At 40.7% G+C, this 216,191-nt stretch overlaps 4 protein-coding genes across 4 annotated transcripts; all 4 read right to left on the bottom strand.

Annotated features, from left to right (window-relative positions):
• Nucleotides 1-3,680: 3,680 nt before the first annotated feature.
• Nucleotides 3,681-33,321, bottom strand: skib (SKI proto-oncogene b). Its single transcript, XM_006783204.3, has 7 exons — nt 32,071-33,321; nt 6,336-6,443; nt 6,033-6,133; nt 5,667-5,896; nt 4,953-5,227; nt 4,628-4,858; nt 3,681-4,501 (listed from the first exon to the last, which is right to left on the bottom strand). The coding sequence occupies exons 1-7, from the start codon at nt 32,962-32,964 to the stop codon at nt 4,280-4,282; spliced, it is 2,061 nt and encodes a 686-aa protein (XP_006783267.2). The 5' UTR covers nt 32,965-33,321; the 3' UTR covers nt 3,681-4,279.
• Nucleotides 33,322-38,549: 5,228 nt separating this feature from the next.
• Nucleotides 38,550-49,779, bottom strand: tmem51b (transmembrane protein 51b). Its single transcript, XM_035904593.2, has 3 exons — nt 49,532-49,779; nt 43,733-44,147; nt 38,550-41,019 (listed from the first exon to the last, which is right to left on the bottom strand). Exons 2-3 carry the CDS (start codon nt 44,131-44,133, stop codon nt 40,587-40,589), a joined length of 834 nt encoding a protein of 277 aa, XP_035760486.2. The 5' UTR covers nt 44,134-44,147; nt 49,532-49,779; the 3' UTR covers nt 38,550-40,586.
• Nucleotides 49,780-51,341: 1,562 nt separating this feature from the next.
• kaznb (kazrin, periplakin interacting protein b) lies at nt 51,342-190,406 on the bottom strand. The gene is made up of 17 exons (XM_006783205.2): nt 190,315-190,406; nt 158,896-159,053; nt 127,313-127,520; nt 86,817-86,924; nt 68,123-68,314; nt 65,911-66,047; nt 64,315-64,485; nt 62,945-63,125; nt 62,665-62,798; nt 60,872-60,995; nt 58,204-58,394; nt 57,960-58,078; nt 55,995-56,226; nt 55,687-55,788; nt 55,051-55,217; nt 54,837-54,933; nt 51,342-54,545 (listed from the first exon to the last, which is right to left on the bottom strand). Exons 1-17 carry the CDS (start codon nt 190,388-190,390, stop codon nt 54,384-54,386), a joined length of 2,559 nt encoding a protein of 852 aa, XP_006783268.1. The 5' UTR covers nt 190,391-190,406; the 3' UTR covers nt 51,342-54,383.
• A 5,027-nt stretch (nt 190,407-195,433) lies between these two features.
• Nucleotides 195,434-208,840, bottom strand: prdm2b (PR domain containing 2, with ZNF domain b). Its single transcript, XM_006783207.3, has 8 exons — nt 208,792-208,840; nt 207,010-207,127; nt 206,124-206,227; nt 205,690-205,842; nt 204,023-204,149; nt 201,893-201,997; nt 197,233-201,773; nt 195,434-197,096 (listed from the first exon to the last, which is right to left on the bottom strand). Exons 2-8 carry the CDS (start codon nt 207,122-207,124, stop codon nt 197,079-197,081), a joined length of 5,163 nt encoding a protein of 1,720 aa, XP_006783270.2. The 5' UTR covers nt 207,125-207,127; nt 208,792-208,840; the 3' UTR covers nt 195,434-197,078.
• Between the last annotated feature and the right edge of the window lie 7,351 nt (nt 208,841-216,191).

Raw genomic sequence — 216,191 nt, 5'->3', positions numbered from 1 at the left:
CTACAATTGGTTTACAGTTATTGGTTGTGTCTTTGAGCTTCTTTTAAAAAAAAAAAAAACTCAAAGTACAAATAAACATGTAGGAGCCTCCTTAGATAAACATTCCTGGAGGCAACAATTCTGCCTTGGAAGAAGAAGAGATGTAAGGATGTGTGTAGGTGTAGAATGCAGAGGGTGGATGTGGTGCACATTGTGGTTCTGGCTTTGCTGCATTGCAAGGGAGAGAATCAGGCATCCTTTTGGACACCAGTAAGAACTGGTGTCCAAAGGGACAGAAGCAACAGGCTGTTCAGTGTTGCAGCACTGCACTGTTTTCTTGCCACAGTTCATATTCTTGGTATTGATGATCTCCATGGTAATGTTCTGTGCAGTGTAAAAGTTTTGTGAGATCATTGCAGGACAAATAAAATAGTTTATTTGCACTTGTCATAAAATGTTAATAGAATAATTGAACGTGAAACCACACAATAGCAGTTAGTCAGCCACAGAAAGACAGTCTGGAACAGCAGGCTTTCATTCTGAGAAAATGGCTAAATATTTTGACCACTCGTGCTTACACAATGTCAAAGTAACCTGGCAATAACTCATTCAGTGACATTAGAAAAAGCTCATGCATCCAGCAGAACTGTGGTGTTTTGCTAAACGCATGAGCTGCTTTGGGAAATGCATCAACACTTCGGGGAACATCGAAACTGTGTTGAGAAATATTCTAAAGCAACTGAGAAAAGCTGTGAAAGGAAACGTGGACATTTTCACGTTTTCTCAATTGCTTCTGAGTATTTTTGAAACTTTTTTTAAGGTTGCACTATGGAAGATACATTTCCCAAAACGCACGTGCAGGGAAACACATTTGAGTCAAAATAAAAGCTTTGTGTCAATGAATGGCTTCTGTACTGCTGTGGTGTATCAGGGTGGATACTCTTCAGGTGTTTATTTTACTGGGTTTTACATTCTACTTTGTATGGCAAAAGAACTCCTTTCATTTGCATGTTACGTGAGCGGGACAAAAAGCACGCCAATGGGGGAAGAACTACAGCGTATGCTTTTGCCATCCTCCTTTATTCTGTTGTCTCCCCCTTGATTCACGACCACGCATTCTCTTCTTCACCCATGGACTCTTGAAAGATGTTGTCTTCTCATGCGCCTCCATATTTACAAAGTGTTGTAACTCTCAGGCTCTATGATTATGTTGTACATCTGTGGACTAAAGGGAGTTTTATGCATTTATGATTTTTCTACGTTCAGTGGGCACTTTGGTAGGTACACCTCACTAGTTCCAAGCTGGACCACCTTTTTCCTTGAGAAACTGCCTTCATTGCACAGATTTAACAAGGTGCTGGAAACATTCATCATATGAATCTCCCCTTCTACCACATCCCAAAGGGGCTCTATTAGATTAGGTTCTGGTGATTGTGGAGGACATTTGAGTACGGTGAACTCACTGTTATGATCAAGAAATCAGTTAAACAAGAAATCAGGAGTCGTCAGACCAGGCGACATTTTTCCACTCTGAGGATGTTTAAGTTATAGCCTCAGTATCCCATTTTTAGCTGACAGGAGTAGCAACCAGTGCGGCCTTCTGCTGATGTAGCACATCTGCTTCACGTTTCAACGTGCTGTGCATTCAGAGATGCTCTCTTTCATACCTTGCTTGTAACAAGAGCACTTAGAAACAGTCGGCCATTCCCCTCTAACCTCAGGCATCAACAAAGCGTTTTCTCCCAGAGAACTGCTGCTCCCTGGATATTGTTTCTTTTTCCATTCTCTGTAAACCCTAGAGATGGCTAAGGATGGAAAATCCCAGTAGTTCGTCAGCTTCTGAAATACTTAGACCAGCATGTCTGGCCATGTTTGAAATCAGTTAAATCGCCTTTCTTCCCCATCCCGATGCTTCATTTTAACATCAGCAGGTCAAATTGACCACATCTACATGCTGAAATGCATTAGGTTGAGTAGCTGATTAGATAGTGGTATAAATGAAGAGCTGAACAGGTGTACTGAATGTACAGTGACAGCGTGCACTTTACTTTAATTTTTTAAATGTTAGATTTTTACCATAAAACTCTTACATGCACGTAACTTTTATGTGTGAGGCTGATGGGAATTACTTCAGTTTTGCTGCTATTTGCTGGAAAAAAAAAACCTTCCACAGAGCAGAGCAAGGCTAATGGCTTCTAGTCATTATCTTCATCCTCTGGGAAACACAATAATCTCTGTAAATTTATTTTCAGTCTGGAACAAATATGTGGACGCTGCAGACGGACGGACAAAGGTTCCCAAAGTGGCTAAAAGTAAAACCACACACAACAACACACAAATCTTTAACGGTGAGAAAAAACAAAGTTCTCAGAAGAAGGATTGATTTAGATTTTAATGGGTATTATACAAGTCATCCGAAGGAAAAAGGAAAGATTGAAACAAGAGGCGAAGGAAACCCCAGTTCCAAACCAAAACTACAACATTATCAGCTAACAAAATGGAGAGTGCTATTACACTGTACCCAACAAATACTGAGCGAGGGTATCATTATAATAAGACATAAAAGTGTTTTCTTCTCTAAAACATATGAGACCACCTAAAGTTTAAACCAGGAGAAGGTGTCATTTCTACTCTACCTGATGACGGAGCTGGAGGTGCAAAGAATTAAAATCCATTTTTCAGTTTTTTGGTCTGTAATGTAATATTATATATATATATATATATATATATATGTATATAATCGAATAGCAAAGCGCTTTTTAGAAAAAAGATCAACAATCAACAGAGAAATGGTAATATTCTGTCCATGGGTCAAACCCACAAAACTACAGAAATTCACAAAACAAAAAGAGTGGTTTAAAATAAAAAGAGTCCGTCTGTTCTGGTGAATGCCCCGTGATTGCAATGATGCTCAGGGATCAGCAACAAAGAAACTGCAGTTTACAAATCCAAATATAGTCTATTTTTGGTTTCAAGTAAGAGCAAAAAATAATATTCATAATCAATCAATTTAAGTCTGGAGCAAGCAAACATACCATACCATACCATACCGATATCTTATTTACATTATAATTGTATTTACATCAGGGGATACTGAGGGAAAGTATTTAAATTTAAAGTCCATGTTTAACTTGTTATTTGAAAAATGTAACAGGGAATACGATGCACAATGCAAGGTTCTTTCTTTAAAAAGTGCAATTCCTTTTTCTTAAAGTAAAAAAATATATCTCCATACTTCTGTATATATGTAGAAATGTTGTTCATATAAACAGCAACTGTTGATTTTAGAGCCCTAAAGCCAGTGACGAAAAATGAATGTGTGTTATCGATAGGCAGCAAATTATCGCTAAAATATAAATTATTTTATAATACTCCATAGAAAATCAGAAGTACCGCATTTTAGCATAAACAGAAACTACTGAGAGTATTTTTTTTCTTCCTCTCTTTTAGGAGTGTTTATAGATTTAACTAGACTAATCTGGGCAAGTTTCATCTAACTTATTGTTTATTTAGCCAAAAACATTACTGGATAACAGCAACAACAAAAAAACAAAACAAAAAACGTAATACTTCCATAAAATATCTAAGAATAAAACAGTGGTGGACCTGAAGGCAGCCCACAGAACCTCCAATACTTCAGGCTTATAAAATACAAAAGGTAGATAAGCTGGTTTACATGCGTACATGTTTATATATGAATGTTTTTCTTTTTTTTCCTTTTTTTTTGTTGCTTGTGGAATAACAGTGCTGCGTAAGCAGGAATTTCTTAAAAAGGACATCCTCTACACAGTTATAAAAAGCAAGCGGATATTAAAAGTAAATAGTGGTAAACTCGTGTCTCTTGTTTCCAGTGGTCTGCAATGACACCTTTGTGTGTACCAGTATATTGTGGCAACAAGAGTTTCATCAACTGCTCACCAGGCGCAACGTGTTTCTTCCCTTCATATTCAAGTAGTGTTATGTAGCTATATTTGCACATCTTAGAATAGCTTATACTGAAATGAAATCCTTGCACGGCGTCGGGTGTCTGACCGCAGCCTCTGACGTCACCGGAAAGATGTGGTTTTCCATCGCTGAAGAAAGTCTCTCGCAGTTTCACGCTCTATTACATGCTCGGACATCGTGCTGCTTTCCAGTTCGTTTGATAAAATTCATAATGTCATAATAATAATGACGTATACTGTCTCATAATGTATATGACTAATTTTTTCCCCCCTACCAAAAACACTCTTCGTTTTTTTCTCCCCCTTAAACATGCTCCTTTTACTGAATCTTTCTGTCTCGTTTTAAATGTGCAACTTTAGGATCCGTTGGTGGGTTGTGCGGTCTGTCTGTGCGCCTCTGTGCTCGTGTCCTTGCATTCTCCAGGAAGGATGCCGCCGGCCTGCAGGGCCAGCTGGGTTTGCAGGTCTTTGACGACGCTTTCCAGGCTCTGTCGAGCTTCTCTCTCCTGCTGCAGCTCCCGTCTCAGCTGCTCACGATCGGCTTCTGCCTGTTGCAGCTGCACATGAAGCTCTTCAATCTGTGCAACACAGGAAGCAGCAAGATTAAATGAACGGCAGCCAAGGAATGGGATCAATAACCACAACCGAGTGCACAATATTTTCTAGTGCTCTCGCTGGTTATGGTCGTCTTGGGGGCATCTCACCTGAGTAGAGTATTTGACCCGGAGGCGTTCGGCTTCGCAGCCTTTATCGCAAACTCGCTGCTGTCTCTCTCTCTCCAGCTCTCTCTTCAGCCGCCCACAAGACTCCTCCGCATCCCTCATCTTCCTCTCCCAGTCCACGCGAAGGCGTTCGATCTCCTTTCGCAGGTTGCGCTTGGCCTCGATGGCCTCGCGAAGACGCCCCTTCTTAGCCACTCTCACAAACTCCAGCTCCTGCAAAAACATTCGAGTCATCAGAGTTGTAAAAATGAAATCCAGTGAAGCTTTAATGTCATTTAGTTTTGGTGAGATTGGTCTCATGGGTTACCTGCTGAAGGCTGCGTTTAGCTTGAAGAGCAGCTGCCAGCTTCTCCTCCTGCTTCACTCTCATCCTGACAATCTCCTGCAGGAGTTTTTCCCGCGCCTCCTTGGTGTCAAGACCAGCATACAGCATCTGTCTCATGGTGTCCATCTCTGGGCAAACAGTCCCTGGCAGCCAGGAAGGCCTCTCCTGAGCCCGAGCCATGCTCTGAGGAGTCAGAGTCTGAGACACACTGGTGCAGGCAGACGGAGGTGAAGCCAGGGAGGAAGACTGCACTGGACCTGAGGACAGAGAGAGGTTTTCTATTATTAAGATCGTGATTAAACCCCAACAATATTAGTGTTGTAATTCTCAAAGACTCAATATAAAATTGAGATGCTGCAAATATACACTAACAGAGAAGACAAGCGTTACAAAAAGCAGAAGATCATTGATGTTCACTTGTTCTTTTTGCTTTGCATCTTTAATTATTTGCTATAAATATATGCAATGTTTGCTACATGAATAGAAAGCTATTATTCCTCTTGTACTTTCCCCCCTTGACACCAGGTGGCGCAGCTGCACAGGAATCACCGTAAACAAGCCTGCTCCTTTACTGTGCAATAAAAGTTGGAATCGAAGAGTCTGTGCCCTATATACGTTTTTTCTAAACCTCAACTACAGTTTATTTTTGTGATTACACTTCAAAAAAAAACAGAAAAGATGGTGGGTGGTACTCACCATCATCACAGTCATCCACATCAATCTCTCCATCTGTGTCCATGTCTTCGGCTCGGTTGGTGTTGCTGGAGTGGGCCGGCTTTGTTGTAGGCTGTGCGTCACCATTATGCAGCTCCTGCACGGAAATGGCAGCTGTCCCCCTGTCAGGAGTGTTGCTGTCCTTGGGATGGACCGCAGGGGCCAGGTGGGCAAATGCCAAATTGTGTGTCTCCTGATTCCTCGAGCACGACCTGTGAGGATAATAAACACAGCTAGACTTAAAGCATTTAAATGCTAAAAAAAAGGGCTTGATTAAAGAGGAACTGTAAACAGTTTTAAGCTGTACTTAAAACCAAAACTGTGACATCTTTTGTTTGGAAGGCTCACCTCTCCACCTCATTCTTGGCCGGTTTCTCTTTTTCTGCTGGCTTAGGAGACCAGGGGCGGAAAGCAGAGGGCCTCTGTTTTAGTTGGACCTGTTTCAGATCCTGAAGCAACACAACAACACAACAAGCTTGGATAAACTCAGAAAACTGCTGCTAGAACATTGAATCAGCCATGATGAGTTCATTCAAAGGCCCCTCTTTATTCAAAGAATCCAGATGAAGAGAGGCCATGCTTTAAAGTCACTCCTTAGATCTTTAATCTTTTAAATTACACATAAGTTACGCAGACATATAGTGTACAAACCTTGTGTGCAGACTTTGACAGTGACTGGAGCCAATCGGGTTTCCTGTCTTTGTCAGCTGACTGCAATTTGTCGAATTTGGACCTCTTGGCTCGGATGGGGCTGGGAGACTGACAAGGGAGAAAAGGGGAGTAAACGATTAATCATCACGATCCAGGCGGAGATACGGCACATCATAGACAGCTGAGAAAAACCACACAATTTCTAAAAATGCTACAGTATGACTGTAAATGGCATTATTCATGAGCAACTCGTCAATTTGTCAGCACATGTAGAGATGTTTTACAGTAAAAGAGCAGAAGGTCACAGAATGAGAAAATATTGCAGAGAAGTCTCAGAGAGGCGAGGAGGATAGACGATGCATCTGTGCAAGCGTTCAGCAACAGAGCCTGGCATGTCTGCATGTTTGTGTGTGTGCGTGTGTGTGTGAGAGCAGGGCTTTGAGCTTAGCAGACACTCAAGCTGGTCTGGCTGGCAGCCAGTAAGGCTACATTGCTCCCTGCCAGGCAGGAGAGGCGCCGTCAGGTGGAGAAGATCGACTCCTCGAACCACAGAAATATTGCAATCCAGAGACAGAGGCAGACAGAGAGGAAGACAAATTAAAGTAATTGCACTCAGATCTGACAGGCGATCGAGTAGAAGTGTTCTAAAACGGCTGCACTTTAACACAGAGCTGCCGAGTCATGTGCTGTTTGAGGGCGAGCTGAAAACCTGAGGAGGGAAGAAGCATCTGCCTTGTTAAGTGCCACAAAACACTGAATCTCACAAGCTTTTCCCCCCCTTTATCTATGTCGTATGCGTGTGTGTGTGGCAAGTTGCAGATCCATGTGCTGTGATAGCGAACATCCTCAACCAGGTCTGCACTTGTCAGACAGAGGATATGTTTACCTAGGCAGGCACAGAGGCCAGCACAGACCTGCCGGGTCGTTCTCTTACTCACTACTATGACATCCTGCCTCCAGGAATGGCAAACACTCCCATCTCCTTGTCTGCGCGTGCGATTCGAGACAAACGATTACTCTGTTTACCTTCAAAATCCTCAATGAGAAAATACTCCCTTTGGTGTAGTTGTGCAACCTTTAATCACCAATTGCTGTGATCACCTGGAGACGGATATTAACAATAAACTTCATTTAGTAGGAAGCCCAGCCGGTAATGAATCACGTCTCACAGATTTGCAGCACGAAGCCAGACTCTGCGTGAGCGAGCGTGTGTGCGCTCACACTGCTATGAGTGGGTGTTGGGACATGTGGGGAAGTGGGTGGCTGCGGGTGTAGACACGCATATGTGCATGTGGGAGGGTATGGAGTGAGTGTGTGTGATAAAGTGCGGTTAGGGGTGGAGGTGTTAAGTCAGGTCTGGCACTGCATACCTGAACTATAGATACCACGTTTGAATTGGGTTAATTTACAGTTTCACCTATTAGGAAACTGCTTACCGTCACAAGTGAGTAGTTCTCAATTGTTCTAGTGAATCATTTAGGTTGTTTAAGCCTTTGATCTCCACTTCTGTCCCTTTATATGGCTGTACATTGGTGGAACTTTGACCTTTTGAGACTAAATTTGCAATGTAAAAATAATGAAATGAGGACGTGAGGAAATTATGGCTGGAATCTGTGACTCTTTGACATTTTCTAGACCTTCCCGGTTTGATTTGAGCCTACATTTGTAAGCTTTATGAGGTGTACATGACATGTTTGTCTGGACACTCCCCTCCAGTCTGCTTGCCTTACAAATGTCTCTACCCGTCTAACCAGTCACCACGGTACATACACACACACCCATTTACAAGCCCGCTGGTTGGATTTGCTACTGTAAGGTAGTTCTTTTAACCTAGACTAACCTCCTGTCTGTGTTTAGCAGTGGTGACTCGACCCCTCACCTGCCTGACTCAAGGCTGGTGGTGTTCTAAGAACTGCTGCCCTGGTGTAATAAGACTCTGTAATTACTGCCGTGACTGTTGTTTTCCTGACAAAGGATGTCTGCCTGTCTGGTACTATTTCTACCCTGAGGTTTGCAGCTCCAGGAAGGCTACGAGCACTAGACATAATAGAGCCAGAAAACAGACACTCCCAGACACCACAAGGGACCTACTGGCTAAATATGACACTGACCTCACAGGAGAGCAGCCACACGGGCTTTACTCATCGCCACATCATAGACATAGCATGGTCATGGAGTCAAAACACCCCCCCCTTATACATCCTATTGCCTCGCAGGCCCAGATAGGACATCCATCCCCATTTCTCTCACACTGGAAGGAGAGGGAGACTTCCTCTGAGGAGTTTGCTTTGGCTGCGTCCCCTGTGGGAACTGAGAATTGAGTGGGAGGGGGGAGGTGGGCCAGAAGAGGGGGGACCACAGAGGAAGCACTGAGCTGAAGGAATGTATACTTGAAGGCCAAGTACAGCCTCCCCTTTCAGACTCCATTCAAGCATTGCCCTTTTCAACTCACTATTGTATGATATTTCTTTGAGGCGCTGTAATGAGGGAGCGGTTCAAAGCAAACCTGTAGGCTAAACAGGGTCTAATAGCAGAAGGGCAAGAGCAGGCATGTTTTATTTTTTAATTAGTGCTACATAATGGCGTGGCAATACAAGGATAAACTCCAGGTTTTTTTCCACCCCACAATCTTATCCCGGCGTGGCAAACACACACAACACAAGCATATCGATATCTGTTCAAAGAGCGCAGCGCTCGACCTGCGTGAATCATGATTTCTCGTCATCACGCCAACTGGAGCGTGATTTTGACTGAGCTGGTTTTTTTTTTTCACTTGAACATGGATGTAATCAACAATATTTGTTCAGTGACTGGTGATATGGGACCGCCGTTCAGCACGAGGGGGAAAAGCTTAATCTTAACATGGTTAACTTGGTCAGTCGACGTCAGCAAGCATCATACTGCAGATGATGGAGATTAAAGTTTAATCCCTTAGTTTCTCCATAGCAGTATACCAGCACTGGAAAAGGACTGCGTCCACAGAGCCCCTGTGAAGGGCTATTTTCTCAACGCACGCTTCATCTGCCATTAGTGAGAGACGCCAGAGGAGGAAGTGAGAATGGAGGGGGATGTGAGAGGATCAATGAAAGCATGAATGGATGTGTAGCAGGCAGGAAAGTGGGTGGATGAAGAGGGAAGAGGTAGCTGATTGGAGTGTGTGTAAAAATGTATGACCCTAACTCTTGAAGTTTGAAACTATTTCTGGTTGTTGCCATTATTCTGTCCATCCATCCATTCGCTTCCGCTTACCCTTTTCAGGGTCGCAGGGGGTGCTGGAGCCTATCCCAGCTGTATAGGGCGAGAGGCGGGGTACACCCTGGACAGGTCGCCAGTCTGTCGCAGGGCTAACACACAGAGACAGACAACCATTCGCTCTCACATTCACTCCCGCATTCACACCTATGGGCAATTTGGATTAATCAATTAACCTATCCCCATTATTCTAACTTTGTCATTTCTAACATTAGCAAAAACGCACACACGACCAATCAGGCAGGTTGAACAGACACAGGGTTTTAGCGAGATCATCGAAACCGGAGATGTGGAGGTTAAACCAAAATTATAATATGAAAGTGGCAAGGGTCCAAGTGCAAGTGCTCATGCCATTTTTAAAACCTGTTTCTTTGCATGTTTCTCTGTCTATAAAAAAAGATTAGGTGAGAACAGAGTTATTATTGTTATCTATAGCTTTAGGAATGATGCACGACGAGAAGATTATCATCTCTTTCTCTTATTTATCTGTCAGTGAAATATGTTAGCGTTAGAGCCAGTTTCTAGGTAGCTTAGCTTAGCTTAGCATAAAGACTGGGAAGAATATAAAACTGCTAGCCTGGCTCTATACAACAAAATTACGATAAACAATTTATATATGTTGAGTGAGTGTTTGGGTGCTGGTAAGCAGAGTGGCTAGATAAAAAAAAAGAATAAAAATGGCATGAATAATCTAATCTCTGAGCAACAAAACAAAACGCTAAGAGCTAATAAGCCTGTTGGATCTGCTGAAAGGGTAAAACCGAAACCCTTAGCATCTGTTGTGCTACTAAAAAAACACTGCAATGAAATTATCAAGAAACAAAACATGAGGCAATACTCATATGGTAAGACCAAAATAGCTGAACTTCCTGCAGGGCCCCAGTCATACAACACCAACGTATGCTGCATGATAGCATGGCATTAAGAAAAGTGCACAGCAACAAGACACAACAGTTTCAGATTACGGCCTCCTTTCCCCTCCTAAACCCCTGAATGTAATCCCCAGATCGACATGTGCTTACTGGGGCGCTGTCTCACTCAAGGGCACACCAACTGGCATGGCTCACATGGGTAATAGCCTTAGTTGGAAGTGAAGGAATACTAGTTTTGGTAATCTGATCCCTATGGTTTGGTGTGGACGGTCACAGGGATGCCTTGAGCGCTCTATTCGGCTCTCGCTGCATAAATTGTACGACAGTCCCTTGATTTATATAAAGCCCTGTGGTCACTGTAACAGCTGGGGAAGTATTATTGGTGTCTGCCCAGAATATCCCTGAAACTTCATCCCATATTCCACACAGATACTGGGGTAGCTCTCATTTCCCCTCTCTAAAGCTTAGCTTAATTTATCAATTTACTGTGTCTCTGCTTGAGAATATTTTGTTTACGTGGCTGAACTGAGCCATGGCAGCGTAGCCACACAGAGACAGCCGCAGGGCCAGGCATAAGGACGGCATTACAGCGGAGCTTATTGGATTGTCCTAATTGTCTTTGGGATTGAGACTTGATGAGGTCTGAGGAAGATGCAGGACAAGCTGGTGTTCCTAAAGGTGGAAAATCTCATCAGATGCACACAGCCTGACACATATAGCTTAATGGCAGAGGAGCAAAACAGTGCAATAATATCATTCACGTACTAATCCTGACAACGTAACAATATTTTACGATTGGGGTGGCTGTAGCTCAGGAGGTAGAGCAGGTCACCTACTGATCGGAAGGTTGGTGGTTCGATCCTTGGCTCCTCCAGTCTGCATGTCAAGTATCCTTGGGCAAGATACTAACCCCAAGTTGCTCTCCGATGCGTCCGTCGGAGTATGAATGTGTGTGAATGTAGTTAGATAGCACTAAAGTATAGATAAAGTGCTTGTGAGAATGGGTGTGATTGGGTGAATGTGGCATGTTGTATAGAGCGCTTTGAGTACTCCGAGAGAGTAGAAAAGCGCTATATAAGAATCAGTCCATTTACCATATTTTAAGACCCAGTCTTTAAGTTTTACTTTGCTGAAAATAGAACAGGATGTTGTACTGATTACAGTTCGGTGGCAAAATGCTTGACTTTGAAGTTGCAATAAGTGCAAATTTGATTTTATGTGCCCACAAGAGAAAAAAAAAATGTGAAATTTTTTTTGCATATAAGCAATGCTACAACGGGCAAATCCAGACCTGCTGTTTAATGACAATGTTGCTTGTATCCTTACATGCAAATGTCATCTTTTCTTGTTTTGACAGTGCAAATACACGTCTATTGCTTTGACATTTCTGCACGTACTTCACAATGCCATGGCTGTAGAATAATAACATTTTAATAATATTTTCAGCATTTCGTGGTTCCCTATGGGGTCATTTGAAGCAGTTAGGGTCCCTGTCATTATCTTTCTAGTCTTTTGCAGTCACTGTCCACTGCTGTCAAATAAAGGGTTAAAATGCAGAAAAGAACTGGTTACTGCAGTTCTGTCAGGAGGTGGTTCTGTCAACCACAGGGTGGAAAATCTCTCAGAAAATTCAAGCCTCAATTGCACAACCAAAAGCAGTAAAAGGATGTCGCTTTTGCTTCCTTTGATAGGTATCGTGTCCTACTCATGGTTGATAGAAAAAGTCCTACATCACTTTTAAGAGTTTTAAGAGTCTGGCATGGACAGAGATTTTTATAGTAAAGATTGCAGTTGTATTCTGTTGGGTTTAATTCGCCTCTTTCAATGCCATCATACATCACATGCAAATGCAGATGAAAAAATATTAGCGCACAATAAACTCTCTAATCTTTTGATGACAAGTTTCATTTTTACGGTCCTCATCGTGAAAAAACCTGTTCCTGAATAAAGCGAACTGCTTGTGTGCGCATGAAAAGATCATCTCGGCGGTGAGAGCAAACACAAAGAAAGATTACTGTACTACTGAATGCGAATTCCTAGTCAGGTCCAAACATGGCAACCATAACAACGGGGACATGCCCGCCGGACTTTCTTACAGCGGTGTTGACAGCGGTGCCCAAATCACTCTCTCCCTCAGAGGATGACCTCACACTAGGAAGCACTCATAAGTTATTTCAACAGATATGGAAACCCGAGACTAAAAAACGTGAAGCAGATAGCGCTGCAGATTATATTTTATTAGGGTGAGCATGTTCGGTATGGTTGTGAGTCAAAGTTATCTTAGGAAATGAAACGTGCTCTGTGACTGGTGTATTTCTAGACACACATAGTGCCAAATTCAGCAGATAGTTGTCTGAGCCCCCCTGCTGTACTCTTGGAAAAAGAGAGTTAGAAATCAGACCAGATCTGAAGCAAGACGCGAGGCAGTATCTACAAACCGGCGCGGGCAAAGAAACACTCGCTCTGTGCCACGATCTCACTGGGACATACCACACGTATGCACAGACACAAAGCCTTTATGCTTCTATAACATTTAGCACACTTATAATAATGTAAGAGCAGGCCGGACCAGAAGGCCTGAGGGGATGAAGGTTAACGAGAAAGACAGAGGGAGGGAGAAGGAGCTATGACTCACTCTATGTAAACGGAAAATAATTTGATAACCAGAATGCGTCAAATCAACATCAAATATATTCACACAACTTTTGAGAGCATCACACATAGAAATAAAAAGGGGTCTATGGGCAATACTCACTACATATGGGTGGACTTGAATGGTACTTAAAGCAAATACTTTGTCATTTTAAAAAAAGAAAGAGCTGCAACCAGGCAGTTTTATAAGCATCACCCCAGATTTCGATTGTCTAAGTGCTCTGGAATTGAAGGGAAAGCTGTGAGAAAGCTTTTGTCCGGCCAACCAAAATGGTTACCAGACAGCCATGTGCTCCAAAGTACTTCCAACACCTAAAAGGAGAAATTCTAGCCCTTTCACTGTTATTCTAACGCCACAAACGGATCAATATATTTCCTAATTACTTCATTTAATGCACCAGTGTTGCAGAGAAAATCACTGCGTTAGCGTGGCCGTATCCCGAGTTTCAGACGTGTGTGCGTGCCTTCACAGAACTTGATCTCTGTTGTACGGCAGTGCCAGCACCGGCATTGCAATGCAAGCTTAATCCCTTGGCATTACACTGACCCTCATCTGATTCTCCGGCGGTGGTGCACTTGTGTGTTTTTAAGTGATCTATAACCTCGATTGTACGTCACAGTTTGAAGCACGAATACGATTCATTTAAGATGATTAGTGATATTCTTAAAGTTAAAAGACCTGCAAATATCACCCACATTTACACCTCTTACTTACCGACAACACGTTCAATCTGCCGTTGGCTGAGCAGCCCTGATGTTGAACATCAGCGACAGCAGATTTATTGTCTTAAAAGAACAAGGAGTTGATTTCTAAACACAAAAGCTGGAATTGTTGAAAATAATTTGAAATATCTAATAAAAAAAAACTGCAATAATTTCCATTCTATAAATGTAAAAAAAATAAATAAATAAATCTAGAATTAAAAAACATGGTGCTCAAGACAATGGTGCTGACATTAATTTTGTGATAGAGCAACTAAAAAAAAAAATCTGTAGGTGTATCAGTAGGCTTCGTTTATGGGGGCTTTCCAGCAATTTCGGCGCAGCAGAGGTCAAAATACCATATCTTTTACTCCATAAAAGAAGTACATCGCATGCAGTTCAGCTGTATATTATGGACTCTGTGTTAGGCCGTGAGCATCTTTCAGTCATCAGGGTCTCAATGTGCTCATTTTCTTGTCAAAAACAAGAAAGGCAAAATGGTTTATGCTGGCTGGAAAGTACCTACCATGCTGGATAAACTGACCCTTATATGCTTACAGTTGTTAAATTATGTCTTTATGAAAATACTTTCAGACTGAATGAAGAAAATAGTTATTTACACTATGTGGGGGGGAAAAAAAGGGGGGGGGGGGTAGGAGTCAGTGGAAAATCTGTTGATTTGTGACTGTTGAGCGATGAAAGACACGGGTGAAAATCTCTGATAAAAACGGACTCTGTTACTTCCAAAACACTCCGATGTGTTAACAAACATCATCTAATCAGAGGACTGATGTCGTCCAACTGTAAATGCCGATAAGCACATCCCAGCCTGTACCCAGGGATGTGTGCACAGCTCTCTCAATGTTAGCGAAGCTCTAGAGTAAAGACTGTGAGTCCAGTGTCTGACTGGCTGAGTTTTAATCCTGCAGATTAATACTAATGCCACAGCAAAGAAGGCAGATTGACGATTAACATGTCACCGGATAACTTCTCCGTAACCCAAACACAAACAGCTCCAAATACACAGACCATTATATCACTCCCAGTACCTGGTACTAGAAGACTCCACTGCACCTCCCTCACAGGGCAGAGACTGTGAGGTTTGCACAGGAGGCGGCCTGGGAGCCCGGCATCGTTGAGGAAGAGCCAGGCCTCCAAATTGAAGGACCGCTGCTTACATATGGATGTAAATTTTAAAAAAATGAAAATTACGTCCGAATTTTACATACACATTGTCAAATGGGATTTATAGTCACCATTTCTACATTTTATTAAACTACAGGGCTGTAAATATCAATTATGAAAAAAAAAACATACATAGTAAATCTTGAAGTCCTCATACAGGTATTAAATGGGTTGCCAGGTTTGCAGCGGTTCATTCTTGTCAGTATATTTTATTCTCTTCCAGTCCGATTTTGAAAGGAGATAACATCTGTAAAGATCTGAGTTGGTGCCATGTGCTTGTACTTTCATCCAGATTAGTCTCATGTTTTGCAACATCCAATTTCAAATCCAAGCACGTGGTTTCCATACCGATTCAGGCTGCTTCGCCTCACTTGCTATTTATTATGCGAGATATTTCAATTATTTATTCTTCGGTTTATTCTGTTTCAGCATCCAGCGAGCATCCTCTCCTCTGCTATTCTGGCCTAAAGGCACACATCGTTTCTCTTACTACCATCAGTACCCTTTCCAACTACAGCCATACCCGTTAATCAATCGGCTATTCTCATTAAACTTTGGTATCTTCCCACTGTTTTCATTACTGACTTGGGTTGCCAGTTATTTATTTCACAAAATAATATCACAACTTCGTTGGATGTTCTCTTGCAGTTCTTCATAAACCAACATTGGATTGCCATCCTTACATTCTATAATGCAATTTTTAGCCAGAATTGTACATTTCCATTGTTCCCAGCAGTCTCGATATCATTAATATACTTAATGAAATCCATTCAATTGTATTGCACTTTGTTCCTATTGACCGTCTTACCTGGTCAACAAAACATAACACCTTTCCTCACGGAAATGCCCAACTGCTCAGGAAACTTACCTTAGCTTAAGAATATATTTAATTAATTATTAAGAGTTCAATTTAATCTTTAAGAAGACTTTTGAGGGTCTCCCGAGTTTGGTGGCTATCACAGATCTGACTCAAAGCCTGGGTTATAATTGCAGCGGTCATACATTCATCTTCATTCAGACCGTTCACCAGGCTCTTCGCTGTGGAAATCACCGAATATCTGAGAAAGACTTACGGCACAGTTACCCGCAGCCAATTTAAAGTACAAGCTGATCATAAAAACCCAGTGTAACCAATGAGGGGATGGTCATTTTTCAAAATTTTAAAGCAGCTCACTGACCAGCTGAGGAGCGGCTTGCGGTGCCATGCCTTCACGGTAATACGAGCCACATGACCACATGCCCCCCTGATCAGGCAGCGGAGAGGAGGGCAGGTGGCAGGTTTATTTGGAAAGATGAAAATGGGATGAATACCAGAGGTTAAGAGGTGTGAGGGGACGGAAGGGGGGTGGGGGTGGGGGGGCAGAAGGGGATTTGGGGGAGGAGGCCATAAAAGTTGTGAGAGGGCGAGGTGAAGTTAGGGTCACTGCTCACCCAGGGTCCCATGAGATGTAATTTCACCAACACAGTATACATCCTGAGAAAATGCTCAGGAGCTAATTGGTTGAAGCAAAGTAATAAATCCTGCTGAAATTTATAGATACCATTCTAGGTCATTTAGCTGAAACGCAGCCTTCCTGGTCACCAGCTTAGAGGAGCTAATCTTTGTTCCACCAATGGCGTTTCTATTTAAACAGTGAAACACTATTAAAAAGACACCTGATGGGAATTTTAAAAGGCATTCTTTTTAATTATCTTTGAACTTGAAATTTAGCCTCCAAGCCTGTAACGTTGTATCATTTGTGACTGCAGCGCTGCATAGTAGGCATTTTCCCAGATGCAAAAGAAACGCGACCAGAAAGCTGCACGGTTTGAAATGTGCTAATGGGCCCATTTAAATAGACGGGAAATGGGGAGGCAAAAAAAATAATAATAAAAGAACTCACATTAACGAGCAATAAGGAGCACTGACGTAACTGAAGAGAACGACTCCAGATGGGGGGGAAAAAAAAAACGCCCAAAACAAGAAAACCACTAAGTTTTCTACTTGTTCAACTAATTAACTGTCAACCTATATTCAAAACAATATTACGAGTTACGGCGTCTGAAAATGTTCTCCTCTCGCTGGCAGACTAACAATCTGGCTCAAATGTACGACGACCTCACAGTGAGTGTGTGTATACAGTAATATTTGACAGAGATCAAATAGCATTTCACTTGTTTCCACTTGTTAGAGGAATTGTCTGTAAGGGAAATAGGGGATAAAACACCCACAACATCCGTTCCTAAGATCACACATTCCATCCTTAAACACTGGTTTTGTGTCCCTCCTCCATTCATAGGAAAACATATCTGCTTACAGAAATAATTAGGTGAGAGGGCTCAAGCCGAGCCGCTTCCATAAAATGAATATGAGCGCTCTAAAATGGAGGACTGAAGGGGCTGGGTGGTGGACCGCAGCACCTCATGAATTCTGCGATTTGCCGTCTGTTTCTTCACTCTAAAAAATTCTTGGAAATGTCTTTTCCTGGATGATTTTATTGCACAAGAGCCTGTGTTTTTCTCCATGGCAACCACATAACAGTAGAGCCCATAAGCTCTGACTCAACAAACAGAACTCCACAAAATACCCATTTCAGCGCCAGGGTTTTCCCCCCTCGCCCAGCTTTCCTGCAAAACCCTGCCTGGGACAGCTTTAAAGCAGAGGCCAAATGATCGCACTGACCATGAATGAAGGCACATGCTGGGATTAATCAGGGCGAACATGTGACATAAGCTGCAGAAGATATGTGCGGGGAAGTAGTCTCGCGGGCTCTCGACGAGCCTCAGGTGCTGCACGGGTTCAGCTTTTTGTGGACTGGAGCCATGGCAAGTGGGAAAGGCAGCAGCTGGGTTAACCTGCAGGAGCTCTGCTTTAAAGCAGCAGCAGGTTCGGAACAAATGCACCAAACAGAGCATTATGTAAAAGTCTGTCTCTCTCTCTCGCTTGGTGGGCTGAGTTGGAAGGACGCAGGCGCTCTGTGGCCCTAATGTAGCTGCTAAAGGGAAGGCAAGCTAGGGATTAGTGTTGCAGGCAGGCACAGGCCTCAGCGGAGGGCATGATGTATGTAAGTATGTAATCTGCATGGCCTTTCCTCAAACAGAAAATCTCTGAGTCGCGACATACTGCAGAACTGACAACAGTCCTGCGAAAACGGCGCTGTGAAAGCAGTCGGTCCTGTTCTCAAGCTTTATGCAACCACATCGTTTTCCAGCAAATTATGCCTCGTCTACTCTAAAGACAAAGTTACTCGAAGGAGACGCTGTCCTCCCACCATCTGTCCTTGAATCATACTCATCATTTAGCACGCCAGACGAGGATTTAGTCCCCCCGCTTTCTTATTGGTGAGCCGTCAACCTTCATGTCTTGACTGGTTAAGGCCATTCCTAAGAAAACAGGACATGTCTGCTAAACTGTAACTCAAGACAACCGTGAGCTAGGCCACAGTTTCAGCTGCTCTCAGGCAGCTGCGAGGCTACGCGCATGTGTGGTTTCTCTCAAGTCTTGCGAGTCTTTCAGAGGTTTCACCCTTGCAAAAACTCCAAATCAAACAAAATTATCCTTTATTTGTTGCATATAAGGTCATTGCAAAGGGGCATGGGAGGCTGCCAACTTTTCTGTTTGGTTCTCCCATACTCGCCGTTTACCTTGTAGTGAACACAGAGGAGTATGCCACAGGGAGGGGAGGCCCTACACAGGAACTCAATAATAACTTTCAGCAGTCTAGCCAGGAGGCTGGAAGCCCAGACTGCGGCTGTTCCCTCCTGTCCTCATACCTCCCTCCACATAGCCCCACGCTCCTCCCTTTACCCCCCTCCTCCTGCTGGCCTGTGTCTGCTCCACAGGACTGATGCATTCTGCAGACAGGCCAGCGCTCTTAAAGAGACACAGGCCACATTTTTATCCCCTGAATCACTGCAGTGGACGGAACCACTAAAGAAAGAGCAGAGTCCCTCATTTCCAGCCTCTCAATCAAGAGCCTGTGCTTTATTTCACTCCTTTTCCTAATGCTCGAGACGCTCGCGTGATGCAAAATGTGAGCTGATAAATAGGCCAAAGTATGCTGAGAGGCTCTCCGTGAATCTGTGGCTGGATTCTTTGACTGCGCCTGCCTTTGAAGGTGCCTTTGATGCTTTCTTTAAAGTTTGGCAAGTGCAATCAACGATGTTGGCATCGAGAATATTTAAGATCATTGTCATGATAATTCTTGGAGACACTTCAATAAATCATATTGAGGACTTTGGAATGACAGTAACACCACCGAGGGTGGAGCTTTATAAATTGCAGCTATTATTATTATTATTATTATCATGATGATTACTACTGTGGTGTCTGCCTCAAAGGGCACAGAGGCGACTCCAACAAGCCACGGATTCATCAGCAGTTTGACTTTTTGTCTGGATAACTGAATAATTAAATTGACGTTATTAAGTGTCCATGTGTGCTTGAAAAAAATAACCTGAATTTATATGTGGATTAATAGTTGGCAACGCATCTTCTATCGACCCGCTAATTGATTAATCTCATTGTGAGTGCAGCCCTTAAAAGCAGCTTTAGTTCAGCGTCTACTTCAGCGTTTTGTCGGGAATAAGTGAGAAAACAATATTTTAACTTAACAGGTTTTTTTTCAAAATCTTAATAAAATAAAAATCCCACTTTTTACTTTCTTTTCCCCCTATTTTATGAATTGAACAGAGCATAAACACTGTGTGAGCAGAGCCTTGTTGAGCGTTATACCACGGCAAGGAAACGATTAAAAATTTAATAGCGCTGAGTGACACAGAAACCTACAAGGGCGTGCCTGCCAAACACGCTCTCATTCTTTCGCCGTCAGCACTTTTCTTGTCTTCGTATACAGACTGCATGAAGCAGCAGAGGGTCTAAAACCCCAGTGGCAGACTGGTGAGAGAAAGAGGTCAGTATAAATAATTTAGATTATAAGCAAATTGACTTTTACTCCGTCTTTTAATTAGAGCGTTCGTATTACGCAAACGTATGTGCACGTTGTGACATGGAAGTGTTGCACAAGGTTAGCGTAAGTAATAATAGTGGCATATCCCTCCATTAGCTAAATATCCTAAAAGGGGCTAAAGGGTTAACACATCTCAGCTGCAGCATAACAACAAATGAAGTCTCTATGGGAGGTATCAGTGCCAGAGTCAGCAAAGCTGCACAGTCCTCTGCAATGATAACCCCGTTCTGGAAAACCTATAAGGCTGGGAATCCAGCTTCAGATGGACCAGACAGCTCCAGCTCAGGCTCTTAAAAACTGGGAAAGAAATCACAACTGAGAGTCTCTGGAGTGTCTTCATCCCTGAAGTCTCCATGAGCATCCTGCTCTCCTTGAGCTCGACCATTTTCAAGGCTTAACAATGTTGTAATTGCCACTTAAGGTAAAATGAAGCCACCACCTGACTGTGAAGCCGTTTCTGGACAAAAGGAGAGAGAGAGAGAGAGACCCTGGATCTGCAGTTGTCCAAAACAACTTACTGTTCGTTACTCTGTGGCGAGCAGGGTGCTTTGAGAGGGTGACGCATACCCAAACAACACCATGTCATTGAATCACCCGTGTTTACGCAGCCACATAATCCTGCACCATCTGTAGGACTTCAGTCTCGTCCTCTGTGTAGCATAACAAGCTAACAGACCAGCTGACTATAGTCTCCTGAAACACTTTTAAAAATACAGCGGGCTCATAAAACAAAACGCAGATGTCTCGCCCAGAATACATCTCTATTCACAGCAGCAATAGCAACTTCACGGTGACGTCCTCTCCTTTGCCCTCGAACTCCTCACCTCCTCCACCTTACCAGGCAGATGCGAGATGAGAAAGAGGCAATGAACTTCTGACCTGTCATTCAGACTGCAGGGGAAGCTTTGCAGCTCGAGGGCAACCAGAGTCCACCATCCACTCATGTCTCTCCTCCCCTCAATGTCTCAACCCACCATCCCATAAAGCCCCACTAAAAACCTTCTGCTCCCCTCTTTTATGGCTGCCAGATGGTAGGGAGGCCTCCTTGCCTCTGGACTTGCCTCTCTAGTCTAGTAAAACCAGTTGACCTCGGTAACATAACAACTGCTATTTATGAAAAGGCTTGGAAGACAACACACAAACATCCTGCCACCGACGCAATCCAATGCCATCTCATCTCCCAAAGAGCCCTTTTACAAGATGAGATATGTATGGAACTGTACCCTTCCACCAGGGGAGGTGGTGAAGTCCAGATGGAGAGACTACACCCAGGTACTTTTTTTTTCTTTTTCCCCCTGTGAAGGACTTTTATTTGCGTGTCTTGGGTGTGAGCGCAGGACTTTGGCAGCGTCTAAAATTCTCCCTGAGAAACGGGGAAGCAAAACAAACAGAGCCGTCTGCATTCAGGTCGGAGCTGAACCGCAGAACCACAGTCTGGCCTGCGGTTCACAACATTCTGTTCCAGCACTGACTTCACCTAAAACAAACACTCTCAACACCCGTCCACCTCTGCCAGAGGCAGAGAGGAATCTGAGGAAAAGTTTAGATTCGAACTCCATTAACAAATGTTCCCCCCCACCACCACCCTCTCTCTCGCACAGCTACTTCTCAGACCGATGTTTTCACCGAGCGCTGGGCAAACGCAGATCTTTTCACGCACTTCTCACTCGTGTAGGACTTGTGTCCTTTGAGCCCTCAGAGTGAATCCAGTGCTTGAAAGGTAACCGAGTGGGGTGGGAAAGAGGGTTAAAAGGCCACCGATCACGTTACTATAAAAGAACAGTCAAATTAAAAGTGTCCTATTACTGCAAATAATTTAAGGTGATTATCTGCCCTTCCAATAACGGCTTTCTAACCCCTTTGCAAGGCTTGGATGCCCGCCCGCCCTCTTTTATTAATTCTTCTTCCTTTATTTGTTCTACCAGTTGGAACCTACCATTTATGTCCTGCAATTCAACCTGACCTGCAGGCAACCCCTGCCATGGCTGGCAAAGCCATTAGGCTAGCTGTGTCTGTGGGTTATTAGTGTGATAAAAGTTTACTGTTGCTCCAGCCACTCTGCATGGCTGCCATTTAATGCCTCTGAGCAGCAGGTCTATGGGACCTTTCACACAGCAGAATGGGCCTGGGGGCATTTGTTCAGTGGGCCAACTCACGAAACACACCTAAGAGTGAACTATTTTAATCGAACAAGACACAGACGGGCAACGAGGGCAAAGAAACGAGCCTCTTATCCAACCAGCCTACATCCAAGTCGGGGTGATAAATCAAACTAGAGCATCCCTTGTGCGATGGCTTTGTGAAAATATGTAGACGAGAGGGCTTAGGGGGGTGGTGGTTGTTTTCTCCTGTGCGGCAGAAGTTGTGGGCAGCCCAGCTAACTGCAGCCTCAGCACTTCTCTCCATATTCTCCAGTTTCAGGCCAAGAGAGAGAACAAAGGCAAAGAGCTAAGCTGCTGCAGAGGTAATGAGGACAGAGGCATGCAGCACAGGAGTGTGTGCCCTCAATAATGAGTGCTGCTGCAGTCTGTGATGGAGTCCTGTTGGACAGCAGAAATAAAAATCCATGCAGCTGCTCTGAGCAGCCGCTCTGCCTGCCCGTAGTCTGCTCACAGACAGCAGTAACTGACTGACTGTAGCCCACCCCTTTTTACACTGCAGCTCTGTCTACCACAAAATGGAAACCACAGTGTGACTGGAATTTGCTTGGAGGCACATTGAGATCCATGTAGCGAGGCAGTAAAACTACATTAAAACTGTTAATTCCACTGAGATTCCTTAGCGGCACATTATCTGGGCATATTACTGTACAATGTTTTTAACAGTTAAAATCAGCAGGTAAAATTTTTTTAAAAAAGACTGGTCAATGGTTTGAAAAAAAAATTTCTGCCTGACTTAAAAACAAATCTGTGGCGAGATGAATCCGCTGCTAATGATGCACTGTGGAGAAATCAAGCAAAACGTGTCAGAAGGCAGAGCTGAGTTTTCACAAATGACACAAGCTCATCTCGAAGAATAACAAACACCGCGGGCTGTGCTGTGAAAAATGTTATAAGAAGAATGGAGCCGCAACAGCCTAAAGGGAATCCACATTAGTGCTAGAGGAGAATCCCAATTAAACTCGAGGATGCACCCTTTATCCGGAGCATGTGCCAAAGTCTGTACCCGGCTCACCAGTTGGATTCAATAATGCGGTTAAAAAAAAAAAAAAAAAAAAAAGCCTATACGAAGAGAAAAATTTCACAGCAAAAATAAAACTCTGAACAGAGGAAGAGAAACTCCAAAAAGAGTCTTCCGGAGTTGGTACTCATTATACACTTATCATTGTGTAGGTCTAAACAATGCTTGCTAAGTTTTTTTTATTGCACTTTCAAAGCGTCATGAGTTACTTCAGCTTTGTTCTTGCAGACGAAGCTCCACCTCACTGCAGCATTTCTGGAAAACATGTGCACATCCTATGTGTGTGTGTGTGTTTTTAAAGTGACTAATTATAGCAGTTATTTGCGTTTATTGATGATTTTAACAGGTTTGTGCATTCTAATATTATTTACCCCCAAATGGTTTTAATTTTAAAGTAGGAGGCATTTCACAGAGAGGCCGTTTTTGGCAGTTCTTGGCTGTAAAGCTGTGTCAGTGCTGGTCCATGCCAGCCCCACCCCATTAAGGCCGAATCCTGCACATCATGTGTTTCCACTTTACTGATAGGGTGGAAATGACCTCAACGCAGTAAAAGATGACAGGGGTGCTAGCGCTGTTCACCAGATGTGAGCAAAAAAAGAGAGAGAAAAAAGAGGGGGAGGAGGACGAGGACGACGAAGGGGAGAGAAAACCATTCGCCTGAAGAATTTACTGCAAACCCCTGAAGAGCCCTGTGATTGAGGGTTCAAGTCAAGCTCCAGAGGTTCCTGGTGTATCTCAGAGGCACTCAGGGAGCACATACCCTCCAAGCTTAGCCAGATACAGAACTGCACGCACATACACACAGAGAAACATACACGTGCGTATCCAAAAAACCAAACTGTCATTCCACTGCACCTGCTTGCAACACAAAAGCCACTTCCTCCCACTGTGTCCGGCCAAGGCCCTTTATCCCATTTAGAGCAGCCTGCACCACAACACAGGCAGAGAAATTAGGGAGTTGCATTGATGACAGGGCGGCTAATCTCTTTGGAGGGACTCATTATATCGGCAGCCTGTACAGTTCAGCAGCTGAAAGGAGTGAATTAAATATGGACATTCAGAGATGGGCGTCTTTGTGAAGATGAGTGCTCCAACAATGCCCTGCTACCCCTGGAATAATTCATACATTCCATATGGGACAGATGCCTCGACCAGACTGTCATCTCTGCTTTCAGCCGACTGGTACAGGGTCACAAGTGAACCGATTTTCTTCCAAATAGATTTGTTTTAATGTCGTATTTTTAGTTCAAAACTGTCTTCCTATGGTTTTTTCTCACTCTTGTCTCAAGCAAAGAGCCTCATCAGATCACGAGAGGTGGCATGACCTTGCACTTAAACACATACTCCTGTGCTGCAGATTAAGACTGTTGACGGCAAAAGGAGAGGTGATTAGTTTTGATGGTAATCTTTAAAGCAGCTTGATGTTTTTTAACATGATGTATGCACTAGCGCTTCCCTTGACATTGGCTATACACAGCTTAAGACACTGGGCTTATAATAGTCCCCTCATTATAGGATAAAGGGTGGGCCTGCTCTATTTCAGTCCATGGCTGCCTGTGTCTGAGCTCGTCGACTTGCTGGAAATAAAGCCAGACGCTTGTCAATGCTACGAGCACAAGGGAGGCAGTCTGCCCTGCCTAGACAGCCGGCACAGCAAGTGCAGCGCAGGGACAATCTTGAAACTATTAGACACCTGCAAAAAGGTGGGGGGTGTGGGGAGGTAACCTCAGCGTGTGAGCAACCGTGGCCTATCTTTACGCCTGTCTTTTTAAATATAGCCACTGGTGTGCTGAAAATAAAGAAAGAACAGACAGCGAGAACCTAGTGGGGCAGGTGGCCAGCTCTTGAGATGGATGCATTTGCAAAGTTACAGTACATTCTGCTTTTGAATGAGGTAATAAACAAGACTGGCAAGGTCAAAGAGGGAAAAGGTCCACCTGACCAAATGATACTGTGGCAAAGAGTGGCCATGACGGGTCCTGGGGTGAGTTTAATACTGAATAAATAACGTTTCTCTACCCCCCCATCACTGCAATAGAGTCTGCTAGGACAGCTGTGCTGAATTCATTTGATACGGGTGCCTGCTGACAATGCTGCATTGCTTCGTCTCTGCAAGACAACATGTTGAGCTGGCCTGAAGAACTTACGGGGACTTACACAAAATGATTGAGCTTCTACGACTCAAAAGCTGTAACCAACTAAGAAAGTAAAAGTAAGCGAAATAAAACTCCTAAGAGCCGCATGGTACATGCATCTACTCAGGAAGAAGACACAGGGCTCTTTTACCAGCAGATACACAACATGATAGAGATCTTTCATAGCACACAGCCCATCAGGAGAGAGACAAAAATGTAGAGCCCACTCATTTGTTCATTTAGCAGGCTCTTGAAAGCCTAGAGGATGGTTATGAGGTCATCCTGACAAAGTAGCACTCACTCCCTATCTATCTATCTATCCATCCATCCATCCATCCATCCATCCGAGTGAGACCAGCAGCTTTTGTACCAAAGGAACAGCACAGTGATACATGTGTGGCATACTGTATGTAGGCCAGTCTGAATACAGACCGATACAGCATGTGCTCACTACAGTGGAGGTGGAGATCTAAGTATAATGCAGTGTGAGGGGGAGTGCAGTAGGAGAACTCAGTGTAGGAGAGCCTGTGTCTGTGTCTTTGTGAGTACGTGCATGTGAATGCATGTGTGTGTGTGTCCTACAGGGTTGAGGAGGTGTCAAACTGAGGAGGTGAGTGATGGTGGTGAGGCAGAGGAGAGAGAAAGAGGTGGTGTCAGTCGAGGAGGTCTCAGTGATGGAGGGGGGGAGGTTTACTCCGTGCTGACCTGTGGGAGAAGTGCATGTGATGCGAAGTGGAGGAGGAGGAGATGGAGGAAGGAAAGCATGAGGGCAGCAGGAGGAGGAGGAGGAGAGAGTTGTCGAGTCACAGTGTGGAGGTCACAATGAAAGAGGATGGGCAGTGAATGGAGACGCGTTAGGTCTCTGTACTGTAAGAGGTGTGTGTGTGTGTGTGCGCGTGCGTTTGCGTGAGTGTGCGTTTTGGCGTGCTACTTTTGAGCCCACCAGCCAGAGAGCATGAAGTTCTTATTTAGCACAGGAAGAGCAGCTCTGCTTAGCAACCACAGGCGCCCTCCAATCACAAGCATACGGCGCAGACTCTGACTGAGGACGAGTCCTTCCTGGCAGTGTGTGGAGTCTGACAGAGGACTCTAAATGTTGTTCTCCACACCTGCCCACATGCAGAAACATATACAAAACAGATCCAGAGCCTTTTTTCCCCTCCCGCCAGAACTGAACATGAAGCTTTTATGTCACAAAAAAAGACAAAAGTGCATTCGCGGCCGTCTGAGTCGCCTCGGCTACACCGTCTTCTGAACTTTGCAGAGAACTCAAAGTTAATCTAAACCATCCTAATCCAAAAATAAATTATGCATATCCCAAAGAGCAAGGTAGTCGTCCAAATCCCTAAAACATTTATTCTTCTTTTTGCCGCAGCCACGGCACTGTGCATCACCTCAGCACTGCCCCAGTTACGACTGAACCGACAGCAGCCCCCCGATTGTGATCTGCTAGCCACCAAAACAGGAGGCACAAACAAGATTTGGACCAAATGCTGTCTGAACACTGAGCAGTCTGTTTGGTTTAGCTGCGTGAGCTAATCCTCCTGATAGCTTTGAAGGTGTTTGGTGGGCGGATTGTAGGCGAGAGCAGCATGCCGATTTGTCATATGGCACCAGCAGGGCCTACTTCTGCTCTGGCTGGAGCTCCATTAGCACATCTCCAATGTGGTCTAACAGTTCTGTAGCTTAGATCTGCAAGTCATTATAGAGAGACGAGAAAGAATTTAAAGGGATAAATATTTTCATGCCTTTTTTTGTCTTTTGCCCTCTAATGTCTCACCCGGCGAGCACTTAATTTTATATGTGCAGTTACGCTGTTGGTTGCTCTATGTAATGTGCTCTCTGCAGTATATCTAATTCATGCTCTAATTACGAAATTCCACTGGGACAGGCTATAAATTGAGAGGATACTTTGAGTGGGGAGAAGAAGAAGAAGAAGAAGAAGAAGAAGAAGAAGAAAGTCCACAGCGGAGCCTTTGCACGTTCTGCAAATGCCATCCAGAGAAAACGATGGTTTTGATGTGCACTATGGTCTCGGCATTCCAGTAGTTATGTAGGATTATAAGAGCCTAAACCCCCTTGACTGCAGCAGCTTACTAGCTCAGCCAGCAGCAGATGCAGACTCCAGGATTTCCTGTCTCTGCACCAGATGGGCCTGACTCTTAATCACAGGGCTGGAAATCAGGAGGTGATCGAGGAGGAATTGATGATGATTGTGGAATAACACTAACTCAATACAGGCATCTGTTCTGCCACTAACGGACCAACTGACTGACTGACTGGCTTGTTGACTGCAGTCACAGCCAGTGCTCATCTCCTCCCTCATCTCATCATCACTGATCAACACTAATCATCTTCCTCCCTCACTCCATGAGTTATACAAGAAGTCTTTCACACATTAGCACTGTGCTGTGTCATCGAGGTTCAGAGCAGAAACGAGCTAAACCCCGTCCACACGAAATGATCAGAAAAAGAAACGGGCACTCTTATATGTCTGAAATCCCCGAAATTATTTCTTGTTTAGTTTTAGGGTTTTTGAATAATTGAATTACCTCGATAAGTTGCATGAATGCATTTTATTTATCCATTTTCTACTCCAATTCTTGCGATTTCACTTTGTAAGTAGCCATTATGCGCCTAAACACAGCAGTGAATACAAGAAACAAAACACATAAAGAACCGCATTTAAAGTAGGTATTTACAGTATACCACAATACACTTCCAAGGAAATACTGCTGGTTGTTTTGTTTTTTGTTTTTTTTATTAACCCACCGGATTTTCTTGACCTCATTCAAATAACTTTTGCATACTAAAAAAAACAGCTGAGAAAAAAAAATTACCACATGATGCATAGTAATATAATATGGACTGAGGTTAATACTATATTATACCTTTAACCAAGGCGCTGGCTTTGTGCGTGTCCCACAGCTCCTAATACTTTAATTTAAATGCAGAGAATGAATTTGCTTTTACTTGCAGACACTTGAAGTAGTTTGAACACAATGATGTTAAAACCACTGCTGGCATTAATAACTTAGATTAAAGGCATTTGACTTCTGACATATTTATTTATTTATTGCTTCTTTTTTTGTTTGTTTGTTTGTGGTTATTTTCACAGGAGAAATCAGTCAAAAGTGTTGTGTTATGTGTTTTTTTTTAAGCTTTTCAACACATGAACTGTTGAAAATACAAAAAAATAACCTTTTTTACCTTTAATAATCATTTTAATTGTTGTATATATTTGTATAGACAGAGAAAATTATGTCATATTTGTAGTCATAAAATAATCTATTAATTGCTTCCAATTTAATTTTCTTAAAATAACCCATAAGGCCAAATTCAAAAGACCATAAAATCATTACATGATAATATCAAAAAAGCAATATGATTCTACTGAAAGTCTATTAATGATAACACTGAGTTATTGCCCAGTCCTATCTCTATCAGACATGCAGACACCACCAAAGGCTCCACTCTGTCTTTGAGCACATAACTAGGAAACCAGTGACACAGCAAACTCACAAGCGTGGATTTCCCACCCTCGGAAAGGCTGGAGGTTACGGACCTATCCACACAGCGGCTAAAGAAACAGCACGGTAACAAAGAGAAACTGCTGCACTTCACAGCCTCTGAAAGCCTGGCTCGCAAACAAAGGAGGCGGCAGGTCTTTAGCGCACATTACCCATGACAGAACCCCAGCTGACACTCTTTAAACATGGGGTCATCCCCGCTAGAATGGAGGCCACAACCCCTGGGAGCGCCTGACACCCCTTTTGCCTTGACACACCGTCCCCGCTTTGGCCAAAACACTCTGGCCAGCACAGGAGTGTTGTCTACTGCAGAGGGAGGAGGGGGGGGTGGAGCGAGTTTACGTGGGTGTCAGGACTCAGGCGACTGCACTCAAAAGAATGATGTGTCCAACTGAAACTGCAGTTTTTGATGCGCCGGGAGATTGAGAAACATGCTACCAAACCTGAATTAAATGCGATTTGCTCAGTGTTTACAGCACGACGGTGATACGGGTGGGTTGGGTCTTTAATGAGTGGGTCAGACAGGCCCACCAAGGACCAAAGAGCTATACCACGTCAGGATCCAGGGCTTTACAGAGGTCAGCAGACAGATGGGAATGGAAATGAGCTGGCCACAAGCTCATTTTAATCTGGTTCGCACAGCTGATCCAGTCATTACACTCGCCTGTTTACATGCAAACACACTTTTATACCCACTTTACATAAAGACACCTACACACAAGTGCAGATAAAGGCATGGTTACCGGGTGATAAAAGCAGTCGAGAGATATTTTTTTTCATTTATTCATTCACTTATAAAAACAGCTCATGATCAAAACATGCAACCCTTCAGCCTTGGGCACACACTCTGGTTTACTCCAGGTTTGAGACTAATTGCATTGAGCCAGGAGAACAATGGGTTGAGAAATGGAATAAATTGGCCTCACTTGGGTGGTTTTAATATCCATTCCATTAAGGAGGGTCGACACAGTTCTCCAGAGTCTACTTTTACTCTCCACTCATTCAAATGATTGATTGCATTGGGCGTACTGCTTAGAGCTTTTTTTTTTTTTTTTCTTTTTAAATATATACAATATTCAAAAAGTTTTTCCCCCTCCAGTTGAAATCCTCTTTCTTGAAGATTTCCATGCTAATCAAAAAAGTTCATATTTAAATTATTACATGCAAAGTTCAGAGCAATGAAGAAAGCAATTTGTGTCTGTTCCCATACAATTTACAGAGTAATAAATATTATTATTCGTCTTAAAATTGACCTAATGGCTCCAATACGGTGACGTTTCATTGGAAATTGAGCCGCGGCTGAGAAAAAAATGTTTTTGTCTGCCAGGTGAATATCCCTCCGTCTTTTATCAGAAAGCCATCTGGCCAGTGAACTGGACACAAGGGCATGAGATTGGATGGTGTAAAAAGAATGGGGGTAGGCTGGGTCAGTGTCTTTGGAGCGAGGTCACAGGTCAAGGCCCTTTGACAACACATATCAAGGCCGGGCTCACACACCCTGCATCTTCTGAATGAGAGAGTCTGCGGCGTGCTCTCTCCAATCTGCCCTCATCTGCACATTATAGGGCTAAATGACCAAATGCTGCATTTGATGCAAAACAGACACAATGACTGGCCTGGCCAATCCGGCTTCTGCTTTTTTGTGGGCAGAATACTTTTTTTTTTCCTTCCCCCATTTAGAATATGACTGGGAATACTTGCATGTACACGCACATGTTATCAATAAAAACTAGAATTTTAAATAAATAAATACATTTTAGTCGGTCCAGTAAACTGAGTACCTTCCCCTGGCGGTGTCTGCAACAACCACCATGTTCAGTGCATGAGGTGGGAGTCTAGACAGATGTTACAGGCAGAGGAGCTAACCTTCGGGGCTGCCTCTTATTAATAAAACACCCTGACATCAGAGGGAGGCTGAGACAGACCGATAACATTGTGTTTTTATTTTATGGGTAAGCTGAGCCAAACACAGTCTGTGAGCCTCAGTCCAGCCTTTCAGCAGCTTGGCCTGTCAGGCTGATGTATAGGAGAGCGCTGGTGTGCAGCTCCCTGAGGACGGGGCCTGTCTGCTAACTGGGACACAACTGACAGTGAACCACAGCAAACAAACAAACACTGCCCCCTTCGTCCCTTTCAATCCATGATGAGCAGGCCCTCTGTATCTCTCGCACACTCTCTGAAAGACTGACAGTGCAGGAATCACCATTTTGTGGAAATATATAATTCACAGGTCACGAGTCAAGACCTGCTGAAACATCACAGGTGCAAGACTTAAATACCACAGACAGATATTTTCTCGACTGCGGAGAGATTTCGTCAAGAGGCCATCCAATTCGTGGAAAGGTGACATAAATCAGCAGCGAAGAGCCTCAACACAACCTCCTCGTTTCATGTTTCTATAAACCAGCGTCTATTCCCATTAAAGCAAGTACTGAGGTTTCCCTGTGAGACATCTCCTGGCTCCTGCTCAGACTGGAGCAGCGCCATGGTGATGCATACAGAGATGTCCACTCATTAGTAGAGTCCCACACAACAGCTGCTCTGTGACGAAGGAACAGCCACCTCGTCTCCTGGCCCTTTGTCCATACTAAACATCTCTGACCCACGCATGGAGCCACAATGGGACGCTCACACATAGACAAACATGCGCACACACTTTTCAGATTTCTTATCCTTGTTCCGATGAGCACAAACCTCTTCTCACTCTTTCACACACACATTTCCATTTTCAAGACCTCCTCAAACTCTTATCCCCCCCCCCCCCCCTTCTCCACCTCATGGCACCATAATGCACTACCTGCCCCCTCTCTTCTCTCTCACACACTAATAAAATATATCAGGGAGACTCAATTTATCATAATGCAGCTGCCCTTGGGTAACCCTGGGGGTTGGGTGAGTGAGTTTTAGGTGATGGGATGTATGCTCGGGAGCATTAAGCTGATTGTTAGTCTCACTTTTTTCCACACACAGAAGTGAGTGAACCTCTAAATGAGATGGAACAGGTACAGAAAGGTGTGATGTGACATTTGATCAGCATTTTTACCCTGTTGGGGCATTTGATAAGGCTGCTAACACTTGTGAAAGATACAATCAATCAGTTAATCAAAGGAAACTTGGCAGGCCTGAGAAGAAGGAAGTCTTTTCAGATTAATGCCAATCAGCGCAGATGATGTAGTTCAGATATCAACAGATACAAACAAACAATTCACTGCAAAATTCCTCAAACAGAAAAAGCCATCGTTGTAAAACCAAAAAAGGGGGAAAACACACAGACTTACTCTGCAAGATTTATTGGACAGTTTTCCCGTCAGATCAAATTTTCCTTTTAACTCTTTGAGCAGCTTCTCCAGGTGACTCTTCTCCTCTTTCCCGGTGTAGTCCGGGTCTAAGAGCACATAAGCCCGCCAGTTGGCCGAATCAAAGCCCCAGTGGACTGTCCGGTTCTCTAGTCTCTTGTGACTGTGGACAACAAACTTGTGAGGTGGGTACATGAGTCTGCAGTCCATGCACTGGATGCAGGCGGCACCCGGAGAGGTGTACAGTTCCGGGACAAACAGGCCTTTACACCGACCAAAACATTCGTGATACACTTTGAAGCTTTTCTCGGTTCGCTCCAACTCCAGAGAGCCCGACTCCTTGTTGCAGTGAGGAGGGTAAGTACCGCCGTAGATGAGCGCGTTGCAAAGCCGTTCAGCATCCGTCTGAGTGATAAGCCCACAGGACGGTGCCGAGAAGGGCAAGATACCCACCACTTTGAGGATCTCTAGCTGGTCCGCCGTGCACCTGGAGCAATAGATGTGGAGATCGTCGCAGACCGAGTTGATCTGCTGGAGGGAGAAATCTCTGAGAACGCTGTTGAGAATCTGCGGTAGGCACAGTCGTTTCTCACCACCGACGACGAAGCAGGAGATAGGTTCCCGCTCCAGCACCGTCTCGCACCTCTCGGTGGAGCGGTCGGACGGGATGAAAAGTGGACCGGACATCACTGGAGGTGTCTGAGCCGGCAGGGTGAGCATCATCTCGACGGATTTGCCATCTTTCCCGAAGAGTGAGTCCTGGTGCCATCGAGCGGAGAACGCCGCCGGTCCACCGAGGGAGCGCCTGGAACTCAGATTAAACTGCTGCAGAGTTTGCTGAAGTCCAGGATGGGGCTGGAAGCTCGTGCCCTCCATGTTGTCGGTTAGAGAAGAGAGTTCAAAACTCAAAATGCGAGCTGAAATTGACTTATCGGGTCGGGCGTCCTCAGCATCCGGCTACACGCTCAATAACGCGCACTTCCATGTCACCGGAGAAGCTTCCCAGCGCGTCCATTCAGAAAACTGAGAGCTGCTAAAATCATAGGGCAGTTCCTGTAAGCACACGCAATTAAAGTCGACAACTAAGCGACTCCGAAGTCGTATTATCCAACATACAATCACCGGGTACTATGTTTCTATGCTCCTGCGGTTTTACGCACTCCTAATGTGCGCCCGAAATATGCCTCGTCTGCTCAGTCTGGCGTACATTCAGTCTGCTGTCTCCCCACTCACTCAATGTGTGAGTCGCTCTCTCTCTCTCTCTCTCTCTCTCCCTCCCTCCTTCTCTCTCTCTCTCTCTCTCGCCCTCTCTGTTTGTTTGTGTCTGGTTCAGTCATTGAATCCCAGCCAGGAATGTGACTGACTCCCCGGGCTGGCTCTTCCCTCAGCCAGCTGTTCCTCCCTCTGCTCCAGGGCAGCTGCACATTTAAAAAAAAAAAAGAAAAAGAAAAAAAGAAGGAAAAAAAATCTTTCTAAACCCAGGCGAGGGTGGAGCTCTGGAAAATGTAGTTGATACTGGGAAAGCAAACACAAACTTTACTTCAAATGCATACGCCTTGTAGGTCAGCCCTGTTTCAGTCGCAGAAAGCGGTCAGCACAGATTTTAACACGATATGGAGGGAAAATTTGTAAGTGAAAACAGTAAAAACATGCAATACTCGAATGCACGCATTAAGTAACTACTGACTTATGTACATGTTTGAAGTTGGCCGTGTTATACTGTGAGTGCTTCTGTTGTGTTTCTTTTTACGATAATTTACATAGAAATATATTAGCCTAAAAAAACTATAGTTTCTAAAATATGCATTTGTATACATTGCTGACCTGTAAATGCAAATGAGGTCTTCAATTAATTAAAATCAGTGCATTTAAGTTTACTTATATTACGTTTTCTCCTGCATACAGGAAAGTATGTTTGCGCACACTTTAATTTCATTATGTGTTTAAAAATGTCTTTCTTACCTGTGCAGGATGCTTCTGTAATTGCAGACTGCAAAGACCCATGAGACTGTTAATATTTAACTTCAAAACCTTAATTTAGTAATGTTGTGATCATTATTTCGGTTATGTTGTGTTTAGACTTTGATACTTGCTGATGTGTAATGCAGTTTCCAGTGTTTGTGCAGCCAAAAATAGTGTTAAAGGTTTAGCTAACAAAAGGCTACCATGATGGAAACTCGTGCACCATGAACCCCGACAGGCGTGAAACGTCGTTGATCAACTCTTAATACAGCTAAACAAAGTAGAAAAGTCATTTTGCACCCTCATTAAAACACGAGGCAACAATTGTAAGTAAAATGCAACTGAAATATTTGAAATCTAAATTTACCATTAAGGAAAACGTGCTTGGTTTAAACCGAATTTATACCAATCAAGCCAATTTCAACTGAGTAGATTCCATTATATTTAACAATTTGCATTGTTCTAATGTAAAAAAAAAAAAAAAAAAATTACACGGAAGATTTACATGTAATTGCACTACTTTACGTCTGTATTTGGGGGTGGGGGTGAGACGCAGAAACGCTACAAAAAGTGAGATCTCACTTTGTAAAATCGTTTTTATTTATAGTGAAATTTCTAAACATGACCATGTATGAAGTGTATTAGCTTAAAATTAGAGGTCTTTTGCTTAAGCCCAGTTACCATAATGCGACTTATCCCTCTTAAGTAAGCCCAACTGAGTGAGTTGAGGTTACTTAATTATTAGTCAACAAGCAAGACAAGCTATTAAGTTTTACAGTTTAATGGTATACTAATTAAATAGACTATAACAGAAATTCTCATAGATAATTTCACAGTGTAGTTTTAGTTATTTTACATCAGCAACAAATCAATTTCCTCTTCCAGTTAAATTCAGAAGTTTTCAGAAAGACTAAATGAAAGACAGATATTAATTATGAATTAAATTTAGGGGTTAAAGTGTGGTTGTTCATGAGTTCGTGAACCCTTTGCAATTTCCAGGATTTCTGAGCTGATGAATCATCAAATAGGATCTGATATTCAAACAAAATCGGACTAAAATGAACATAAAACATGGTACTTTACATTTCTATTAAACACACAGTAATCAGGCATAGTGCAAACTGGAAAAAAATAGTTGAACTGGCAGATTTGCCAAGTCGCAGACGCTCCTTTAGCACCAGCACCCTCCCATCAAATGATTGCTTTTGCTGGTTGTGAGACTTGGTCTGTGATGAAGAGAAATTTTGATCCCTCTAGAGAGGATCAAACTTTGCCTTTATTTATACATTCTGCAGGGAAATCCCTAAACCCACCAGTTCCAGTCTCATCATCTTAACTGGAACATTTGACTCCAAGCTTATGGTGAAGTCATTAGCGCAGAGGATCACTCTTACTTTTGCACTTTTTTTCAGTTTGAAGTCATAATCTCACTTAACAACTGTTTTCTCTGCTCTAAATGACAGATAGAAATGTGTATACTTTCTAAGTTACCAAGCCACCAGGACAAATGGAGAAAATTTAGCACAGTGGCTAACAATATGCTAACAGGTGAAAGAGTAGGGTTATGCTATCAGCTACGGTAGCAAGCAGCCTTAGCCCCAGAACGGTCTCTGTAAAATCATAACAGTCAAAGGTTTAATGTTTGGTTGTTTTCTTTTAGTTGGCAGTAAAATTGCTATAACAGTTTAGCATTAATAAAACAAAGAAAAAGGAAAAAACTCTCATTAAAAACCTAAGATGATCTAGTTGTGTGGGCCAGTTGCCAACAATCATTAGCGCCTCAGATTTATTTGTATTTATTTTATAACCTGACACTGTACCATAATCTTTAAGGTTGCTCAGAAGGTGACCGGATTCTCTAAAAATGGCAGAATATTATCTGCGAAAAGTGACAGCTTATGTTGTGTATTGGTTCCATCTCTAATTCCTTGTATGAGAGGATTGGATCTGATCAGTTCAGCTAACAGTTCAATACTAAGAGCAAATAAGGACGGCGATAACACTTCACCCAAAATTGAAGTTTAATTTTAAATCTGATTTAAAATGTTGCAGCAACATTTGAAATCAGATTTGAGTCTCAATGAAGTATCATAAATCCACAAATAAAAGTGCATGGCCAGTATTTAACCCAGTCAGTTTGAGGGCTCAGTTGACTGTTTACTGATTATATTCTATTTAAAAACAGCAATGAAGAAGTTTGTTTTTCTTTCCTGTTATTACCTAATAGATTATTATTAGTTAAATTGTAGTTTATTTTAGAAATGACCTTAGTGATATCAAGTTCACATTTTATGCCTTTATCAGTCATGAAATCACTTTATTCCTGACAAGTTACTAACCTCTTCTCATGAGTTTAGAATTCAAACGGCAGGTGATTCTGACATGGGTCATTGTGACACATTCATTTAACAGGAAATAATGAATAAGATAGAAATAAAAATCTGTAAAAATATAATGCACATTAGATTTATATTTTGCAAACATATGTTGAACATAGTCTTGAGAACAACTGTATGAGTGTGTGCATGTGTACGATAGTGGTGGGGGAGCTTACTGAAAGTTGAGCAGCCTGGTGGTTTGGCTGAAGAAGCTGCAGAATCCAGTTGTTCTGTTGTGGATCCTGCGAGTCTCTTCCCAGAGGCCAGCAGGAAGTGTATGGTGGGGGTGGGAGTGGTCACGTGTGACTTTGTTTGCTCTGGTCAGGCAGCGCTCTTGCGCAACATCCTGAATGTGGGGAAGTGGAGTCCCAGTGATCTTTTCCAGTGTCCTCACCACTCTCTGCAGGGACTTCCAGTCTAAGGCACTGCAGGCTCCTGACCACACAGACATGCATGCGGTCAGTAAGTTCTCTATAGAGCTTCTATATAAAGTGGTGAGCATGCGAGGGGGGAGGTGAGCTCTCCTCAACCGGTGGGAAAAAGTGCAGGCACTGCTGAGATCTCTTTACAAGAGAGCAGAACAGGGTGTCTGTTATCTGTATCCACAGAAACTTGATGCTGCTCATCATTTCCACTGTGTTGTTGGTGATGAGAAATAGCATGTGACTATACTGGCTCCTCCTAAAGTCAAAGATGGTCCCCTTTTGGCTTTTTTTTGACATTCAGAGCCAAGTAGTGTGTGCTGGTTCAGTTGGTTCATTTCCTCTCTGTAGGCCTGGTTGTTGTCATCTTGAATAAGGCCTGCTACCACTGTGTTGTCAGCATACTTTACAATGTGAATCTGGGACAGCAATCATGGGTTAGCAGGGGGTTCAGAACATGGGCCTGAGGAGAGCTGGTGCTCAAAGAGATGAAGTTACAGTCTGGTCAGGTCTCTTGGTGAGGAAATCTAACACATAAGGGTGCTGAGGCCCATAGGAGCTAGTTTAGCATGTTCATGCTGTTTAATGATGATCTTAAACGATGAAATGAAGTCCACAAACACCATTTGCATGGGTGTCTTCTTGACCTTGGCTGAGATGTAGTACAGAGAAGATGGCGTCTTCTGTAGAGTGATTTGGGTAGCAAGCAAACTGTAATGAAAACAGTGTGGTCCTTTACCAGCTGCCTTTAAGGTGGGTGCTACAGGGCAGAAATCATTTAAACAAGTGATTTTCAGGGTACTGCAATGATGGCAGCAGTCTTGAAACAAGACAGTAGGACATTGTGATCCAGTGACATATTGAAGGTGTGCTGGTTGCTGCATTCCTTGAACATCTAACCAGGTATGTCTTCAGGGCCTGCTGCTTTTCTTATGTTCACTCCTTTCGAGGTCTTCCGGACTTCAGCTATTTCAAGACTGCTCATCAGCAACTGGAACATTTTTCTTTACGGGTGTGTTGCTGAGTGCCTTGAACCTCCCACGATATTTGTTGAGCTCATTTAGAAAGGTTGTATTGTTCTCACAGGGTGGAGGAGCAGCTTTATTGTCTGTGATGTCTTAGTCTGCCACATTTGTCTGGTATTCATAGGGTCATTGAAGAAACCCTGTATTCTCTAGTGATGGTGCTTTGGTACCTTTATGCACCATGTTGCCAGATTTAAAGAGTAATTTTGAACATTGCATCTTTCGTCATCCGTGGTGTCTTGCTGGCCTGTACGGTGATGTTCTTGGTGACAGATACAACTTCCATGCAATTGAATGACTGAATGCACAAAGTCAGCATAACCATTCACATTTGTAATGATTGCCAGTTGCAGCTGCTTTGAACATGACTAATCATGTCATCATCATCACCATGAAAAAAGGTCAATCTCAAAAGCTGATGTGAAGTTCTATTTCAGGGTTAAAGCTTTAAAGTACAGTATGTATATGTCATCTCATACTTCCCCTCTATTTATAGAGGCAAATATTATTATTATGTGTTGACAAGCATGAATACAATAAAACCATAAATAAATAAAAGAAATTAAATGAAAGCACTACAATAATAAAAATTTACATTTTGTGGTTTTTATTGTAGACAAAATGGAACGCACGTGGAGGGAGAAAATATGTATTGGAAACATGGATTCTTTTTAAAAAAGAAAAAAAGGCTGTTTTTATTTTTGACATGAGGCAATCCTTTTTTGTTAGCTACATATAGCAACCAACCTTCTGACCTACATACAACAACAAATAGCAACAGATGTTAGTAAATATGAATGAAAACTTTCATATTTGCGTTCATATATTGTTTCTCACAGAGAGCTGCAGGGGGTGGACAAAGGAGCCATAACAACTCTTGAAATGGCTTAACAGATATAAAACAATCAAATCAGTGATTAGCAGCTAATTTGACAATTACGCCCTTTTTTTTAAGACAAAATGAAAAAAACGAAGAAATGAAATATGTCATTGTTCTGGCTTTTCACATCCTGCAGTTCCTTTCAATAATTTCACTTAGTTTTCTTCTTTATAAATAATTTATTGGTTAAAAAAACATTGATTTGAAGATGTCAGTTTAGGCTCTGGGTACTTGCGTTGGGCATTTAAAAAAAATAAAATAAATAATAATAATAATTTCTAGAATTGTTACAAAACAGCAAAGAAACAAAAACAAAATCAGCCATTTAACTTAATCATCTAGAAAATAGTAAGTCTTAAAGAAATGATCAATAAACAATTAGGGTTCAAATTAATTGAAGGCTAATGCTTACATTTTGGTATGGGTGAAAGTTTAACTTAAATAATGCTATAACACTCACCTACAATAATACCTGCATTTTTCCTGATTTTAGTTGTTTTTACTTAAATAACAACTTTTATTTTTAATGTAATATTTTTTCAATATGATTTTATATTGCCCACCTCAGCTCATATTAGCAAATATTTTAAAAATTTCCACTTATAATTACTTTTAGACTCTTACCTGCTTTCAAAAAAACCCCCCCCAAAAAAACAAAAACAAACTGAGGTGCAAAAAGATGACGAACTGTGAAATGAATAAATGACCAAATTCAAACACTGGAGGGTGCCAAACTTAAGATGCAAAAGCACAAAGTAATATTCAGGGGGATGGTCATGTTGACACATTTTAGAAAAGAGCAGGTCAAAACATTCACCATTCGATTTTATTAATCAAAAGTCGAATTACAGTACGGGCATGTTATTTTTTCCCCCAAAACGTATACCAAGCAAATGTAGGAAAATTAAACTGCATCCTAACATTGGATCGTCATACTTTAAGAAAAGCAACTACATTTACTAAATGTCGACATTACATGTATTAAATACAGGCTGAGCTTGTTTTACGGACATTTTGAAACAAAAATATAAAGTTGAACTTAAACAAAATAGAAAAAAAAAAAATCAATTTATTCTTCACTTTTTACAAATAATACAACATACTTAAAGAGATCTAAACATTTCAACACTTTAAGAGACAATGAATAAAAATGATACATCACCAGAATATCCAAAACCTTTCTTCTGGTTATGTGCCAACATATATATTTTTTTCCTTTCTTAACATTTGTCTTAAAGGATAAAGTTACTTTAAGACTTGGAGTTTAAAAAATACACACACACACACACACACACACACCAATTTAATTTTCTATTCAAATACTAAGTTTAGAATACTTAAACGTAACATGATTTAAAAATAATAATAATTATCGCGTTAAATCGTAGGATGTAGTTTCAACTTCTCCAAACTTCAAAGCAAACCAGAATCAAGACACAGCAATAACATTAAGTCTTGGAAAGGTGAAAAACATGTTACAGCTGGCTAATAAATAAAATTGAAAGACTATCCTCTGTTTGACATAAATGATAACATGATTGTTAGAAACGACAGACTTAAATCTGAAAGCGGATCCTTTCACACATACCTAATAATGAATTAAAATAGCATAAATATGCAAATTCAGAGCTTTTTGGTAAAGAACAAGATTCTAATTTCAGCAGTAGGCGTGTGTGGCCCCTTTGTTCTTACTGCATTTACCTGCTTAACACAAACCTTTCACATCGTTTTCTCCAGAAATGTTACGATAAATCCACTAAATTCATAAGTGTTACATTAATTTTTTCCATTTTTTAGAAACGCACATTAAGATAGATGTAGAACACTTGCCCTACTTCAATTCAGGCATCTTATCTTCATACTGTGGAGGAGGAGTGATGGGTTCAATGGTTACTGGGTTCTGTGTGGGGGTGCGGATTTGAAGGCGGAAGTCCTTCAGGTGTAGTTTGTCAGATTTGATTCTTCTCACTCGGAGGGGCCGGAGCAAGCGGCTGGCCCGACTAGCACTGCGGGTTGGCATACTGGGGTTAGATGTAAGGCCAGCGGGTTCAGATGGAGGCTCAGCGGCTGCGGGTTGATCATTAACAGGGGTTTCGTCAGTCGTGTTGTTAGCGGGCTCTGTTCCCTCGTTTTCCACCGCAGCTATGATGTCCTCGTAGGACGGCAGGTGAGAGGTGCTCTGCCGAAGGTTACTCTGACGCACGGGGTACTCACTGCTGCTGACGACTTCCTCATAGGTTGGCACGTTGTACGTAGTTGGGTCGCTGGAAAGAGACAAAAGTTTTGACCCTCACTGACAAATCATTGTAAATGACACACTTTATAAGCCTTCTTTTGGCAACTTTGGTTTGTCATCGCTGTGTTTTTGGGGCTCCTTTTAACTGTCAAAGCTGTCAACAACCTTTTGCCGATTGACACCTTCAAAAGGCACCATACAGGCATTCATTTGTGTTTGTGTCCATCCTTTTCAGCTTTGTTTTGGTCCCCATAAACTCTTACGTTTATTAGCTTTGTGTTTTATCTGCTTAATATCTTAGTATATTGACTAGGTAAGCGGTGCCCATGTCTACTGTTTAAGCCAAAGTAGATTGTCAATGTTACTTTTTGTCTGAAAGAAGCTTCTTGTTGTGGCTACAAGAAATTTATAGGAAACAGAAGGCCCACAAAACAAACTCAATAGTCTTTAATTAGTTCAACAAAGTAGTAAAAGGGTGTTTTTCTCTGTTTTTCTCAGTTTTTGTTTAAATCACATGAGTTGCCACCTGCTGGCCATTAGAAATAATTCAGGTTTCATTCATTTGTTTCAAAGGAGCCAAACTTTAGAGGGTTTTTTGTGTGTTAAGCTACTTAAATAGTGACCTGTGAATCATTTCAGCGTAAAAAAAGGCAACAAACTCAAAGGATGAACAGATGTTCTGGATACACATAACAGACAACTTTAATTTACAATCTCTCCTATTAACCCTAGAGAACCCATGGGGTCAAATTTGGCCACTGTTAATTGCTGCTGCTCAAAATGTACAAAGAAAAAAAAAAAATTGCAAATTTATCTTCTAAATGCCACTTCTGACCCCTGCATAGAGACATCTAGTGGATGCATATTGAACTGACATGAGCCAGAGTGGTAGTTAGAAGATGGCTGACCACATGCTGTTTTGTTGAGCTGGAAACTTTCCCCCCAAAAATAGTCTTCGTAGCAAAACAAATGTTGGTAAAATTGTGTTTTATTTATTAATCTACTTTGTAATAAGTTGCAGAATGCCTAGAAAAATGTTTTATGTTCTTTTTGTAAAAATTAGCCACTCTGAGCTAGTTAAAAAAACGATGGGTCAAAAATGACCCTCGGGGTGTATGGGTTAAAAATTGTCAGGTCAAAAATGACCCTTTGGTTCTTTGAGTGACATTGTAGATTGAGAATGGTTACAGTCCTGTATTTGACAAAAGCCTCGAAATAAATTAATTTGTATAATACATTTTACTAAGTTACCTAAGTAGTACAGGGTCAGAGACTAATAAAGTAAATATATCTTTTCAGGGAGTATGACTGCTCCCTTTTCAGGGCAGGGAAAGCACCAGAGAAAGTTCACTGCACAACAAGTATTGGATCAACTCGAAGCTGATGATAGTGACTTTGGCCCTGAGCTGGACAGCGACAGCGATTCTGATGAATTGTATCAACCGCATGAAAGTGATGGTGGTGAATCCTCTGCCGAAGACAGTGACTCATCCAATCACTTGTCCAGTGATGAAGATGTGCCATTTGCTGAGACTGCTAGCGTACAGATGGAGCCAAATCGTGCCACAAAAACGTATAAATGGCGAAAGAAAGGCTTTGAGTTGCCTGATGTGAACTTTCTTGGTGAACAAGTTGAGTCGTACCAGGATGGCACAACAGACACGCCACTGGTTTACTTTCGGCGCTTTGTTTCCCTTGATATGTTGGAAAATATTGTTGAGCACACCAATCAATACAGTATTCAAAAGCATGGAAAATGTGTTTACACTTCAGTCAAAGAGATAGAACAAGTTCTTGGACTGTATCTCAGGATGGGATTAGTTCAAATGTCTGGAGTACGTCAGTAGTGGGAAAACGAAGTTCGTTATGGGCCTGTGGCAGACATGAGTCGTAACCGATTCAGCCAGCTACTCTCTGTCATTCACTTTGTAGACAATGAAATGGCCAGTGAAGAAGTAAAAAAGGATCAACTGTGGAAACAGGCCCATTGGCCTGTCAAGAAGGAACATTGCCATCATTGAACTGTGTGCAAGGACCTCAAAACTGATATGCAGTGACTGTGAAAACTGTGCCTCGTGTTCTTTTGTTTCAAACTGAATCCAGTTCTGACATGCAACAAATAAAGAAAAAAAAAAACCTTGTTAAATTTAGCTGTGTGGTTGATTTATTTACCTAACTTTAAAATAGTTTACATTGACAGTGTTTGTTATTGTGATTTTTTAAAATGATATGCCTAAAGCCCAATGGGTCAAATTTGACCCAAATCCTAAATCAGGGAATAAAGGGTTAATGTTGAAAAAGTGGATATTTTGGTGTTCAGTGAACTTATATAAGTCATTTAATGCGTAGTTCATAATTTTCCAAAGAAGACAATGGTTCTTGGGTTCTCCAGGGTTAATAAAAAAGATATATTTTTTCACATTTCTCTTGTTGAATAAAATAAAAATGGATTTTTAATTTTTTATTTTTTTTTAGATGGATTATAGAGGTAAATAAAATGCTAAACGTTTACTTAGTCCCTGACGTTACATAATTTGCAGTTTACTTGCAGTGGATCCTTTCCAAACAGAAAGACAGGGTACACCCTAGGCTATTGCAGAACAAACACATATAGACAGACAACACCGGTACAACACCTTTTCACACCTGATTGCTAACTCAAGGAATTATCAAATCATTTATAAATCCTAACATTTATAAATGATCTAGGAATAAAAATAGAACCAAACGTTATCACTTACGGCTGAGGCTCCTCTGGTATCGGAGTCATAAAGGGGACTCCTGTGGTCACAGGCTCACTCCTATCCCGAGCTCTCTTCTTGCTCTTTAAACCAAGGCCAATGGCCAAGATCAGCATCATTGCCCCAACTCCAACAAGCACCATGGCCACTGTTGGGGTCTTTGTGGCTGAATTATTACCACCACCGTTGTTATTAGGTCCTGTGGAGTTGCCTGATGGTTTTGGAGAGGCACCTGAATCCCCTCCAGGTATCACAGTCCAAACAATCATGACAATGCCAAGGGCAATGACACCCACTCCAAGGGCACACAGAGCATAGTGGGCGCCTGAACCAGAGCTCCTTGAGCTAGGGGATCTGTTGGGACGACCGCTGTCACCGCATATACCCCGACTGGAACACATACCTGCAAAACAACCTGCAAGGGGGGGGGAAAAAAAGGCTTTTCAGTTTACACAAGCAGATGCCATCTACCCCACCACTCCTCCAGAAATTTACCTCCTCTGTAGGAAATGATTTAGATCACAGTATCTGAATTTGTTTTTCAATTTGTGACCAAGTTTCTAATATTATCACATTGTTATTGCCTGCGTCATGGTGCTTCTGTCTGTATTGTCTGTCTATTCTGTTAAGTACATTAAGCTTAATTTCTAGTATGTGTACGAGTGGCCAATAAAGCTGATTTTGATTTTCCAGGGTAAGAACGGGCTCAAGAGTCCATATCTATTAGAGCACCACACGTATCACACGAGATGGGCCATGTCAAGAAAACATAAACCATTACCAGTTCCAGAACAAAAGGTTAAAATGACAGTTTGAGTGTTATCTTGCTGTATCCATGAACCGGTTTCAGACGCTATACTCTTAAAAACAAAAAAAGGCGCTGAGGCCACATTTTGCATGAGTAAGTAGGAGAACAGGTTAAAAGAAAACGTCAGGTGTGGTACAAAACAGGTTACAGGAAAACAAAGAGTTCATTGGTAGTTCCACACATGTCTTAACATGACAAACATTAACCCAAGAGAAGGATGGATGGAGATAAAAAAGTGACACAAAAGATCTTTGTAATGGTCACAGAATAAAGAGCATTTATAAAATTAGAATCAGATAAACATCTCACAATAACACCAGGAACACCTACAGAATAAAATGCATTTTAAATTACTTTCCTGCCAAACAAGCTCTATACCTGTAAGTAGCAATTTTTAGGTTGTACTGGTGTAAATTGGGAAAATGTTCTTTGTAAAGCCACATTCATACAGATGGCTTACAAATTTAAAAGATATGATGCCTTGACACCTGTAGAGAGGGCACTCGGTGGCTCTGTTATGTTTGCTGGAATGGTTAGAATCCAAAGGTCGCAGCAAATCAACACTCTGTTACTCAAAGTGCTCATCTGTATCCTATGATGAAATATTTCTGTCCTTGGAATGGTTGGGAATGATCTCTAACTGGATGACAGTTACCCCGTAGTCTATAGCAGAATACTGCATTGATTGATGAGAATGCAAATTATGTAAATACTGTGATATTCACTGTCCCCAGATCTCAACCCAGTGGGAGATCTGGGGACATCAGTGGGAGGTGTCACTAAGCGATCCCGACCAACATCATCAAAACGGCAGATAGAAGAAAATCTTGGTGTTCCATTAGAAACCATCCCAAAACACAATGAAGCATTTCTCTGAGCATGTGATTGTGTGCTAACACATTTTATGTTAGAGTTTGCTTTAATTTTGTCACCTATCTGTATATTTAAGCACACCAGACAGACATCTCCCTAATTATTAAAGCAACTTTTGAACACTTTCATATACAATCAGGGGAAAAAGTAAGTTCAACTGTAAGCTTTTACGTATCATTTGGTCCTTAATAGGTCCTAAAATGAGATAAATAGAACCTCAGATGACCAAAAATTGCATGACGTATTACACCAAGTCGCTATTTATTTACCAACAAATTGTTCAAAATGCCAAAGCAGCAGCTCACAGCCTAAGTTCACCATAAGTAGCAATAAAGTGCTATGCCATCAGTGTGGGAAGGGTTATAAGGCCATTTCCAAACATTCTTAAGTCCATCAATTTTCAATAACAAGTAGAAAACAATCAAGATAACTGCCAATCTTAAGAGGAGTGCATGTTTCAGCAAATTCATTCCAAACGGGGACTATGCAATGTTTAAAAAAAACCTGCAAAAACCCATGAATTAAACCTCAAACTCCACAGGTCTCCGTTAAAATGTTAAATGGCTTGTTTGAAAGTGCTGCCAGGAGTAAGCCTCTTCTTTAAAAAAAACAAACATAAACAAAACATGGCCGCAAAGCTTAGGTTTGCAAATTTGCATCTGAACAAATCACAAGACTTCTGGAACAACGTCTTTTGGAAAGCAAAACCAAAGTGGACCTGAATGCTTGTTTTTCAGGCGCAGGACCTGGACACTGCAGGTATTGAGTTGACTATCAACTCCTCTGTATAACAAAATATTCTAGAGTCAAATATGAAGCCGACTGTTTGACAGCTAAAGCACGGCTGAAACTGGGTCATGCAACGGGACATGATCCTAAGCACAGTGGCAAATCTTGAACAGAATTGGCTGAAAACGCAAAGAATGAAGGCGCTGCGGTGGCCCAGTCAAAGTCCAGACCTTAGCCTGATTGAAATGTCATGGTGGGATCTTAAGCAAGCATGAACAAATACTCGCAGACTGAAGGATGTGAGAGGTGATCAAGTTGAAGACAATGTGTTTACTTTAAGTTAATGCTGTTAAAGGTGGTTCTAAAATCTGCTGACGCATGTTAGCTTAGTATTTACAAATTAAATATGACAGGGGCATATTACTTTAAAGACAATTAACCTCCTAAGACCCAAACTCTTCCACGGCATGCATTTTTAATTTCTCTTTGATATTTGGGCATATTGGGGCCTGATGAATGTAAAAACAAAGAATTACCAGTTTTGTTTTGTTTACCTTTTTTTGTTTTTAAGAAAAATAAGAGCCACATATGAGGATATTCTTTTAAAACTTTGATAGAACAGTAGCAGTATAATGTCCTCGTAAGTGGATATCAGGCCCTTGTAGAGCAAAATTGAGTATTTTGGACTAAATAACCCAAAATGTGATGTCCACATATGTGGACACCAGGTCCTAGGAGGTTAATTCACTTTTTACAAGGTATTAATAATGAAAACAGTTCTTAATAAATAATATAAAATAAAGCCAAAATCAATAAAACCAAAACAAACAACAGTATTGGGAATTTACTCAGCAATATAACTATTACCACGAAGGCAAAACTTCTTAGAGGAGGTAATTGTATACTTAGTTATTTAAACCAGAAATAAATGACTGAACTCAAATACAAATATTTAAAGATTCAAATGTTTGAAACCTTGGGAAGTCTGCAAAATAACCAGAAAAAGAAAGATGTTTAGACTACAGATTACTGAAATTTACATTTCACGAGTAACTGAAATGTAGAAAGGAAAAAAACAACAACAAAAACCTGCAGTTTTACGTCACACTAATGTACAAAAATCTGTGTTGTTTGTTTGCCCACAAACCTTTATACAATCAAGAGTTGAGCAACCAAAACTGACATACTGGTAGTTATTCAGCCCCTGAAGGCTTTTAGCTGTATCAGATACTATGACCTCATCACGTTGTCTAGCAACCACCTACCAACTGGCTAAAATGAACCATTTGTAGTGTTTATGCACCTACAGCACCTTAGTAAAAGCCATGCATCATTTTAATTAATCATGATAATAACACTGAAATTAAAGTTTCATTATGCTGCAGAGTAACCACCTAACAAAACATAATTTTCCTAACATTTGTTATGTGTAGTCATTTATTTGCCCATTACACTATGAGCTGTATGTTGTTTTGTGGAATTTCAAACCTGTGTTGCTAACCGGGAAGTTGTAGAGTGTCCCCTGATGGACAATATGAAATGTCAACACGTACAACATGGTTGAAGATCATTTTCTTGTCTCTTATTTACTTTTTTTTAGTTTTCACTTATTGGCTGTTATGAATACTGATACCAGGGAATCAGAAAATAGTTGATATCGACCAATGATAGCTACCTACTGATTAACTGGTTTGGTGCCAATTCATTCATCATCTATTAGTCCTTATGTTTTTGGCTATTTGAATATGTTTAAAAAAAAAAACATACATATATAGTAAATAATATTTGTAACTGTTTTTGCATGATTTCATTTTCTGGCCTAGAAGTATGGATTAATTCAAACTCTAATCTATGATTTAATCTTTGATATAATACATCCATTTGATAAAAGGTGGAGAAGCATATGAGTGTACACTTCAGGACACTTTGCTGATGTGATGGGATGAACAGTGACTTAACAAACAGCATTTTTCATTTAAAGCAAACGTGTACTCTTTTTTGTAATAGCAGTGTGACACAAAACCATATCCCTGTCAAAAAGTATTGAGATATATTTTTGCAGGTATGAGACTAAATTTAGCCTTGCTTATTTAGAAATCTATTTAATATCACTTACCTTATTTAATAGGTTTTATAGCTTAAGTAGTAATCATTTTTCATTGTGGCATTTTTTTTAATTACTACAGAAGTGATTACTAATAGTGCAATCAAAAATATCAGTAGCATTTATACCACTTTAATATTGTTTATTATTCACTAGTCTCACTTCAAGTGTTTTTTCCCCCACTTTAGCTGTTATTTATCATGTATAGTTGCCCACAACAGTTAGTGGAGCATGCTAACCAATTAAAAAAATAACAAACAAACAAAGAAAAAAAATAAACTAAACACATCTTTACATAATGCACAACAGCTAAACATTGTTTATTTTACTGGAAAACCAGTTAAAATTGATATACAAGTTATTTTTCATACATTTCTCAGTGTTTTTCTTAAGTATTGTTTCACATTAATGACTTCAGAGACAATTACCCAGCCCTAACGCACATCCTGTTTCACAGCATTACACTCTGAACGGCTTATTCATGCTGTAAGGATCAACTGATACTTATTTAATGGACTCAATATCTATATTAAATATAGTTTCTAGCAGGCACAGTCATTAGATAATGGTGGTGGACTGCCAACTACGTTTTTAGTGCCTAATCAATTAAAAACCATTATTGTGGTGAAAGAAAAAATGTAATTTAATATAGTCTGCCTTAGCAGAGGGCAGGCGACTAAATTTATTATAAGGGGGAATTATTGAATTATTGCATCTCCACTTTGATATTCATGACTTGATTATTAAGAATTACTGAATGGATGCAGTATCTGACCAAGTCCTGGTGTTCCCCTCGTCAGTTATTAAACACACATGATCAAGGACGAAAAGAAGGTGACAGCTGCAAAAGAGGACTACATATAGACCAACGCTGTCATTCATTTTCTCAACATTGCAGGCCTGCTGCATTGCATGGGTGTGTCCCGTTCAACATCAGTAAATTTCCAGCATAAAAACTCGGCTTATCAGGTAATAAACACCGGCCCATGTGGTCTGTTTTGTGGGTAACATTAACAGATCTATCAGTCCGATATTACTACTGTCAAAGTAAATAAAAACGCTGGTAATGCTTTCTGGTGAAGCAGGAAGGGGAGAGGGTGGACCTGTCCACATGAATTACTCTGTGATCTAAACGTGTCCGGACACAGATCAGATTGGATTGAACCCCACGCAATGACACTGAGAAAGATTAACAACTCGCGTGCTGTGTCTATTAGATCGATAACAGCCCTGGTCACAGTATACGCGAGCGTAAATCAGCTTAGCTCTAAAGTGTAGGCCTTACCTTTTCACCGTTCAGTGGCCAAGTACTTCCCTCTTCATCGGTGAGTTACCTGACTCACGCAGGTGTTTTCAGGAAGATCAGAGGGGAAGAGAGGGAGACGACATAGACGCAGCAATTCAGGGCCGGTTCAACTTTTTTTTCCTTTTAAAAAGTTTTTAAATCTTAGACGAATTGATCAACACAATGTTTACCGCTGCAGATAAAAACAGAGTTAACAAGAACTTTGCACAAATTCCAAGCGTAGTGAAACCTCGCCACCCCCTGTTGTCAAGTGCGCCCGTGTCCTCTTGGTCCTAGTGCTGCTCAAGTAAACCTCCACCGGGAACAAATTAGTGGTACAAGGAGACGCCCAGAAACAGCTTAATTGAAATAAAGTAATTGCATTGTACAACACGATTAATGTTGGATGTATTAACTGTATTAATTACAAACACACACAATTAGATATTAGAAAAATAAAACTATTGTCTTACAGGAATAAGACACAGTATTTCAGAGCCCAGAGGAAAATATTTATGTTCTGCAAAAATAAAAATAAGCAAATCTTGGTTATTTAGTTGCTGGTGAATTTATTAAGGGTGTATTTATTGAATGGTTGACTAACTCATAATTTTGCTTATATTTATTGTCTACATTTAATTAAATTGTATTTATATGGCTGCAAATCACAACAACAATTGCCTCAAGGTGCTTTATATTGTAAGATAATACAGTAAGCACCTGGTAACAGTGGGAAGGAAAAGCTCCCTTTTAAGAGGAAGAAACTTTGTCAGAACCAGGCTCAGCGAGGGGCAGCCATCTGCCGAGACTGGTTGTATGTGAGGAGGAACACAAGACAGAAATGAATAATAACTAATGGTTGCAGAGGGGCCTGAAAGCTTAAAATAAGGTAGGGCCTGATTATTCAAGTAAGTATAAGTAACTACATGCTTTGTCAAAGTATCTTTGGTATCTAAAAGAGAAAATGAGCTCCTGTGATAAGATCCTAAGAGAGCATCTTTATAGAAAAAGGACGTTTATCACATGACCTTCAGGGGATTCAATTATTTATTTAAATCCTTATGAAAATCCTAATAATCCTAATGAAAGCTCTAGAAGAGCTGTTGGTGCGGTCGTTTTTGTCAGCTATAGTTTAGAAAGTGTCTTTTTTTCATATCTTGGGTCAGTGATAGAGGAGATCCCTAACACTACCAGTGATTTTAGTTTGAGATAATTACTGGGATTAATGGAAATATTTAAATGTGAAGCCTCATATACTTTTGTAGTGGCAGGTGCCAAGGTGCCTTGTGTGCCAAGGTGCCTTGTGTGCCAAGGTCCTTGGGACCTGCTCTGTTTAGACGCCAAGAGGTCAGAGTGCACTACAGCCTGTAGTATAGCAATGGCTAATGGGCCATAATGCTACCCTTCAAAATTTGTACTAGTCAGCTTTAACCCTTTCCATGCTAGTAGTGTCTATACTTGGGCCATGTTGTGTTTGTTGAATGCAAACTGCTACCATTTCTTGCCAGGTGTGGCACAACCTTCTGGTGCTAAAGTGACACAAATTCATCTTGCTCTCATACGCTGATCTTTGAGCAGAGAATAAGGTCAGTCAGATCACTGCAATTAATAAAAAATAAATGAGAATAATGTCCATATATTTTTTTTATGATGCGAGCTCTTATAATAACCAACTCAACAGGCTAATGTGACCATTCTGAGCTTCTTTTTAAGATAACACAGAAGTGTCGTATGCAAACACAAAGATATATTTTCAAAACCCTTGGAAGAAAAAATAATTTACATCTGGACCAACTTTACATTCTGAGTTTGTTAACACAAATTTAATGCATTTCTCCTCAAAAATAACAATAACAGTCTTACATTTTATGCAACAATTTACAATAAATCCACTTTCATGTTGACGTGTATGAAAAGCTTGTACTGCTTTGCAAAGAGATGTATATGTCATGTGTTAAAAGCAAATACATCGCATGTCCCTGTCTTCTTTTTCTGTACAGGTTTGAACTGGTCTGATCTTCCCGCTTAAACAGTTTCCCTTTGGTGAGTCAAAGAGACGCCCAGATAGAGACGGACAAACCTGTTCTCTGCTATTTGAAGTAACCTCAAGGTTTCAGTCACACTCGGTGTGGCTCTGTGCAAGTCCCAGCGGTGGCATTTAATGAGTGTTCTCATGCTCAGGAACAGCTGTGCATTATAAAACACGACCAAAACTGTACAGAATACACCGTTACATTCTTTCCATTGACTTCATCGTATAATGGCACAAAGTTTTGCCTTCTTCACAGTTCATACAATACACATATGTGGAGTCTTTGTACATTACCACATTCTTAATCCAACATTCCACAGATTTATCTACATATCACACTGCATGACTGCATCATCTTTTACATTAAAACAAACATAATTATGGGTATACCAGCTGTCAGAAGAAGACACACACTTCACATGTCATTGTTTTTAGTAGCATCATCTTACACATTTAGAGCTGATGGCACTTGAGGGCCCTGTTCTGCAATCTGAAGGAATTTAGGCTAAAATACTTTTTTCAGGTTACAAGAAGCTGGTTTAGTCTCGTCAATCTAATCTGATTCTCTCAGCCTCCTTTAGGATTGGTTTGTTAATCCCAAATAAAAGTTCATGGGAAAAGTTATGGAGAGGCATAATACTGGCTGAATGCTGAGCATGTGATTGCACTAACAGAGGGAGAGGAGCTGAGACTATAGGCTTTTAACAAAAACTGGAAACATCCTTGCTTCTGACCTGTCATTTCCCAGTGATCCCAATTAAATACGATGCGTGGCACAGCTTCATTGTCAGTTCATTGTTTTCTTTTTCTTTTTTTACAGCCTGCCACTTTATGTTATGATCTCTGGCAGATGATAGTAACAGTGGTAATGACCAAAGTGGCATTGCATGACAAGTTAAGCATCATGCTTTCTTTTTTTTTTTTTAATATGGCACAAGTATTGTAAAGGCTTCTGCAAAGGACAGGCCTGGGCCTCCTCTCTCCTCCAGATGCATTTAAGGAGGTAAGACTTTGTTGAAATTGGCTTGTGATCAATTTCTGAGTCAATGGCAGGGTGATTCGGGAGAAGGTGACGAGGTAGATCAAAATAGAGAGATGAGAAAAACCTTTGGGTTTTGTATTTTACTGCCATTCTTCAGGAGTTTAACAGTTTCACAGAGACAAAACACAAAATATTAAACATGAATGAGGGGATGGACATGGTCAGCAGCAATACTCAGGAAGGCTGTGGGGTTTAGAAGATGCTCAGCTGGTACTGAGGCTGAAAGTGTGGCAAGAAAATATGCACCTGCACCATTACGCCACCGTCACTGATATTACTGATACAAGGCAGGACAGATCCATGCTTTCATATTATTTATAATAAATTCTGACCCTACCATCTGAATGTCAGAGCAGAATTGAGAATCATCTCATTAGCTTCTTGTCCAAAAACTATTATTATTACACACAATATCAAACAAAATGCTATCTGGGTTCTCACATGAAAATAATCTGTCTCTTCTTCATTTAAGTCCCGTATGGTCTAGCAGTTGTAGGATTTCTGTTTTTTCACAAAGTTGACACAGGTTTAAGTCCCAGTATGGAATCAGTCTTCAGCATGGCTGCTGTCCTGGATGCCTTGGTTGTAAATTGGGTCAAAGCAACTTTTTTGATTCTACTTGGACATGAGCAAGGCTTCTCATCTTAGAAAACTGCCACGAATTGGATATTTTCTCTTTTTTTGGCCCATTTTCTGTAAACTGTGGAGATAGGGATGACTGGGAAAATCCCAGCAGATAAGAAATTTCTGAAATATTTGAACCAGCCCGGCACCAACAATCATGCCACATTCAGAGTCAATGAAATCACCTTTCTTCCCCATTCTGATGCTTTGGCAGGCCCTCTTGACCATGTCTATGGTCTATGTAAATGAACTGAGTCACTGGGATTGTCATTGGCTGATTAAATATTTGTGTTACTAAGCAGCTGAACCTAACAACGTGTACCTAACAAAATAGCTGTCTTCAACCATCTCAAAGCTCTTGTAGTACACCTGTGAATGCCTCTAAAACTGAATACTAATTTGCAGTTCTTTGACTTATGATTGGTAATTTAAATGTACTTTGTAAGTTGCAAAAAAAACCCACATCACCTTAATCGCACTCCAGATGTCTCTGCTCTGTACATTTTTCTGTGATTTTAGAAACATCCAGTCAACAAATCCAGTGTTCATGTGTGGTTAACTGGGTTAGCCATGTATGAAGAACAGGGCCCTCATCTGTTCTGAATAACAGCTGATATGGGCTGTATCTTTACACTGAGAGTAAGTTATAACAACTTTTCTTTTGTCATTAACAGAGTTTTTCACTTGCAGCTTAAAAAAACAAACATGTTAAAAAGTAGCAGTAATAAATAGTAACAGTGCTGTGAAGATCATATGGACCTGTGTAATATAAGGCATTAAAAGAGCAGTAATTTCAATTATATAACTGTGTGAAGCCTGTTTTAAGGCTTCTCATCTATCATACAAATATGATTTTTCCAATAATATATAAAAGTCTTGGAATACGTAGTTTAAAAATAAATTAAAATAAAAAATGAAACTAGCAATTAAATTATCTTCCTCTCAAGTCCATCAGGTCACAATGATAAAGTTTGTTTGTCTTCTCTAAATGCTTCTCTAAAGATGTCAGATTGCTAAATCGAGTGGCATACCCCTTTAAGACACTCTCTTCCTATAATTCTAGTGTGGCTCAGTGTGAGTGTCTCTCAGCTGTAAACAACTGCAACACAACAAAAATGTAAACAATGGTTAAGATCTCGATGGCTGAGGCTGGTTCAGACGTTGGTGATTTCGACACTCTTGTAGGTGTGCATCGGGCTGCCTTTGGCTCGGGGAACCGCCTGAACTCTGGCCTCTCTGGGCAGAGAGCTGCAGCTGCCGTGGAAGCCCAGACTTCGCTCCACAGAGTGGCTGTTTGCTCGTAACCTCAGCGGACTCTGGGAAAAACAAAATCAAAAAGGCTGAAAACAGAATATGGAGTTTCTTTAAAGATGAGACATTTGCCTGTTTATAAAACGTTATCAGCTAAAAAGTAATTAGTGTTTATGATGGTCTTATATCAGAATCCTCAGTTTGAATCTGACCACAAGACTTTAGTAGCCAACTACTGATTCTTCTTTTCTTATTCTAATGTACTCACATACTTAGTATATATCTAAACATGTGAAATATCAAAAAGGTTCTGCACAGCACTGCACATTTCAGTCTTTATAAAGTTTGTCTAATACCTTTCCGGATCTTCTTATAGACATCCTCTCATCAGCAAAACGGTTAACAGCGACAGGAGAGGAACAACCAATCACCTCAGTGTCCTGCTCGGTATTACTGTAAACATAAGGTGTTACAAGACGTTGTTGTTTGTGATTGCATCCAAGAATATATACATACAAATGTATTTACAGGATAGAATATCAAGGTATGCAAGTAGGACTTTTAATCTACCTGAGAGGGACAGCGAGTGACTTCATCTCTTCATACAGGTGCCGATGAAGCATGTGTTTGTTGCTGGGGATGCCCAGGGCTTTGGCCATGGCATCTGTGTCGAAAGACTGATCCAAAGCCATCACTGCACCATGAATCCCTTTACCCTGAAGATTGTCTGCAAACTCCTGAGCAACGCAAGAGAGAAGCGTTGGATTAAGATGATGCAGTTTGCTCAGTGTGCTCATCAGTGAGTGTTAGCTGAAAAATAACTAACCTTGCAGAAATCGCTCCCTGGTCTTAATTTGGTTTAATTTGGTAGCAATTACAAGTACACAACAAAAAAGTTTTTAAAAACAGTTTTGGTTTGTCTTTGTGGGTCATAATAAGTGTTCACCACATGTTGCCCAAAATAAGTATGTCGGTATATTGCAGAACTAAAAAAAAACCCTCACGCTGTGTGGTCTATTCCCCATTACTGAGTGTACACTACTGTTATTCTTCTGTATTCTTTCAGTGGTGTGAGGCTTCAAAGAAACAAAGCTATCATCATTTTTGAGGGATTCTTAAAAACCCATACTTTGTGGTATCTGGTTCCAGTCTGGCAAAGAAATCTCCAGCGCAGACGGGAATGCCATCACTGACCGCCCCACCCACCTTGAGGTCGATGTCTCTGATCCACTTCATCACTCGGTGACATGTCCAAACAATGGGATCCCAGTTTTGGTGCTCGCATTTTGTCCGCCGTGCCTGCAGGGCCTTTAAAAACACCACACAAAGATAGCAGTGCAAGCACTAATGTGGCAGAGGCCAATAAGATAATGGAGCATTACAAGCTACTGTGTGACTCCAGCTACCGCAGATAAGCATGTAGTTTTGTCACTGTAGCTGAGTGAAAGTCAGGCAGTGATCAAAGAAAGATGCTGAATAACTCCAGTCATGAATCTGTTATCATATAGTCTGACCTCTTTATCAAAGCTGAGCATCTGCAGCAGCTGGATTCCCAGAAGTAGACTGGTCTGATGGAACTGGTCACTGATGTTGAGAAATCTCTCCAGGTCTCTGCGGTTCAAAGAGTTAAGCACTCGTCCATCCACCAAGTGAGACTGAAAGGTCTGGGAGTACTGAGTCAGTCCGACATCACTCAGCCATGATGTTGCAACCCAGTGATGGTCCATCTCAGATGCTTTTGATAATCTGTGATCAGCAATATCAAACAATAACATTTTTTTTAAATACATCATATTTCATGCACTCCTTACTATTTACATTGTGGATTCTCATTGAAGGCATAAAAAGTGAGAAATAACTCAAAACATGTTTAACATTTCAGATTCTTCAAACTATCCACCCTTTGCTTTGTTTACTGCTGTGCACATTCTTGGCAATCTTTCAATGAGCTTCATGAGGTTTGTCACCTGAAATGGTTTTACAACAGTCTTGAAGGAGTTCCCAGAGATGTTCAGCACTTTTGCCATCACTCTGCGATCCATCTCCTCCCAAACCACCTCGACTGCGTTTAGGTTTGTGGAGGCCAGGCCATCTGGCGCAGCACTCCATCACTCTCCTTCTTGGTCAAATAACCCTCACACAACCTGGAGGTGTGTTTGGGGTCATTGTCCTGTAATGACTCCATCCCCAGTCCATCATTACTGACCCCAGTAATGATGGACTGTCGTTTCTCTTTACTTAGCTGATTGGTTCTAATAATATGACATAATATGAATTGTAACAGTTGTCGGATAGGGCTGTCATCTGTGCACGAACCTGACTTCTGCACAACATAACTGATGGTCCCAACCCCATTAAGAAGGCAAGAAAGTCCACAAATGAACCCTGACAGGGCACACCTGTGAAGTGAAAACCATTTCAGGTGACTACATCATGGAGCCCATTGAGAGAAGGCCAAGGGTTTGGAGTGCTGTCAGCAAAGCAAAGGATGGCTACTTTGAGGAATCTAAAATATAAAACATATTTATAGTTATTCATTATTTTTTTTTTCTTTGCTACGTAATTCCATTAATCCTGCTTCATATATTTGATGTCTTGAGCATGTATCTACAATGTAGAAAGTAGTAAAAATAAAGAAAAACCATTAAGGTGGAAAATTTGCTACTTATATTCCTTCCTTTATTTGGGAGCATTTATCAGACTAAGCAAGTAAAACAAGTACAAAAAAGTGTCCTAAAATACACATTTAGGTGTTTATTTTACTTCTCTGTGTCTGAAGTGCATATATACATATTACTGAATATCCTTTGATATAATACCCATGCATATTAAACTTAAAATTTCAGGAAACCCATCTAAATAAAAGTGGCTTGGAAAGTTTTGTGTTGATATCCGTTATTTAAAATATATAATATATATATATATATTTTACAATACATAGCTTTAAAGGCTTCTTATCACAAAAGCGTTCTCTTGGCAGACACAGCAAGGAGCTGCTGGGTTCAAAATGAAAGGCCAGCTGAGACCTCTCTTTGTGGAGCTCGCATGATCTCCCTGCACCTGCGTGTGTTAACTCTGTATACTACAGCTTCCTCCCAAAGACATGCATGTTAGATTAATTGGAATTCTAGATTGGCCATAGGTGTGAATGTCTCTCTGTGTTAGCAGTCCACCAGATTAGCAACCTGCTCAGGGTGTACCTCGCCTCATGCTCAGTGACAGCTGGGACATGCCCCAGCCTGAACTGGATAAGTGGTAGAAAATGGATGGAGTCGTCTCTCATACTTTGAGCCAGAAATGTCTGCTTCAGTGGCACATATTTAACTCAAAACGTTCCATTTTTATCCCTGTCTGTATATTTTTAAAGAAAAGTATGCACGGAGAAAATGAAGATTTTGAGGTCATGTGTTTTTTAACCCCCCCCCAAAAAAACCCCCATGACATTAGTTATTCTGCAGTTTTATTTGGCTGTTACTCACCCTTGGTCCCCTTCAGCTCTCCTGTAATCCTCAATAGCCAATCTTATTTTCCTGCGATGAATTGGATTACTGATACCCAGGCCCAGCTCTAAATCATCATCCGTCAGGCCTAGAAGCACCTAAAGAGCAGAAATATAGTTCTCTATCAAACAAACACAACACCTTAACATGTCCATCTGCCAACATCAAACAACATCACACACAGGTAAACAAACAGCAAAAAGCAACATGTACCAAATCATACCTTCCCACTTTTGACGTTTTCGGAGCAGGCTCGGATGTACATGGGCATTCCCATGACAACCTCCAGCCAGGCCTGGACTGCACCTGCCCTCCACAGTGACATGCATGTGTTTCGAGTCAGCTCCGCCTGCTGGAGGCGGTCCAGCTGCTCCTCTCCATCAGACAGGCTTTGCTGTGTGAGGCTATCAGAGTCTGGATTGGTCAGGAGAAGTTACGGTGTGGCATACAGGAGAATTTCAGGGTCAGTTGGATATGAAAATCAAATCAGATTACACATCTGGAGACAATCAGAAGGGAGCAGAACAAAAAGTATTGCGTCTACCTTAAAGTGGAACCATACTGAGCTACATTTGGGATAGTACACTACAGTTTTTTCTGTATATCGAGGAGAAATCTGCACACCAAGATCAATTCATTCAAGTGAGAACAAAAGAAAAATTGTTATATAACCACTAGATGGCGCCAGATTATCTTACTGGAGACGGCCAGTATCTTTGAATGAACTGTGCTTTGTTTTTTTTTTTGTTTTTTTTTAAGTAGATAGGACTGCACATTTAAATGCGTCTAAATAGAAAACAGTAGCTGAATTCAGGAATACAGACGTCTTTTGGTTCTTCTGTGACAGTGTGGTGGTCAGTTCTAAAACTACTGCTTAGTAAAAGACGTTACAACACTAGTAACTGAGGCATATGAGGAGACTTAAGACCATTAGGATCATGTATTAGAGACAAAGGGATTATTCATAAAACATCATGCTTCTGCCCATCAGCCCCTCATCTAAAAAAATATAACAAAACAAAAAAACAGGAAACACTGATTCATACCGAACCAACGAATCCAGGATGAACTGATTCGTCTCGACATGCTGAAAAAAAGGCTGCATGCAAATCCCACCATCTTTCAAAAGAGTTTTCAAAAAACAAACCACACAAACTGGTACTCTTCAATGGACATGATATGTGATATGAATAATCCCCAGAGTGTAAGAAACAGACAGCTGGTAATCACAGATGAGGAGTTACTCACTGGCAGGAGAAAGTTGCCATTAGAAATGGCAGGAGGAGAGGGAGACACACACGTTAGACTTGGACAAAAGAAACAAACAAAAAACCCCAAAAAACCAACCCAACATTACTCACGAAATAGAAAACTGCCACATTGGATTTATTCAGTTAGTGGTTTTATTTTTAAAATAAGATTTCATTTCAATTATAATTCACTTTGAAAATGCTAAAACCTCCTCGACATCTGGCTGCGACAGCTGCAGCAGATAAATATTTGAAGTCACTTCTTGTTTGTCTCATTTCTTTTAAATAAAATAATTCAATAGATTTAATCTTTTATGCAACATTTTCTAAATTACAAACATTTAACAGATTTGTTAGAGCCACATTTGCAAAAAAAAGGAAAGGAAAAAAGGAAAATTATAAAATGAGGAGGGATTCTATACAAATATAAAAAACAAAAAACAGCAAAATAAGGGGAGGATCATGCATTCAAAATGCAAGGAAAAGATAACCTGGTAAAAATGGGTAGGGCTACAAAGGAGCAACACAGGATTGCAGAGATTATTAATTTGGTTGGCAATGAATGGATGTCTAACCAAAGCAACACAGAGGGATCATGCACGTGTTTAATGCACATTCGTTCATCTCGTATAGGCACATGTTAGATAGCTCTCTGTAAAAAATGAGTCAGACATAAACAATGTTACGAGGCTAGTGCTAACAGTGATGGAGTGACTGAGTCTTTAAACTTTGGCACTTGCACATGGTTTTGACAGCAGGTGACAGAGGTGCGTCTGAATACGCCTGCTCACATCTACAATTTCTACAGAAGACTGACTCTAGAAACCCTCAATGGCCAGTACGAGAGCATTATTAAAATGATTACTAGATTACAAAATATCTGCAAAAAAACTTCCCTGGTGCCCACAGTGCTGTAAATAAATCATTGTGAGCCAGCATTTATAGGAACGTGATGACAATCCTGTAACAGAATTACCTCTCAACTAGTGTTTTCAAACCAACAGGAAACCAAAAGTCTAGTAATTTATCATTTCTATCCTTTCATAGTAAGATTTGGGCCTGCAAGACTGTGAATAATATGGAAATAAATGTTGCAAAGTATGAAAAAAGCAACCGTAAAAGTAACAAAAAACAAATAGCATTTACAGTAAAACACTAGTTTCACAATAGCTCCTATTTACATATGAACAGCAGTACTTCAAGTCTCCAGTTATATAAAAAAAAGCATAAAACATTAAGACAGTTATAATAATACAGCATAAATATGTCTACACGAAGGAAAGAGTAACCCATATATATATATATATATATATATATATATATGTGTGTGTGTGTGTGTGTGTGTGTGCGCATGTGTGTAAACATATGTACATATGCATACATGTACAACTATAAATATATATCTAATTTACAAACATACAATTTTAGGGCAATATACTGTACATTTATGGTGATAGCAGTGACTTTAAGGGCTTTTCTTTAAAATTCAAAATCCTTCGCCTCCAGATAAATCCACAGACAGTCTTCACTCACAGTTAAAGCCAAGAGGATATCTACAAAAACTCAACACACACATGCACTCACACACTCAGCATCACCAGTCGGCATCCTCCTCTATGTAATAATCAGGGGTGGCTGTACCATCAAACAAGCCAGGATCCAGTGACTTGCGCTGCTTGCCCCGAGCGAACACCCTTGATAGGGATCCCAGTGTCATCTTTTCCTTCTTCTTCTTCCGCTTCTGGTCCTCAAGGTCCTCCATAGACTGAGCAGAGGAGATAGAAAAGCTGCGTTAATCAGCTGCCTTAAAGCCACACTGTAGTTTAACATTTTTATAAACTTTCATGACGAGTAAGGAGAGAGAGAGATGTAACCAACTGGATCCAGACAAATACCAAAGCTTTTTGTCATTTGTCATTTCAGCCTGAATTTACGTTGCATTTTAAATTTTTATCTTGCATTTGAAGGATCAACTATTTTTTCCAGCATTATGCGTAAAATTAGCCTTATGTCAAAAGTTGTTTATCGTTTACTTCTTTGGATCTGGCTGTAAAAAGTGAGTGAATTCAACCAGAGACTTAACTGCTTCTACAATTAACTTCATGTTAAATACACTATATGAACAAGAGTACCAGGCTGCCTGCATATTACACTTACAGGAGCTGCTCAACCATGAAAACCGTAGCCTCGAAGCTCCCGGTGCACAGTTTTTATGCTCCAGAGGAGGAACGCTGGGGACTTTTATGCACCCATTATTTAAGTTTACATGATCTGTCACTTTGAGGCCAAGTCACCAGTTTGCCATACCAGTCTATAATATTACTTACAGTTGATTGTTATATATCTAGCAGGGAGGACATTTAACCAGTTGACTTGTTACAATGATGTCATGCTTTTATATTAACAAGCCTGAATGGGACTGAAAAGAGAATTCAAAGATAAAGAGGTTCGGCCCAACATTTTCGGTTTTATAGGTTCAGGTTTCTACTCGTCTTAAGAATAAAATTATATTTCATATTGAGATGCATGTAGCTATTTTGATGATGTAATAGCATCATTCTTGTTTTGTCCATTTTGAACAACATTTTCTGTATATACATTTGTGTCACTGGCTACAAAGTTTGTGGTTACACAAATATTCACAACACTTTGTGACACATTGGTGTTTGTTATGTTTATTTGCTAAAATGTTTGACATTGTGTCAAATACAGAGTGAAACGCATTCTCTCTTTTTCACGACTGCGAGCAAATTAGTTGTAAAAATTATTGCATGAACACCAAAATAACTGTAAAGCTATCAGAATGGAGGGATTCATTATTAAAAATGATATTTAAAATATAGTTAATACAGTAGTTAATAACCTTTTTCACCAGATAGAGTAACTTACATTATCAGCTGGATCAACTTACCACTTCACATAGAGCAATTCTAACCACAAGAACATTTTTTTAAATGGGCTCTCTTATTATGCAGTCTATTTGAATAAGGCTAAGATTTTAAGGGTTTTTAAAAAGCCCAAAAAAGAAAACATGCACACTAGCATGTATAAATATTTAAAAAGGAATAAAGTTATAGTTTGCTTGATTAGAAAATTTTTTTTGACCTGGTTTTATGTGCATGTTTGTTTAACAAATAAGGCAATATGTGTTAATTGAAGCTTTCAATGCGCCACTGCTAACCAGTTGCTGACGTTTGCTTCATACTTACTCATATTGAAAGATTAGGCATGAAATACACAGTGCCAAGCTAGTGCAATGCCAAACTGTTGCTTATGAAAAAACAAAAGAACTCCAACACCGGCAATGAGCAGGCAAGCAGAGCCCATGAAGCTGACAGTAGAGGAACAGACAAGAGAAGGCAGAGTGGAGCGAGGCACTAACAGAAGATTGCGGAGGTGTGATTACTTGGTCGAAGGGGCCAGGCAGCTCTTACATTGCAGAGGGAGTGGGTCCGGTGACGAGGTGAGTTGATGTCACTTGGCGTTGACGAGCGGTCTCCATCAGCCGCAGAGGCTTCAGAGATCACAGAAGGCTGACGTGAATGGCAAGGGCTGATCCTGACCACAGCTGAGGCGTCACACAAACACACAAACACACCGATATTGCAGATTCCCACAGTTAGTATGAGAAACCTCCTTGAAAAAACCCTCTGTTAGTAAAAGCAACACCAAGTAGCAAAGAGGCCGCGAGGCAAGGAGGAAAAGAAAACCTACCCTGTCTGTCTGTGGTGTGTCCGTGGTAGAGGGTCTGTTGGCTCTGGCGGATGGCGGCCGTGAGCGGAAGGTCGGCGTGCATCACCCACTCCTGACTGCCGTTCACCACCGGTTCTGTTGGCATAGCCACTGAGTGGCGTTTTGGTACGTCTTTAGTCAGTGTGGCCAGAGACTGCTTTGCCTAAGAATAAAAATAAATAAATAAATAAATAACAGAAAATTAGCATGAGAGTGAACAGAGACAAAGATGTTAACATTACAGGACTAACTACAATTACAAGGATCAGTATACTTTTTTAAGTTGGAAATCATCAGAATTAATCTCACACAACCAACTGAGTACCAGCTGTTTTTTTCTAATTAAACTCTGAAAACATCTGCCTAATATTTTTCCTCTCCGGGAAACAACATGGGACCTCGGTGAGTGGCACAGGATCCTTCAAGTATTGTGGGTTTCAGGGTGGGGCCTCCAATGATCGGGCTTGTTGTGACACATCCTTCTGCATGCTCAATCGGATTGTTATCTGTTAGCTTTCGTTGCTCTTTGTTACATTCCTCTTGCCATTCCTAGTTCTGTCGTTTTATGGGTGTGGCCGGGTGCATAACCCTGCTAGTGGAGGCTGCTGCCATCAGGGAGCACGCATTTATTCTGCAGCACTGTGTAACTGGGTGTTACCTGTCAAAGAAACATCCATGGGAATGGCGGGAGTTGAGGGGTTCCAGCAGAGCGCTGCACTGTGACATGATGATCAGTGCTACGTTGTGACTGATCCTTCAAGTATTGTGGGTTTTAAACATTAGAAAGTGCAACAGGATGGTCTATTCCTGAGATAAGCTGAAGTTAGAATATAGCCAGTGTTATAAACCAAATGTATTCATCACTTTCCATAGGACTTTATTTCTATATTTTTTTACTGAAAGCCTCTGAGACAGGACAGACTGGAGAAAGTTGAGTTTAGCGGCAGAGAAAGCAACAACATTTTAAAGAAAAGAAGGAGACAATGATATTGTGTGGCTGGGCTGTTTGACAGTGATGCAGCTCTGGCACTGAAGTGCCAACAAATGTGATCTGTGATGGAGCGTGATGTGAGGATCTGTGGGTGGCTGTGACTTGCTGAGGGAGGAGAGAGATTAATGACACACAGACTGACAAGTGTACCTATGAGGGACTGACACAGCAGCACATGAATTTCTTTCTCTCAAAGCATTAAGCTTTGCTCCAGACTGAGGAAGTGGCATATTGCATGCGTCTGAACTGATATGAACATGTGACCTGACTTTGCATTTGTGCCACGTTTACCAGCTAAGAGTTGAGGTGACTCCGCTGCGGTTTAATAACTTTAGCAAAGTTGTGACTCTGTCCGACTCACCATTGTGAGCTCGGCCTCCAGTTCTTTAATCCTGTTCTCCTTCATATCCAGCTGAGAACGCAGGACGTTGGCCTGCTCTGTGGATTCTTTGGTCTGCCTCCTCAGGTCCCACTTCTCCCTCTCCAGCACGTCCTTCTCCTTTGCCAGGGCTTTCACTGCATCCTCACTCTCCTGCCGAAATCGCACACATACAGTTATCGTGATTTCACATCAAAGTCACATTGAATGATCCGAAAATTTTTTTTGAGTGAAGCAGCACACATCGTGTGTTGCTGTATGGTTTTGAAAAGGGTGGCTGCATGACGGCGACTGTTTTTTTTTAGTAATTCCAGTTACGGACCGTTGCAACTAAAACAAAGTGATAAGCAAGACAGACCGTTATGTGGTTGTGTGGCTTTATAGACATTTTGAAGGCTTTATTCATGTTTTATGCTAGTGTCTATGTTTTTATGAAGCAGTTATTACTGTTACATCGTAGAGAAACAGTTAAACCTGTCAACAGTGCTAATTAATATCCGAAGGTGTTTCCACACCTGCGATGTTTAGTCTGTTTAAACTGAACTATACTATATGCGCACAAGTCAGTAAGGGTTGGCAAAGAGGCATGAAAAGATTATAAATTCTCCATGCTCTCAAATAGTCCAGAATGCAACACCTTCCTGTATTTACGCTTGCTGCTCATGCCCCAGACACATCTGGTCTATAAGCAGACTGAATGTTCTTACAACACATTGTGGTTCACTTGGATTTTTCTCTGTGTGAAATGAAACCAAACCACAGGGAAAGTTACAAGGTTACAAACCTATCTGCTGATGGGACCACAATAAAATGACTCTAGGTGTGAAAACACTGCTAATTACTAACTATAAACTTCAGCTTTAGAATGGAAAAAAGAAGTCAGAATAAAATATCCAAAAATGCAGTTCTTCATGCCTGAATCTCCATAGACTACATGCCCGACTTCATAACTAAAATAAATATACTTTGTCCACATAACTAATTCTGTCCTTTATGATAACCGTGCAGAGGTCAATTTTTAATGTAACTCATAATCATCAATCAAGCACATGAATGCTGCTAGGATCCAAGTTTACATCCCATTGCACCATTGCTAACAAAGCTAGCTAGCCTTAACTGATAACTTTCCAAAGTGTCACTTCCAGTTCAATAAAAAACAAAAAGACATACCCAAAGTACCAAAATGGCAATACACAAACCATGACGTCACCGTGGCTACATCCATCTTTCATGTACAGTCTATAAATGGGTAGAGCTGTAAAAACACTAACTGTTAAAACGGTTTAAAAATACTAAATACTTAAAATCTCTGTACAGCTGGACAAATGAAAAACCGCCCTTTTCACTAGTTTTAAATATAAAATAGATTTGAAGTGAAGTGCTATCAGACTGGTTAAACTTTTTAGAGTTGAAAAACTTCTCGTTTTTATTTTGGTAGAAAACAAAATGTAAGGTAGCCATAATTCAAAATACCCTCACGTGTGGGTTAATTTATTATTATTATTTTTTAAATATATACTGACAATTGGGATAGGAATGCAGGCACACAGAGACAGAGACAAAACCTGACAGCGTTACCTTTCGATGCTGGTCGTAGTTGCGTATGAACTCTCGCAGCTGCTCCTCTCTGCTCTCCAGTGTTGTGTACAGCTGCTGCATCTGATTCGCCAAGTCTGCTTTCTCCACCTTCAGCCGCTTACGGTCAGCTTTCATAGCTTCAAAACACAAGCAAACACATTGAGACACTGAGCAGCACATATGTGTCCATCAACAACAGAAAACTGGACAGTAGACAAACAGTAGACAAAGACAAAGCTTTGTAATTACACCACAGAGCCACTAGGTGACACTGTGTCTTCTGTTAATGAGTTACTTTTTCCCTTTCTTTCAGAAGACGGGGCCCAGAGAAAATGATGTAATCATCCCTGAGTCATTCGGTTTCAGGTGGCATGTGGAGTCTTTGTGGACTCATCCTGATTGGATCTGATTCCCTTCAACTTCATTCGCTTTCAGCTCAACGGCAGCGATGCAACTGTGGGTCTTTTGTGCAGGTAGAAACAATACTAACGCACTCATGAGAGCCCAGGTTCACCAGGTAGACAAAACTGGAAAAGTGGAACCTGCACTTTCCATAACTGCACATGTCATTCAGGGTGCATTCCTCCTGTCAGCGTTCAGCGTCCTCGCATTTATCATACAGCATCTAAACCTGTTTTGCCACAGTTACATGACGGTTTACAAGCCTGCAGTTTACCACTGTGAGCTGTTGAAAGGACCACGCAAAGGTAGAACACTAAACTAAAAACAACTGCCTGAGTTTCAAGCAGGACTGGCTTTGCTTTTTGTAAAAAGATATAAACATGGTGGTGTTGCATAATAATAAAAACAGAACACCCCTAACACATCAGTGTCAGAGCGAAGCTCTTCGCTCATGATCGATGGACGTTAATTAAAATGAGGTGAACCTGGAGTTGACTTGGCTGCTCATCAGCTCGGGATGACTAATGTTTCAACTTAGCCACATAAAGAGAGAGATTACCTGCTCATTTTAATTTATGCCCCAGAAGAATGACTGGAATTTTACTATTATGGTAATTGGTCTGCTGTTACTTGGGAATGATTTTGATGAATGTGAAAAATGCTGTTGAGTTAATGATTTACACCCACTGCTTTGATCCATGAATCATTCGTATTTGCTTGAAAAAGATGAATCAACATATGTTGCTCTAGAAAAGAGAAGCTAATCCCAAAAAGTAATTTTGATAGTTAATGCACACACACCCACACACACACAACAAGAATCTGAGAGCCAAAATTATAGTAAACAAATGCAAAAATGGAAAACACCCAGCTATTTGGCATGCTTATTCTTAAGAGTCCGTAAAGAACATGATAACTCTTAATGTATAGAGTTGAATATAAAACCACGGACAGTGAGAGATATACTGTCTAGATATAAAACATTTAAGTGAGCCGTTTATTCAAAGAAAACCTGGTAGATGCAGAAGTATAAATGGATAAATAGTTATTTTATAGATTTTCATACAAACTGTGTTTTTTCCTCAAAGCTGTGAAACAGAAAGTAAACACAGTCATTTCTAACGTTTTATGTCTCAGCAAAGATTGATAAAAACATTTCCAAACAACCTCAAGTCCATTATTTCTACAGAGAGAAAGATTATTCACATGTGGAAAACATTCAAGCCAATCTTCCAACAAGTGGACATCCCACACAAATGCCCCCACCCCTCCCCGAAAAAGATTGTGAATTTCAGACTGTGAAACGCTCAGAGAAACTTCAAAAAGGCCAAAAGCTTCATATCAGACTCCCCAGGCCACAGTTAGCAAGTTAAATATTAAAGTTCATGGCACTAAGACACATTAAGACAAACCACAAGACTTCTGGAACAATTTTTTTTGGACAGATGAACCTATTGGACCATGCAAACACCACTGTATATGCTGCCTGGAAACATTTAATTGAACCAATTACTGTGAGAAAGCACAATGTAGAAGACGTTTTTGTACGAATACAAAAAAAATGACTTTGTAGATCATTTTGATGTCCCAAATGTTTGTCATGTAATGGAAAAAAAAAATTTATACTGTCTGCTTTTGTTTGGTAAGACAAAGTGGATTTCATTTAATTACAAGATATTCTGGCTTGACATAACATCCCCATGAAAGCTTGGACAGCTGTATTTGCTGTACATTTGAAGTAGGTAGGTGCTGGAAACACGGGGGTTCTGGTAGATTAGACAAGACGACAAGATGTCTGTTTGCTTCTGACCTTGTAAGGCCTCCTTGGCACGGTCCAGCTCCTGCTCCTTGTCACCCAGCTGCACACGGAGCTCTGTGGCAGAAAGCAGATTGGCAGAGCAGCCGCCCTGGGTCTCCTCCAGGTCTTTAGTCAACATGTCCTTCATTTGCCTCAGCAGGTGGACCTCCTCTTGGAGCTGGACCACCTCTTCACGCAGCAACACTGAAGGAGAGAAAGAGTTTGCAAATTTAGATTATGTGTAGAATAAATATGGAGGGTAAGTGTGCAGAAAAAAAATGAGAAAGGAGGATGGAAATAAAAGAGTAAAATACAGGGATGTCCAAAAGGGGCAAAATATGCAACAGGAAATGGAAAAATATGAATTAATAACAAAAGTGATAAAATTCTTCAATACATCAAACCACAAAAGTTACAGCTTCCATTCAGATGTTGCCAGAGGTGTTGCAGAAATGTAGTTACATGCTGAGTGACAGACTCAGGTCTGGCACTGGTGATGGTAGTACGCAAGAGACAGCAGCCTGATAAGACTTAATAAAATATAAGCGGCACACACTCGGGCTGTGCTCCTCTGTGCCATATTTTCCCTCAGCTGTGCAATGCCTCATAACCCTCAGGGGAAACAGGCAAGCAAACATGAGCAGGGAACTAAGGCGAGGACACAGCAAACTGAAGAGCGAACGCAGTGGCACAAGCTGGTGGACACATTTGTAAAGCCAGAGGACAGAAACAATGAAAAAGTCCATTGAAGGAAACCCGTACTAGCAAAAGTGTCACAATGATTTATACTGCGCACATAAAGGGTAGAAGGTCTGTTCCAGGAGAACGCAAGAACAAAGACAGATGAAATACGCAGTCAGCCAAAACATTTCAGCATAGAATAAAACCTGCAAACGCAATGATAGATTTGTAATTTCCCCCCAAAATAACTCAATACCATAGAGCGCTGCATAAAGAAAAAAAAAGCTATTTGGATCTTATAAGGGATGATGGGTTAATAAATCACGAGTTAAATAAGCAGAAAATTAGTCAAAAAACTGTTTGATTAACAATTTTTCTTGTTAAAAAAAAGTGATTTATCACCTTAGTAGATGTGCTCGAAAGCATAAGAAACTTTTGACATTTTTCAGACAAAACAAGTTTTGAGGTCCAGGAAAATATGTTGGGTGACTTCTGTTGGGAATCCGACAGACAAAAAATTAATTAACAAATCAGTGAGAAATTGTTAGTAGTTCGTTTACTTTCTGTTGCATGAATAAGAATCTGCAATCAAGCTAGCGTCACTCAAGGCTCTGATGTTAACTTCAAAGAAAAGTTAAATGTCTGATAGATGACTGTGTCAAAAGAACAACAGCAAACGCACACATGCACGAAAACATCATGGGCCTTGGGAACAGGAATTCAGAGGTAACCCCGATTTAACCCCATGTTAAACTGAGAGCACATACACTGGAAAAACGGTGATGATCCAGAACGCATGACTGGAAAAAAACAAACAAACCATGGAAACGATCCAGCAGCTATAGAGTTGTTTCAGCCTGGATCGATAAGCTCAACTAACCATCGAGGAATGTCATTCGTACAGCAATATACATCAATATTTAAAGTAAAGAAGTGGAGTGCTCCCTAATTTTTAAGGCAATGCCTTCAAAACTTTGCATAAAACTATAAAGAGAGCCGAAGTCAACGTGAGGAAGCCTGCATCAGAGGAAAAAAGAGAGACGGTCTTAGCAGGCCTGCAGCCAGACGTTGTGGGGCTGCAGCAGCTCCGATAAGAGAGGAAGGGACAGTCCATCGGTCTCTGTCAGCGCGGGACTCTGGAAGCACAGCGGGCAGCTCTGTGCTGCATGTGACAAAAAGAGTTTGTTTCCCAGAGAGAGCAATCTCTCATGGCCTTCTTGCAGCTTAAATCCATTTATTCATCTGTTTACCTGCAGGCTCTCCTATTTTTGTCACGGGAGCCCGGCAGCTGCTTTTGATGACACTGGACAGAATTGGACATTATTTATGAGGACGCTTTATATTTGCTTCGCTGCGATGTGGATGCTGATCGACTCTTGTCATTAGCTGTCAGTTTGGAAATCGCTGCATTGTAGTTGCCAAGTATTAGCATCATTACACGCTTGTGTTATATCCATTAAGCTGTAACTCAATAACAAAGTGTGAGCATTTTGTCCTAAGGGTATCTACGGTGGATTTAGTGAGAAATGTGTTTAACTTACAAAGAATCAATAACACATTTCTCCCAAATCCAATTTAGCATTAATTTTCAGCATCATCCTCTTTTACAATTAAATACACCGACTCACACAGCAGACACGGGCTAAAATACACAGAAATGGACCTGCAGGAGGTTTTTTTTTCTTTTTAACAACTCAAATTGTGGTAAAACTTGAGGAAAAATAAAAGTTAAGACTTCTTCTGCAGATGTATGTGATTGTTTCACATCTCAAAAAGAGTGAAAGGACATAAAGAAAAGGGTGCCGACAGAGGCGAGCCATCCATTGCCTGTACCTACAGATAACTCACCTCCATATACACTGTTTTATGCAATCTAAAAAAGCAATTTAAACTGACAGGAGTCATATAAGCCACACAAAGCAGTATGCGCTCTGAGCTTTGAGTGGTTGTGCAGAGAGCTTGGCAAAGCTATTAGTGTCCTCCCACATAAGAAGAGAACCCACTCTCTTCCTACTCAGCAGCGTCCCATTCAATGAACTTCTCATCCAAGCCTCCCATTAGTTTGTCCATCAAAGCCAGTCAGTAGCAGGTCAATCTCTGTCCCTTTTCCTTGCATAGCAGAGCTATTAAAACCCAGCACGCACACACACACACACACACACACACAGCTGAGGAGAGCACATACAGTAGCTGTAGGCTTATGATGAGGTGTTAGAGAAAGCAGAGGCACCGGGAAGGTTAAGTGGGTGTTGGAAATGTGTTGATTGGTGGTCAAAGACCTGAACTAGTCTCTTGTGAACCATATGCAGGATTAAAGTGGCCTCATTTGTATACATGACTGATCAAAGATGCTTAACGTGCACTACGGTGGAATATTAAACTTGGATGAGAAAGTCCATTTAAAGCTAATGCTCTTGTTGCATTTTAAAAGCAGTTTGCGTCTCACTATGCACGAAAAATGTCCCGGTTAATAGAAGGAGGCCACAAACCGAATAGGAAAAAAAAAGGTAGAAGTAGTTCCAGAGAACTTTAAATGTGAGGCTTGTGTAATAACTAGAAATGGAAAATATTTCTCATGAGACATCTAAACACATTTTCCAGGACACATGGGGATAGATATACTCTATTTTCAATTGGGCTTACGATTTTCTTTTTTGATAAAGCATATAGTTAGGGCTGAATCAGATGACCCTGAATCCTCCTTTAGTTACGCTGCAATAAGCCTGGGCTGCTGGGGGCTTCCCGTGATGCACGAGTGTATGAGTGTTTCTTCTTCACTCACTATGTGTTTATACACCACTCTGCAGTTAAACATTAGTTATCATTAACCTCGGACTCTCTTCCACAGTGTATATTTCATCCTGTCTTCCTCCCATCACACCCGACAGGTCACAGCAGATGACCGGCTTTCCCTGGGCCTGGTTCTGCTGGAGGTTTCTTCCTGTTAGGGGGATTTTTTCCTTCCCACTGTCGCAAAGTTTTTTCCCAGCAGGAATGGATTCATTTTTGGGGGACTTTCTCTATTATTATAGCATAGATGTTACAATGTTACGATATGTTACATGTTACAATACAAATCCCTTTGAGGCAACTGTTGCTGTGGTTTGGTGCTGTATAAATAAAATTGAATTGAACAGATCACATGATAGGGTGGGGCTAGGCTTCACAATGGATTCACAATCAACCTTGGCTGATTGTGACCCACACCTTTTTTCACACAGCGTGGGTGTGATTAGGCAAAGGATCAATAGGGGGTCCATGACCCTCTTGGGGACACTCCCATAGGGCTTAAAATCTGGGACTCTCCACCAGTTGCTCTTAGAACTCAAGAAGCTTCTTGGATGAGAGGTGAAACGTCTTCAGGGACTACAGACACCTTCTTTCCAAGCTCTTTAGGCTACAATGACCTGGATGCCTGAGAACCTTCACAGACGAATTGAACAGATATCTCAAACCTGCAACAGTCCTTGCGGCTAGCTGCTAGCATGGTAACATTTCTGTAATTTGGGTGTAGTTCCACAAGACATCATAAAAGACATCATAAAGAGCAGCCTCTCCAGCAGCATGGCATATTTTTAAGCAAAACCATTAGAATGACATTTGTCAGTCGAGCAGGGCGTCAAAAATCTCTGCAGTGACAGCAGCTAACCATTCTGCCTTGAGGAGCTATGATGTGCATGGTTGTCATTTTTCCGCTTTGGTCTTCCTGCCAATTCAGATTTGTGTAATTTAAAAGTACAGTATACAAGACAAACCCAGAGGCAGTGGTGCTGGCTGTTCTTCTCCTCAAATCTCTCAGGTACAGTGAGTGAAAACAGCTGAGCTGGATAACGAGGGCACACGGAGCTTTCTAAGATCTTTACCACACATGCTGTAGTACCCCACACCTCTCTCTTAAATACCTGCTGAACCTTCATTAAGGAGCGTAGGTGGGTTTTCTGAGATTTTCACTTTAGGCTCTAAGGGATCACCTTGTTTTAAAAAAATGTAACAAACAAATTTATGTGACAGCTTCATGGCAGAAAAATCCAGAGGAGGCCGTTCAGCCTGGTTGAACAGCTTTAGCTTCCATGGAACGAACATGTTGGCAAGACACTTGTTAAAAATATGAAGGAAGTTATTCCTGCAGACAAAGAAGATCCGGCCAAAACTTTCAAATCATTTTCCTGCATGAGCTCTTATTAAGCTACGAGTGCAGCACCACACAAAGTGCAAACCACAGCTTTGGCTTCTTTTAGAAGATTAGTATTGAATTAGAATAGAATAGCTTCTTATTGTCACCGTTACAAGAACAATGAAAGGCAGTTTGGCATTTCTCCATGTGTGTGAAGTACACAATAGCGTAAGTATTTACACAATAACAGACAAATTTACACAAGAAAGATATGTACAAGTTATACATACACCTGCAAACATACACGCACATACATACATATATGAATATATACATATATGCATCCGTACATACATACACATACATATTTTCACATACATGCTTACATCTATATACATACACATACATGCCATCTAACTAGCAGGTGCATTGAGAGGTGCAGTGTGATCAGTGATATTGCACATTAAGGGGGGTGGGGGTTCTGTTGGAACTATACTAAATAAGGTTATAATAAATACAGTTTAAAGAGGTAGGGGTGTTGGTTGCATTGAAGTATAAACAGAAATACGATTTATGCAGTGCAGTTATCCTCCAATCAGGGTGGAGGTAGGGCATGTTTGACAGCCTGTGGGTAAAAACTTCTGTTGTGTCTGTTTGTCTTTGACCTTATGGACCTGTAACGTTTACCAGAGGGAAGAGGGGAAAAAAGTGAGTGTCCAGGGTGCGAGGGGTTTTTGATGATGGTGCTGGCTTTCTGCTGAAGTCTGCCAGTATAGATGTTTCTGAGGGGGGTTAGTGAAGTGCCGATTGCCCACTCTGCTACCCTCACCACCCGCTGCAGTTTCCTCTTGTCCTCCGCGGTGCAGCAGTTGAACCAGAGTGTGCAGCAGTAAGTCAGAAGGCTCTTGAAGGTGGAGCGGTAGACGTTTACTAGCAGTCTTTGGGGTAATTGGGCCTGACGTAGTTTCCTGAGGAAGTACAGCCTTTGTTGTGCTTTCCCTACCTGGTGGGAGATGTTACGGTAAGGTCAGCCAAGATGTGGACTCAGAGAAACTTAAAGCTTTCTACCCTTTCTACCTCCTCCCCATCAATGTAGAGGGTAGAGTGCTCAGATCGCTCTGTTCTTCTGAAGTCGATTACCATCTCCTTGGTCTTGGATGTGTTCAGATGCAGGTTGTTGTCATCAGACCATCGCTTCAGATGCTGAACCTCCTCTCTGTAGGCTGAATTATTGTTGTTGTCAATCAGTCCTATGACGGTGGTGTGGATTGGTGAACAGTCATGGGTGAAATGTGAGTATAAGAGGGGACTGAGGACACACCCCTGTGGGACACCCACATTCAGAATGAGGGTGGAGGAGGTGTGCTCTCCCATTCTGACGTTCTGGGGTCTGTTGCTCAGGAAGTCCAATATCCAGCTGCACAGTGAGCTGCTGAGTCCTAAGTTGCTTAGTTTATTAACCAGTTTGTGGGGTTGAACTGTATTGAAGGCAGAGCTGAAGTCCACAAACAGCATTCTAACATAGGTGTTACGACTGTCCAGGTGTGTGAGGGCTGTGTGAAGAGCTGTTATTATTGCGTCCTCTGTCGATATATCACAGTGTGTCAACATGTTTAAACAGAGCATATTACGGGGAGAAAAACTGCAGCTTTTTTTCAATAATCAGAAAAACTGTAGAGCGTCAAGGCATTTTGTTTATTTCTGAATATCATGCACTGTCTTTTTCCACTCAGTTGAGTCCCTTACTGTTTATGCACAGCTATAATATGATATCTGTAATGCAGGAAATGTGCAGGGAATTGGAGCTGAATGATGAAAACCGTAATGGCTTTCCAGAGAAAGCACTGAGAGATGTTCTGGTGTCACATTGGAGGGGGCCTGGCTAATATATTGGGACATCAAAGCAGCCCCATTCAATGGCACATTTTTCAAAAGAAAAATAAAAAAGAAGAAAAAATTGACCATGCAGCGAATAATAAAGCAAGAAAACATATATCAAAGCTTTCTTTAAACCAAATTTTAAGCAATATGACAAGTGTTTACTGGGGATAAAAACACCTCACTGTAACAAAAAGCTTTGTTGTCAGTGGCTGATATGAGCAGAGCTGTTTTAAACAACCACCAAAGTCTTTAAAACAGTCCATAAAAGCCTCCTAATAAGCTCTTCTTTCCTAAGCTCTGCTTGTTGATAAACGTTACCTAGGATGAACTAATAGAAACATCAAAAACTTGTTTTCAGGACAGCAGTCTGCTCGGAGGCTTTATGCAAAAAGAAAAACATTACATAAGTGTGTAGCTGCATTGCAGGTGATTGTGTTGACTCAAACAGAATCCCTGAAGAAAGTGAGCTAAAATGATGTCTTATGATTATTAATAATATTATTATAAAATGCGATGTAAACAGGAGTAAAAGACAAAAAGGACATAAGCACAAAGCAAAAACTCTGAAGGTAAATTTAAGCAGAAAAGCTCATTATTAGAGCCAAACAAAGCAAAGTAAATGAAAGAAACCACAAATTGTAACCTTTACGTTTAAGCCTCAACTTCAGAAGAGCTAGAAGGGCTTAACCTGTGGATCTAAGCGTCTGACCTGGTTCACGGTGGAACACCTCACATCTAATAAGGTTAATTGGCAGCAGCTCAGTCATAACTGGGTATAAATAGACCATTTGAAACAACCTGGGGTTTGTTCAACACACTCTGAAAGACGGCATGAGCAAGTTTATAGTTTCAGAATAACATTTCTTCATGTAAAGTACACTCCATACACTAAGGGTCCAGCCGGGGTTTGAATCAGGAACCTTCTTCCTTTGTGGTGACAGCACTAACTGCACCAATGTGTAAAATGTTTAAAAGGGAGAAGGCCAAAAGCCTACTTTGAATGTCTGCGATCTTTTGATCCGTTCTAGATTGTTTGACGTCGGTGATGATATGGAGGTGCTGAACGCTATACACATATCTTTATCTATTCACCATTATGCTACCAATCCAGCAATGTTTTTTTTTTTTCTAAAGGAAGGCTTCTACCATGGTCTTGCTGAAATAAGTAAACTATATTCTGCCCATATTACAGCAGCCAGACTCCTTAACAGGAGGGTCTGGGTGCTGAACTGCCCTCGTTGCAGCAGGGAGCTGTAAAATGACAAAAGAGGCCCATGGGGCTGCTGAAATCCCACATCTAGAATGGACAGGACAACACTGCGGTCTTTAAACTATAAAAATCGCTCAGTTCCCCTGAACTATAAATAGCATTGTTAAAGGAAGAATTTATGCAGTAAAGTAGCAATCGTGGTTGTGTCCAAGCTTTTCCTGTAACATGTTATCAGCATCAAATTTAGGGGTGAAAAAGAGCTTTTCAGTTTCAATATTTAGTATTATTTTCAATGAAGGGCTTGAATTATTTGCACAGCAATGCCTCCTGTTTTAATTTATATTTACAGTGTCCTGAGTTTCTGAAAATGGTTGCACTTAGTGTGTGCAATTGAGCTTAAAGGTGGCTATTTCTATAGTAAATTATGAGGACAGGCGCACATGCCTGCTGAGCTCTGGCCTTCACTATTTATGGTATGAAGCTCGGGCAAGACTGACATGAGAGAAGACAACAGTGTGATTCAGCTCATACAAGTAACTCTGTAACCTTTAAAGGGAGGAAAATACACCTTAAAAGAAGTCATGCAAGGCATACAGTCAGTAACAAAACATTCATGAGTGGATAACTTACGTCACATTGCAAATAACTTTAGAGTGCTTCATCAGAGTGGTGATGTGAATGGTACACAAGAGTATCTGAGTGACGTTACTAGTTTTCTTATGGTATCTCTGGCATCTGAAGAACCACTGGATGAAACCTTTACATACTTTTGTTTATGACTAATAATAGGTTGATTCCCATTAGCCTCAGCATATTTGGATAAACATAGGTGTGTTGGCCCCGTCAGTGCAAGTATGTCATCATGCTAGCGACAGATAAAAGGGGCCAAAGTGTGTGGTCTTACAGCTGATTGCATAACTACAGATATATAAAATCAGGAAGTCAAGTTAAAAGAAAAAAAACCTCCAAAACAACACATTCCTTTCAATTCCTTTCTCCCATTCAAATAATTCCATCCATCCATAGGATGAGAGACATGGTACTTCCTGGAGAGGTGGCCATGCTACTGCAGGCCCTACACACAGAAACAGACAATCATTCGAGGCCAACATGCATCTGCATCTTCCTTCTGTGGAAAAAAGCTGGAGTATCTTCAGAGAACCCACACAGATGCAAGGAAAACATGCAAACGCCACAGAGAGAGGCCCCCGGGTGGCCAGTGATTTGAATACAGGACCTTCTTTCTGTGAGACAACAGTGCTATCTACCATCACGCTGCCTCCTCCTTCCAATTCTGCATTGAACAAATGTCTGTTCAGATTAGTTTCTAGAAGTCTTCTGAGCTTTTTACAACTTCAGACAGAAAAACCAAACCATGTGTTTACAGATTTATTAAATAACTGTAACCAATCAGTTCCAAACCCATGCCTGACACAAGAGAGAGAGAAACGACTGAGAGTGAGAAGCTTCATAAGTAAATACATTCATTCTTTCAGGGGCACCCTGCTGAGTCAAATTAAGGGGAGGTTGGGTGGATGGATGGCATAGGTACGCTGCAGCGATTAGTGGCTTTTGTAAAATCATCAGCAAAACTATATTTAGCATCTTTATTGTCAACTTGTACTATGGGCACAGCAGGAACCTGTGTGGTAATAGATTGGAGATTGTATAGAGAGTGTGGACAGCATTAAATCAGATTTGATATGCTTAAGCTACAAATAGCAGTAAAAGCACTGATGAGCTTCAAACCAGGAGATCAAAAAGATGTGAGCAAACACCTTATTTCTAATGCCCTGACACCCGGAGACTCTGAGCACTGTGCTGTTGCATCCTAAAAAGTCCCTGCACGTATGGGTCAGGTCCATTCCCCTGTCAGGCTATTACACCTGGCTTGTCTATAATACATCTGGGCATAAATAATGCATGCTACTGACTCTTTAACCTACCTGACTAAAGTATTTACCATTTAATCGATAATTCAACACGGTTATAGATAACAAATCCAGCTAATACATCAAAAATTCACATATAAACATACAAAATACTTGTAGTTTTCTAAAATTTGCTAACAAATAATAAATGCAAATCATATATGATTCCAAACATTTTTTACAAATAAATAACTGCAAAGTGGGGTGTGCGTAATTATTCAGCCCCCTGAGTCAATACTTTGTAGAACCACCTTTTGCTGCAATTACAGCTGCCAGTCTTTTAGGGTATGTCTCTACCAGCTTTGCACATGTAGAGACTGAAATCCTTGCCCATTCTTCTTTGCAAAACAGCTCCAGCTCAGTCAGATTAGATGGACAGCGTTTGTGAACAGCAGTTTTCAGATCTTGCCACAGATTCTGGATTGGATTTAGATCTGGACTTTGACTGGGCCATTCTAACACATGGATATGTTTTGTTTTAAACTATTCCATTGTTGCTCTGGCTTTATTTTAGGGTCGTTGTCCTGCTGGAAGGTGAACCTCCGTCCCAGTCTCAAGTCTTTTGCAGACTCCAAGAGGTTTTCTTCCAAGACTGCCCTGTATTTGGCTCCATCCATCTTCCCATCAACTCTGACCAGCTTCCCTGTCCCTGCTGAAGAGAAGCCCCCCCAGAGCATGATGCTGCCACCACCATATTTGACAGTGGGGATGGTGTGTTCAGAGTGATGTGTAGTGTTAGTTTTCCTCCACACATAGCGTTTTGCATTTTGGCCAGAAAGTTCCATTTTGGTCTCATCTGACCAGAGCACCTTCTTCCACATGTTTGCTGTGTCCCCCACATGGCTTGTGGCAAACTGCAAACGGGACTTCTTATGGTTTTCTGTTAACAATAGCTTTCTTCTTGCCACTCTTCCATAAAGGCCAATTGGCCAAGGCAAGGCCAATTTTGTGCAGTGCACGACTAATAGTTGTCCTATGGACAGATTCCCCCACCTGAGCTGTAGATCTCTGCAGCTCGTCCAGAGTCACCATGGGCCTCTTGGCTGCATTTCTGATCAGCGCTCTCCTTGTTCGGCCTGTGAGTTTAGGTGGACGGCCTTGTCTTGGTAGGTTTACAGTTGTGCCATACTCCTTCCATTTCTGAATGATCGCTTGAACAGTGCTCCATGGGATGTTCAAGGCTTGGGAAACCTTTTTGTAGCCTAAGCCTGCTTTAAATTTCTCAATAATTTTATCCCTGACCTGTCCGGTGTCTAACTCCAATCGAGTTAACTGAACTGCTGTTCACAAACGCTGTCCATCTAATCTGACTGAGCTGGAGCTGTTTTGCAAAGAAGAATGGGCAAGGATTTCAGTCTCTACATGTGCAAAGCTGGTAGAGACATACCCTAAAAGACTGGCAGCTGTAATTGCAGCAAAAGGTGGTTCTACAAAGTATTGACTCAGGGGGCTGAATAATTACGCACACCCCACTTTGCAGTTATTTATTTGTAAAAAAAAATGTTTGGAATCATGTATGATTTGCATTCCACTTCTCACGTGTACACCACTTTGTATTGGTCTTTCACGTGGAATTCCAATAAAATTGATTCATGTTTGTGGCTGTAATGTGACAAAATCTGGAAAATACTTTTGCAAGCCACTGTATGTGCCCATGCTGGCTGAGCACATAAGAATAAATCCAGCAAACATTTAGCTCTCCACGTGTGTATGTAATGTATTTGGACTAGTGTGTGTTTTCTATTCTTTTTGCTTTTAAGTAACGGATACAACAACCTGTGCCACGTTTTAGGTTCAGTTTTAGTCAAAATCAAAGAGAATCATCATATTCAATATTCAGGATAGGTCAACAGCTGCTGCAGTCCTCATATCAGACATCAGAAGACAATTTCTAGATGCCATGCCGGTCCCCGAGAAGTTCACTGGACCCACCTTTACTTGTTTGTTGTGAAAAGTCCCTGCCTGTAAAGTCTTGTTATTAGCAAGCGGAATGCAGCTCAGGCAGACTGAGTTGATTCAACTCACTCAACCAGTCGAGAATATTCCAGCTGTTCACTTGAAAAGTTCGTTGTTGGGTGATTTATAGCTATGTTTACGATTGCTGAACTGATGAATGGTGAAATTTCACCCAGTGGGTTCATTACATTTAGCCAATTCTGAGCACACACGTCGCTCCTGTACATCTCTGATTTATCCCATTGCTTCTGTCAGTGTTGATTCCAGTGAAGCACAGTGCTTGACAGAAGATGCCTGTTTGTCACCAACATAGAAAGTCTCACGAGTCAGAGATTGATTTCTTTTTATGGGTCTACAGATCTAGTTTCATTTCATGTCTCTTACCCAGGGTTTGCATTTCGTGGCGATTCTTCTAGTTAGGGACACAACGTGTTCCCTTAATCATTGACAAGGACACAAGTCTGCTCTCCTTTCCTAGATAGCACTCCTGACATTTAGTGCAGTCATAAACGGGTGTTTGGCCTTTATATGATTTTTTTTTCTGCAAGCAAACCGCAGTTTCTTTCTCTAGCTGACAGATTTTTTCCTTTTTTTTTTGGTTATTATTTACCTGGATTCTCAAACCTTTACTCCCAGCATTCAGAGACAATTCAACCTCAATTTAATCTCTGACCTGTGCATGATCTAATACTGAAACAATGCACAGCTTCCCAAAATAAAATTTGGATTCTGAACGTGCAACTACTCTTAAACAACTGCAATTTGTGTGCCGTTTACCCTTGTACCACAAAATGCTCAGTACAGCATTAAAAAGGACCATACTAAACCAATCCTACTCAAATTAAATCTTAAACTTGGCACATTACTGTGTTGTAGAACCATTTCAAGCCAAATGTGCAAAAACAAGGTCTGATGAATGAAAACAGTGTAAGTGTTAAGTTGCTTAGACTCTGGAATGTACATCTGTGCAAGTATACAGTATCTATCAGGAACAGTTCCTATTAATTAATTGCCTGGGGGGGGGTTACATTACAACTGAGGTCAGTGCAAGGATGCCAAGTGAAGATAGCTGTAATTGATTCACGTGTTTATAATGTGCAGATTAGGCACTCTGCCAAAGACGCTCCATTTGGAGGCTCCGAGAACTTGAAAGTAATTTAAATATTTTTCATATGGTCAGAGAGATGCATCCGCCCTCGATGTCACTTGGAATTGGCATCCTTCCCTGTGCATTGGTTTTGTTTACATAAAGGGAATCATCCAGTGATTACTTAACCCTGCTGGCATGAAGGAACTGAAAAGGGCACTCCTCCAGTTTATGACAAAGGAATAAAACTGAAGTGACTGTACAGGGAATGTACTATTATCCAGCTTTCAGCTCAATCAATCGAAATGACCTCATCCCTCTAAAGCTACACCATATATAACAATTTCCCCCTGTTCTAATGTGAGACACCGGAGAAGCCAATCAATGTGCTCAAGCTGTTTTCCCTCAGATACATCTGCTTAGATGTCAAGCACGAGCTCCTGTGGTAAAGCCACACAGGATTTAACAGATGCTACATAGTCAGGTTGCTATGATATTTCATACTGCATTTATTTTAAAGGCATAGTTTGACAGTTTGGGAAATACTCCTGTGTCCTTAACAAGAGGATTAGAAGATCGATACCACGCTCATGTCAGTATTATAAATATGCAGCTCTGGAGAAAGGCCACAGGCCTGGAAGGAGAAAAATGGCTTGTCCAAGGAGAAGAAATGCTTTCAACTAGCACCTCTAAAAGGTCACCATTAGACACATCACATCTCTTTCCTTGTTTTTTTAACTGTGGTTTTATAGAAGGATTTTACAGTCAAGAAGCAGTTTGGCAAACTAAAATTGTTTAATGAACTGAGGTGTTTACCATCAAATTGTAAAGCCACCATCATGCCACCATGTTAGTATCTGAAACAAAGCAACCAGAAGCCATCAAATACTTTGTCAACTCACTTAAGCCCCAAACATAAATGGACTTGTGCTTATCAACAAACTATGAATCCTGAAGAAGAAAAGAAAATACTGAAAATGAGTATGAGGTTGGGTTCATGATGCTGAAGAAGAAAATGGCGAACAACCCTCAATTTGAATCTGCAGACAAGCCTTAACATCTGCTAGGAACAACAGGATCTAGTCTGTGCAGAACTGGAAATCCACGTGTTTTGATACACAGTGTCCCTCATGTCCTGGAGCATGCCTGAATAATCTCACAAACTGCAGGTGGCGCCTGCTGGGCTGCAGCTTATGTGTGTAACGTTAAAAGCCTTACTCAAGTTTAGTTTGTAAAACACTGCAATAACTACCCGTTCAGTACTCATTAACCGTTGCACTTGTTGAGATGCTGAAAGCAATAACGGCCTGTGATTAGCTCAGGGTAGTTACAGCTCACAGGGAGATCAAACAGAAACAGGATCGAAGAAATCAGGAAACAAAACAAACAAACTTGACTTTATATGTAAAGATGTGCCACACGCTGTGTGTAACGGCCCCGGTGAATAACTTCACAACAGCGCAGTGAGTGGGACGGCAACAGCAAAAGAACAATCTGTGCGTTGCACTGCAGTCGGTCAAACTCATTGTCTTCCAAATTTCTGAGCGGTGACCTCAGGCTTCAGCAAACATGAGCTCCTGTACAAGTCATGCAACACACTGTGGGATGAAACTCATCTCTATTGATTCATAAACAACCACAACAAGTCCATCTGAATGTGTAGACAGACACACACCCACAGCAGCATCAAAGAAACCTTTTCATGGCATCTAGGAAAAGATTCTCCATAGCAGAAGATCTTCTCATTTTCCATCAAACATAATGCATCTTAATTTGTCAGTTTTCTGGATAATACAGTGCGTCTGCTTCCTAAATGAATCCAAACACAACGGCCAACGTAGCTCTTAGATTATAGGCCAGCTTCATTATGTCTGCTGAGCTACTAAACTCCTTTATACCGAACATGAATTTGATAAAACATCACAGTTTATGCACAATGTAAAAGATTAAAAGATCATCCATATAAACGTGTCATACAGTATGTAGGTCACTTTTACTTAAGTAAAATAAATAATCCTGGGATATGGAATAGATTTAAATTAATCAGCTTTTATAGTGGAGGGAAAAGGCATGTGATTGTGAGTATTAAAAAAATGAACCACAGTCAGATCAAAAAGTAAGACTTATAATAACACCGTATTGGGGAAAACATCAGTTTTATAACAATGTGACTTCAGTAATTCTAACAGCATTTCATGGCATATAATTAATATATCAAAAATATATGTAATATTTTGCCATGAGAACCACTTCAATATCACAGCTGGCAAGAAAAGAAGCTTGGTTGATTACTTAATATTAGAGCAGGTGAAAGCAGTCAATTGATTTATGATCTGATTGTCAAAACCTAACTAAGCTGATTAACTGTTTTCTCTAACTTTTAATTTTAACTACTTAAAAAAAACATATTGTGTCTGCCATTCAAATGTGTATTCTGCTACAGTGAATTCACTAGCTTTCTGTTTGTTCTAGAAAACAATTAGGATTAACCTAGCAAATATTATAATGATGATCATGAATAAAAGCGCCGATTAATCGAGCATTAAAGCATTCCGAGGCGCAGTGGAGATGTCTTCTTTATAAACCAATGATATTGTTTTGAATAAATCTATAGTCTACCTGTCAAATAAATGTACAAAGTCCACGCTTTACATCGGGACAATAAGTAGGCGCCTAAGTTAAATCAGGCATGTACCAAATAAAAACGCCTAAGTCAAATGTAGCGTATCCTACAGCAGCGCTTGTTACACTGCATCACAAATCATTTCAGTCTCAAACGTGAAATTTCAGAAATTAATCAGCTTTGTTGTAACTTTTATATTCCTATTATGTAATCAGTCCACTCACTCACCCTCTCTCTCCCTCTCTCTCTCTCTCTCTCTCTCTCTCACACACACACACACACACACACACACACACACACACACACACACAGTCTTTTTTCACCGTCTATTTTCTATTGATCACTCACCGGCCTTCCCCTCCTCTTTCTCGGACCTCATGTCCTTCTCGGCACAGGCTATGCTCGGCTCCACTGTCAGCCTCGGTGTGAGCTCTCATAGCAGATTAAAAAAAAAATTAAACGCACACCTATGCGTCCCGGCTAGTGCACACACAGACCATTCAAACCTCACATACAAACACACACACGCACACTGCGCTGCCGGTCCGGCCGCTCCCAGCTCTGCTTTCTGTGGCTCCACCCAAACAGGTTACCAGGAACTCATCCCCTGAGAGAAACTCGCTACCTTTCCTGCCCCCTTTCTTACCAAACGAGCCTCTTTCTCTGTGTACCTGCGTAACGAGGTGTCCACGGGCAACTAGGACAACATTCACCCACGCCCACTACCGCTTTTCATTCCCCCCCCCCCTCCCGCCTTTCCCGCCTCTCCCGCCTCCTACACACTTGTGGGAGGGTGGAGGGGGCGGGGAATACAAACTGCACCAAGGCCCTCAGGTAATGAGCCAGGTGAGTCAGTGGCGTTCTCACCCCACCTGATGGCCGAGAACACGGTGAAGCGTGTGCTTTTACACTCCACCAGCTGAACGCAGGAGGATACACCCCTCTGTGAAAGCTATGCACTCTCTGTGGGCCTCTACATGAGTGTACAGTGCTCACTTCCTGGATGCGAATGTGTGTTTTGGCCATAGAAAGGAAAACAAATCCCCCTCCAAACACAGCCAAATAAACTTCAGTATAAAGCGCTTTAAAGAGGAGAAAAAGGACCACAACAGTGGCGAATTACTTCAAACTAAACCGCCTTACCTCTTCACAATGAGATTAGAACATTAGTATGAGCAATGCACCTTATCATTAACCTGCTGGGGATGGGGTTGGTCTTTGCCCAATGCTGAGTAAGGACAGACTGTGCCACGTTAGATAGGAACTGGGATGTGTTTGAACAGATTAATAATAAATAAGGCGAAGGCTGGTCCAGTTTTTTTCTCGAGCCTCTTCAGGCTCGAAACCCAAAGGCAGGTACAGTGAGGTGATTTGAAGAAAAGAGACAGGGCTGTACCTGAATTAATTCAGCCTAAAGGGCCCACTTAGATAGAAACCTTTTTTTTTTTAAGTTTATGAGCACCTGAGCAACATAACTAGCATACTAAAGTGTAAGCATGATATATTTGTGTGTGTAGGAGTGTTTGTATGTCACAGAAACGTCAGTTAAATCTCTTGCATGTAAAGTTGTGACAGCAGTTCAGAGCAGCTGCGCCGTTTGTCCCGGCTGTCAGAGGTTGATGCTTAGCTTTTTAACTCTGTCCAAAGATCAAATGTGGTCAAACCAGATACTTGTCACATGAGGCAATGGATCTGTCAGTCACGCACTGACACCTCAAGGATTACTGCCAGGCTCATTTTCTCTGTCCGATCACAGCTCAGAGTAAAGATTGCAACAGTAACTCTTCATTGGCAGTTATTGTAAGACATCAAAAAGAAGGAGATTTATCTCGTTGTAGAGAAAGGCAGATGCTGCAAATGCTTTGGGTTTAGGGTATGGCCTGTATCATAAATCCTTGATTTAGTTTATTAGAACTTTTGAATGATTCAATCTAATAATAATGTAATTATATTCACTTAGATTAATATTTGAACCTTTCTATATCTGCCTGTTTTCTTTGTCTTTATTTAAATAGATACTTTTTTTTGTCAAATGTAGTACTTCATAAATCTAAAGTCATGGTGCAGCTACACCAAATTTTATTCACATGCAGTATTGCTTTTATTCTGACACCTCTTCAGTCTGAAATTTTCCACTCCTCTGTGCCCTTATTCTTCAGCTCAACTACCTGTATCACTATGTCATTCATTTGCTTTGCTAAAATTAAAGCAAGAAGAAATCCTAAAAGCCTTCTTTTTCTACCCTCCACTCTCCTCTGCTGTATTGCTCTCCCTTCTCTCAGCAGAGAACGGTTGACCTGTCAGTCTGCATTATCAGCACTGGGGAGTGCTGATAGAGAGTTAGGATGAAGTGGGATTAAAATATTAGCTTGCCTACAGAGAGTACAGGCTGTATAAAAAAAAGGAGGAAAGGAAGAAAACTCAAAACAACAATAGGCAGTGGGAGAAGCAGGAGAATGAGTGGCCGAGGTCACTAGAGCCGGTGCTCATTGTCGATGGAAATGACATCAGACTTGTCGAACAGCAACCGAGCATGTTCTTCCAGCTTCGAGGCTTTAGACTTGGAAGAAAAGACCGGAATTACAATTACAGTGCAGACTTTCTGGTTTGAGAACAAGCGCGGACAATAGTAGTCATTAGAATGAGAAACACTAACGGACACAAGCAACAATGGACATACAATCAATTGACCTCATGATCGAAACCTTTTGTGCCACGGATACACACTGGTCACTTTGACTGCTGCACTTCAGAAACTGACAGAGGCTATTATCCTGAGCTGCACACTGACAGCAGTGATTGGAGGAGGTAAGTGGCCACGCAGCCCTGCAATAACTGCATGCTGCATTGTAACTCTAGCGCAATAAACATCAATATAGTTCCATTCAGATTGAAGCGGTTTGCAGAGTGAAATGTTTTTCTCTGAGAATCAATCGAGTCCCCCAATTTGGTGTCAGCACTTCTGTGTCTTGCATTGGGAAACAAAACACGTTATTTAGCTGCGATAAATCAAAGGCTGCGATGGATGGTAAAGCCCTCGTGGTCAGGCACCAAGTGCTGTTATCTGACTGTTCTCACCCCCCTCTAGCCTGTGCAGCCTTTTGCTCAGCTTTAACCCCCCATTGCACCCACAAGTCAAGCTGACAGCTCGGTGTCTGTCTTCACCATTCTCACTTCCTGCTGTCACCAAGGCAACATCTTGTATTTTGGAGCGCCACAGTACCTTTGCCTAGCGAGCAGTCTGGTGTGCCAAAGTCCATCAGGCTGGATATTTCTGTTGGGTAGCACATGTCTGTCACCACTGTCTTCTGCCTGTGACGCATGGATGGATCTGTAGGAGAAAGAGATTAAGTTAGATTTTACTGAAATGGATCAATCAAAAAAAAAAGAAAATAAAGAGCTGTTCTGGAGCGCGCACACACACAGAGCAGAGCAGCCATCAAAGCACAAATGTGAGGAGCTGGGGTCGAGGTGGGTTGCAAAGTGGCTTGCCAAACACATGTAAGTATTTTAAAGAAACTCAAATACCACCTCTTTTATGAAATTTGATATTGGAAAGTTATAGTACTTTACCATGCAGCTGCTGATAATTTGCTGTTATCATCCCAACTGCTGGGATTGTGTTAAGCTCAAATTTTGGACATTTTCATTTTTCACGTGCAAAACTTTATCCTACACAGTTAAGCACATTTACAACAACAGCCAATCTAGAAATAACAATTAACCTAACGTGCATGTCTTTGTTCTGTGGGAGGAAGCCTGCAGCAAACCTACACAGTCAGAGGAGAACAAATTCCATAGAAAAAAGGCCCAGAGATTAGGAAATTTAAACCTTTTCTTGATGTGGGATGTCAAAGCTAAACAACGCACCTCTGTGCCGCCCATGGCGTTTTTAGTCAGCAAAACTCTCTGCTGTGAAATGTTGATGTAACGCTGTGTGACTGCCTGTTAAATCAGGGAATGCAATCTGACGTCTGAATTTTACACATGTAAAAAATATGAGTCTTTCTCTTACAGATCACTGCAGTTGTGATCCACAAAGCAATTACACCACAGAATGAGTATCAGTAATGATGCATGGTTGTTGAATTAATACTAAAATTATACCCCCTGCCTATCTAAGTAAGGCCAGAAGACACTGTGCCTGTGCAATGATCTTTTGTGCTCCATACATTGATAAAAGGTTAATGGAACTGCTCAAGGAGGACCCCTGTGAATTGCAGTGAAAGAGACCCATCTGCTCATCATTCCTCCCCTTTTCAAAGAAAAATGGTTTGAGGGAGCACATGTTTGTTTTTAAGTCATCAAAATTCTCCAGTTCACTGCCTTTCTCCCAGCTTCTTCTTCCTTTTTTTTTCCTGGTCCACCTCTGGTGTCTAAAGCATGAAATGCCATAAAAAAAAATGACAATGATTATGGGAGTCAGCAATATCCTCACTGTACAGTGATTAAGTAGAGTGTGATTTTTTTCTAAAGTGGGCTTATGATCCCACAGTCGGTTTAATATCTTTAAACCTGCTTACCTTATACATTCTATGGGGCTATGAATATAGGTTCTCCTCTCAGATACAGAGACATACAAATGCATTTTCTAAATTTCGACATTTTCCTTCAGTACAGCAATAACTGTCTACCCTCAGGTGCCTTCTACAGTAGAACCACGTGCACATCCACTCTTCTTCAATAATGATCTCACTCTTTCCCTCCTAATCTGCATATTTCGACAGTTTTAATTTCACAGCCCTATAGTATTTATCTGCATTACCGACCTTCCCCTCCCTTCTCCCCCTCCTCCATCCCCCTGACCCGTCAATAACGGTTTAGGTGTTGTTAAGCTGACCTTTTCTTTGATTTTTAATATGGAGATTGGAGAGCAGGCGGGCTCACGCTCGACCACTCTTACCACAAACATTAATGAGAGGGATAGATAGAGGGAAAAGATGAAGCTGCTGGCGATGAGACAAATACATAATCTATTCCCATACTTATTTAAGGGTGTTGGCTCTCTGTACTCTTTAAAAAAAGATGTTAATACCTCTGCTGGAGCCATAGTATCTCCCTATTTTATTATCATTAACTGTTATGCAGTATTTAAATATCTGCCTTCTCCATGTGCATGTTTCATTTTTTGGATATTTGTTTTGGTTCTTTATTATATTTTCTGAGCTTTTTACTGATTTAAGTGGCCACCAATTCCATAGGAGCTTTGGTTAGGTACAGTTCATTGTAATTCAAGGAAACACACCCTGTCATGGCCCAAATGAGCCCCACAGAGAGCGATTATCAAATCACTTCATTTCGGCCTGGCTGGACCTCAGCTGTGAGAGGTTAAAGGCTATGGAAATTAAAGGGTCCAGCTGCGCAGGTCCACCTGTAACCTGGCTGCCCAAGCCGAGGCCACAAGGGACAGTCTGTGCTGCCCTTTGTGATCTCGGCCAATTATGTCTTATAAAGTTAATGTTTTTGTCACTCACATCTTTCAGTTAAATGTGATCTTGTCATTAGGCCCAATGTTACTATTAAAAAGGTAGAGTATTTTAATAACATTTAAACTAAAGAAAAATGTGTTTTTGTTGCTTCAAAACCTGTGAGAAAGTGAGACTGTTTTGTTGTTGTTTGTTATTTTTGGACTGGGAGCTAAGCTTCTCTCTCTGGTCGACTGAATATACTGACATTTTTTACACCGACAAATGGACTGCAAACATCACTGCATATTTAAAATATAGATTCCCTGATTTTAAACACTGCGCATCTGATCTAATCTAACTACGCGTCCACTAGAATTACAGTCAACACTCTACTGAAGTTACACATAGTCTCCAAACTTCACAAATCAACAAGAATATTGGGTTGCTGTCAAAGGAAGAGCACAGGCTGTGCTTATGACGTGCCTTCCAGGACCTTGAAAATGAAGCAGCTAAGTGGAATTTATCCATTCATTCACTACTTATGTAGATCAGGGTTGCAAGGGAAATGGAGCCTGTCCCAGCTGCAAGAGGCAAGGCACTCCCTGGACAGGTCACCAGTCTGTCGCAGGGCTAGCACAGAGAGAGAGCGAGAGAAAGACAACCATTAGCACTCAAATTCACACGTATGGGCTAATTCAGAATCACCAACACCAGCCCACACTCTTTCTTCTACTGTGAGGCAACAGTACTAACCACCATGTTGGCAAAAAGATTCAATATTAATCACTATTTTCTCTTTATTATTGTAGGGCCTTTACCTTACACTATAAATTGCCTTGAGGGGGCTGCTGTCGTGATTTGGTGCTAAATAAATAAAACTGAATTGAATAATTAAATGGATATTTCAGAAATGTGGTCTTTCCTTCCTGTGACAGGACAAACAGATGTCACGCAGCTGTGTAGTGGGCCATAGTAAGACATTAAGAGTATTTTGACTATAGACACTATAACTGTTTTGCTCCCAACTGACAGAGTGAGCCACCACTTTTGACAGAGTGATCTATGTGTTTTTAAAACACTTTCATTCCTGTGGCAGTTTGCTGTTGCAAAAGAGGTTTAAATTGTGAGATTGAGGATCGTCGAGATGCATTTTTAAGAAGCCCAGTTTTTCATAAATGTGTTTTGCCGGTGTTGCAGGCGCGCTGATGAAAGCTGAGTGACAGCACGGCATTACACAAATGTGGTTCAAAAAACATTTTGATTGGTTATATGCAAACAACGTCTCTTTCTACTGAGATGAATTGTTAAGGGCACACCTACAGGTACAGATGCACTATTACAAACTAAAGCCAATATATATATATATATATATGAAATGCAAATTGTTTTCTTTTATGCATTATTTACCTTCTATTAGAAAGCATCCACAAAGCAAACCCATAATACTCCAGCAGAAAATTTGCATTTTTATTTCCTATTAAGCCAAAAGTTATATTGAATTCTTTAAAAATGTAAGAGCCTTTTTTGCAGCGGGGGAAGCACAGCATTACAATGGACTCAGGAACAGCTAATTATTAATGAGAATATGAGGCGGTGAGTTTGAGAGTCAGAGGCGCTATTCAAACATGTGACCCAACTTTCCCTCTTAGTGAACACTCAGCTTTTGGAGCCATAATGGCATTAGCAGTACATGATAGAAAGAGTCGACGCTCAGCAGGAGCCAGCGTAGGTATTGAAGCAGAATGAGAAGACAACTACCATCAGTTTCGAGAGAGCCCACCTTCAGCTAACCTTTAATTATTCTGGCAGTCACTCGATCATGTGGCAGATGCATTTATTCCTGTATCAATCAGTGCACCGGAAAGGAAATAAGAGCTATTAGCATGTAGCTACTGTGGAATACCAACACCCTAAAATACTGTCCTGCTGAGTTCAGACACACAGATCTGTTTTATTATTGCCAGTGACTGACACAAACATGTACGGGCACCACTTGCAGTAATTCATAATGAGCGGAAACACAAGCTGTTGATTGTGTGCAAAGTGGGGCAGAGTTTAAGAGGTGAGTGACTGATCAGTCGCTCATAGAGAACAGAAGCTCATTGTAATGTTTAGTGTTTTCACACATTCTCTCTGAAAGGTTTTATGGTCTTTGTTAAGGCAGATGAGTTGCAATCTTAAACAGAGGTTGTCGTGCAGTTTAAATTACAATAATTCAATGCCTCTTTATACATAGTGAGGGGATTTTTTTTTTGTTTTGAGCTGCTCATTTTTACTCTGCACATGTACTCTACTCTTTATAAAAAGAAAGTATTATGGAAATCCTTTTTATGTTAAGTAACGCTTGAGCAGGACAAAAATATTCAGGAGATATGAGATTGCATGTTTTATGTGCAAAATGAATCGGTAATACAACATACAAGTACTGACATTCAGAGCAAAATTACCAATAGTAATGAACTAGTATCTAGTATTCTTATTTTATCCACACTTGTCACATTTAAAGGGTTTCCAAACCTTCATAACCCTATGTGAAAATGTGAAAATCCTCCCTAAACCTCATAGCATGTTGTGCCGCCCTTGGCACCAAAAATTGTAACGAGTGTTTCTGAGAAATGGCAATGAGTCTTTCTCATAAGAGTGGAGGAATTTTGGCTCCCTCTTCTTTGTAGAAATGTTCTTATTCAGCCACATTAAAGGCTTTTTAAGCATGAACAGCCTGTTTAGGATCACACCAAAGCATCTCAATCTGATTTGAGTCCGGCTTTTGACTTAGACCCACCAAAATCTTAATTTTCTTTTCTTTTTTTAGCCATTCAGTGGTGAACTTGTCATGCTGCATAACCCAAGTGAGTCTGAGCTTTGTAACCCTTTCAAAACTGATAGATAGACTTTATTTCTCTGCTATTTTTGTGTTGTTCTGTTGCTTTTTGGACATTTTAGCCTGCTTCACTTTGTCAGACAGGTTCTGTTTAAGTGATTCAGCAGGACTGACAGTAATCAGGCGTGGGTGTGGCTAGAAAAATTAAACCCAGTTTTCCAAAATAATGTGCTTAATCACATTTAATTCATGATTTCACAAGGGGACAGGTACTTTTTCACATAGGGCCAAGTAGGTTTGGGTAGATTTTTTCCCCAAATTTTGTATGTACTTCGTGATCTGAAATATTTAACTGTGACAAAAATGCTGTTTTCTATAGATGTGGTGACAATATTGTTATCAATAACATATTTTGGCCACAATAATTTAGCAAGAATCTGATATAGAATCTGTAACACAATGTGAAGAACCTCAAGCAGTATTGAAATGAAAATTCACCACCATGCAGACTTTGAATACATTAGCAAAGCTGAATGAAATGAAGCCTTTTGGATTTCTAACCTCTGGCATCGTACCGAGCCAGAAAAACCCCGCCTGGTTACATAAGACAACAGGATTGAAGTCGGTTGAGATATTTAGTGTTTGAATATTTCACAAGGGAGACTGGTCATCCCTCACCTCAGTGCTCACTGGTCCCTACTGGTATCATCAGGCACAGACACACAAAGTGCTTCCAAATCCCTGTGTACAGAACACTGAAGTGACACTCCCACAGCACCGTGCACCTCCACTGTTAGGTATCATTAACAGCCTCTGACACAGATAGCAGTGAGAAATTGAAAATAAATCCCTTTTATGATGGAACCAAATGAAATAAGGAAATGACTGAAAAAAATACTCAAAAAAACAAAACAAGAGAAGAGTGAAGAGTTCATAAACTCAGGCTGTAAACATGTCAAATAGTTATATGACAACACTGAAATTCTTCCAGGAAAAGTTGACTTAGTATTCAACACAGTCGTCGCCTTATAAGAAAAGCAACTGAAAGATTTCTCTGGGGATCAAAACTGAAACTGCATGCTATATACTGAAGGTTGAGCTGTCACATCTCTATTATACAACCCCAACATGTAGCCAAACCACTGAAGCAAAATGCCATTCCTCTAATGTTTTTTTCTTTGCCTGGAGCTGAAAACTTACTGTCTATTAATCTGTGTTTATAATAATCCGTGACACAGTGAATCAATACTCCTGGCACTCAAATAACAGAGGCCTGAAAGGCTGCTCCAAGGCTGCTGTGATCCATAGCCTCTGGATGCTGTCTGTGAGTTGCCATTAAGCCTGCAACAGCAGCCTGCCCTGAGGAAACATGGGCGAAAAAGCCCCTTCAGGGACACATCAATTACATCAATGAGGAGAAATTGCCTGGGGAAGATGAGCGACCAGGGTTACCGGTGTTATGAGCGGTGTTGCTCATCTTAGACGTCTGCAGGTTTGTTGCGTTTTGCTCACTCTAATGATGTCTGTGTGCAAGGACAGAGTCACGAAAGGTGTGCTGTCTCCAAAATTTCAGAAACCCCTTTCACTAACGTTGAACTGGAACTCCTTTTTTCAGCGCAGGGATTGATAGGGAGATTTATTCCACAATATAACACACAAATGTTTCCATACCATTGAGAAATTGTTGCTACCCCTTTAATATCTCAGCACGTAGCAGCCCATTGTGGCTAATGCTGCACATCATTGCAGTTTTATAGTGGCTGTACATTTTTGCATCATTGTGATAAAGTTTAATGATCTGTTGGTTACAGTATTTAAATCACTGTGGCAGATAAAGCATCTGAACATTTCCATCTGCTTATTTTATCTAGTATATGAGACTGTAAAAAAAATACAGCCACTTTTCTCTGAAGTAGTGAACAAATGATTCGTAATCCATATTTGATATTCCTTAAAAAAGGAATCCCTTTTAGGATAAGAAAAAGAGACCTTCACCTATTTTCCAAAAAAGCACCTGCAGCCAGAAAAACCCCACTGAAATAATAAATTCTTTTCTGAGCCTTTTCTCCTCTCCGACTGTATTTTGTAGGGTTGTTTACTCTAATTTCCTGTAGTCCTAACAACTCATTGCCATTAAAATAAGAAATGTGTGCACTCCACAATGAGGGCTTAAGCAGAGTCGACAAAGACATGAATGAGCTTCTTTTGAATTACCAATACAGTACCAAATGCCACACCTGCTCACAACAATATCAGCATCTCAGTGTTCAACCCTGTGATTAAAATGAGCTGTGCTGTTATGTCGAAACCAAAACAGCTAAAGGGCTCAGGAGAACGGAAAGTACCTCAGTTCATTATTCATGACAGTACCATCAGGAAAACAAGGTTATGGGTTGATACCTAACCTTGGAGTCACTATGGGATGATTTACAGTAGTTGTGCATCATTCAGTAGTAACGCTGGCTGATGAATAATCACCGCAGAGCTGACCTGCCAAACTGGAATAGCAGGAGACTAGAGCTTAATGACAAGCAGTGACAAAAAATAAATGAATAAATAAATCCCATCATCCTTCATGATAGCTATAGATGAAGGCATAGGATGGATAGATCAAACATTTGTAATAATACTGCAGTGTTATTGTGGTGCAGCCAGTGAAAAATGAGGAATTCATTATGGTGTAGATAATGAAAGTGATGTGAACCCATAAACACTCAGTAGAATAGTGTTTAATCCATGACAGACTTTCTGAAGAGGAGGATCCAGCGCTTAAGGTTCAGTTGGATTAGTCAGGATCTGACATGGGTCTATCCTCTGTGACCACAAACAAGAACAAACTCTGAATTCCAGGGTTTTCCCCACAGTGCAGCTGAATAAATGAGATGAATTCTCATCTAAATAAAAACATTAATATCCTTTGGACACAACAGACAAATGGAAGAACACAATGACACATGCAAGAGTTTCCTCTCATGCAAACATGCTCAGAATCACATGTGAGCTTGCACACACACACACACACACACACACACACACTGTATGGCTCATCTGACTCTTTGGACCGCAGCTGGCCATTGCAGGACATCATCCGCCCTGCCATAACCCAAAGGCTTTGCCGGACTAGGAAAGCTAGATGAGGACGGATTTAAAGTGAAGATTAAGCAGGAAAATCTGCCTGGAAGAAATCCAACGCTGACACAACTTAAAAAAAAAATTCCTCCTATTCCTTGTGCCAATGCCTTCTGATCGCGGCAGCTGGCCAGGATTGGCTTGGGTACATTTGGAAAATATGAGGCTTCCCTCTCCCCATAAGCTTAAGCTTGAGTAAAAAAAACAAATCTCATATGTAATCTTGCCACACTACCTATCCCAGCTCCTACAGGAATGAGAAAGAAGAAAGGCTACCATCAAAATATTCATTTTTTTTTTTTAAGTAAACAGGTTATTATTCCATACTGGTCAATCCAACCAAAGGCTAAACTATCAAAACCTCTGCTTGTAAGTTATAGATGAGTTTGTGAGAAAAAATGAAAACCAAAATGAACAAATGAATCAAAAAGATGAGAAAAGGTGACAGATTGAAGGGCTTTGCTGCAAGACCAGAGCATCTTCTGCAGAGGAAACCACTGCAGCTCTTCAGTCCATTCAGTCTGAATAATACAACACAGTAGCATAGCACTTGGAGGCTGTGTTTGGTGTGAAACACAGAGAGATTTTGTATTAGAGTTGCTACAGTATAATAGCTCTAGTAGTATGTGATGCATACTGACCAAAAGAAGCACAGGCTAAATTTGTGAATAATACAACTGAGACTGCAATGTTCACTGGGCCCAGACAAGCTGAGTACTGATGCAAGGATGGAGATCACCCACAGTGAAACAGAACACTGTAGCCAACCAGTCAATGAAGAAAGTCCACAAAGAGAATTGAATATATCCTCCAACATACAACAACTCAGCTAACCCCAGTTTAAACCAAGCAGTCGCAGCTATGCTGGGGCAAAAATAAAAGTCATATCTGATGGCAACATGTTTTATTGATTTAAAAAAAAATGTTATTGTGATAATGATATTGCTCTTGTTATAAACAAAGCTTGCCTGCTACAGTTGCCATGCCTGTCTATTATAGTTGCTAATTGCACAAGAAAAGCGGAGAGAAGACAAACCATGCTGTGCTCCTGGCACCAAGCATAATATGAAAAAAGCCCAGCAAGCCACAAGTGTTTTTTTTTTTTTTTGCTATCTTGGAACCAACAACAAAGTCTAGAGCTATTAGTCAAACTGTGCTCTCTTGCTGTAATGACCCTCAAATCGGCAAGCACACAATGATTCTGGGAACCTGACAGATGAGAAAAACAAGCATTTATGACAACGACATTTACCAGCAGGTCTTTTGTCTTTGGGTCTTTTTTGGGGATAGAAGTTATTGTAGATTCTCAAGACTCTTGAGATGAATGTGTGCTATTAAATTGACTTCATTTCACTTTACTTAAAGGAAATTTTACAAATCTGTCTTGCAGTGATACACAGGTGCCCATTTGGAGACCGTAAATGGTATTGTTTGCTGTAATCATTTCTCTTGCTAAATATTAAGATAGCACCCAAAACTTTATCTGAAGCAAACTCAAGGCTGTATCAGTTTTTAAAAACCATGCTGATATCCTCTGAGGTCAAAATGTTTTTGTACAAAATATCCTCTTTGTGCCTTTCTCTATAGTAGCTATAACAAACATGCACTTACAGGTACACCTCGACAGTACTGGGTTGGTCCCCTTTTTACCTTGGCGTAGATTCATAAAGGTGCTCAAAAATATCTCAGAGATTTTGACCCTTATTGACATGATAGCATCACACAAATGCTGCAGTTTTTGATGTGAATCTTTCATTTCACATCCCAAAGGTGCTCTGCTGGATTAAAATTTGGTGGATGTGAAGAAGGGTTTTTTTTTTTTTAAACATGGTGCTTAATTGTGCTGGGAGCAGCAATCAGAAGACGGGTACACTGTTATCATAAAGGGATGGATATGTTCCTGAAAATACTCAGCTAGGCTGTGGTGTTTAAAGGCTGTTCGGTTGATACTGTGTAGCCCAAAGTGTGCCAGAAATAATATAAATTATCCCCCTCAACATTACACCACCACTGCTACCAACAGCCTACAAGGCTAAATCACCTTTCTTCTCCATTCTGATGTTTGGTTTGAGCTTCAGCAGGTCCTCTTGGCCAGGTCTACATGCCTAAATGCAAAGATTTGCTTCCATGTGACTGACTAATCAGACATTTGTATTAATGAGCAGCTGAATGTGAATCCCTGAGAATCGGGCTGATGAGCCTATGGTCTACTTTTTTTAAAAACAGACCCCCAAAAAACTGTAAGTAGTATCTTAAAAGAAACTTAAATGATTAACACAGGAGCCCTTCACATTAATTCATTTGAACCATACTGATATCTAAAAAAGGGACACATGAGTGTGAGAAACAGAAATAGAAAAGTCACTCTATTATTGTTGGTGGATGAAATACTGCATATTATACAGCATTACATCCCTCTGGTGTGGTGATGGATTACACAGTGTACTGGCAAGTTTTACTGTAATGGTGAAACATTCAGCAAATGAAAAATGACCCAGTAAGCTATCCACACCATGACTTCTACTCACAGCTAGTGTTAAAATGGATGCTAAAGTCTTTAAGGTCATTGCCTTCTTCTTGCAGTGCCTTACAGTTCAATAAGAGCCTGAATCAGCTTTTTGCTCAGCAGTATGCAGCGCTCAGAATGAGTAATGTCTCAGCACAGGCGCAATCTAAAGAAGGGAGCTGACCACTTTCTTACGCCCTTTCCTACAACATCAAAGAACAGCAAAGAGTTCCTGTATAGCAAAGTATCCGCACTCTATCCTCTCCTCTCTGTCAGTGCTGCAACCCCCATGAGACTATAATTAGCTGAATGGCAGTAGAAGAGCTAATTAGCATCCCAGCTAAGTTTTACAACTTAACCACAAAGCTTCAAGCACAAGTTACAAACACACACCACAAACCGGGTGTCTCATCCTGGCACAGTGCATGTCTACCAATTACTGAAGATTTCCATACCTGCAGCTACAGTGTAAACACTTGGTAATTAATAAAGGTGACCTCCACAGTCAGGGTTGTAGAGATTTGTTTTTGATTTGTTTTTTTTGATGAAATAATGTTCTCCTTTTCTATGTAAACATATTCTATTTCAGGTAGTTAAATAAGTCAGACATCTTCCTTTTATGAACGTACCTTATATTCAAAAATATTTTGTGGAACACACAAAATGAATATATGCTTGGTTACTCTTACAATTATTTCTGCTAACAGCCAAAGGCTGAATATTAGACATAAATGATCAGTGAGGGAAGAAATTATACTGAAATCTGTTTTGTGTTTTACGTTACTCTATTTACTTAAAAATAACCCATGAGCAGTGAGTTATGTGACATTTAACTGCACTTCAGATTTCTTTTTGTGTCCTTATCTGCGCTTTGGCTAACGAACAACTACATTTTCAAGATATCACAATGATAAATGACACAGGTTGATGACATTCCTCTGATCCCATTTTTTAAAATATCTGTATTGTAGCATCACAAATCACCACAGGTTATTTGCACAAGTTGACATGCCTCATAACACCACGTCAGTCATTGTGACATTCAGTCATGTGGAAAAAGAAAGCTCCCCAGGACTTTATGCAGTCTTGAGAAAAACTAAAAACACTCCATGATTCAGTAGATTGTAAAATCACCTTAAGCAGAAGTAACTTGAAGTAACTGCTTTCTGAATAATTTTATTAGACTATCACATAATTATTTTGGCGGACTCTTCTTTATATTGTTGCTTCAGTTCGTTGCAGCATTATTTATACACAGCCCTCTTAAGGTGCCGCCACATCATTTCAGTCAGGTTAGGGTCTGGACTTTGACTGGACCATTGTGGCTCCTTGATTCTTTTTGTGTTGAGTGATTCTGTTGTAGATTTGTTGCTGTGCTTGGGATCATTGTCCTGTTGCATGACCCAATTTCAGCCCAGCTTTAGCTGCCAAACAGATGGCCCTACATTGATGAGAATACTTTGGTATAAAGAAGAGTTCGTGGTTGACTCAGTGACTGCAAAGTGTCCTGCAGCTCCAAAACGAGCCCAAATCATCACCCCTCCACCGTGCTTCACGGTTGGTATGAGGTGTTTGTGCTGATAAGCTGTGTTTGGTTTTCAACAAACACAGTGCTATGCATCACAGCCAGATCTCTTCACTTTGGTCTCAAAGGACATTGCTCCAAAAGTCTTGTAATTTATTAAGATTCAGATTTGCTGTGCTGTTTTGCTTTTTTCAAATAGAAGAGACTATCTGTTCCTGCGAACACGTCCAATCGAGCTGTACTTGTTCAGTCTTTTTCTAACTGTACTGTCACGAACTTTAACAGCCTGTAGAGTCTGACATGTAGGCTCTTGGGTTTTTGGAGTTTCTCTGATTTATTGCACGCTCTAGCCTTGAGGCAAATTTGCTGGAATGTCCACTCCTGGAAAGATTGACATCTGTCTCAAATGTTTTCCACTAGCGAATAATTTTTCTAAGTGTAGAATAATGAACTTCAGATTGTTTGGAAATGGCCTTATGACCATCCCCAGATTAATTGGCAGCAGCATCCATTTCTCTAAGCGCACTGAGGATGTCTTTCTTACTTGGCATTACGTTAACATACACCTGAATGCTCCAGACCAACAAACTGTCAAAACGTCTACGTTTATAGAACTGCTGACACTTCTAATGCTAATCAAATCAAGAGGATTTGATTAGCAGCATATGGCTGTTATTTGGCCTCTTAATCGCTAAGCAGTTAAGCATGCTCTTGATTGTGAATGCTTTTTCACATGACTGTATAATAAATGTACACATTTACTTCTGCATTGCAGTGTGTTTATTAACAACCACTACAGGGGTAACGTAAGTAGTTATTGAGTATTAATTGCTGCACTATTGCTAAATGTTTACTTTCATTCCAGAAGATGCATGATAAAAGTGTAATATTTACCAGTCTGAATGATATAGTTTGCTGTACTTTAGCTTTAGCACTTGTTAGAGCCATGATTTTCATCCTAATCATTTTAATTTTCTTGTATAACAGCAAGAAAACATGTAACACTTTTATAGACACATCTCTATTTCTATTTCTATTTATTATTTTCTATTTCTATTTCTATCTCTACATCTATCTTCTTTTTAATTAACCAGCTAGAAATGCCTGAGAGTCTACGATCCTACTGTACTAGCAGTATAGTTCTTGAATATCTTATAATCTTTAAAGCCCTCGATTCAGAGTTAATGAAAAAATGCAGACAAAGGCCATCCATTAATGAATGCTGTAGATAGTTCCCCCACATAAACACTTCTGAGTAAATATGAAGGAACTTTGTGTCTGATGGTTTTTGCCAGAACATCAGAATGAAACCCAAGTTTCATGTTAGCCAATATATTTTGCCGACAACAGCGCAGAAACAGAAATCGCATTAAGAAGTGGGTTTCACCTTCAGCAGTGGAATGCAGTGAGTAAAGCATTTTAGAGAGACATTATAAGCCAGTGGTGAAAGATGAACATGTGAAGAAATAATCCAATGTGAAACTTTTATGTCCAATTGAAAGAATACTTTTTTTCTTTCTTTCTTCCTTTTTTTTTTTTTTTTTTTTTTTTTTTTAAATTAAACTATGTCTCAGTGGAGGATGACACAGCCTGGGACAACAGGCTGATGCAAGCTGGTGCTGAAAATTTCATTCTCAAAGTTTAGATAAATCCGTCTTTGGGGGTAAAAATCTGCACCGAATTTCATTGTCTAATGTTTCACTGTGAAACTCAAGCTTAAAGACGGTGCTCTTTTTGTTTGCCTGCACTGCTCCTGCAGACTGTAATGACAATTACTGATAAGACCCAAAGCAAGTAGGCACCTCTATCGCCATCCTGTGAAGGAAGCTGACCTTTGCTGTGATACTGCATTTTGAAAGTGCAGACAATAGTCCACTGGCTTAGAGGTACACTGAGTGATTGATGTCACCTCATTAGCTACAGGAGTTTAAACTGCTGAGAGCAACACTGCCTCTCTTTCTCCTTATGTCCATGCCTCTCCTGCCTTTCATGCTATGTGTCGCCACCAGCTCTGCAATTGTTCAGTCAGTCCAGCAGCCTCCCCGCTCCTTCACTGCCCTCTCTTCTTGCATCCTCCTTCATCAATCAGCCTCTCTTCCAAGTTTTAAAACCCCCAAATCCCTCAACTCATCTACTTCTTTCTCTCCTAGGATTTTTGTCCTCATGATTATTAAGATTCCTTTACTGTCTCTGTATTGTAACTCCTGCAGTGAAAAATTCTCTCGCTCTCTCAGCCTGTCACTTTCCCCCCCTTCGCCTTTAATGCCCCTCCACCCTCTCCTCCCTCTGTTTGGTTCTGCGTCAGTGATCACCATTCGTTCGATCCACTGAGGCTTTCTCCCCAGGAGAGTAACTGCAGTAATAAGAGCAGAGAGGTTCTAAGATGCATATTGCTGGCGCCCTGCAGGGCAGACGGCAAGAGAAGAAGCCATAAAGTGAGGAACATACAAACATAGTCAAGCTGGAAAAGCAAAAAGAGAAGGAACGGACTGAACTTTTAAAAAGAGAGATTATTCATTCATTTGTTTTTCACAAGTCATTATGATGCCTGCAACTGAGATCACTGTAGTGTAACATGATGGTAAAATTGTAATCTGAACTACTGAAACAATAGTTTTATGTTCCTGCATCTCCCCAGGGCACTGCACTCTCAAGGGACTGAGTAAGGTTGACTGGAGATCTTCATTAGTTTCCTCTTCCTCCTAATTAACAGTCAGCTCAGATTCTTACAGCACCATTTTGCTTCCTATTTGCACAGCATTTCTGGAGGCAGGCCCTCAAGATTCTTCTGAGCACCTGGCCAACTTTATGCAATAATCTTCTCTCACTTCAAATAGCCAAAGATAGCTTATATTTCAAAACCTGAGAACAATTTACCATGAAACTGTGCAAAATTTGTCTGAGGGAAAGTACTCTTAGTCATGTGGAGGGGAAGATTAGTTTAGAATTCACAGACAGGAAAATGTGTCTGAAATGCCTAAAGGAAACTGAAAAAAAAAAAATTAAATTAATTTTATGGGCCATTATTTCTGTTGGTTATGAATGCGCTTTATCCACCAACATTATGAGTATTCCCAGATTCAGTTCAGCTCAGTCTTTATGCACACACACACACACACACACACTGTCACCCGGGAGGTTTGGATCAGCATATTTTACTGAAAAGAAACGTTTCCGTTCTATTCTTGGACTTTATTCGAGTTTCTTTGATTGATCCGCCATTCAAATTCATTATGATTTGTCTTGTATCAGCCCTTTGTGCCGTCCCTTAGTTCATCCAGCTCTCCCTTTAAGGCCATCACCCTTTAATTCTGCTTCATTTTGATTGGCCGTCCCTTAAGCTCCTTTTCCATTAGTACCTACTCTGATCGACTCAGCACAGTTTGCCACGGTTTTCTGGGTCTTCCATTAGGTCATAGTACCGGGTACTAGGTACTTTTTTTAGTACCTGCTCACCCGGGGTTCCAAGCAATCTGAGCAGGTACTAAAATGTGATGTCGTCAGACTGCATGCCACCGATTGGCTGTTCAGTAGCATCACTTGATGGGTCATGAAAGCTTGTCGTTCACGATAATTAAAACTGACATTTTTGAAACCCGGCAATGAGAGAAATGGCTACAAAAAACAACGCTTTATTTCCCAAGTTTGACAAAAAGCCACAGACCGAGTAGCAGGTATATTCTTGCTTCGATGTCCACTTTTTTGTAGAGTTTGTGTCACATATTAATGATGTTGTGGGAAGCTCAGACACATTGCTACAACGACAACCACGCCAGTTAGATAGTACTGGGTTGCAATGGAAAATAAGTTGATCCGAGTCGAGTCGTGGCAATCCGTGGTGTCTTGATCTAGTACTAATGGTACTAACGGAGAAGGGGCTTAGACAAAAGCTTGAAACAGCTGGCAATAATGCTGCTGGCTTCACAGCCAGAGCTGCGTGCCTGAGACGGCCATATTAAGGATATTTGTTCTTACTGATATACAAATCCAAGGCTATGACACATTTTTTTAAACCAGGATTTTTTGTTTTTGTTTTTTTAATCCACATGTAAACACACAAGTGGAGTAAAAATCTTCACCCCCGAAGGAATTTTTCAAAAGCTTTTCAGTGACCTAAAATGTTGTTTTTCATGTGGACGAAAGGCCAAAACGGATAGAAAAAATATCCATGCATATGTGGATAGAACCCAATAGTAGGAATAACAAGCCATCTGAAACTGGATCTTAGAAACAGTCTGAAGCCTTAACCTTTGGCTCACACAGAGAATAATACATACACTAACCTGATAGTGTAGTTTGTTAGGAAACAACCAAGATAAGAGAAAGTATAGCTTTTTTAAAACGATGCTGTTCCAAGCTACGTATGATGCTCTTTATGTCAAATACAACTGAATAAACTCCATCAGATATCTGGGTTGTTTGGTAGCATTTGGTGTAAACCATAATCTCTTTAAAGAAAATGTGAATGAATGTCTAAGAAAACAGGGACACTGAATAATAGATGCCGACTGATAAGTAGAGTTTGGAAGGGAAGACACCAAATGATTGAAGTACTCTGAGCGAAAAACATTTTCTATTACTGCTGCATATTGCAGATATCCTCCACTCCACTTATACATTTTCCATTTTCTATAACACTCGTGTCGAGAAATATTTACATATATAGAAACTTTATGAATCACACATGTACAATGTCCAGCAGCAGGGTTTTCTGAAATGTTTTTTAGAGAGCAAAAAAAACTACAATCTACTAAAATTTAATAACAATTTCTATTTAGTCTGAAGCCAAAAACAGTGTCATATTAATTCCAATCCCCACTCACTCCTGTACTAAAAATAACAGCTTTAGAGCCAGAAATAAACACACTTACAGCCTGATACAAATACATATCTGACATATAATGCAGAGTGGACTGCTGTGCTGTGTGTTAATTGAACTAAAAGAAATAGTAGGTACCTGTACCTGTGTTATACACAAAGTCATTTACTGCACATTGCTAACCAAATTGGCTAGCTTCCACTGCTAATGGCTCAATCACCCTAGAGTAAAAATTGGTCTCAAATCTCCTTTTGACTAAGAAAAATCTGTGGTTACCTGGTGAGTGCACTGACCTATTGCAAACACTCAGATTCTGAGTGTGGAACAGCGCTAACCTGACTGCAAGGCAACTGCACAGTCTGCCTGCATAGTCTGGGTAGTGGATAGCAACCGCTGTCCAAACAACTGTGGTCCAGACAGACTGGCAAGGTTTGAAAATAACTGCTATCCAATTTATGCAGTTGTGGTCCAAAGTTTACATAAACGTTCTTTCTTTCTTCTTTCTCAATCAGCACCGTTTAAGCCCATGGTGATGTAAAACTGGATAGTGACGCTGGTGTTCCACCAGTTTGCATGGCAGGCTTGAGCCTCTGTGGTTCCCAGGTTGTTCCTGAACATGTGAACCAGTTTCCTTTCATCTGATGGTGACAGTTTGGGTCTCCTTCCAGACCTTGGCAAAGTGCCGAACCAAATGAATAATTGTACTTATGCACAATTGTTTAAACTGATGACAGAAGAATCTGCAGTTGTTTAAAAATGAAAAATAAATTACCAGGACTTTCATTCCCACAACTTTTGACCACAACTGTAAATGCACACAGATTGCCAACATGCTGCAATTTGTCCTGCAGTTGCTACACCACTATTTATGGAGGAATTTCTGTTTCAGATCTATGTTACTCATTTTGGTCATGCCACTGTTACCCAAGCCACTGTTTTCACAGTATTAGTGAAGCATAACTTGCTGATAACTGACCAAAAATAACTGGCAGTAGCCAAACTCCTGCTTCGTGAGGCAATGGATAATGCTATAATGTAAACATCCATGGGTGAATTGTGATGCTTCTCAAATGCCAAACTACTCCTTAGCAGCATAACTTCTAAAAATTGAGTCTTGGCACAAGCTATTGAAACAAATACGCCATAATGCAGCTGAAGATAAGACTTGAAAGAAATAATACCTTTCAGTGGGTCCGATAAGCCTCTTTTGTCCACCAGCTGCTGCTGTTTTACAGTAGAGTAATAGGACAAAAAGAGATCATAAATATACTGCACCCATCTGTAAACGCATCTAAAACTAAAACAACAACAACAAATAAACAAGCAAACAACAAACAAACAAATAAAACTGAGTCTTTATTAACTTCCTCCAACACCTAAGTGCTCCAAAAATAACAAAGGGTCTGCAGTAACAATAACAGAGGGTCTCAAATTAACCATCTCTCATCTCCAAACCTGCTTCTGTCCTAGAAATGTCAGAGCAGCTGGCTGCTGCTGGATCAGCATGACGTGAGCTCAATAGGCTAATTTAATGCCCAAGAATGTCAGGAAATGGAAAAGCCACAAAACTCAAAACATACAGATCTAGGACAAAGCTGAAGATAACAGGCCAAAAAGCTGGTAAAAATAAAAAATAACTGATAGTGTAAAGTTTAGATGCTTTGTGGATGGAGTTCATCATCATGAAGGAGAGGTCAGACAAAAGATGCACAAAACCATTAACCGAAGCACCAGCCAGCTACTCATTTACAGTGTTCACTGAGCAACACTATTATACACTATATAAACACTATTACAATTCACACTCATCGACTTCCTGTGTCAAGGTGTCCCTTGTGACACAGGCTTAATTCATTTGAAATGTGTTATCCAGTCATGTGCATTCGCCCATGTCCAACAATCACATACACAGGAACTGCCCCTTAGAATAGAAGAGACGCCTTGAGTATCAGATGTCCACACATTGCTGATCACAAGGTTAAATGATAGCATGGTATGTGTATATCCATGCATATCTCGTTACAAGGCTGTAGAAACACCACCTCATGAATCAAAAGTTACTGCACTGCAGCTGCACGACACTCATGGAGGTCAGAGGTGGAACATGTTGAGCATTTCTGACCCTGGTGAGAAATGTGCGGTACCTCCATTTATCCCATCTCCGTGCAATTCCCACGGTATGCAGCTGGGCCGCAGCTTCTCCTCATTCCTCAATACATAGGAAAAATCCATAACTCTCCTTCTTCCTTCACTTTTTATCGTCTGATTTTTGCTGTTCCTGCAGCATCAGTTCACTGCTCTGAACATCATAGAAAAGGGATGGGACAGAGATTACCATAGGGATCAGTCTACGCCCTCCCATCATTTACATCCCCCTTCTACCCTCCCTGTTAACTATTATAAAGTACACCCTGCTCCCCCCTCAGATGGTCTTGCCCACCCCCTGCTGGTCTAACCCCACAGATCCTGCGCCACCAACAATCCCGCAGCGGCAGATGGGACATTCCTCTACAGGCCAAATACATTCATACTTTGCTGGCTTACAGCCTTTCTTAAGCCAGGACCTTCACTCTTCAGCAGTGTAATCAGACAGCTAAAGCAGACTGTATTAAAAAGCTAATACCTATAGTGACACAGGGACATATGCAAGGCACAAGACAGACTTGGTCTAATCCTTTGATTTCGTCAGTATTAAAGCACAGCATTCAATCCACTCGGAACATACTGTACTGCAGCAACAATGTCTCCACTTCCTCTAATACCAAGAACATGTTTGAAAATTAGACTCTTATGGCATAACGGTCATGTTAACAGCCACTTCAGTATCTCATGCCCATGCTGGAGAAATTGAACATTAACAAGCCGTCTCCTCTGAGATAATCTAATGTGTACTGCAGCATGATTGCTCTTGTATTTGTGTTTTATTGCTTTTTTCTTTGCATTTTTTTCCCCTGAACAAACTCCTACTTAGTTATAAATTTTAAAAAATTACAGTTTGAATTCTTCCATTTAGATGTTTACTTGAATTTAAACGCCATTCATCATTTTCAACTCTTCCCAAGGCATACAATTAAAAAAAAAACCCTTCAGCTACAAAGTATTAAAATTTCACCAACAAAGACAAATTGTGGATGACTCAATGCAGAGTTTACCTCAACAGCTTTTAGTATTCCATTCAGTTCAGTTCAAAACTTGTTATCTACACTAGAAATCTGGACTATTTTCTTTTACACCCATCTCATGTAGAACTTCCAACTCACTTTGATAAAATATAGATAAAAAGTGGATAGAGTCCATGCTTTCTCTCGCCTCGCTTGTCAGAGCATGAACAAAAAGCACATTCAGGCAATTTGCTCCCACATCATTACTCAAAGCTTGATATTGGGTGCTGATTAGCTCACTGGGTCGAGTAGGCAACCGATATACCATAATGTCACTGTAGAGGCCTGGGTTACAATCTGCCCTGAAGTTATTTACTGCAAATCTTCCTCTGTCCTAATACAATAAAGGCTAAAAGCCCCCAAAATATACTGTAAAAGTTACAGCCAACACTGGAGATGGCTGTAACTTGAGCCTGACTAATATAGGTTTTTTAAGACTGAAACGATAACAATCATTTGTCTTTAAAAAGTAAAATATTTTATTATACTTGTCAAGATATAGTTTTCTTCCAGTAACACAAACTATATAAACAGATTTCCCAAACATTTGTTACCTGTAGTTATTTATTTAACTCTACTCAGATCAGCTGCTTGTTAGTGTGTTAGTGGTATTGCAGAGCGCCCCCTGCTGGGAGAACTATGCAACATCAACATTCATAACATAATTGAAGGGTGTTTCTCGTGTTCCTCCACTTTACTTTTAACATTTTTAATTATCAGTAATTACAACAGCTGACACCATCGAGAAGCTAATATCACTCCATGGATAAACCGATCAGGCTCCACTGGAAATTAGTCATGCATTTTTAGCTAACGTTGTGTACTGTTGGCACTGTAGGGTAGCATAAACATCCTTTGGATTAAAAAACAAAAAACAGACTGTTACGAGCAACTGAAAAAGTTCGATCATCTCTTGTTTTTTAAAGTTATGTTGCAATACATTCAACATTACTACAGACTGTCATTTGAAACTGCTCCTTAGTGCTTACATCCAATTCAATTAATCTTTATTTATGTAACACCAAATCACAACAGCAGTCACCTCAAGGTGCTTTATATTGTAAAGGTAAAGATCCTATACAATAATACAGAGAAAATCCCAACAACAAGCCACTGGGGGAGGAAGCACAAACTTTTTGAGTATTTCCATTTTAACCATTATTTTAATTTCTCTAAACAATTGCATTACATTTGCTACTTCTTGTCTGTATTATAAATTATGTGTTCGATCATATATGACAAAGAGATATTTAAACCTACATGTAGCTACCCATTGCTGAAACAGATGTGCTTTTCTGTTCCTGATTTATTTGTTTAATATGTAATGCACGCCCTCTTTGCTGTAAATCAAGGATTCATTTTCTTTGAAAATTCATACCGAAGACAGAATTGCACAGTGACAGTGAGGTTGATAAGCAGCTAATCTAAACACTGTTGGTTTGGTTTGTGTGTAATTACTGCTTTATTCAAACAGCCACAGACGTTGCAATGATAATTTAAAAATGGAAAAAATAACAGTTAACTACTGTAATTTGAAGTTTCACTCCAGAATGTGACTACACTTTTAAAGGAATCAAACAGAGATCTATACAACAAGATTTCATGTTCATAAAAACACACTCAGCCAACCTTGCCTCCTAGGGTTTCTGTCAGCTACACGAGGAAAGACAGGAGCGTGTCTGGAGGAAAGTGACAATTAGTTCTCCCTCCACGGCTTGTCACCTGACAGTCTGCTCATTCACAGCCCGGTGGAAGAGCCTCTCCAGCTGCTCATTCAAACCAATTAAGGTCTGGAGGTGTATTACCACACAGTCATTACCTGTCTCTCACAGTGTTCTGCTGCTCTTCAGATTGCAGTTCACTGGTCTGTTGAAAGCCTCAAAGTTTTACCCCTTTATGTCATCTTGTCTGTTTCATAATCTCTGTTTGTCTCCCTCTCTTTCTCTCTCTCACAGCAAGAAAACAGTGACAGCAGCCCAAAATATTCTCCCATCAGCAGACCTATGTAAAATAGCATCTGTGCCTGTAAACAATTATAAATCAGTTTGGACATATGTTACAGCTTAAGCTATAGTCAGCACGTAGACAAGAAGAATTCAAGAGGAATATGCTCGTGAAACTCGTGAGAATTAGAAATTTGGAAATGGACGGCAGTGCCAAAAACAAAACAAAGCAATGCACAGACATCAAAACTTACATGAAATCACAACACTGACAAAATACTTGCTTCTCGACAACTTCCCTCTGTTGCTGGCACTGAACAATGAAACAAAGCACTCAGACATTGCAGTCCAAAGGGCTGAAGTCTTGTCACAGACATTACATGTGTTTATACGGACTTGCTTTTTCTGTCCAAACAGTTTATTCATGTGAGATGGATGACATATTTGGAACAACCCAAATTCCCACATTCCCTCTTGCAAAACATTGCGCAAGCCATCTAACCATAAACCTTTAAGAAGGGAGCGGTAATTTTGAAGTGCATTTTGACTCAGCTCTGGGATGGTTGGAATTCCCCATATGACATTAACGGTGGTGGGAAACAGAAAGAGACTATTTCACCACAACAGCTTCAGGCAGCAGAAACTATTTTCACAAGAACACCTTATGATCATTTCCGTTTAAAAAAAAGAACCATAATCAGCATTACATCCCACTGTAAGTCTATTAAAGTGAAACCGGCCTTAATTATTACAGTACAGGTCTCCCGCTCACAGTTAGCTTTTCATTTATTTATAAAGGCGGCACAGTGTGAATAGAAATCACTTAAATCCCTACTGGGCTTGTGTTAACTTGTTGAAAGGTCAAAATGCGACTAATAGGAAAAAGTTGCATCGATTTAACAGGAATTAACGGTCACTTGAGCTGAATACTGAATATCAGGACCTCTAATTGAGTCCACATGGAGCAGCCAGCAAGCCTCATTGGTCATGTTGTTTGGGGTGTTCAGACATTTTTTTTTCTGTTTATATGCACTATTTATCTCATTTATCTTACTCTACTTGTAACATGAACATGTTACAGATGTTTAAACCCTTTGCTATCCTACAGCTTTTTGAAACTAACAGAGACAGATATCTTGAGTCACCCACCATTTCCTTATATTCTGCTTCCAGACATTGTTTAATTTATTAAAAACTGATCTTGAGTAAAATTTGTCCAAGCTTCTTGGAGATTTTTAAAAGGTTTTTTTTGTTACATTGTAATTACATTTTCACTCGTTTTCAGTCCAGTCCTTGTACCTGACCATTTCTAGAGGATTTTTAAAATGACGTTGTTAAGCCACTTAACACAAAAAAGGATGGATGTGTTGCAGGATGTGTTGTGTCAAATAACAGAAACCTTAGCAAAAAACCAAAGTAGTATTTTTGCATGCACATGGTGACTACCAATGACCTATTAGCCAAAACACTTGTCATATCTCAGCATAGTGTGCAGTATGTCCTTTAAACATTTGTGGAACCTGGACAAGTGGAGGACCAAAGAAGAAGTGGCAAGCCTAAAAGACTACCAGCAAATGAAGAGTATCTGAAAGTCATGTAGTTTATAAATAGGGAAATAAATTCAGCAGCAACCTGAAACAGGACAACAGAAATTAATCTGGCCTTTCAGTGCTATCCATCTACTATTCACCAAAGCCTAATCAGAAATGGCTTCAATTAGGGGTTAAAGTTTTCCAGAAAGATCTCCAATGGAGTTCCAGTACCTTCAGTTAATGAGCAATTAAATCTGATAGGCAGGCTACTATTGGATGATTGAATTTTTCATGTGCTATAACCTGACAGTGCTTCCAGTGACAGCATGGAGATACTTTCTCACTATGAGAATAATAATGACATCCTATGATCTGCTTACACCTTCAACACATTCCCTCTTTACTTCTAGTCTCTGTGATACGTTCATGGTGCACATGTAAATAAAGTCGCAATCACAGTACGTAAGCATCTAGCTAGAGCTACGGAAGAGGAACAAGAATAAAATAACAAAATGTGTCTGATAGCTAATGCAAAGTTGCTGCATTTCCCAATGAAATGTGCAACACTGAAAAATGGAGAAAGATGTAAGAAATGAGACAAGAAAAGGAAGATTAGACTATTTTTAAAGAGGATTGCTCAGCAAGTGACGTTTTATAAACTGGAAACTTCAAAGCTTACATGGAATGTCCTCATTCATTTTATGGATTTTAAATGAATGTTGGATCAATACATGATTTGTTGCTGAATTATGTTTTTGTGAAGTGTCTTGCAAAACTAACAAAAGTACACTTTTTTGTGTTATTTAGATGCTGCATGAAATTGTACTCAGCACTTTCCAGTTTAGTGACGGCTAGTTTGCAGTACTGTGGTGAAGTGTACAGTGATGCAGTGCCTTTCAATGTAAGGTTACAGAGCATACAGGCTGATTAGATTCACTCACTGAATTGTAGCTTTTATACTGTACTAGCTTTATGGTGTCTAGGGGTTGGAAGTCAACCATGCAGCTCATTAAACATCTGCTTACATCTTATTGAATTCAGCTAAATCCTCAAAGCTCAGTAAATGTCGAAGCAGCAGCACAGGTCAGCTGATTACAGCCGTACACACAGAAAAACGATAACGATATGTATTGCGAAATAACTTTTTCTCGATAGAAAAGTTAAACTATTGCGATAGGTCTCATCTCTCTTGTCCTCTTAAAAAAAAAAAGAAGAACAGCCAATCCAAATTAACGAGCCGAACCAATCACAGCCGCAGCGTCACGTCAGGTGACTTGTTACGTACAGCAAGTGCCAAGCCGCACATGTGTATTTCTTTGGGTAAAAATGTTTAATGAATGAGCTGTCACAACTTTCAAGTACAAAGTTGTTATGAAGTCTGTCACATCCCCCCCCTCTTTTTTTTTCTTTTTTTTCTTTCCTTTATTTATTTATCCTTCTTATTCCATTGTACTGTATATTGTTACTCTTATTTGCCTTGTATGTGTACTGTACAAACTGAACTGGAATGACTGACTGTTCGCTTTATAATTTCAATAAAGTTTGAAGAAAAAAAAAAGTATTTGTTTGGGTAATCAAGGAAATGAGTTTGCTGACTAGAGAAAAATCAACCGAGAGCGTGACCGAAGGTTACCGAAGAGAAAACAGATGATGGTTCCAATGCCGGAGAAATTGTCGAACGGAAGAGCCACAGAAGTTCCGTAGTGTGAAGGTATTTCGGCTATTTCAAGTCTGACAAAAAACAGAGTAGCGCGCACTGTAAATTGTGCCGAAAGCAAGTCTGGAAATAATCGCTTTCTGACTGAAAGCGCTAATTCGTCATTCGGCTTTTGTCAGACTAAAGTAACTGTTAAAACTGTTTGAAAAGCTAAGCTATACAACAAGGGGAGATTGAGAATTTCCTTTTAGTTCTCAGTTTATTTGATATTGACAAAAGTTAGTCAATTTTGCCTGTTCTTCTGTAAAACAAACTAAGATTTTTTTTTAGAATTAATATTTTGTTTCTAAGTGGAATTGACAATTTAGTAGTCTGTTTTGTTTGTTCTATTTTGAAACTTAAACGCTTTAGCGGCTGCCTTTTGTGTAGTTTGCAATATTTGCCTTTATTTATCTGAAAAAATGTTCCTTACGTACATCTACCCTGTTGAACTTATTATGGGAAATAAATATTTAAATCAAAACAAGCTGCTGATTATTTCACATTTTACTTGTGAGCAACGGCACATTTAAATCTTACAAATATAGTTATTTGGCTTATATCGTGATATGTTGTTATCGCCTGAAATGAAAAAAAACATATCGTGATATGAAAAAATCTTATATCGCCCAGCTCTAGGCCCTTATATAGAGCTTTCCTGATCTACCTGAGCACTACCTGACTTACTGTAGTCATCAGGTCATTTTAGCAGGATGCGTATAGTTCTCAGGTAGCGGCTCATGTGACATCAAAGCAAGAGTTTCATGCTGAAAATGAAAATGTTGTTCGGGTAACCCCTGAATGTAATTAGCTAACAGCAGTGTGACAGAAATGGTCTGGGCTCTTTTCTCTCTTTCTGGAACAGCAGTCATGTTTAACACACCTGTAAATTACTCCCACAGCCCTGTGAGTCCTCCCGCTCTGCACTAATAACGCCATAATGATGCCACTGTTAGTACAGTGCTGAGGCAGTGTGCTTTATGGACTGACCTCAAAATCAATTCGGCAGCACACAGGATCTAATAATGGAGCTAAGCCTGAAACTACCTTTCCTCTCCTCTCCTCTCCTCTCCTATTTATTGCCTTGTCTCTCCTTATCTCTTGTTTTCTGCCTGTAGTTTCAGGACCTCACAGTGGACAATAAATTATACACATCCCAGCTCCTCTGCTTCAGTCCAGTCTTTTGACAAAGCAGTGGATGTTGTGCAGCCCTGTGGCTCGCATTAACCTCATAAAGCGAAAGTAATAGAACCTGTCTTAGCTGCCACATAATACCCATGAAAAACAAAACAAAAACAACCCCTTCTAGCCCAACGACCTCAACTAGACCCACAGGAAAATGTGACTCATTTAAAACAGTAAAACATACAGGTATGGTAGGTCCCTTCTGACTGACTGTTTAATGCTGTAAAATAAAATGATTGTGTTTTGTTCTCGCTGGATATTAGTTGGAAGTAGGGAGGGCTTGCAGAATGGATGGAACAGTGGCATACTTGGTGGTTTAGGAGCACATTCCCGGACAGAGAGAGTAGCTGAGTCTCTTGCTGTGGTTAATTAGGGGGAGTCTGTGGGAAACCCCTGAATCTGAAACATTCTTCCAAAAAAACCCACTTCACTTCAAGTGATGGTGGCCACGCTGAATAGAACTCGTTGTTTCGTGGCCAGAGCAGAAAACTCCATCACATATGTCCATTTGTCAGCGTTGCCATCCTCAACATGAGAGGACCAGTACCAGAGAGTGGGTGTGGTAATAGCACCAGATGACAGAAGACAGAATAGTTGAAGTCCAACGATGCTTAAAGAAGCAATCTTAAGATTTAGCGTGTCTCCGTGAAATGACTAGTCATAAAGAGTATTACTCAGACTTAAAAAACAGAACTTGGTTAAAGTCAGAGAAAATCTCCTCAATGGGGTTATCTTTGCGTGGGCTTAGAGACTTTTATAAGGAAGGCATTAAAACTGAAAGCTTGAAAGAAACGGTTGCAGGGGTAAACTGGCATGCCTGGGAACGCTGGCAAACGGGGACTTTGGCATGAGTTGTGAGACTCTCTTGATTGGTGCTTATAATACTTTGTTTGGAAGTACAGGATCAGTTGGTTACTATGCTGCCCTTGATTTGCTTTGTGTAAGGGTTTCAGAAAGAGGAGGACCTAAACGTTGGACACAGGAGACAGAGCGGAAATCCAAAATCCATTTCTTTAATCCAGGCAGAGGTCATACACTTGGAGGCAGTAAGCATAAACAAACAATTCCAGCGAGGCGCTGGGATGAGACAAACTGCAAAAATGGTCCAAAAAGTCACACTCAAAGACCTCAATGGGAACATAAGGAAACAAAAAAACAAACAAAAAAGAACAGGCAAAAAATGAGTAGTATTGAAATTGTTGGTAACCTTGACTGTAAAAAAACATAAGAGGATGTAACCAGCGAGAAGTGAGTGGTTCAGCTTGTTAATGCAAAAATCTAATCATCCAATCACTGAACATGCCATGGTTGTGGGTTTTACATGGATTTCTGTAACTGCTGATCTCCTTTAGTTTCCCACACAACCATCTCTAGGGCTCATAGAGACTGATCAGAAAGAAACTATCCAGTGAGCAGGAGTTCTCTTGCTCAAAATATCTTTCTGATGCTAGAGGAGAATGGCCAGACGACAGTGAGAGGGGCAACAGTAATTCATCAATGCAATCAAGGTATGCAGAAGAGCATCTCTGAATGCATAACACAGTGAAAACTTGAAAGCGATGGCCTACAGCAGCACAAGACCACACCATGTGCTGCTCTTGTCGGCTAAAAACAGGACTTGAGGCTACAGTCAGCAAAAACACACCGAAATTGGAAAATAGAAGAATGCTGCCTGGATTAATGAGTCTTGGACTTCGCTGTGACATTTGGATGGTAGTTGACAGAAACATCATGAAAGCATAGAGCCTGTCTTGCATCAACAGCTCAGACTGCTAAAGTCACATCATGGATGTGCAGCTAACAAATCTCGAGCAACTATGTGATGCTATCATGTCGACATAGACCAAAATTAGAAGAAGAATTAAGGCAGTTCTGAAGACAAAGGGGGGTCCAACCTGGTACTAACAAGATGAACCTCTTGAAGTGGCTGGTGAGTGTATACACACTGATTTATTGGCTAATTCAGAACAGATATGCTATGAAGGAGCTATGCTAACTACTGAGCCACCATGAGCGCAACAACCTGAAAAATGAACACAGTAAATATCCACCAGGCACGTATTTAAATAAAAAACAAAACTTTTAAATAAAAACATCAAACTTGAGAATGTCCGATCACAGGAGAAAATTACAAACCGCCAAGTGAGTGGTTTGTAATATGTGAGCGCATGCAGCCTGAAGTCATATAGAAGAAACTGTCCTATTGATATGCATGAAACCTGAAATGATGTCAATACAATGATGAGTCTAAGTCAGCAATATCCTGATTAGAACATTAATGCAGCTTTCTAAATTCTGGTTTACCCTATTAATCTAAATGGAGACTAGATATGGCAAAGCTTGAAAGAAATGCTGAATAGAATAAAAAAAAAACTGCTGATTGTTTAATTTCTATTTTCACTGCAATTTGCATAATTCAGGATCAAACGGCCCACAGCAGTTTCACTGAGTAGCCTTTGTAAAGCTTTGTAGTCAATTGAGAATGATAATTCCATCAGCTGAAAAAGATTAGCAGGCTTAATTTTGGTTTGTTTATATTAAAGATGCAGATGTATCCTAATCTGAAGAGTAAATAATGTAATTCTATGCATACAGGAGATTAGCACGTGGTTATTTCTGATCCCTTTATGTGGAAAATTGAGTTTGCTTTCTCTCTCTATAAAGCATCTATTTTTCAATCTCTTAGACAATTGATCTGCTTGCCAGGTGTGTGTAACTTTTAAAGGTCTTGTGATAAAGATGCCTCTTTGCTTCTTACAATAAGCTGCAAGAGAAGAAGTGCACTGTCTCCTGGAATATTGATGGAGCACATACGATTTGAGGTCAAATTTAGCAAGACACTTATTTCAAACAATAATCAGATTTGCAGGAATGCATATACACACGCCTGGCAACAGAGGCACACTGTTTTGTTTTTCTATGTGCCTGGGAACACGGGCTACGGTAATTGGCAACCTGATAAATATTTGTGTAGGACCTCCTCAGCAGGAGAAAACATAGAGGCATGCTTTCAACACTAATGCCTTCAGGCTGCAAACCAAAAATAATTCAGGGATGGAGCCCACTTATATGCCTGGTATCAACATTTCAGGGGGCCTGGAGATATGATGATGATGGTGATGCATCAACAGAAACATGTAACGTTTGTTGCTTTGTAATAACTCCCTACAGATATATATTTTTTAAACCTTCAAAGAGAATTTGTCCAATTAAACTGCACAACTAAGAAATGTTTCCATCCATCCATTCGCTTATCCTTTTCAGGGTCGCGGGGGGAGCTGGAGCCTATCCCAGCTGTCATAATGCGAGAGGCGGGGTACGCCCTGGACAGGTCGCCAGTCTGTCGCAGGGCCAACACACAGGGACAGACAACCATTCGCACATTCACACCTAGTGACAATTTGGATTATCCAATTAACCTATCCCCACAAGCTGCATGTCTTTGGACGGTGGGAGGAAGCCGGAGTACCCGGAGGGAACCCACGCAAACACAGGGAGAACATGCAAACTCCACACAGAAAGACCCCGGCCTGATGTTGGAATTGAACTCAGGACCTTCTTGCTGTGCGGCAACAGTGCTAACCACCGTGCCACCGTGCTGCCACACTAAACTAGAAATGTTTACTACAAATAAGTGAAAGTAAAGGAATATAAAGTAAAAACAAAGTGTGATTATGAGGACTGGAAGGCAGATTCAAAAAGAGCAGTGTTCCTCCAGAAACAGAAGCAGATAAAGTTTCTTTCAAACTCTAACGCCAGGCTTTGTCAGACATGTGTAATCTCATTTGTGAAATCAGTGTTTTCCCTAATGATACATTCAAAGACAGAACTTATTCATTTTAGAGTAATTGGAAACAACCTGAGCAGCGGCGCTCAGTGGATTCCCCGTAGAAACTAAACAGTGAGGTGTGCTGCAGTGTGAGCCATCTGTTGTAGCCTGGGAGAAAAGGTGTGTAGATGCAACACAGAACGCAAATTACAACTACTACATGCACAAAACTCTGACTAACAACAAGTTTTTGCTTTTATGAGTTTTTTTTGTTACATTCTCAAATATAAAAAAGTACTTTCTGAGAGCAAATAAATTACATCTCAAAAGTGATTGTTTTGCATGACGATGGGGAAGATTGACTAAATTGTGGCAGAATTGCATGTGAAAGAAATCCCAAAAGATGTGGTGAGTTTTATGAGTGATTTACAAAACAAAGACGTGCTTTTTGTTGGCATGAAAAATCTGCACAATTATCAGCGAACTGTGTGTCATTTGTGTGCGGACTTTATGTCCTCATTATAGTTTGCGGCTTGAGAAAGGAAATCCTAGAAATACAAATGCAACAGGATCTGTAATCTCTTACATTCAGTCCTGTCACTGGACTCTTTTTGTATATATTGACAGTTCCTTTTTAGAAATATTATTACTATTACTACACCCAAACCTAATTAGCACTGGCTCTAAAGCGACTGTGTTAGGGTCTTTGGGTACCAGTGATGTAACTGGATGTGAATGCAAGCGTCTGCACTAAATTTACATTACAGTACAACAACTACACATATAAATGGCCTGTATTTGTATAGCGCTTTACTAGTTCCTAAGGAACCCAAAGCGCTTTACACATCCAGTCATCCACACACACATTCACACACTGGTGATGGCAAACTACATTGTAGCCACAGCCACCCTGGGGTGCACTGACAGAGGCAAGGCTGCCAGACACTGGCGCCGGTGGGTGAAGTGTCTTGCCCACGGACACAACGACCGAGACTATCCAAGCCTGGGCTCCAACCGTCAACCTTCCGATTACAAGGCGAACTCCCAACTCTTGAGCCACGATCGCCCCCAGACTTCAAGTGGACGTTTAAAGTCGTTTTTATGCTTGCCGCGTCGCTTGTGTCGCGTGACGATTTTCACATCACATCCTGTGTTGCAAGACACAGTTTTTGTGGCATGTCGACTGGTTGTGCACCTCTTTGGTTTTGTAACTTGCCATTTTGCACTGCCAGTGCTGTTTTTTTGCCACCATTTTATTGATAATCCCACACAGAAGCTCAGAGACAAACTGACACACAGAAGGAGATGTTCTAGCTGTTTGAAAACTTAAGTTTGTGAAACAAAAACTTGACAAAGTCTTGGCTTCCGGTTTTGACTTCTTCTCCTCCTTTTCAGCACGTTTGACGTGATAATGTCTGAGTGGTGACACCTATTATTCAGGAGAATACTGCAGCAGCCTCCTGCGCCTTAACCGTCATTGTAAATACAAGTGACTGTTAGATGAGGTTGTGAGATCCAGTCCAGGGATGCCCCTTTGTTTTCAGTGAGCTTTGTTGCCAGATGGAGGCAGTGTCCAAAGATGTGGTACCACCGGTCTGTGGGCCACTCTAGCTTTTTTTTTTGCTGTTGATGGTTAAATCTGATGGTGAAGTGAGACCAAGTGTTAGAAACTATGAAAAGTGTCCACTACAGCTGCTGTGTCTGCATTTCATGTTTTATTTTTTGATCTTTGAAGTTTGTTTTTTTATCCCATTCCTCTTGAACTCAGCTTGTCCTCTATTCGGGCCAACTGGTCCAACAGTCAACATTCAGCAGACGTTTATGTGATCTGCTTCCAGCAACTACCAGTCGGGACCTCAGAGGACTGCACGGGAGACTTCTCCCGACTCTGTCTGACCAGAATCGTGTACTCTGATGGAAACACATGCTGGACTGTACAACCAGCTTTAAGACAAGGATGCAAAAACAAGAAAGAAATCAGGAAGCTCTCACATGAAGAAGGCTTCAAACTAGCACATACCTAGCTTGGTAAACCGCATACCACAACTGATTTCCCAATGAAATCATTATTAGGATATTATTACTTAAATGTAAGGAAACAACTGGACACAACTGGTCACACTTTTCAGTCCAAGATATTCTATTTAAATGATGGCTTTGTCCATTTTCAGGTAAGCTATCATGCAAGAAAAAGAAAACAGGTAAACATTTATATTCAGAAATGCTACAAAGTAGAAAAAACTAAAGAAAATCAAATTATTTATCATTAATTTTCAGTTGCTGCTCAGTGAACTGCCTAATTATTTGAGCTATAATCCAAACACAGCTTTAGGGAGTACTTTTGCAGCTGACTTGAGAAACTCCTACGTTACAAATTTAGAATAATAAAGGATTCATGTAAAAGTTTGATTTTAAACTCCTCATATAATTTCATGTTTACACAAGAGACGCGATAATGACATGAGTTGAAGACGTACACATCCTTTGCATTGCCATTTATGGATCCTGTGGGTGTTTAACAGCGCTCAGCATTGTCCCGATGTTCAGGATGTCTTCAGCTCATCAATCTTGTCAGAGGCCTGCATGAAGCAGATGATTTGGAGAAGCAGAAAAGTGTTCTGCTTATCCTCTGCTCTGCTGGAACGTCACGCTTTGCATCCTCTGGATATGAGAAGGGAGGGGGTCTGCACTTCCTCACAACTTATTTTCCTCCATGCCAAGTCCATTCTCTTCTGGGAATGGATTTAAACTGCAACCAAGGCAACAATATGTACCAGCAGCAATAAAAAGTCTCCGCTGCTAAAGCAATGAGGCATTTTAATAGGATGAGCTGAGACTGTTGTGGAAGCAACCAGGCTTTACTCGTCTCTTGCTGTCTGCATCTTTCTTTCTTTCTGAGAGTTTCAATTGTTTGAAGTTTGGACTCGCCAGGGATTTGAATGATTTAAGGTGAAAACGAAAGGCTAGATGTGCAGAGTGGAGGCACGGAAGAGGCAGAGGAGCCGGGTTCTTTAAGCCTGATCATTATCTGTGCCTCCTGTTGTGAGGCAGCCACAACAGTTTTGAAACACCGCACTTGGGAGAATCATCAGTCTGTCTGAGCTCTTTTCCTTTTTTTTGTATGAAGTTCAGTGAATCTCTTTCAATCATTGGCCCAGCGTGTCATTAATGGAGACGCACACCCTCACAGTCCCCTATGCCAGGCTTCGGTCAAACACCTGTACCGATTTTCAAGCCTCATCCTTCCTCCAAATACTCTGTCTTCTTCTACCTAGAACAGATTTAAGGAAATCCTCTTAAGAGAACTGCTTGCTGCAGGTTTCCCCATCTCTGATACTCTCCAGATGCACATGGTACAGATGGAGCATCTACAAGGCCCATAAAACACAACCAGGAAGTAATACTTAATTCCCTCCCCTGACATGTGATGGTGATAAACACAAGATAGTCACTGAAGTTATGCAGAGTTCTCATTTTCAGCAGTTTTCTTTCTGGATGAAAACTCTGCAAAGTACTTTTATGATGAGGGGGCCCCATGTGAGGGAAACTGGCAGGAAAGTACCAATGATAAGAGTGAGGAATATCCTCATTAGTCAGTCCCTCTCTCCCGACTCCCCTGCTAATAAAAGCCACATTCACAACGTGCTCCTAACCTGAACCGTGACATAAGACAGGAAATCTATATGAAAATGCCATTTTCCTTAAAAAAAAAAAAATCATCTGGGGAAAAAAGACTGTTTGGAACTTGTGGAAAAGAATCAGTTAAATAAGCACTTTAGCCTTCATGGATATAATTAGCATATGGAGACATATCAGTCTCACTGACAGGAATAATATCTTCTCAGAGGCAGAGTGTCACACCGGAAAGCAATTCAGTGCTTCGTGTCATGGTTAAAGTACTCCTCAGTTCTCCTTGAAATGGCTTTCACTGACTTGCTATGTGAAGTTTCATTCAGATAAAGCTGGCCTGGAAAATTTAAGTGCTGAGGAATGTCTGTTTGAGATGTACCCTCTCTGAGAGTTGGCATTTTTTTTTTTTGCAGTTCCCTTTTCTGGCTCTGCTCCACTGCCTCACTGCCTGTAGACTTCTCTGCCCGCCTTTTTGCAGGCTCATTCGCTTCAAGGTGGCAGTTTACACAACATGGGCCGCACGGTGACAGCGCTGCGGCCATCTGGCGCCCCACAGCGAAGGAACGGCATCACCAGCTGGTGTCCGGGGGCAGCAGTTCTGTCACCTTTGCTAATAGACCCATAAGACATGTTGAGGTCAGCTGTCATCTGCCACCTCTGACCTTTTTACAAACACTGCAATGTGAAATAGGTAATGTTCTCCTGGTGAACCACACACTAAGTAAGATTTCAAAGAAACTGAAACAATCCAAGCCCCTTATGGACATGAAAGTGGATATGTGGCGCCCATCTCTCCTTCCTGCTCTCTGCGTAGCTAAATTCCAAAGTGGAAACTCTTGCACAAGCAAAAGTCCACCAGGCTTCTGTTCCCACTGACAGTCTGCACTGCTCTGTCAGTTCATTACTGGGGCTTGCATTCCATTACAAAGCAAAACAAATAACCACAGAGTCATTATTTATTTAAAGCCATTACCTCCATAGAACAAAGCCCGCCAGTTCCAGTAAGTACTTCTAAGCTCTATTCAGTTGTTAAGCACAGACACTCAAATGTATTTGAAAACAAAATAAACACTGAATGCAAACAGGACCTTAATTATAAAATAACTAAACTGCAAACACTGTAAAGACTTTAAGTTCTGGTTTCACATTTGATTGCCTTTCCATGACCTTGTTCCAGGTCGTTTTGCACACTAACAGGTTTCATTTCTTAGTTTTCCCAGCTATTTATTATGTGTTGAAGTTTTGGATCATGCATGAAAAAAATCTTAATTTGAAGATAATCAGTTTACCAGCATTTAAGAGGTTGATAGTAAGAGGAGCTCTTGCTGCAGTGTTAAAACAGTGCCTCTGTGCCTGACAGCATCACTGTTGTCTGCATCTCTAACTAACAGCAGAACCACCCACTAATGCTGCTGTTTCCACCTGCTGTTGGAGTCCCTTCTATTCCACAATTACTTCTTTTTGTAGGAAGACTTGTGTGGAAGAGTAGGAGAGAGGGAAAATGTTAGGGAAGTGACGAGCTGCTTCTCCGGGGCTATTGTTTGGACACAGTTTCTCTCACACTGCATTGACCACAGGCGGGGTGTGGCTGAGAGAGCGTAGGCAGGGAATAAAGAAAGGGCTGGGGGGTGTTCGGGTGGTGGTAAATACAGGGGGAAGCTTACATTGCATTGCATACTTGCTCTGATGCAGACAGCAAACAGGAAGGCGGGTGGTCCAGAGAGCGTTACAGGGAAATAGCTGGGGTGAATGGGATTTTGCTGCTGTAGTTTGGCACTGTGTTCCCAGCCCCGCTCTTCTGCTGGATGAAGTAATGAGAGACCTAGGCATCTAACAAACTCAGGCCAGATGGGGAGAGGATTCTTTTCTACAATTACTCTGCAGCAGAGAGCATTAGAGCCAGTTCAGCTCCTCCTCTTTGGAGAAAAGATAATCGCGGGGTCTTTTAGTGAATACTTAATCAGCATGCATGCCTTGCAGTACACTGTGTAAAGTTGTACTGCCACTCTCCTCAATCTCAGAATACATTATTTTGGTATGCAGCATGGGAGCTTTATTAGAAATGCTAAGATGGAAGACTATCTGATTCTGAAAGTATTAGTATTTAAAGTTTACTTTTAACTACACTCACTCAGCACTTTATTGGGTACACCTGTTTAGACAAGCTGGTTTCAGAAATTGTTAATCTACTGTATTTTCCCACATGACCATCTCTTAAGATTTTACAGGGAATGGTCTGAAAAGGGAAAATATCTAGTGTGCTGCAGTTCTCTAGGTGAAAATGTCTTGTTGATACCAGTGTATGCAGAGAAACATGTCTAAATCTGCATCACATTCAACCTTGAAACAGCAGCAAAAGACCAAACTGGGTGACACTCCTGCCAGCTAAGAACAAGAACCCGAGGGTACAATTAATTAAGGCCTGACCAGGATTGGACAATAGACGAGTGGAAAAATGTTTCCTGGTCTGTTGAGCCTCATTTCTGCTGCAACATTCAGATTTCAGGGTCAGAATTTGGCGTTGATAGATAGATCATGATAGATGTGCATCCAACAAATCTGCAGAAACTGTGTGATGCTCTGATGCCATCATGGACGAAAATCTTTGAGGAACTTTTCAAGCACCTTGTTGACTTTGTGCCATGAAGAATTAAGGCAGAAGGCAAAAGGAGGTGCACGTAGAAAAAGGAATATGTATTTAGAACTGACGGCCTATTTCAAACAAGAAGGAAGTTGCTTATCACTCTTATTACTACAACAACATTTATCTTCAAGTGTTTAAATCTATTTATAAAAATCAATTTTGCCTTTTGTGTGGTGGGTTGTTTTTATACTATGCCACTGGAGCAGCAAACCTGAACAAAGTGCAAGGACCGGAGCAGTAACAAATTCAGAGCTCCTTAATAGTTACCACATTCACCCCAAATTGATCATAAATTCGAAGGTTAACTTATTTAAACTGCCAAACGGTTCATTAGGTCTCGCTTAGCTTCCACTTGCTGTTGGCAGTAGAATTTTAAGCTTTTCTACAAGCTCTGAATTTTTCTCACTGAAAGGTCAAATTTAACTCCATTTTCGTTGCTGTTGACCTCTTTCCTTGTGTGTTTAATTTTGTGTCAGCGAGTCAGGTCTTTATAAACGCAACATCGTCCTCCCCAAAAACCTTGACATGTTCAAACTGAAAGTCATCAAATGTTCTGTTTCTTCAGTTACTTTCACTTTCATAACCTTCATAATGTTCATCACCTTCATCACCGTGAATGTCTGAAATAACTCACTTTGTAAAAGCATTGTCCTAACTATTCTCTTTCCACAATGACCAACTGTGATACTCAAGGACAAATGACAACTGATAGACAATACCCACATCAGTGCTCTCTCCCTTTGTGTTATTGTCCTCTGCTCGTTAAAGCAGCCAAAGGTCATCCATACTCTCCGAGCTGTATGACACACTAACAGCTGCCTTATGGTTGTGTTTTACAGGCTTATGGATTTCAATTGGCAGATTCTCATGAGTCCACGATGTGCACTTTCTCACCCACTGACAGCAAGGCGCTTATATAAATAATGTAAAACCCCATAAGGGTTACCTAACATTGATTTTAGAGGACAGGATATTTTCATAGCGCTTCTGGTCCCTGAGACAAACTGAGAGGAAGATGAATATGTCTTTTTTCCAAACAGCTCAGTGGAACATAGATACAGCAGCAATGCAGTTGATTGTTTAGGGATGTTAAACAAGGTCTTGACATCAACTGGGTCTATCAAGAGAGAGGCTCAATAGGATTTCATTGTCCTGGCAATGAATACATTAATGTCAGCAGCCTGAACAGAATAATAAAGGTCATGTCTGATAGCCAGTCATAGACCTTTCCGTTGAATGCTTATACTGTACTCTTAAATGCCGGCAAATAAAGAAAATCTTCTAAAGAGGGTAAGTGTAAAAATTATACAAAATGTTTATTAGCAAAAGCAAATAACAAAGTTAATCCTGGATCTCTGTGAACAGACTGAAAGTTTGGGTTCATTTAATGCTTTGCTCCTTGTGGTTAGCTCAGTTAGGACTCCACAATGGACTCCAAGGCCATCAGGAACAGCAGGATGAAGTGCTGTGTTTATGGGCTTATTGGATGTCTGTCAGAGATGCTGCTGTAGCTCCACAGGGAGTTGAAACACAGCAGAAATTCTGACATTTGGCACAGCGTAATATATTTACAGGAAGTCAGTTTATGCATATTAAAAAAAAGCACACACACACAAAAAAACTCTGCTTTGATCCTGCACAGGGCACGGCCAACAAACGGGCAAGCGAACAGCCTGGCCTGGAGAGGGATACACACCTAAAGAACATTTAATCTCACTAAGCCACTGGATGATGGTGCTGGCTCATCACACCCCAAACCGCCTAAACTTAAGAACTTACAAAAACATGTTTAAGCCAAGCGGTTCTCAGTGTGGGTGTGTTTAGTTTAATCAGTCACCTGACTGCGAGCCTGGCCTCTGGGAACAGGAAGTATGACATCACCACCCTGACATTCAGGAATGTGGGAATGTCAGGCTGCCTGTTAACACTGAGAGGGAGTCAGAACAGCAAGCTGGATGAACACAACATGTATAACTCACTGCAGCAGCCACACAGATGAAACACTCAGACTGGGCTTGAACTGACATTTATCGCAAAAAACAAACAAACAAACTATAAATGCAGCATATATAATACTTCAAATTATATAGAAGAATAGATTAAATGACTGCGCCATAGTAATTTTCAGGATTTGTGAAGCCACTCTGCTGCTCGTGGTTTGGCCATCTGATAAGCATTAATCTGTTACTCAGATTAATCTGTTTCGATCTTATATCATTTTCCCATTGGTAGTTGAACCATCACGCTCCAGCATCGGCTGAATTTCGAAGAAAAGAGGAGAATCTGCCATGTAGTCCCTGCACCTGATGCTGTGCTCAACTCATAAGACTTACAGGTCAAGAAAATCTTACCAACTGTAGCTGGCAATGCAAAAAACTCACTTTTAAACATGTTTTCTGAATAATAAAGTGCTTTGTTCATATTTTTTTTCTTTTATACTCTCTGTGTACCGGGTGGATTGAAAAATAGATCTATTAGGCAGCAGCTGAGCGCTAAATCAGCTGGCTGAATAATCTCTGTTATGTTCTCTAATTTGCATATTGTAACTTTTCTTTTAATGAAAATGGGAGTTTTTTGTTATAAATTGTTTGCATTGGAGAAAAAGGAGCAGCAGCAACAACTGCAGCTGTATTTTTCTCTAATAACTGTCAGCTTATTATTACCATTTTCTCAGTGTGTACTTCTTCTTTTACAGCATGCCCACAATGAATGACTACAATGCTTTCGCTTCCATTAAGTTGTGGGATTTGTAACACAAGTATTAGCAAAACCTTTTAGTCCTTTGTAACTTATATCTTGTCTTCATTCATTAGACCTTTTCCTGCTTGGGTAGTCTCTTGTATATCTTTTAAAGTGCATTTAATAGCCACTGTGGCTGGGTATGATAAGATCTCAAAAACATACAGGCTCCCAGATGCATTCAATTCGAATGCAGAACAGAAACACCAAAAGGTGAAAGGCCATTTTTTTCTGTTGCTCTCTTTTTCAGCAAGCCAAATTTTCTGTGCATACAGTGAATGTAAAATATTATTTGTTAAGTTTGGAAACTTTTGAAAGTTTCTCACCAAATTATCTGGATAGCTGACACAAGTATTTGCTGTTCTGTTAATGCATTCAAGGCAACAGGAAAACAAAAATTCCCCTTTTATTCTTGTTCCTGTCAAACTCCATAAAAATGATCATTAATGAATCCAAGATGTCGGCGATATAAAAGTAACTAACTCGAATACGTCGTAACGACGCTTAATTAGACCCAGAACACGGTCTCACACTAGATAAAAATTTCCTGTCAGACATCATTAGTCATGGAATAACTAAATATAAAACAGCGCTTTAGCCAAGTTATTACTTTAAGAAACACGAGAGATATCAATAAGTGTAACAAGAAGCCAAGAGAAACTATTTTAAGAGCAGGAAGAATGAGCAGTCCCATGAAAACTTCTCTTTAACTTCTCGTTCGTCATTCATTACATCTTTTTCCCAGCTAAGTGGCAGTGCCATGGTGTCACCGCCCTCCTTCAGAGATGCTGGCATGCAGTTTCTGGACATGAAGCACAGTTTCTCCTCATAGACTCGGGAAGAGTGCGGAGAAGGAGCCAGAGCTGGAGGGAGTGCAGCCTCAGAGGAGCCCAGCTGCTGCCTGGGAAACCAAACCCTGAGCAACTCTGGCCCACGCTCTCTAACCCCAACCCCTCCCTGCCATTTAATAACAACACTCAGTCATTCTCTCTTTCTCTCTTTTCTTTCAAGCTGCTGACTTTTCTCATGCTGAGTTTGGGGAAAAATAAGTCAATGGAGGAACGGTGGGATGATATTAGTCACTCCGCTGCACATTCTTAGAATACTTCCCACTGCTGATTTCAAAACACTCACACATGTTCCTGTTCTCGCTCTCACACACACACAGAGGCACGAGATTACATGTGAGTGCGCACACATTCAGGCACTCACCCCGGTAGTGAAGGCTGTCATCGTGGTGGTTGTGCTGGTGGTGGTTCTCCAAGCCAGGGGGGCTGCTGGCACCCAGCTCTGCCAGTCTACGGCTGGTGGCAGAGAGCTCGGAGCGCAGGTTGGTCACTTCCTGGCTGGCAGACTGGATGGCCCCATCAATCCTCTGTGCCAGCTGTTTGTTGTCTTCCATCATTTTAAGGATTTTCCCCTGAGGACCAAATCCACACAGAGCAGCATGGTGTAAAGAGAAGCATTACAGGAGGTGAAGTTAAGACTCTTTCCTCCTCCGCCACCTCTTATCACCCTCTTCTTCTTCTTCTCCTACTCCACCTGTGCTTTTTCTCTCACAGTGTACTTCGCACATAAAAAAAAAAGCCGGCAGTACAGGGATGATGTCTACCTGTTACTGCATAAAGAATGTGTCCAAGCACTACAGAGTCAGAGAAAGCATGTGTGTGCGAGAGGAGAGAGTGAGCGCGGGAGAAAGAGGAATAGAGAGAAACCAAAGAGAGCAGGAAGAGAAAGAAAAAAAGGCAGGGGAGAAAAAGATGCAGCCCAGCAGGCGGAGGGGAAAGTGAATGCTCCCGCAGAGGAGAATGTGCTGTGAGCAGCTGCTCTCAGAGAGGACCCTGCACACACTGAGATGACATGCAGCCTTTTAAATGGACTGTACCATGTGCAGGAGGACTAGGGGAGATGGTGGGGGTGCAGTTGGACTGAGCTGCTCTCCAGTAACTCTCTAAACACAGAGCGTGGTGTGTACCCCACACCCTGTGGAGTCTGTAAGGAGTGAGCAATTGGGTTTGTAATAGGGGGGAAAAGTACAGATTGTTTTTCTCTCCTTCTTCCTCTCTCTGTATCCCCACACTCAAAGCTTGCCAGCAGTATTGAGCCCTTTGACAAGCCCTCTATATCTTTTCACTTGGCCTCCTTTGCTCACACACCCGCTGTCTTTTTGTCTCTCCGACCCCCCCTCCATTCCTTTATATATTCTTCTCTTTGTCCTGGGAAAGCTCACCCCCACATCGGTGGAAGAGGAAGGGGGCTGGCACAAGGCACCCAAGGGGAAAACATTTCAACATTCAGAACAAACTTAGTAGAGGACGGAGGAACAGCCCTCTAACGGGCTACACGGTAAGAGAGGAGGCCTGGAGAATTACAATGGAGTTGTGGCGGGAACACAGTAAAGTTTCACGTCTTTGATCAATAGTAGTTTGGAGAATTATATTTCGGCTTATCAGCAAGCACAGGAAATAAACGCGGCGGCATCGTTTCTTATCTGTACAGCTGTAAAACTCCATCACGTATCTAAAAGGTTAGAGATGGGTTAGGCTGTGCATCTTAACTTAAAACAATCTGGGATTTTGCTGAGCCGTCACAACTAAAGATCTGCATTTGACATTTTCATTTACCAAGTAAGAAAACACATCCTGTCTGGCACGAAACAGAGGCTGATGAGCAATACATCACTGAGATGCTGTCATCCGAGGCTCAGGTGATAACGGCTCGCTGTTCATTGGTATTCACGCAACGGCGCAGAGTGACAAACAAAGATGGGACAGCGGGCTCGGGAGATTGACAACCAAATGAGACACACAACTTGTTAGGTGCACCGGTAGTCTGTTCACTGCATACTGTTTTACAATAAAGTCCTCAGAGTGTTGGTGTTGTTTGGGTTATGTGGCCTTGACTCCTCTACTTTCACTCAACTATTTTACTCTGTAAAGCCAGTGTCCGTCCTTTGATGAAATATATTACGCTATACTGCCTGGTTGAAATGAAACAGGATGCTATCTCTTTAAAATCATTAACTATTGAAGATACTGCTGTAGGTTAATTAGGACTAATTTAATTAAGACACAAGTGATTTTGAATAATGTGTCTATACCTGTAAGCAGCTGTGCCTCTAAAATGTTAAGAATATTTTTACTACATGTCATTATCTTTGGCTGGAGCAGGAGAAAAAGCTGATTATGAGCAAATTAATGGCACGCTGCATTTTTAAAGTTCTGAAGCAGTGAACCCAGCTGGGACTCTTTCTTGGTCTTAAGTTGTGCTGACACGATTAGTCAATCAGCTGATAAGGCCATTAACAGAATCTGCACAACAGTTTTGATAACTGATTAAATATTAATGTCATCAAGTGAGAATGCTGCTTTGCTCATTTTTGAGAAAAATTTCCTTTCCAGGGCTTAAAAATTACTGTGCAAAACTCTTGAGCCACAAAATTAATTGTTGCCAATCAGACGCTTTCCAAACTGTGGATCAAAATCTGACAGTACTTTTCTGTGTTCATAATTTCATCAATTTTGACAAGATCAACCCTCAACCTTCTCTCCTTGTTTCCCTTCATTAAGAATGGCTTCTTAATACCACTTCTTAATGCCACCTTTCCATTCAGGCCATTTGTGATCAGGCTTCAACCAAGCATCACTCAGGTTTTTGCTGGATATTTTCTGCCTAACTCTTAAGGACTTTCAGATACTGTTCATCTGTAGATTTTGTATTTTTTTTTTTAGGTCTGCCACTTCTTCTGTCATCCGCATGTCCAGTTTCTGCTAATATTTTTATCGGACTGTGTTAGACGTTCCAAGTTTTTGGCTAAAATGCCTTTTGAAATAAACCTGTTGGTCCATAAACACTATTTTATCCCTATTAAACTGTGTCATCTTTAGTATTTTTCATAGAAGTGGAAACAAATTATGTGTTTTTGTGACAGCTGCAAGTAACAAAGCACCTAATGTCACAATTAAAACTTGGTTCTTGGTAAAAAAAAACAAAACAAAAAAAAAAACAGTCAATGTCCAAACAAAAACTTTACAAGGCCAGCAGAAAGCCTGGTGAGCTACTGCTCAAGACCACTTTTGACAAATTAAAATAAAATGTGGCTCCATGGAAGCAGAATATAAAGAAATGAGGGGTTGCTAGACTTTTGTGAACACTGTATAATTTTAAACTGAACGTCTTTGCATCTTTAATCATGTTTGCAATTATAACACCTAACATTTGTTGATGAATATTGCAACAAATTGGATATTTGGGTGTAAACTAAATACCAAGTACATATAATGTTAACTCTGGGCAACACACACACACACAAAATTTATAGGGAAATGGGTTGTACAGTTTCATTGAAGTTAGTTTGTAAATATGCCAACACTAACATTTGATTCACTTTATGAGGGTTGACTTACCCTTCTTTGTACTGCAGCTTTGTATGGATGGGAAAACAGTGGCCTCTAATCTTTTTTTGCAAGGTCTCCCATAATAGCTACTGTTAAATGCACATCTAGTTATTCCCATAGAGAACAATTATTGCTTACAGTTAGTAGAGAAGATCTACGGCAGCACAGACATGTTAGCAGATCATTATCACTGTCTAGACAGTCACATCGCTGCCCCAGTTGGCACACTGGCCCTGATTTGTAGCTGATTATCAAAGAGAAATGACGGTCTGGAATAAGGATAGGGTTATCAGAGGGCTCTTGATTTACATAGAAGGCTTTCTGTTATTTCAAAATTACTGCTTTTCTAAAAGAATCTCGAAGCTCTTCCCTCATAGTCATAACCACGCTCTGCACTGAGCCATGTAAGGGAGGGCTTTCATAAACCCAGCTGTGGAATGCGAGGAAATTAATGATTTCAGGGTCAAGGGTCACAGGGTGTCCCAGATACACATCAATAACCAGACAAATAGTTTGAGGACACGCAATTGTGCCATGTCCAAAACACACAGCCTCCTCCTCCTCCTTTGTCTCCACAACTGGACTGAGAGCATCTATGATCACAGCCGAGACCTGAGGCCAGTGCAGCAGCTTGGCCGACTGTCTTTGATAACCACTTCTCCGGTCGGTGCTTGTATGGATTTGGATCACTTTTCCAAAATTATGCGAGTGTTTGTGTTGTTAGTTTTCTCACTTGTTTGATGCTATTAATGGGAAGTTTAATTAAGTGTGCTGCGGGTGTGCAGTTAAAAAGAGGTATTGATAAAGAGTCACCATAACTGTCTGCCTGGGTTAATTGAATATCGACTAATCCTCCACACACTGAAATGCTTTCCATTTTTTCCCAATAACAAAGTGATATAATGCTGTGCTCAACTATTAATACACGTCTCATCAGGGGCTTGGGGAAAATATCCACTTGGCTCGACTAAACTTACTAATATTAATCAAATACTGCAAAAAAAAGATAGAAAGTCTATGAGGTATGTGAGCCTTACCTCTGAATAAGAGGAACTTGGAAAGTTGCATAAAAACTAGAAATTTTTTTTCAAAAACAAGATAGTTAAGAAATGCAGTGCATTCAGGCTGATGTAGCCCTACTATTCCCATTGTTGTGGTTCACAGGTAAGAGGACAGCAGAGGAAGGCAAAATCTAAAATTATTACCAGGCATGATTGCATTTAGAGCAAGTCTTTGAGTCCGTGTGAGGCGAATATCAGGCAGAAGGCAAACAAAAAACAGACAAGAGATCATTCAAGGGAAAGACGGGGAATGGCCAACACACTTTCCTGCTGTGAGTGCAGAAACAATCTGCCAGGGAACGAAGTGAAGTATATGTACACAGTGATGACTTATTCTCACAAAGACAGGAAATGAAAAAAAAAAAGGAAAAGTCCAAAAAAATGACCTCCTGCTTTCTTTTTCTTATCACTTTACCTTAACCTTGATGGAAAAGGGCATAAGGATAAGTTAAGGTGTGAGGGAAAATATATATTAGGATTTAGGAAAAGTGAAATAAGATGCTTTAATAATCGGAATGCACTTACACCAGGCTCTTTAATAATGTGATGATGGATTCTGGTGATGTGGGCCATGATGAAACTACTATGTGAACCGGACTGCAGAAAGCTCATCTTGTATGCTTTGCTCAGAGTGCTCCTATCAGCTTATTTAATGAAAGCCATATAGATAGAAGACATATGTTTTTCATGACAGTAGTGTAGTGTGCCACTATGAATTTTGGGATGGCATCTTACTTCCTTTTCTTAAAGGTTGGTCCAGTATCCAGTGTTAAAGGAAGTATTTAAGGAAACACTGAAGCACATTTCCTTTCTAGTTAGGGACTTTCCTAAGAAGATTTGATTACTTGACCATTTGACCGGTAAGTAAGCTCCAAATAAAACAGGACATCAAAGTACACAACTATAAGTCTGCTTATTTGCCTAATTTAAATTTTTAAAACTTATTTGGAAACCTATTCCATGACGTTCCCTACACACTCTTCTTGAGCTAATCTAAAGGCCACATGAAAGCTTGGAGGTTTGTAGCAACTAACTCTGCATAAAGTTGGTGACCTCTGCACACTTTGCACATCTGCTGACCTTGCTCTGTAATTTTATGTGGCCTACCACTTTGTGGCTGAGTTGCTGTCGTTCGCAATCGCTTCCACTTTCTTACAATACCGATAACAGTTGACTGTGGAATATTTAGCGAGGGAAATTTCCTGACTTGTTCCACAGGTGTCATCCTATCACGGTACCATACCAGAATTCACTGAGCGCGATATATTCTTTCACAAATGCTTTTAGAAGCAATCTTATAGCAATATATATACATATATATATATATATATATATATATATATATATATATATATATATATATATATATATATATCCCCATTGAGTTCCTGATGAAGGCTCTTAGGGTCCCATTGATCTTGTACAATTCTAGGCATTCCAGTATCCAGCTGTGGGGCATTGAGTCATAGGCCTTCTTGTAATCAATCCAGGCAGTGCACAGGTTGGTTAGTCTGGTCTTGCAGTCTCGGCTGACTGTTCTGTCTACCAGTAGCTGGTGTTTTGCGCCTCTGGTATTCTTGCCAATTCCTTTCTGTGTCCCGCTCATGTATTGACCCATGTGCCTGTTCATCTTAGCCGATATGATGCCTGACAGGAGCTTCCATGTAGTACTGAGGCAGGTTATTGGTCGGTAGTTGGAGGGGATTGGTCCCTTCTTGGGGTCCTTGGGGATCAGGACCGTCCGACCTTCGGTTAGCTATTCCGGGTGTCCCTCGTTAACTAGCAGCTGGTTCATTTGTGCTGCCAGACGCTCGTGGAGTGCAGTCAGCTTCTTCAGCCAGTAGGCGTGAACCATGTCGGGCCCTGGTGCTGTCCAACTCTTCATACTGGAGACCCTTTCTTGGATATCTGCCACTGTGATGGTTACTGGACCCTGTTCAGGGAGGTCGCTATGGTCTGCCCTCAGATCCACTAGCCACTGAGCATTGCCGTTATGGGTTGCGTCCTTCTCCCATATGCTCTTCCAGTATTGCCTTGGTGGTGCTGTTCTCTTATTATTGTTCCCTTGCCACTGAGAGTACACCTTTGCTGGTTCTGTGGAGAACAGCTGGTTTATTCTCCTGCCTTCTATCTCTCTGGTGTACCTCCTATATATACACACGTATATATATATATATATATATATATATATATATATTAAACCTAACAACACTGGTGTTGTTAGGTTTACAGCAGTGACTACAAAAAGCAAACCTTGAGAAATATTTTCAGTTGCTTGCCAGTCTCATTTTCACATCTCCTTTCTTTTGTCTCCATTAAATCTTGACAGGTATGTCTGGTTCTTTCTCTGGTTACTAAATGTTAAACCATCTTCATCATTTCTGTCTGTCTGCCATGGGTCCTGAACAGATGGAAAACAATGGGTTTTTAGGGCTTGTTTGGATGAAACTGTTCCTGCTGTGCCAGAATGATGATGATAAGAGAAATAAGAGTGGATCACAATAGTAAAGTTGCTGGAGGCTAAAAGCAAAATGTTGTAAAACGAGAAGCTGAAAAGTACAGGAGAACTGAGACAGGCTCCATGTGTAGTGATAACTCTTCATGGGTTTATAACATTACATTGCATTAGGCATTTGATACCATGTTAATAAAGAAAATATTGATCTGTGCTGATAATTAGGTAATTGCAGGAAATGTTGAAGGCCTGTGGGATTGCATTGCATTTTTATGGTATTATTAATCAAATTTAGTTGTAGAATTAGTTTAATTCACAGGATTAGCCAAAAACACACATCCCCATCTGGCTATTGAAATAAATCTATTACAACATAAGATTTTCAATTGTCACGGTCAAGTAATAATAGGCATGTTTTCTTAACCGTCAGAGAGAGAGAAAAAAACATCTTCCCAAGGAGTAAAGCTTGTATATGGCTGAAAGTATATCACAGCCTTCATGTAGCGCTGCACAGAATCTAAGCTGTCACAGACAGCAGGCCTGAATTTGTAAATTGTAATATGTCACAATATTCAGTCTGCTGTGGTCTGTATCAAAACAGCAAGTTCCAGGTTATTTTATTCTGACATTAAAGGCTGTCTGAGCACACAGCACACTGTCTGCCAACATCAAAGAGTAAAGAACTTTTCATTCTTTACTTGTAGGCAGGTTAATTTGCACTGCATTTAGATGTTACCTTTGTCTGTGTGGCATCGGATTAGTGTGTGTGTGTGAGGGTGTGCCTAGTTACAAAGAAAACTAGCATTTTGTGTGCCATTGCCACTTTCTTTCTTTTTGCCAACATTTGCGACAAACAAGATACTTCAGACAAATCTGGCCTTTGGCAGTCAGTTAAAAAACAGCCAGTTTTTCAACAAAAACAAGGCTTCTGCCTTTAAACTATCCTAAGATCATGTGTGCTTGATTCATTGTTGCAGAAATGTGTACTTTGTTACTAAAAAGCACATGCACACTGTTTAAAGTGATGCAATACAAAAACGATTGCATCACATGTGTGACAGGACAGATAAAGCTATAGAAAGCTTGCATGAAGAATGCTGCTTTGAATGCTCCACACACTGCAGAATTACCAAATGGAAATGTCACAGCTGGAGGAAAAAAACAGGGTATTTATGTCTGTGGAAGTGACGAAGAGAGAAAGCCTTTTGCCCCAAGTAGTGACAATCGAGGACAGAGCGGCATTGATGGAATAAACTATGAATGGTGGGGAACGGAAACTCAACTTCTTTCTTTTTGTATTGAGCTTTTTCTCTAAGGCTTCTTTCATGTCACTTTTGGTGTATAACAGCCTTGCTCAAAAAAACTTTATATAAGTTTACTCATTAGTTAGAAGCTTTACTGCTTATGAAAGGAAGTATCATTAATGGATAACATGACGGTGTTCAGTGTAAAAGGGGTCAACTGACCTGTCTTTGTCCAACAACTCCAGATAAATTTGGGAGAATCAGGTCCCTGCGCTGTCTGAAGCTGCTCTTTTTCACATGTAACACACAGATGTGTTTTTGGCTTCTAGAAGTACTTTGTTTGGTGTAGGTGAGGCTGCTGTCTGAGTAGCGTACATGGGAGGCCAGACATACACTCATTGGTCACTTGATTTGTTAAATCTGTTCCTCTGACTATTATATTTAGTCAGCCAGTCACATGGGAGCAATTCAATGCATAATCAAGACAACCTGCTGAAATTCAAATCATCATAAGAATGTGTAAGAAAAATAAGATGAGTGACTTTAACTTATTGTGAGGGTATTGGTATATTCAGTAAACAGCAGGCAAATGCCTTCTTAATACAAGAGGTCAAAGGAGAATTGCAAGAATTCTTTGAGCTTATAGGAAAGCAACAGTAAGGTATATAACAACTCATTATAACCAAGGTAAGGAGAAGAGCATCTGTGAATGCACAACAGATCAAACTTTGAGGCAAATGGGCTGCAACAGTAGAAGACCACACTGGGTGCAGCAAACTGAGGCTACAATTTGCTCATGCACACCAAAATTGGACAATAAAAGACTAAAAAACATGGTCTGGTCTGATTAGTCATCATTTCTGATGGTAGGGTCGGAATTTTGCATAAACAACATGAAAACATGGATCCATCCTGCCATGCACCAGCAGTTCAGGCTGTTGGTGGTGTAATGGTGTGGGGGATATTTTCTTGGCATAGTATGAGCCCTGCCTGAGCACTGATTAAACACCACAGCCTACCTGAGTATTATTATAATCACTATTCGTTTATGACCACAGTGTATCCATCTTCTGATGGCTGCTTCCAGCAGGATAACACACCATGCTACAAAGCTGAAATCATTTCAGACTGTTTTCTTGAACATGACAATGAGTTCACTGCACTTAAATGGCCTCCACAGTGACCATATCTCAATATAGTAGAGTAGCTGTGGGATGTGGTAGAATTGGAGATTTGCATTATGGATATGCACAAAAACCTTCTAAAGATAAAAGATGTCTGACTTGTTGATAGCGAGGTGAACCTTTTCTCTCTCATTATAGCCATCTGATACGTTTTAAACTCATTCGGTGTCAAATGTTTGATGAAACAATAATTTAAGTTATAGCAGAAACTTCCCAGTTTTTCATTTAAAACCAAAGTGTTAGACTTATCTTCAACAGTAACAGAAGTCAGAGGAACTGACTGAATTTATATCTAATGCAACACATGAAATAAAATGCTTGATCAGAAGTAGCACTCGTCAGCTCTGCAACTGTCTGCACATGCAGATAATCACTGAATGAACACTCAGGCAACGGTGGAAAAGCCGCAGCTCCACTCCACCTCTGCAGCCTCAACTTTGGCAGAAGGGTAAACTCTCATCACTGACGCTTTTCTAGGCTGAGATAAATCCTGAAGAGAAACACCTATTATCTGTTGTCAAACTCAACACACTTTCCGCCCAAAGTCGACACCGCTCAAACACCTTGCAGCCATGTCCTTCTCCCATCACTGATAGCGTTGTAATAATTGTTTACCACAGTAAACACAGTTAACAGTTTGACAGCCTCTACACTTGGAGATAACAGTTGACAGGGTTACGGATGAAACACACTGCCAGAGGCCTTGATAAGTATCAAGATAAAGGCTTGTCTACAGGGCTCTGAGGGAATCAAAGGGAGAGAGGAAGCACGGGTGAGAGACGGCGGTTTTGTTATGATGAACCTGCAGGATGGGAAATAAATCTGAGGAAATGTGGGTTTTTTCCCATACTTATTCTCTGCTGAACACCATTTTGATTTTTCTCTCATTTCCCCTCATTCTCACTTCTGCTCCCTGCTGCCTGCTTCCTGCAATTGCTTCTCCTCATTGTGCTCACTGTGGTACTCATAATCAATAGCCCTTTTCTTCCTTAGCTCTACCACATTTGTACTTCTCTCTTCACAATGAAACGTTCAGACATGCAGAGCTGAATATCACAGATATCTCTAATAACATGGATATCATGGTGAGATCACAAACAAAGCCAGTGTTGAAACCGAAGGTGCCTGTTTTTGTGAAAAGCATTACACACTTGGCTACTTTGCTTCTCTCTAAATGAGATCCTCACCCCTGCTGCCACTCTTCTGTGCTCTCTTCTGCAGGAGACACAATTAAAAGGTGATGCTGAGAGAACGAGATGTGCTCCTGTTGCTTTCAGGTGAGAAAATAGTTGAAGGTGGCGTGATTAGCAACATAGTAACAGCAATTTGAGTAAATCCAAATAATATGAGATTATTGGAGGATCAAGTGGTAGCTTAATCACACTGTTAATCAGGCCATAAAAAGCAAAAACAGGTTTCAGCAGAGCAAATTATTTGTCTGTGAGTAATATTACAGGAGGACATCTGTCAATGTAAAACATTTTCTACTACATACAAGGAAAATCTTTCATTGCCAAACTTTTCTCCATCAATCTCTGTTTCCTTCTTCTTTTAGGGCAGTATAGTGATTTTCAGAGAGCAACTACAGGGGTAATCACCCTGACAGAGCTCTCCTGGTTGATTTATGATTTACTTTTAGCTGGTTATAGGCTGCTGAGAGCAGGTTGAAGTGCACTTCGAGAAGGTATCTCGGCAAGACTTGGATAGGGAAATGATTGGCAGGTCAGCTGTGTGTTTTTTTTCTGGTAAAGCACCCATCTTCAATCAGTGAAAGAAAAGAAGACAAGGTGAAAGACTAAAGAGCTTTTCACACAGGAGGTCATTACCAGTAATATGGCGACCAGAGGCCATTGATTGTTGGTGGATTCACACCCAAACTTTTCTCAACTTCATGATCCGATATTGAAGCAACCAATGAAAGCGCATATTTGGCATAAGCTACACAGACAAAGTACTGGGGCACAATTCTAAGTCTTTTTAATTCAGTCTTTTGTTTAAAATCAAGCACCTAGCCATGCAGTCTGATGAACTTTTGATAAAGTATGTGTCTTGGAGCTCACTGAATTTTAGTGTGGTACTATAATAGGACGCCCCCGTTGCAACAAGTCCTTTTATGTAATTTCTTCCCTCCTATGTATTCCACAATCAAGTAGTATTGATGTTTTTTCAAAAGTTGCCCTCCATTTTTGATGTGATACAAGTGGTTGCTAGAGAAATTTGTGGATTCTCTAACTGGTTGGCAGTGGTTCCTGGAGGTTTCTGGCTCCCTATTGAGGTTGCAACAAAACTGCTGCACCAACAACCTACTAGTCAATATTTTGGTTGCCAGCAGATTGCCAGGTTGCCTGTAGTATTTCATGTTTCTCTGCAAATATGTGCTACCTATGAGCCCAGCAGTAGTAAAACTTCAAAAAGTGTGAACTAAACCGGATATGGAGTAGGCAACCATTGAAGCACCTAATTAAAAAACCTAACCTGTGCTGGAACTTCATGTTATGGGTTTCCATGGCCAAGCATCTCCTTTAGGTGGTCTAGTACTTTTGTCCATATAGTGTATGACTGAATGTTATTGTTTCTCTGCTGGTATCTTTGCTTTGTGGATGTCTGCTAAAGTACTTATACATGAGTAAATATGAAGCTACATTCTGTTAGCTTAGCATAGTGCAAAGACTGACAGCAAACCTAAATAGCTAGCATTTAAAGTTAGCATCTCTAAAGCTCTCTAGAAATACATTATTTTCCTTCATAATTGTTAAAAAAAAAAAAAAGGATTTTGCATTCAGATATGTGCCTGCAGTATATTCCAGGAGGTTTGTGGCTTAGTGAGCTAGAGGATAAGCTAAGTTAATATGCTAGTCAATATGCTGCTGAGATTAGCGTCACAGTAAACATGCATACATAAGGGTGGTATTGATTTTCCTACTGAAATGTTATTTGTTCTCTAACCCTGGGTAGTGAACAACATTCAGTAGCAGAGGCTATAGCAGTCTGCAGTAAAAACTCTCAATGTAGCTGAGACCAGACAGGAATTTTCTACACTAAAGACTACCACAGCCAGATTTACCGTAGCACTGCAGGAAAATACCTGACTGACAGGTTCAGGAGGGGGAAAAAAGTGCAGTCCAGAGGACAGATTAATCCATATCTGAGAAAAGTTTTGGTACAGTGCATTGATAAGAAGCTTATCCCTGTTGTTTGTGCAAGTAAAGGCACATCTGCAAAGCGTATTGATTAAGAGACTCATCTCACTCTCATTTGTTCCAACTCTAGTGGACAGTTTCAGTGCACAGCGACACTAGAGACAATGATCACTCCATCACTGCTTTATCGCTGTCACCACACAGCTACTTTGTATGCATGTCAATATTGCAGTTTTTTCCCCCCATTTCTCCATATCTCAGCAGTCCACCTCTTATGCAAATAAATCCATAATGCTAGCAGTAAAACTGTTCCAAACCTGTAATTGTCTCAGTAAGGTCTTGAAGAGGAAATATAATTTTTGCATAATAGAGTCAAATTCCTGTTCTATTGTTATAGTAATAACTCTGTAGTATAAAGAGGATTCAAAATTGTTCCCAGGAAGTAAAAATCCTTCTGTACTTGAAAATACAGTCTTTATTTGCTAAAGCTTATGCTACAAGATAGGAAAGTCATTCAAACATGTTGAAAAATGAGCAACAAGGAAAGCGAAGCGAAAGATAAATAAGGCAGCGAAATGGAAGGGCACAGAGACAGTGTGAGAAGGATGAGGTCGGAGCCACAACATGTGAAGTTGCAAACTCATTTATTATATTTCAACATTTATCTCTGTGAGAGAGAGAGCCGAGTTATCAGAAGGCCTAAATTGAAAGACATTCAAGCGTGCAGTATAGTCAGCAGGAGGAACGCTGATGACCGGACCTGCAAAAGCTCTCACTGTTCCACAGTAGCATGCTGCTCTGCATGGAAAGCTGTCTGCACGCACGCACACACCTGTACTCATACATATGCACCCACAGATAGACTTTCTCAAACATTAAAATGCAAAAGCAATTAAACACAAGCCACAACTGTGCCTAAGAAGTGCCAACCTGACAGCAGGACTTTGATTATTTTAATTAGAGCAATATGGCTGACTCATCCATGAATATAACTAAAGAAAAAGGTGGCTCATTTGCCTGCTTTAACTGCGTTTAAAGAGTGTGACTATGCTTTATGCTTTGGTATGAAAGGACGAAGCACTTATGCAAATGTGTTTAGAGAGACAAACTGTGCTGGTGAGCTACTTTTGTATTATGTCTTTTATTTAATAGCTCTAACTTACTCTAATTGTAAATGTATGTGATTTAAATGTGTTTAATAAGCTGACTCCTGCAGGAGCTGGGAATTGCATTAATCTGCATGCTAAATGAGTTTGTTTGAATCCAAAACTTGTCTGGCTCAGGGAGTTTTGCTCTTGTAAGGGATTAGAACAGGGCATTAATACTAAGATCCATGAAAAGCAAAACAATGTAATATTCCTTTCTGCTTCTAAAAAATGCTGCATGTGGGCAAGATAATTACCATAGTACCATTTTACATGCCTCACAAAATGAATGTACTCCAGAGTATGTACTCAACCAGTTTCCCTGCAGAGCATGTGTTTATTATCCTCAGAGACTAGTATTTGTAGATTGTTTGTGCCTCTAATATGATTTTGTTTGAGCTCTTTGCATGTGAACATGCCAGAGAGAGGAGAAAAATATGGAGACAAACACAGAGTCAAAAGAGCAGAGAGGGACTAAAGCGAGAAGGGGGAGGACAAAGAGTATTTGTTGATCACCATAGCTTAAAGCTACAATCAAAGGCAGTTTGTTTACCGAGGATAACAATCACGTTGGACTGCAATTTTTCTGAGACTTAAAAACCACCTTTCATTATACGAGCCCTTGAAAACTTAATGGCCTTTCTGCTTCTCCCTGAAGAGACGTCCTATGGCTAGACATAAAAGGTATAGAAGCAGAAGAGTACGGTGAAGAGCTCTTGTGGTGAAAATGCACAGCTAAAGATTTGAGACACCCGTTGTCTGCAATTGCATCAGTCTGGATAAATGTACAAAAAGTTTCCTACCACTTGTCCTGCTTGAATGTGTCATTTTTATGTCACATGTATCAAAATCCTTGAGTAGATCAACAATGACCAGACCTAAATCCTGCTAGCTGAAGCCCTTTATTATCCTACAGTTAGCAGTACTATTGTGTGTCGACTAATAGCGCTAGGATTTCAATGTAATATTGAGGTCAGCAGTTTGTAAGGTCGCAAACGTTAGCAGTGTTACGTAATGGAAGTGCGTAGGCAATTTTCCATATGTACATGTGTGATGTAGTAGCAACAGGAGCACCGAGGTGTAGGACATGTCCAATTATCCTAATGAAAATACAGCATATTATAAATATTTATAATGCTGAGCTGCATCCATCAAATCTTCATTAAAAGCATGATTACAATTCTGGACATTCAGGATAAATGTTAATTTGGAACTGAAAAGTTTTAAATTATAGAGGAAATTTTGCAAATTTGGAAGAGAAGATAGTCCTAATATCTATCCTTTAGGAATGCCTACAGTTATTTACCTGAAGCATCAAAGCCCACAGAAATCAGTTAATTTAATAGCATTTTTTGATCAGCCACATCAAAAGCCTTGATTATATCAACAATGAGCAGATCTAAATCCTTATTATCCTACAGTTAGCAGTGCTATTATGTGTTGACTAATGACTCCAGGATAGATTTTCAGGGGTCAATAGTTTGTGAGGTCACAAAAGTCACCAGTATTATGTAAAGGAAGCACATGAGCCATTTTCCATATGCATGATGCAGTAGTAACAGAAGCACTGAGGTGCAGGATGCACGTAATTATCCTGAGCTGTGCAAACTGTATATCCCAGTCTGCGGCAGGTGTGAGTGAAATTTTGCAAACTGCAGGAGAACAATTTTGTGATGCTTGAGTGTTTCCTGTGTGACATTACAGCTAATATGCTAATGTTCAGCATCTTAGTTCAGTGTGTTAGCACACAAGAGTTTGCTGAACACCACTGAGTTTGCTAAAGTTTACAGCAATCCATCAAATAGAATTGAAATTTTTCAGTGTCAAACAAACTGAAGTGGTGGGCTGAGTGACAGATGGATCAACGCTGCCGTCCATAAAAACATAATCCAGGAAGCATGTTTTTCCATTTGAATTTATACAACATTTTCTCAGTTCAAGCTTAAAATATCATTGTAAATACATTACACTGTATGACAAATTGATTGAAACCCCTCTCTTAAGCAAAGCCCAAATCCATCCATTCATCCATTTTCTTTACTGCTTATCCAGCCAGGGTTGTGGAGTAGCTGGAGCCAATCCCAGATAGCACCCTGGACAGACTGCCAGTCCATCTCATGGCTAACAAAGAGACTCTGAGAACCATTCACACTATCAAGTAAAATCACCAATTATCCATGCAGACATAAGTTTGGACAGTAGGATGAACACAGAGCACCTAAAGAAAGCTCAAACATACACATAACATATAAACTATACAAAAAAGCCCACAGGTTCAAAACCAGAAACAGCTTGCTGTGAAGCTACGGTGACAAACACTTGACCACCGTGTCTCCAAAAGCCTTGCATGTTTTACAGGACATTAGGTCTGAAACGCAAATGAAAAAGTGCAAAATTTTAAGCAGAGCTCTTAAATCTTTTTTTTTTTTTCAAACAAAACATCATGCTGTACTATATCTCGGCCTTCTGCCGTCTGCCTTCTGCACCCTGTTAGTAGAAGGTGGTAGTAAATCTGCACAGTACTAAATGAATGAGTTGGTGTTTTTTGCAGGTTTCATGGTGGTGAATTATTTTGTGTGGGCAGGTCACACAAACTCGAACCTTACGGGACACGCCTGGGTGTTTTGTGGAGGTGAAGTGACGGGACTTTACTGCTGCATGTTGTCTGTCACGGACAAGAGGATTACGTTCCTGAAGATATGATGGAGCTCTGGGTGGGATTTTGAAGGGAGGACGGTGTGAGATTGATAGCTGGTGCAGTTCCTTGTGCAAGCAGTTGCTTTGCTTTAGCTTTCAGGAGCAGCTTCTCCTACTGTATATGTAGAGAAATGATCGGCGAACAGTGATACTCAATGAAAACACAAACTGCTCTGTAACTCTACTTTTTGAATATCTGATAACTTCCAGATTAGTTTATATCATGATTTTAAATAATGATGAGAAATCCTGATTTTAACCAGAATATGACACTGAAGCCAATTTCTATGTTTTTTGAGGGGGGTATAAACTCCGCGAGAAAAACATTTTTAATGCCACTAGTACATGTCAATGCTGCAGTAGCATCTGGTCTGTGATTTTCAGAATTAGAATGCCTTTTCTTGTTATTGTATTATAACATGAAGGGAAATTGCGGTGTTGCTTCTGCAGGTAATCATTGAAAAATAAATAACACACAGTATAAAAAAATAAACCATTCACACAATGAAATAACAAAGTAATTTGCAAACCAAGCCCTTTCAGCAGAAGATAATATATAATTATCAAAATAAGGGAGTCAAGAATTAAATAGAAGGTGTCACAGTGCATCATTGTAATCCTGATTGATTTAGGACAGTAATTGCGCTTGAATAAAAACTGCTCTTTAATCTGTTTGCTCTTGTTTGGATGGCCCTGTGGCATCTACCAGAGGGCAACAGGACAAACAGCATATGTACAGGGTGACAACTGTCTCTAGTGATTTTACAGCTTTTGAGCGCTATCTTGCTTTTGCAATCTCTTCCAAAAAGGGAAGAGCACAACCAATGATCTTGTGTACAGTGTTTATTACCCTCTTATCATTTTTATCTGCTGCAGATAAATCAGTACACCAGGATGCTTTCTGGGGTGAATGATAGAAGACCACCAGCAGTTTCTCTTCTGCACAATTCTTCTTCAGCAACCTCAGGAAGTGAGGGCGCTCCGGAGCCTTCTTCACTGCAGCTGTAGTGTTAGCAGACCAGGCAAGGTTGTCAGAAATGAAGGTAATTTAAAATCATAGGACCCTTTCTACAGAGTCTCCACTGATGATCAGCGGCTGAGGGGCTCTGGTCTTCTTTAAGTCTATGATGATTTCTTTTGTCTTCAGACTGTCAGATTGTGTGCCGAGCACCAGATGACCAGTTCTTGTAGGCAGACTCATCTCCCCCTGATATGACTCCCGCCAGTGTGATGTCATTAGCAAACTTAGTAATTGTGTTAGTGGGCTGGGTGGATGTGCAGTCGTACAGTAGCGGCCTAAGCGGACAGCCCTGTGGAGAGCCAGGGTGGAAGAGTTATATGGTTGCTTTGGGGCCCTAAGATATACACGTGTGCCAAGTTTGATTTCTCGGCTCCTGATTGTGTAGGGGGGAGTTTGTGAGCAAACAGAGTTCATGGATCATAAGATTTTAGTCCATTTTCCTGGGAAATCAAGATATTTCTTAATTTTCCTACATGTTTATTCATTGAGATCAGCAGGGAGCAAGTTGGTCTTAAAAAAAAAATTAACTGTTTGGAGAAATGTTAGCCATTTAGAGCAACTGTTCTCAAACTGGTGCTTTTCAAAACAGCTTTACTCCAAATCAATCCTTGATATTTTGCTGGAAACCTGCTGAGCCTCATTTTCTACTGTGTAATGACTTCAAGCATTCAACCACAATATCTCAAAATAAAAGAAATACTGACATAGTTTTTATGACTGTCATTGTTTGATACCATGCCAAGGAGAAGATGTTTCTTTCAGCATTTCTTGGAATGTTTCATTTATCAAAAATCTTCTTCTTCTACTGTTGTACTTCTGCATTGCACAAGAAAAATACTTAGCCACACATTGGCCTCATAGAGCAACATGTGTTGATGTCTCTTAAAAAACCTGCCTGGCATCTTATGTCATGGTTGCAACAGGACAAGCATCGTATTGAAATATCTTCTGTGGAGTTCATTAAAATACCATCTGCTGCTAAAAAACTGCAGATATTCACGATGGAGTGGGATAGTTCTCCAGAGAACTGTAAAACAACTAAAAAAAAAAAAAGGATTCAGTAATCTGGCAACAGCAGTATTAGACAATGTATGATTATGAATGCTGATGGGCTTTTAGTTTAGATCCCTGGAAACATGTTCTAACCAAAACAGTCAAACAATAAGTGGAGCATCCAGGCAGAGCAGAGCAGCCAGCAGCACACACTAACAAATGTATAGATGTGAAACTGTAGCAGAACGTAAGAGGATTCAGAGCAGAAGTTGAGGAGAGCCAATCGTCCTCATGAATACTAACAAGACCGGAATAGAGCAGAATAGCACATTAAGAACATGATTCATTATGTAAACAGCACAATCAAACCAACTGCTTCCATTTTAGTAATAGGCTTATTGGAACATATCGAAATTGGGTTTTCATTATGAGCATTTATGTTTGACATTTCTGATCCTATTTCCTGCTTTTACACTTCACCGTGCTCCCGCAGTTAATCTTTCCATTTAAATGTTTGAGCTTGTTTATGAATCTAACACATCCTCTTTTTCCCAGGAAGCAATGATATGCAGCAGAGAAGTGTTAATATACGAGCAATATGGTAAACTTAGAGTAAATCATGTGGATTAGAGCTAAGTAAAGCATAATATACAGTACCATACGTCCAGGGCAAAAAATAAATTTAAATAAGGCAAATATGAGAGACCCAAGGACAACCTCCACATACTGAATCCTCCAGATCTTCCTTTAAGTTCCACTATAAGGTGGGAGTTATACCATATGTGCAGGCTTTACCTGCTGGCTGTCATGCACTAAATGTACTGGCTAAACATGACGTCTCTTTTGCGCTCATCTTTACTTGATGAAACGGAGTAATAGCAATACCTACAAAGAGAAAATACAGGAGCTGGAAATAGAAGCTGGTTTATTTTGCATTACTGGAAAGAAGAACATTAAAAAAAACTTTCCTCAACCAACACGAAAATGCTCTTAAGAAACCTCCAAAAGTTGATTCTGTTCATCTGGACGTAGCGTTTTCTGGGAGAAACGTTTCGTCATTCATCCAAGTGACTTCAGAAGAAGAATCTCAGGTGGTTCCTGTAGTCCGCCATCTTACGTGCTGTCTGCTCATACTGACGTACAAACTTTAGGCAGTCCTTGCCAAAGTGGGTTAAAACGTCTTGATGCATTCTCAATTATTCAGGAAAATAAATCTCCAAAAGTTGATTCTGTTCATCTGGACGTAGAATTTTCTTGGAGAAACGTTTCGTCACTCATCCAAGTGACTTCTTCAGGTCCATCATCTGTGACGAAACGTTTCTCCCAGAAAACGCTACGTCCAGATGAACAGAATCAACTTTTGGAGATTTATTTTCCTGGATGATTGAGCATGCATCAAGCTCTTAAGAAACCATTTAGTCTAATAGTCCAAATGCTTTTCCTGTTGCTCATTAACATTCTATTTCCAGAATAAGTGACTCACCAATATGATTTTTTGCTTTTTGTTTGTTCTGCAATAAAATTTCGCAAACAAAATGCAGACTGACCAAAAAAAATCTCAGGCTGAACATTTACCAACTGAAAATGTTGGGACACTGTGCAAAATGTAAATTAAAAACAGAATGCAAGAAACCTGTATTTCATTCAAAACATAGAAAACATATATATATATATATATATATATATATATATATATATATATATATATATATATATATATATATATAATATTTAAAATGTGACATTTTACTGTCTCAGAAAAGTTGGGACAGGAAAAATGAAAGGCTGGAAACAGTTTCAGAAAATCCAGAGGAATCTCTGTGTGCAAGGGACAAAGCTGAAAATGAATATTGGATGCTTGTGATCTTCAGGCCCTCAGGTGGCACAGCATTAAAAACAGTCAGGATTCTGTCATTCCAGAAATGCACAAATACAGCTTAAATGTCTAACATCTAAAGAAGACACCGGCTCATCTAAAAAGTACTGAGGCAAATTTGAAAACTGTTCTGTGGTTAGACAGATCAAATCTCAAATTCATTTTGGAAACGTCATTTCTGAGGACTGGTACCATTCAGCTTGTTATCAGCACTCTGTTAAAAAGCCTGGAAAGCCTTGCATATTAAATTAAGCTTGTACTTTTTTCAAATTGACATTTTACACAGAGTCCCAACTTTTCTTGAATTGGATTTGTACATTTTGCACGTCGATAATTTGAAAACACATTAACAAGTCAGGATCATTACTTGTAGAAGCAGCTGTTAAATAGTAAGCTTACCATCCTTAAAATTTGGTGCACATGTAGTATACGTTTAAAATAATAGAAACAAAAAGGCATAAGTTACACTTGCTCAAGTCTATATAAATATAAAAAATAACTTTTCACCAATTTTCTAGGTAATAAAACTAGAAATATTCTTATATTTTTATTTTTATTTACTGATTTCCACTTAGTTGAAAGGTCTGGCCTTGAGTTATGCACCACTTGAGCATCTTAAATAAATTTTGCCTTCATAGAATAACTAGAGTTAGCGCTCCAAGGCAGTAAGCTGAGGTCAGTAGCATTTATGAGACCATTACAGAAAACCCAGTATCGTCTTACAGTAGCTATGATTTAATGTGGGACTTTTGATGTGGTGCAGGGTGCCAGGCAGGGAAAAGCTGGGTCACTCTGTGTGGATGAATGAGGCACTTGTAATACTGGGTAACTGAATCCTGACTACCAGTGCTGAGGTCTGGTCATCCATGACGCCCAGCCTCTCCTGAGCCTGGTTTGCATTGTAGGATTACAGCCAAAGAGCCTCTCAGTTTAATTGCATTACTCCAGATTACATGACCAGATTACATGATTGTAGGCAGCAAACGCTGAGCGCTGCATGGTTTACACGATTATCATCAGACGGAGGACGGTTTGTTATTTAAATGATGTAATCTCATGTATTATTTTTGGGGTCTGTGGATCAATTGTATTATTTCTTTTTTTGACAACTCCTAAAATCAAAGAAAATAATTAAGGAAAAAAAATGTCTCATTTAATCTTATATACAGGAAGATGCTGTGTAATTTTATTTTAAATGAAGAGCTGGTGCTCCGGATAAACATATAATAAAATCAATAACAATTAAAAATAAATAAAAAGATTAACAGTTATCTTCTAGCCAATAATCATGCACATACAACAGATACAAACAACAGTGTCCGCTTTCAAGATGTGTTCTGTGCTCTGGTAGTGTTTGGCCTGTTTGTCCTGTTGGCCTTAAAAAAACAATGACATGGGTCATTTTAGCCCTTTGCTCATTTTTAGCAACATGATTACATTACAATATACCGAGTATAATTCATCTTTTGGGGATATAATGGAAATTTGATGGATATAAATGAGATTAAACTGTTTTTATAAATTGGTGTTTGTGCATGAATGCTAAAACCGGTCATTTTAGCCAGTTGCTTGGTGGTTACTAGGCAACCTGGTGACATTATAATATCTGATATAGATTTTAAAAAAAACATCTATATCAGGATGTACCTATGTGCCCAGTTTGGTTGCTCAACTAATGATTGTGTAGAAGGAGATGGCAGACAAAGAAACTTTATGAGATTTCATGTATTATAGTAACATATCTTTAATTTCTACAGCATTTGTTCACTAAATGCCTCATTCCAATCCATTTCTTTCTAGGCTTTTTCATAGTTTAAAACACCAGCTAAAGTTGCATTAGTAAAAACAAAGAAACAAAAAGGGGTTTTGGTGTACTGTTTTTTTTAAGGTGTCTGAAGCAGCTCTGGGCTAGATGCCCACTTGGCCTGAGTCCTCAGAGCAATTGCTTCTGGCAGGGAATCAGATAGAAAGGAGAGTCATTTATATTTCTTGCATCACCTCACAAGCTGTGGAGGCAGGGAGCATTTAAATCTTGACTAAGGTCAACAGGGAACTCACTGGCTTTGATAACAAGTATCCGATCTTTGATTCCACACACTTGTCACCGCTACAGAAATTCTGCCTCTGATGAAGGGTTTTTAAGAAGGTTAAAGTAAACATGACAACGGGGACGACAGTGAATAAGTGTGTTTAAGAGGCTGTGTTGACATGTTGGAAAGGTTGAGAAAAATAAAACAATAGGCGTACCAATGCCGCCACACGTCACATTAATGTCACCCCTCGTGCCTGCTTCTGCTGTTTTCCAATGAATTATTCATGTTTTGGTTCTGTGAAGGCTACTCCGGCACTACAAGGAAACTCACCTAAGGATGAATATGAGATAATAGACTAATGGATCAGCTTTGTTTTCTGTGAAAGAGTCAAAACAGAATAAGCTTGATGGAAGCCTCAAAAAATCTCCAGGAACTTTAAGCTTCCTTTGTTTTGCAGAGAAAGACACCAGGAGGACACAAATCTGTCTCTGCGCTCCTGCATTAGTAAGCCAATCCCAGACACTTATCCACATCAGCCAGACACAAACAACCCCTCAAAGACAGGGCTGCAGAGAGTACAAACACTGTCTGTCACTCAAGAGGAGAGTGACAGAGGGAAAGAGGCCCTTTCATATCGCCCAAACTCCCTCTGAAATTGAGGTGAACACCTTTGATCCGCAGAAAGATGCGAGTAGTGATCCGGATCTGCTTTTGTGACGGTGCTTGGGGTTTCCATAGAAACATGCGCGCCCCAAACAAGGCGGACTAAAACATCCTGAACCGCATCAGCAGATGGCTTGTAGAAAGGCTGAAGGATGACGAAGTCTCACTCTGGCATGCATCATTTCATCTGTCGGAGGCCATATTTTCATCTCAAAATATCCACAGCAAAAGCGAATTCTACCTCCTTTACAGACCAAAATAGCACTTGTTTCAACAGATGAGAGATTACCATGTGTGTCTATTAATGTGATAGGGTTTGAGAGAAACACAGAAACGAATGTGTCTGTCTCATGGCATTTGAAAAACAATCTGATCCAACACGCCATGTCAGGAAATTTAAATCTACACTGTCACTTTATCCCTGCGCCGAAATTCACCTAATCATCAGCTGTCTCGGGCCTGGTTTAAAATCTCTTCGGCGCTCGGCTTCACTGTGGTCAGGTTTTGTGTACTCATTAATCTTTTTTGTTTCCCTGGTGTTGGGTAGAAATGTGGGGAGAGATGAATACCACTGAAACTGCAGCTGTTACGAAAAAAAGCAATCCAAGGACTTTGAAGTCTAGCCCACACCAGCACACAAGACCAAACACTGAAATAGATGTAAAGGTAAATGGCCTGTATTTGTATAGCGCTTTTACTAGGCCCTAAGGACCCCAAAGCACTTTACACAACCAGTCATCCACCCATTCACACACTGGTGATGGCAAGCTACATTGTAGCCACAGCCACCCTGGGGCACCGGACACTGCAACACCGGACCCTCTGACCACCACCAGTAGGCAACGGGTGAAGTGTCTTGCCCAAGGTCACAACAACCGAGACTGTCCAAGCCGGGGCTCAAACCGGCAACCTTCTGATTACAAGGTGAACTCCTCTTGAGCCACGAGTTTAAGGATTAGGGGTGGACTAATTTCCATACAAAAGCCTATTAGGAATCTCTCCACAAAGAAAGAGATGAAAGCTGTCGTTTCCTCCGACACGTTCAGGTAATAACAGTGTCTTTGTGTCCAAACACAAACAAGATCTTGATAACCCATTTTTCCTGCAGCCAGTAGGAGTCAAAATGGCTGAATAGAAACAACATTAACCACAGATTCGTTTCAGTATGGGGCTACACTTTTGCTGCAGTCACTGGACTCTCTCTTTTTATTGGTCCCCTTCTTATATCTCGTGTATATCAATATTTTATTCGCTCATTAGGTAGCAGATCAGAACTGGTCAATTTTCTCAACGGCAGCTGAACCAAGCCTCAGCTCCTGGATAATGAATCTAGACTTATGATCTATTTTACTTACTGGGTTTGGGCCCATATTACATCTTTAATCCTTCTCAAGTCAATAATGAGTTTTTAAAAAAAAAGCTCAAACACCCATATTAGTAAGAAAAACTGCTTTGCTGCAATCAGCTGTGATTTCTGGCTCATAGCTTCAGTTACATTTCTCCAAACATGTTGCTAGGCTTTCTTTTGAAACCACCGTCACTGTGAAAATATTAGGCTTCTCTGAGACCGGGAGAATTAGACGTGGGAAAGATAAACCGGGCTGAATAACATATATTGCATTGCTGAGTATAACAAGGTTTCTATAAATTAAAATTAGAAATATAAACATCATAGTCTAAAACATATAAACACAAAGTAGTTGTTGGATGGATGGATGGATGGAGTTGGGCTGCACAGTGGTCCAGTGAGTTGCACTTTTGCCTCACAGCAAGCAGGTCCTGGGTTTGAATCCACCTGCCTATTGGGGCTTCTCTGTGCACTTTGTTCTCATGATGCATTGAGCATTTCTTCTTCAGTCACCTTTCTCACTCGCTATGTGTTAATAGACCTCTCTGCACTCAATCATACTTGTTATTGATCTCTTCCACAGCATGTCTTTATCCTGTGTTCCTTCTCTCACCCCATCCGGTCACAGCAGATGGCCCCGCCCCTTCCTGAGCCTGGTTCCACTGGAGGTTTCTTCCTGTTAAAAGTGAGTTTTTCCTTCCCACTTTTGCCAAAGTGCTTGCTCATAGGGGGTCATATAATTGTTGGGTTTTTCTCTGTATGTATTATTGTAGGTCTACTTTATAATATAAATCTCCTCGAGGCGACTGTTGTTGTGATTTGCCGCTGTATAAATAAAATTGAATTGAATTGAATTGCATGCTTTTACTGTACATGGGTTTTCTGGATTTTTCCGACATACTAGAGACATGAATGTTATGTCAATTCTTCTTTTTCTTCCAGCTTCTCCCTTTAGGTGCCACCACAGCAGATCATCTGCCTCCATCTCATCCCATCGCCAGCATCCTCTTGTGTCCAACCAACCCACTGCTTCTCCTCTGTCACGACATCCATGAATCTCCTCTGTTGTTTTCCTCTTCTTGTCCTGCCTGGCAGCTTCATTGTCAACATCTTTTGTCAAATACATCGTTTATCTGTCCCCTGCACATGTCCAAACCATTTCAGCCATGCGTTTTTAACTTTGTCTCCAAATTGCCCAACTTGAGTTCTCTTTGTGATAGACTCATTTCCCCCTGTTTAATGGCTGAAACAGGCAACTATAAATTTTAAGCTCATCAAGTCTAAGAGCATATAAATATATACTGTGGTGGTGTTTCTGTTTGTCTGTTTATCGACAATTCACAAAAATATTCCTGATAAAATATTGGTCAGTTTTTAATGATACTGTCCTGTAACTGTGACAGAGTGTGAGCCAGATAAGCTACTGCATCACGGACGCTCTGGTTTAAAATGCAGTAGTTGTTGAGATGTTTTATCCTGGACCAGAATGTCCACCTAGTCTGTATAAAACTTTAACAACTCTGAGATGATTAAGTAGACAGAAATGAAGGCAATTCTAGTGATATAAATTGGTGTGAGTTTTTTTTTTAAATTATGAGTATTTTTAAAGAGGTGTATGACTGCCTGGAATTTATGGCACAATTTGTTTTGCATTTGATGATAACAATAATGGAACTTAGTTCTCTGGTCTGAAATACCATCCTGGCCAAAACGGACCTATAAGCTATGCTCTCAAAGGCCTTAAAAATCTGTACAAACACACAGTAGGTTTTTTCCAAAGTCATTTCTGAGTTCACACTGATGCATAAAGCAAAGCTGAGCTGGTTCGCTGCTCTCTGCGGCCAGAGTGCACACCCTCAGTTGATCCTCAAGTCTGTACCATAGCAGCAGTTCACCCCGGCAGCGCTCTGACCACTGCTGAGGTTGTCAGTAGCTCTGACTTTGACTGAAACTCCAGGATGACATAGCTGTCTGTTTGATTGTGGCTGTGGCCGTGGATCCATGTTGGTTGTCACAATCCTGGCTATGACACATGTATGCAATAAATTTACATGGTTTAGCACGCTGCCGAACTTCAAGCACTATCCTTCAGCCAGCACTGCCAGAAAGAGCAGCTGCAGCTTTGATCACAGCCAGTGGCTAGATATTGTGACAGCTTAGCCTTTTAAAATGAGAAATGAGCAATAAATGCACCGTGTAAAGTATCACATCATCTCTCCTCTCTGTAATGCCAAGCATTTCTCTCAACTGTTCATATGGTTCAGAGGAAATGCAAAAGTTATTGCAAGGTGATGCAAAAATAGTCCTGAAAAAAACTCCCAGCGTTGACCTTTAAGTTTCATAAAACATTCGAGAATTTGTGCTAGCCTGCACTGTTTGTGCAGAGTTACAGACTTGTGAGGAATTGTTCTGTTTGTGTATTTCCTCTGAACGGATTCGCTGTCCGAGGGTGAAGAGAGGACTTTAAATGAACAAAGTGTTGTTTCTGTACATTCGTTTGTTAATTATGATGGGCACTGTCTCTTCTGCCACGTCATCATCAGGCCACTATTGTTGCCCTGCTGACTCCTCTACCAAAGCACCTAATGCAGTGCAATGTTCCACGACATCAATTCGCAGCTTCCACACCCATTGAAATGCATTTGATTAGTCACCCCAGCACAGCAACGAGAACATAAATAATTCATCTGTGCAAATGACAAATGAGGCAATCAATTCTGGGACAGCATTCAAAGAGAAACTATTCAAATCCCCTCTAAATTAATTTTCTGCCTTTTAGTGGCCGTTGACTTGAAATCTTAATGTTGAATTTTCAGCCCAACTTTCCCAGACAAACGAAACCATTTGGTGTCAGAAAACATGAAGATCTGCATAAAACAGAAAACGTCAAGGTTTCGTGACTGACAGTAAGCCTTGGAGAGTCCTTTATTCTTCCAGTTCAACAGTAAAGTCTCTGCAGAACACTGGCAGCACTAAATACTGGACATTAGAGCACGCGGGCCTGCCTGAACTCAGCAGCAGGCACTTAAAACACATGAGACCAGACGTTAAAAGAGATAGGCTGGACTAATTTCATATTCAGTCTGAAAGTGGAAAGACTGTGCTCCATGAATGTAAACTCCTCTTGATGAGCAGAGCTTTTCTACATGGGATGAGATCACACTTGACTCTGACCTCTGAGGCTCAGAGAACAAAGAAATGTGATGCATAATTTGGCCAATATTATTTTGTACATAAATTGTAACCCGAGTGATAACAGAGAGACTCCAAACTCAGTCCTGCTGCTCGGATCAAGTACATTAAATACAGAAACCGGGGCTGGATAGCCTGAATTCATTATCAGATCCAGTGGTTGAAGGGACAATTTTGGGAGAACTGCAGAGAATTAGACAAGACAAGGTTAACTGCATTTTGCAGTAGATTGCTTGTAGCTCAATTGGATTTATATTTGCATAGTAATACAAGTAGTTTTATTACTTTTTAGTGGGTGAAACTGTTTGCTAAGCCACATTAACAGTGACCTCTGAATCACTCAAGGCACTCCAGCGTTGGATCCATGAATAAAGCCAAAGATAACATGTTTTCACAGGTATAAAACAGCATTTTTGCAACACCTATTACCTGAAATATTGGCATATATTTAGCATGCTGTGCATTGTGTCCTTAAAAACATCTAGAGGAGGAGGAAGAGGAAATAAGACAAGGGAAGGAGAGAAGGAGTAGCAGGCCTAAGAAAAAACCTACAGCTGATGAAAAGCTTATGAAAGTCATGTCCTCGAGAAACTGATAATCCAGCAAAGATCTGACATCTTGGGATTGTCTTGACAGAGAACAAAAGAAAAGGCGGCCAACATCCAAAGAAGAGCCTTCAAGCAGGCAGGAGAACTATTACTGAAGACTAAAAGAAATTAGAAGAAAGCGGCTTAAGTGAGATCAGGCTGTGTGAAAGAAAAAAAAGGAGGTCACATCAAATATTGATTTTTCAAGTTTGTTAGAATTGTGCTTTATATACTGTATTTCTATGGATGTTTGTAAGTATTGCTGCACGTATTTTCCATTTTCCTAGTTAAATATAAAGAAATGGGAGGTGGCTCAAGACTAATTTACAAAACGTTTGGACTTGGTAGCCTTTATCTTTAATTAGCTACAGCTGCACTTGTGTTGAGTTTTGCATGTTGTATCCTGACACTCTGATTTCCTCACAGTCCAAAGACATGCTTGTTTAGATTAACTGGTAAATTAGCCAAAGGTTCAAAAGTGAGAATGAATGGCTGCATGTCTCTCTGTGTTGGCTCTATATGACAGACTGGTGATCATGCCCTATGACAGCTACGACAGGCTACAACTCCCCAGCGACTGTGAACAGGATGTGTGGTTAAGAAAATGGATGTGTGGCAACTGCTGAAACACATTTGTTGCATTAACTGGTGAAGCAGAGCTATGACAGAGTGTCTCTGCCACTGAAATGTTTTTTTCCCTCCTAATTAACAAAAAGGTGCTTTAGAAAAAGTACGAGTTGTTGAGCTTCATCAGCTTCAAATCCAGATATTTCTCAAGCCTCAACAGAGACGCATAAATCTATTAATGCTGCCTAGTGTACTGTAACACTATATTTTACCACAAACAGACAACAATGCAACAATGTGTTTTTCCTAAGATTTGAGTTGTCTGTGTCATCTTTTTGGTCTGTTTTTTCATTCTTTTTCTGGAGCTGTGTCACCCAGCAGTCACATTTTTTCAGCTGTCAGCATCTTCTCGATACTTTTTAGGGGTCTTGCATTGTGGAGTAGAATTGTCATTTGACAGAATATTTTGAAATAAAACATAGTGAGTATATAATATCTATTTCGAGGTATGGCTCGAGCTCTAACCTTTAAATAAACAAACATACAGCCGTAGCAACTGCCAGCATCCCCCTGGTGATATTTTTTTGTCCTCTTGACAGTTTAGAGTAACAGGCCTCCAGCTGACAGGGGCCTCCAGCTGACAGGGGCCTCCATTTGACACTCCACTGAAGAAAAAAAAAAACAAAAAAAACAGGGAACATGTAAAGGCTGTGGGTGTAGCGTCTGACTAACAAGGCCAAAAGGCAGAGAAATCTGTCATGATGACTGGTGTCTGAGTGCCCCACTTAACATTGAACTACCGGCAAACTTTTTTTTTCCAAGTACAACTTCTTGGAGAGATAATCGGTACTCCATCCACAGGTGAGTTTCCTACTCATCCATCACCTCCCAGTGCTATATTCATGAGTTTAAAAAAAGAACAGACTGCAGGCTAACAATCTTTCACTCCAGCTTGCATACCACCGAGCTGAGGCGAAAGCAATGGCTTTTTAGTGAATTACCTTCCATTTAATCAATGACACTATGTATGTATGTCTCCAGGAGAATGGCAGGGGGACTCCTTATCCATCCTGCAGTGGCACTAATAGATAACACAAATCCATCACTGTGTCAAGATTTATCAGAATGTAAAAAGTATATAAATAAAAGGCTGAATGGAAGCAGCATCGTATGGATGAATTATCTCTGAAGCGGAGCAGAGAGAGGATGAAACTTTTAAAAGGAAATTATGCCACATCGCATATTTCGCTTTAGCCTAAAGACTTAGTGCAACTCTAAAGAAGAAAAAGCCAAAAAAGAGGATTAAGAAGAAAAAAACACTCCCTGGTTCGACTGTACATTGTTCACAGCATTGCTGAGGTTGGCAAAGTTTTCACAGCTTCGGCCTGGTTGTGCTAAGGGCAAGGGCGAGGATGAAAAGGCTCTGCAGTCACCCTGAACGGATTTCACACTAACATGTCGGAAACAGAGGCGCGTTTCTTTTTGACGAGAACGTATGCAGGTATGAAAGAGTGAGAGGAAAAAAAATATTAATCTAAACCTGCAAACTAAGGTAAAATCTTTGAAAAAAAAAAATTTTTAAACAGAGAGGTCATGAATGTTTAATTTCTATATATAAAACTAATGATAAATCCTTGAAAGGTTAATACTAGAATTCTCTGCCTAGATTTAAAAAATAATAAAACTTCTACAAGAAGCTGAAAGGCATTAAAGGTTCTGACATCATAACTTTAACAATTGTCACGTGACCAAGTATTGGTGCTTCTGACTCTGTAATTATATTATTTGACTATTGTTGTTCATAGTTTTGGTTTTCTGTAGTTCCTAGTGATTGTAGTCTTTCCTCCCTTAGTAGTTACCTTAGCCTGTGTTTAATCTCTGTTCCTATGTCCACTCTATTCTTTTCCTGTATCCCACGTTTCGTGTCTACTCACCCTTGTTCCCCAGGTCTCCCCAGTTGCTGTGTTATGCTTGTATGTCCTGAGTCTGAGTTTCAGTCTGTTTGTTTCCTGTTTTATTTTGATAGTCCTTATCCAACGTCAGTGTATCTAGTTTTGCCTGCCCTCGTCTCATTATGTCTGATTTGTCCCAGCTGTGTTTCGACCTGTTCCCCGTCTGCTCATATTCCTGCCTGTGTATTATAGTTCTCAGTCTTCCCCTGCTTGTTGTCGAGTTGTACACCCTCTTTGTAATGTGTTTTCTCCTCTCGTGTTCCTGAGAATATTCTAGCTCCCAGTCCTGGTTTGTTTCTTTGCTCGAGTTTCTTAGTCTCTAGGTTCCAGTGCCCAGTTTAGTTTTGAGTTTTGCGATTGAGGTTTTGTTTTGTTTTTGTGAAAGTCTATTTCCTATAAAGAGTTTTCCCCAGCAATAAAGCTGTGCTTTAAGTGTAACTTTCAGTTTCTGAGTCCTGCGTTTGGGTCCTTCATCTTGGCTGCCACACAGCACTCGACATGACAAGAATGTCCTGTTGACAGTTTCCTTGAAACTTTGTTTTTGAGGTCACATGTTTGAAAAGGTAAGGATTATACAGGAGTAGTTTAGAGTATGAGAGCGGTTCTGTATAGATACAGAAAAAATATTTAATTTTCTTCCACAAACTATGATATTTTAAGAATGTTAATTTCTGAAAAATAGCTCAGCAACACCCTGAAATCGTTCTGGTGAACACATAATAAAAATTGGAAAGGGTGCTTAATTTTGATGCTTAGTTTTCTGTTATTATGAAGGAAATTCTATTGCCAATGTTTTATGGATATTAATATTCTGACCCCGGCCACTTTGATATGGTACACCTTGCTGATACCAGGCTGTACCTCCTTTTACCATCAAAACCACCCTAAATCTTCATAGCATAGAGTTAACAGTATGCTGGACACATTCCTCAGACCTCGCAAAGTGTATCTATGGGTATGACAATAATAAAAACTTTATTCATTCAGCCATTCATCTGTCTGCCCTGTGGAACCTGAAATCCTGCTGAACCTCAGCACACTGAGCAGGTAAACGTCCGCATGAGACTGTTTTGGTTTGTGAAAAGAAAAGTGACTCATTGTTACCTGTAACCAGTTATCTGTCCCAGCAGTGTTATCTTTCCACAGCACTGAAGGATAATTGTAGTTTCTTTTGAGGACTTTGATCGGACAGGTGTCCACTAAGGATGTGTTTGACTTTAAGAGAAGAAGGAAATTGTACCTGAGCATCCATGAGCAAGTGTCTCATCAGAGTCATAGACTTCCTCAAGGTATCCCTCTCTCCCGGCATGAAGGCCTCATCCTCATCAGTCAGGCTACAAGGTCGAGTGACCATGAACTGAGCAATCTGGTCATTCAGGCTGTTCAGAGACTGGACGGCTGCAAAAGAAGTTTAAAACAAATGTTGAAAATTGATACCACATGAAAACATTACAAACGTTTTTTCTACTCCTCTCATGTAGGTCAAGAATCTCCCGAGTGTCTCGACAAGCTTGTTTGCATGCTCTCTCTCTCTAGTGGGATTTTCTGGATCAGACGTGTGTGATCTGAGACACTTCCTTCATCTATACGGCCATGGCTCTACTGTTCTCTTCAGAATAATCCCTCTTTTGGAGTAAAGGGGCATCATTAGGCTAAATCCATAACCAAGACAGAGACTCACATAGAGCCCATTACATAATCCATTCACCAGGGTTTTGTCAATTAGAAACAATGGCAATACAGCGGTTGCTTCACAGAGCTCTTTGGTCAGACCCTGTGGGTGGTAATAAAGAAAAGTGTGATGAACACTGACGTTTCACTGAGACGGCCGTGTAAATTTAAGGCCAGCTGAGTGATAGATTACTTTTTCAGATGAACACTAGAAAGGGGAACCATTGCTGTACAAGATTTCCTCCTCAGACTGTTATTAAGAAGTTATTTATGTATCTGTTGTTCATATTTTACAGACTCATACTCGTTGATCAAACCAAGAATTTTATTTAAAATTGTAGCCATGTCTATGCTCTTCAGATGATGATGATGGTGTCTTTTTATGTCTTGTCCTGTATAGTCTTGTCTTTGTGTTAAGTCTGCGTTTTTTGTTTTTTGTTTTGGGGGGGGGAGGGGGGGGGGGGTTGTGTTCTGTTCTGTTTGTTTGGTTCCTATTTTATTTTGACATTCTCCGATCTCGTGTGTGCTATGGTCATTTTTGCTTCTGCTCTTTGTTGTGTTGTCCTTTATGCTGTGCTTCTGTTTCTTCCATAGTGCCAGGTAAGTTCCTCGGCCTTGCCTTCTCTGTGTTTGTTGCATTTTGTAAAGCTGTTTTCAGTTTATTCCTCATTTTTCCGAGTCATTTTGGGTCCAACTAATTTCTGCCACACAGCCAACCTTGAAAGAAACACCCTTAAACCATGTTTTGAGTGTTGATGTTTCATTGTTTGTCCACCAGAGGGACCCTGCAGATTTCCTGTTGGCAGCAAGTGTTTGGAACAGGACAAACAACAAGCAGCTGATCTCAACAGAACAAGCAGCTGTATACAAAAAATATTTTTTGTGATAAATGAGATCATTTTAACATGTATTGTTATATTATATCAATAACTACTGACTCATAAATAAAAGCACATAACAAATGTTAACCTGTTTATCCTTCATGTGTCTGAAAAAAAGAAATTGTCCAACATATGTTTAAATCACAAATATTGGTAATGAAAAACCCTATATGGGCTGGGCAGTGCTTAGAGGAATATGACTGTTAGTCTGTCTGATCAACTTAATCTTGTATATAAAATTTATGAATATCAGGAAAAAGGAAAATGGTAAGCTTTGATTAACTAAAATCATCATTTAGCTCTATTTCTTGATTAACCTACATCAGGGGTGTCGAACTCCAGGCCTCGAGGGCCGGTGTCCTGCAGGTTTTAGATCTCACCCTGGGTCAACACACCTGAATCAAATGATTAGTTCATTACCAGGCCTCTGGAGAAATACAAGACATGTTGAGGAGGTCATTTAGCCATTTAAATCAGCTGTGTTGGATTAAGGACACACCTAAAACCTGCAGGACACCGGCCCTTGAGGCCTGGAGTTCGACACCTGTGACCTACATGGTCAAAGACTACATCATTTTCTTCCTGTTTTTTTTTCTTATGCTTCTCACCGTTCTTCAGTGAACCGGTTCAGTTCTGGTATTTGACCATGACTGACAAACAAAAAAGCTGCCAGAAAATCAGATTTACATTTTATGACATTTTATCAACAAGACAATTAATCACTTGATTGCATGATAATCACAATAATCACTACTTTCAGGCCTAATTGTAATTTTCTGTCAGTGAACCAACAGAATAATCAGCTAATGAGTTTTTACACACTGCGTAGAAATGTGAAACCATCGGGACTCCGAGTCGAGCATCGCTTTCTCTCTTATCCACACACCACTGAGCAGGCTAAGAGGTCAATCTGGGCAAGACTGACAGAGCGACTGATGACAGTCAAGGTCGACTTTTCAACAGAACTATCAAAGATTTATAGCCACACCTTGCAGCCTTCTCTTGAACCGTGGAAGCATAGCAAAGAGAGGCATGTTTACGAGCACACAGCAACCCTGCAGGCAACGCAGCGTACATCAAATGATAGCGGGATGTGTGGGTGCAGGGGAGAAATAAAATGTTTATGGCAGAGGTTGATGACTGGATTCTAATTTCACATTCAACATTTACCAGGTGTACCTCTCTGCCCCAAAGATGGCCAAACACGCTGGGTAATGGCATGCTGCTGCTGAAAATGATACGCTGTCAAAATGGGATGTAGACACACCCGCTTCCCCTCTCTACTCCGCTTTCAATTTTTATTCAGCACATTCTAGCGCACACTGTGATAGATGATGGAGAAGACAGGTGGTTTTCTACGTAACTTTGATGAGACTGAATACGTCAACATACCACATCTTATGAAATGCCACAGGTTTTGGCCAAAGGCATAAAGAAACAGAAATATATTAACAAAAAACCCCACCAAGAAATATTGAATTTGAGATTTGTTCAGCCATTTGTAATAACGTATTGCCTCTCCCTTGTGAAATTACAAACGGCTGAATCTCATCTCCAGGCTGCTGACACCCTTGATCAATGCTTCTGACAGTGTTTCAGCTCTGAGATGTACCTCTGAAAGTCTCTAACACTTTCACCTTTAATATTCTTATTGAAGCAAACCAGACAAGGCAGCAGCATATACACAAGAGCGCACCCCAGTCCTCTGCCAAGAATATGTAAGCCAGTCAATGCCAAGCCCTGTTTTCACATTGCTGATTGGATTCAATAGCAAGTGTAAGTATTCAGCATGGCCAGGCGAAGCCGAGCGTTTGTGACTATTTAAATAATGCAAAAAAGATGTTTGAAGAGGAATCTTAATGATGAAAAAAAATCTGATTTTATTGAGAAATGTCAATTTCTATTAACAGTCTGGGCTCAAAGAACACATTTTTGTCCTTGTTTAGCACTTTTCCACTTATCTTTGTAGGTAAATTAAAATAAATGTTGGGATGCTCTGTCAAATCTAAATAGAAATAAAATGAGATGATTTGCAAATCTCATAAAACCATTTGAAATTCACACCAGATCATAGAAAACACATCAAATGTTTAAATGGAGAAAATGTACAATACAGGAGGAAAAAGGAACAGGGCCATGTTTACCAGTCTGTAGCATCTCATCTTCTTTTAACAACAGTCTGTTAACATCTGTGAACTGAGGAGAGCAGCTTTTGGACTTTGGGGAGAGTAATGTTGTCCCATTATTCTTCATTTCACGATAGGCCAAATGTTTTCAGGTGGTTACGGGACTGGAGTGCAGGCAGACGAGTTCAGCATCTAGACTCTGTGTTATTGCAGGTTCTTGCATATTTCAGCAACATTGTGTTGTTGAAATATGCAAGACCTTTCCTGTAATGGAGACCAGGGGTTCCATCACCTCATTTGCATTGTTAGTAATTAATTGATTGGGAATTTTAAAAAAAAAAAAAAGTATAATAAAGAAAACACACATTAGTTCTTATGAATTCTTTATTAGGTTTATTTAATGTAGGATTAAATTGACAGCTTGTAAAGGTGAAGAGACAAGGGAACTGGCCATCCTACCTGTGTCAGAAAAGAGTCAAAGTTAGAGCTGCTTACATTTAATTATTTGTCAGTAACCTAAGCCTCTTGCAGGATGTGGAGCAAAAGATTGAAAGCAGCTCAATTACCTGCTTAAGAGCTCCTGGAGCAGACCAGTGTGCCAGGTTAGGGGAGTATGGTTAAGAAGGGTTTTAATTTAGATAGTAACAAGTGCCAGTCCATGGATATATTTTATTCCAGTCTCGCGTCATATTATTGGAAGTAACCTATAACTGCCGGCCAAAACTGACATTTCCCAAAAAGAGACCTGAATGGCAGCATGTGTTTCTCTGAAACCTGTATATACCTTTCAGTATTGATAGTTCCTTTCCAGATGTGTAGGGTGCAGTTTTGGCAATTTTATTCATTAACATACCCTTATCATCAGGAGACATGCAGTCTTTTGATCTGAGAGCTAATAACAAGCTGTGTCCTCTCTAGTCTGGAGAACACAGGGTCCAAGTTTTCCAGACCTCCTTCTTCCTAGCGGTTTATATCCCGCGATGCAATCAATCAATCAATCAATCAAAGCTTTATTCGCCACATGCAGGTTGCCCTGAAGTGAAATGGGACCCCCCCCCCCCCCCCCCCCCTGACCTTACACACACAACACAGACATTACATGGGGATACAAGTCGGAGATTGGTAGCGTTACAGAACAACACTGAAATGTACACAACAATGGGAAAAGTACAAGAGGAAAAAAAGAGACCTCTACTCATGCTGTGCTTCCATGGTAGGACAGCACGAGAACAGGACACAAAAAAACTCCTCTGCACAAAAAAGCACATAAATGTCCACAGCACAGCTTTGTGAAAGACGTGACAAGCCACAGGATTGGGTGGGGGGTGAGGAGTAATACGAAGCGAACACAGCAGCCGCCCTGCACAGCACTACCATTCCAGCGCGGCACACAGACCTGCCGTGTTCCCCCGCAGGAAACAAGCATCGAAGGCATTTAGAAAGGGAGGGGGATGAGTGTGTGCTTATCAGTGTAGGTGTATGTGTGTGCGTGTTCATAGTTCAGCTGAGACAGTGTCCTTCGCCCTGCCAGGCTAAGTAAACAGTCTTCCAGCCAACCCAGGTGGCCTTGCATGGAATGGGAAGGAACAGACTAAACACAGTCGTTATCAGGGTGTTGTTTTTCGGCTCCAGCCTAGAGACCGCCGCTGGTGCCAAAGGGGTATCCGCATGAAGTGATGGTGCTTTTTACTTAAGTGCGAACAGCTCATATGAATTTCAAAGCAGTTCTACAGTCCATCACTGGTCTCTCGATCTCCCGTTGGAGAGCTTCTCCATACTTGCGTTCTGTGATGTTGTCATTTCTTGTGCTCAAGGAGCCGATTTCTGAGAACTCACGGCAGTGTGCCTCCCCAAGATGTCATCCAATTTGCGCCCAGAGATCTTATTCCGAGCTAGCCCTTCCGAGATGTATCCAGTCTGCAATCAGAGATCTTATTCTGAGTATTCACAGCAGCCGTAGCCTCTCCAAGATCTTATCCGTGCTGACTCAATGAGCCCATTTTGAGAAACTCACACCTCTCCCATCATTCCAATCCCAGCGGGCAGCTTTGTGGGGGTTTGAACAGCCGGTTCCGCTTTCTTAATTCTTCGATAAGTCAGGGCCAAGCCAGCTCTGATCCGCCAAAACCCTGTTACCATGGTTCCGAATAGGTAGATATCTTCAGCACTCAGGCTCACCCAAGCCCAGACTTCTCGTTGAGAAAGGGGTGTCAAATGCATTTAGGGACCAGTTGATCCAATCCATAATTCCTCTTTTAGGTTTTAGAGAACAGACTGTGAGAGAATGTTCCAGGGAAAAGTAATACAAAAAAACACGAGACTAGACAAGGACATGAGGAGCTAAGCAGGGAAGATAAGGGAGAGGAGAGGAGAAAAAGTGCGACCGCCTTCGCTGAGAGCCAAACGAGAGGGTTTGGCTCTCAGGGTCCACTATTTTGCATGCCTTCCTCCACTTCTTCCTATCGAGGGCATCTTCTGGTGTAACATTCGCAGCCTTCATATCATCTTTGATTCGGTCCATCCAGCGCTTTTTTGGTCTTCCTCGTGGCCTATTTCCACCCAGATCTAATCGCTGGGCTGTCTTTGCGATGGAGTTCTTATCGCTACAGACAACATCGGTCAAGTCGTGTGAGACCCAGAGGCCACCTCAGCATCTTCATCTCCGTGGTGTGAAGGGCTTGTTCGTGTTTGGTCTTCGCTGGCCAGCACTCTGACCCGTAGACTGCCACTGGGCACACGATCGACTTAAGATAGATTGGCATTCTCTTGTCGCATAAGACTCCACTGACCTGACGCCACTTCATCCATGCTGTGTTGACACGGAGTCTGCCGCCTGGTAGTTTCGCAGTCCGAGGTGACAAGGGACCCGAGGTACTTGAATTGGGCAACTTTAGTCAGTGGCTTGCCGTTGATAGTGATGGTACTGTTGGTCTGGGGGCCACATTCAAGGTACTCAGTCTTCTTGATGTTCAGGTGCATGCCGCTTTCGGAGAGCCGGTCTTTTCATGCTTGTGTTTGGGTTTGCAGGGTTAAGCAGTTTTCTGTTTCTGATAGGTACACATCATCTGCATACAGGAGGCTCCATGGATGTGGTGATTGCAGATCAGCCGTCGCGGTGTCCATACAGAGGGTTAGGGGCGAGAGGGCCGAGCCCTGGTGGATGCCAACAGGAAGACTGGTGATGTTCCCGCTGAACATCGGAGTCCATTTCACATAAGCTTCCGGGGCACCATGAGTTCGTAGTGATCGCCAAATCAGCTCGTGGGGGACCCAATCGAATGCCTTTTCCAGATCCTGTAATTATTTACTTTTTAGCATCAGTTAATTTCCAGCCTTTTGCTGGGAAGTGTTGCTGCCATCAAATTCCAAATTAATTTTTCATGAAATGGAAAAATATCTTAGTTTTAACATTTGATATGTTTTCTACATTCTATTATGGATCTGTTTTAATTACATTTTACACAGTGTCCTAACTTAAAGGTTGTAATATCAAAATTTTGGATTTTTTTTCCCAAGTATTAATTGCTGTTTATTTTATTAATCCCAATTTTTTCCGTTTCTCCTCATTTTTTATATTTTTTGGTTCATTTTTATTTTTTAATTTCTATTTTCTTAAATGTCTTCTGTTTCCACATGCAGATGATATGCTGTCATTTAATAAATGTCATAAGATTAACATTTTGCCTGTAGGGTGAGAAAAATCGAGTGCAAAGATTGATCACACATGCCTTTCTCCCACTCCCCCAGTGATAGGGGCCTACAGAGGTAATGAGATATATCACGCAGGTCCACATCAGCATTTTGCTTGTTTGTCTGCAATGATATGTAAATAAGTGAAGGCACTATTTAAAAAACAGAAAACTCATGTGTGAAACACAGTCTTTCCTTTCTTCCCTGGTGTATTTTATGGTTAAAAACTTTATGAAACACTTTGGAAAACTCAGTGCATTTGCATGATTGGGTTATTTATTTCTGATTGAAAAATATTCAGATACAATCATTTAAATCAGAAGGATATTGTATATTTTGTGACGCACACTCTCACATGCAGGTGGCCCAGCGCTGCTGGTGACTGTGAGATGTGGACAGCTCATTACCATCTTTGTAGCCACCCACGGGAGCAAAAACAACATCAACAATGAACTCTAATGAGGCATGTTGGTGTTTTGTCAGCCGCTACAGTCTTTGTGAAAGGAGAATATAATATGCATATGAAAAAAAAAGGAAACAGTCATAAAATGATGCCCCCACTCTGGGGAAAAGACCCAATGCTGTTTCTCCGTAAATCACAAAATATGAAAAGAGAGTTTCTATAATGCAGATATCTACAGGAAAATGTATTCAAATGAGTTCAGTCAGCTGTCCCACCAGGAACAGTGATGAAAAAGTATGAAAACAACCCTTTTGCTTCTGCTTGCTTTGGAGTCCACTGGTTACCAGTCAGGCAGCCTCTGCCAAGACAATTTGAGGAAGCTCCAAAAAATGTCACATTTCGATCCCAAAAGGCCCAAATCAGATGAAAGGAAGTCTGTAGGAATCCAAGTCAATCCCAAGTGAGCGCGCTCAGCTGCAATTCAATTACACCAACGCCAGATAAATACACAACACAATCTTGCTGAGGGACAAAAGCCTGCATTGAACACAGACCCAGGGAACAGCAGTATCTCCTGCAGTCAGGATGAGAGCTAGCAAATTTTAAAAAACATATTACTGTGACGTTAACTGTTAATTTGGACAGATCAATTATAGTGCACAAAAGTTTGCTTTGCATACAAATAACTGAACCCCTGTCTGTATCTAGCCTGTAATTTTCTTGCCTCACTGTACTGCATTACTATCCAGTTTCCCCGCTGACTGTGCAATATAATACCCCAGAGAAACTGGACACGTTTTCCCCAAAGGAAAACTCCAAAGACAAAGATAAGGATACAAAGTCTCTCAAATCAGGTGGTTGTGTAGCTTGATGAGAACAGCATTTATTTGTGAAAAGTTAGTGCAGTCTTGCAAAAAAAATTTGGAGGACAACCTTTGTGCTGTCTTGCAAGTCTATCCCATCGCACTTTGAAAGAAACAACAGAACCTGGTTTGTTAATTTTCTCACTGACCCCTGCCAGGACACGCTGCATCTGTGACTGAATGCAAAGCTGGAGTGATTTTAGATGTGACAGTCGTGGCTGTAACATGTTTCTTTTTTATTAATTTAATGCTGACAGTATGCAGTGTTAGCGTATACCTTCAGGATTAAGCTGGCTGAGCTATTGAATCTACAGTATGTTGGTGACACATCACTGAGAGAAGCATCCAAGGACCAAACTATACATGTCCACACATGATATAGGAGGTCTGAGGGTCCTCCCTCAACACATTTTGATTTCTTGCATTCATTTGTTGCATTCTGGTGAATGCATTTGCATGCATGTATGAGTGTCATTCACGTTCTCACACAACAGCTCAAAAAGTTTGAATGAATGCTGATCAAGCTTTGTAGGGGTGTGAAGTAGGGTCTTGTTACTTAGTTTTAGATCCACCAAGGTCTTCAAGGTCAGCTTCATGACTACTGGTTGAAAATTGACAAATAGTCTTAGACAGTACTGTATAAATATTTAAAATGTGTCAAATTTGACCTTAGACCTCACCTTCAAAGTAATAATGATGCTGTGCAGAGCTGTTTAAAAGTGGTGTTAAAGCTATTTTTCTTACTGTCATTGTTTGTATTGGTGACACAGAGGCATATAGGGAACAATACATTGGGGTTTATAAAAATCAAGTTATTCTATTATGACTTTGTTATGTACATTACACTAACAGGTTATACAAATTTAACTACATTTACATGTTCCTGAATAAGTACAAAAAATGGGAACAAAATAAACTTTTTCCTAAATATTTAAACAAATGTACTAAACAATTAAATCATGTACTATATCCACATAAATAAAAAATGTCAGGTATATTAATGTTTTAACAGGCCAAATAACAAAAGCCTGCACACTTACTGTACTTACAATACTGTTCTCTTAAAAGGAAACACTTCCCAGAGCTTCATTCATCAGCTTCATTCATACAGGGAATCACAAAAATCATCCACAGGGCAGCAGAAAAACATAAATTGAAATATGATGCAGTGAGACTCTCAGGCATTCTGGATTGATTACGAATCATTTAACATCATCCCTCAGTAAACACGGATATACAGGCACAAATTACTTTTCTATCCTCTGTCGTGTTTCATTGGTTCCAAGTGTCGGAGCGAGAGGGCTAAGACTACTTTTGTGTGTTTTGTTTGAGGAAACTGACCTGCTTGAATGTCCGCGTGTTACCTGTTTTTGCTCACATAAGGAGTTTTGGAAGGGACACATGTCCCATGCATCCCCACTGAAATTTACACCTGCACATCACCAACAGGTACATTATATTCATTCATCCACAGTTTCTCTCATTACTGCAGGAGGAGCAACTGCAGCTGTGCTCACAGCCAGCAGCTGGATACCATCTGAGATCAGCCTTTTAATGTGGGTAATAGGTACTAAATGCACCATGTAAACTGTCATATCATCTCTCCTTTACAGATACCTGCTTATCTATATTATAACTCGACTAGACCAACACACCAGATGTTTATTTAGGCTAAACGGAAAATTAACCATATCATTTTAATTCCAAAGTCTGAGTATTAACTTGAGTGGATTGAGAACTGTGCAGGACATTTAATCCTTTTAACATGTAACACATTTTAACATCCAAACCTTTGTGTTTGAAAGTAATTCGTCACTAGATACACATGAATTCAAACAAGAGCATCATATTTAATATTTTACAGAAAATCCTTTTACCTTCAGACACTTCAGCTCTTTGATGTCATGATGTTTTTCTGCCTTTGCTCTTTTTTTCAGCTAGTAGGACGCAGCTCAGTTGGCCTGAGATGAAATGATTGACTCATCCAGTCAAAGATGTGGCATCTCTTCACCCTGAAAAGCACTTTGGCTGCTTTGCCCTTATGTTAAAGATGATTTTCCTGCTACATTGTGACGCCTTCATCATGAGCTTTTTTCATTTGATTCAGTTGTTTCCTTGTTTTTTGTTTCAGTACACAATCAGTCATTCTTCCTCAAAACAGCTTTTTTGAGGCTTGGCATTGATTAGCACCTTGATTTGAAATATTTATGAAGAAATAATCTTTTGTTTTGTCGACTGGCAAACATTTCTATTGATGGTGCTGTGAAAAAGTATTTTCCCTCTAGATCATTAAGCAAATTTTGATAATAGACAAGGATAACCATAATAAATACAAAATGCAACATTTTTTAATGTTTTTAAATACAGTTTTAAAATGATGACTTTGTAAAAAAAAAAGCTATCCAAACCTACTTGGCCCTATGCAGAAAAAAAATATTTGACTCGTGCAGTCACTGCAGATTGTCTGGTAGGCCTGTGCTCATTGGTCCACGTGCTGACATCATTTGCTTTTTGGGCAAGCCTTTGACACACCAATGAGCCGCTAACATTGAATCAACACAGAGAAACACTGGCAAACCTTTGATATCGCTGATGAGGCGAAAGCCCAATTTGAAGCCTTTGAATCAAGGAACCATATATTACATTTAATACTTCAATGTCAATAAAAAGCATGTAATCCAGAGTTAGTGATCTCAAATTTTTTATGCTGGGCAGAGAATTAATTTACACTAGTTTATTTTCAGTTTTAGGGCAAGTGTCCGTCATTTTGGGCAAATTTGTGAAAATGGTAGATTTGCTATGGAGCGTCACCAGGGAAATCACAATGGTTCTGTATTTTATTATCATTGGTTTTAGTACTATTATTATTATTATTAGTTGTTGTTGTTGTTGTTTTTGTTAAATTCCCAGAGAACTGAAACCCTAAATAATGAGGAAAAACTGCTGGATCAGGCAGAATGCCAGCTGTCTCTTCCCTGTCCACATCACGTCCCTCATTTCTGCATCTCACTCTCGTCTCCACAGTTCCTGCAGCGCAGCAGTCACGTTTGGCTCATTTCGATAGTGAGCTGCATCTAATGCAATCAGATCTGGATGAAGATAAAGAGTAAATTTAATAAGCTCCAGAAAAAAATATCGCCTTGTCTATTGTTGATATGCTGTATCCTGTTTTACTGTAGTTCAAATGCATCATAACTGGTGGTTGATGAACAAACGTATATATGTGGAAAAAAGAAGATCTGAATAGTATTTGTATTGCTAATAAGTCTCACGATGAAAGGCCTTTAGTGTTTGACACTAATAGCATAAACATCTAATAAAATTAATATAGTGTATGATCTAATAACAAGAGAAGGAGTGGCAGTTCTTTGATTTGTTTACTTTTTCACAGTTAAAATGGTTAAAAAGTAGATGATCAACATCAACAACAGGAAGGCTGTAGCCAAATCACAGCAGGAGCATATCCTTTTTACCTGTTTAGGGAGAATCATGGACACCAGTTAACTTCTGATGGGCAGAACAGGCAAATAGCAAACTGTTTCCCTGATCCTGAAAAATTTTTGGAGCTGAGGATATTTGGTAAATAGACTGATTGTTATACAGCACTGTTCTACTCTACTAGAGCACTCAGAGCACTCAAAGTGCTTTCTATCTAACACATTCAGATGAAGGCATTAAAGAGCAACTTGGGGTTCAGTATCTTGCAAAGTATACTTTGACATGCAAATGTAGCAGCCAGGAATCAAAACACCAAAATGTTGATTATTAGTTGACCTGCTTTAGGTCCTGGGCTACAGTCACCAATGTGAAATCTATACCCCTCTATGATTCTGAAAGATGGATACATTCATCAACAGCCGCCTGCACAAGATCCAGTATCCAGCAGCTAGAGAATATCACCAAAGAGGAACAAGAACAAAGTAGAAACAAATAGCCACAATTATCCTGAGAAGAAAGTGGAGTTTTAGGAGCCACGATCTTGGAAAGTATACTAATGAAATTAGGTCTTGACTTGGAATCCACAGGGAACGAGCAACAGGAGAAAGCTCAGGAACACAACATCTCTCAGGAGAAACAAGAGATCTGGAGAAGACTGCTCAGTAGCCTATTGAAGCTTGTTTCCACGGATGAAAAAACAAAACAAAAACAAACTGGCATACATAAGTTAAAATCTTGAGTTATTTTTTCAGAATTTAGTAACTTAGTAAATCATAATTATTTTCCCAATTTTTAAGTTATTTCCTTGGACGTTTGTATCAGGAAGTCAAATATTTGAGATACCTAACTCAAAATTCTAATATAATAACCTGAAAATTTGACTTATGGATGGCTAAAAAAAACAAAAAATCCATGGCTGAAGCAAGCTTCCATAGCTCGGAGTGGGGTGGGCTGGCAGGGAGAAATCAACGGCCTGTCCTCTTCATGGGGTAAAGAGGCACAGGAGACGTGACTGAGTTTCGTGCCCATGAGGTCTTTAACTCGCTTCAGCTCTTGGAGTTTGAGGAGGCTTTGGAGAGGAACTTTAAATTTGCCTCAAGGTATTCATAGCAAGCTGTGACTCAAGATGGGAAAACAGTACTTGGTTTACTCGTTGCACAGCCAGGGAAGAATGCTGTAGGCTCAGAGTTTGTATAATCTCAGGCGGTGAATCATCAGGCAGTTTGAGAAGCTAATGAACCTGACCATCAGGTTGTTGGTGGAAGAAGCAAAGTCTGAAGACGTGCCCACTACCCAGGCAGCGTTCCTGAAGGCAGTACAGACACTAGAGGCTGACTGTGATGCTGGCTCCCGTTTTCAAAAAGGGAGATTACTCGTTATAAAGTTGTCTGTGTTTGAAAACTCTGGTTTCTCTGCCTTTTTCAAGATAAAATGGTTCTGTTCATTTCACCAACATGACCTTCAAGGTGCACCGATGTGTATTTAAGCTGAGTGTGCACACACAGTCAGGATAAGGATTTGAGTGTACGATTTGCAGTAGATGTCTGTCTCTTGGCTGAGAGAAGAGTTGCCGCCCCACGAGAAGGAGTATCGAGATTGGAAAATAAGTAGAAAATGAGATGGAAAGTTGTCAACAGTAATGTGGGCATTGTACCAGATTGTTGTGGTGGAGAGAGAGCGGTACTATTAATTGATGAATCCTAAAAAGGGCTGCAGGTGTACATGTGAGCGTGAGTGTCTGCCTGTTTCTGTGTGAGCCGTGTGATGCACCTCGACAACCTCTCCAGAGTGTGCCCAGCCCTTTGTCCACTGTTAGCAGGGATACTGTAGGCTCCAGAGGCCCTATGACCCTAACTGTATAAGTATTTAACGGACAAAGGACAGCTGGGGCCGATGGGAATGTCCTGCAATTAGTTTTGCAAGCATTTAGTCATAAATGACTCGCTACATCAGCTTTCTCTAAATAAAGGAAACACACATCACAACCTGTAAATATTAAGCTTAGAGATGTGTGCAGAGATGCAAGTGTTAATTCCCAATGCTCCCATAATTCAATCATGTACAAATCTGCAAACTGCTAATGGGGCTGCTAATGAAATAAACACATCCTCACTCAAATAGGTTCTTAATTTTTCTCTCTGCTATTCCGATTATTAAACAAGTGAAAACTGGTACAGGTAAGACAGTAAAGATCTCAAGGGCAGCCTGAAGGAAAACATCTTCACAATGAAGCCTTGAGGGTAGAAAGGTTTCCAGCGTTCCCTGTAGATTCCCCACACTGCACTAAGAAGCACAGATCCTTCCCTGGAAACTAGAAACTGGTATTTTTATAACTTAGAGTAGTTTTGTTGGTCAAATTAAGCATTCAGCTGCTTCCAGAGTCTGTTTACAGATGTCCTTCAATTTATTCTTAGCAGGGCATACTCATTAACTCCAAGACAGGCACACATGAATCAAATGACCATCAGAGTACAAAATGCCAAACACTGCAAGGAAGTGAATACTGTAATCACCTCTTAAGACCGCCTACAGTAGCTTATGAGAAATAAGAGGCTGAACCCTATTCTCCATACATGTTAAAGCAGAGTATTTGGCTAAAGGTATTAGGTCAATGAAACAATGCAGCAATGTCTTAATGTAGCATTAGTTGGGAAAAATGTCCTCAGTTGTTTCGATGAATTCATACAATAATCTTATTGCAATAATGCTGTCAGAAAAGAGCATTTTTAGCAAAACAGACTGAGGAAAAAATCCAGCAATATCAAAATAGTGTAAGCAGAAGCAAGAGCAAAAATGACATTTCAGACCGGGAACCATAATATGAGTCCTGATTCCAACCTTTTTTTTTTTTGCTGTGTGTGTCATTCAATCGTCGTTCTCCTCTCTTTAATTAAGGCATAAAATGTCAGCATTAAGGTAATTTTCTCAGACTTCTAAAGCTGGCTCCAAAACCACATAAGACTCAATAAAATTTAAAGGCTGAGAATCATGCAGAGTAAACTGGCCTCGAGAGATTCCTTACAAGAGAAATGAAGACCCAAACCTGAAAATAAATCGAAAACTGGAGATACAGAGATGTCATGCTGGGCTAAACTGGGAAGATTAGTTCAGACGGCTTCTCACAGAAATCTTAAACCCTTTAGATTATGATACAATGCCCGATTTGCATATCTGAAAAGACCAGCAACTGGCTAACAGATCAAACACGTCTGAAAACTTGGGATATTGTAAAGGCTTCAGTCCCGATCATTTGCCAGAGTATCTTCCGAAGCAGCTGTGCACTCAGGAATAGTCAGGTGAGGTAAAGAAAAAATAAAAACCTCTCCAACTCTTTAAGAAATCTGAATGCCACTGTGATAACTGCTTCTACATTTGAGGACAAGGCTCTAGTGTGGAAGCCGAAACTGCAGGAGGGATTTCTTTTTGCCCACAGCAACATTGCCACCACCTGGCGGCTTTGATGCATGCTGCAAAAAGTAGGACGAAAACCTGCCTCAGCTGTCTCACTGACAGTGACCTGTGAGCATTTTCTTTTTTCCTTATTCTTCTTGTAAAAGTGAAGTGTTTAAAAACACTCATGAGACGCTCAAACGAGGTCATGAAGTTATCCCGGCGATACAAATCCCAAACTAAAAAGCCTCAAATGTCAAATGATTCATTAAAGCCATTTTTTTTGCCTTTAATCTGCACATATTAGACTATGCATTAAGCACATATTAGAAAAAAAGGTTATCTCTGATCTCACCACTGATGCATAATGAAAATATGGTGCTTAGTTTAATTATACAGAAAGCTCGCTATGCTGTGGGAAAAAAAACGGGTAAAAGGCCCTCCGCTGACTTTTGCATAACTTTGATCAGTGTGCCACCTAGTGAGGAGTACAACAGACCAGCACTGAGCAATGTGGGTTTCTCTTTTCTTCCTTTGAGTCAAAGACTTTAGTAAAACAAACCTCAGCGGGAGTGTCAAGCCGTCGGATGAACATAAAAGCCTCAGATGGCCCTTTGATAATCTGCCTCAGGCCACCTCTTCAACACCTCATGAAACCAGTCGGAGGATTGTGGCTCTCATTCAAATTCTTCCACTTGGGAACTCACACACGCGGGGGTCACACACAGGTAATTAATTTACAGATAACGGACGGTGCTCACTAAAATCTGGTAAACGGTCTCTGTTATGGTGAAGAGAACAAGTAGCTATGAGCTTATGTGTGTTCTCAAGTTGGGGGTTAAAGATGAATTGGTTTCGGCATCCTTAATAAGGCAAAAGCAGCAGAGAAAGAGAGTGAAATCTTGTATAAATAGTGTATAAATTAAAGAGCTTCTCTTATATAATACACTTTGTTGTTGCGCAGTGCACTCCAGGTGGTTCTGTGTTTTGATTTATTTTATCAGTGCACCTACTTCACTGCACTGTGCCTCTTCTAGTTGTACATCGGCTGGAAACTTCATACCCAAAATCATTCAAGCACATGTCGTTTTCAGCTGTGTAGGTGGAGAAAAAAGGCATAAGAGACAGTCGCAGCAGCAGCAGCAGCAGCGGAGGCACAGCAGCTGCAGAGAACAACAAAAGCACACTTTAAACCAATAAATCACTGCATCTGCATTGTGAGTGTTGTTGGAGAAACTTTTCCCTCTTTGCAAGACAGGTCTCAGTGTGAACCTCGTCAGTAATGTTTTGGTAGCTGAAAAAGTTCCCCAGCTGTGCTGCGAGTATCACAACACAATGCGGCAGGAGCTAGAAAGGCACAGCACAAAATGGACCCGGGAAAGCAAGGTGAGTCACTTTGAAACGGCTGCTTTCAGTAGAAAGTTTCCAAGCAAGAAAACAAGCTTAAGGAGAAACTTTGAAGATGCAACTGGCAGACAGAAGAGAAGAAACTCTTGCATCGGCTGAGATATGGAGGGGAAATCGGGATCCTCTCGTCTTTTTACAGTCGGGGTAAACATTGCTTGTTAGAGCAGACCTATGAGAGCTCAAACATGACATTTCAAAATCCAAAGCTGCACGCAGGAATACTTTCGAAAAGCCGGAGCTACAGGCAGCACCAGTGACAAGGCTGCCTCCAATTAGGACTGTTTGTGAGAAAGTGTCTGAACCCGTCTCGCAGGGCAGATGAAAGTGGGTCAGAGCCACATATCTTTGTGGCGCTGCACAATGGCAGGTAGCACACACGACTCACCAACTTGAAGTATGACAGATGGGGATTAAATATCTGAACTCGGAATTTGCTCTTACATGGGGGTGACAGTTCTGAATCCATTATTGGTATCAGCCACTTTGATGCTCAAAATTCAATTTCAAAACAGGTTTCTATTAGGAGATGAGCCACTCTGACTGTAGACTGCAGGTAATACTGCTATCATTCATTAACGCGTTTCGGCGCACGTAAACAACTCGGAGAGTTCAAAGGCACATAAGCTCAACATTTTTACCAAGTTAGACGTTCCTGTGTGGGGAACTGTTGCCAGCACATCTCGTGGGCTTTTTCACTTCCCTCTCACATCAAAAAACGTGTAAGTTCTGCATATTCACATGGCCGCTACTCGTGAGCTTGGAGAGGAGAGAGCTGAGCGCTGTTTAATGATGCTGAGCATGTCTCTTCAAGTACACGTCTGTGGAGGACAGCTTTGACCGAAATGACATCAGAATTGTGGTGCAGAAAGCATTTGACATAATTGCCGATCCACAACTAGGAGGAAGCCTCTGATTTCTAATATGTGTTCAGCATCTCTGATCTTGCCTCTGGCTATATGTTTGGTAGCAAGAAGAGGGACAAAATAAGTGGTTTATACAAACTGATCTTAAGAGACTGTGCTATAAAGGTCACGTTAGGTTGCATTTTTGCATTTGCAAGTCCTGTTTTAAGATATCACTGCAGTGTTCATATTTACTGTCTTTGGTTTACATGTGCAGTTTTAGTTTTCTAGACATACTAATACTGTGTAAACGTCTTGAGTCACCCCTCATTTCTTTATATTTTCCTTTCAAAGACCCAGACACTCTTGTAGGTTTCTAAAGTGGTCTTAAGGAACAGTTCTCCATCCTTTCTGAAGGTCTTTCAGAGTTTTTCTTTGGACATTGGCTACCTTTTCACTCATTTTCAGTCCCGTACTTGTACCTGACTGTTTTCTGAAGAATGTTTTTGTTTGTTTACCCACTTGACACTGACCTATGAATCATTCAAGCATAAAAAAGGCACCTAACCAGGTATGAACCAGTATTGTGTCTACGCATAATTTTAATTTTAATTGTAATTTTGCACCAAAAAGGTGATTCCAAAGAGTTAATACTTGGCATATCTTTCCAATGTGTGCAGTGTGTCGTTAAACATTTTGGTGAAACAGAACAAGAGCACAAAAGAAGATGTGGCAAAGCTGAAAAACTATCTACAGCACATGAACAGCATCTGAAAGAAACGGGGAAAAAATCCAGGGAAGACCTGATGAAGGATCTGAGAGTTGCATCTGGCAGTGGATCCATCTAGCGTTCACTGAAGCTTCATCAGACATGATTTCAGTTTAAGGGCGGCTGTCAAGAAGCCATTCTTAAGGAAGGAAAACAGGGCTGAGGTACGCCCCATTACACAAGAACTCAACTGAAAGTCTGTGGCAACGGGTCTTATGGAGTGATGATAGTAGTTTTTTTCAAATAGTTTTTTCATAGCATGAACACAGGAGGTACAACAGTGAGTTGTCAGCCAGTAGTGTTGCAGATGTTTAAAAATTGATGGACCTATGAATGCAGAAAGGTACCATCAGTTTTAATACCATCTGGAAAGTGTCTGATTGGCAAGAGCTTCATTTTTTATCATGACAATATCCCAAATTCACTGCCAATGCAGTAAAAGCATACCTGGACATTAAAACACAAAATCGAATACTATCAGTCATGAATCGGCCTCAGCAGAGCCCTGATTTCAACATAACTGAAGAAGAGCGGGATCATCCAAAAGGCATTCCGAAGAAGAACACTGTGCCTAATTCCTATTATTCCAGCTAAATAAGAAGGATGACTAAAGATTGTTTCCCCTTTGCATATGAATAAATATCTCAGAATTAAGAAAAAGTGCTATCAAGAATTGAACGCCAAAGCTGCAACTACTAATCAAATAAGTAATTAGTCTATTGACAGCCTAACGTTCACATTTGAAATGAAGGCTATATAAGTCACGGGACTGATTTTTGGTGGCTAACAAAGGTCAAAGGTGAAGCCTGTGGAGTGGTGTTATTTTCCCCACTGAATGTCACAGTGGGTGAGGAATCACAGATGCACTGTGTTACCACAAATGTTTACATGATCACACATAATTTTTTTAATTTTTACCAGTGTTTTTTTTGAATGATTTACCTTCACTTCTCTGCATCAATCTGAGAAAGATACAAGTTAGAACGGACAGCTCTGCAGACTCATGCAGAAATCACCCAGGACCTTTATAAGAAGATTACGTGTCTTACGTGGCCAGCTAATGTAGCACAGGCCACATGTGTGACTCTTACAGACATTAAGACATATTATCCAGGGGCATGTGTAGAAAGCAGCACCTGATATCACGGTGGTGGCGGACACGGAGACGCGCTATTCTACAAACGTACACACACTCTTCATTTCACAACTGTCATGTAAACTCTGTCCCACAGTGTAATGGTGTTTAACAATGAGAGCTGCTTATCGCGAGCTCTGGAAAAGTGAACCCGACTCCTTTCTTTGAGCCACACTTTGTAGACATCTTAAGAAACTGTTGGCATTGAAAATGCTGCTCCTTCCTAAATTGGTGGCAAATCACATGTACAGTGGAGCGTCTCAGCTCAGGAGAATATCGGATTAATAAGGCGTAGGCTCCAATGGTTCTTCTCATTAGTGTTTACAGTGTCAAAACATCACTGAACCCTCTGAAAGTTACCAAAAAGTGCTACTTTTTCACAGCGGTGACGACAGAAACTAAAGCCTCTTTTTAGTAGAGAAAAGCTTCCAAATATTGCATGTTTTAATTTTCTGATCACATGCAGGGAACGAATCCAGTTAAAACTGTCTTTAGCACAGATATACATGCAGTATGCAGTGTCACTCCCATCCTTTAATGGCGTGCCCTGCATGTTAAAGAGAGGAACCCGAGAGAATCGGCTATATTTCATCACCACAGGAGCGCCTGCACTAACTAGTGATGCATATTTATACAGACTCAGAGCACACCAGATTCTTCTTTTGGTCGACGGTGCTGTGAGTGCCGAGGAGTGGGAAGCCTAAATGGAAAAGGGTAGTATTTGCTGAGACGACCCCTGCCTGAACTCGCAACCTTTTCTTCTGCATACTGTGTATTTGTATGTAGAGGTGGGTGGATCGCTCCATATATTGATAATATTGATACAAATGCTGGTAATGGTATCAATAATAGGATCAATGCCTGGTTTCTAGCATCTAAGTTCAGTATATAACTCACTGATTTATTTTTATTTTATTTTATTTTATTTTAGGAAATGTACACTATGAAAAATACCTTAACATTTTTGTGTTAATTGTCACGTCTATTTTATTTTTAGCCTATAACACATTTAAACAACAGAAGCTGACCCAAGGTGCTTTAGAGACAGCCACATCTACACTAAAGTTATCCAAAATACCAAGTTTCAAAATACATGAAAAACTGAAAGGCGTGGTTTTTATTGTGTTAAATCGTTATTGTTAAGTAAAAAGCACAATTGCAAATTGATGGTGGTGATGTCATGAATCATGACACGCTGGTCTCTCCTACATAAGCTGCCGTTATAGGTTAAAAGTATCAGTACTGGTAACGGTAACAATGACCCTGTATTTACTTACCATACCATACCAGCTTTATTTATAAAGCACTTTAACATGAAACCAAGGTTCACAAAGTGCTGTACATATACAAATAGCATAAGCATAGTAAAATAAAATAAAATATTATAAAATAAGATAAGCATAAGCCAAATAAAATAAAATAAAACATGTTAAAAAAAATTGAGTCAACCCCTTAAAGAGTGCCAAAGGCTTCAGCGAATAAATATGTTTTAAGAAGAGTTTTAAACTCAGAAAGAGATGAGCCCTGCCTAACGTGTAAGGGCAGATCATTCCACAACTTTGGAGCAGCTACAGCAAAAGCACGATCACCTCTAAATTTATACTTAGTTCAGTACTTCGTATCATTAGATGCCAAAATAGACCACAGCAGTAATTGCAGGTCCCTTGGGGGATTGATCAGGGCTCATCATAATTGCTTATGTCATGCGTCAAATTTGCATTTCTTAGGTTTCTCACACACATTTCCACTCGTGCACATCCTATGCCGCTGATCTTACTGATTTGCGCACATCATTAGTTTTGTATGTAAGTTTGCTTCATAAATTAAGCTGCTGAACAGTGTGCTCACCCTTTTGTTGTTGCTTGGTGACATTACTATCTTTCCGAGCTGTATCATAAATTATGAAACATTTCCAGCTGGGTTTTTATATCTGTCAAAGTGGCACTTTTCTTAATCTACACCCCCCTTTTTTGTTTTGTTTTTTCCTTTTTGAAATACATACTTCTATATACTTTCAGTTTTCCATGTGAACATTGTGCTGTAGCTGCTGTGCCACTGTGTCTCCTTCTCTTTCTGTTTCGTTGTCTTCTCTGTGGTGGATTATGACAAGATTATGAGACGAACACTGATGCTTTGGGAAGCAGCTCAGCGTTTGTGTAACTAAGGAGGAAAGGGGAAAAGAGGCCAGATGTAGTGGTTGTGCTGAGGCAGATATGCACATTCAGCACTCAGGCAGAGAGCTCAACGATGCAGAAACCACGGGAGGGACGTAAACGGCAAATCAGAAAATGCTCTCTAGGTGTACAAATATATTAATATCATTTTTCATCCGAGCAGTGCTGAGTGTTTTGTTGTTTTGTTTTTCTGTCCACCACTTGCGACTTCACTGTGTGTTTTTACCTTGTTTGGAACTTGAAAATCCATTTTGACAGTTATGTGCAGCCACAACAGTTTAAAAAAAGAAGAAAAAGGATGCACACAGTAATCATACCGATGCCAAAATGAGCAGGATTAGCTTCTCTGTGAAATCTGCTGTTGTTCATATCTTAAACACTCTCCTGGCACTTCAGTGTGTGCACACAGGAGATCGAGCAGTGACAAATTTAGCCGCTTTAAAGTGGTGGAGATGAGTGACTATTAAATCCGAGTGATGTGCTCGCTGAGCGCGCAGTATTCAGCTTATGTGCATCCACTTAAAATTTTGCAATAACCCTGTGTTTCCTGTGAGGGCGTGTATGTGTTTTTGCAAGAGAGCAACAGGGAGAGACAGAGCAGATTAGGCAAAAGAGAGCAAGAGATGCATCAATTCAAAGTGTGAGAAATGACTAAAATCCTTACAGAATGAAACACTGTACAAACTGCAAAGCATTTTGTCTGGGAGACACATGGAAACACTGGGGTTTGTGGTATTGCAGGAATAAATCGGTTTTCTTGCTACAACCTGGAATAACAAAGCAACATCCAGGCTGGAACTAGTTTTCCTCTGGAAAGTGAAGCACTACCTTCTTTCCGAAAGGCATTTAAAAACCTGAGTTATACATAACATTTTTTTTTTACTTTGGAAGTCAGTAATTGACAAAAAAAATGTTACCTGTTTGCAGATTTTTCCCTCCATTATTTTTTTTTTTACCAGTTTCTTCAGGCCTGAAATGCAAATCCACACCATAGTTTGTGGCTCACTATAGTTTTAAACATTTAAAAGGGGATTATTACAACATGAATTTGAGAGTTTTGATATATTTTGCATGATTTGCATGTTCCTTCAGTGATAAACTCTGGTGACTTGGGATTACCAAACTACACTACATTCGCAGTAGGGTATATACACATCAGATGTCATGAAAAAAAAAATTAAAATGAGATGAGTTTATATGACAATTAAATTACATTTTAAATTTGTCCACGTTTGTCATAATCATGGTGCCAGTCTAGGGTCAAGTGAAGAAGGCCTCAAGCAAACAAGCCTAGAGACCATCTGGCAACCACCAGTCACTAAGGAAAAAACCACTGGCTAGGTAGTCAAGGAGTACACATTTTTTCTTCTTGTGACTGGTCGTTACATGTTTAGTATACAGACTTCAAATAAAGATGGATATGGCAACCATAACGCGGTGGTTTGTGAAGTCCCACTGTGAAGGCTTAAGCTGAGATTTATTGGTTTAGTATAACTGAAAACCTCAAAACGCTACATGCTCATACATTGGCCTCTCACAACCCGAACTCCAAAGAAGTTGGTTTGCTGTGTAAAATGTAAATAACAACAGAATGTAATGAGTTGTGGAACAATTTCAGAAAAATGTTCTTTAAAATTGAGATTAAATTAAAATGTTATAATATCACCAGAATGTGCAAGGGACAATATTGGATCAATCTGTGATCTTTAGATCCTCAGTGAGCAGTGGATTAAAAAAAATCATGATTCTGTTATGGAAATAACTGCATGGGCTCAGGAACACTTCCAGAAATCATTGTCTGTAAACACTGTGACATCCATAAACACAAGTTAAAGCTCTTTCATGGAAAGAAGAAGCCACATGTGAATATGATCATGCCACTCTCTTCTATGGGTCAAAACCCATTTAAAATGAACTGAAGCAAACTGGAAAGCTGTTATGTAGTAAGACAAATTGAAGTTTGAATATTTTTTAAAAATCTGGACTCCGGGTCCTGTGGACTAAAGATGAGAGCAAGCAATCAGTTTGTTTTCAGCCTTCAGATCAAAAAGCTTCATCGCTGATGGTAGGGGGTGCATTAGTTTCTATGGAATTGGCAGCCTGCACATCTGGAAAGGCAACATCAGTGCTGAAAGTTGTATGAAGATTTTAGAGCGACATATGTTCCTATCAAGACGACATCTTTTTTAAGGAAGGCCTTGCATATTTTGGCAAGACAATGCTAAGCCACATACTGCATCTATTCCAACAGCGAGTCTGGGAGCTGAATTGGCCTTACACCAACCGAAAACATTTGGCCCATCATGAAAAGACAAACATAACAAAGAAGACCGGGACTGTTGAGAATCCTGTATCAGACAAGAATGGCCAACATTTCCTCTCTCCCAAGTCCAGCAGCTGGTCTCCTCAATTCACAGACGTCTACAGCACGCTGTTCAAACAGGGGACGCCGCACAGCATTAGCATACCTGCTAAACATTAGCATCGTGTGTTGCTGCCAAGTACATACAGTACAACCTCAGAGGGCCTCAAGTATAAACTGATAATAAAAAGTAATAAAAAAATATAAAATGTTGCTGGTTGTTGCATTAAAGTAAGACTATATGGCTCCGGAAAGTTCAGCATCTACTAATTACACCATCTCCAGCCAATGAGCAAACTCCCACCACTCAAACATGTTGATATTCTCTAATTCCAGACAGGCTGATTGTCTGAACACACACTGCATTAAGTGAACAGCCATTGGATTATTGATCACCCTGAGGCCAAGTCTGCAAATACAGATGCATGTGATTCCTGCTCTCCCAATGACCTAAGGAGCATTATGCAGCTAAATTATGCACAACAGTGCAGTTCACTACATTGGACTACATATTTCAAACCTGGTTTGTAAAAATTAGTGAATCCCATCAACTAATAATGAACCTTTAATGAATTAGCAAGAGTGGCTGATCTGGAATAATCCAGCTGCTCTGGCCTGAGGCTCACTGTGATAGCAGATATACTGACCAAGAGATTAAGACACGTCCACTGGTCTCGGCTCTGCTGAGCTACTTAAATCCAATATAGGGATAAAAATAGGTAGGCAGATCTAAATTAGCCTTGTAATGACTCTGAGGAAGTGATTTTCAGTGCTGCTGGGGATATCCAGGGAGTTAAGTAGGATCAATAGAGTAAGTAAGAGTATATTAACAAGTGTGTAGGATGTATCACACAAATTTAGCAGCAGTGATTACATTGTTTGCATTGTTTAGGGTGTTTAATTTATCAGGAAAATGCAAAATAAGGCAATTTTGTATTTATCTTATCGGATTTACTGTTCGTTGTTTGTAATGTATGGTCAATGATGAGCAAATCTGGCGTTTAGAGGAGGTCCCCTGACCTCTCTTAGCAAAGATAGGGGGATAAATCTCCACAATAGGAAGGATGAAGATATTCAGCTCTTGACATCTGTGGACCTACTCTGTGGACTGCAGACAACCTTGCACTGCGGCCGTCCTCACATCACTTTGGGCCAGTGGAGCAGAAAGGTGACTGAAACCACTTCATTGTGTCAGGACACAATATTCTGGCAAGGAGCAGAGCCTGAGCTTGTGGGGATTTGTGCAAACGTAGCAATAGCACTCATGAGGCTTTTTCATTGCCACAAGCAATTTGAAGGAAAAAAGTAGGACAAGAATTATTTCCAGAAAAGTTGAGTTGCTCTGTAATTTATTCATATTTAATTTTTTAAAAAAAGTGAAGAGAACATAACAAATGTTGAAAATGAAAGGTTTTTATTGTTTTTTGAAAAATTTGTTCCCATTTCATGCAGGAAATATTGACAAAAAAGTTGGAGGAAGGGCAGCAAAAGACTGGAAAAGTTGTGCAGTGCTTAAAAAACACCAAGTAGTAAGTAAATAGTAAGACATTTTCAGAGGGTCTCCAAAAGTTGATTCTGTTCATCTGGACGTAGCATTTTCTGGGAGAAATGTTTCGTCACTCATCCAAGTGGGATGAGAGGGTCTTTTTCTAAATATAAAATTGCAATGAAATTGGAGATTTCAGCTTCAGCAGTTCATAATTTTATTAAAACATTTGGAAAATCCAGGGAAACTTCGGTGAGCAAGGCCAAAAACAAATATTGAATAGTCGTGATCGTCGATCCCTGAGGCAGCACTTCATTAAAAATCGACAAGACTGCAAAGCAGAAATCACTGCATGAGCTCAGGAACACATTTCATAATTATTAAAAGTTCACTGCTTTATCTGCAAATGCATTACGCAGAAAAGTTCCAGAAAACCTGTTACATTCTTTGGGACTGAGGTGAAGTGGAAAAACAGTACTGTATGGAAGACACAATCCTCCAGGCTAAAGAGGAAAGAACCATCCAGTGTATTGGTTTGCATGGTATGGATAATTTGCACATCTATGAAGGCCCCAGTAATGCTCAAGAATATATAAGCTGGCACCACATACACGATATTGCCAAAAGTATTTTCTGCTGTCACACGTAGTTGAAATTGAGTGACATCCCATTCCTAATCTATAGGAATATGATATATGATGTTTTTATGTTCTTCCAGAAGCACATTTGTGATCAGACACTGATGTTGGACGAGAAGGCCTGGCTCTGTTGGGTTGAGGGTGAGGACTCTTCTTCCACCTCAAACTCACTCATCCATGTCTTTATGGATCTTGCTTTGCACACTGGTGCGCAGTCATGTTGGAACAAGAAGATACCATCCCAAAACCTTTCCCACAAAGTTGGGATCATGAAATTGTCCAAAATGTCTTGGAAGCATAAGCATTAAGAGTTCCTGTCACTGGAACTAATCAGCTGATGCCAACTCCTGAAAAACAACTCCACACCATAATTGCCCTCCACCAAACATTTGGTGAAATGCAGTCAAGCAAGTACAGACCTCATAGAAACCGCCAAACCCAGACTGGTCAAACTGGAAACCCCTTCCCTGAAGCTCTCTATGCACTGTTCTTGAGGCCTGTAGTGACTGACTACAGAAAGTTTGCAACTCTGGCACTGAGCATCTTAGCATCTGCTGACCCTGCTCTGTGTCCTACCACTTTATGACTAACAGCTGACTGCGGAATATTTAGCAGTGAGGAAGTTTCACGACTGGACTTGTTGCACAGTATCATGATGGAATCCAATGAGCTTGTGAGAGCAAGCCAGCAGTCAGTAGAAGCAGATACATATATATATATATATATATGAGGTATATATATATATATATATGAGGTATATATATATATATATATATATATATATATATATATATATATATATATATATATATATATACCTCATATATACATTTGTGTGTGTGTGTGTGTGTGTGTGTGTGTGTAATACCATGGGTGTGTAGTAAAACAGTCCACCTCTGATCACCCACTGAAAATATCTGGATATATCTTTATCAGATAGATATATATTCAGATAGAATATAAAAAATACAACAAAGGTGGCCCTGAATTGTCTTGATGCATGTTCATTTATGCAGGTAGGGACATCCCACTGAGTTGATTCTGGTCATGGGGATGTAACGTTTCAGTGGGAAAAACATTGCATCACTCATCCAAGGGGAGAAAGTCACTTGGATGAGTGATGAAATCTTTCTTCTGAAATGTAACATCCCGATGACCAGAATTGACTTTCTGAGATGCTCCGAATTCGATCGATTCAGAATCCACCAGTAGTTTTTCAAAAATAATCAAATGAGCTTCGATGTCGAAGGTTTATGTGCAATTTTCAGGCAAAAATGGGGTTTAAACAATTTGCCGATTGCTGCGTTATCTTTTTAATTCCCCACCGTGTCCACAACTTTGGAAGCAATGTTGTAAAAGCAAAAATGGGGGAGGGGGGGGGGGGGGGGGGGGAGTGTAGTGAATAATGCATGCAGCTCTGAGAAACAGAGGCTTCACTTGTCATTTATTCAGGGAAAAGTTAACGCTCTACCTAGAAGCACAAGTGGAAAAAATGCTGTTGGAACAAAAGGACAGGCTGGCTGCAGTTTTACATGTTGTCTGCACTTCACACTTCTGCTGATCTGCAGAGGAGGAGAGACTTTTATCTCATAATGACGCAAATTATAAAACACCTAATTTTACAATCCTGCTGTACTTGTATACTAACAGCTCTTGTTCGTCATCCAAAAAGTGTTTTCTCACTGGATGTCATTTTATCTTTTTTCCTATGAAAAAAATCACTATGCATTTAACCAAACCCAGCTCATTACAACAAAAGACAACAGCCTGGAACTGTGATTTGCATATCTGTTAGATTAGTCTCTAATCTAATCTGTAATTATACCCACACTGACAATTAACCCATTCATTGAAGCCCAATCAAGTAGAACTGGATAGTGGAAACACATCATACCAAACTCGTGAGACTTCTCATGGTCAAACAAAATGAGCTGAGTGAAACTGAGACAGGAAACAAAGAAAGAAGAAGAAAGAAGATATTTCTGGGTGTGTGTGGCGTCTGTTCAGGTCACAGTATTAAAATAACATCAACTAGAAAGAGAATATGGCTCACGCTATGAGAGATTAGCTGATTTTTGAGGTGAAAAGAAGCAAATATAGCCTGTATAGCAGATGTTAAACATCGTCCTTTCTTCAAATATTTGTGCCTTCATTTAAGAAAAATAGTACATGGTGAGAACACCCTGTGTAACATGTTGAGATGTAACCACAGATTTTTAGCGATGTTCAAGTAGGGATGTGTGAGAGCTGTTATAAGTCTCTGCTTGCAGCAAAGGGAAAACCTATGGAAGCTTGTTATAAATGCTGACAACTTCGCACTCCACCCTTTCGTGTGTATAAGGTGACCTCTGACATCACAAAACCTGAAGCTTCAAAATGCCTGACGTCAAAGTGGCTACATCCATCTTTTGTAATATTTATGAAACTGCATGATATTTATCAGGAAAATTTGTTGCTATATCACTGCAATGTGCTTCTAATTGTTTCCAACCCCATAATTATTAATTGGCATCTTCATCTTTTCTCTCTGAGCAAACCTTTTAATTAAAATTGTCCACAAAAGTTGCTTCCAAAAACTTTTGCTTTACAGATTTCCGCATTTGATTTCCGTGATGAGGATGTAGGTAGCATTTCCCTCTCTGATGTTTGTGCATCAACCCTGCACAGTGGAATGATACAACGACGCTGCTGCGTCAGCTAAACCTTCGTACAGCTGCTTCACACTCACGGGTGGCTTCTATTTTCTGCCCAGCAGACGTGAAGTCTTCTTGTTCTTTCAAATCCACATTGTGACTTTCACATGCATTAATGGCATTTCAGGCAGTGGAAATTGCAGGCTGGAGGCACTTTGATATCTTTTTATAGCCAGTGGCCGCCGAGAAGCTGCATTTTTATATGGAAAGGTTACTGAGCGTTTCCGGGCTTTTCAGGTTTACAGAGTCAGAGAATTTATGAGCTCTTATCTGAAAGTATCTAATGCCAAATCTTGACCTGCCTTACGAATCTTAATGATTCAAAGTTTTAAGATGCTCAAAAAGTTAACACTATCCCTGCAAATGATGAAATATCCCATCAATCAGTGTTTCCACATTGTGTGATAGTGTTAAAAATCTCAATTTCTCGTCTTTCTTTATATATTCATAGTCAAATCCCTTTGGGGTTGCATCAGGAAGGGCATTGGGCATAAGAAAAATAATAATCTGCCAAAACAAACAGGTGGCGCTACCTGCAGTGGCGGACCTTTGCTAATAAGCAAACAAAAGTAACTATTCATGGAGAGGTCTTGAATGATTAGTAATTCACAAGTAAATTGCTAATAGTGAAGTAATATTTGAGAAAAAAGTACATCAAAAACATTTAATCCTTTTAAATCTTTGCATGCCAGCCAGTGTATGCGAAGGCTTTGGCAGATTACATGCTAATAAGTTGACTTTCTACATGCTGCATGATAAGAAGGCTGAGATCCACCGCCATGTGCTACAACACAATATAATCTGCTATTTATCATTCAATTTTTCCACTGTGTATTCTGATGATGAAAAGAAATACTGAATTTTATTGTGAAGGCTTGCCTTGCCTTGCTGCCATCCATGATCCAATGTGATAAGCACTGACACACCCTCTCCTTGTTTACATCCTTTTATACTGAGATGCCCTCCAGATAATCTACTGATTCAGGGCTATGAAGCATTTGTATTCTGCATACATTTGCATCTGCATACACATGTAGCTGTCATTATATGTTGGACTTATCCGGCGTTATGTGCACACTGTTTGCACACTAATCCAGTGCATTCTCTGCTTGCCATAAAAACCTGAAACCAGAGAGACGACCAGCAGCTCAGCAGCTCTTAAAGACGCTCATTTAGTGAAGATGCTTTCAGCCTCCTGCCTGTCTGAAGCAAAATATTAATCAAAACCCTGCAACCCCTTCACCAGTAATATGCTCTTATCAACGCGAGCCCGTGGATGCATTCAAACAAATTGCATTATTTATAAAAGAGTGCTCTCGTGTAAAGGCAACTACAATTCACTGCACCACATCTGCATATCTATCTTCCCAAATAACTCCATGATTCAAAAATCCCAGCAGATGAACTCCTGCAACACAGCCTTACTAAGTAACACGTGTCAAGAAGCATGAATTTTACAGCACAGGGAAATGACTGATGTGTTTCCATTATTAGCTCCACTAAATGCTGTCTTAGCTGCGCTCGTGTTAATAACACTTGCTTTGAAACTCTAATCAGACGCCCCTCTCTGCAGGTGGTAATGACAAGAAACAAAGGCATTTAAAATTGATGTGACAAACCCAATACGTAGTATAAAGGCACATCTGTTTTGAAATCCGCCCGGGCTCTCCTCATTATCCTTCATAACACCGTGTGAAGAATCGCTATGCATGTAAGGCCGAGCGAAGGCATCAAAGGCGTTGACTAAGTTCTCGCTGCATGACTCCATGAGGAGAAATACCAGGCCAGTTATGGGAGGATGCAGCTGACACTTTGATTGTGGAGACAAGTCGATCTCTGCTCTATTTTTCCTCTTTGGAGAAATATGTATTCTGACCATGTTCGTTACATAATAAGATATCACTAGAGCATGCTTTATAAGCAGCGCTCCAAGGTTGTGTTCGGTGTGTCTGCACCCCTGAAAATCTTGATAGATTCCCTTTTTAATAATTTAGCTATCAGTCTGAACTATGAGAGCTCCTCAAATAGTGTCTCACCCTGACAAATTCAGTTTCAATCATACTGTGAATAACACTGTGCTGCAAAGTATGCATTCAGATCTGCTACTTAAGACTGCAGAAATTACTAAAAACATACAGAAATATTAGCCAGCACACCTGGTCTGTAAAGAAAGCTGTCAGTTTCCAGTTTCTCTTTGTGTTCAAGTACCTTTAAAGCGCTCTTTTAGCAAAGTGTAACTCTCAACACAGCTGAGCCACAGTCCCGGGTTAATCCCGCATGCTGTCCAAAAAGCTTTTGAAGCCACCTCCTTATAACACAGTGCTGCACAAGTTAATCCTTGCTCAGAAACTTGGGCAGCACCACAATGACAGTCACACAGTTTGTCAAGGATGGAAAAAAAGGAAAAATATAAGATTGCTTCTTTCCTTTAACATCACCGTAACGTGTGAAAACACAGTTTTGTTTTCCTGTCATCTCTTTGAAAACTCTCTGCTTTGTGCAAGATTTAAGCTGCGATAATGCAATCTCATTGATGCGTTAAGAATGAATTAATCATGATTAAACAGATGAATTAAAACAGCAGTAAGACTCAGGATGCGATTGTGTGGAATTGCTGAGGGTGGATGTAAGGCATGCATGTGATTAAAGATTTTTTTTGGGGGGGGGGGATATGGAGAGAGTGAAACTCACTGGCTTGCATGAGTTGTCCCTGGCGTCCAAACACCTGGGAGAAAGTGGCATGGCTGCAGGTGAGGGTGTCCTCCATGGCTGTCCCACTGGCACACGCTGCTGAGGAGAAAGAGAGTGGGGGGAGAGAATGGGGAAAGGGAAGGTCAGCATCACTGCGTCACATTCAGATGGGAAAAAGAAGGAAAATGAATGAGGAGAACAAGAGACAAGGGCTTGCCTTCAGTTGGAGCAGCTGCTGACTGATCTCTGGTGGTGACTGCTCTTCTCTGGACCCGTCCTGTGTTGTTGTTGCTGCTGCTGCTGCTGCTGCTAAGGAGCAAAATGCAGCCCCTCGCTGCTCGCACCAAAATGAGCAGAACTGCTCGCCGCACAGATAATAATGGGAGGGGGGAGTGTATGTGTGTGTGTGTGCCTGCCTGCCTGCCAGCCTGCTTGTCAGCATGTAAGTGTTCGCGCGCGCGAGAAAGTTCTGTGAATGTGTGCATGTGGGGCGAGAGAGCGATTGCAGGGTGGTAAAGCAGGTAACGCAGAGCTGTAGGCACACTTGCTCTGCCAGCACTCTGATCTTGTGCTTCGTCTGTACGGGCTGACAGTCCTCTGCGGCTCCAGACAGGCTGGATAGAAGAGAGGGGTGGCGAGGGGTGAGTGCAGCTTCTACATCAGGTAAAAGTCAATCCTTCCTCTTCCCCTCTCACTCTCAGCTTAAGTAGATAGCAGCGTCTGTCCTCTGGGCATAGGACAGGACTGTTGTTTTCTGATCTGCGTGAGTGTGCCCCCTTTTCACTCCTCCTACCCCTCCTCTCCTCTCTTCTCTACAGCCCTCATTTGCTGCGCCTCAGCAGTAACATTTCTCCTGTTCTCTCTCACATGTCTTACTAACTCTCCACCCCGCCCCATGCAAATCCCCTCGATCCATCTTAAAGCTCGGGCCGCTGCTGGGAAACAGATTCTAGCAAACTCGAGTGCTTCATCTTCCCCCGGTGCTGAGGGAGAAGAAAGAAAAAAAAAAGGAGGATGAGAAAGTGGAGAGGTTGTATAAAAAGTGAAAAGTAGGGCTGGTAGGGCTGGTACAGTTTCCAGAGGCTTCATCTTGAAAAGGAATTGGAGAAAACTGCTGAGTATAAAATAAAAATCAGCTCCTACTCCACCGAAAATATAACTCCTGTAAACTTACACTTGCCTCGATGTGTAGTGCAGCAGCTCTGGTGGAGAAGTGAAAAATGAGGCTGTCTGAAATCTTCACGCCACAGCAAAGGGCTAAATGAAGGTGTTGTAATAAATATTAACAACACCACAGGAACAAAATGAACATATGTTACGAGATCTTAAAATACCCTCCCAGACCTTGGAGGCACAGTTGTATTGTACCCAGTGTGCAGCGGTTGGCATGGAGACCTCCACCACAGACGAGACCAGCACAGTGGTTCCAGCACATTATCGCACATAGGCCATTTTTGCAATGTCTAACCTCTCTGCAGCCTGTAAACCGGTGTTAAGCAGCCAATTTCCTCCCAGGCACAGGGGGAAAAAAATCAACTTTGCCAGGAAGCAGCATTGTCATGGAGCCATCTCTCACGCCATTGCTCTGCAAGGAGAGCTCACCGGGGACCTGACCACAGCACTCACATCCTCACATCACATCCTCCTGTTTTGAAAGGAAATGACAGGAGACTCAGTAGACTGCAGTGGGCTGGTTTAAGCAGGTGCTTCTGCAAGTAAAAAAAAGTAAAAGAAGAAGAAGAAAGTGTCCTGCAATGAAAGCCTGTAAGGAAGTGATAGTAAGTTTGTAGGTTGGAAAAGGGTTAGGTAGCTGCAAACAGCATGTGGCCGCGTGCAAACCCAACTAAAAAACTGCAAAATGCTGAGGTCAAAGTGAAGCCTGGCATTTCATAAACAGTGAGAATACGCCAGGCACGCCTTCACTTTCAAGTCAGAGAGACTAATGCCCTGCAGAATACATCTCCTCTCCACCTTCATCAGCTTTAATGCTATTCTCTTTGAACAGGAAATAGAGGCATAGTGAGGTTTTTTAGGAGGCTGTAAATCATTGTGTATGAGCAGCTGTCATTCCCTTCCACTATCTATCCTGTTACTGGCAATTTTCTTTCTCCTGGGGACAAATAAGTGTATATTTTATTTTAATCCAGTCTAATCCAGATTTGTAATGTTCAACTATATGTTGTGGTAGATAAAGAAGTAAACATCTTGCATTAGTGAAGCTTGATCTTATTACTTTAAAGCTATTTAATTTATTAAAACTTATTAGCTTTAGGATATCATTAATGAAAATAATTACCAGCTCACATGAACATTAAAATAATCAGAATATCAATCTGTCCACGCTCTGAGCCACAGATGTTTATTTTTAGCATTAATGTTTGCCTTACAGGAAGCGCTTTGGCAAAGTTATTGCCTTTTGTGTGTGTGTGTGTGTGTGTGTGTGTGTGTGTGTGTACGTGCAATGGAAGTTTGCATCTTTTCAGACTTGCTCTTATCTCTTTGACATTTTCAGCCGTGCTAGTGGGACTGCGGTTTGCTCGCGTCAGCATGTTGTTCGATCCATCCGCCACGCTGGTCCAGGCTGAAATATTTGCACAGACGTTTATGCCTCCCTCAGGGGGAATCTCCGACTCTCCCAGCATTAGGTCAAAATTTCAAACTCTTCCCAGCGCAACAATAACAACATTCCTACCACTGCACTGACAGCTGTATCGTAGCATGTCATGACACTCAGCTAAGACTGCAGAGCACAAAGACTTGTATATTTAAGCAAATATTACACTTGCTTATCTCATAGCTCATATGTCTTTTGATCAGCAGGAAGGGGGCTAACTTTTCATAACTTGACTCTGTTGCTCTCCATCGGCGTCTCCACACAAAAACATCTCCTCACAACTCCAGATTGTAGTTTTCACTGATAACCATACCAACTAGAATAGGTCAACCTGGAATATATTTATCAAGATGTGAACTGAAATATTGTATTTTATTTGATGCTGATGCCATTTATTTATTTATTTGAAATTAAATGCTTGTCCTGAATTGTATGCATGGTGTAATTGAGAGGTTGAGATGGGTAATCGCTCCACTCTTTTACATCTTAAATCTGCCTCTCTGGAATGTCGTAGTTTATTTTGTCAAGTCAGGCACAGTACTGCATGGAATTGCATTTTTATGAATAGGGCTGAAGCACCGTACACAGCAATCAAGAGAGAGTGCAGCGATATTTCACCCTGACAGCATGAGTATGGTGCGGCGCTCCTCCAAGTGCCCACCCCTCCACACACACATACACACACTCACATAAACTACATTCAGCCATAAAGTATACCATCATGGCTCTGGGGCAAATAAACACGTCTCCACATCCCTCTGAATAAAGGGATGCAGCCTGTGGATCAAATCCAACAAACAGATTACATTTAATTCATAATCTCATCCATCAGAATGTCTTCTGTGAGGATCTGGTCCACGCCACAGTGCTCTGGTGAAGATTTGGAGCGCACTCTCCATTGGCCGGCATTGATAGTTCATTAGGTTTTTAGGTACTGGGGTACATAAGTGAGACGGATGAGGTCTGTCAAAAAATGAGCTCATCAGACGCACACAAGCCAGATGAGACCTTGAAAGATATTCATAGCTACGCATCCATCCCGAGAGGTTCTGAGAAGCTTTGATTTCAGAGATATTTTTCTGCATACATTGGCTGTAACAAGTGGTTATGTGAGTTACCACTGTCATCTTCACAGCTTGAAGCAGTCTGGCCATTCTCCTTCAACCTTTGACATCAACAAGCAATTTTCACCCAAAAAACTGCCGCTCACTTGACATCTCCTCTTTGTTGGATCACTCTCTGTAAACCCCAGAGATGGTTGTGTGGGAAAAAATCCCAGCAGTTTCTGAAAGACTCACACCAGCTCATCTGACACCAACAACCACAGCACACTCAAAGCCACTTAAATCACCTTCAGCTCCATTCTCATGCTCAGTTTGAACTTCAGCAGGTCATCTTAACCACGTCTGTGTGCCTAAATGCACTGAGTCGCTGCCCTGTGATTGGCTGATTAAATATTTGTTTACTTATTGCGATAATTATTGCCATGTAACAGACATTATTGGTAAATAAGAAGCAGCGGTGTGCGAGTGACAGAAATATCACAAATATGCACAACACTGAATTATTCATCATAGTTCGTGTGCACACTAGTTTTGTTTCACTGCCCATGCATGAGCCCTGCAAGGATTTATGACTGTTACTTATCAGTGACCATTCAGAATATATAAATGCACACCTGGATGGAGGACGGTCAAACCTGACTTAAATTACACTACACTTTATATTTTATAGGATTAAGTTCTAAACTAATTATTTTCAAAGTCCATAAACAAAACAGCCATATCTGATGCGTACTGTGTCCAATAGGGCTTTGACTCATATATCTGTTACACAATTTGCTTCCCATTTCTATTCTGACCCACACCACAGAGGCAAGAGTTTAAGGTAATGCACGACTCACATATCAGCCACCTGACTAGCAAACTGCTCCCAAAATAGATACAAATCTTGCAGGAACCAGTTGACGGGGTCCCCGGGTCCCCTGTCCCAGTCGTAGTCTGCCAACCCGTGAAGCAAAGGTGGCGACGTCACATGATTTATGCAAGATTTCTTACCTTCTATCAAAGTCAAATACAATGAAAACTAAAATTCATTTTTCATAATTGGGTGAAGTCCCTGCCAAACTCTAAGTGGAGAAGCTAATCGGTAAATGTAATGTGAAAGACTTTATTACAGCTCCAATGGCAGGGACATCTATTATGTTTGAAAAAAAAAGAAAGAAAAAGGTCTCAGTATATAAAAGGAGTCAGACCTGCTTATGAGTTCAGTTAATCAATCCTTTCTGTCTACATTCACCAATTGATTTTTCATATCAGTACGATACCATGATAATGCACAAGTACATATTTTAAATCAAGCCCAGTGCTGCCAATAACAACAAAAACAATTCCCAGTCCTCTCTATGCCCAAATCTCAAAAATCTGCGTATAACTGAGAGTCCCACAAGCAAAAGAACAAATAAAGCTTTACACAAATTGAAAAACGTATTTTAATTATGTCAATTACAGCAACGTTTTACATGAGGTCATTTGGGATTTTTGTCTTTGTTCATCCTTAAATACATAATTCATGAGACTGAAAGGCAAAGCATGAAGATTTCTCATGGAAATATAAATTAGCTTTTAATCATATTGTTCAATTTACTTTCCCAGAACATGCTACGAGCGTTTAAGCACTGCCTGCGTGTTTGCCGTCGGATAACTGGATGCGAGTGGGAAAGGTGGGTCGAACACTGCAGAAACAAACGTTTTCACTTGCAGCGCCTTGATGAGGTTTTCATGAAGTACACGTGAATTCACTGAAACAGAAATGGCACAGTCCTCAAAAAAAAAAAAAAAAAAAAAAAACTTCGGCTGCACTTCTGTGGCTTTCGCGTGAGAAAGAACACATGAAGCGACTTTGTATATGTTCGCTTACAAAAAAAGAAGTGTATCATGCATTTTGGCATTTAGGGAATTATCAAACTTCTTAATGATAACAAATAGTTTGCAGAGGTCTTTGCAAAAAGGCTTTAAAAAAAAAAAAAGTAAATATCTGAGATTGGAAGAATAATTTTCTGCCCGTTGGGGCAAATTATCAGCAGACCTGAATACATTCCATTACGCGCATGTTTCTTATAAATAGGCTTTCTGATCCAGCTTGAAATTTTGGCAGTTTGTTTTAAAGTGCTGTAAGAACACTGGGCTTAATGCGTGATATCGAAATTATTTGCATTAGTTTTTTTGTTTTTTTTTTAAAGAGGAGACTCCGACATCAGTCCCATCACATTTTTACAACAGGAATCACCTGCTAACACCAGATGAACAAAAAAGAAAGCAAGTTAAAAAAAAACAAAACATGACACTTGGCATGAGATTTAAACCTAAGGAAGAGCTGTCATCCAACCGTAACCATATACATACTTACCACACGCATATACAGTGTTCCTGAGGACCAATTGTTGCAGTAAACTGTACTGCCCTTTTTCATTTTTGTTTCCCAAACAAATAAGATATATTCTACAATATAAAGACTACAAAAAAAAGGAAATTCGAACATACATACTTTGCAAATCATGTATAAACTGAAGTAGGTGCCCACAAGGAGAGGCACGGGTTTAATCTAGTTTTTAACTCTATACAGCTCATGCATTAAGAGACTCTGGAGACATCCAAATAAAACAAACAAACAAATAAAAACAACAAAAAAAAAAGACCTAAAAGGGGGGGAAAATAATAATAATAAACAAGTTTCCCTAACACTAACTGATACATGATTGCCATTTGCAATATGTCAGCTTTCCAAAAATAACGGAGCCCTAATCTTACTGTTTTGGGTCAAGTAAGGACACACATTGAATATATTAACTCACTGTCATTTACAGTTTCCTTCTTTTGTGTTTTTTTTTTTTGTTGTTGTTGTTGTTGTTGTTTTTGCACGGCTGGCTAGAAATCGAGGCTCAGTTCAGTTCATAAGATGGATGGAAGATAAAGAGTTCCCTCCTTAAATCCAGCAAGGCAGTTGAGATAAGCAGACTTGACATGTTTCGAGTAGGAAAAAAAACCAAAAACAACTGAGCAAAACGTCACAAAGGGCGTCCTCGGTTACACGATGACTCCAGAGTGCTACCTGATAGGTGAACAGAGGGAGCTCAATAATGTCACATGGCTCACTTCGTCGCCACCTCCTTTTGGGGGGGGGGCAAACAAACAGAAGCAGCACAATGATTGGTCAGTTATTTGAATTGCTTCAAAAACATGACAAACAAACATGACATCAGTATGATAATCAGTGTGACTGCAGTAAGCCAACAGATAACTCACCTGAGTGTCTTTTGGCTCTTGAATTGGTTGTTCATCGGTCTTCGGCTCAGCAGCAGGAGCTGTGCTGGCCATCTGTAAGCTCCTGGTGACGGGACCACCAACTCTCTCCCGTGTTCGAAGAGAGAACCGCTCCTCCTTCTTCACTTGTTGTTGCTGCTGCTGAGTTGTTGATGGCGTTGATGATGATGACTTGGCCTCCGTTAATCTCTTGGGTGCTGCCTCTTTGCCCATACGCTGCATTCTCATGGCTGGCCGTTGTGAAGCCTCGCTAGGAGTGTCCACGGCTGAAGGGGTGGGAGGTAAATACTGAACTTGGCCCTTTTTAGTTCTTTTGCTTGCAGGAACCAGAGCTGGGAGGGAGGCGGGCCTCTTTGGTCGGCCCACCGCGGCAGGGGTTTTCCCTTTTCTTGCCTGGAGACGTTCGGGGTCTGCACCACCGGAGCTACGAGCCCTGGTCTTTCCCAAAGGTTTAGATTCAGTGTCTGCATGTGCTTCACCGTCAGATGCTTTTTTCCTCAGACTCGTGTTTTTATCTGCCACAGACCCTAGCTCTTTTTTCACCTCTGCGAGACCTCTTTTGCCCTTTTTAACAACGATGGGCTTCATGGGGCAGCTGACCGCCATGTGCTTAGTCAGACTCGCGGTATAAGTAAACACACGACTGCAGTGGGGGCAGACATTAGAGGTGTGCTCTTCTTCCACTTTGATGGCAGCCTTCTTTGCATTCGTGGCGGTTTTATTTTTCTGCGAAATTGCCTTCTGCACCAGCTCGTGTTTCTTCTTGCTCAGGGCACTCATTTTTGTTTTGCCAGTGTCTTGATTAAAGTTTAGTCTCTTTGGCTGACCCATTCTACGGAAAGCACTCTGGCCTGCAGCGGCTGCTGTGGGGGACGCCACTCCGTTTGGACTCTTCACTATTTGCTTGAGAGGGATGGGGTTTTTCTTGGGAGTGTAACGCTTTTTATCACTGGCGCTGGCACAGACCAGTATGTGTTGGTGCAGTTCGGGCATGTTGTCAAAGCTGTTGCCACACTTGGTGCAGCGAATGGCAGTGCTAAAAGTCTGTGGTATGTTGTGGGTGGTGAAGTTTGTAGCCGAGGCCACAGAGCCAGCATGGGAACGGCTATGATAAGGAAATGGGGGTGGTTTATAACTGGGGTAGTGCTGATTAATGCCAAGGCGGACATCAGGACCTTTAGGCTTCCCTCCTTCTGATGCCATGATCTTTATTGTAGTGTACAGCTCCTCATTGGGGTCCTCTGCCCCCTCCTCTGCATGATTTCCATTAACATCTGGCTCTTCTTTTAGTAAATGAGAGTCGCTGGGTGGCGCATTTTCATCAGCCATCTCAAGCGCTGGTGTTGAGGGACTGCTCTCCTCTTTGGCTCTGGAAGGATCAGTATAATTCTGTGGCCTAAGTTTCCCACTCTCTACAGTAGTATGTGAGCATGCTTCATTTGGATGCAGATCCTTCTGATGCTGCTGGAGGTTACAGAGAAAGGCAAACTCTTTGGAACAAATGGAGCACACAAAGATCTGGCCCACTCCATGTAGTGTCGTCCGATGAGCAAGCAGGGCTGGAGCGTCACCAAACAGCTGGACGCAAAACTCGCACTTGAACGGCCAGTCTGCGGCGTGCTCTACGATATGTCCGCTGAGCTCTTTGATGGAGCCAAACGGCTCTTCACACACATTACACACAAAAGTCTTGCAGTACGTCATGTCAATTTCCTCAGGCTCAGCAGTTTTATCAGTCGGTTCAGGGGCAGCAGGGAGAGCAGCAGCAGGCTGAGGAGAAGAGTCAAAGCCACACGGAGAGGCATGACTAGTACCCAATAACTCATCTATACAGTGCTCAGGTTCTTCTTTTATTGTAATCGGATGGGGAGACTGCGAAGCTTGTGATGAGGATGAATCATGTGACTCAGAAGGAGCTTTTGAAGAGGATGAGGATTCTGGTTGGGACGAAATAGCAGCAAAGTCAGGTTTCTCAGTTTCAGAGACAGTGTCATGGTTCTGATTACCATTAGGCAGACTGTTGGAAGTTCCAGTCTGCGATACATCATCCTCTGTAGTGGGCATATCGACCGATTCTGCCTCTGGAGGGCTCGGTGTACTTGAGCCATTTGCGGGACCTTTAAGTGAAGTGTCTGGGAAATCCAGCAGCTCAGAGATGTGCTTCTCCTCCTCATCTTTGCTTTCCTCAGCTGAGAAGCTCTCCTCCTCCAAGTAGGATTTCTCTTCAATTGATCTCGGAGACATTTTTGGTGAGAGCACAGGCAGAGGCCTCAGCAAGGATGAGTCCGAAGGCTGAGAGAGAGGAGAACTAGGCATGGCTGGCGGAGAGGGTATGGTGGGTAGTACAGGCGGAGGTGGCGTCGGGGATGTGACACTAGAAGTCCCGGGTGAAGAGGGAGTCATGGTCATGGGGGTCAAAGATGGCGGGGAGGGGTTGGCTGAATCGGATGCAACATTTGGAGAGTGAGAAGGGAAAGAATTTATGTTCGCCAGAGTCGAGGGACCCTCATCTCCCGGCAAATTTAGACCAGCATACTCGTTCATTAGCACCTTTGCAAGCATGCTGGTGTTAGGCTTTCTCTTTTTGGTTAGTGGCTGTGGTGCTGCATTCCCCTTTGATTCGGGCTCGCCTGTGGTCTTCCGATTGAAGCTTAAATCAAGAGCCGAATCCCCGAGCACCTTGTTCAAATTCTCACTCTTCTTGCTGACGGAGTTTGACAAATCCAAGGGCTGCTGATTACAGGAATTTCCTCCGCTACTAGAGGATGGTTGGTTATGGGTGGCATTTCCAGAAGGGCTCAGAGTTTCCCTGTCATCTTTGTCCATCAGGCTCTCAGAAGGTGATGCGGTCTGGCTTTCCAGCTTCGGTACCTTAAGAGCGTATGAGCTTGCCACTTCAACTTTACCGCTCTCCTTTTTACTTGCAGGGCTGAGCTGCGGAGACGACGACGGAGGAGAAGCCGTTCTTCTTTTAAACTTCCCTGAAGACCCTTGCAGCGGCATGACGGACAGCTGCGAGGCTAGCTTATGGCTGTCTGTTATCAGAGTTACGGTTGATTTCTGAATGTCTTGCGCCTGAAGAAGCTGTTTGAGTTTCGGCGAGAGGTAAACGTTTTTCTCTCGCTGAAAAGCCGATGAATCAGTGGCCTGTTGAAACAGACCTCCCACTAACAAGTTGGATGAGGAAGATGTGGAAGACGATGATGAAGATGACGCCGAAGTTTCCGTCTCCATTTTAAGGCTGGGAATAAAGGGGGGTGTAGATGTTCTCCTTTTAGCTGCTGGCTGCCCAGTGTTGGAGGTTTGCTTTGTGTTAGTTGTTCTAGTCTCCACCTTCAGCGCTTGACTGATCTGAGTTGGGTTGAGGATGACGGTGTCCAGACCAAACAGAGCTGCAGATCTCGAGTCCACTTCTATCACTTCACAAGTACTCACTGCGCTCGTGGACACGATCTTGCCATCGATGTAGAAGCTCAAATTCTCAGAGATGTTTTTGGATATGTCAACCGCGTAATCGTCTCTGTCTGCCTCGTCTTCCGTGTCTGCACTGGGAACGTAGACAGTCGGAGGGCTCATGCTGGGGGACCCGTCAGGCTGCCGCGCTGCCTCTTGCTGCAGCATAGCTTTCCTGCGAACTCCCTTTGGTAACAAGTGTCGTTCGTGTATTCTGCGTTGGTGTCTGCGCATGTTAGTGTGTGTGCCAAAGGCTTTATTGCAGTACTTGCAGGGGTGGAGTTCTTTTGACTCCCCGTTTTCATCCAACATAAAGGGACGGTCAACTTGAGGCCCCAACTCCTTTCTCTGCATATCAGAGTTGTGCAGTTGTCCTCCTGTAAACTGGGATCCTGTGGCTATATAGTGAGTAGTTGGGCTGGTGCAGTCAGGGCTTGAATCCGTCTGCACCACAGGACTGGCAGGTCCAGCCAGATAGCCGGGCCTTTTCTTAGAGCCGCTCTCATGCCGTCTCTCGTGCCGCCGCCGTCCCACCTGTGAGCCAAAAGATTTATTGCAGTAGCGGCACTTGAAAAGTTGTGCTTGCTGGTTGCTCATGGCATGAATGTGTATGTGACGCTCCAGGCCCTGTCTGGTGGCGAAGTGGCGCTCACAGTGCTGACAGGGATAGGGCTCTCCTTGTGGATCACCCTCAAGGTCACCATCAGGGTCAAGATCGGGATCAACCTCTGGCTCTCGCCCTGCTAGGGAGGAAGACTCCGACTTTACCTGTGCATCCCCGTGGCTTTCTTCGGGGCAGGCTAATTTGTTTAACATGGAATCAGTGACAGTTAAATGCAGAGCAGCTTCTGAGTCTTCCACATCATCACCATCCTCCTCCTCTTCCTCCTCTCCTTCTTCTTCTACTTCATCGTCCTCTTCATCCTCCTCTGCCTCCTCCAAGTCTCCTCTGTCTGTTAATGCTGTTGACATGTCCTGTACATCTTTATGGTCAGTGCTTCCCAGTGAATGCGCCGTCTTGATTTCCTGCACGGATAACGGCGTCCCATCCTTCTCCGTCCCCTTCACTCCTGCAAAACATATCAAAATTAATCAAATGTTTTAAGTAGTTGCAACACACAGGTAGCAGTTAATAAAATAAATAAAATAAAATTGTTTAAATCGACTGCTTCACAATAAGGAAACTTACCTCCTTCCCCATCCCACATCTCCTTGACAGTAGGTTTGGTTCCACTCGTTTTCTTGAATCCACCCAAACCAGCCTGTCTGGCTTTCTCCAGCAGCTTTCTTCTGGCTGCAAGTACAAACACACACACATCACTTTAGTCAAGAAAAGTTATCTTAGTATCCTGTAATATCCTTTCCTCTTGATATTTTTTTTTATTGCCGCCAGATTACTTTGACTTTAAGTTCTACACCAAAGTCAGCTCAAATATTTCCTCAGCGATTGCTCAGTTCTGTACAGCAAATCTTTCAGTTTGTACACACTATAATTTACAGGCATGATAAGTCATTTAAATGTGACAATTACCTAATGATTGAGGCTCACACTAAGCCCAATAGGACATATTTTGAATGCCTATGTCTAGTTTGACTCAGGAGTCTCCCCTGCACCTCCTTGTCACTGAAATGAATCAAAAGGTCATCTGACCTGGCCTTTAAAGCTCAGTTCATAGCAGAGAAACACATGCTGCAGGTCAGGCATCTGACCAGCAGGGCCAGAGCCATTCTGCCAAATCCACAGCAGCTGCACCACTGCCCACTTTTGTACAATTTATCTTTGTGTACATTTGTGTAAACTATTGTTTTTTAATCCAGCAGTCACTCTACAAGTACACCACACACAGGTTAGGGAATATGGATCATTGCTGATCCAAAGGCAGGATGGTTAATTTACTGAGGTTCACTTCGCAGTACAGTGGCATTAGGGGTCACAGCATACTGCCTGTAGAGTTGTACAGCTCACAATCCTCAGATTTATTTTTTTCTGATGTTATAATGAAGGATTTGCGTTTCTGTCTGCTGAATGTAGCTATTAATTGCATGTTAATAGCAAGTCAAGTCATTTATAAAACTATATATCAAATGTGGGCAGATGTACTCCATTCTACTGCACTGTACTCTTGTAATATTATACATTTACAGCAGAATATAAAGCAAAACAGTCCGCACTGACCAATTTTTGACATTGCACACTGCATATTTTTAATCATTTTGCCTTCTTTTTTGTAGTCATGTATTGACGACATCTCATGACAAGGTGAGAGCTTGCTGTCTTTTATGGAAATAACATGTTCAAAGTTCATGCTGGTAAATGGAAATGTGGCACACAACACAACAGCCAAGGTTACCGTTTCTTGGAATTTATCAGCTGCGCTGATGGTACTAGTGCTTACTTTCACGTTTTTATACGTTATTTATTTCAAAGTAAGTGAGGAGAGAAGGGGGAGAAGGCACAGAAGCAGTTTTGTGTGCTGCTACTCTTTGGTTTTGTTTTGATGTTGTGTCACGGAAAGTTTCTGTTTGCCAACCCGGAATATAACACTGCCTCGACCTTTTACATAGTGGATGCCTGTGTATTCACCGCCAGCGATGAGTTTTTAATAATAAAAGTACCCTACACACACGCACAGTTTCCATTCTTTTCCTGCACACCGAGATGTCCGTGCGATCACACCTAGCCCTTTAGCTTACTGCTAGCACAGAACACCAAGTATGACAACTCGATGAACTGGTTATTCTGGACCCCAGCGATGTATCGCCCGATTTCAAACACTACATGCAAAAATACAACCGCGATATTTCAGCTTGTTACCCTTTCCTTAGATGGGCCCCTCGATCAGCCTCTGCTTGGATAAGGAAGCTGGCTAGTTAGCTAACCTGCTATAGGCCATCATCAAGACGAGAGGCTCGCCGATGGATGGCTTTCACGCTTTAGGAACTCAAGGAAGGTCACATCCTCGACAACGTCAGGACCCAGATGAGGAAAAGCTGCTAAAAAAAAGTTGCTCGGAGTCTCGCTTGAAAGCGAAACAAGTCATCTCACGGACCGGGTATAGCCACTTGGTCGGCGTTTAGAGCCAAATCAGCCGCTATGGGCGAACGTAAAGTCTGATACGAAAGTAAAGAAAAGCCCCGCACATCGCGACCGTTAACGTTAGCTTCCACTAGCCTTCCTTCATTTGTAGCTCGCTAGCTCGCCACTTACAACTTCGGCTGGGCTCCACAGCAAAACAATCCCCGGCTAATTTGCGTATCTGCCACAAGGGAGAAACAAAGCTCTTAAATGTCATCATGGTTATGAAGTAAAAGGCCTCACCTCGCCTCGCTCTGGCTGAATTTTTCCTGCTCAGACTGCTGGCCCTTTCTTCCTCTAGTGCAGCTGTTATCTCAGGGTTGTCTTCCACAGTGTACCACACCAGCAGCTCCTCTCCCGGCCCGATAGGCTGCAACAATGAGAGATGAGGTCGCCTACCAATCACAGACCGGCTTGCTGAGAGGCAACGGGGATGTTTGGGTTACTGTGCATCTAATCTGTCTAAAGGCTTAGGGTATTTGACAGTGTTTTAAGAATAATCTCAATAGGAACAAGCATGCAACATATAACCTTTGTCATTTCAAAATTAACGAAGTTAATTACCACTTTATGAGGTTTATAAAGGCTTTATAAATCACACTACATCTAAACTTTCAAATTCAGTTTTTTGTAATAGTTCGAAGGGGTACCTTAGAGGATAATTACAGGTGTTACCGTCATCTGAGCCCTTTGTTTGGTAACCAATTTAATGCTTTTGTTTTAAATGGTAAATGTACACCTGTACAATCCAATACTACTCACTGAGGTAGTACTTTTTAATAAAGCCCATTAGACATGTAGACATTATTCATATCAAATATAAGAATGGGAAAGAAAGGTGATTCAAGGTGGCATGGTTGCTGGTGGTTGATCCCCTCCTTACAAAGCTCATATCATCTCAGACTGTTGTTTTTTTTTTTTTTTTTAAAAAAACATGACATTGAGTTCACTGTACTTAAATAGCCTCCACAGTCACCAGATCTCAATCCAGTAAAGCACCTGGGCAATGAATGTGTTGATATGGGAGATTCACATCATGGATGTGCAGCTAATGAGGTGTACCTAATAAACTGTCCAGTGAGTGCATGCTACATTAGACTGTCATTACTTATTCATCAGTAATAATAAAATACACACACACACATATATACATATACATACATACACATACATGCACACATATATATACATACATACACAAATACATACATACATCCTCGCCTCTGTCAGTGCGCCCCAGGGCAGCTGTGGCTACAATGTAGCTTGCCATTGCCAGTGTGTGGATGTGTGTGTGAATGGGTGGATGACTGAATGTAGTGTAAAGCGCTTTGGGGTCCTTAGGGACTAAGTAAAGCGCTATACAAATGCAGGCCATATATATATATATATATATATATATATATATATATATATATATATATATATATATATATATACACACATATACATATATACACACACACACACACAGACACACATATACATATACATATATATATATATTATATATTATATATTATATATATATAGTTTCATGTTGCTGTAACAAATAAATACACCGAGTTTAAGTTTAGGGTTTGGGGGGAGGGTTTACTGTTAATTCTAATCCTCCACAGAAACATCCAGACGGCTCGAGAGACACCATAGTGAGCCGCTACACTCCAGCAGAAAATCATTAATCAAAGAGAGGCAAATCAATTACACCTTTGCCTATATTTGTGGTTGATGATTAACAACAGCTGTTAAGTGACAGGTTACATCAACTCTGCAGAGAGCAAGAGGGCCAAAAACAATGTTCCCGGGTGTCTCAAGTTCATCTAAGAAAAACCATCCAACCCTGAGGATCTTAATCAGCAGTACATTCATAGTCACACATGCAACACGCTGACACGAGAATGTGTTTGACCTACCCTTAATACTTTGTAGTGAATGGCTCTGTTGATTTCCAGTGGGAAAAGATTCTGCTCTTCACTGGAGCGGGCCCAGTTAACGTATCGCAGCCAGTTCCCCTTCATGGGGTCTGTGGCATCGATACACATCCAGCCCCGTGTTGGGAAATAAACCTACAGAACACAAGCGGGAAGGTGACGTTCTAAAAAGCAAATAAATAAATAAATCTAAATCAGAAACAGAGATGCCGTAAAGAGTTTTTTAATTCTGTGCCTCAGAAAATTCCAAATGTTTATGTTAACTTGCTCACGGCACACAGAGGACTTCCTAAACTCTTTTGAACTACTGCTGCTTGATAAAGAATGCAGCTGGGCTCGTTATTAGCAAGTATCACAGAAAAAGGTGGCTATGCGCATTTTTAGGGAAAAGGAGCCGGGGGAGGGCTGCAACATACCTCCCACATGTAAACATTGCTGGTCACCTGGGACCTTTTCTTCTTCTCTCCAACAAACGGACCAAACTTCTTGCCTTTAGGGATGACTCGTGTCGCCCAAACACCTGAAAATAATAAAAATAAAGAAATAAAAAGCAAAGACACCTTACTCATGCCACATCTGAGAGTTATATATTAATGCATTTATTAATAATGTATGGAAATATGTGAGCACTTGTTTTGTGTGTGTGTGTGTGTGGGAGGGGGGGGGGGGGGTCATTTTAGGACTGATTTAGATGTTTAAATTCTAACTTTGTGCACAGAATAAATCAGTTAGCAGAAGCAGGAGATCCAATAATTATGCAACTATATTTCAACCCGGTGGATTTTGTGTCAGATAGGAGATCAAGGTGAGCAGTATCATATCCTGGTTTGTCCTTGCTTTGATTTTTTCCCCCCTCTTTGATCAGTTTCTTCATTATTATTTTATTGCATTTGCTCACTTTGATTTCAAATACAAATCAATACAACCCACACTTCTTGAATTAATGCATGTTTGCATGTCCATATAATATATCTGTCTAGCTGTAAAGCACGGGTGTTTAGCACCACGAGATGTTTATGCATCTAACAGACTCTTTGAAGGAGTAAGCACGCACGAGGCATGTTAGAAAAAACACTCAAAGCCTTTGACTCAGATGACTCGCTTCATGTTTGTTTAAGCTCTGATTCAGTTATCATTTTCAAGTTTCACTTTCTGGCCCAGCCTGGTCTTGCTTTGCTCCACAATCATTGGTTGTTGGAAGTCTGTTTCAAGGTTATATAGCCGTGAGATTCAAATGAAACTCAACATGTTGCCAGTCCTAAAAGAAGTTGTTACAGTTATGAAATGAGACCGGCTACTCACCAATGCGGCTCTGATTTACAGCAGAAGGCCCCAGATTCAGATAGTCAGGCAAATCTTTCCACACATGAGCTGGAATTTCATTCAAAGACTCCACTGTACCTCCAGTAATAGCCATGACCTGCAATAAGTGACATAAAGCAGCACTCGTTGATTGTCAAAAGCACCTGGCTCATTAAAACATTTGCAGTTATATTCTGCTGCGTTTTTACTTGTCTGTGCATAAAACTGAGATCCAATAGCAGATAAAAGCAAAACTTATGATGTCTTATTATCTACAGTGATCCATTTCCTGTTCTTAAAAAGAAACAGCTGTTCTTTTTTCTGACATGGAAGTTACAGCATGTAAATCTGACCACAGGTAGACAGCATTTTGGAGATATTTCCTCGTCAGCTTCTGTTACAGAAGCCTCTTGTGGCTCTGAATAATTATGCAGCCATTTCTATTCCCCAGATGCATAAGCAGCTAAAAGGTTTATGCTTCAGATTCAGTAAGGCTGATTTACAGGAATTTTAAAGAATAATTCTCAGTGGTATCACAATACAGCAGTATATTGTATATATGAAACAATCATTTACTACAGACCTCAGTCAGAGTGCAACTGAGGCAAAAACACACACCCATGAACAGGCAAAAATCCGAGATTGTGTACTTGTATGTGTGTAATATTATTCCTTTTCAGTTTAATAATGTAGCTCTCAGGTTTAATCATCAGTGCCATTTGTTATTTCCACCCCTCCAAGTTTCTTCTTCAGCACAAGCTGGTGAACTACCATTTATTTAGTAAGCATCATCTTAGTTCACTTAGAGCCTTACAGGCAGCAGCTCTTTAACATCTCTAGTATCAGTGGGCAGAAACTGTCACAATCATGCAAACCCTGTGCAAGTTAACAGAAACCTTTCAAATTACACTCATAAAAAGTAAAAGAGATTGAGGAAAAAAGCTAAAATAATCTTTTGTTTGATGGTTTTAGAGGTGTTTTTTTTCCTGTCTATTAACTAATCGCGGAATTAACTTTCAGCTCAGCAAATTAATCCTGCAACTATTTCCATAACAGGCACATACTGAGCTTTAAGTCTCCCGCTTTATATCCCAACTGGCAGAAAAGCCATTTGTTAGGGACAGCAATAAGCAGCTGACGCATGTGTGGCTCTGTGGACCAGGCATACGCATTATTACACTCAATCCAATAAAGAGATATAAAACCCGAGCGGTTCACTAGCAGATATTTTGACCTTAACGACTGTAACGTGACAAAATGATGAGGCAGTGGCAGATAAATGGCATATCTGAGACAATAAACCTCACTGTCTCCACTTGAGGCACTCGAGCTTGAGCTATTGATGCCCCTTTAAAATAAAGGCTAAAATGCTTAACTTTTTATTGGCCAATCGGTGTAGATTGATTATATATTTTTTCTTTTACTACCACCGGCGTTCCTGGAGTTGTGATCAGACATGTTTAAATCCCCCCTAGCTGAAGTTCAAGCAACAAACAGCAAGAGATGTTAATTGGGGTGTGTGCGTAAAGCGCATTTTAAAGCGTCTTCTCAGATCGTCAAAGAAAAAAAAAAAAGTTGATCCAAGCAAACAAAACAGACTGGAAGCCTTACACTAAAGCGCCTGAAAGATGCAGTTTATTGTTACCCTTGAAGGCAAACCGTCCGCTCCCCTTATTCTTCCCGATGCTGGCCGGGAGTAAGGTGGTTGGAGCGGTTTTTCTCCCTCAATATTTCCTGTCGTAAGGTGTTTGTTGGGTTTAGGATACTCATACGCGCACTTACCTGCTTTATTTCACCGGGAACTTGTGATTTTTGTGCTCTACCTGCTGTCAATCTGTTGAAAATGGCGGATGGAGGGAGGCTTGAGTCGAAAGCCTTTTCAGTGACTCGAATCGCGGTGTAGTGGAGTTGGGAGAGGCAGCCTCTCAGACCCGTGCTCACACACAGCGATGGGGCAAATATAATTCTCAAGTCAGCCTGCGAGGAAGGAGGGGGGTGTTTTGGTTTTCTTTCTTTCTTTTTCTTTTTTTTTTTTTTGTGGACGACCAGAGCAAGGCTCCCTTGCTCGCCTCTCTTGCGAGCAGTGGTCCAAGTCCTGTCCACACTGCAGCCTAACATGAAACCATGCCAATTAAGTACCTTGCCTAGATTCATCTGTGAGCATAATGGGCCTGTAGGCTGGTACCATCTGTGCATCCATGAATAGCAGAGAGGAACTCAATAAAAGCAGTGGAAATGCAGGCAGAAGGGTGTCAATGCGTCCTCTGTTTTGATGTATTTTTAATTTTAAGTAACTGAGCTGTTGCTTCCTTGTTGCCATATCTCTATTGCAGTTATTCTAAATCTAATAGGGCAGTATTTTAGAATTTAAATAATATACGTCATTTCAAAATGAGGGAGGTACATTGGGGGGGAAATGGGATTTAGTGTTTCCAAAAGCACAAGCACGTGTTGGTTAATTTTTTTTGTTAAATTATTACGTTTATTAAAAAAATTTTTAACAGAATAATGTAGAAACAAGTTCAAATGAGAGCCGAGTGAAAACTTTTTCAGTAAAAGTAGACTTAATCAGAATCAGAATACGTTATTAATCCCTCAGGAAATTATGTATTGTGTGTGTATGTATTATGTATGTTAATTGAGGAAGCAAGGCCTTACAATAGCTGGTTTCATCAACATCTGTATGAATATACATATAATTTTATATTGCATGATTCAGTCAGTCAGTCTGATTAAGTAAAATACAAGACAACTTTTTTTTTTTTTTTAGATCATTTAACACCTTATAGTCAAAGCGCTAGATCACCATAATGCTAAATTAATAATGAAAAAAGGGGGCTGGGTGGGGGGTAAACAGCTAAAGCAAGCAACACAGTTTTATTTGTTGGAGTTCCTGTTGGGCTGTAGTGTAACCTCACAGATATAGTAAGTGTACTGGTTCCTTTGGAGCAAATTGGGTAGACGTGACATTTCTCACTACTAACAGGAAGTGCCTGTGGCCACTAGAGGCTGCTGCGATACCACATACTGGTTGTCCATGTGGACGCTCCTGTAGAAGCCTGCAGATCTGTGAACTGTGACTGTAGGAGATGGAACTGGGCTGGGGTCAGAGCAGCACTTTAAATTATTAGTACTGGCTGAGTTGTAACACTTGTGATCAGATGTGTAGGAAAATTTACCACCTCTCGCTGCACAGTGTAGATGTCTCTGTCTAATTTTAACAGGAATAAAAGGTAACAGCGTTCCTGCTGTTAAGGATCATGAAAACATCTGTGTGGCAGATTCTTAAGGTATGACTTTGTGCCCTTATTAGTGCACATAATTGCAATTCTTTTACTTGATCACTCAGTTCACTGCAGGACACTCAGCCAGAGTTTCTATTTTAACTGCACTTCCTCTTCCACTTCTTTCATCTAGTTTAAAATATCTCAGAAATGCCGTTAGACAAGAGGAGTCACACTGTGAATCACCCAGGTCCTCACTCCACCTGCTTCTTCACCCGTGGTGACCGTGCATTAAGCAGATGTGCTGATTCATGTCTTCACCTCCACTACCCAACGGACACCTCCTGCACCACCCCGGTTCCCATGTCCACCATGCTGACAGCTGTTGCAGCTCCTCCTGCTTTTTATGACATCTTTCAGTCACCTCGTCCATCATCCTCCAGTGTTCTTGAACAAATTCTGCCAGATTTAATTAACTTTAACAACAGAAGCATTTACCTTTAAAACAAGCTGAGGAAGCTGTCACTTTGCCAATACTAAGGGGAAATATAATTACTGACAAAGAACTGGATAAACTGTCACTTTCAGTTTATTGTAAGTAATCAGTCTACGAGGGCAGATATCTAAGACTGGATTTCAAAGAGACAACTGCAGCTATGGAGCATAAATGTTGACAGTAACAAATAAATGACAAAAGACATTTTAGTTATGTTGATTTCTCACATTGCAGCAGACAGAACATGTAATTAGAAACATCTGGATGGCATCCAGTCATTTCAAAGGTTTTGGGAGTTTTAGTTAATCATGGCAAAGTGCAAGACAGCATAACAAGAGCAAATTTTGACACCTGATACAGACATAGCTAAGGTTTTTAAAAAGCAATAATAAACCACCGGATAGGAAAATATTAAAATATATACCTGACGCTTTGTTTGATGTTTGTTTCTATGATTTCTTCCTCTTCATAGCTGTCAGATCCTTTCATGGATACACATAAAGTCACGTGAAAGTGGTGCTTGAAGCAGAGTATGTGCATGACGGGATCAGCGGAACATTTGGTGATTAGAGGTGTTTTAACGACCACGTGAAAGAAAATATCCAGGATACCTGCAGCAAAAATAAATAAATAAATAAAATAAAAATGTAATGACCCCCAGTCAAATGGCTTATTCAGCTTTAAACTTTAACTACAATGATTAATTAAAAATATTTAGAAAATCTTATCAAATGCTTCCATTTACCCACACTCCTACATAATTCTGAAATAGCCAAATATTTATTACAGTTTATTATCTCCTGTTCAATCAATGATCTCTGCTTATAATAACCAACAGCTAAACTTTGACAGAATCAGTAAATGAAAGACTACTGAAGCACAGTTTAGTTGTATCACATTAGTATTTCTATGAGGCAAGTTTATTTTTTATTTTATTTATGAGCCAACGATGTCTGCAACTTCATATTTCAGAGGAAAAAAGATTCTATTTTTTGCTCATGTGCATTCATTGCACAGCTATAGCTGCATTATAAATTATAGATTATTGAAATGTATAATTACTGCATTAAATATTATGATTTTTAAGGTTTAACTCTTTTTCCCATAAGGATGACATTTGATGACCTTCCCTAGACAAGTTTTGAGAGCTCTATAAAGTTGTGGTTTGATGACCATTACAATAGTTTCCAGATTTTTCTAAGGGTAGCTGCATAGGGGATAGACCACAGTCACTATCCCCCTAATGCAAACCCTGTCATTTTGTTCTATAGGCAGGTCTGAAATATGACAGCAAGCAGTCAGTTTGGGTTACTCCTAGTATACTTTCGAGGGATAAAGAGTTAAACTGCCCAACACCTTTTATGAAGTCATTTAATTATAGATAATCCCTATTTTCACCAACCAGAAAAAATGGTGCAAACACATTAATGCATTGTTCTACTATTGTTATTTTTTATACTTCAGTTATATTTTGCTGATCATAGCTCCACATATTCACTTAGCTGAAAGGTAAATGAGGTTCAGGTTTATTTATCCTCTCAAGGTGCTTTATTCTGTAAAATAACGAACAAAGCACAGGCTAAAAGATGCACAGTGGAGAGTGGAAGAGAAGTCCCCAGTGCATGATGGGAAGTCCCCTAGCAACCTGAATCCACAGGAAAGAAACCTTTTTTGGGATAATATGGCACTTGCAGGTCTTTAATTGAAGCCTAATCATTCAGGACTTTGTATGCGAGGAGGAGAAGTAAGATTTTTGGGGTGTTAGCAAGAAGCCAATGAAGAGAAGTTAATCAGAGAGAAATGTGATGTTTTTTTCTACCACTGAAAGCTTTTCAGCCATTAGAACAATCTCAATGTTCAGCCAGAGGTAATGAGTGCATGGACTCGTTTCTTCAGCATCACTCTGAGAAAGGAAGTTTCCTATTTTGAGACTGTTATGCAGATAAACGATACATCCTGGTCAAAGTGACTCCAAGCTGTACCCGAGGCCAAGGTGTTGCCTGCACCATGTTTCTCAAGAATTTAATCTGAATTTAGAAACAGGCCTATGAGTCATACCTGTAACTCTTTGTCTCAATTTTATTGATAGATAAATATATATAATATAATAGAGAATCATCTGCTGTTTGGCAGTGTACGTGTCTGAAGTGTTGTTTTATTGTGTGGAAGTGTGTGTGTGCTGTTGGCTGAATTGTTAATCGAGGCAGGTTTTTTTTCTTGATTTATGGGGCCGGCTGAGGTCAGTTTCCAAACTGAATGCATATTATTGCTTTTCTATTATTCATAGGTAGATAATACCTAAAGCAACACTTGCCTTTTCCTGCCCGAGATTCTGTTGACTCACAATCTACCTGTTATGTAACATCAAACACAGGTTTGCCCTCACTAACCGACAACTGTAATAACAGCAGGAGAGAACTGAATAATAACATGCAGCACCAGGGATTTCTTTTAAGAGTTTTTTGCATTTACATAACTTTATGCATTCAGTATTTTTCAGAGAGGTAGATTCTAAGGTGGCTCTGTGAGTCTGTTCAGAGCTTTAAGTGACCACCATGGAAAGTAGTGATGGGATTCTTTTCAGAGAACCGGCTCTTTCGGTTCGGCTCACTGAAAAGAGCCGGCTCTTTCGGCTCTGAACCGGCTCTTCAGGTTGTTTTGTCGCTTTAATTAATTTATTATTAACAATAATATGAAATTATGCACAAAAGGAATTACTAATGTAAAAAAGTGGTTTTATTTATATATGTTTATATATAAATATATACGGTGGCCCCTAGAGACAAAACACATACAAGCTCCAAAGCACATTTCTAGCGTAAACTGAACTTCCAAAACAGAGCTATCTAAATCACTTAAATTACACATTTAAAAGCATATGTGTATGGTTTGTGTATTTATACACAAGCACTCATATATATTCAAATAATTTAAAAAAAAAAAGTTCATTTACCTGTTACTACCACACACCAAATCCGGTTGTTGGTACTTGCTGGCTTGTGTAGCCTCTAGGTAACAAAAGCTCAACACTGCGCCTAGCATCCTGGAGCACTTCTGTTGTCTTTTGTACGTGCTTTGTCTCTAGGGGCCACCGTAAATATACTTTTATTTATTTACTCCACATAAAATGTAATAAATAAATCATATAATACAAAAACCAACTAGTCATAGTTCAACTTTTAACCATTTAAATTTTCAGCTTTTTCCTTTTAAACACATTTAAAGTGAAACAACACAAAACACTGCAAACCACAACACAATTAAATATAAATTAAAATATGAAAACAAAAAGAAGATGAACATTCTCTGTCATATGGGCCTGCATGAATAAACTTTCTGAATCCTTTATCATCCGCAACTGAAAATAGTTGTGGCTGATTACTATACCTTTCTAATGTGACGTTGTTGTCCCTGGCTCTCTTTCTCTCTCTCCCTCCCGCTCTGTTCCTGTGCTACTGCCAGTGTAACTACCGCCCCTCTGCCCAGCGCAAAGCATAAGGCTTGCATGCGGAGGGAAGCGGAAAAAAAGTGCGAGAGAGGGTGAGAGAAGGGAAAAAAAAAATCCACGGCTCGCAATAAGGACCCAGCTCGTGTCGTTCACGTCAAAGATCCGGCTCTAAGAGCCATTTTGTTCGCGACCGACACATCACTAACGGGAAGACAGTTCAGAGCAAAGATGTCTGACTCATGTGTTACATTTATATGAACATTTGGGCACAGAGTGAACAGCAGGAGGGGAAACTTTGAACATGAACCTACTCGAGCCAGAAAAATGATCCTATAAAGGTGTGGCATATACTGTGTGATCCCTATAGGATAATGTGAAGTATCACACTGCATGTAGACTACATGGAGGGCTGCGTGCTTAAAGACAAAGCTCCTGAGATTTGATCACATGAACTATATCACAGCTCAAAAACATACATAATGTATTTTTTTTTTTAAATAATCAGCTCTGTTAAAAAGCAATTTCTAAGCAATCTACAACTTACCTCTGCTTGAACAAATATTTACAACATGTTGTTGGTGTGAAAGAACAACACTCATACATCCTTTTACCTGGCTATGAAATTTATTTTTAAGATATTAAAAATACACTGTAACATAAAAATATGGGTGATTTTGTAAGTAATGTAGCCATCTTTGTGAATAGAGTTAAAAGTTGTAAATGCTGATGCCTTTAATAGTCCTATACTTTGGAGTGTTAGGAGTGTTGTTTATGGTATGAAAATGTAAAACCACACAGAAATTGAAATGTTTAGGTTGAATAGATTCATTTGATAATTTTCAATTAAAATATTGTAAAGGTTAATTTTTTGTTGTGTTTAGACTTTGATTGTTGTGGACATGTTACGTGGTTTTCAGCGTTGGTGAGAACAGTGATAAACCTTTGATGTCAGAACCATGAAATATATGAAAATTCAAATTTTTTTTGAAAATAAAGTGGGTTCTTTTTTCCTTTAACATTTTTCAAATGAAATAAATAGTAATTTCCATATACGAGTTTTAATTTTCATCATAAATGTAATTGTGCATTTTATTTACATTTTCAGTGGGGATGACACTGTTGATGCAGAAGTCCCAAAACCTTATAAAAACTCACATATCAAATATGATATATTAATCATTACGCGATTAATTCAATTAAATTTTATTTATATAATGCCAAATCACAACAGAGTCATCTCAGGGCACCTAATATCATAAAGACTTGCAATGATGAGAAACTGCAACAATTTTCTTTTTTAAATCAAACTGAAATTAATTAGTGAATATGAAAAAAAAACCTGAAATACACAGGAAAGTTACGTAGTTTAAGCTTTTGCTAGTTTGGTAAAAAAAAATGTATTGTAGCTTGCGTGATGAGGCATTGATGGACGTATCTATTGAGACTCTGGAGGTGTAAAAGACTGAGCCAACTACTTTCAGTGTTTTTATTGTAATACCTATATACCTCTGACACGTCCTACCTAAAATAATAATAATTTTAAAAAAAAAGACTAAAACTGAATACTGAAACTAATAAAAATTAAACATTTTGAGAAGATAAAAAACTAAACAGAAACAAGAAAATCCACACTGTATGCTAACTGAAACTAAACGAAAAAAAAAGTCAAGACAAAATAAAAATTAAACAACTAATTAGAAAATGCAAAACTGTAATAACTCTGGAACACACCAGCACACCTATAAAGGTCGGTTACAAGTAGACAAATGAAAATTGTGGAAAAGGTGACGTCTTGTCACAGTTGATGAAGAGAGCAAATTGAATTTAGGCTACAAATACAGAAAAATGTAAATATTTTATACAGAAATTTTATACATTGTATACAGAAAAGTAAAAAATTTTTTTACATACTACTACTATTAAGTGCTGTGGTTGCGTATAGAAACAGTAAAATTCCCTTACTTTATTACATAGAAAAAGTTTTGCCGTAAGAATTTTTGTTTTGTCTGTTTAT

Source organism: Neolamprologus brichardi, chromosome 5 (assembly GCF_056152115.1).
Source record: "Neolamprologus brichardi isolate AB-2024 chromosome 5, ASM5615211v1, whole genome shotgun sequence".
NCBI classification, from domain to species: Eukaryota; Metazoa; Chordata; class Actinopteri; order Cichliformes; family Cichlidae; genus Neolamprologus; species Neolamprologus brichardi.
Note: the sequence above shows the minus strand (reverse complement) of the source record. Positions and strands in the feature narration are given on the sequence as shown.

What these genes read in the sequence shown, in the direction of transcription:
- kaznb (XM_006783205.2), bottom strand. Translation starts at nt 190,390, where the DNA reads ATGGAGGACACCCTCACCTGCAGCCATGCCACTTTCTCCCAGGTGTTT. An exon ending in TGCCAAGGAGGCCTTACAAG is followed by an intron (nt 66,048 to 68,122) that starts GTCAGAAGCAAA and finishes TGTGTTTTGAAG; the next exon opens with CTATGAAAGCTGACCGTAAG. An exon ending in AGAGCTGAAGGGGACCAAGG is followed by an intron (nt 56,227 to 57,959) that starts GTGAGTAACAGC and finishes TGCTGATCACAG; the next exon opens with ATTATCAAAAGCATCTGAGA.
- skib (XM_006783204.3), bottom strand. Translation starts at nt 32,964, where the DNA reads ATGGAGGGCACGAGCTTCCAGCCCCATCCTGGACTTCAGCAAACTCTG. An exon ending in TGTCAAAGTCTGCACACAAG is followed by an intron (nt 6,134 to 6,335) that starts GTTTGTACACTA and finishes GTGTTGCTTCAG; the next exon opens with GATCTGAAACAGGTCCAACT. An exon ending in GGGTCAAATACTCTACTCAG is followed by an intron (nt 4,502 to 4,627) that starts GTGAGATGCCCC and finishes TGTGTTGCACAG; the next exon opens with ATTGAAGAGCTTCATGTGCA.
- prdm2b (XM_006783207.3), bottom strand. Translation starts at nt 207,124, where the DNA reads ATGGCTATTACTGGAGGTACAGTGGAGTCTTTGAATGAAATTCCAGCT. An exon ending in TGTAAATCAGAGCCGCATTG is followed by an intron (nt 206,228 to 207,009) that starts GTGAGTAGCCGG and finishes TATTATTTTCAG; the next exon opens with GTGTTTGGGCGACACGAGTC. An exon ending in TTCAGCCAGAGCGAGGCGAG is followed by an intron (nt 201,998 to 204,022) that starts GTGAGGCCTTTT and finishes TTGTACTTGCAG; the next exon opens with CCAGAAGAAAGCTGCTGGAG.
- tmem51b (XM_035904593.2), bottom strand. Translation starts at nt 44,133, where the DNA reads ATGTGTTCCAGTCGGGGTATATGCGGTGACAGCGGTCGTCCCAACAGA. An exon ending in ATACCAGAGGAGCCTCAGCC is followed by an intron (nt 41,020 to 43,732) that starts GTAAGTGATAAC and finishes GTCTCTTTCCAG; the next exon opens with CGACCCAACTACGTACAACG.